This window comes from Lampetra fluviatilis, chromosome 76, assembly GCF_964198595.1.
Source record: "Lampetra fluviatilis chromosome 76, kcLamFluv1.1, whole genome shotgun sequence".
NCBI lineage: Eukaryota > Metazoa > Chordata > Hyperoartia > Petromyzontiformes > Petromyzontidae > Lampetra > Lampetra fluviatilis.
In genome coordinates this window covers 2378171-2623528 of record NC_136350.1, presented here as the reverse complement: position 1 = coordinate 2623528, position 245358 = coordinate 2378171, and the positions used below count along the sequence as shown (strand labels likewise).

Below are 245358 nucleotides of genomic sequence, written 5' to 3'. Positions count from 1 at the left end.
AGATGACTAGTCTCACATGGGTTGGACCAGATGACGCCAAAAGGCGCATCTGGTCCAACCCATGTGAGACTAGGCTCTAAGGAAAGCTGTCTCGGATGTGGACCAATCAACTTCAAGGACAGAGCACATTATCAAAATTATGTTTTTTGTTTGCATTATGACTGCAGGTATTGTGGTCTATGCAAACATGACTCCTTGTAAAAAGGTGTCAGTTTTGTTGCCAGGTAGAAGGGTAAAAAAACAATTATAGTATATAGTAGTTTATATGTATATACACTCATAGGCGAACCCCAACTTACACGAATTCGCGCTTACGTGGGGAGTATACGGAACCTAACCCCCTGCGGTGTACTCCGAGACGTTGCTGCTGTACGTGACATTATATGATTTTTTGCCATTTTTTTTCTCTTCACAATTTTTTTTCCTTTTCATTTCTGTCTTTCTTGCGACCTGTTGTGCAAGTTGTGTTTGCCAGGGAAACGGTGCTTTTGTTCATGAATCCCGATTCAAGAGCTGCTTGGCTCACAGAGTACTTCATGATAAACTGACAAAAAAGTAAACCCGTAAAAACAAAGTTTTTCGCTATAAATCCTTTATATGCGTGGCATCGGGGCGGCTAGAGTCCTCTCGTCCTCTGGCTTGAGATGGCTGCCACCTATGGGTCAGATGATTGTCTGGCAGCATTAAACAATTGGTAATTAAATATAAAAAAACATTTTCCCTAAACAGTGTAAAATTTTGGATTTTTTTTTTCTCACGAAAATGCATTGTCACGCACAATGAGTCTGTGTGCAAAATGTCAGCTCGATTGGATCACGGGAAGTGGGTTAAAAACGACCGAAAGATTTGCACGGTCCTAAGCAAGCAAGCGAACTTAATATAAAGGATTTAAAAATGGAAGTGCATCATGGACTCCAGGTGAATGGTTTCGTCGCTTGCAGTCGAGGTCAAATTTGATGTCATCATTGGCACATTTTATTGATGCATTTAAATCACCGTTACCTTTCCAATAGGCTTCTTTAAATAAACTGATCAACAAAAAGACATCCAAATCACACGTAAATAAATATCTTAAACACAACAACGAACGCAGCAATAGACATGCACACGCAGCTCAACCAAAACATGCACGCGTGACCGTGAATGTGAACAAGTGATTTTTTTTTACACAACACTCGTGACGCGACGTGCCAAACTGTGAGTAAAACAATAAATTAGTTTTGTTCTGTAGCATAATAAAAATTAGAAAACTTTGCACCAACGCGACGCCGAATATGCCCCTTGAGAGCAGTCACCAAACTCAATTTCACCCCACTCGCGCAACGGAGCAATCACACTTGGGCGACCGACATCGCCTTGGTTTTAAGTAGAGTCCCTGCAATCACTTGCACACCACCGCTGGCGAAAGAACCCCCACTAGAGGGGAGTTCTAAAGAACTGTGCTCTTGGGTTAGTCTCGGACTACTCTTCCATACTCACCTTGTGAGGCAAATGTAAACGCAAAACATCCACCGTATGTATTACCCAGGTGCCCCCTATTGTACAATGAAATTTTTTCTCGTGCAAGGTGAATTTCACGTTCACAATATTTTTATTTTAGCCATACAAGAGGTTTTTGGGTGATATCGCGGAAACATAAATGCGTTTTAAAATTGTAAATGCAGTGGGTTTACTCTCCAACACACCGGTGTGCTGAACTAGTAATACATTGGCACGTTTTGTGTACGTGACAAACCCTTACTAATTGGCTGTGTCGGGTGATGGAGGGGTTAACGAGACAGCATTTATATATCTTCTTGGTTCTTTCGGTAAAGTCACGTAGAATGGAAATAATAAAATAATAAAAATAAAACATAATAAAATAATTCTCACGACGTTTCGGCCACAACGCAAACAGCCGTCCTCAGGTGAAGACCAGGTCTGTCGGGGAGACAGCGTCTGAATGAGAATTATTTTATCATGTTTTATTTTTATTATTTTATTATTTCCATTCTACGTGACTTTACCGAAAGAACCAAGAAGATGAATCCCTGCAGTCACGAAAGCTTTCAATTAGCATTTATATATATGCGATCTAACCCAAAAACCTCCCGTGGATAAAATTGGTCGCGAAAACCTATGTGCTAAACTGATTTGTATTTTTGTCGACAGTGCATCATTTATTTCCATTGTCACTATCACCATCATCACCACCGCCACCGCCGCTGTCACCAAAGCGACCGTCATGTTGGTCGACCGACATCAGACGCAGTACTGCAGCGTGCAAAGTAGCGGCGGGGGGGCCCTGGATGACCGCGGAGAAGACCTCGCTGCAAGTTCGCGGTGGCGTTGTTCCCAGTCACACGCCAGCCAGACTGAGTCACTGCACAGGGAGGAGACGGCGCACTGCGAGACTCCTACACAAGAGGGGGCAGAGAGAAACAAAGCACCACAAATAAACACAAATACTACACACAAAGACAAAGCTCACTCGTATAGCCTGAACAGGCTGTTGGCGAGCACCTATGAAGGCCGGAATGGTACACGAGGGGGTGGGTGAGCCAGCACCACGCCCGACCGCCTTTTTCTCCCAAGTGGCGATGTTTACACACCACACCAGATGCTCATTTTAGGCTTAGTCGACCTAGTGGAGGCCCAGGACCGGCTAAAATAATCGTAACTAGTGTTGGCCGTGAGCAGAATCGAACTAAGGTCACCGGGTTCGTAGCTCAGCGCACTAACCGCGACACTACAAATCCTCGCACACCAATACTCGCCATTCGCCACAAAGTGGCGTTGACGTCACCACGGCGCTTGTGCCAGGCTATGTGCACGTTCAGGCCACATGAAGTGTCGAATGCCCACTGGAAGGAGGTCACGGGACAGACCCAGGTGCCATGGGTCGACTGACTGAGATGACTGACCGATGCACGACCTGTGCCCCCTACTGTGCCAACTTGCTGTGTTTTAGCCACCCGGCGTTCCTCTCGTTGTTGTGTCTCCAACTGCCCATTAGAGTCCTTCACAAGCCTCCTCCACAGAGGCCGATCTAGACACCGCTGGTACCAGATATCGGCAAGTCCACTCAGCTCCACATCCTCTTGTACCACATCATCTCTCCCCCTCTATCTGGCGGTGGCTGGGCATTCGGGCTACATGACCCAGCCAACATAGCCTTGCCTGCTGACGCACCACACAGAAGCACACCTCGAATACAGCCCGAGACTTTGCATAATTCAACTGCAAGTGGGCACATACATTAAACGTTATAGAGATTAGAAAATATACAGGATGTGACTCTACCATAAAATACAGACAATCTAAAGGGGGTGACAATCAAGATAATCTAGAGGTGTGGATGGAAAGAATCTATCAGAGTGTGAATGAGAACCTATATTGGTAAAATTATCAATTTCATCTCCAGTGATTTGAGTATCAATCGACTCTAATTGTGCTGTACCAAAAACCTGTAACTGTACATAATGAAGACAATCGATCATCACACGCATACAGTAGTTTCATCATGAGCATAACCAAATCGAAGGCTCTACAGGCAGGTGGGGGGGGGGGGTCTTTGTATGCAGTTGTGAGAAGGTATTGTGGGTTCAGAGGTGTGTGTGGGCATTGAGGAAGTGTGGGTTTAGATACATTGAACACATTCCTGCGGAGGGAGCTGGTAGGAACGTTGGGTTGCTCGGTCAATGGCCAGGGTCAAAGGCGGCGTAGTGTATTCCGCAAATATGGCCGACTGTTTGGCGGGCACAAGCCGGCGTGAGTAGGTTAAACGTTGAGTTTTATAAGGGCACCACGGGGTGACCAGCCCCTCCCCACCAAGCCCCACCCCTCCCACCCCCCCACCCAGCCCCACCCTCCCCTCCCAGCCCCTCCCTCCCCACCCTCCCCACCCAGCCCCACCCTCCCCACCCAGCCCCTCCCCACCCACCCCTCCCCACCCAGCCCCTCCCTCCCCACCCAGCCCCTCCCTGCACGACGGACACAATAATCCCCTGTGGGCTGGTGTAACCGGGAGGTTCCTACCAGTGTTATGCGTGTGTGTGTTTGAGGAGCAGTAGTGTGACGGTTATTGCACTGTGCTACAAACCCGGCGACCAGAGTTCGATTCCTGCTCATGGTCACCACCAGTGGCGATTATCTGAACTGGTCCTGGGCCTCCTCAAGGTTGACGGTGCCTCAAATGAGTACCTGGTGTGGTGTGTAAACATCGCCACTTGGGGAGACAAAGGCAGCCGGGTTTGGTGCTGGCCACTCACCCCCTCGTCTGCCACAGTGCTGGCCTTCATAGTTGCTACTCGCTAACAGCACTTGCCCCAACAGTCTGTTAAGGCTATATGGGGATATTTGTCTTTCATGTGTGTCCGTGCGCTGAACAATGATTGGTCTACAGACTGTATGCATGAGTCTGTTGATGATGGATGGGGTAGGACTAGTGGTAATAGTCACTAGGTGATTATGGATAGGATAAGACTAGTACTAATCACTAAGTGATTATAGATGGGGCATGGTGCTGGCCGGCCACCCATCTCCCCACGTGCTCCGTGTATCGACCTTCATAGGTGCTACTAGCTAACAGCGCTTGCCTCAACAGTTACAGGCTCGACCGGGGGATTTTTGTCTTCGGTGTGTAATGAGTGGAGGTGGTCTGTGTTTGTTGGGGTTGGCTGCACCTGCACTGGCCCCGCACTCCACGTCGTGACCTCCTCCCATGGAGCCGCTGTAAGCAGAACCTTGGGACGACCCCGCGGCAATGGGACCTCCCGGAGCCTCGGGCACCATTCCAAGATGGCTTTTCGACTTGTAGGTCCGTAAAATAGCCGGTCGGGGCTTGGGCACGAAGATAGAGATTAAAAGGGGGAGGGGGCGGTGGGTAGGGTAAGACAGATTGAATCAGTCATCAGAATCAGTCATCAGAATCAGAATATGTATATATACTGGAGGAATCCAATGATAATGCACGGGCAAAACATGGCTTTAAACCCCCCGCCAAACCTCCTACGCATTTCACAAGTAGTACTAGTCGCATATCTGCATTTCCCATAAATATGCAAAAAATCCTCTTGATATGTAAATTATTTTGTCAAGGCGCTCTTCCTCCTCCCTCCCAGCTGAAATAGACGCTCCAAGCCCAGGACGTGTCATTCAGACTCTGTCTTATCGACAGACCTGTTCTTCACCTGAGGACGGCTGCTTGCGTTGTGGCCGAAACGTCGTGAGAATTACTTTATTATGTTTTATTTTTATTATTTTATTATTTCCATTCCACGTGACTTTACCGAAAGAACCAAGAAGATGAATCCAATGATAGTAACCGGGCTAGAGACACTAAGCTCGCTGTCTAACTCATTATGATTGTGTGGCCTCACGGACGAAATTCTCCTCCCCATAGAGATTAGTCAGTTTAGCAAGTAGGCTTTTGCGATCAAAATGATCAATAATAGAAACGTCATACTCGAATTGTAAATATTGTGGGTTTACCAGAGGTCGCAAACGCGTTTTGATTCCCTACCCGTACCCGGCCGCACCAGGGTCGCAAACGGGTACCCGTACCCGTACCCGGCCGTACCCTTACCTTACCCGTACCCAGCCGGGTACGGGTAGGGTACGGGTATCGGGTACCCGATTGCAACCTCTGGGATGAAGCCACGTTGTAGGCGCGGGTGGGTTGATTCTAGGAACTTGAATTGTGAGAAGAGACAAGACGTTGGGAAATGAGTGACAAACAGTGACTCACCCAGTGACTCACGGCCTACCCGTACCCGGCCGCACCAGGGTCGCAAACGGGTACCCGTACCCGGCCGGGTACGGGTAGCCGGGTATCGGGTAGGATAAGGGTATCGGGTACCCGGTTGCGACCTCTGGGGTTTACTCTCCAACACACCGGTGTGCTGTACTGATAACGAATTGGCACGTTTTGTTTACGTGACAAACCTTGCTAATTGGCTGTGTCGTGTGGTGGCGGCTTTAACGACACATTTATATTTCGATTTAAAGCTTTTGTGACTGCAGGGATTCATCTTCTTGGTTCTTTCGGAAAAGTCACATAGAATGGAAATAATAAAATAATAAAAAAAATATAATAAAATATTATGTTTTATTTTTATTATTTTAATAATTAAAATAAAACATAATAAAATATTATGTTTTATTTTTATTATTTTATGCTTTCCATTCTACGTGACTTTAATAAAATATTATGTTTTATTTATTTTATTTTATTATTTCCAGTCTACGTGACTTTTCCGAAAGAACTAAGAAGACGAATCCCTGCAGTCACGAAAGCTTTAAATCGAGCTTCGTAATCATTGTTTCATAATATTTTATTATGTTTTATTTTAATTATTTTATTATTTCCATTCTACGTGACTTTACCGAAAGAACCAAGAAGACACATTTATATTTACACGATCTAATCCAAAAAACCTCTATTATTATTTTCCGCAGATTAAAAGCACATATTATTACACCACGGAGTGTTTTTATTTAATGTGAGCTTCGTAATCATTGCTTCATTTTTTAAGATTACTTAGGTATAGATATGCCTATTACCAAGGAAAGTTCTGTTAAGTGAGCACTTAAAATTGTCTGCACAGCACACGTTGGCCATGGCGTGACCGGCACCATGTTCGGGCAGCATTCGTGTGCCCCAGCGCAGATGTTTAAAAAATTGCAACAGGTGTTCACTTTTCGATTTAAAGCTTTCGTGACTGCAGGGATTCATCTTCTTGGTTCTTTCGGTAAAGTCACGTAGAAGGGAAGTAATAAAATAATAAAAATAAAACATAATAAAACAATTCTCACGACGTTTCGGCCACAACGCAAGCAGCCATCCTCAGGCGAAGAATGAAACACCCCAAGCTTGGAGCGTATATTTAAGCTGGGTTAGAGGGGGGGGAGGTGGGAAGAAGAGCGCCTAAACAAAATAATTTGCATATCAAGAGGAATTCAGCATATGGAAAATGCGTAGGAGGTGGGCGGGGGGGGTTCCAAATCAATACTATGCCCGTGCATTATGCAGGATTAGCAGCATCAAAGGGGGGGGGGGAAGGGGGGGGAGCATTAACAAAGGAAAGGAATGTTAATAGTATGTAGCTGTAGTTACTAAACAACCACGTAAAAAACTACAGTATAAACTGCATACTTTAGTTTGTCATGCAGTTTATACTGTAGTTTTTTACGTGGTTGTTTAGTAACTACAGCTACATACTATTAACATTCCTTTCCTTTGTTAATGCTCCCCCCCTTCCCCCCCCCCCCTTTGATGCTGCTAATCCTGCATAATGCACGGGCATAGTATTGATTTGGAACCCCCCCCGCCCACCTCCTACGCATTTTCCATATGCTGAATTCCTCTTGATATGCAAATTATTTTGTTTAGGCGCTCTTCTTCCCACCTCCCCCCCCTCTAACCCAGCTTAAATATACGCTCCAAGCTTGGGGTGTTTCATTCTTCGCCTGAGGATGGCTGCTTGCGTTGTGGCCGAAACGTCGTGAGAATTGTTTTATTATGTTTTATTTTTATTATTTTATTACTTCCCTTCTACGTGACTTTACCGAAAGAACCAAGAAGAGGTGTTCACTTTTTTCGTCCTATACTATATACCAGGTAAGGTCCACTGAGCTACTGTATGTAGTTATTTATCAGAAGCGACCTGGCCACAAATGATAGCTCAACGTGGAAATGTATCGCAGCCAAATACTGTGGACTCTTGATGATCTGCGTGTGGTTGATCCAATTTGGGGATTAACCACGCACCTGAGATTTGGACATGAATCAATAAGTTTAACGTGTAGGCTTTCGCGACCAATATTGTTCACAATCAAGGTTTTTTTTGGGTTAGATCGCGTTATTTATAAATGTGTCGTAACCCTCCACCACCCGACACGGCCAAACAGTAAAACATGTGTCACGTTTACAAAGGACAAATAGTTCACTACTTTAGCCCACCAGTATGTTAAAGAGTGAACCAACATCATTCATTGGGCAATTTGAAGCTGGATTTAATTACCAGCGAAACGTCGTACTCAAATTTTAAATGATGTTGATTCACTCTTCAACACGCTGGTGGGCTAAAGTAGTGAACTATTTGTCCTTTGTCAACGTGACACATGTTTTACTGATTGGCCGTGTCGGGTGGTGGAGGGTTACGACACATTTATAAATAACGCGATCTGAACCCAAAAAACCTTTATTGTGAATCAATAGCTCATGGAATTTCCTTTAAGCCCAAATTAATAATCTATAAACAGTTATACATTTTTATTCTTAGAAATTTTTACTACAAGTTACGTGCTTAAACCGAACAAATATGTTGCTCAGGTTAATCAGAAATCCACATGATCACCTCTACTGTACAGTAGAGTCGTTGCGTATCTTTACAACAGTGCCGGACTTTGAATGATGTTGATTGTCGTGGGCCGAGTCTTCTGCTGGGCGGGAGCAGGAAAGTGTTATCATCACTGAGCATGCGCATCATAGATCGATCGTCGATCGTGAGCATTCATTCTAAATCGAGAGAGTAACAATCAAAATCGTCAGTTGTGCTTCATTTTCAGTGATTTAACGGATAATTTAGTTTTTGAGCTTTAACTCATGAAACTGCATGGCGGGAGAGAAACGGAAGCGTCGTGTTGTTTTAACATTAAGTTAGTGTGTGTTTTCGTGTGGACTTTTGTTATTAAACAAGATCAATACATTCTCTATTGATCTGCTCCATCCTATCTCGCAAATCAGTGTGTACCAGCTTCAACAGACCCAAATTGACTCGGACTACGACCCGCGTGTTAAACTAGTGCGATACGGCCAACATAGTTTCGGGGTCTCCGGTCTAAAGACCTGGAACAAGCTACAAACTCATGATCGAGATCCATCCCCGAGTCTGAGCCAGTTCCGCAACAGACACAAAACAGTGTTGTTGTTGTTGTTTCACAGATCCTACTTCAACGTGTGATGAATGCACATTCATGATGGACTGGACTTATAAGAATGCGCAATATCAAATGTTCATACTTACTACAATTTTTTGTTCATTACCAAAACTCAATTTTCTTAACTTAAACATGATTTATACCTACATTAGTGGTCTTTGGCATAGAGAGAGCCACAGAAAATTGTCGTTTTTGGATTTTCCGCGATTTTGAATTATCCACAGCCGTCCTCCCCATCATTAGCGCGGATAATCGACAATTCTACTGTAATGTATGTTGAACTTCTTTTGCACCATACGTAGCCAACCATGCTAATCGGAGACAATGAACTAAAAGCTCCGTGGAACAAGCAGAGGTCTGTGATGTTTTTCCTGGTGGTGAACATGCCATGCTTAGGGTGTGACGCATAACGGTGATGAATCTGAACCGACGAATGGGATATTGTGCACCTGGTCAGTGTTTTTGATGTGTAATTCATGCTGTGCCAATACAGCAGTTTGTCGATTATCCACGCTAATGACAGCGAGGACGGTTGCGGATAATTCCAATTCGCGGACAATCCTAAACTACGCATTTTCCGCGGATGTTTTTGCAAAAAACGAACGATTTACCAATCGATGCACGTGCTCAGTGATGATGACACTTACTCTTAGGTTTTTTCGGTAAAGTCACGTCGGGGGAAAATAAATAAATAGCATGCATATTGAAAATAATATGAAAAATAATAGAAATAAAATTACAAATCACGACGTTTCGGAGGCAACACCAGTCTCCGTCATCAGGTGGGACCGTCACAGCTAGATTTACTGTATCATTATTATTTATATAATTTTTAATGTGCCTTTTTATTATTTATTTTTTACCTACGTGACTTTACCGAAACAACCTAAGAGTATGAATCCTTGCAGTCACGAAAGCTTCAAATATATAAATAATAACACTTTCCTGCTCCCACCCAGCTGAAGACTCAGCCCATGAAGTGGATAGCAGAGCTACGCAAATCAAAATCAATCAAACTCCGCCCCACTGCTGTAAAGATATGCAACTACTTCACCATAGGGGCGATCACATGGATCTCGTATTAACTGGAGCAACATATGTGTTCGGTTTAAGCACGTGACTTGTAATACAAATTGTATCACTGGTTCTTTCGGTAAAGTCACGTAGAATGGAAATAATAAAATAATAAAAATAAAACATAATAAAATAATTCTCACGACGTTTCGGCCACAACGCAAGCAGCCGTCCTCAGGTGGAGAACAGGTCTGTCGAGAAGACAGTTGTGTGTGCAATTGTGTGTCATTCAGAATCTGTCTACTCGACAGACCTGTTCTCCACCTGAGGACGGCTGCTTGCGTTGTGGCCGAAACGTCGTGAGAATTATATTATTATGTTTCATTTTTATTATTTTATTATTTCCATTCTACGTGACTTTACCGAAAGAACCAAGAAGATGAATCCCTGCAGTCACTAAAGCTTTAAGTCGAAATGTATCACTGTTTTTGGATTCTAAATTCGGGCTTAAGGGTTAATTACTTTCGTCACATTCTCAGGTGCGCAGTTAATCTGGAAATCAGATAAACCGCATGCCGATAATCGAGTGTCTACGGTACGTTGACGTTAAGGCCTTGAAGTGTTCCTGAGAGAGATAGATTGCATTTCACGTGCAATGTTAATTTGATGTCCAGTTTGTAGAAGCGCGTAGGCTTGGGGGGCGTTTTCTCCTGGGAAGGACCTCTCCTTTTAGTGCTTTCATTTATTATTCCGCTGGAATTGCTTACATAAGTTCACGTAAAAAAAAAGACCCGTCATAAGCAGAAACCCGTGTGAAATTTGACATCTCCCACCATGAAAATGGTGACGCACAACAGACACACAGCCCCCCACGCATGCATTCTTACCCCACTGAGCTCGCTGGCTGGAGAATTGGGGGGCACCGCATTAGCAGGAAGCCCGGAGCTGCTGCTTGTGGAGAGAAACCTGGAAAGGGGGGGGGGGCAAAGAGGAACATTGTCAAAGCCAGCATTCTTTATCTCTCTCTCCTAGAAGGCGGCAGGAGTAGTTGCGATCGTGAAGAACACCGTGTTGTGGAAAATTGCGTTATAATATTTTTTTTATAATCTAGGGTAAAGCACAGTCCGTGATGAGATGCGTGATGCAGGCCGAACAAAGACTGCGGTGCGTGTGGTGGGTAGTATCTAGAAGCATCCAGCAGCATCCCGCATTGGGCAATGCTACCCCGAGCCACCTGGAGAACCGCTTATTCCTACTTGCGTGACGTAGTTCCGTTCACTCAATTGCAGTCTATCCAAATTGCATCGGTGTTATAAAAAAAATGTGTTCCCTAATACATCCATGGCATTGCATCCAATAGCAGAGTTATAGAACAGATCGCACATTACATTTTACAACGTGATTATCGCGATATAAATTTGCCCATAACTGTGAAATTGTATTTTACATCTAATTGTATTTCCACACAACTGCAGTGTACTTAACACAAGCCTGCCATAAGTGTTCTAAACTTTACAATCTACAATTTCTTACAATGCCATATGCTCTCAGTTATTTCTATATTTGAAGCTTTCGTGACTGCAAGGATTCATACCCTTAGGTTTTTTCGGTAAAGTCACGTAGGTAAAAATAAATAATAATAATAATAATAATAAAATAATAGAAATAATAATATAAATAAAATCATAAATCACGACGTTTCGGAGGCAACACAAGTCTCCGTCATCAGGTGGGACCGTCACAGCCAGATTTACTGTATCAAGTACTCTCAGTTACGCAGGAAAACAATGAATGAAATGAGCTGCTTAAATGATTAAAAAGTGTCACGTTGACAAAAGACAAATAGTTCACTGCTTTAGCCCACCGGTGTGTTGAAGCGTGCACCGATGATGCTGGATGCAATTACCAGCGAAACGTCGTACTACTCAAATTGTAAATATTGTGGTTTCACGCTTCAACACACCGTTGGGCTAAAGCAGTTAACTATTTGTCTTTTGTCAACGTGACACTTTTTTACTGATTGGCCGTGTCGGGTGGTGGAGGGTTACGACACATTTATAAATAACGCGATCTAAACCCAAAAACGTTGATTATGAATAATATTGGTCGCGAAGGTCTACGTGTTAAACTGCTTAAATGATGTTACATAACCGCCACAGCATTAATTACCGTTGAGAAACTGATAAACGCCTTCTGATAGTGTAGTGTAATAGCGCCGCCTGTTGTCCAGCAACGGCAACTGCGGTAGACGAGCAGCACACACGCCGGTGGGCACTGACGCGGCTGTGTCAGCAGGGTGGAGGGACTAGGGCAAGGGTCACAGAGACACTTGCTGGAAGCCTCTGGAACCCTCTTCTTGGTTCTTTCGGTAACGTCACGTAGAAGGGAAATAATAAAATAATAAAAATAAAACATAATAAAATAATTATCACGACGTTTCGGCCACAACGCAAGCAGCCATCCTCAGGTGAAGAACAGGTCTGTCGGGGAGACAGCGTCTGAATGAAACACCACCAAGCTTGGAGCGTATATTTAAGCTGGGTTGGAGGTGGAAGAGCGCCTTGACAAGATAATTTGCATATCAAGAGGAATTTAGCATATTTATGGGAAATGCAGATATGTGATTAGTACTACTTGTGAAATGCGTAGGAGGTGGGCGGGGGGTTTCAAAGTCATATTATGCCCGTGCATTATGCAGGATTAGCAGCATCAAAGGGAGGGGATAAGGTTCGAGGAGGCAGGCGCGGCCAGGGCGGAGCCAGGTCGGGCCGAGTAGGATAAAAGCAGCGGAGAGCCGGAGCTCGTGGCTGTCGGTTCTGGGAAGTGCACTCGTCTCGTCGTCGCTGTCGTCTTCGTCGCTGCCGTCTTCACTAGATAAGTGCGCTGCCGGATAGTTGTTGGCTGTCTCGGTCGACGCCGTCAGTGTAACACAGTCAGGGTTGTGTCCAGGCTAGGCTATACAGCTTGGGAGAAGTGAGGGCGAAACTGTGAACCTGAAGGTGTCAAATAAAGAAGGTGCCTGCTCAAGAATCATGTCTCCTGCTCCGTTGACACTACAATAGTAAACTCAACATCTCCTCACTATGCCATGGGGTCAACATTGGGGGGGACCAAATCTTCCAGGGGGTCTGGGGGTCCCTCCCCCCAGAAAAAATATATCTAAATTTTAAATGAATTTCCTGCCATTTTCTGCCTAAAATATTAAAAAAGTTCACTAACACATAGGATGGCCTTTTTATATATTTTTACAATAATGTCTAATAGTGTATTGTATTACATTTCTCTGTTTTTTATTTGTTTACCTTTTCTTAGTAATAGGGTTTTACCCTTTCAACTGGTACAAAACTGACACCTTTATACAAGGTATCATGTTTGCAATAACCACAACACAAGAAGTCAAAATGCAAACAAAAAGAAACAACTCTGATGATGATAATGATATTCACTGTCCTTGAAGTTGATTGGTCCACACCCGAGACAGCTTTTCTTAGAGCCTTTCTTTTTGTTTGCATTTTGACTGCTTGTGTTGTGGTTATTGCAAACATGATGCCTTGTATAAAGGTGTCAGTTTTTGTACCAGTTGAAATGGTAAAACCCTATTACTATCAACATATCCTGTTACTAGCCGGGCAGACATGTGCAAAATCGTGGCTCATCACTTCAGAAGTGTGGACAATAGTCCATGTGACATGTCAGTACGTGGCCTTGTTTGATTTCTGCTAGGAACGTGAACCAAAAAAAAACTACAGAATGTCGTCTCATATTTACACTGAACTTTGTTCAGCCAATAATACCAAGCGCCTCACCTTAACTTAAACATATATTTCATTTTATAATTGAGTGCGGAACAAACATCCTTCGTGAACAAAATACATTAGCAAAATGTCTCATCACATCAAGCTATAAAATAATTTCTTCCACCACCCATCAGCCACACAAGTTGCTGGAAGTGCTTCATTTTAGCAGCAAAACTCTGGACTGCCAGATGTTACAAGAAAGGACTCTCCCTTTAAATAGACTGTAGTTTGGTGGTGTTTTGGGACATCAGGTGGTGGTGGGTAGGGGCAGTAGGTCGTGGTGGGTGGGGACAGGTGGTGGGTGTGGACAGCAGGTAGTGGTTAGTTGGGGATAGTAGGCATTGGTGGGTGGGGCTATTAATTAATGGTGGGCGGAGCCAGTTGGTAGGATAATAAGGTAGTCTCCGACTTACGAACAACCACACTTATGAACAAGCATACATGGGTTTGTTTTTAAATCATTTATATTAAGTTCGCTTGCTTGCTTACGACCGTGTAAATCTTTCGGTTGTTTTTTAACCCACTTCCCGTGATCCAATCGAGCTGACATTTTCCACACAGACTCGTTGTGCGTGACAATTAATGTTCGTGAATAAACATTTCCAAAATTTTACACTTTTTAGGACAAAAAATATTATATTTAATTACCAATTGCTTAATGGTGCAATGCAATCATCTGACCCATAGGTGGCAGCCATCTCAAGCCAGAGGACGAGAGGAATCTAGCCGCCACGCATATAAAGGACTTAGAGTGAAAAACTTTGTTTTTACGGGTTATACTTGTTTACATTGACTTCAAAACGCGAACTCGCACTTCCTTATTTAACCGCGGAACGATTTTGTTGAGCTGAACGATCCTCCTGCGAGATGTAATAAGTCAGCCTCGTGCTGGGAGTGTGTGTGTGCCAGAATAGATCTAGAGGCCGCATCATACACACAGCTACTTGTACACATGCATAGAAGCACATATAGAGAAGATGATACACACATCTGACTTAAAACAAAATATGTCATCGAATAAACTGCGTCTATTTCGTTTTTATCCTCCCTTAGTTATTCTTTAACAATGCAATTTGACTGTTCTACATGTTGTTGTCACCAAGATATTCCATGGTGACCCATTCCCTGCCATATTTAGTCAAGGATCTTTACGTTGAAGATTTGTATGTTTGTTTTAAACGGCTGCCCGCAAAGGGGGCAGCCAAAGAGCCACAAAGGGGGAAGCCAAAGAGCCACCACATTGCGGCTTCAGAGCTGCAAGTTGTCGAGCCCTCGTCTGGGCAGATATGCAGTGCATAACAGAGGTCGCAACCGGGTACCCGATACCCGTACCCTACCCGATACCCAGCTACCCGAGACCCTGGTGCGGCCGGGTACGGGTACGGGTACGCCGTGAGTCACTGGTGAGTAACTGTTTGTCACTCATTTCGGGTAGGGTACCCGTCATCGGCCGGGTACGGGTACCCATTTGCGAACCTGGTGCGGCCGGGTACGGGTACGGGTAAGGAATCAAAATCCGTTTGCGACCTCTGGTGCATAATCACCATGTCACGGAAACCCATCAATCCTACTCCAATCAAAGACAAAGATCCCCCGCATATCCTGAATAGACTTTTGGGAAAGTGCTCTTAGCGACGGCCGACACGGCACACGAGTGGGTGGGCCAGCACCATGCAATGTTTAGACACACATACTAATTTGAGGCTGAGCCGAACTAGGGGAGGCCCAGGAACAATTCAGATAATCGTCACTGGTGTTGGCCGTGAGCAGGACTCGAACTCACGTGGCCGGATTTGTAGCGCAGCGCGCTAACCACTCCACTACAGCTTCCCTACTCCCCTGCTCCCACCACCAACGCCAACCTCATCTCTGGAATCCCAGTCTGCCGAATCCACATTCTCCTCCTCTTCGACTCTCACCCATCGTAACGATCATTCAAAAGCGTTTGCTCTCAAACGTCTCCCAGGCACGAAACCCAGGGTGTCGTGAACAAGGGCCACGGACAGGGTTGCCTTCAGGGATGATCATAATAATCATAATAACGTCAACTTCTATAACATGTTCCCACCATTGCAGTGTTCTGCCTCACTCTCAAAGACAGAGGAGCCCATGCCAAACGTAGCTTTAGCTCTGCGGTCCTCTGTATTTATTTTCAAATGTCTTTTTTTATTTGACCAGGTAAGGCTCACCGAGCTATATGGATCTTTTTTCAGAAGCCACCTATCACAAACGATAGTTCAACGAAGTGGCATATCACGTGGGCGTTTGTCGCAAGCCAAATACTTTCACGGCATGTTTAAAAACGTGGAGGGAAAAATCGGAAGAGCCGGAGAAAAATCACGCGGCCACGAGGAGACCATGCAATCTCCAAATATACAGACTTCCTGCATACCAGGCGAGGTAGTCAACATCTCTCCACCCTGGAGCAAAGGTCGCAACCGGGTACCCGATACCCGTACCCTACCCGATACCCGGCTACCCGTACCCGGCCGGTCTACGGGTATGGGTACCCGTTTGCGACCCTGGTGCGGCCGGGTACGGGTAGGCCGTGAGTCACTGGGTGAGTCACCGTTTGTCACTCATTTCCCAACGTCTTGTCTCTTCTCACAATTCAAGTTCCTAGAATCAATCCACCCGCGCCTGCAACATGGCTTCATCCCAGAGGTCGCAATCAGGTACCCGATACCCGTACCATACCCGTATCCGGCCGGGTACGGGTAGGGTACGGGTACGGCCGGGTACGGGTACCCGTTTGCGACCCTGGTGCGGCCGGGTACGGGTAAGGAATCAAAACCCGTTTGCGACCTCTGCCCTGGGGGTGACGTGGGGAACTAGGGTACCCGGAGAATACCCACGCATGCCAGGGGCAACATCAGAGTTACGGCTCATCGAAGCCCATTAGGGAAGGTAGTTTCAAAACATTTGTGTGATGCACCAACCCTCTCGCTGCCTTCAAAGTGCTGGATTACAGCAGCCATGGTGTTGAATGTAGACCTCTGCACTATTCTCAGACCCATGGGGTGAGGACCATGACTTCTGCACTATTTCTCAGATCTGTGGGGTGGATAAAATGACTTCTGCACTATTTCTCAGATCCATGGGGTTGGACCATGATTTCTGCACTATTTCTCAGATCCATGGGATTGAGACCATGATTTCTGCACTATTTCTCAGATCCATGGGGTGGGGATCATGACTTCTGCACTATTTATCTGATTCATGGGGTGTGGGGACCATTATTTCTGCACTATTTCTCAGATCCATGAGATTGACACCATGACTTCTGCACTATTTCTCAGATCCATGGGGTGGGGATCATGACTTTTGCACTGTTTCTCAGATCCATGGGGTTGGACCATGATTTCTGCACTATTTATCTGATTCATGGGGTGTGGGGACCATGATTTCTGCACTATTTCTCAGATCCATGGGATTGAGACCATGACTTCTGCACTATTTCTCTGATCCATGGGGTGGGGATCATGACTTCTGCACTGTTTCTCAGATCCATAGGGTTGGACCATGATTTCTGCACTATTTATCTGATTCATGGGGTGTGGGGACCATGATTTCTGCACTATTTCTCAGATCCATAAGATTGAGACCATGACTTCTGCACTATTTCTCAGATCCATGGGGTGGGGATCATGACTTTTGCACTGTTTCTCAGATCCATGGGGTTGGACCATGATTTCTGCACTATTTATCTGATTCATGGGGTGTGGGGACCATGATTTCTGCACTATTTCTCAGATCCATAAGATTGAGACCATGACTTCTGCACTATTTCTCAGATCCATGGGGTGGGGATTATGACTTCTGCACTGTTTCTCAGATCCATGGGGTTGGACCATGATTTCTGCACTATTTATCTGATTCATGGGGTGTGGGGACCATGATTTCTGCACTATTTCTCAGATCCATAAGATTGAGACCATGACTTCTGCACTATTTCTCAGATCCATGGGGTGGGGATCATGACTTCTGCACTGTTTCTCAGATCCATGGGGTTGGACCATGATTTCTGCACTATTTATCTGATTCATGGGGTGTGGGGACCATGATTTCTGCACTATTTCTCAGATCCATGGGGTGGGGATCATGACTTCTGCACTGTTTCTCAGATCCATGGGGTTGGACCATGATTTCTGCACTATTTATCTGATCCATGGGGTGTGGGGACCACGACTTCTGCACGACGTTCTCAGATCCTTGGTGTTGACCGCTGGACAATTCTCAAGTAGTCTATGTTCTCGTCGACTACTCGATCTATCTCTCTCACCTCGGCCGCTGCCTCTCCTCTTGCCGTCTCCTCTCCTCCCATGGGCCCTGCACTCCATTCCCCCCAGGCCCGTTGACTCGATGGTGAAGATCGTGATGGAGTTGTTGATGATGATGATGCTGCTGCAGAGGCAGCAGATGGGGACGATGTCCGTGATGATTATGCTGTTGATAATGTTCGAGTTGTTGCTGTTGGAGCTGAGGGTCCCGTTGCTGTCGATGATCTTGGTGGTGGTGGTGGTGATGTTGTTTGTGGTGGAGCTCCTGTGGCTTATGACGTTGGTTAAGAGTCTGCTGCTGCTGTTGCAGCCGATCATCATGACGATGCTGCTGCTGGTGAAGATGCTTGCGACGCGGCTGTTGCTGATGATGATGATGGTGATCATCATGGCGTGCGTATAGATTTGTCTGAGGGATCGTCCGACGGCCGTGGTGAAGTTGTATCTCGTGTCTCTCTCCTTGTTGTTCCCGTTGCTGCTGCTGAGAGTGAATTTCTTGACGCTGCTGATTATGTTGATACTGTTGCTGCTGCTGCTGCTGATGTTCCTGTTGCTGCTGCTGTTCCTGTTGCTGCTGTTCGTGCTGCTGCTGCTGTTCCTGCTGCTGTCCCTGCTGCTGTTCCTGCTGCTGTTGATGCAGTTCCCCCTGCTGCTGTTCCTGCAACTCCTGTCCCTGCTGCTGCTGCCCCTGCTGCCGCTGCTGCCCCTGCCCCTGCCGCTGCCCCTGCTGCTGCTGCTGCTGCCCCTGCCGCTGCCCCTGCTGCTGCCTCTGGCTGCTCTGACGCCGCCTCGCCTCCGCAGTGCCGCGGTGGCACGCGAGGATCGCGCGCCCGGCCAGGGCGCAGGCGAGCAGCAGCAGGAGGCAGGCGCACGGCACCAGCAGGGAGACGGTGGCCAGCAGCAGCGAGGGCCACCAAGCCGCAGGCAACGGCGGCGTCTGGGGAGATGCAGGAGGCGGAGAAGTTGGGATGGTTGTTGTTGTTGTTGTGGTTGTTGTAGGCACACCTTGCGTCTCTACCAACTGGAAGAATGGCACGAGTGCTAGAAGCGGCACCACCAGCATTGTCGTCGTCGTCGAAACTTCTTCCCGACTCCCGGAGGGCGTGGGGTGTGGGGGGGTGGTGGTGGTGTGGATGGGAAGGGAACAAACAACGTGGGGGTGGTGTGTGGGGGTGGTGATGGGGTGTGCGGGGGTGGTGGGGTGTGGGGGGTGGTGGGGTGCGGGGGGGTGGTGGGGTGTGGGGGGGGGTGGAGTGTGGGGGTGGGGAGTGGGGGGGGAGGTGGGGTGTGGGGGGTGGAAAAGGAACAAACAACGTGGGGGTGGTGTGCGGGGGGTGGTGGGGTGTGGGGGGTGGTGGGGTGCGGGGGGGGGTGGGGTGTGGGGGGGGTGGTGGGGTGTGGGGGGGGTGGGGTGTGCGGGGGGTGGTGGTGGTGTGGGGGTGGAGGTGGGGATGGGAAGGGAACAAAATAACGCCAAGGTCCTGGGTTCGATCCCCATACTGGCCAGCTGCTGTTATCCTCCATTTAAATAATTCAATGAGAATTGAGCTCCATGATGCTTTCTCTCACAGCGTGTTGGGTTTTTTTCTTGGCAGGTTATCAGTTCTTTCTCATTTCACGGAACATCAATCAGCTTTTTTATCTCGGTCTGCAGCACCGTTTCTTTGGTTTTGCCTCTGATTCTTGGATTTTGTTTTCACTTTTTGGCACAGGATTTAGTTTCCTGGGAATGTGTCCCAATTTCTTGGGTGCATCAATCAGTTTGTTCGAATTTTCTTTCCTTTTATTTTCATGTCTTGGATTTTTAGAGTTCCATTGCAGTTTCTGTTTGTTGACACCACTTGCCTTGGAATTCCCACACACTTGTTTGACTTATCTTATTGTTACTTGGTGTTTCCTCTCAATGTTTGGGCTCTCTTCCCAGTTTCTGGTTTATCCTCTCAGTTTCTTCATTTTAAAACTATGAATAAAATACGTTTCTTAATCAGTTTTTTAGGTCTACCTTTCAGTTTCTTGAATTTTTCTAATTTTCATGGTTGTTAATTGGGCTTCTCTACCAGTTCTTTGGTTATCTTCTCAGTTTATCAGCTATTCATTGACATTTTCCAGAATTCTTTCTCCCAGTTTCTGAGCGAGTGTTGAAAAGCATTTGCACGTGCTCACATGAAGGATATCTTGCGTGTCCCTTGTGTAGGTGGCCGGTTAGCTCAGCTGGTTAGAGCGTGGTGCTAATAACGCCAAGGTCCTGGGTTCGATCCCCATACTGGCCAGCTGCTGTTTTCCTCCATTTAAAAAATCTATGAAAATTTTGCTCTTGATGCTTTCCCAGCTTTATTGGGTTTGCCTGGCAGGTTTTCATTTTTCTCATTTCACTTAATATTTCTCAGGTTTACTCGGTTTTCCGCACCATCCCTTAGATTTCTGCCTCTGTTTCTTGTAATTTCCTTTTACTTTTTGGAGCAGAATCTTAGTTTCCTGGGAATGTGTCCCAATTTCTTGGGTCCATCAAATCAGTTTATTCGAATTTTCTCTCCTTTTTTTTCTTTCCATCTCTTGGATTTTTAAAGTTCATTTGCAGTTTGGGTTTGTTTACACCACTGCCTTGGTCTTTGCACACACTTGCTTGACTTATTTTGTTGTTCCTTGGTGTTTCCTCTCAATGTTTGGGCTCTCTTCCCAGTTTCTCGTTCATCCTCTCAGTTTCTTCATTTTAAAACTATGAATAAAATACGTTTCTTTATCAGTTTTAGGTCTACCTATCCTTTTTTTTCTACTTTCTAATTTTCTTTGTTTTTAATTGGGTTTCTCTCTCAGTTCATTGGATGTCTTCTTAGTTTATCGTGTTTTCATTGACATTTTTCGGAATTCTTTCTCCCAGTTTCTGAGCGAGTGTTGAAAATCATTTGCACGTGCTTACATGAAGAATATCTCGCACCAGTCAAATAGAAGTGGCCGGTTAGCTCAGCTGGTTAGAGCGTGGTGCTAATAACGCCAAGGTCCTGGGTTAGATCCCCATACTGGCCAGCTGCTGTTTTCCTCCATTTAAAGAATTCAATTAGTTTTGAGCTCTGGATGATTTCTCTCTCAGCTTCTTGGGTTTTTTTCCTTGCAGGTTATCAGTTTTTCTCATTTCAAGGAACATCTCTCAAGTTTTCTCGGTTTGACGCACCATCCCTTAGATTTCTGCCTCTGTTTCTTGGAATTTTCTTTCACTTTTTGGTGCAGCATCTTAGTTTCATGGCAATCTGTCCCAACTTCTTTTGTTACATCAATCAGGTTGTTCGAATTTTCTCTCAGTTTTTTTTGTTTGTATCTGGATTTTAAGAGTTTCTTTGCAGTTTGTGTTTGTTTACACCACTGCTTTGGACTTCCCACACACTTGCTTGACCATGTTTGTTGCAACTTGGTGTTTCCTCTCAATGTTTGGGCTCTCTTCCGAGTTTTTTGTTTATCCTCTCAGTTTATTTATTTTAAAAGTATAAATAAAATGTGTTTCTTTATCAGTTTTTAGGTCTACCTATCATTTTCTTGCATCTTTCTAATAATATTCATTGATTTTAATTGGGGGTTTCTCTTAGTTTATTGGATTTCCTCTCAGTTTATCGGGTTTTCGTTGACATTTTTTTGGCATTCTTTCTCCAAATTTCTGAGCGAGACTCTTGAAAAGCTTTTGCACGTGCTCACGTGAAGGATATCTTGCACCAGCCAAGCGGAGGTGGCCGGTTAGCTCAGCTGGTTAGAGCGTGGTGCTAATAACGCCAAGGTCCTGGGTTCGATCCCCATACTGGCCAGCTGCTGTTTTCCTCCATTTAAAAAAATCAATGAAAATTTGGCTCTTGATGCTTTCTCAGCTTTATTGGGTTTGCCTGGCAGGTTTTTGTTTTTCTCATTTCACGGAATATCTCTCAAGTTTTCTCAGTTTGACGCACCATCACTTAGGATTCTGCCACTGATTCTTGGAATTTCCTTTCACTTTTTGGAGCAGAATCTTTGTTTCCTGGGAATGTGTCTCAATTTATTGGGTCCATCAATCAGTTTGTTCGAATTTTCTTTCCTTTTTTTCTTTCCATCTCTTGGATTTTTAGAGTTCCTGTGCAGTTTTCGTTTGTTTACACCACTGCCTTAGATATCCCACACTTTCTTGATTTACCATTTTGGTACTTGGTGTTTCCTGTCATTTTATGGACTCTTTTCCCAGTTTATCCTCTCAGTTTCTTAATTTTAAAACTATGAATAAAATATGTTTCTTTATCAGTTTTTTAGTTCTACCTTTCAGTTTCTTGCATTTTTCTAATTTTCATGGTTTTTAATTGGGGTTCTCCACCAGTTCATTGGTTGTCTTCTCAGTTTATCGGGTTTTCATTGACATTTTTCGGAATTCTTTCTCCCAGTTTCTGAGCGAGTGTTGAAAAGCATTTGCACGTGCTCACATGATGGATATCTTGTATTGCTCTGGTGTAAGTGGCCGGTTAGCTCAGCTGGTTAGAGCGTGGTGCTAATAACGCCAAGGTCCTGGGATCGATCAACATGCTAGCCAGCTGTTGTGTTCCTCCATTTAAAAAATCAATGAAAATTTCGCTCTTGATGCTTTCTCAGCTTTATTGGGTTTGCCTTGCAGGTTTTCATTTTTCTCATTTCACGGAATATCTCTCAAGTTTACTCAGTTTGCCGCGCCATCCCTTAAGATTCTGCCTCTGTTTCTTGTAATTTCCTTTCACTTGTTGGAGCAGAATCTTAGTTTCCTGGGAATGGGTCCCAATTTCTTGGGTGTGTAATAAAGGACTCTCTCTCAGATGTCGATCTCTGTTGTCCTTTTTTGGGTTCGTTGAATCTCGATACCACGGCATCTCGCTCGGGCCCGCGTCCCGCTCGACGACCTCTCCACAGCCCTCGGCTGCTCCCGTTATACAGTCTCCCTGCTGCTCCAATATGCAGTCTCCCTGCTGCCCCGTCAGGCAATCCTTGCAGCCACACCGCTGCCCCGCTATCTAGCATCACTGCTGCCCCTTTCACAGCTAGCCTCTCACTGCTCCCGTTAGCTTTCTTCGTCTGACACCGATGGCTGTCGGTGTCGACGTCTCCCACCACGTGGCGACCGCGCCACACTCTCCGTCTTGCCCAGCGTGGCCTCCTCGTATTTCACTCCGTCTCAACTCCCCCTTCCTCTTCCGGTTCTCTCCCTAAATCCTCTCCCCCACGTGACCCTAACTCCACCCACTCCTCACGTAACCCAGACTCCGCCCCCCCTCAATCCTTGCTCGCATTAGACGACCCCCCCCTAATGAAAACCCAGCCGTCCCCGGCTGCAACAAATACAAGAAAATAATGCGAGCAATATTGGAACCATCTGGCATCACTGACAACGGAGAATATAAAACGATAACAAGAACAAGAACAATAACAATCAACGACAGGAAAGGGATTTGGAACGAATGCGGGTCGCCGGCCCATCCCGAACGGGCGGCGGTACCCCCACGGACCGAGAACGCGACGGGGTCTTAAGATCGACGGGAGTAGAACCGCCCGCCGCTGTTGGAGGCCCGTCAACGCCAAGGTCCCTTCCACCAGGGAGACCCAAGTCCGGGGTCTCTGGCAACCGTGTCTGTGGTGGGGTTGGAATGGCAGCGGGGCCAAGTGGCCCCGTCGCCGTGGTAGGCCCACCCAGAGCAGGATTCGCCACATCCGCCTGCGTCACGGCTGGTTCGTCTGTAGAAGGCACGACAGGCGCGCTTGCAGAGTCAACAGGCAAGGGCAGAGGTGCGTCGGGCGCAACAGACACCGGCAAGGCAACATCAGGGGATGACGCATCCGTCCGCAGGGCCACGTAGGGCTTCAGCCTAGACGTATGAACGTACCAGCGCCGCGATCTGAACCGAACCCGTGCGGAATGCGGGTTAGGGACTTCAATAAGCTTAACCGGCCCCTGCCATGGTTTGTGAAGCTTAGGCGGAGGTCCCCGGCCGCACCTGCGGGCAGTGCAGCCATGCCATGTCTCCCACTCGCCAGGGGCATGTACCGGTCGAGCGCCGGGCGCAACGCTCGTTTCGCGCCTGAGTCTTGGCAGTAGCCAACCGGGCCCCCTCCCTTGCCTCGGCAACGCGTCGAACCGTGTCCTGAATGTATTCGGGGAGGGGTTTAACAGGACCCTTCACCCCCCTACTCAGCTGTACTTCCACCGGCGGCACATTCTCGCGGCCGTACATGAGACAAAATGGAGAATACCCAGTGGACGCATGAGGCGTCATCCGATACGCGGAGAGTACCCCAGGTATATGCAAGTCCCCATCAGCTTGTTTCTCGTCAACCGTGTGACATAGCATGGCCGACAGCATCCGATTAAGGCGTTCCACCATGCCATCCGTCTGCGGGTGGTAAGGCGACGTACGAACCTTCTTGATTCCCAGAGCAGCGCACACTTTCGCCAACAATTTGGAAGAAAAATTTCGCCCCTGATCCGTGAGTAGCCTCTCCGGCGCCCCTTTGTCCATCACATATCCAAATAGGAAGGCGTCCGTGATAGACGCCGCCGACTGGTCGGGTAAGGGCCAAGCCATCGGCCAGCGGGAAAGATATTCCACCCCGACCAGCAAATATTTATTACCCCTAGCGGATGGCGGGAAAGGTCCCAAAATATCCAGCGCCACCAACTCGTTGATTCGAGACACTTGTATAGACTGCACCGGCGGCACGTAAGGGTTTTTAGGCGGCTTCCACCGGGCACACTCGGGACACGCCCGAATGTGTCCGACGACATCCGTCGTCATGCCGTGCCAAAAGTAGTCTCGCTGTAATGTTAATAAAGTCTTCTGCACCCCGAGATGTAATAAAGTGTCGCTGTGCAGAGTCCGAATCAATTCGTACCATAGCGACGACGGTACCACCAGATGCCAGCGGTCATGCAATCCCTCTCTCCACATGAACAAACCATCCCGGAGAGCGGCCCCCGGCGTCCCACCGGACAGCAATCTCCCCGCCCCCTTCGCAGCCCGACTCCATAAAGCCCTCAACGAGTTGTCAAGCAATTGTTCGCGAATCCATACCGAGCGCGGCAGGTACAGAACCCCATCGGCCGGTCCTGGGCACACCGGAACCCCAGGTACCTCGACAGCTGACACGACAGGCCGAGGGGGTAGCTGAACCGGCGTACACCTATTCGTACCCGACGCGCAAGCGCAAGGGGACCCCTGTGGTAATCTGGAAAGTGCGTCCGCATTCGCGTGACGCGACCCCTTCTGATATTGTATGTCGAAGGAAAATTCCTGCAGGGTCTCCAACCATCGCGCCAGTTGGCCAGATGGTTGGTCAACCCTCAGGGCATATTGCAGAGCCGCATGGTCCGTGCGCACAGTAAATGACCGGCCGTAAAGATACGGCCAATATTGGCGGAGAAAATGGACAATAGCCAATAATTCGCGGCGAGTGACGCAGTAGCGGGTTTCTGCCGGGGACAGCACACGGCTACCGTAGGCTACCACGCGCTCCACGCCGCCTTTGGACTGTGACAGAACGGCCCCAATCCCAGTGTCACTAGCGTCCGTATCCAGAATAAACGGTCTATCAAAATCCGGATAGTCCAATGTTGGCGCCGTCGCCAACCAATCGCGTAGGCCCTGAAACGCCGCTTCCTCCGGCGGACCCCAACTGAACCTCCGACCCTTACCCGTAAGGAGGTGCAAGGGCCTAGCGATCATAGCAAAGTTCGGGACGAACCTGCGATAGTATGAGGCGAACCCCAAGAAGCGACGTACGTCCCCAACCGAGGCCGGGGTTGGCCAGTTACGGACGCACGCCGTCTTCTCCGGGTTCGTTGCCACCCCGTCCGCACTGATTATGTGTCCCAAATAACGCACGGATCGTTGCAGTAGGTGACACTTTTTCGGTTTGAATTTTAAATTTACGGAGCGCATCCTAGCAAAAACCGTCTCCAATCTCTGCAAATGTTCGTCAAATGTGCGGCTAAAGACAATGACATCGTCTAAATAAATCAAACATGTCTCCCACTGCAGACCCGTTAACACCAGCTCCATCAACCGCTGAAAAGTGGCGGGAGCCGCATTCAAGCCCATCGGAAGGCAATTAAACTGAAACAGTCCCTGTGGCGTGCGAAAAGCCGTCTTTTCCCTCGAGGACTCGTCAAGGGGAAGCTGCCAGAATCCCGAAGAGAGATCCAATGTTGAAAAAAACTTCGCCCCAGACAAGGCATCGAGGAAATCATCCATACGCGGAGTGGGTATGCGTCTGCGACGGACACCTTATTCAATTTCCGAAAATCGACGCAAAATCGCAGTTTATCATCCTTTTTTTTCACAAGGACTACCGGCGCGCCCCATGGACTGTTAGACGGGGATATAATATCAACGGCTAGCATGTCCTCCACTTCCCCGCGAACCTGATCCCGCTCCGTCGGGCTCAACCGATGCGAGTTCAACCGAATCGGAGCGGCGTCCCCCGTATCAATGTGGTGGGAATGCAGGGAGGTGCGTCCCAAGTCAAAATCATCCGACCTGAACACATCGGAATAACTTAGCAACAGCGCGCGAAGCGCGGACCGTTGCTCTCTGGTCAGGGATGAATTCTCCCTGCATAACTCGGCAACCCAATGGTCATCCTGCCCCGTTGGCCCCGAAACCCCCCCTACCATGTCCCGGCAGACCCGGTTGTCATGGGTCGTGAACGCGGTCGTGGCGTGAGCCACAACCGTTCCAGCCGGGACACTGACATTCTCTGCACTCCCATTTAGCACCTGTAAGAACGGGGGCTGGCCCGGCCGGACAATTGTTTTTGCCCCAACCAGCGCCGAGCCGCCCGTTATAGCCGTGGATGGCGATAACAGAACCCCCGCCGCTCCCTCAACGCCCGGTACTGGCTTCCGATATCTCAACGGGATAAGCATCTGCGAACCAGGTGGAATGTCAACAGATACCTCGGACAGCGCCTGCACCTGGCAAACAGGGGCAGACCGGCCCCATGGCGACGGTAGGAACGAAATTTTACGCCCCCCCCAGTAATTCAATGCAGTTTTGATCAATCCTTATTTGAATGGGCATTTTTGCCAGGAAATCAGTCCCCAACAAACAGGGTACCGCGAGAGACCTAGAGATCAACACGGTCCCTGAAGCCGACACCCCCCCAATGGATATCTTGGCGTCCACCTGGCCCACAATGCCCATACTTCCCCCATTCGCCGCTATGCATGAATCACAAACCGCTCGCACTCTCCCTGGTGGAATGCCCAAAATATGGAAAATGACATCCGACATAATGGTCGCGGATGCACCGGAGTCCACCAAAATACGCACCTCGACCCCCTGAATGGAACCCGGTACCGTGGATGACCCCGTAGCGGCCGCAACTACCCTGCATGCCAATCGGCGCCATTGCATCAGCGAGCGACACGGGTCAACCGGAGGCACCTTGTTGTTAGCGACACACGGACCGCGCGGCGATGGTGATGCATGAGGTGACAGGCCTTGCCGGGTGTCTGGTGCGCACCGACTTGCCTGTACTGGTGGGTCTTTTCGCGCGGCGTCCGTGGTCGAGGCCTCCTGCTGGGGCGGCCCCGGGATGCGAGCCCAACAGTCCCTGGCGAAGTGGCCCTTACGGCTGCAGCGGAAACACTCCACGTCGTTCTGACCGCCGGCACCCCCCCTGTCCCGACGCTCCCGCGCCGGCGGCGCGGACCTCGGCCCCGTCCCCCCCCGAGCAGGCCACTGGGCGGAGGCGGCCGTCAACTCCTGCAGACCCTTGTCGTCAGGAACGTAGATCGCCTTCGTAGGATCCCACCCCGTAGCACCGCCTTCAACGACGGGCCCCCCCGTCCAAGCCGACACCTGCTTCCAGCGTCGGAGATTAAATTGAGCGTCCAAGCACTAAGCCACAGCACGGGACGTCAATTTATTATGGCTGCACACCGGCATGGGGATCCCCAGGTCTCTAGATAATTCGAGCATTTTGCCCAACACGAGGGGCTCCAACAAATCGGGCTCCGTCTCGGGGTATGCCGCCATCGCCAGTTCCAGAACTGCGCCTCTGTAGGCCACCGGCGAGTCATCAGGCGCCCGTTGGCGCTGAACAAATCTCCGATGGGCGTCGTCCGGAGGCTCGTACGCATCCGCCATCTCCTCGAAGACACGCTGCAGCGTCTTCTTCTTGTCGGCCTTGATGGAGTGGAAGAACCGGACGGACTCGTCGTCGAGAAGTGTTGGTAAGACTTCCAGTGCCTCCGCGTCCGTCCACATGGCGGAGCGTACGGTCGCTTGAAAACGGCAGGAAAATGCGCTCCAATCGCCACCGATTGAGAATTCTTTGACCGTTGTTAAATGACGGCTGCGGGTTCTTGCTCTTCCGTCCTCCTCCGATGGTGACACGCGCGGCAGCGACAAGATGGCGTCGCTCCGCCATCTTGTCGCTGCCGGGTGTGTAATAAAGGACTCTCTCTCAGATGTCGATCTCTGTTGTCCTTTTTTGGGTTCGTTGAATCTCGATACCACGGCATCTCGCTCGGGCCCGCGTCCCGCTCGACGACCTCTCCACAGCCCTCGGCTGCTCCCGTTATACAGTCTCCCTACTGCTCCAATATGCAGTCTCCCTGCTGCCCCGTCAGGCAATCCTTGCAACCACACCGCTGCCCCGCTATCTAGCATTACTGCTGCCCCTTTCACAGCTAGCCTCTCACTGCTCCCGTTAGCTTTCTTCGTCTGACACCGATGGCTGTCGGTGTCGACGTCTCCCACCGCGTGGCGCCCGCGCCACACTCTCCGTCTTGCCCAGCGTGGCATCCTCGTATTTCACTCCGTCTCAACTCCCCCTTCCTCTGCCGGTTCTTTCCCTAAATCCTCTCCCCCACGTGACCCTAACTCCACCCACTCCCCACGTGACCCAGACTCCGCCCCCCCTCAATCCTTGCTCGCATTACAGGTGCATCAATCAGTTTGGTCGTTTATCCTCTCAGTTTCTTCATTTAAAAACTCAACATAAAATACGTTTCTTTATCAGTTTTTTAGGTCTACCTTGCAGTTTCTTGCATTTTTCTAATTTTAATGGTTTTTATTTGGGGTTCATTCCCAGTTCGTTGGTTGTCTTATCAGTTTATCGGGTTTTCGTTGACATTTTTTCGCCATTCTTTATCCAAATATCTGAGCGACACTGTTGAAAAGCATTTGCACGTGCTCACATGAAGGAGATCTCGTACCTGTCAAAGAGAGGTGGCCGGTTAGCTCAGCTGGTTAGAGCGTGGTGCTAATAACGCCAAGGTCCTGGGTTCGATCCCCATACTGGGCAGCTGCTGTTTTCCTCCATTTAAAAAAATCAATGAAAATGTCCCTATTGATTCTTTCTCAGCTTTATTGGGTTTGCCTGGCAGGTTCCCATTTTTCTCATTTCACAGAATATCTCTCAAGTTTACTCGGTTTGCCGCACCATCCCTTAGGATTCGGACTCTGATTCTTGTAATTTCCTTTCACTTTTTGGAGGATAACCTTAGTTTCCTGGGAATTTCATGGGTGCATCAATCAGTTTCTTCGAATTTTCTCTCCTTTTTTTCTTTCCATCTCTTGGATTTTTAGAGTTCCTTTGCAGTTTGTGTTGTTTACACCACTGTCTTGAACTTACCACACACTTGCTTGACTTATCTTGTTGTTACTTGGTGTTTCCTCTCAATGTTTGGGGCTCTCTCCCAGATTCTCGTTTATCCTCTAAGTTTCTTCATTTTAAAACTGTGAATAAAATACGTTTCTTTATCAGTTTTTTTTTAGGTCTACCTTTCAGTTTCTTGCATTTTTCTAGTTTACATGGTTTTTACTTGGGGTTCTCTTCCAGTTCATTGCTTGTCTTCTCAGTTTATCGGGTTTTCATTGACATTTTTCGGAATTCTTTCTCCCAGTTTCTGAGCGAGTGTTGAAAAGCATTTGCACGTGCTCACGTGAAGAATATCTTGCACCAGTCTAACGGAGGTGGCCGGTTAGCTCAGCTGGTTAGAGCGTGGTGCTAATAACGCCAAGGTCCTGGGTTCGATCCCCATACTGGCCAACTGCTGTTTTCCTCCATTTAAATAATTTAAAGAGATTTGAGCTCTTGATGATGTCTCTCTCAGCTTCTTGGATTTTTTTCCTGGCAGGTTATCAGTTTTTCTCATTTCAAGGAATATTTCTCAAGTTTACTCAGTTTGCCGCACCATCCCTTAGGATTCTGCCTCTGTTTCTTGGAATTTACTTTCACTTTTTGGAGCAGGATCTGAGTTTCATGGTAATGTGTCCAAATTTTTTGGCTACATCAATCAGTTTGTTCAAATTTTCTCTCCTTTTTTTCTTTCCATCTCTTAGATATTTTGAGTTATTTTGCAGTTTGTGTTGTTTACATCACTGCCTTGGATGTCCCATACACTCTGTTGACTTACCCTGTTGGTACTTGGTGTTTCCTCTCAAATTTTGGGCTCTAATTCTAGATTTGAAGTTTTCGTGACTGCAAGGATTCATATTCTCTGTTTTTTTGGTAAAGTAACGTAGGTAAAGAAGTTAAAATAAATTAAATCACGACGTTTCGGACGTTTTTTGGGCTCTCTTCCCAGTTTCTTGGCTATCCTCATTTTTTTCATTTTAAACCTATTAATAAAATGTGTTTCTTTTTTTTTATCAGTTTTTAGGTCTACCTATCCTTTGCTTGCATCTTTCTAATTTTCATTGTTTTTAATTGGGTTTCTCTCTAAGTTAATTGGTTTTCCTCTTAGTTTATCGGGTTTTCGTTGACATTTTTTCGGCATTCTCTCTCCAAATTTCTGAGCGACACTCTTGAAACGCTTTTGCACGTGCTCACATGAGGGATATCTTACACCAGCCAAATCGAGGTGGCCGGTTAGCTCAGCTGGTTAGAGCGTGGTGCTAATAACGCCAAGGTCCTGGGTTCGATCCCCATACTGGCCAGCTGCTGTTTTCCTTCATTTAAAAAAATCAATGAAAATGTAGCTCTTGATGCTTTCTCATCTTTATTGGGTTTGCCTGGCAGGTTTTTTGATTTTCTCATTTCACGGAATATCCCTCAAGTTTACTCGTTTTGCCGCACCATTCCTTAGGATTCTGCCTCTGTTTCTTGTAATTTCCTTTCACTTTTAGACGCAGAATCTTAGTTACCTGGGAATGTGTCCCAATTTCTTGCGTCCATCAATCAGTTTGTTCGAATTTTCTCTCCTTTTTTTCTTTCCATTTCTTGGATTTTTTAGAGTTCCTTTGCAGTTTGTGTTTGTTGACACCACTCCCTTGGACTTCCCACACACTTTCTTGACCATGTTTGTTTGTTGATGTCCGGAGTAAGACTGATTGCCTTAATCTAAGCTGTCTTGTGGTTGTTGTTGTTGTTTGACTTGCATCCCATTGGGATTTTTGCACACAGCGTTGGTGTACGGTGTTTTTTCTGCAATATTTAGCTGTCTTTTCTTGGATTTTCTGTTTGCACTTAGTCACATATTCACTTTAAGATGTTATCTGGTTCATGTTTTTTTTTGCGGTTGCATCCGATTCAAGAGCCGAATGGCTCACAGGGCTATACCTAATTAATGAACTTGAACTTGACTTATCTTGTTGTTACTTGGTGTTTCCTATCAATGTTTGGGCTCTCTTCCCAGTTTCTCGTTTATCCTCTCAGTTTCTTCATTTAAAAAATGTAAATAAAATACGTTTCTTTATCAGTTTTTTAGGTCTACCTTTCAGTTTCTTGAATTTTTCAAATTTTCATGGTTTTTAATTGGGCTTCTCTCCCAGTTCTTTGGTTATCTTCTCAGTTTATCAGCTATTCATTGACATTTTCCAGATTTCTTTCTCCCAGTTTTTGAGCGAGTGTTGAAAAGCATTTGCACGTGCTCACATGAAGGATATCTTGCGTTTCCCTTGTGTAGGTGGCCGGTTAGCTCAGCTGGTTAGAGCGTGGTGCTAATAACGCCAAGGTCCTGGGTTCGATCCCCATACTGGCCAGCTGCTGTTTTCCTTCATTTAAAAAAATTAATGAAAATTAGCTCTTAATGCTTTCTCAGCTTTATTGGGTTTGCCTGGCAGGTTTTCATTTTTCTCATTTCACGGAATATCTCTCAAGTTTACTCGGTTTGCCGCACCGTCACTTAAATTTCTGCCTCTGTTTCTTGTAATTTCCTTTCACTTTTTGGAGCAGAATCTTAGTTTCCTGGGAATGTCCCAATTTATTAGGTCCATCAATCAGTTTGTTCGAATTTTCTCTCCTTTTTTTTCTTCCATCTCTTGGATTTTTAGAGTTCCTTTGCAGTTTGTGTGTGTTTAAACCACTTGCCTTAGATGTCCCACACACTTGCTTGACTTACTCTGTTGGTACTTGGTGTTTCCTCTCAATGTTTGGGCTGTCTTCCTAGTTTTTTATTCATCCTCTCAGTTTCTTTATTTTAAAAGTATAAATAAAATTTGTTACTTTATCAGTTATTAGGTCTACCTATCCTTTTCTTGCATCTTTCTAATTTTCATTGTTTTTAATTGGGGTTCTCTCTTAGTTTATTGGATTTCCTCTCAGTTTATCGGGTTTTAGTTTACATTTTAAATCCTTTATATTAAGTTCATTTGCTTGCGTGCTTGCTTGCGCGTTTACGACAGTGCAAATCTTTCGATCGTTGTTTTTAACCCACTTCCCGTGATCCAATCGAGCTGACATTTTGCACACAGACTCGTTGTGCGTGACAATTAATTATCGTGAAATTTTTTTCCAAAATTTTACACTTTTTAGGAAAAAAAAATTATATGTAATTACCAATTGCTTAATGGTGGCAAGCAATCATCTGACCCATAGGTGGCAGCCATCTCAAGCCAGAGGACGAGAGGACTCTAGCCGCTACGCATAACAGGTCCCTGCGGGGTGGGCTGGTAGGAACGAATAACCAAAGAATATAAACATAATGTATTATTACACTTGTTTTTGTAGGGTCCTGCCAAGTGTTTGCAGTAAGGGGCGATGTTGCTACACCTCATCGGATGATACGAAGGGAGAGTTTGAGGCCTAGTTCTAGGCTTTAGGCCTAGCTGTAGGCTTTAGGCCGCTGTGAGTTACTTTTTAATTTAAATGTTTTAATTATTAATGTAAAAGCTTTAAATTTAATTTTTTCTATTTAAAAAGATGAGGGAATGTAACATTGTTAAACATTAACTCTGTTTGACACACGCGGGGGTACGATACGAAGGGAGAGTTTGAGGCCTAGTTCTAGGCTTTAGGCCTAGCTGTAGGCTTTAGGCCGCTGTGAGTTATTTTTTAATTGCAAAGTTTTAATTAAAAGCTATCTCAGGGAATTATAAGGGAATGTTACACTTGTTTAGCCAGGAAAGCCTCACTGAGTCTAAAGGTTGTTGTAGGTTCATGCCAAGTGTTTTCAGTAGGGGGCGATGTTGCTACACGTAATCTGACATCGGACGGACGGACGATATAATCTATTGTAGGCTGGTTCACTTCGTTCCTACCAGTATAAAGGATTTATAGTGAAAAACTTTGTTTTTACGGGTTAATTTTTTCGGCATTCTTTCTCTCAATTTTTGATTCACACTGTTAAAAAGCATTTGTAAGTGCTCACATGAGGGATATCTTGCACCAGTCAAATAGAGGTGGCCGGTTAGCTCAGCTGGTTAGAGCGTGGTGCTAATAACGCCAAGGTCCTGGGTTCGATCCCCATACTGGCCAGCTGCTGTTTCCCTTCATTTAAAAAAATCAATGAAAATGTATCTCTTGATGCTTTCCCAGCTTTATTTGTTTTGCCTGGCAAGTTTTCATTTTTCTCATTTCACGGAATATCTCTCAAGTTTACTCGGTTTGCCGCACCTTCCCTTAGGATTCTGCCTCTGTTTCTTGTTATTTCCTTTCACTTTTTGGCGCAGGATCTTAGTTTCCTGGGAATGTGTCTCAATTTCTTGGGTGCAACAATCAGTTTGTTCGAATTTTCTCTCCTTTTTTTCTTTCCATCTCTTGAATTTTAAGAGTTCCTTTGCAGTTTGTGTTTGTTGACACCACTGCCTTGGACTTTCGACAGTGTGGAAAACATTTGCACGTGCTCACATGAAGAATATCTCGCACCAGTTAAATAGAGGTGGCCGGTTAGCTCAGCTGGTTAGAGCGTGGTGCTAATAACGCCAAGGTCCTGGGTTCGATCCCCATACTGGCCAGCTGCTGTTTTCCTCCATTAAAAAAAAATTAGCTCTTGATGCTTTCTCATCTTTATTGGGTTTGCCTGGAAGGTTTTCATTTTTCTCATTTCACGGAATATCTTTCAAGTTTTCTCGGTTTGCAGCACCATCCCTTAGGATTCTGCCTCTGTTTCTTGTAATTTCCTTTTAGTTTTTGGAGAAGAATCTTAGTTTCCTGGGAATGTGTCCCAATTTTTTGGGTCCATCAATCAGTTTGTTCGAATTTTCTCTCCTTATTTTTCTTTCCATCTCTTGGATTTTTAGAGTTCCTTTGCAGTTTGTGTGTGTTTAAACCACTTGCCTTAGATGTCCCACACACTTGCTTGACTTACTCTGTTGGTACTTGGTGTTTCCTCTCAATGTTTGGGCTGTCTTCCCAGTTTCTTGTTTATCCTCAGTTTTTCATTTTAAACCTAAGAATAAAATGGTTTTCTTTACCAGTTTCTAGGTCTACCTATCCTTTTCTTGCATCTTTCTAATTTTCATTGTTTTTAATTGAGGTTCTCTCTTAGTTTATTGGATTTCCTCTCAGTTTATCAGGTTTTCGTTTACATTTTTAAATCCTTTATATTAAGGTAACTTGCTTGCTTGCTTGCGCGCTTACAACCGTGCAAATCTTTCGGTCGTTTGTTTACCCACTTCACGTGATCCAATCGAGCTGACATTTTGCACACAGACTCGTTGTGCGTGACAATAAATTTTCGTGAAAATTTTTTCCCAAAATGTTACACTTTTTAGGAAATTTTTTTTTATATGTAATTACCAATTGCTTAATGGTGGCAGGCAATCATCTGACCCATAGGTGGCAGCCATCTCAAGCCAGAGGACGAGAGGACTCTAGCCGCCATGCATATAAAGGATTTATAGTGAAAAACTTTGTTTTTACGGGTTAAATTTTTTAAATCCTTTATATTAAGTGCACTTGCTTGCTTGCTTGCGCGCTTACGACCGTGCAAATCTTTCGGTCGTTTTTTTACCAAATTCCCGTGATCCAATCGAGCTGACATTTTGCACACAGACTCGTTGTGCGTGACAATAAATTTTCGTGAATTTTTTTCCCAAAACTTTACACTTTTTAGGAATTTTTTTTTATATGTAATTACCAATTGCTTAATGGTGAAAAGCAATCATCTGAACCATAGGTGACAGCCTTCTCAAGCCAGAGTACGAGAGGACTCTAGCCGCCACACATATAAAGGATTTATAGTGAAAAACTTTGTTTTTACGGGTTAATTTTTTCGGCATTCTTTCTCTCAATTTCTGAGCAACACTGTTAAAAAGCATTTGCACGTGCTCACATGAGGGATATCTTGCACCAGCCAAATCGAGGTGGCCGGTTAGCTCGGCTGGTTAGAGCGTGGTGCTAATAACGCCAAGGTCCTGGGTTCGATCCCCATACTGGCCAGCTGCTGTTTTCCTTCATTTAAAAAAATTAATGAAAATTTAGCTCTTGATGCTTTCACATTTTTATTGGGTTTGCCTGGCACGTTTTCATGTTTCGCATTTCACGGAATATCTCTTTAGTTTACTCGGTTTGCCGCACCATCCCTTAGGATTCTGCCTCTGTTTCTTGTAATTTCCTTTTAGTTTTTGGAGAAGAATCTTAGTTTCCTGGGAATGTGTCCCAATTTTTTGGGTCCATCAATCAGTTTGTTCGAATTTTCTCTCCGTTTTTTTCTTTCCATCTCTTGGATTTTTAGAGTTCCTTTGCAGTTTGTGTTTGTTTAAACCACTGCCTTAGATGTCTCACACACTTGCTTGACTTATCTTGTTGCTACTTGGTGTTTCCTCTCAATGTTTGGGCTATCTTCCCAGTTTCTTGGTTATCATCAGTTTTTCATTTTAAACCTAAGAATAAAATGGTTTTCTTTACCAGTTTCTAGGTCTACCTATCCTTTTCTTGCATCTTTCAAATTTTCATTGTTTTTAATTGGGGTTCTCTCTTAGTTTATTGGATTTCCACTCAGTTTATCGGGTTTTCGTATACATTTTTAAATCCTTCATATTAAGTTCACTTGCTTGCTTGCTTGCGCGCTTACGACCGTGCAAATATTTCGGTCGTTTTTTTACTCACTTCCCGTGATTCAATCGAGCTGACATTTTGCAGACAGACTCGTTGTGCGTGACAATAAATTTTCGTGAAATTTTTTTCCCAAAATGTTACACTTTTTAGGAAAAAAAGAATTCTATGTAATTACCATTGCTTAATGGTGGCAAGCAATCATCTGACCCATAGGTGGCAGCCATCTCAAGCCAGAGGACGAGAGGACTCTAGCCGCCACGCATATAAAGGATTTATAGTGAAAAACTTTGTTTTTACGGGTTAAATTTTTTAAATCCTTTATATTAAGTTCACTTGCTTACATGCTTGTGCGCTTACGACCGTGCAAAACTTTCAGTCGTTTTTTACCCAATTCCCGTGATCCAATCGAGCTGACATTTTGCACACATACTCGTTGTGCGTGACAATTAATTTTCCTGAATTTTTTTTCAAAAATGTTACACTTTTTAGGAAAAAAAAATTATATGTAATTACCAATTGCTTAATGGTGGCAAGCAATCATCTGACCCATAGGTGGCAGCCATCTCAAGCCAGAGGACGAGAGGACTCTAGCCGCCACGCATAACAGGTCCCTGCGGGGTGGGCTAGTAGGAACGAATAACCAAAGAATATAAACATAATGTATTATTACACTTGTTTTTGTAGGGTCCTGCCAAGTGTTTGCAGTAGGGGGGGATGTTGCTACACCTAATCGGACGATACGAAGGGAGAGTTTGAGGCCTAGTTCTAGGCTTTAGGCCTAGCTGTAGGCTTTAGGCCGCTGTGAGTTAATTTTTAATTTAAATGTTTTAATTATTAATGTAAAAGCTTTAAATTTAAATGTTTCTATAAAAAACATCAGGGAATGTAACATTGTTAAACATTAACTCCCTTTCACACACGCGGGGGTACGATACGAAGGGAGAGTTTGAGGCCTACTTCTAGGCTTTAGGCCTAGCTGTAGACTTTAGGCCGCTGTGAGTTATTTTTTAATTGAAATGTTGTTATTAGTTATGTAAAAGCTTTAAATTTAAATGTTTCTATTTAAAAAGATGAGGGAATGTAACATTGTTAAACATTAACTCCGTTTGACACACGCGGGGGTACGATACGAAGGGAGAGTTTGAGGCCTAGTTCTAGGCTTTAGGCCTAGCTGTAGGCTTTAGGCCGCTGTGAGTTATTTTTTAATTTCAAAGTTTTAATTAAAAGCTATCTCAGGGAATTATAAGGGAATGTTACACTTGTTTAGCCAGGAAAGCCTCATTAATTTAAATGTTTTAATTAAAAGCTATCTGAGGGAATTATAAGGGAATGTTACACTTGTTTAGCCAGGAAAGCCTCACTGAGTCTAAAGGTTGTTGTAGGGTCATGCCAAGTGTTTTCAGTAGGGGGCGATGTTGCTACACGTAATCGGACATCCGACGGACGGACGATATAATCTATTGTAGGCTGGTTCACTTCGTTCCTACCAGTATAAAGGATTTATAGTGAAAAACTTTGTTTTTACGGGTTAATTATTTCGGCATTCTTCCTCCAAATTTCTGAGCGAAACTTTTGAAAAGCATTTGCACATGCTCACGTGAAGGATATCTTGCACCAATCTAACAGAGGTGGCCGGTTAGCTCAGCTGGTTAGAGTGTGGTGCTAATAACGCCAGCTGCTGTGTTCCTCCATTTAAAATTTTTTATGAAAATTTTGCTCTTGATGCTTTCTTAGCTTTATTGGGTTTGCCTGGCAGGTTTTCATTTTTCTCATTTCACGGAATATCTCTCAAGTTTACTCAGTTTGCCGCAACATTCCTTAGGATTCTGCCTCTCTTTCTTGTAATTTCCTTTCACTTTTTATAGCAGAATCTTATTCTCCTGGGAATGTGTCCCAATTTCTTGGTTGCATCAATCAGTTTGTTCAAATTTTCTCTAGTTTTTTTTCTTTCCATCTCTTGGATTTGTAATGCGGGCGTAAACGGCCTCGCGGATATGACGTCACGGGGGGGAGGAGTTAGGTCACGTGAGAGAGAGGGGTGAGGTCTTAAGGGGGAGAGATACCGGAAGAGACGGGAGAGTGTTGGGGATAGAGACAGAGTGAGGCCACGCAGGGCGGAGGTTGGAGAGTGGCGAGATCACCACACACACAGTAAGACTCGGCACCGTCGGCCAGCGGTGACCGAGCACGGGGGAACGGGGAGCAGCGGTGGAGCTGCAGTGAGAGCAGCCGGAGGACTGCACCAGGGACCTGCAGCAGAGCTGCAGGAGCGCGAAAGGCTACGGGAGCGAAGGCAGCTGTGGAGCTGCCAAGCGGGGAGGCTCTGAGCGAGGGCCGAGTGGGACAAGTGTAAAGAACCCAAATAAAGGACAACGGAGACAGACCCAGTGATCGAGTCCTTTATTACAGATTTTTAGAGTTCCTTTGCAGTTAGTGTTTGTTTAAACCACTGCCTTAGATGTCCCACACACTTGCTTGACTTACTCTGTTGGTACTTGGTGTTTCCTCTCAATTTTTGGGCACTAATTCTAGATTTGAAGTTTTCGTGACTGCAACGATTCATACTATCTGGTTTTTTCGGTAAAGTCCTGTAAGTTAAAAAGTTAAAATAAATTAAATCACGACGTTTCGGACGTTTTTTTGGGCTCTCTTCCAAGTTTCTTGGTTATCCTCAGTTTTATCATTTTAAACCTATTAATAATATCTGTTTCTTTTTTTATCAGCTTTTATGTCTACCTATCCTTTTCTTGCATATTTCTAATTTTAATTGTTTTTAATTGGGTTTCTCTCTAAGTTAATTGGTTTTCCTCTCAGTTTATCGGGTTTTAGTTGACATTTTATCGGCATTCTTTCTCCAAATTTCTGAGCGACACACTTGAAAAGCATTTGCACGTGCTCACATGAAGGATATCTTGCGTTTCTCTGGTGTAGGTGGCCGGTTAGCTCAGCTGGTTAGAGCGTGGTGCTAATAACGCCAAGGTCCTGGGTTCGATCCCCATACTGGCCAGCTGCTGTTTTCCTCCATTTAAAAAAATCAATGAAAATTTGGCTCTTGATGCTTTCTCAGCTTTATTGGGTTTGCCTGGCAGGTTTTTGTTTTTCTCATTTCACGGAATATCTCTCAAGTTTTCTCAGTTTGACGCACCATCACTTAGGATTCTGCCACTGATTCTTGGAATTTCCTTTCACTTTTTGGAGCAGAATCTTAGTTTCCTGGGAATGTGTCCCAATTTATTGGGTCCATCAATCAGTTTGTTCGAATTTTCTTTCCTTTTTTTCTTTCCATCTCTTGGATTTTTAGAGTTCCTGTGCAGTTTGCGTTTGTTTACACCACTGCCTTAGATATCCCACACTTTCTTGACGTACCATTTTGGTACTTGGTGTTTCCTGTCATTTTATGGACTCTTTTCCCAGTTTATTCTCTCAGTTTCTTAATTTTAAAACTATGAATAAAATATGTTTCTTTATCAGTTTTTTAGTTCTACCTTTCAGTTTCTTGCATTTTTCTAATTTTCATGGTTTTTAATTGGGGTTCTCTACCAGTTCATTGGTTGTCTTCTCAGTTTATCGGGTTTTCATTGACATTTTTCGGAATTCTTTCTCCCAGTTTCTGAGCGAGTGTTGAAAAGCATTTGCACGTGCTCACATGATGGATATCTTGTATTGCTCTGGTGTAAGTGGCCGGTTAGCTCAGCTGGTTAGAGCGTGGTGCTAATAACGCCAAGGTCCTGGGATCGATCAACATGCTAGCCAGCTGTTGTTTTCCTCCATTTAAAAAATCAATGAAAATTTCGCTCTTGATGCTTTCTCAGCTTTATTGGGTTTGCCTTGCAGGTTTTCATTTTTCTCATTTCACGGAATATCTCTCAAGTTTACTCAGTTTGCCGCGCCATCCCTTAAGATTCTGCCTCTGTTTCTTGTAATTTCCTTTCACTTGTTGGAGCAGAATCTTAGTTTCCTGGGAATGGGTCCCAATTTCTTGGGTGTGTAATAAAGGACTCTCTCTCAGATGTCGATCTCTGTTGTCCTTTTTTGGGTTCGTTGAATCTCGATACCACGGCATCTCGCTCGGGCCCGCGTCCCGCTCGACGACCTCTCCACAGCCCTCGGCTGCTCCCGTTATACAGTCTCCCTGCTGCTCCAATATGCAGTCTCCCTGCTGCCCCGTCAGGCAATCCTTGCAGCCACACCGCTGCCCCGCTATCTAGCATCACTGCTGCCCCTTTCACAGCTAGCCTCTCACTGCTCCCGTTAGCTTTCTTCGTCTGACACCGATGGCTGTCGGTGTCGACGTCTCCCACCGTAGCGACCGCGCCACACTCTCCGTCTTGCCCAGCGTGGCCTCCTCGTATTTCACTCCGTCTCAACTCCCCCTTCCTCTTCCGGTTCTCTCCCTAAATCCTCTCCCCCACGTGACCCTAACTCCACCCACTCCTCACGTAACCCAGACTCCGCCCCCCCTCAATCCTTGCTCGCATTAGACTACCCCCCCCTAATGAAAACCCAGCCGTCCCCGGCTGCAACAAATACAAGAAAATAATGCGAGCAATATTGGAACCATCTGGCATCACTGACAACGGAGAATATAAAACGATAACAAGAACAAGAACAATAACAATCAACGACAGGAAAGGGATTTGGAACGCGTGCGGGTCGCCGGCCCATCCCGAACGGGCGGCGGTACCCCCACGGACCGAGAACGCGACGGGGTCTTAAGATCGACGGGAGTAGAACCGCCCGCCGCTGTTGGAGGCCCGTCAACGCCAAGGTCCCTTCCACCAGGGAGACCCAAGTCCGGGGTCTCTGGCAACCGTGTCTGTGGTGGGGTTGGAATGGCAGCGGGGCCAAGTGGCCTCGTCGCCGTGGTAGGCCCACCCAGAGCAGGATTCGCCACATCCGCCTGCGTCACGGCTGGTTCGTCTGTAGAAGGCACGACAGGCGCGCTTGCAGAGTCAACAGGCAAGGGCAGAGGTGCGTCGGGCGCAACAGACACCGGCAAGGCAACATCAGGGGATGACGCATCCGTCCGCGGGGCCACGTAGGGCTTCAGCCTAGACGTATGAACGTACCAGCGCCGCGATCCGAACCGAACCCATGCGGAATGCGGGTTAGGGACTTCAATAAGCTTAACCGGCCCCTGCCATGGTTTGTGAAGCTTAGGCGGAGGTCCCCGGCCGCACCTGCGGGCAGTGCAGCCATGCCATGTCTCCCACTCGCCAGGGGCATGTACTGGTCGAGCGCCGGGCGCAACGCTCGTTTCGCGCCTGAGTCTTGGCAGTAGCCAACCGGGCCCCCTCCCTTGCCTCGGCAACGCGTCGAACCGTGTCCTGAATGTATTCGGGGAGGGGTTTAACAGGACCCTTCACCCCCCTACTCAGCTGTACTTCCACCGGCGGCACATTCTCGCGGCCGTACATGAGACAAAATGGAGAATACCCAGTGGACGCATGAGGCGTCATCCGATACGCGGAGAGTACCCCAGGTATATGCAAGTCCCCATCAGCTTGTTTCTCGTCAACCGTGTGACATAGCATGGCCGACAGCATCCGATTAAGGCGTTCCACCATGCCATCCGTCTGCGGGTGGTAAGGCGACGTACGAACCTTCTTGGTTCCCAGAGCAGCACACACTTTCGCCAACAATTTGGAAGAAAAATTTCGCCCCTGATCCGTGAGTAGCCTCTCCGGCGCCCCTTTGTCCATCACATATCCAAATAGGAAGGCGTCCGTGATAGACGCCGCCGACTGGTCGGGTAAGGGCCAAGCCATCGGCCAGCGGGAAAGATATTCCACCCCGACCAGCAAATATTTATTACCCCTAGCGGATGGCGGGAAAGGTCCCAAAATATCCAGCGCCACCAACTCGTTGATTCGAGACACTTGTATAGACTGCACCGGCGGCACGTAAGGGTTTTTAGGCGGCTTCCACCGGGCACACTCGGGACATGCCCGAATGTGTCCGACGACATCCGTCGTCATGCCGTGCCAAAAGTAGTCTCGCTGTAATGTTAATAAAGTCTTCTGCACCCCGAGATGTAATAAAGTGTCGCTGTGCAGAGTCCGAATCAATTCGTACCGTAGCGACGATGGTACCACCAGACGCCAGCGGTCATGCAATCCCTCTCTCCACATGAACAAACCATCCCGGAGAGCGGCCCCCGGCGTCCCACCGGACAGCAATCTCCCCGCCCCCTTCGCAGCCCGACTCCATAAAGCCCTCAACGAGTTGTCAAGCAATTGTTCGCGAATCCATACCGAGCGCGGCAGGTACAGAACCCCATCGGCCGGTCCTGGGCACACCGGAACCCCAGGTACCTCGACAGCTGACACGACAGGCCGAGGGGGTAGCTGAACCGGCGTACACCTATTCGTACCCGACGCGCAAGCGCAAGGGGACCCCTGTGGTAATCTGGAAAGTGCGTCCGCATTCGCGTGACGCGACCCCTTCTGATATTGTATGTCGAAGGAAAATTCCTGCAGGGTCTCCAACCATCGCGCCAGTTGGCCAGATGGTTGGTCAACCCTCAGGGCATATTGCAGAGCCGCATGGTCCGTGCGCACAGTAAATGACCGGCCGTAAAGATACGGCCAATATTGGCGGAGAAAATGGACAATAGCCAATAATTCGCGGCGAGTGACGCAGTAGCGGGTTTCTGCCGGGGACAGCACACGGCTACCGTAGGCTACCACGCGCTCCACGCCGCCTTTGGACTGTGACAGAACGGCCCCAATCCCAGTGTCACTAGCGTCCGTATCCAGAATAAACGGTCTATCAAAATCCGGATAGTCCAATGTCGGCGCCGTCGCCAACCAATCGCGTAGGCCCTGAAACGCCGCTTCCTCCGGCGGACCCCAACTGAACCTCCGACCCTTACCCGTAAGGAGGTGCAAGGGCCTAGCGATCATAGCAAAGTTCGGGACGAACCTGCGATAGTATGAGGCGAACCCCAAGAAGCGACGTACGTCCCCAACCGAGGCCGGGGTTGGCCAGTTACGGACGCACGCCGTCTTCTCCGGGTCCGTTGCCACCCCGTCCGCACTGATTATGTGTCCCAAATAACGCACGGATCGTTGCAGTAGGTGACACTTTTTCGGTTTGAATTTTAAATTTACGGAGCGCATCCTAGCAAAAACCGTCTCCAATCTCTGCAAATGTTCGTCAAATGTGCGGCTAAAGACAATGACATCGTCTAAATAAATCAAACATGTCTCCCACTGCAGACCCATTAACACCAGCTCCATCAACCGCTGAAAAGTGGCGGGAGCCGCATTCAAGCCCATCGGAAGGCAATTAAACTGAAACAGTCCCTGTGGCGTGCGAAAAGCCGTCTTTTCCCTCGAGGACTCGTCAAGGGGAAGCTGCCAGAATCCCGAAGAGAGATCCAATGTTGAAAAAAACTTCGCCCCAGACAAGGCATCGAGGGAATCATCCATACGCGGAGTGGGTATGCGTCTGCGACGGACACCTTATTCAATTTCCGAAAATCGACGCAAAATCGCAGTTTATCATCCTTTTTTTTCACAAGGACTACCGGCGCGCCCCATGGACTGTTAGACGGGGATATAATATCAGCGGCTAGCATGTCCTCCACTGCCCCGCGAACCTGATCCCGCTCCGTCGGGCTCAACCGATGCGAGTTCAACCGAATCGGAGCGGCGTCCCCCGTATCAATGTGGTGGGAATGCAGGGAGGTGCGTCCCAAGTCAAAATCATCCGACCTGAACACATCGGAATAACTTAGCAACAGCGCGCGAAGCGCGGACCGTTGCTCTCTGGTCAGGGATGAATTCTCCCTGCATAACTCGGCAACCCAATGGTCATCCTGCCCCGTTGGCCCCGAAACCCCCCCTACCATGTCCCGGCAGACCCGGTTGTCATGGGTCGTGAACGCGGTCGTGGCGTGAACCACAACCGTTCCAGCCGGGACACTGACATTCTCTGCACTCCCATTTAGCACCTGTAAGAACGGGGGCTGGCCCGGCCGGACAATTGTTTTTGCCCCAACCAGCGCCGAGCCGCCCGTTATAGCCGTGGATGGCGATAACAGAACCCCCGCCGCTCCCTCAACGCCCGGTACTGGCTTCCGATATCTCAACGGGATAAGCATCTGCGAACCAGGTGGAATATCAACAGATACCTCGGACAGCGCCTGCACCTGGCAAACAGGGGCAGACCGGCCCCATGGCGACGGTAGGAACGAAATTTTACGCCCCCCCCAGTAATTCAATGCAGTTTTGATCAATCCTTATTTGAATGGGCATTTTTGCCAGGAAATCAGTCCCCAACAAACAGGGTACCGCGAGAGACCTAGAGATCAACACGGTCCCTGAAGCCGACACCCCCCCGATGGATATCTTGGCGTCCACCTGGCCCACAATGCCCATACTTCCCCCATTCGCCGCTATGCATGAATCACAAACCGCTCGCACTCTCCCTGGTGGAATGCCCAAAAGATGGAAAATGACATCCGACATAATGGTCGCGGACGCACCGGAGTCCACCAAAATACGCACCTCGACCCCCTGAATGGAACCCGGTACCGTGGATGACCCCGTAGCGGCCGCAACTACCCTGCATGCCAATCGGCGCCATTGCATCAGCGAGCGACACGGGTCAACCGGAGGCACCTTGTTGTTAGCGACACACGGACCGCGCGGCGATGGTGATGCATGAGGTGACAGGCCTTGCCGGGTGTCTGGTGCGCACCGACTTGCCTGTACTGGTGGGTCTTTTCGCGCGGCGTCCGTGGTCGAGGCCTCCTGCTGGGGCGGCCCCGGGATGCGAGCCCAACAGTCCCTGGCGAAGTGGCCCTTACGGCTGCAGCGGAAACACTCCACGTCGTTCCGACGCGCGGCACCCCCCCTGTCCCGACGCTCCCGCGCCGGCGGCGCGGACCTCGGCCCCGTCCCCCCCCGAGCAGGCCACTGGGCGGAGGCGGCCGTCAACTCCTGCAGACCCTTGTCGTCAGGAACGTAGATCGCCTTCGTAGGATCCCACCCCGTAGCACTGCCTTCAACGACGGGCCCCCCCGTCCAAGCAGACACCTGCTTCCAGCGTCGGAGATTAAATTGAGCGTCCAAGCACTAAGCCACAGCACGGGACGTCAATTTATCATGGCTGCACACCGGCATGGGGATCCCCAGGTCTCTAGATAATTCGAGCATTTTGCCCAACACGAGGGGCTCCAACAAATCGGGCTCCGTCTCGGGGTATGCCGCCATCGCCAGTTCCAGAACTGCGCCTCTGTAGGCCACCGGCGAGTCATCAGGCGCCCGTTGGCGCTGAACAAATCTCCGATGGGCGTCGTCCGGAGGCTCGTACGCATCCGCCATCTCCTCGAAGATACGCTGCAGTGTCTTCTTCTTGTCGGCCTTGATGGAGTGGAAGAACCGGACGGACTCGTCGTCGAGAAGTGTTGGTAAGACTTCCAGTGCCTCCGCGTCCGTCCACATGGCGGAGCGTACGGTCGCTTGAAAACGGCAGGAAAATGCGCTCCAATCGCCGCCGATTGAGAATTCTTTGACCGTTGTTAAATGACGGCTGCGGGTTCTTGCTCTTCCGTCCTCCTCCGATGGTGACACGCGCGGCAGCGACAAGATGGCGTCGCTCCGCAACGTGTGCAAGCTGGCGGCTTCCCGCGGCGGAGGGCGCAAGATGGCGGCTTCCCGCCGTTCTTCTTCGGCCACGCCCAAGATGGCGTCTTCGTGCCGCGCGGTCGAGAGGGCTGATGGCGACGGCAAGGCCCCGGCCCGTTGTTCCTCGCCGGGCCTCCCCGAAGTCGTCGCCGGCATCACGAGAACGCACAATTGCGCCAACACCGTCTTCAGCGCCTCCAGTTGCGCCGCCACCTGTCGCCATCCATCGTCAGCGTCCAGTCGCGCAGATGGGCCCACCGAGGCGGCCACGTCCTGCACGGCTGGAACCCCGCTCGTCCCCGCTCCGCTTTCCTCCTCCATCGTGGGTAGCGCCACCGCTGGAGGGAGGTCGTCGTCGGAAGATTGCCGAAGATGGTGCAGGGACGGTCTTCTTCCTGAGCTGTTTTGACTTGCCGTTTCACTTCTGACACCAATGTAATAAAGGACTCTCTCTCAGATGTCGATCTCCGTTGTCCTTTATTGGGTTCGTTGAATCACGATACCACGGCGTCTCGCTCGGGCCCGCGTCCCGCTCGACGACCTCTCCACAGCCCTCGGCTGCTCCCGTTATACAGTCTCCCTGCTGCTCCAATATGCAGTCTCCCTGCTGCCCCGTCAGGCAATCCTTGCAGCCACACCGCTGCCCCGCTATCTAGCATCACTGCTGCCCCTTTCACAGCTAGCCTCTCACTGCTCCCGTTAGCTTTATTCGTTTGACACCGATGGCTGTCGGTGTCGACGTCTCCCACCGCGTGGCGCCCGCGCCACACTCTCCGTCTTGCCCAGCGTGGCATCCTCGTATTTCACTCCGTCTCAACTCCCCCTTCCTCTGCCGGTTCTTTCCCTAAATCCTCTCCCCCACGTGACCCTAACTCCACCCACTCCCCACGTGACCCAGACTCCGCCCCCCCTCAATCCTTGCTCGCATTACAGGTGCATCAATCAGTTTGGTCGTTTATCCTCTCAGTTTCTTCATTTAAAAACTCAACATAAAATACGTTTCTTTATCAGTTTTTTAGGTCTACCTTGCAGTTTCTTGCATTTTTCTAATTTTAATGGTTTTTATTTGGGGTTCATTCCCAGTTCGTTGGTTGTCTTATCAGTTTATCGGGTTTTCGTTGACATTTTTTCGCCATTCTTTATCCAAATATCTGAGCGACACTGTTGAAAAGCATTTGCACGTGCTGACATGAAGGATATCTCGTACCTGTCAAAGAGAGGTGGCCGGTTAGCTCAGCTGGTTAGAGCGTGGTGCTAATAACGCCAAGGTCCTGGGTTCGATCCCCATACTGGCCAGCTGCTGTTTTCCTCCATTTAAAAAAATCAATGAAAATTTCCCTATTGATTCTTTCTCAGCTTTATTGGGTTTGCCTGGCAGGTTCCCATTTTTCTCATTTCACAGAATATCTCTCAAGTTTACTCGGTTTGCCGCACCATCCCTTAGGATTCGGACTCTGTTTCTTGTAATTTCCTTTCACTTTTTGGAGGATAACCTTAGTTTCCTGGGAATTTCATGGGTGCATCAATCAGTTTCTTCGAATTTTCTCTCCTTTTTTTCTTTCCATCTCTTGGATTTTTAGAGTTCCTTTGCAGTTTGTGTTGTTTACACCACTGTCTTGAACTTACCACACACTTGCTTGACTTATCTTGTTGTTACTTGGTGTTTCCTCTCAATGTTTGGGGCTCTCTCCCAGATTTTCGTTTATCCTCTAAGTTTCTTCATTTTAAAACTGTGAATAAAATACGTTTCTTTATCAGTTTTTTTAGGTCTACCTTTCAGTTTCTTGCATTTTTCTAGTTTACATGGTTTTTACTTGGGGTTCTCTTCCAGTTCATTGCTTGTCTTCTCAGTTTATCGGGTTTTCATTGACATTTTTCGGAATTCTTTCTCCCAGTTTCTGAGCGAGTGTTGAAAAGCATGTGCATGTTCTCACATAAAGAATATCTCGCACCAGTCAAAGATAGGTGGCCGGTTAGCTCAGCTGGTTAGAGCGTGGTGCTAATAACGCCAAGGTCCTGGGTTCGATCCCCATACTGGCCAGCTGCTGTTTTCCTCCATTTAAAAAATCAATGAAAATTTAGCTCTTGATGCTTTCCCAGCTTTATTGGGTTTGCCTGGCAGGTTTTCATTTTTCTCATTTCACAGAATATCTCTCAAGTTTACTCGGTTTGCCGCACCATCCCTTAGGATTCGGACTCTGTTTCTTGTAATTTCCTTTCACATTTTGGAGGAAAACCTTAGTTTCCTGGGATTGTGTCTCAATTTCTTGTGTCCATCAATCAGTTGGTTCGAATTTTCTCTCAGTTTTTTTGTTTCCATCTCTTGGATTTTTAGAGTTCCTTTGCAGTTTGTGTTGTTTACACCTCTGCCTTGGACTTCCCACACACTTGCTTGACTTATCTTGTTGTTACTTGGTGTTTCCTCTCAATGTTTGGGCTCTCTTACCAGTTTCTAGGTTATCCTCTCAGTTTCTTCATTTTAAACCTATACATGAAATGTGTTTCTTCATCAGTTATTAGGTCTACCTATCCTTTTGTTGCATTTTTCAAATTTTCATTGTTTTTAAGTGGGTTTATCTCTCAGTTCATTGGTTTTCCTCTCAGTTTATCGGGTTTTCGTTGACATTTTTCGGCATTCTTTCTCAAAACATCTAAGCGACACTATTGAAAAGCATTAGCACGTGCTCACATGAAGGATATCTTGCACCAGCCAAATGGAGGTGGCCGGTTAGCTCAGCTGGTTAGAGCGTGGTGCTAATAACGCCAAGGTCCTGGGTTCGATCCCCATACTGGCCAGGTGTGCTTTTTTTTCCAATTTCAAAAATTTATGAAAATTCAGCTCTTGTTGCTTTCTCAGCTTATTGGGTTTGCCTGGCAGGTTTTCTCATTTCACTGAACATCCCTCAGTCTCTCTCGGTTTGCAGCACCGTCTCATCGTTTTCTGCCTCTGTTTCTTGGATTTTCGTTTCACTTTTTGGCGCAGATTTTTTGTTTCGTGAGATTGTCCCCCAATTTATTGGGTACATCAATCAATTTGTTCGAATTTTCTTTCAGTTGTTTTGTTTGCATCTGGATTTTTAGAGTTCCTTTAGCAGTTTGTGTTTGTTTACACAACTGCCTAGGACTTCCCACACACTTGCTTAACTTACCCTGTGGTACTTGGTGTTTCCTCTCAATATTTGGGCTCTCTTCCCAGTTTCTTGGTTATCCTCAGTTTTTTCATTGAAAAACTATAAATAAAATGTGTTTCTTGAACAGTATTTACGTCTACCTATCCTTTTCTTGGATTTAATATTTTGCATTGCTTTTAATTGGGTTTCTCTCTCAGTTAATTGGTTTTCCTCTCAGTTTATCGGGGTTTCCGACATTTTTTCGGCATTTTCTCTACATATTTCGGTTTCTTGTCATTTCCTTTGACTTTTTGGAGCAGGATCTTAGTTTCCTGGGAATGTGTCCCAATTTCTTGGGTCCATCAATCAGTTTGTTCGAATGTTCTTTCCTTTTTTTTCTTTCCATCTCTTGGATTTTTAGAGTTCCTTTGCAGTTTGTGTTTGTTGACACCACTGCCTTGGACTTCCCACACACTTGCTTGACTCATCCTGTTGTTACTGGGTATCTCCTCTCAATTTGTGGGCTCTCTTCCCAGTTTCTTGGTTATCCTCAGTTTCTGCATTTTAAAAATAAAAATAAAAAGCGTTCTTTATCATTTTTTTAGGTCCATCTATAATTTTCTTGCATTTTTCTCATTTTCATGGTTTTTACTTGGGTTCCTTTCCAGTTAATAGGTTTTCCCCTCAATTTATTGAGTTTCCATTGATATTTTTCACAATTCTCTCTCTCAATTTTTGAGCGACACGCTCGAAAAGCATTTGCACGTGCTTACATGAAGAATATCTCGCACCAGTTAAATAGAGGTGGCCGGTTAGCTCAGCTGGTTAGAGCGTGGTGCTAATAACGCCAAGGTCCTGGGTTCGATCCCCATACTGGCCAGCTGCTGTTTTCCTCCATTTAAAAAAATACAAATTTTTTTAGCTCTTGATGCTTTCTCATCTTTATTGGGTTTGCCTGGAAGGTTTTCATTTTTCTCATTTCACGGAATATCTCTCAAGTTTTCTCAGTTTGCCGCACCATCCATTAGGATTCTGCCTCTGATTCTTGTAATTTCCTTTCACTTTTTGGAGGATAACCTGAGTTTCCTGGGAATGTGTCCCAATTTCTTGGCTACATCAATCAGTTTGTTCGAATTTTCTCTCAATTATTTTGATTGCATCTTGATTTTTAGAGTTCCGTTGCAGTTTGTGTTTGTTGACACCACTCCCTTGGATGTCCCACACACTTGCTTGACTTATCTTGTGTTACTTGGTGTTTCCTCTCAATGTTTGGGCTCTCTTCCCAGTTTCTCGTTCATCCTCTCAGTTTCTTCATTTTAAAACTATAAATAAAATACGTTTCTTTATCAGTTTTTTAGGTCTACCTTTCAGTTTCTTGCAATTTTCTAATTTTCATGGTTTTTTTATTTGGATTCTCTCCCAGTTCATTGGTTGTCTTCTCAGTATATCGGGTTTTCATTGACATTTTTCAAAATTCTTTCTCCCAGTTTCTGAGAAACAGTGTCGAAAAGAATTTTCACATGCTCACATGAAGGATATCTTGAGTTTCGCTGGTGTAGGTGGCCGATTAGCGCAGCTGGTTAGAGCGTGGTGCTAATAACGCCAAGGTCCTGGATTCAATCCCCAAACTGGCCACATGTGTCTTTTTCTTCCAATGTCAAAAATCTATTAAAATTCAACTCTTTATGCTTTCTCAGCTTCATTGGGTTTGCCTGGCATGTTTTATTTTTTTCTCATTTCACGGAATATCTCTCAAGTTTTCTCAGTTTGACGCACCATCCCTTAGGATTCTGCCTCTGTTTCTTGTAACTTCCTTTCACTTTTTGGAGCAGAATCTTAGTTTTCTGGGATTGTGTCTCAATTTCTTGGGTGCATCAATCAGTTTGTTCAAATTTTCTCAACTTTGTTTTTTTTTCATCTCTTGGATTTTTAGAGTTCCTTTGCAGTTTGTGTTTGTTTACACCACTGCATTGGACTTCCCATACACTTGCTTGACTTATCTTGTTGTTACTTGGTGTTTCCTATCAATGTTTGGGCTCTCTTCCCAGTTGCTCGTTAATCCTCTCATTTTCTTCCTTTTAACACTATGAATAAAATACGTTTCTTTATCAGTTTTTTAGGCCTACACTTCAGTTTCTTGCATTTTTCTACTTCTCATGGTTTTTATTTGGGGTTCTCTCCCAGTTAATTGGTTGTCTTCTCAATTTATCGGGTTTTCATTGACATTTTTCGGAATTCTTTCTCCCAGTTTCTGAGCGACAGCGTCGAAAAGCATTTGCACGTGCTCACATGAAGAATATATCGCACCAATCAAGCAGAGGTGGCCGGTTAGCTCAGCTGGTTAGAGCGTGGTGCTAATAACGCCAATGTCCTGGGTTCGATCCCCATACTGGCCAGCTGCTGTTTTCCTCCATTTAAAAAATTCAATGAGAATTGAGCTCCATGATGCTCTCACTCTCAGCTTATTGGGTTTTTTTCTTGGCAGGTTATCAGTTTTTCTCATTTCACGGAACATCAATCAGTTTTTTTTCTCGGTCTGCAGCACCGTCTCTTTGGTTTGCCTCTGTTTCTTGGATTTTGTTTTCACTTTTTGGCACGGGATTTTAGTTTCCTGGGAATGTGTCCCAATTTATTGGGTGCATCAATCAGTTTGTTCGAATTTTCTTTCCTTTTCTTTTCATGTCTTGGATTTTTAGAGTTCCTTTGCAGTTTGTGTTTGTTTAAACCACTGCCTTAGATGTCTCACACACTTGCTTGACTTATCTTGTTGCTACTTGGTGTTTCCTCTCAATGTTTGGGCTATCTTCCCAGTTTCTTGGTTATCATCAGTTTTTCATTTTAAACCTAAGAATAAAATGGTTTTCTTTACCAGTTTCTAGGTCTACCTATCCTTTTCTTGCATCTTTCAAATTTTCATTGTTTTTAATTGGGGTTCTCTCTTAGTTTATTGGATTTCCACTCAGTTTATCGGGTTTTCGTATACATTTTTAAATCCTTCATATTAAGTTCACTTGCTTGCTTGCTTGCGCGCTTACGACCGTGCAAATATTTCGGTCGTTTTTTTACTCACTTCCCGTGATTCAATCGAGCTGACATTTTGCAGACAGACTCGTTGTGCGTGACAATAAATTTTCGTGAAATTTTTTTCCCAAAATGTTACACTTTTTAGGAAAAAAAGAATTCTATGTAATTACCATTGCTTAATGGTGGCAAGCAATCATCTGACCCATAGGTGGCAGCCATCTCAAGCCAGAGGACGAGAGGACTCTAGCCGCCACGCATATAAAGGATTTATAGTGAAAAACTTTGTTTTTACGGGTTAAATTTTTTAAATCCTTTATATTAAGTTCACTTGCTTGCATGCTTGTGCGCTTACGACCGTGCAAATCTTTCAGTCGTTTTTTACCCAATTCCCGTGATCCAATCGAGCTGACATTTTGCACACATACTCGTTGTGCGTGACAATTAATTTTCCTGAATTTTTTTTCAAAAATGTTACACTTTTTAGGAAAAAAAAATTATATGTAATTACCAATTGCTTAATGGTGGCAAGCAATCATCTGACCCATAGGTGGCAGCCATCTCAAGCCAGAGGACGAGAGGACTCTAGCCGCCACGCATAACAGGTCCCTGCGGGGTGGGCTAGTAGGAACGAATAACCAAAGAATATAAACATAATGTATTATTACACTTGTTTTTGTAGGGTCCTGCCAAGTGTTTGCAGTAGGGGGGGATGTTGCTACACCTAATCGGACGATACGAAGGGAGAGTTTGAGGCCTAGTTCTAGGCTTTAGGCCTAGCTGTAGGCTTTAGGCCGCTGTGAGTTAATTTTTAATTTAAATGTTTTAATTATTAATGTAAAAGCTTTAAATTTAAATGTTTCTATAAAAAACATCAGGGAATGTAACATTGTTAAACATTAACTCCCTTTCACACACGCGGGGGTACGATACGAAGGGAGAGTTTGAGGCCTACTTCTAGGCTTTAGGCCTAGCTGTAGACTTTTGGCCGCTGTGAGTTATTTTTTAATTGAAATGTTGTTATTAGTTATGTAAAAGCTTTAAATGTAAATGTTTCTATTTAAAAAGATGAGGGAATGTAACATTGTTAAACATTAACTCCGTTTGACACACGCGGGGGTACGATACGAAGGGAGAGTTTGAGGCCTAGTTCTAGGCTTTAGGCCTAGCTGTAGGCTTTAGGCCGCTGTGAGTTATTTTTTAATTTCAAAGTTTTAATTAAAAGCTATCTCAGGGAATTATAAGGGAATGTTACACTTGTTTAGCCAGGAAAGCCTCATTAATTTAAATGTTTTAATTAAAAGCTATCTGAGGGAATTATAAGGGAATGTTACACTTGTTTAGCCAGGAAAGCCTCACTGAGTCTAAAGGTTGTTGTAGGGTCATGCCAAGTGTTTTCAGTAGGGGGCGATGTTGCTACACGTAATCGGACATCGGACGGACGGACGGACGATATAATCTATTGTAGGCTGGTTCACTTCGTTCCTACCAGTATAAAGGATTTATAGTGAAAAACTTTGTTTTTACGGGTTAATTATTTCGGCATTCTTTCTCCAAATTTCTGAGCGAAACTTTTGAAAAGCATTTGCACATGCTCACGTGAAGGATATCTTGCACCAATCTAACAGAGGTGGCCGGTTAGCTCAGCTGGTTAGAGCGTGGGGCTAATAACGCCAAGGTCCTGTGTTCGATCCCCATACTGGCCAGCTGCTGTTTTCCTCCATTTAAAAAAATCAAAAAAATGTAGGTCTTCATTCTTTCTCATCCTTATTGGGTTTGCCTGGCAGGTTTTCATTTTTCTCATTTCACAGAATATCTCTCAAGTTTACTCGGTTTGCTGCACCATCCCTTAGGATTCTGCCTCTGTTTCTTGTAATTTCCTTTTAGTTTTTGGAGAAGAATCTTAGTTTCCTGGGATTGTGTTCCAATTTCATGGGTCCATCAATCAGTTTGTTCGAATTTTCTCTCATGTTTTTTTTTCCATCTCTTGGATTTTTAGAGTTCCTTTGCAGTTTGTGTTTGTTTACACCACTGCCTTGGACTTCCCACACACTTGCTTGACGTATCTTGTTGTTACTTGGTGTTTCCTCTCAATGTTTGGGCTCTCTTCCTAGTTTTTTGTTTATCCTCTCAGTTTCTTTATTTTAAAAGTATAAATAAAATGTATTTCTTTATCAGTTTTTAGGTCTACCTATCCTTTTCTTGCATCTTTCTAATTTTCATTGTTTTTAATTGGGGTTCTCTCTTAGTTTATTGGATTTCCTCTCAGTTTATCGGGTTTTCATTGACATTTTTCGGAATTCTTTCTCCAAATTTCTGAGCGACACGTTTGAAAAGCATTTGAACGTGCTCACATGAAGAACATCTCGCACCAGTCAAAAAGAGGTGGTCGGTTAGCTCAGCTGGTTAGAGTGTGGTGCTAATAACGCCAGCTGCTGTGTTCCTCCATTTAAATTTTTTTATGAAAATTTTGCTCTTGATGCTTTCTCAGCTTTATTGGGTTTGCCTGGCAGGTTTTCATTTTTCTCATTTCACGGAATATCTCTCAAGTTTACTCAGTTTGCCGCAACATTCCTTAGGATTCTGCCTCTCTTTCTTGTAATTTCCTTTCACTTTTTATAGCAGAATCTTATTCTCCTGGGAATGTGTCCCAATTTCTTGGTTGCATCAATCAGTTTGTTCAAATTTTTTCCAGTTTTTTTTCTTTCCATCTCTTGGATTTGTAATGCGGGCGTAAACGGCCTCGCGGATATGACGTCACGGGGGGGAGGAGTTAGGTCACGTGAGAGAGAGGGGTGAGGTCTTAAGGGGGAGAGATACCGGAAGAGACGGGAGAGTGTTGGGGATAGAGACAGAGTGAGGCCACGCAGGGCGGAGGTTGGAGAGTGGCGAGATCACCACACACACAGTAAGACTCGGCACCGTCGGCCAGCGGTGACCGAGCACGGGGGAACGGGGAGCAGCGGTGGAGCTGCAGTGAGAGCAGCCGGAGGACTGCACCAGGGACCTGCAGCAGAGCTGCAGGAGCGCGAAAGGCTACGGGAGCGAAGGCAGCTGTGGAGCTGCCAAGCGGGGAGGCTCTGAGCGAGGGCCGAGTGGGACAAGTGTAAAGAACCCAAATAAAGGACAACGGAGACAGACCCAGTGATCGAATCCTTTATTACAGATTTTTAGAGTTCCTTTGCAGTTAGTGTTTGTTTAAACCACTGCCTTAGATGTCCCACACACTTGCTTGACTTACTCTGTTGGTACTTGGTGTTTCCTCTCAATTTTTGGGCACTAATTCTAGATTTGAAGTTTTCGTGACTGCAACGATTCATACTATCTGGTTTTTTCGGTAAAGTCCCGTAAGTTAAAAAGTTAAAATAAATTGAATCACGACGTTTCGGACGTTTTTTTGGGCTCTCTTCCAAGTTTCTTGGTTATCCTCAGTTTTTTCATTTTAAACCTATTAATAAAATCTGTTTCTTTTTTTATCAGCTTTTATGTCTACCTATCCTTTTCTTGCATCTTTCTAATTTTAATTGTTTTTAATTGGGTTTCTCTCTAAGTTAATTGGTTTTCCTCTCAGTTTATCGGGTTTTAGTTGACATTTTATCGGCATTTTTTCTCCAAATTTCTGAGCGACACACTTGAAAAGCATTTGCACGTGCTCACATGAAGGATATCTTGCGTTTCTCTGGTGTAGGTGGCCGGTTAGCTCAGCTGGTTAGAGCGTGGTGCTAATAACGCCAAGGTCCTGGGTTCGATCCCCATACTGGCCAGCTGCTGTTTTCCTCCATTTAAAAAAATCAATGAAAATTTGGCTCTTGATGCTTTCTCAGCTTTATTGGGTTTGCCTGGCAGGTTTTTGTTTTTCTCATTTCACGGAATATCTCTCAAGTTTTCTCAGTTTGACGCACCATCACTTAGGATTCTGCCACTGATTCTTGGAATTTCCTTTCACTTTTTGGAGCAGAATCTTAGTTTCCTGGGAATGTGTCCCAATTTATTGGGTCCATCAATCAGTTTGTTCGAATTTTCTTTCCTTTTTTTCTTTCCATCTCTTGGATTTTTAGAGTTCCTGTGCAGTTTGCGTTTGTTTACACCACTGCCTTAGATATCCCACACTTTCTTGACGTACCATTTTGGTACTTGGTGTTTCCTGTCATTTTATGGACTCTTTTCCCAGTTTATTCTCTCAGTTTCTTTATTTTAAAACTATGAATAAAATATGTTTCTTTATCAGTTTTTTAGTTCTACCTTTCAGTTTCTTGCATTTTTCTAATTTTCATGGTTTTTAATTGGGGTTCTCTACCAGTTCATTGGTTGTCTTCTCAGTTTATCGGGTTTTCATTGACATTTTTCGGAATTCTTTCTCCCAGTTTCTGAGCGAGTGTTGAAAAGCATTTGCACGTGCTCACATGATGGATATCTTGTATTGCTCTGGTGTAAGTGGCCGGTTAGCTCAGCTGGTTAGAGCGTGGTGCTAATAACGCCAAGGTCCTGGGATCGATCAACATGCTAGCCAGCTGTTGTTTTCCTCCATTTAAAAAATCAATGAAAATTTCGCTCTTGATGCTTTCTCAGCTTTATTGGGTTTGCCTTGCAGGTTTTCATTTTTCTCATTTCACGGAATATCTCTCAAGTTTACTCAGTTTGCCGCGCCATCCCTTAAGATTCTGCCTCTGTTTCTTGTAATTTCCTTTCACTTGTTGGAGCAGAATCTTAGTTTCCTGGGAATGGGTCCCAATTTCTTGGGTGTGTAATAAAGGACTCTCTCTCAGATGTCGATCTCTGTTGTCCTTTTTTGGGTTCGTTGAATCTCGATACCACGGCATCTCGCTCGGGCCCGCGTCCCGCTCGACGACCTCTTCACAGCCCTCGGCTGCTCCCGTTATACAGTCTCCCTGCTGCTCCAATATGCAGTCTCCCTGCTGCCCCGTCAGGCAATCCTTGCAGCCACACCGCTGCCCCGCTATCTAGCATCACTGCTGCCCCTTTCACAGCTAGCCTCTCACTGCTCCCGTTAGCTTTCTTCGTCTGACACCGATGGCTGTCGGTGTCGACGTCTCCCACCGTAGCGACCGCGCCACACTCTCCGTCTTGCCCAGCGTGGCCTCCTCGTATTTCACTCCGTCTCAACTCCCCCTTCCTCTTCCGGTTCTCTCCCTAAATCCTCTCCCCCACGTGACCCTAACTCCACCCACTCCTCACGTAACCCAGACTCCGCACCCCCTCAATCCTTGCTCGCATTAGACTACCCCCCCCTAATGAAAACCCAGCCGTCCCCGGCTGCAACAAATACAAGAAAATAATGCGAGCAATATTGGAACCATCTGGCATCACTGACAACGGAGAATATAAAACGATAACAAGAACAAGAACAATAACAATCAACGACAGGAAAGGGATTTGGAACGCGTGCGGGTCGCCGGCCCATCCCGAACGGGCGGCGGTACCCCCACGGACCGAGAACGCGACGGGGTCTTAAGATCGACGGGAGTAGAACCGCCCGCCGCTGTTGGAGGCCCGTCAACGCCAAGGTCCCTTCCACCAGGGAGACCCAAGTCCGGGGTCTCTGGCAACCGTGTCTGTGGTGGGGTTGGAATGGCAGCGGGGCCAAGTGGCCTCGTCGCCGTGGTAGGCCCACCCAGAGCAGGATTCGCCACATCCGCCTGCGTCACGGCTGGTTCGTCTGTAGAAGGCACGACAGGCGCGCTTGCAGAGTCAACAGGCAAGGGCAGAGGTGCGTCGGGCGCAACAGACACCGGCAAGGCAACATCAGGGGATGACGCATCCGTCCGCGGGGCCACGTAGGGCTTCAGCCTAGACGTATGAACGTACCAGCGCCGCGATCCGAACCGAACCCATGCGGAATGCGGGTTAGGGACTTCAATAAGCTTAACCGGCCCCTGCCATGGTTTGTGAAGCTTAGGCGGAGGTCCCCGGCCGCACCTGCGGGCAGTGCAGCCATGCCATGTCTCCCACTCGCCAGGGGCATGTACTGGTCGAGCGCCGGGCGCAACGCTCGTTTCGCGCCTGAGTCTTGGCAGTAGCCAACCGGGCCCCCTCCCTTGCCTCGGCAACGCGTCGAACCGTGTCCTGAATGTATTCGGGGAGGGGTTTAACAGAACCCTTCACCCCCCTACTCAGCTGTACTTCCACCGGCGGCACATTCTCGAGGCCATACATGAGACAAAATGGAGAATACCCAGTGGACGCATGAGGCGTCATCCGATACGCGGAGAGTACCCCAGGTATATGCAAGTCCCCATCAGCTTGTTTCTCGTCAACCGTGTGACATAGCATGGCCGACAGCATCCGATTAAGGCGTTCCACCATGCCATCCGTCTGCGGGTGGTAAGGCGACGTACGAACCTTCTTGGTTCCCAGAGCAGCACACACTTTCGCCAACAATTTGGAAGAAAAATTTCGCCCCTGATCCGTGAGTAGCCTCTCCGGCGCCCCTTTGTCCATCACATATCCAAATAGGAAGGCGTCCGTGATAGACGCCGCCGACTGGTCGGGTAAGGGCCAAGCCATCGGCCAGCAGGAAAGATATTCCACCCCGACCAGCAAATATTTATTACCCCTAGCGGATGGCGGGAAAGGTCCCAAAATATCCAGCGCCACCAACTCGTTGATTCGAGACACTTGTATAGACTGCACCGGCGGCACGTAAGGGTTTTTAGGCGGCTTCCACCGAGCACACTCGGGACATGCCCGAATGTGTCCGACGACATCCGTCGTCATGCCGTGCCAAAAGTAGTCTCGCTGTAATGTTAATAAAGTCTTCTGCACCCCGAGATGTAATAAAGTGTCGCTGTGCAGAGTCCGAATCAATTCGTACCGTAGCGACGATGGTACCACCAGACGCCAGCGGTCATGCAATCCCTCTCTCCACATGAACAAACCATCCCGGAGAGCGGCCCCCGGCGTCCCACCGGACAGCAATCTCCCCGCCCCCTTCGCAGCCCGACTCCATAAAGCCCTCAACGAGTTGTCAAGCAATTGTTCGCGAATCCATACCGAGCGCGGCAGGTACAGAACCCCATCGGCCGGTCCTGGGCACACCGGAACCCCAGGTACCTCGACAGCTGACACGACAGGCCGAGGGGGTAGCTGAACCGGCGTACACCTATTCGTACCCGACGCGCAAGCGCAAGGGGACCCCTGTGGTAATCTGGAAAGTGCGTCCGCATTCGCGTGACGCGACCCCTTCTGATATTGTATGTCGAAGGAAAATTCCTGCAGGGTCTCCAACCATCGCGCCAGTTGGCCAGATGGTTGGTCAACCCTCAGGGCATATTGCAGAGCCGCATGGTCCGTGCGCACAGTAAATGACCGGCCGTAAAGATACGGCCAATATTGGCGGAGAAAATGGACAATAGCCAATAATTCGCGGCGAGTGACGCAGTAGCGGGTTTCTGCCGGGGACAGCACACGGCTACCGTAGGCTACCACGCGCTCCACGCCGCCTTTGGACTGTGACAGAACGGCCCCAATCCCAGTGTCACTAGCGTCCGTATCCAGAATAAACGGTCTATCAAAATCCGGATAGTCCAATGTCGGCGCCGTCGCCAACCAATCGCGTAGGCCCTGAAACGCCGCTTCCTCCGGCGGACCCAAACTGAACCTCCGACCCTTACCCGTAAGGAGGTGCAAGGGCCTAGCGATCATAGCAAAGTTCGGGACGAACCTGCGATAGTATGAGGCGAACCCCAAGAAGCGACGTACGTCCCCAACCGAGGCCGGGGTTGGCCAGTTACGGACGCACGCCGTCTTCTCCGGGTCCGTTGCCACCCCGTCCGCACTGATTATGTGTCCCAAATAACGCACGGATCGTTGCAGTAGGTGACACTTTTTCGGTTTGAATTTTAAATTTACGGAGCGCATCCTAGCAAAAACCGTCTCCAATCTCTGCAAATGTTCGTCAAATGTGCGGCTAAAGACAATGACATCGTCTAAATAAATCAAACATGTCTCCCACTGCAGACCCGTTAACACCAGCTCCATCAACCGCTGAAAAGTGGCGGGAGCCGCATTCAAGCCCATCGGAAGGCAATTAAACTGAAACAGTCCCTGTGGCGTGCGAAAAGCCGTCTTTTCCCTCGAGGACTCGTCAAGGGGAAGCTGCCAGAATCCCGAAGAGAGATCCAATGTTGAAAAAAACTTCGCCCCAGACAAGGCATCGAGGGAATCATCCATACGCGGAGTGGGTATGCGTCTGCGACGGACACCTTATTCAATTTCCGAAAATCGACGCAAAATCGCAGTTTATCATCCTTTTTTTTCACAAGGACTACCGGCGCGCCCCATGGACTGTTAGACGAGGATATAATATCAGCGGCTAGCATGTCCTCCACTGCCCCGCGAACCTGATCCCGCTCCGTCGGGCTCAACCGATGCGAGTTCAACCGAATCGGAGGGGCGTCCCCCGTATCAATGTGGTGGGAATGCAGGGAGGTGCGTCCCAAGTCAAAATCATCCGACCTGAACACATCGGAATAACTTAGCAACAGCGCGCGAAGCGCGGACCGTTGCTCTCTGGTCAGGGATGAATTCTCCCTGCATAACTCGGCAACCCAATGGTCATCCTGCCCCGTTGGCCCCGAAACCCCCCCTACCATGTCCCGGCAGACCCGGTTGTCATGGGTCGTGAACGCGGTCGTGGCGTGAACCACAACCGTTCCAGCCGGGACACTGACATTCTCTGCACTCCCATTTAGCACCTGTAAGAACGGGGGCTGGCCCGGCCGGACAATTGTTTTTGCCCCAACCAGCGCCGAGCCGCCCGTTATAGCCGTGGACGGCGATAACAGAACCCCCGCCGCTCCCTCAACGCCCTGTACTGGCTTCCGATATCTCAACGGGATAAGCATCTGCGAACCAGGTGGAATGTCAACAGATACCTCGGACAGCGCCTGCACCTGGCAAACAGGGGCAGACCGGCCCCATGGCGACGGTAGGAACGAAATTTTACGCCCCCCCCAGTAATTCAATGCAGTTTTGATCAATCCTTATTTGAATGGGCATTTTTGCCAGGAAATCAGTCCCCAACAAACAGGGTACCGCGAGAGACCTAGAGATCAACACGGTCCCTGAAGCCGACACCCCCCCGATGGATATCTTGGCGTCCACCTGGCCCACAATGCCCATACTTCCCCCATTCGCCGCTATGCATGAATCACAAACCGCTCGCACTCTCCCTGGTGGAATGCCCAAAAGATGGAAAATGACATCCGACATAATGGTCGCGGACGCACCGGAGTCCACCAAAATACACACCTCGACCCCCTGAATGGAACCCGGTACCGTGGATGACCCCGTAGCGGCCGCAACTACCCTGCATGCCAATCGGCGCCATTGCATCAGCGAGCGACACGGGTCAACCGGAGGCACCTTGTTGTTAGCGACACACGGACCGCGCGGCGATGGTGATGCATGAGGTGACAGGCCTTGCCGGGTGTCTGGTGCGCACCGACTTGCCTGTACTGGTGGGTCTTTTCGCGCGGCGTCCGTGGTCGAGGCCTCCTGCTGGGGCGGCCCCGGGATGCGAGCCCAACAGTCCCTGGCGAAGTGGCCCTTACGGCTGCAGCGGAAACACTCCACGTCGTTCCGACGCGCGGCACCCCCCCTGTCCCGACGCTCCCGCGCCGGCGGCGCGGACCTCGGCCCCGTCCCCCCCCGAGCAGGCCACTGGGCGGAGGCGGCCGTCAACTCCTGCAGACCCTTGTCGTCAGGAACGTAGATCGCCTTCGTAGGATCCCACCCCGTAGCACTGCCTTCAACGACGGGCCCCCCCGTCCAAGCCGACACCTGCTTCCAGCGTCGGAGATTAAATTGAGCGTCCAAGCACTAAGCCACAGCACGGGACGTCAATTTATCATGGCTGCACACCGGCATGGGGATCCCCAGGTCTCTAGATAATTCGAGCATTTTGCCCAACACGAGGGGCTCCAACAAATCGGGCTCCGTCTCGGGGTATGCCGCCATCGCCAGTTCCAGAACTGCGCCTCTGTAGGCCACCGGCGAGTCATCAGGCGCCCGTTGGCGCTGAACAAATCTCCGATGGGCGTCGTCCGGAGGCTCGTACGCATCCGCCATCTCCTCGAAGACACGCTGCAGCGTCTTCTTCTTGTCGGCCTTGATGGAGTGGAAGAACCGGACGGACTCGTCGTCGAGAAGTGTTGGTAAGACTTCCAGTGCCTCCGCGTCCGTCCACATGGCGGAGCGTACGGTCGCTTGAAAACGGCAGGAAAATGCGCTCCAATCGCCGCCGATTGAGAATTCTTTGACCGTTGTTAAATGACGGCTGCGGGTTCTTGCTCTTCCGTCCTCCTCCGATGGTGACACGCGCGGCAGCGACAAGATGGCGTCGCTCCGCAATGTGTGCAAGCTGGCGGCTTCCCGCGGCGGAGGGCGCAAGATGGCGGCTTCCCGCCGTTCTTCTTCGGCCACGCCCAAGATGGCGTTTTCGTGCCGCGCGGTCGAGAGGGCTGATGGCGACGGCAAGGCCCCGGCCCGTTGTTCCTCGCCGGGCCTCCCCGAAGTCGTCGCCGGCATCACGAGAACGCACAATTGCGCCAACACCGTCTTCAGCGCCTCCAGTTGCGCCGCCACCTGTCGCCATCCATCGTCAGCGTCCAGTCGCGCAGATGGGCCCACCGAGGCGGCCACGTCCTGCACGGCTGGAACCCCGCTCGTCCCCGCTCCGCTTTCCTCCTCCATCGTGGGTAGCGCCACCGCTGGAGGGAGGTCGTCGTCGGAAGATTGCCGAAGATGGTGCAGGGACGGTCTTCTTCCTGAGCTGTTTTGACATGCCGTTTCACTTCTGACACCAATGTAATAAAGGACTCTCTCTCAGATGTCGATCTCCGTTGTCCTTTATTGGGTTCGTTGAATCACGATACCACGGCGTCTCGCTCGGGCCCGCGTCCCGCTCGACGACCTCTCCACAGCCCTCGGCTGCTCCCGTTATACAGTCTCCCTGCTGCTCCAATATGCAGTCTCCCTGCTGCCCCGTCAGGCAATCCTTGCAGCCACACCGCTGCCCCGCTATCTAGCATCACTGCTGCCCCTTTCACAGCTAGCCTCTCACTGCTCCCGTTAGCTTTCTTCGTTTGACACCGATGGCTGTCGGTGTCGACGTCTCCCACCGCGTGGCGCCCGCGCCACACTCTCCGTCTTGCCCAGCGTGGCATCCTCGTATTTCACTCCGTCTCAACTCCCCCTTCCTCTGCCGGTTCTTTCCCTAAATCCTCTCCCCCACGTGACCCTAACTCCACCCACTCCCCACGTGACCCAGACTCCGCCCCCCCTCAATCCTTGCTCGCATTACAGGTGCATCAATCAGTTTGGTCGTTTATCCTCTCAGTTTCTTCATTTAAAAACTCAACATAAAATACGTTTCTTTATCAGTTTTTTAGGTCTACCTTGCAGTTTCTTGCATTTTTCTAATTTTAATGGTTTTTATTTGGGGTTCATTCCCAGTTCGTTGGTTGTCTTATCAGTTTATCGGGTTTTCGTTGACATTTTTTCGCCATTCTTTATCCAAATATCTGAGCGACACTGTTGAAAAGCATTTGCACGTGCTGACATGAAGGATATCTCGTACCTGTCAAAGAGAGGTGGCCGGTTAGCTCAGCTGGTTAGAGCGTGGTGCTAATAACGCCAAGGTCCTGGGTTCGATCCCCATACTGGCCAGCTGCTGTTTTCCTCCATTTAAAAAAATCAATGAAAATTTCCCTATTGATTCTTTCTCAGCTTTATTGGGTTTGCCTGGCAGGTTCCCATTTTTCTCATTTCACAGAATATCTCTCAAGTTTACTCGGTTTGCCGCACCATCCCTTCACTTTATGGAGAATAAACTTAGTTTCCTGGGAATTTCATGGGTGCATCAATCAGTTTCTTCGAATTTTCTCTCCTTTTTTTCTTTCCATCTCTTGGATTTTTAGAGTTCCTTTGCAGTTTGTGTTGTTTACACCACTGTCTTGAACTTACCACACACTTGCTTGACTTATCTTGTTGTTACTTGGTGTTTCCTCTCAATGTTTGGGGCTCTCTCCCAGATTTTCGTTTATCCTCTAAGTTTCTTCATTTTAAAACTGTGAATAAAATACGTTTCTTTATCAGTTTTTTTTAGGTCTACCTTTCAGTTTCTTGCATTTTTCTAGTTTACATGGTTTTTACTTGGGGTTCTCTTCCAGTTCATTGCTTGTCTTCTCAGTTTATCGGGTTTTCATTGACATTTTTCGGAATTCTTTCTCCCAGTTTCTGAGCGAGTGTTGAAAAGCATTTGCATGTTCTCACATAAAGAATATCTCGCACCAGTCAAAGATAGGTGGCCGGTTAGCTCAGCTGGTTAGAGCGTGGTGCTAATAACGCCAAGGTCCTGGGTTCGATCCCCATACTGGCCAGCTGCTGTTTTCCTCCATTTAAAAAAATCAATGAAAATTTAGCTCTTGATGCTTTCCCAGCTTTATTGGGTTTGCCTGGCAGGTTTTCATTTTTCTCATTTCACAGAATATCTCTCAAGTTTACTCGGTTTGCCGCACCATCCCTTAGGATTCGGACTCTGTTTCTTGTAATTTCCTTTCACATTTTGGAGGAAAACCTTAGTTTCCTGGGATTGTGTCTCAATTTCTTGTGTCCATCAATCAGTTGGTTCGAATTTTCTCTCAGTTTTTTTGTTTCCATCTCTTGGATTTTTAGAGTTCCTTTGCAGTTTGTGTTGTTTACACCTCTGCCTTGGACTTCCCACACACTTGCTTGACTTATCTTGTTGTTACTTGGTGTTTCCTCTCAATGTTTGGGCTCTCTTACCAGTTTCTAGGTTATCCTCTCAGTTTCTTCATTTTAAACCTATACATGAAATGTGTTTCTTCATCAGTTATTAGGTCTACCTATCCTTTTGTTGCATTTTTCAAATTTTCATTGTTTTTAAGTGGGTTTATCTCTCAGTTCATTGGTTTTCCTCTCAGTTTATCGGGTTTTCGTTGACATTTTTCGGCATTCTTTCTCAAAACATCTAAGCGACACTATTGAAAAGCATTAGCACGTGCTCACATGAAGGATATCTTGCACCAGCCAAATGGAGGTGGCCGGTTAGCTCAGCTGGATAGAGCGTGGTGCTAATAACGCCAAGGTCCTGGGTTCGATCCCCATACTGGCCAGGTGTGTTTTTTCTTCCAATTTCAAAAATTTATGAAAATTCAGCTCTTGTTGCTTTCTCAGCTTATTGGGTTTGCCTGGCAGGTTTTCTCATTTCACTGAACATCCCTCAGTCTCTCTCGGTTTGCAGCACCGTCTCATCGTTTTCTGCCTCTGTTTCTTGGATTTTCGTTTCACTTTTTGACGCAGATTTTTTTGTTTCGTGAGATTGTCCCCCAATTTATTGGGTACATCAATCAATTTGTTCGAATTTTCTTTCAGTTTTTTTGTTTGCATCTGGATTTTTAGAGTTCCTTTAGCAGTTTGTGTTTGTTTACACAACTGCCTAGGACTTCCCACACACTTGCTTAACTTACCCTGTGGTACTTGGTGTTTCCTCTCAATATTTGGGCTCTCTTCCCAGTTTCTTGGTTATCCTCAGTTTTTTCATTGAAAAACTATAAATAAAATGTGTTTCTTGAACAGTATTTACGTCTACCTATCCTTTTCTTGGATTTAATATTTTGCATTGCTTTTAATTGGGTTTCTCTCTCAGTTAATTGGTTTTCCTCTCAGTTTATCGGGGTTTCCGACATTTTTTCGGCATTTTCTCTACATATTTCGGTTTCTTGTCATTTCCTTTGACTTTTTGGAGCAGGATCTTAGTTTCCTGGGAATGTGTCCCAATTTCTTGGGTCCATCAATCAGTTTGTTCGAATGTTCTTTCCTTTTTTTTCTTTACATCTCTTGGATTTTTAGAGTTCCTTTGCAGTTTGTGTTTGTTGACACCACTGCCTTGGACTTCCCACACACTTGCTTGACTCATCCTGTTGTTACTGGGTATCTCCTCTCAATTTGTGGGCTCTCTTCCCAGTTTCTTGGTTATCCTCAGTTTCTGCATTTTAAAAATAAAAATAAAAAGCGTTCTTTATCATTTTTTTAGGTCCATCTATAATTTTCTTGCATTTTTCTCATTTTCATGGTTTTTACTTGGGGTTCCTTTCCAGTTAATAGGTTTTCCCCTCAATTTATTGAGTTTCCATTGATATTTTTCACAATTCTCTCTCTCAATTTTTGAGCGACACGCTCGAAAAGCATTTGCACGTGCTTACATGAAGAATATCTCGCACCAGTTAAATAGAGGTGGCCGGTTAGCTCAGCTGGTTAGAGCGTGGTGCTAATAACGCCAAGGTCCTGGGTTCGATCCCCATACTGGCCAGCTGCTGTTTTCCTCCATTTAAAAAAATACAAAATTTTTTAGCTCTTGATGCTTTCTCATCTTCATTGGGTTTGCCTGGAAGGTTTTCATTTTTCTCATTTCACGGAATATCTCTCAAGTTTTCTCAGTTTGCCGCACCATCCATTAGGATTCTGCCTCTGATTCTTGTAATTTCCTTTCACTTTTTGGAGGATAACCTGAGTTTCCTGGGAATGTGTCCCAATTTCTTGGCTACATCAATCAGTTTGTTCGAATTTTCTCTCAATTATTTTGATTGCATCTTGATTTTTAAAGTTCCGTTGCAGTTTGTGTTTGTTGACACCACTCCCTTGGATGTCCCACACACTTGCTTGACTTACCATGTTGGTACTTGGTGTTTCCTCTCAATGTTTGTGCTCTCTTCCAATTTTCTCGTTTTTCCTCTCAGTTTCTGCTTTTTAAAACTATGAAGAAATTACGTTTCTTTATCCGTTTTTTGGGTCTACCTTTCAGTTTCTTGCAATTATCTTAATTTCATGCTTGTATATGGGGTTCTCTACCAATTCATTGGTTGTCTTCTCAGTTTTTCGGGTTTTCATTGTCATTTTTTTGAATTCTTTCTCCCAGTTTCTGAGCGAGTGTTGAAAAGCATTTGCACGTGCTCACGTGAAGAATATCTCGCACGATCAAATAGAGGTGGCCGGTTAGCTCAGCTGGTTAGAGCGTGGTGCTAATAACGCCAAGGTCCTGGTTTCGATCCCCATACTGGCCAGCTGCTGTTCTCCTCCATTCAAAAAAATCTATGAAATTTTAGCTCTTGATGCATTCCCAGCTTTATTGGGTTTGCCTGGCAGGTTTAAATTCTTCTCATTTCAAGGATTTTATCTCTCAAGTTTACTCGGTTTGCTGCACCATCCCTTAGGATTCTGCCTCTGTTCTTTGTAATTTCCTTTCACTTTTTGGCGCAGATTCTTAGTTTCCTGGGAATGTGTCCCAATTTTTTGGGTGCAACAATCAGTTTGTTCGAATTTTCTCTCTTTTTTTTCTTTCCATCTCTTGGATTTTTAGAGTTCCTTTGCAGTTTGTGTTTGTTTAAACCACTGCCTTGGATGTCTCACACACTTGCTTGACTTATCTTGTTGCTACTTGGTGTTTCCTCTCAATGTTTGGGCTATCTTCCCAGTTTCTTGGCTATCATCAGTTTTTCATTTTAAACCTAAGAATAAAATGGTTTTCTTTACCAGTTTCTAGGTTTACCTATCCTTTTCTTGCATCTTTCAAATTTGCATTGTTTTTAATTGGGGTTCTCTCTTAGTTTATTGGATTTCCACTCAGTTTATCGGGTTTTCGTATACATTTTTAAATCCTTCATATTAAGTTCACTTGCTTGCTTGCTTGCGCGCTTACGACCGTGCAAATATTTCGGTCGTTTTTTTACTCACTTCCCGTGATTCAATCGAGCTGACATTTTGCAGACAGACTCGTTGTGCGTGACAATAAATTTTCGTGAAATTTTTTTCCCAAAATGTTACACTTTTTAGGAAAAAAAGAATTCTATGTAATTACCATTGCTTAATGGTGGCAAGCAATCATCTGACCCATAGGTGGCAGCCATCTCAAGCCAGAGGACGAGAGGACTCTAGCCGCCACGCATATAAAGGATTTATAGTGAAAAACTTTGTTTTTACGGGTTAAATTTTTTAAATCCTTTATATTAAGTTCACTTGCTTGCATGCTTGTGCGCTTACGACTGTGCAAATCTTTCAGTCGTTTTTTACCCAATTCCCGTGATCCAATCGAGCTGACATTTTGCACACATACTCGTTGTGCGTGACAATTAATTTTCCTGAATTTTTTTTCAAAAATTTTACACTTTTTAGGAAAAAAAAAATATATGTAATTACCAATTGCTTAATGGTGGCAAGCAATCATCTGACCCATAGGTGGCAGCCATCTCAAGCCAGAGGACGAGAGGACTCTAGCCGCCACGCATAACAGGTCCCTGCGGGGTGGGCTAGTAGGAACGAATAACCAAAGAATATAAACATAATGTATTATTACACTTGTTTTTGTAGGGTCCTGCCAAGTGTTTGCAGTAGGGGGGGATGTTGCTACACCTAATCGGACGATACGAAGGGAGAGTTTGAGGCCTAGTTCTAGGCTTTAGGCCTAGCTGTAGGCTTTAGGCCGCTGTGAGTTAATTTTTAATTTAAATGTTTTAATTATTAATGTAAAAGCTTTAAATTTAAATGTTTCTATAAAAAACATCAGGGAATGTAACATTGTTAAACATTAACTCCCTTTCACACACGCGGGGGTATGATACGAAGGGAGAGTTTGAGGCCTACTTCTAGGCTTTAGGCCTAGCTGTAGACTTTAGGCCGCTGTGAGTTATTTTTTAATTGAAATGTTGTTATTAGTTATGTAAAAGCTTTAAATTTAAATGTTTCTATTTAAAAAGATGAGGGAATGTAACATTGTTAAACATTAACTCCGTTTGACACACGCGGGGGTACGATACGAAGGGAGAGTTTGAGGCCTAGTTCTAGGCTTTAGGCCTAGCTGTAGGCTTTAGGCCGCTGTGAGTTATTTTTTAATTTCAAAGTTTTAATTAAAAGCTATCTCAGGGAATTATAAGGGAATGTTACACTTGTTTAGCCAGGAAAGCCTCATTAATTTAAATGTTTTAATTAAAAGCTATCTGAGGGAATTATAAGGGAATGTTACACTTGTTTAGCCAGGAAAGCCTCACTGAGTCTAAAGGTTGTTGTAGGGTCATGCCAAGTGTTTTCAGTAGGGGGCGATGTTGCTACACGTAATCGGACATCGGACGGACGGACGGACGATATAATCTATTGTAGGCTGGTTCACTTCGTTCCTACCAGTATAAAGGATTTATAGTGAAAAACTTTGTTTTTACGGGTTAATTATTTCGGCATTCTTTCTCCAAATTTCTGAGCGAAACTTTTGAAAAGCATTTGCACATGCTCACGTGAAGGATATCTTGCACCAATCTAACAGAGGTGGCCGGTTAGCTCAGCTGGTTAGAGCGTGGGGCTAATAACGCCAAGGTCCTGTGTTCGATCCCCATACTGGCCAGCTGCTGTTTTCCTCCATTTAAAATAATCAAAAAAATGTAGGTCTTCATTCTTTCTCATCCTTATTGGGTTTGCCTGGCAGGTTTTCATTTTTCTCATTTCACAGAATATCTCTCAAGTTTACTCGGTTTGCTGCACCATCCCTTAGGATTCTGCCTCTGTTTCTTGTAATTTCCTTTTAGTTTTTGGAGAAGAATCTTAGTTTCCTGGGATTGTGTTCCAATTTCATGGGTCCATCAATCAGTTTGTTCGAATTTTCTCTCATGTTTTTTTTTCCATCTCTTGGATTTTTAGAGTTCCTTTGCAGTTTGTGTTTGTTTACACCACTGCCTTGGACTTCCCACACACTTGCTTGACGTATCTTGTTGTTACTTGGTGTTTCCTCTCAATGTTTGGGCTCTCTTCCTAGTTTTTTGTTTATCCTCTCAGTTTCTTTATTTTAAAAGTATAAATAAAATGTATTTCTTTATCAGTTTTTATGTCTACCTATCCTTTTCTTGCATCTTTCTAATTTTCATTGTTTTTAATTGGGGTTCTCTCTTAGTTTATTGGATTTCCTCTCAGTTTATCGGGTTTTCATTGACATTTTTCGGAATTCTTTCTCCAAATTTCTGAGCGACACGTTTGAAAAGCATTTGAACGTGCTCACATGAAGAACATCTCGCACCAGTCAAAAAGAGGTGGTCGGTTAGCTCAGCTGGTTAGAGTGTGGTGCTAATAACGCCAGCTGCTGTGTTCCTCCATTTAAATTTTTTTATGAAAATTTTGCTCTTGATGCTTTCTCAGCTTTATTGGGTTTGCCTGGCAGGTTTTCATTTTTCTCATTTCACGGAATATCTCTCAAGTTTACTCAGTTTGCCGCAACATTCCTTAGGATTCTGCCTCTCTTTCTTGTAATTTCCTTTCACTTTTTATAGCAGAATCTTATTCTCCCGGGAATGTGTCCCAATTTCTTGGTTGCATCAATCAGTTTGTTCAAATTTTCTCTAGTTTTTTTTCTTTCCATCTCTTGGATTTGTAATGCGGGCGTGAACGGCCTCGCGGATATGACGTCACGGGGGGGAGGAGTTAGGTCACGTGAGAGAGAGGGGTGAGGTCTTAAGGGGGAGAGATACCGGAAGAGACGGGAGAGTGTTGGGGATAGAGACAGAGTGAGGCCACGCAGGGCGGAGGTTGGAGAGTGGCGAGATCACCACACACACAGTAAGACTCGGCACCGTCGGCCAGCGGTGACCGAGCACGGGGGAACGGGGAGCAGCGGTGGAGCTGCAGTGAGAGCAGCCGGAGGACTGCACCAGGGACCTGCAGCAGAGCTGCAGGAGCGCGAAAGGCTACGGGAGCGAAGGCAGCTGTGGAGCTGCCAAGCGGGGAGGCTCTGAGCGAGGGCCGAGTGGGACAAGTGTAAAGAACCCAAATAAAGGACAACGGAGACAGACCCAGTGATCGAGTCCTTTATTACAGATTTTTAGAGTTCCTTTGCAGTTAGTGTTTGTTTAAACCACTGCCTTAGATGTCCCACACACTTGCTTGACTTACTCTGTTGGTACTTGGTGTTTCCTCTCAATTTTTGGGCACTAATTCTAGATTTGAAGTTTTCGTGACTGCAACGATTCATACTATCTGGTTTTTTCGGTAAAGTCCCGTAAGTTAAAAAGTTAAAATAAATTAAATCACGACGTTTCGGACGTTTTTTTGGGCTCTCTTCCAAGTTTCTTGGTTATCCTCAGTTTTTTCATTTTAAACCTATTAATAAAATCTGTTTCTTTTTTTATCAGCTTTTATGTCTACCTATCCTTTTCTTGCATCTTTCTAATTTTAATTGTTTTTAATTGGGTTTCTCTCTAAGTTAATTGGTTTTCCTCTCAGTTTATCGGGTTTTAGTTGACATTTAATCGGCATTCTTTCTCCAAATTTCTGAGCGACACACTTGAAAAGCATTTGCATATGCTCACATGAAGGATATCTTGCGTTTCTCTGTTGAAGGTGGCCGGTTAGCTCAGCTGGTTAGAGCGTGGTGCTAATAACGCCAAGGTCCTGGGTTCGATCCCCATACTGGCCACATGTATCTTTTTCTTCCATTTAAAGAATTCAATGAAATTTGAGCTCTTGATGATATGTCTCTCAGCTCATTGGGTTTTTTCCTGGCAGGTTATCCGTTTTTCTCATTTCAAGGAACATCCTCTCAAATTTTCTCAGTTTGCCACACCATCCCTTAGATTTCTGCCTCTGTTTCTTGGAATTTCCATTCACTTTTTGGCGCAGCATCTTAGTTTCATGGCAATCTGTCCCAACTTTTTTGCTACATAAATCAGTTTGTTCGAATTTCCTCTCCTTTTTTTTCTTTCCATTTCTTGGATTTTTAGAGTTCCTTTGCAGTTTGTGTTGTTTACACCACTGCCTTGGACTTACCACACACTTGCTTGACTTATCTTGTGGTTACTTTATGTTTCCTCTCAATGTTTGGGCTCTCTTCCCAGTTTCTCGTTTATCTTCTCAGTTTCTTCATTTTAAAACTATGAATTAAATATGTTTCTTTATCAGTGTTTTATGTCTACTTTTCAGTTTCTTGCTTCTAATTTTCATGGCTTTTATTTGGAATTCTCTCCCAGTTCATTGGTTGTTTTCTCAGTTTATCGGGTTTTCATTGAAATTTTTCGGAAATCTTTCTCCCAGTTTGTGAGCGAGTGTCGAAAAGCATTTGCACGTGCTCACATGAAGAATATCTCGCACCAGTCAAATAGAGGTGGCCGGTTAGCTCAGCTGCTTAGAGCGTGGTGCTAATAACGCCAAGGTTCTGGGTTCGATCCCCATACTGGCCAGCTGCTGTTTTCCTCCATTTAAATAATTTAAAGAGATTTGAGCTCTTGATGATTTCTCTCTCAGCTTCTTGGGTTTTTTTCCTGGCAGGTTATCAGTTTTTCTCATTTCAAGGAATATTTCTCAAGTTTTCTCGGTTTGCCGCACCATCCCTTAGATTTCTGCCTCTGTTTCTTGGAATTTACTTTCACTTTTTGGAGCAGAATCTTAGTATCCTGGGAATGTGTCCCAATTTTTGGGTGCATCAATCAGTTTGTTGTAATTTTCTCTCCTTTTTTTCTTTCAATCTCTTAGATTTTTAGAGTTCCTTTGCAGTTTGTGTTTGTTTACACCACTGCCTTGGAATTCCCACACACTTGCTTGACTTATCTTGTGTTACTTGGTGTTTCCTCTCAATGTTTGGGCTCTCTTCCCAGTTTTTTGTTCATCCCCTCAGTTTCTTCATTTTAAAACTATGAATATAATACGTGTCTTTATCGGTTTTATAGGTCTACCTTCCAGTTCCTTGCAATTTTCAAATTTTCATTGTTTTTACTTGGGGATCTCTCCCATTTCATTGGTTGTCTTCTCAGTTTATTGGGTTTTCATTGACATTTTTCGGAATTCTTTCTACCAGTTTCTGAGTGACAGCGTCGAAAAGAAATTGCACGTGCTCACATGAAGGATATCTCGTTCTAGTTAAGCAGAGGTGGCCGGTTAGCTCAGCTGGTTAGAGCGTGGTGCTAATAACGCCAAGGTCCTGGGTTCGATCCCCATACTGGCCAGCTGCTGTTTTCCTCCATTTAAAAAAATCATAAAAATTTAGCTTTTGATGCTTTCTCATCTTTATTGGGTTTGCCTGGAAGGTTTTCATTTTTCTCATTTCACGGAATATCTCTCAAGTTTTCTCAGTTTGACGCACCATCCCTTAGGATTCTGCCACTGATTCTTGGAATTTACTTTCACTTTTTGGAGCAGAATCTTTGTTTCCTGGGAATGTCCCAATTTCTTGGGTGCAACGATCAGTTTGTTCGAATTTTCTCTCCTTTTTTTTCTTTCCATCTCTTGGATTTTTAGAGTTCCTTTGCAGTTTGTGTTGTTTACATCACTGCCTTGGACTTCCCACACACTTGCTTGAATTATCTTGTTGTTACTTGGTGTTTCCTCTCAATGTTTGGGCTATCTTCCCAGTTCCTTGGTTATCTTCTCAGTTTCTTCATTTTAAACCTATACATGAAATGTGTTTCTTCATCAGTTATTAGGTCTACCTATCCTTTTGTTGCATTTTTTTAAATTTTCATTGTTTTTAAGTGAGTTTATCTCTCAGTTCATTTGTTTTCCTCTCAGTTTATCGGGTTTGCTTTGACATTTTTTCAACATTCTTTCTCCAAATTTCTGAGCGAAACTGTTGAAAAGCATTAGCACGTGCTCACATGAAGAATATCTCGCACTGGTCAAATAGAGGAGGCCGGTTAGCTCAGCTGGTTAGAGCGTGGTGCTAATGACGCATTGATCCTGGGTTCGATCCCCATACTGGCCAGCTACTGTTTTCCTCCATTTAAAAAAAATCAATGAAAATTTTGCTCTTGATGCTTTCTCAGCGTTATTGGGTTTGCCTGGCAGGTTTTCATTTTTCTCATTTCACGGAATATCTCTGAAGTTTACTCGGTTTGCCGCACCATCCCTTGGAATTCTGCCTCTGTTTCTTGGAATTTACTTTCACTTTTTGGAGCAGGATCTGAGTTTCATGGTAATCTGTCCCAATTTCTTGGGTGCAACAATCAGTTTGTTCGAATTTTCTCCCCTTTTTTTTCTTTACATCTCTTTGATTTTTTTAGTTCTTTTGCAGTTTGTGTTGTTTACATCACTGCTTTGGATGTCCCACACACTTTCTTGACTTACCCTGTTGGTAATTGGTGTTTCCTCTCAAATTTTGGGCTCTAATTCTAGATTTGAAGTTTTCGTGACTGCAAGGATTCATATTCTTTGTTTTTTTGGTAAAGTCACGTAAGTAAAAAAGTTAAAATAAATTAAATCACGACGTTTCGGACGTTTTTTTTGGGCTCTCTTCCCAGTTTCTTGGTTATACTCAGTTTTTTCATTTTAAACCTATTAATAAATGTGGTTTTTTCAGTTTTTTGGTCTACCTATCCTTTTCTTGCATCTTTCTAATTTTCAATGTTTTTAATTGGGTTTCTCTCTCAGTTAATTGGTTTTCCTCTCAGTTGATCGAGTTTTCGTTGACATTTTCTTGGCATTCTTTCTCCAAATTTCTGTGCGACACTTTTGAAAAGCATTTGGACGTACGCACGTGAAGGATATCTCGCACCGGTCAAACAGAGGTGGCCGGTTAGCTCAGCTGGTTAGAGCGTGGTGCTAATAACGCCAAGGTCCTGGGTTCGATCCCCATACTGGCCAGCTGCTGTTTTCCTCCATTTAAAAATTTTTTATGAACATTTTGCTCTTGATGCTTTCTCATCTTTATTGGGTTTGCTTGGAAGGTTTTCATTTTTCTCATTTCACGGAATATCCCTCAAGTTTTCTCGGTTTGCCGCACCATCCCTTAGGATTCTGACTCTGTTTCTTGTAATTTCCTTTCACTTTTTGGAGCAGAATCTTAGTTTCCTGGGAATGTGTCCCAATTTATTGGGTGCATCAATCAGTTTGCTCGAATTTTCTCTACTTTTTTTCTTTCTATCTCTTGAATTTTTAGAGTTCCTTTGCAGTTTGTGTTTGTTTAAACCACTGCCTTAGATGTCTCACACACTTGCTTGACTTATCTTGTTGTTACTTGGTGTTTCCTCTCAATGTTTGGGCTATCTTCCCAGTTTCTTGGTTATCCTCAGTTTTTCATTTAAAACCTAAGAATAAAATAGTTTTTTTTACCAGTTTCTAGCTCAACCTCTCCTTTTCTTGCATCTTTCTAATTTTCATTGTTTTTAATTGAGGTTCTCTCTTAGTTTATTGGATTTCCTCTCAGTTTATCGGGTTTTCGTTTACATTTTTCGGCATTCTTTCTCCAAATTTTTGAGCAAAATTCTTGAAAAGCATTTGCACGTGCTCACGTGAAGGATATCTTGCACCAGTCTAACAGAAGTGGCTGGTTAGCTCAGCTGGTTAGAGCGTGGTGCTAATAACGCCAAGGTCATGGGTTCGATCCCCATACTGGCCAGCTGCTGGTTTTCCTCCATTAAAACATTTTTTTTTAGCTCTTAATGCTTTCTCATCTTTATTGGGTTTGCCTGGAAGGTTTTCATTTTTCTCATTTCACGGAATATCTCTCAAGTTTTCTCAGTTTGCAGCACCATCTCTTAGGATTCTGCCTCTGTTTCTTAGAATTTACTTTCACGTTTTGGCGCAGGATCTTAGTTTCCTGGGAATGTCCCAATTTCTGGGGTCCATCAATCAGTTGGTTCGAAAAAAGAAATCTCCTTTTTTTCTTTTAATCTCTTGGATTTTTAGAGTTCTGTTGCAGTTTGCGTTTGTTGACACCACTCCATTGCTTGACTTACCCTGTTGGTATTTGGTGTTTCCTCTCAATTTTTGGGCTTTCTTCCCAGTTTCTTGGTTATCCTCAGTTTTTTCATTTAAAACCTATGAATAAAATGAGTTTCTTTATCAGTTTTGAGGTCTTCCTACACTTTTCTTGCATCTTTCAAATGTTCATTGTTTTTAATTTGGTTTCTTTTTGAGTTCATTGGATTTCTTTTCAGTTTATTGGGTTTTCGTTGACATTTTTTCAACATTCTATCTCCAAATTTCTGAGCGAAACTGATGAAACGCATTTGCACGTGCTCACATGAAGAATATCTCGCGCCTGTCAAATGGAGGCTGCCATTTAGCTCAGCTGGTGAGAGCGTGGTGCTAATAACGCCAAGGTCCTGGGTGCGATCCCCATACTGGCCAGCTGCTGTTTTCCTCCATTTAAATAATTCAATGAAATTTGAGCTCTTGATGATATCTCTCTCAGCTCATTGGGTTTTTTCCTGGCAGGTTATCCGTTTTTCTCATTTCAAGGAACATCCTCTCAAATTTTCTCAGTTTGACACACCATCCCTTAGATTTCTGCCTCTGTTTCTTGGAATTCCCATTCACTTCTTGGCGCAGCATCTTAGTTTCATGGCAATCTGTCCCAACTTTTTTTGCTACATAAATCAGTTTGTTCGAATTTCCTCTCCTTTTATTTTTTTCCATTTCTTGGATTTTTAAAGTTCCTTTGCAGTTTGTGTTGTTTACACCACTGCCTTGGACTTACCACACACTTGCTTGACTTATCTTGTGGATACTTTATGTTTCCTCTCAATGTTTGGGCTCTCTTCCCAGTTTCTCGTTTATCCTCTCAGTTTCTTCATTTTAAAACTATGAATAAAATATGTTTCTTTATCAGTGTTTTATGTCTACTTTTCAGTTTCTTGCTTCAAATTTTCATGGTTTTTATTTGGAATTCTCTCCCAGTTCATTGGTTGTCTTCTCAGTTTTTCGGGTTTTCATTGACATTTTTCGGAATTCTTTCTCCCAGTTTCTGAGCGAGTGTTGAAAAGCATTTGCACGTGCTCACATGAAGAATATCTCGCACCGGTCAAAGAGAGGTGGCCGGTTAGCTCAGCTGGTTAGAGTGTGGTGCTAATAACGCCAAGGATCTGGGTTCGATCCCCATACTGGCCAGCTGCTGTTTTCCTCCATTTAAAAAAAATTAATGAAAATTTAGCTCTTGATGCTTTCTCTCTCAGCTTCTTGGGTTTTTTTCCTGGCAGGTTATCAGTTTTTCTCATTTCAAGGAATATTTCTCAAGTTTTCTCGGTTTGCCGCACCATCCCTTAGGATTCTGCCTCTGTTTCTTGGAATTTCCTTTCACTTTTTGGAGCAGAATCTTAGTATCCTGGGAATGTGTCCCAATTTATTGGGTGCATCAATCATTTTGTTCGAATTTTCTCTCCTTTTTTTTCTTTCCATCTCTTGGATTTTTAGAGTTCCTTTGCAGTTTGTGTTTGTTTAAACCACTGCCTTAGACTTCCCACACACTTGCTTGACTTATTTTGTTGTTACTTGGTGTTTCCTCTCAATGTTTGGGCTATCTTCCCAGTTTCTTGGTCATCCTCAGTTTTTCATTTAAAACCTAAGAATAAAATGGTTTTCTTCATCAGTTTCTAGGTCTACCTCTCTTTTTCTTGCATCTTTATAATTTTCATTGATTTTAATTGAGTTTCTCTCTCAGTTCATTGGATTTCCTCTCAGTTGATCGGGTTTTCGTTGATATTTTTTCGGCATTCTTTCTCTCAATTTCTGAGCGACACTGTTAAAAAGCATTTGCACGTGCTCACATGAGGGATATCTTGCACCAGCCAACTCGAGGTGGCCGGTTAGCTCAGCTGGTTAGAGCGTGGTGCTAATAACGCCAAGGTCCTGGGTTCGATCCCCATACTGGCCAGCTGCTGTTTTCCTCCATTTAAAAAAATCAATACAAATTTTGCTCTTTATGCTTTTTCAGCAGTATTGGGTTTGCCTGGCAGGTTTTCATTTTTCTCATTTCACGGAATATATCTCAAGTTTTCTCAGTTTGCAGCACCATCTCTTAAGATTCTGCCTCTGTTTCTTAGAATTTACTTTCACGTTTTGGCGCAGGATCTTAGTTTCCTGGGAATGTCCCAATTTCTGGGGTCCATCAATCAGTTGGTTCGAAAAAAAAATATAATTTTTTTCTTTTAATCTCTTGGAATTTTATAGATCTGTTGCAGTTTGCGTTTGTTGACACCACTCCATTGGCTGTTCCACACACTTGCTTGACTTACCCTGTTGGTATTTCGTGTTTCCTCTCAATTTTTGGGCTTTCTTCCCAGTTTCTTGGTTATCCTCAGTTTTTTCATTTAAAACCTATGAATAAAATGAGTTTCTTTATCAGTTTTGAGGTCTACCTACACTTTTCTTGCATCTTTCAAATGTTCATTGTTTTTAATTTGGTTTCTCTTTGAGTTCATTGGATTTCTTTTCAGTTTATTGGGTTTTCGTTGACATTTTTTCAACATTCTATCTCCAAATTTCTGAGCGAAACTGATGAAACGCATTTGCACGTGCTCACATGAAGAATATCTCGCGCCTGTCAAATGGAGGCTGCCATTTAGCTCAGCTGGTGAGAGCGTGGTGCTAATAACGCCAAGGTCCTGGGTTCGATCCCCATACTGGCCACATGTATCTTTTTCTTCCATTTAAAGAATTCAATGAGATTTGAGCTCTTGATGATATCTCTCTCAGCTCATTGGGTTTTTTCCTGGCAGGTTATCAGTTTTTCTCATTTCAAGGAACATCCTCTCAAATTTTCTCAGTTTGACACACCATCCCTTAGATTTCTGCCTCTGTTTCTTGGAATTTCCATTCACTTTTTGGCGCAGCATCTTAGTTTCATGGCAATCTGTCCCAACTTTTTTTGCTACATAAATCAGTTTGTTCGAATTTCCTCTCCTTTTTTTTCTTTCCATTTCTTGGATTTTTAGAGTTCCTTTGCAGTTTGTGTTGTTTACACCACTGCCTTGGACTTACCACACACTTGCTTGACTTATCTTGTGGTTACTTTATGTTTCCTCTCAATGTTTGGGCTCTCTTCCCAGTTTCTCGTTTATCTTCTCAGTTTCTTCATTTTAAAACTATGAATTAAATATGTTTCTTTATCAGTGTTTTATGTCTACTTTTCAGTTTCTTGCTTCAAATTTTCATGGTTTTTATTTGGAATTCTCTCCCAGTTCATTGGTTGTCTTCTCAGTTTTTGGGTTTCCTTTGACATTTTTCGGAATTCTTTCTCCCAGTTTCTGAGCGAGTGTTGAAAAGCATTTGCACGTGCTTACGTGAAGAATATCTCGCACCAGTCAAATAGAGGTGGCCGGTTAGCTCAGCTGGTTAGAGCGTGGTGCTAATAACGCCAAGGTCCTGGGTTCGATCCCCATACTGGCCAGCTGCTGTTTTCCTCCATTTAAAAAAATCAATGAAAATTTAGCTCTTGATGCTTTCTGAGCTTTATTGGGTTTGCCTGGCAGGTTTTCATTTTTATCATTTCACGGAATATCTCTCAAGTTTACTCGGTTTGCCGCACCATCCCTTAGGATTCTGCCTCTGTTTCTTGGAATTTACTTTCACTTTTTGGAGCAGGATCTGAGTTTCATGGTAATGTGTCCCAATTTTTTGGCTACATCAATCAGTTTGTTCAAATTTTCTCTCCTTTTTTTCTTTCCATCTCTTAGATATTTTGAGTTATTTTGCAGTTTGTGTTGTTTACATCACTGCCTTGGATGTCCCATACACTCTGTTGACTTACCCTGTTGGTACTTGGTGTTTCCTCTCAAATTTTGGGCTCTAATTCTAGATTTGAAGTTTTCGTGACTGCAAGGATTCATATTCTCTGTTTTTTTTGTAAAGTCACGTAAGTAAAAAAGTTAAAATAAATTAAATCACGACGTTTTGGACGTTTTTTGGGCTCTCTTCCCAGTTTCTTGGTTATCCTCAGTTTTATTATTTTGAACCTAGTAATAAAATGTGTTTCTTTTTTTAATCAGTTTTTAGGTCTACCTATCCTTTTCTTGCATCTTTCTAACTTTCATTGTTTTTAATTGGGTTTCTCTCTAAGTTAATTGGTTTTCCTCTTAGTTTATCGGGTTTTAATTGACATTTTTTTCGGCATTCTCTCTACATATTTCTGAGCGACACTCTTGAAAAGCATTTGCACGTGCTCACATGAAGAATATCTTGCACCAGCCAAAGCGAGGTGGCCGGTTAGCTCAGCTGGTTAGAGCGTGGTGCTAATAACGCCAAGGTCCTGGGTTCGATCCCCATACTGGCCAGCTGCTGTTTTGCTCCATTTAAAAAAATCAATGAAAATTTAGTTTTTGATGCTTTCTCATCTTTACTGGGTTTGCCTGGCAGGTTTTCATTTTTCTCATTTCACGGAATATCTCTCAAGTTTTCTCGGTTTGCCGCACCATCCCTTAGGATTCTGCCACTGATTCTTGGAATTTCCTTTCACTTTTTGGAGCAGAATCTTAGTTTCCTGGGAATGTGTCCCAATTTCCTGTGTCCATCAATCAGTTGGTTCGAATTATCTCTCAATTTTTTTGTTTGCATCTCCTGGATTTTTAGATTTCCTGTGCAGTTTGCGTTTGTTTACACCACTGCCTTAGATGTTCCACACTTTCTTGACTTACCATTTTGGTACTTGGTGTTTCCTGTCAATTTTTGGGCTCTCTTCCCAGTTTCTCGGTTGTCCTCAGTTTCTTCATTTCAAACCTAAATATAAATGTGTTCCTTTATCAGTTTTTAGGTCTACCTATCCTTTTCTTGCATCTTTCAAATTTTCATTGTTTTATATTGGGTTTCTCTCTCAGTGCATTGGTTTTCTTCTCAGTTTATCGGGTTTTCGTTGACATTTTTTCGGCATTCTTTCTCAAAATATATAAGCGACACTGTTGAAAAGCATTTGCACGTGCTCACATGAAGGATATCTTGCACCAGCCAAACGGAGATGGCCGGTTAGCTCAGCTGGTTAGAGCGTGGTGCTAATAACGCCAAGGTCCTGGGTTTGATCCCCATACTGGCCAGCTGCTGTTTTTTTTCATTTAGAAAAATCTATAAAAATTTAGCTTTTGATGCTTTCTCAGCGTTATTGGGTTTGCCGGGCAGGTTTTCATTTTTCTCATTTCACGGAATATCTCTCACGTTTACTCAGTTTACCGCACCATCCCTTAGGTTTCTGCCTCTGTTTCTTGTCATTTCCTTTCACTTTTTGGCGCAGGATCTTAGTTTCCTGGGAATGTGTCCCAATTTCTTGTTTCCATCAATCAGTTTGTTCGAATTTTCTCTCCTTTTTTTCTTTCCATCTCTTTGATTTTTAGAGTTCCTTTGCAGTTTGTGTTTGTTTACACCTCTGCCTTGGACTTCCCACACACTTGCTTGACCATGTTTGTTTGTTGTAGTCCGGAGTAAGACTGATGGCCTTGATCGAAGTTGTCTTGTGGTTGTTGTTGTTGTTGTTTGACTTGCATCCCACTGGGATTTTTGCACACAGCGTTGGTGTACGGTGTTTTTTCTGCAATATTTTGCTGTCTTTTCTTGGATTTTCTGTTTGCACTTAGTCACATATTCACTTTAAGATGTTTTCTTGTTCATGTTTTTGTTTTCTGTTTGTTGCGGTTGCACCCGATTGAAGATCCGAATGGCTCACAGGGCTATACCTAATACATGAACTTGAACTTGACTTATCTTGTTGTTACTTGGTGTTTCCTCTCAATGTTTGGGCTCTCTTCCCAGTTTCTCGTTTATCCTCTCAGTTTCTTCATTTATAAACTGTAAATAAGATACGTTTCTTAATCAGTTTTTTAGGTCTACCTTTCAGTTTCTTGCATGTTTTTAATTTTAATGGTTTTTAATTGGTGTTCTCTCCCAGTTCATTGGTTATCTTCTCAGTTTATCAGCTATTCATTGACATTTTTCGGAATTCTTTCTCCCAGTTTCTGAGCGAGTGTTGAAAAGCATTTACACGTGCTCACAAAAACGATTACTGCACAGCTCTGCACTCTCTTCCCGGATGCTTCCGCACTCTCTCTTTCCGCCGTAATGCACGCGCTCCCTTGTCCTCCATTGTGGCGTGTGTCTCTCTCTCTCGGCGGCGCACGGGGAGTAGAGAGGGCTTCGCCGGTGGAGGTCGTCACGTGGCCGGTGGCGAGACGAAGTAAGCGATGATGCAGTCCGAGAAAATGAGACAAAGTTTAGAGAACAATTATAAGCCAATAAACACATTCACCGCGCATTACAGTAAGTGAACGTGGGTAGAGAGCAGAGGTCGCAAACGGGTTTTGATTCCTTATACGTACCCGTACCCGGCCGCACCAGGGTCGCAAACGGGTACCCGTACCCGGCCGGGTACGGGTAGCCGGGTATTGGGTAGGGTACGGGTATCGGGTACCCGGTTGCGACCTCTGCTCTCCTTATATTGCTCTCGGCGGAGTTAGGCTCCGCCTCTAGCCACGCCCCTCGAAGAAGCTTCTCGACGCTTCCCGGACGTACCCACGAGCTCCGCCCATTACCTTTGGCCCAGATGGAACCCTTCCCTCTGATTGGATATGAGTATAATTCTAGATTTGAAGCTTTCCTGACTGCAAGGATTCATATTCTTAGGTTTTTTCGGTAAAGTCACGTAGGTAAATAATTAAAATTAATAAAAGTAAAATAAAAATAAAATAAAAATCACGACGTTTCGGAGGCAGCACAAGCTTCCGTCTTCAGGTGGAACCGTCACAGCACGACTGCTGTATCAAGTGAGAGAAATTTACTTGATACAGCTGTCGTGGCTGTGACGGTTCCACCTGAAGACGGAAGCTTGTGTTGCCTCCGAAACGTCGTGATTTTTATTTTATTATTTTATTTTTATTTTACTTTTATTAATTTTTTTTACCTACGTGACTTTACCGAAAAAACCTAAGAATATGGATATGAGTAACCCAGCAGTGACTACGCAGCCCTTCGTCGTCCCGTAGGTGGCGCTCTCTCATTACATTAACATGACTAACAAGTGAATGCGGAAAGAAGACAAATAAAATAAACGGATGCTCCACAGGATATTATTTATGTCTGTTGTAGGCCAATCGCTTTCAAAGACAATGCATATATCATCAGAGCATGTTTTGTTTGCATATTTTCCCACAAGTATGTGTGGTTAATGGGACTTGATGCCTTGTAAAAGGTATCTATTTGGTGTTCGAACATCTTATCACCTCCTGTTTTGTTGGCAGGAAGGGTAACACTTAATTATTCTTATTTTTCATAATTTTGGACACTGGAAAAACGGTCCCGTGGACAGTTATCCATTGTTCTTCTTGGTTCTTTCGGTAAAGTCACGTAGAAGGGAAATATTAAAATAATAAAAATAAAACATAATAAAATGATTCTCACGACGTTTCGACCACAACGCAAGCAGCCGTCCTCAGGTGAAGAACAGGTCTGTCAGAAAGACGCTGTCTGTCGGAAAGACGCTGTCTTTCCAACAGACCTGTTCTTCACCTGAGGACGGCTGCTTGCGTTGTGGCCGAAACGTCGTGAGAATTATTTTATTATGTTTTATTTTTATTATTTCCCTTCTACGTGACTTTACCGAAAGAACCAAGAAGATGAATCCCTGCAGTCACGAAAGCTTTAAATCGAAAAGTTCCCCATTGGTCAAACATGTTACGTAACTGCAGAAGATATGGTCATTGCTGTTCACACTGTGAAGGCGTTGACGACTTTGCTGATGGACCTGGAGTATGCACCTAAGAGATGGAGCCTTTCTTTCAGCTCTACAAAAAATTAATCCGTAAAAACAAAGTTTTTCACTATAAATCATTTATATGGGTGGCATCGGTTTTATTTTATTATTCATTTCTGTTTTTCTTGAGTAAGAGTTTCATTTTTATCACATTGGTATTTTAAATGAAATATGAAAAAAATGTTTTCTAAAAAGTGGAAAATTTTGGAAAGAAATTTTCACGAAAATAAATTGTCACGCACAACGAGTCTGTGTGCAAAATGTCAGCTCGATTGGATCACGGGAAGTGGGTTAAAAAACGACCGAAAAATTTGCACGGTCATAAGCGCGCAAAGCAAGTGAACTTAATATAAAGGATTTTTAAAAAAAACTCCTATCCGGGTATTTTCTGTCATCAAATACTACACCCGCATCAACTCCCCATGAGTGTTGGGGGCAGTTGTGTAGCAAGTGAAGATGTTTCTATACCTAGTCAGTGTGCTTATAACTGGCTCCGATTTGGCAGCAGAGGTATAACTCTGAGTCAGTCGAGCAGCATTATCTTTTAATCAGCTTCTATTATGCTGTGTGGAAGCTGCCTGGCCTATTGCTCCATTCGAAGCCCCATCCCGGGTTTAACCGGACTGGATTGTGTGAGGAACAAACAAATGTTTGAATTAAAAATCTGTATTTATCTTGGACAGTCCTATTCGTGAGCTGGGTTGGCTGGGTCATGTAGCCTGCATGCCCAGTCAACGCATACCCAGGCAACTCAGGTTTGGCCGGATAGAGGGGGCTAAACGGGCACAGAACGAGCTAGAGAGGAGATGGACTGATCCAGTACATCAGGATTTGGAGCTGATTTAACATTCTGTTAACTGGTACCAATGGTGTCAATATCAGTCTGTGGAGGAGGCTCGTGAAGGACGCTACTGGGCAGATGGCGGCAGTCACACTCCAGCAACAATAGAGGGCAGAGGAGCGACGCTCGCGACAACAAGCGGAGTGCCGGACAGCTAAAAACGCAGCCAGTTGACACAGTGGTGGGTACAGGTGGTGCGGATACCACACCAGAGGTGGAATGTGCTCCAATCCAGGGGTTGTCATTCAGACCCTGTTCTTCACCTGAGGACGGCTGCTTGCGTTGTGGCCGAAACGTCGTGAGAATTATTTTAGTATGTTTAATTATTATTTTATTATTTCCATTCTACGTGACTTTACCGAAAGAACCAAGAAGATTCATATCTCATGGAATCTTTTCTGAGGTTCCCCTCAACCACGATCTGGAACTCAACCCCAAAGCTCAAATTAAGCCCCGACTACTGCACAAATATTTTTTTTAGCAACAAACGCATCATGATGGTGGCTGCTACTTGCTGTAATGAAACATTGGCAATGTATTTGCTTACACGTTATGGGCGTCAGGACATTTCAGGGCCTGTAACGATTCTCTCCCATTGCGACTCAATCAATTGTCCCAATTTGGGGCCTTCATTACATTAAATTATGTTTTTTGTTATGACATCACGGTTTATTTCAGCACCCCCATGGCTGCAGGTGTTCAATAACCTTATTACTAATTACACATTTAAAGACTAGATTTATAATTGTTTTACCAGGTAAGGCCCACTGCGCTGTGTAGCTCTTTTTCAAAAGCGACCTGGTTCTAGATTTGAAGCTTTCGTGACTGCAAGGATTCATATTCTTAGGTTTTTTCGGTAAAGTCACGTAGAATAGCGACCTGGTTATCACAAATTACACTGGTCAACAAATTTTTTTTTCTGGCCTGGATTTTTGCAGCTGTTTTAGACTAATTTCAGAGTGCTGATTCCAAATCTGATCTCAGATTTGCTCTATCACATATCATTTTATGCTATCGGCAGTGACTGCTTTAGTGTTAAAATATGGTGCTGTATTTTTAGGATAGTGTGTTTATAATATCATTTTATGTAGATATCCACATTTATTTAAATTTTTTCTTCCGCAGTTTGTATTGGAAATGATGTGATAGACAAAAACTGATGCCAGATTTGGAATCAGCACCCCAAAATTACCTTAAAACCGTTGGAATACCTTATGCCAGAAAAAGTGTGTTGACCAGTGTTATAGCTCAACGAGGTGGCTTGTCATCATGTGGAAATGTATTGCAGCTAAAATACTCTAAAACGCGTATTTCTAAATGTGGAAGTAAAAAACCGGGAGGACCCAGAGAAAAATCCACGCAACCACGGATAGAGAGAGACACGCAAACTCCAAATATACAGCAGGTGTCAGGGTCCGGATTGAACAACGACCTCCTATATACCAGGCAAGCTAATTAACATCTCCTAGCCACTGTGTGTGTACCCTGGTTTGACAGCAAGGTCTCACTCCGAATCAGTCGCGCGGCATTAGCCTTTCATCAGCTGCATAATGCCGTGTGGAAGCTACCTTGTCTGTCGCTCCGCACGAAGCTTTGGGTCTTCTCGGCCACGGTCATGCCCTCCCTTCTCTATGCTTGTGAAACCTGGACCTACCCGAATGGAACATCTTCGCCGGTGGGAAACATTCAGGCTGGCATAACTACGATCCATCCTGGCTTTAACCAGGCTGGATTGTGTGAGGAGTTCATAAATCTTTGAAAGATCTGGGACACAGTCCGATCGGTGAGCTCCTCCAGCAGCCAAGGCTGCGTTGGCTGGGTCACCGCATACCTAAACAGCTTTGTTCTGCCGAATAGAGGGGGCTAAACGGGCGCGGGACGAGCTAGATAGGAGATGGAGTGATGTGGTACAAAAGGATGTGGAGCTGAGTGGATTTGCCGATGACTGGTGCCAGCCTTGTCAAGATCGGCCTCTGTGGAGGAGGCTCGTGAAGGACGCTGCTACTGGCAAGTTGAAGGCAGTCACCCTCCCAACAACAACGAGCGATGCTCAAAACAACGAGCGGAGAGCTGGTCGGCTAAAAACACCGCCAATTGCAAAGTGGTGAGCACACGTAGTGCATGGGCCCGTCATTTCTGTCAGTAAGTTCATAACGCCGGGTATAGCTACCATAACCTCTCGCCAGCGAGTTTATCTCACTTCAACTTGGTCCTAAGGTGCACTCAGCTTGACACGAGTGGCAGTTGATGGTTGGTGTTGTTAAATTTAGGTGGGTCTGTGTCAAGGCCGTAATTATAATATATATTTGGGGGGGACATCCCCCCCAATATTCAAATATGCTCAAAATGTCCCCCCCCCCCCAATATATTGCTATGAAAAATTGCTATGCTATGTAAATAAAAACAACAGTTTGCTAAACCTTGGCCACAATATCTGGACTTGTCTTCATATAACAATGCATAGATTTCTGTTTATATGATTGTGGTTATGGTTGTACTTTATTAATCCCTAATCTCTGCCATTACATACAATGAAACAAGAAATGGTAAAAAATAAAATAAAGTAAAAACAGAGAAATGTAATGCAATACACTATTAGACATTATTGTAAAAAACAAATAAAAAGTCTATCCACGTTTTAGTGAATTTTTTAATATTTTAGGCAGGAAATGAGTTTTCAAATTTAGATTTTTTTTTCTGGGTTGGGACCCCCTGGACGATTTGGTCCCAGCCCATAGTTGACTCCATGGCTACGGGGCCTTTGTCTGGTCGGGGCTTATCGAACAATCGTCGTGTGCATGAGAATGAGGAAACTGCAGAAAAGTGGAATTTCTAGCCAGACAACCTGTTCCTACCCCCCCCCCATCTCTCTCTATCACCTGAAGAGTCACCTTACACTCAAACACAGCGCAGACTCTCACCCTACAGCTGAGTGACTCAAAGCACAGACTCTCACAACCATTGGTGAGTAACCCACAACACAGACACTCACCACCCTGGTGAGTGACACACAGACACTCACCACCCTGGTGAGTGACACACAGACACTCACCACCCTGGTGAGTGACTCACAAACACTCACCACCCTGGTGAGTGACTCACAGACACTCACCACCCTGGTGAGTGACTCACAGACACTCAACACCCTGGTGAGTGACACACAGACACTCACCACCCTGGTGAGTGACACACGGACACTCACCACCCTGGTGAGTGACTCACAGACACTCACCACCTTGGTGAGTGACACACAGACACTCACCACCCTGGTGAGTGACTCACAAACACTCACCACCCTGGTGAGTGACACACCACACAGTCACTCACCAGGGTGGCGAGTGACTCACAAACACTCACCACCCTGGTGCGTGACTCACAGACACTCACCACCCTGGTGAGTGACTCACAGACACTCACCACCATTGGTGAGTGACTCACAGACACTCACCACCCTGGTGAGTGACTCACATACACTCACCACCATTGGTGAGTGACTCACAGACACTCACCACCTTGGTGAGTGACTCACAGACACTCACCACCCTGGTGAGTGACTCACAGACACTCAACACCCTGGTGAGTGACACACAGACACTCACCACCCTGGTGAGTGACACACGGACACTCACCACCCTGGTCAGTGACACACAGACACTCACCACCCTGGTGAGTGACTCACAGACACTCACCACCCTGGTGAGTGACTCACAGACACTCACCACCATTGGTGAGTGACACACAGACACTCACCACCATTGGTGAGTGACACACAGACACTCACCACCCGTGGTAAGTGACTCACAGACACTCACCACCGCTGGTGAGTGACTCACAGACACTCACCACCGCTGGTGAGTGTCTAAGCACGAGGAATGGCTTGAAAAGTTGTATAATCTCCGTAGATGTAGATGCCACTGGTTGTTGATGTTCTCAAATGTAGATGCCACTGGTTTTTCGTGATCGGCAGATGCAGCTGCCACTTGTTTTCATGTTCTGCAGATGTAGATACCACTGGCCATTCATGTTCTACACCTTTAAATGCCACTGGTTCTTCACTTTCTGTAGATGTAGTTGCCACTGGTTCTTCACGTTCTGCAGATGTAGATGCCACTGGTTCTTCATGTTCTGTAGATGTAGATGCCATTGGTTCTTCACGTTCTCAAATGTAGATGCCACTGGTTATTCACGTTCTGCAGTTGTAGATGCCACTGGTTCTTCACGTTCTGCAGATACAGATGCCACTGGTTCTTCATGTTTTGCAGATGTAGATGCCGCTGGTTCTTCATGTTCCGTAGATGCAGATGCCACTGGTTCTTCATGTTTGCAGATACAGATGCCACTGGTTCTTCATGTTTTGCAGATGTAGATGCCACTGGTTCTTCATGTTCCGCAGATGCAGATGCCACTGGTTCTTCATGTTTGCAGATACAGATGCCACTGGTTCTTAATGTTCTCCAGATGTAGATGCCACTGGTTTTTCACGTTCAGCAGATGCAGATGCCACTGGTTCTACACGTCCTGCAGATGTACAGTAGATGCCACTGGTTCTTAATGTCCTGCAGATGTAGATGCCACTGGTTCTTCGTGATCGGCAGATGTAGATGCCACTGGTTATTAATGTTCTGCAGATGTAGATGCCACTGGTTCTTCACATTCTGTAGATGCAAATGCCACTGGATGTTCACGTTCTGCAGATGTAGATGCCACTGGTTCTTCGTGTTCTGCAGATGTAGATGCCACTGGTTATTCATGCTCTGCAGATGTAGATGCCACTGGTTTTTCATGTTCTGCAAATGTAGATGCTACCACCACCACCGTTTATTGCGCGGCGCTTGAATTTAGGACTCTCAGTCTGAACAGGCAACTGGACATATTGACAGGTTTTTTTCGTATCTATTAAAATTCGTAAGTCGAATGTTCGTAAGTAGAGGAGTCCCTGTAGTAGCAGCAGTTAGCGCTACTTTACTGTGCTTTGAAACCACGCGAAACTCGACCGAGTTCGATCCTCCGCTCACGGCGAATATTTGAACCAGTTCTGGACAAAGACAGCCGGGGCATGGTTTTGGCCTACCCACCTGCCTAGTTTGTGCCATGATGGCCTTAGCAGGTGCTGCTCGCTACTAACAGCACTTGCCCCTTCAGCCTGTTAAAAGGCTACACTGGGGGTGGGGGACCTTTGTCTTTTGTGACAGAATCCACCCGAAATGCGTTCGATCGCCTTAGACCTGGGACGCTAAGCGGGGAGATTGAGCCTGGACAGCAGAGGTCGCAAACGGGTTTTGAGTCCTCACCCGTACCCGGCCGCACCAGGGTCGCAAACGGGTACCCGTACCCGGCCGTACCCGTACCCTACCCGTACCCGGCCGGGTACGGGTAGGGTACGGGTATCGGGGACCTGATTGCGACCTCTGGGATGAAGCCATGTTGCAGGCGTGGGTGGGTTGATTCTAGGAACGTGATTGTGAGAAGAGACAAGACGTTGGGAAATGAGTGACAAACGGTGACTCACCCAGTGACTCACGGCTTACCCGTACCCGGCCGCACCAGGGTCGCAAACGGGTACCCGTACCCGGCCGGGTACGGGTACCCGGTTGCGACCTCTGCTGGACAGTGCTGAGTAAAGTGTTGTACAGTACTTCTTCATTACGACTCTCACGGTCACCGAACTTTGCTGACTCCCGTGCCCATCTACTGGATATCTATGTAAAAAATCGTCATAGCTCATCGGATTCCTCCACCTGCAGTCCAAATACAAATTCTGATCACCAAGCAGCACTGACCATTGGGGTGAAGTATGGATAATTAACAGTCAACAGTGAATCAACAATAGCCATACGCGATCAGCCCAGACGCACGCACGCACGCACACACAACGCACGCCAAGTCTGCAAAAGTTGCAGCTTGTTCGAGTTGAATTCTCGCCGTGCGTTGAGTCCAGCTGTGGGATAGTGGACTCGCTCGTTCTCTCCCAGAGCCGGCCCAGCCACTAAGCGACCCTTGCAATTGCAAAGGGCCCCGTGGCCAGCAGAGGGCCCCCTAGAGTCACTGCTAGCTAGTGGGTGAAAAAAATCATACATCAAAGGGGCCTCCAACCAAATTTTGCTTAGGGCCCCCAAAGGTCTAGGGCCGGTTCTGTTCTCTCCACACAAACAGCAACACCACGCCACAAGTTGGTTCCCGCGAATGGTGACTGGTGACCGCGTTCCCAAATAATTTTCAGTTTCATTCATTTGGTATAGACCTGTGAGCCATTCGAATCGGGTGCAACCGCAACAAACACAAACATGAACAGGAATCGCGACCGCGTGCGCGATGAACGGTGACCGCGTGCACGCGTGTCGGGTCGAGTCGTGATTTCTCCCGTATTTCGCTTCTCCCCCACCTCTGGCAGGATCGAGGACGATGGGGACAGGACTTTGGCGCTGCTGGGGACTGTGGGGGCTGTTGGTGGTGATGGTGGTGGCGCAGAGCCACGCGTTGCAGATTGGTAACTAATTTATTGTAATAGTAGTAGGTTTTTACCCTTTCAACTGGTACAAAAACTGACACCTTTATACAAGGCATCATGTTTGCAATAACCACAACACAAGCAGTCAAATTGCAAACAAAAAGAAACAACTCTGATGATGATAATGATATGCACTGTCCTTGAAGTTTTTGTACCAGTTGAAAGGGTAAAAACCTATTACTATATTTTGCCACTGGTAAAGGAGATGTCTCATAAACTCAATTATTGTTTTGTTTTACCAGTGGGTAAGGTCCAAAGTTACAAATAAGGGATACGTCACCTCGATGCGACGTTGGGACTGCTATTGCAGTAGAGTCTCCATAACACTGGTCAACAAAAAAAAAGCATTTTTTTCTGGCCTGGACTTTAGCAGCTGTTTTAGACTAATTTCAGGGTGCCGATTCCAAATCTGATCTCAGATTTGCTCTATCACATATTTTTTATGCTATCGGCATACCCCATTTTCATTGATTTTACCCGAAATTAACTCTGTCACTTATGATTGCAAGTTGTTGCGAGTCAGTGACTGATTTAGTGTTAAAATATGGTGCTGTATTTTTAGAATAGTGTGTTTATAATATACTTTTATGTAGATATCCACATTTATTTAATATTTTTCTTCCGCAGTTCTTATCGAAAATGCAATATTTGATATCTCAAAAACCTGATGTGATAGACAAAACTGATGCCAGATTTGGAATCAGCACCCCCCAAAATTACCTTAAAACCGTTGGAATACCTTATGCCAGAAAAAGTGTGTTGACCAGTGTTATCTACGCGCGGTTTATTTGATTTTGCGGATTAACCGCGCACCTGAAATTTTGAGATACGTGAACAACTCGTGAATTTTTCCCTTAAACCCAAATTAATCATCTATAAACACTTATACATTATTAAATTTCGATTTAAAGCTTTCGTGACTGCAGGGATTCATCTTCTTGGTTCTTTCGGTAAAGTCACGTAGAAGGGAAATAATAAAATAATAAAAATAAAACATAATAAAATTATTCTCACGACGTTTTGGCCACAACGCAAGCAGCCGTCCTCAGGTGAAAACCAGGTCTGTCGAGGCGACAGCGTCTGAATGAAACAGCACACGTGCTTGGAGCATATATATAAGCTGGGTTGGAAGGGGGGGAAAGGGCGCCTTGACAAAAGAATATGCATATCAAGAGGAATTTAGCATATTTATGGGAAATGCAGGTATGTGATTAGTACTACTTATGCCCGTGCATTATGCAGGATTAGCAGCATCAAATTGAGGGAAAATGGGAAACGCAGGTATGTGAATAGTACTAATTATTCTTGGAAGTGTGTATTACAGGTCATGTGCTTAAACCGAGCAAATATGTACTCTGATTAATCCAAAATCCACGTGATCGCCTCTACAGTACAGTAGTGGCATATCTTTACCACAGTGGGCGGAGTTTGATTGAAGTTGATTGGCGTGGTTCTGCTGTCCACAAAGAGTGGGCTGAGCCTAGTCTCTGGTGTGGACCAATCAGTTTCACAGACAATGCCACATATACTATCAGAGTGTGTTTTTTGTTTGCATTCTGACCACAAGTCAACAACTCAAAGAGGCGCGGAGCCAAACTCGTAAAGCCCTGACCCAACACAGAGCTAGAGACAGAGATGCCTTCAGACGTTTCCGAAAAGTCAGAGGTTCGTTTGATGTTGCAGACGTGCAAATGGGTCGGAGAGTGCCACACCGATTCGCTCCACCCTCGTAGAGACAGAGCGGACGCCCGAGGTGCGGTTAGAAGGAACTAAAGACGAGGTGGGGAAGGCGGCTTAAAGGGCAGCGCTACCAACTAATCCCCCCCCCCCTCCACCAAGTTATGCCGTCATCTATGTACTGTATGAAGGAATTTTTCGATGTAAAGCTTTCGTGACTGCAGGGATCCATCTTCTTGGTTCTTTCGGTAAAGTCACGTAGAAGGGAAATAATAAAATAATAAAAATAAAACATCATAAAATAATTCTCACGACGTTTCGGCCACAACGCAAGCAGCCGTCCTCAGGTGAAGAACAGGTCTGTCGGAAAGACAGCGTCTGAATGAACATTGATGCTGCTTATCCTGCATAATGCACGGGCATAATATGACTTTGAAACCCCCCACCCACCTCCTACGAATTCCACAAGTAGTGACTAATCCCATATCTGCATTTTCCATAAATATGCTAAATTCCTCTTGATATGCAAATTCCTTTGTCAAGGCGCTCTTCCCCCTCTAGCCCAGCTTAAATATACGCTGCCAAGCCTGGTGGTGCTCATTCAGACGCTGTCTTTCCGACAGACCTGTTCCTCACCTGAGGACGGCTGCTTGCGTTGTGGCCGAAACGTCGTGAGAATTATTAAATTATGTTGTATTGTTATTATTTTCCTTCTACGTGACTTTACCGAAAGAACCAAGAAGATATATGAAGGAAGTTATCGGCCAATAACACGTTTGCCTTCATACACGTGAGCGGAAACTGGACCATCCGCAGAAAGCCCCCCCCCCCCCCCAGGCGCGTTTGCGAGGGGGAAACACTCTATCCCGTAGAGACGAGAACAGGTGGAGGAGTCGATATCGTTGTTCGTATCTCATCCTCTTGCTCTATTTAAGGCAGGAAACAGGTAGATCTCTTCACAATTCTGGCAAAAAATCTTCTATCTTAAAATTATTTAGATAGCACCTCATCTAAGGCGCTTTACACAGAATTAACGATGGTAAATATGAATGTAATGGTGGAGATGAGGTGAACGAAATTGACGAGAGCAAGCAATGGGGGGGGCAAATCTGTGACGCGTGAATTTGGGGAATGCGTGATAGCCGTGTAATGAGAATATGAAGTGTGAACAGTAACAGTGGTCGCGGTTATGAGGGGGAGGTTAAGCGGTCGTGGGGTGAGCTAGGGGTAACAATAAGCGAGTTTTGAGTGCGGAGCGGAAACGAGTGAGCGAAGGTAACTGCTCAATGTGGAGGAGTAAGTTTGTTCCAGTGAATGGGGTGGGCGAGAAGGCAATGAAGAGTGAAATCGTGGATTGAGCACAAGGAGGAACAGACAGAGAGACAGAGAGAGAGCAAAGATTGAGAACGTCGAGGGCGAGAAGGCGTCACATAGACAGATACAAGAGTGGCAAGATGCGGTGGGACAAGACCATGAAGTGATTTGGAGAACAGCGAGGAATTTGAACGGGCAGCGTTAGTAGACAGAGAGCCAATGCAGTTGTGCGAGGAGGGTTGTGAGTTACGAGAATTGTAGGGAAGGTTGAAATATGATCCAATGAGGTTGGATGTAATCACCATCGAAACGTCATGGTGCTCATATTGTAAATCTTGTAGTGGATTTCCTCTCCAACACACAACCGGTGGGCTGAAATAGTAACTAATTAGCACGTTTTGTTTACATGACAAACCTTACTAATTGGCCGTGTCGGGTGGTGGCGGATTTAACGACGCATTTATACTTGCGCGATCTAACCCCAAAAAAACACTTTATTACGAATCTTATTACATATTTATAGAGCGACTTTATGCGCTTTACGTGGAAAAGGCAGAAACAAAAACGGAGTGAATTAGATGGCAGGGAGCGGTGCAAGGGCCCAGGAATGAGTGACCGTAACCGAGGGCACGTGGGGTCACGGAAGGGCTTGAGAGGATGGAAGGAGACAGATTGGAGGGGCGAGGGGGAGCAATGGAGAAGAGGTGAGGCTTTAAGAAAGGAACGGAAGGAGGTTAAGGAGATGGACAGCTTAATGTACAGGGGCAGTCTTGAGTCTGTGTGCAGTGTTGAGTCTATGGTGCAGTGTTGAGTCTATGGTGCAGTGTTGAGTCTATGGTGCAGTGTTGAGTCTGTAGTGCAGTGTTGAGTCTATGGGCAGTGTTGAGTCTATGGTGCAGTGTTGAGTCTATGTTGCAGTGTTGAGTCTATGGTGCAGTGTTGAGTCTATGGTGCAGTGTTGAGTCTACAGTGCAGTGTTGAGTCTATGGTGCAGTGTTGAGTCTATGGGCAGTGTTGAGTCTATGGTGCAGTGTTGAGTCTATGGTGCAGTGTTGAGTCTATGGTGCAGTGTTGAGTCTATGGGCAGTGTTGAGTCTACGGTGCAGTGTTGAGTCTATGGTGTAGTGTTGAGTCTATGGGCAGTGTTGAGTCTACGGTGCAGTGTTGAGTCTATGGGCAGTGTTGAGTCTATGGTGTAGTGTTGAGTCTATGGGCAGTGTTGAGTCTACGGTGCAGTGTTGAGTCTATGGGCAGTGTTGAGTCTATGGTGCAGTGTTGAGTCTATGGTGGTGTTGAGTCTATGGGTAGTGTTGAGTCTATGGGTAGTGTTGAGTCTATGGTGCAGTGTTGAGTCTATGGTGCAGTGTTGAGTCTATGGTGCAGTGTTGAGTCTATGGTGCAGTGTTGAGTCTATGGTGCAGTGTTGAGTCTATGGTGCAGTGTTGAGTCTATGGTGCAGTGTTGAGTCTATGGTGGTGTTGAGTCTATGGGTAGTGTTGAGTCTATGGTGTAGTGTTGAGTCTATGGGCAGTGTTGAGTCTACGGTGCAGTGTTGAGTCTATGGGCAGTGTTGAGTCTATGGTGTAGTGTTGAGTCTATGGGCAGTGTTGAGTCTACGGTGCAGTGTTGAGTCTATGGGCAGTGTTGAGTCTATGGTGCAGTGTTGAGTCTATGGTGGTGTTGAGTCTATGGGTAGTGTTGAGTCTATGGGTAGTGTTGAGTCTATGGTGCAGTGTTGAGTCTATGGTGCAGTGTTGAGTCTATGGTGCAGTGTTGAGTCTATGGTGCAGTGTTGAGTCTATGGTGCAGTGTTGAGTCTATGGTGCAGTGTTGAGTCTATGGTGGTGTTGAGTCTATGGGTAGTGTTGAGTCTATAGTGCAGTGTTGAGTCTACGGGGAGTGTTGAGACACAGAAACAAAGACAGAGACATGCACAGAGATACGGAGACACGCACAGAGAACCGCACGGAGACACGCACAGAGACACTCACGGAGACACGCACAGAGACACACACTTGCCCCAACAGTCTGTTAGGCTATATGGGGGATCTTTGTCTTTGGTGAAGGCCAGAGAGCATATAACCAGAGAGTAGCCACATAAACCCTGTTGATATCGACTAACACAGAGACCCAGAGACTCACACAGAGACCCAGATACTCACACAGAGACCCAAAGACTCACAGAGTGCCCAAATAGACACACACAGAGACCCAGAGACTCACACAGAGACCCAAAGACTCACAGAGTGCCCAAATAGACACACACAGAGACCCATAGACTCACAGAGTGCCCAAATAGACACACACAGAGACCCATAGACTCACAGAGTGCCCAAATAGACACACACAGAGACCCATAGACTCACAGAGTGCCCAAATAGACACACACAGAGACCCATAGACTCACACAGAGACTTATAGACTCACACAGAGACCCATAGACTCACACAGAGACCCAGATACTCACACAGAGACTAAAGACTCACAGAGTGCCCAAATAGACTCACACAGAGACCCATAGACTCACACAGAGACTTATAGACTCACACAGAGACCCATAGACTCACAATGTGCCCGAATAGACGCACACAGAGACCCATAGACTCATACAGAGACTCATAGTTTATTGTCCTTCTCCCTGCACCTTCGATTAGCACGTTTGGCTAGGTACGGTGCAAAATAAGTTCTACACACGTCCATACATATGTAGTGACATAAATGATGTCACTACTGTGTTGAGACAGTACCAGTTGATGACGGGTACTGTAGGTGGGGGTGCCTATCTATGGCACCAGCGTGAGCATGGCACAGCATGACTCACTAGAGGGCAGGGCCGAGTGTCACTGAGGTCGCGTCAGGCCGTGACACCGTGTGAACCCAATAGGGCACGTGACCGGACGAAGGGGGGCCAGGGGACCCCCAGATGGGAGTGCGAGGGTCACGTGGTGAGAGACCCGGGCCTTCCCAAAGGATCTATAAGGGGGCGTGGCCGAGGGCGGAGGAGTTATAAGCCTCGTCCCGAGAGAGAGCGGGGCTGTTCAACTCCGGGAATGAAGATGCCATCTATGGACCTCGGTCTCCGATCTCCGCTCGTGGGCCAGGCAGCCTGTTAAGCTGTCCTGGTCCCATTATGAAGTCATCCCCTCAAGTGCTAATTAAGTTAAGAACGGTGGTCACCACCCTATATCGTTATTCCGTTAACATCTGAGTTATCTGTTACGTTAGTTAATAAACAGTGTTGCCTCAAAGTTTTAAGTGTGCGCCTCAATTGAACCCATGACGCATACACCCCGCACCCCTCTGCTGATCCCGCTGCTGCTGCTGCTGCTCTTGTCCGACAGCTACCGCTGCGTTCAACGCCACGAGCGGCTCCATCTCGTCCGCCGACTTCGTCTCCAACACCTCAGCCGTGAGCTTCACGTTCGCCATCAGCACGAGGGCGCCGTACGTGCTCAAGGTCACGTTCGAGAGCATCAAGTAAGCGAGCGAGCATACGCCTCGCACTCTCGTCACAATGAGCAACTCGGCAACAACAACATCAGCAACACTGTGGACTACCCTAATACATTGATTTTTAACCTTTATTGTAGCCTTGGACCCTGACCCCTGGTTTATATTTGGAGTTTGCGTGTTCTCAGCATGGTCACGTAGATTTTTCTCTGGGTCCTCCGGTTTTTATTTCCCTTCACATTTAGAATCAAAGTCATGCGTTTAGAGTATTTGCCTTGCGAGACATGGCCATACAATGATACGCCACTTTCGTTGCTTTGAGCTATCAGTTTTGATAGCCAGGTCGCTTCGGTGGGCCTTACCTGGTAAATAAAGAGATTAGTTTGAGTTTGTGTGTCTATACGAATCTGTATAAATATGCGTTTAGAGCAGTAGTTCTTCACTTTTACTGCACTCTTGCACCCCTTTGGTTCTCAATCGTTAAAACAATGTATACTGTTAATAAATGCATATGGTTTGATAAAACGAAGTAGTTGTACATACGTGCCTGTAGCTTAATTTGTGTGTTCGATTATTTACCTTCTAACAAAAATCGGGCCAAGTCTCACACCACCAGGAAGTGCATGCACCCCAGGTTAAGAACCACTGCCCTAACGCGTAGTAGTAGTAGTGCTTTCGCAACCAAAATTATCCATGAGATTTTTTTTTGGGTTAGATCTGGTGAATATAAATGTGTCGTTAAACTCGCCACCACCCCGACACACAGCCAATCAGTAAGGGTTTGTGTCATGTAAACAAAACGTCCCAATTAGTTACTTAGTTCAGCGCTAACGGGTTATGTGTTGGAGAGCAAACCCACTCCAACATTTACAATTTAACGAAACATTTATATTTACGGGATCAAACCAAAAAAATCCCTCGATTATGGATAAACAATCTTGACTTAAAGCTTTCGTGACTGCAGGAATTCATATTCTTTGGGTCTTTCGGTAAAGTCACGTAGATAGGTTCAAAGAAAATAACAAAAAATCTACGACGTTTCGATCGCAACACAAGCGGTCGTCATCAGGAAAAGCGGGTTAGCCTCTAAAGGCAAATGTTTATAAAGGTTTAAAATGATCGTAGCCCAATTGTAATGTAAGTGATGGTCCATGGTGGCGCTCGTGGTGGATTCCCACCAATCAAAGGGCTGCCAGGTAAAAAATGTGCATGTAAGTGTAAGGTCGGAGGGTGACCTCGACGGCGAGGATGCTGAAGTGGCTATGTTAATGAACAGTAAAGGAATAGGCCTGGAGGACTTTCAACCAGCGTGAAAGTTGGCCAGACGGCTGTTCACTACACAGTGCGTACTGTAGCGCTGCATGGTCAAAGCGTCTACCATACAAATAGGGGCGATACTGTTGCACAAAAAACACAATAGCCAACAGTTCACGGCGTGTGACACAGTACCATTGTTCGGCCGGAGACAGCTCTCTGCTTCCATATTCAACAACACTCTCGACACCATTGACAACTTGAGACAGAACAGCTCCAATTCCGGTGTTACTAGCGTCTGTATCAAGGACGAACGGCAAGGGAAAGTCTGGGTAGCGGATGAGAGGGGGGGTTTCACCAGTCCATCCCGGAGCGCAACAAATGCGGCCTTCTGCTCCTCCCCCCAATGGAATTTCTGACCTTTTGCCATCAAGGTGTGGAGACGTTTGGCGATAGTCGCGAACCCGGCGACAAAACAGTGGTAATAGGATGCAAATCCTATTAAAATCCGCACCTCCCCCACTGACGCGGGGGTCGGCCAAATACAAACACACGCTGTTTTGTCCGGGGCCGTCGCAATACCTGATTTACTCACTATGTGGCCAAGATACCGAACAAATTTTTGGAGAAGGTGACACTTCTGTGGTTAAAATTTTAGGTTGGCTGCACGAATTTTAAGAAAAACAGCATGTAACCGTTCGAGGTGTTCTTTAAACATACGGCTGAAACTATAACCTCGTCGAGATATATTAGGCACAAGCCCCACTGGAGACCAGCTAGAACCAGTTCCATCAATCGCTGGAACGTAGCCAGCGTGGAATGAAGACCCATCGGAAGCCGATAAAATTTGAATAAACCTTGTGGTGTACAAAAGGCTGTTTTGGGCTTAGAGGCTTTATCTAGTGGCAACTGCCAAAATCCGGATAGGAGGTCAAAAGTGGAAAAGAACCGTGCTCCTGCTAGAGCATCCAGGGAATCGTCCATCTGAGGTAGAGGGTACGCTGCAGCAACAGATATCTTGTTAAGCTTACGGAAGTCAACACAGAATGGAAAACTACCATCCTGCTTTTTAACAAGAACAATTGGGGCTCCCCACGGGCTGGTGGATGGTGAAATAATATATGCGGCTAACATTTCACAAACCGCTAGCCATACATGTTCTTTTTCAGTAGGGCTCAGCAGGTAGGGATTCTGCCGGAAGGGAGCGGCGTCGCCCATATCGATGTGGTGACTCAAAAGCGTAGTGCGGCCGATGTCGAATTATCCTTTGCTAAATACATCTGAGAATTCACGCAAGAGCGCCCTCAACTCTCCCCTCTGGGCCTCGGACAACTCCGCATTTTCCGAACAAAGCGCATCTATCGACCTCTCATCAGAACCCTTTTGTGGCCGCGTATTTGACGTGGCCCCCACACTGCCAACGATGCTTCCTTCACAAAGCACTGGCGATGCATGAGCTAGCACGGTGCCCTCTTGAATGACCGATGTGTCTAACCCTGCGTTAAAGACCTGAATTAAGGGTTTATGATCATTGGATACCAACGTCTGGCCCCCTACTAACATCAACCCACGAATGGCTGTATTAGAGGGTCCCAAGAGGATTTCTCCCGTAGTCGCCTCCTGGTCTAGCGGCTTCCACAATCGTAAAGGAACCAACAACATTTGCACGCCAGGGGGAATCTTTACTGTCTTACGCGCAAAAGCTTGCACGGTAGCGTTGGCTGTGCCCAATCGAATGGGAGATGGCAAAAATGCCATTCGACGCCCGGATGGTAATTCAAGGCACCATTGATCAATCAAAATTTTCAGGGGCATCTTCCCCAAAAAGTCAGTCCTGAGCAAGCAAGGAATAGCAAGGGACGTCAATACAAGAACCGGTCCCGTCAATTTGACATCCGCAATACACACCTCCGCTGTTATTTTCGCCATTTTTGGCAAAGCACAGAGCGTCAACGGGCATAGGGTACGACATTTAGGAGGCAAAGATATTATAGATCAACTCGGAAATGATGGTCGCCGACACACCAGTGTCGACGAGCATCCTGATTTCAACCCCCTCTATCAATCCAATAACAGTGGATGAACCTGCGGTCGCTGCAATCACTTTGTGGGCCAGCTCCGACCACTGACCGAGTCGGAGCGGCCAGTCGGCCCAATCAAAGTCCGAACCCTCCCGCACCGATGCACGGGAACGAAAACCGACCGAGCGAGATGAGTGAGGTGGATTCAGGGGCCGAGTGTGTGATGTGTCGCGACTCGCATTCCCGCGCGGCTCCATTGCTCTCTCCTCTGCCGCTCGCTCCTCGCGGTGGAGCTCCGCGATGATGGATGCTGTGGCTTGGAGGAGCTCTGTGAGGCAGGAGTGTTATGTATGGCGCTCCCTCCCCGACGGCGGTGAGCTGTGATGTGCCCCGTCGGCACGCTGCTCCACCGAAGGCATCTTGCCTCCCTTCTCTGGGGTCGTCATCCCCGGGGCTGTTTGAGGGATGAGTTTGTCGTCTTCATTTTCCGACGTCCTGGTACATAGTCTGCTTCTCGTAAACATAATCCACCACGGCTAGCTTACTAAAGAACGTTTGGCCACTTCTGACACCAGTTGTAGTGAGTTCAACTGAGTCGCAGACATACTCTTTGGAGGCAACACATTTATTTACACCAACATTCGGGTTAACAGAATAACAACCTGTGGTGGTGACCACCAGGCTAACTACGCTAATTACAACGTAACTAGCTAAAATAGACCGGACCACAGCTTAGGTCCAGGTCCACGAGTTGGAGACTCTGTAGGACGTAGAACGTAGATGAAGGTTTCTTCAGGATGAACAACAGCAGCCGGTTCCTCCTGCCTTCATAGGTGCTATTCGCAAACAGCACTTGCCCCCAAAGTCTGTTACAGGCTATACGGGGGGGGGGGGGAGGGGTGGGAGGATCTTTGTCCTTTGTTGTGCCCGTGGCTCGTGTGAGCGCAGCCTCAACGATGAATCCCCGTGCTACAACGAGAGCCTCGAGGTGTTGGACGGAGAGCCCAGAAGCAGCGGCAGTGGCGGCGGCGAGACCCTGGCCGTGCTGTGTGGAACGGGGCGTGGCTCCGTGCCGCCCTACAGCCTCAAATCGACGGGACAGAGCCTCACCCTGGTGCTCAACTCCACGGGGCCTCTGGAAGGTAACGAATTCCCGAGGAGAGCATTTTACGATTGAGAACCAAATGGATGCAAGGCTGCAGTTAAAGTTAAGAACCACTGCTCTTAACTCATATAGAGTCACAGAGACCCATACTGAAACTGAAGATGTATTTTTATTTTACAAGGTAATGCTCACCGAGCTATATAGCTCTTTTTCAGGAGCGACCTGGCTATCGCCAAAGATAGCTCAACGAAAGTGACTTATCATCATCATCACGTGGAAATGTATAGCAGCGGCCAAATACTCTTAAGCACGTGATGTTGATTCTAAATGTGAAGTAAAAAAACTGGAGGTACCGGAGGAAAATCCACGCGACCAAGGGGAGAACACGCAAACCCCAAATAAACCGGTGTCAGGGTCGGAATCGAACCCACGATCTTTTGTACACCAGGAGCGGTAATTAATATCTCGCCACCATGGTGCATCCTGGGCGGTAGAGCCGAGGCAATTTGCAAGCTCGCTGTTCGATTAATAAAACAAATTCAGGTTTCAAATTCAAGTCAAGAGTTGATTACGTGAAAATAAATATTGTTGTGGTTACATTTGAAGTGCCGAAAATTGGCTGCATGGATCGCGCATTCTCTGCTCATGTTGCCTCAACAATCCTGCTGGTGTCTCCTCGTGTCTCCCCCCGTGTCTCCTCCTTGTGTCTCATTATAGCATCTCCTCCTCGTGTCTCCTCCTTGTGTCTCCTCCTGGTGTCTCCTCCTAGCATATCCCCCTCGTGTTTGCTCCTTGTGTCTCCTCCTGGTGTCTCCTCCTGGTGTCTCCCCCTCGTGTCTCCCCCTCCCGTCTCCTCCTCGTGTCTCCTCATCGCCCGGGAAGCTTACACCAGCCTGTCTCCCTCCTGCAGGCCGAGGCTTCAAGCTGAAGTACTTCTATGATGCTGCGACGCGGTCTACAAAATGTGAGTGTCAGGGGAGCTTACTCTTTGGTTCTTTCAGTAAAGTCACGTAGGTATAAAATGAAATACAATAAATTAAATCACGACGTTTCGATTGCAACACAAGCAATCATCATCGGGTGGGAAAACCACAGCAAGAACATTTTTTGCTGAAGTGGGAGAGAGAGTTGCCGTGGTAAGAAGTTATATAGGTAAGAAAGGGGGAGGAGCAATAGGGGAGAGGGAGGGGTGAGGGTGTGGGATAGGGGGGGGGAAGCGCTGCGTGGTGTAGTAGTACCCGGTAGATATAATAGACGACAACCAATATAAAGCAGTTAGGTTTTACCTGGTTAATAACATCCTTCCAATGATTGCTCAATTTGTATCCATCTTCTCGGTTGCAGTTATGGTTATGTTTATATATCTGGATGGCTTCATGAACAAACCTTTGATAGTAGCCGAAAGTTTACAGAGCACCTTGGTCACCTTGTCAGGGGAGTGCGCGCGTGTCAGTGCGTATACATGTGTGTCAGTGTGGGTCGCGGTGTCACAGTGGTTAGCGCAGCTGAGCTATGAACCCGGCGACCCGAGTTAAATTCCCGCTCACGGCCACGAACGCCAGTGATAGCGATTATCTGAAAAGGTCTTGGGCCACCCCTTGATCAACTTGGCCTCAAAAGAGTCCCCTAGGGTGTAAACATCACCACTGGGGAGACAAAGGTGGCCGGGCGTGGTGCTGGCCACCCGTGTGTTGTGCCGGCCTTCATAGGTGCTCGCTAACAGCACTTGCCCCAACAGTCTGTTAAGGCCATAATACAGGTTGTTTTGGTTTAGATTGCGTAAATATATAAATGTGGAGTTAAACCCGCCATTACCTAACACAGCCAACTAGTAAGGCTTGTCACGTAAACAGAACATGCCAATTCCTTACGAGTGCAGTGCTGTTATTTCACGCGGACAACGTATTTTTCTCCTGCGTCACTTTATTCAACACCCCGTAACTCCGTCGCAACTCTTCCGCTCGCTCTGCTCACCTGCCATGCTTGAGCACCTGCTCCCTTTCACTCTCCTAGCCTCTCTACTGATAGCCTGTTTTCTCTCTCTCACTCACTATCCTAGCCTCTCCACTGCTAGCCTGTTCTCTCTCTCACTCTCCTAGCCTCTCCACTGCTAGCCTGTTCTCACTCTCTCTCTCTCCTAGCCTCTCCACTGCTAGCCTGTTCTCTCTCTCACTCTCCTAGCCTCTCTACTGCTAGCCTGTTCTCTCTCTCACTCTCCTAGCCTCTCCACTGCTAGCCTGTTCTCTCTCTCACTCTCCTAGCCTCTCCACTGCTAGCCTGTTCTCTCTATCACTATCCTAGCCTCTCCACTGCTAGCCTGTTCTCTCTCTCACTCTCCTAGCCTCTCCACTGTTAGCCTGTTCTCTCTCTCACTCTCCTAGCCTCTCCACTGCCAGCATGTTCTCTCTCTCACTCTCCTAGCCTCTCCACTGCTAGCCTGTTCTCTCTCTCACTCTCCTGGCCTCTCCACTGCTAGCCTGTCCTCTCTCTCACTCTCCTAGCCTCTCCACTGCTAGCCTGTTCTCTCTCTCACTCTCCTGGCCTCTCCACTGCTAGCCTGTCCTCTCTCTCACTCTCTCCTAGCCTCTCCACTGCTAGCCTGTTCTCTCTCACTCTCCTAGCCTCTCCACTGCTAGCCTGTCCTCTCACTCTCCTAGCCTCTCCACTGCTAGCCTGTTCTATCTCTCACTCTCCTAGCCTCTCCACTGCTAGCCTGTTCTCTCTCTCACTCTCCTAGCCTCTCCACTGCTAGCCTGTCCTCTCTCTCACTCTCCTAGCCTCTCCACTGCTAGCCTGTTCTCTCTCTCACTCTCCTAGCCTCTCCACTGCTAGCCTGTCCTCTCTCTCACGCTCCTAGCCTCTCCACTGCTAGCCTGCTCTCTCTCTCACTCTCCTAGCCTCTCCACTGCTAGCCTGCTCTCTCACTCACTCTCCTAGCCTCTCCACTGCTAGCCTGCTCTCTCTCTCACTCTCCTAGCCTCTCCACTGCTAGCCTGTTCTCTCTCTCACTCTCCTAGCCTCTCCACTGCTAGCCTGCTCTCTCACTCACTCTCCTAGCCTCTCCACTGCTAGCCTGTTCTATCTCTCACTCTCCTAGCCTCTCCACTGCTAGCCTGTTCTCTCACTCACTCTCCTAGCCTCTCCACTGCTAGCCTGTTCTCTCTCTCACTCTCCTAGCCTCTCCACTGCTAGCCTGTTCTCTCTCTCACTCTCCTAGCCTCTCCACTGCTAGCCTGTTCTCTCACTCACTCTCCTAGCCTCTCCACTGCTAGCCTGTTCTCTCACTCACTCTCCTAGCCTCTCCACTGCTAGCCTGTTCTCTCTCTCACTCTCCTAGCCTCTCCACTGCTAGCCTGTTCTCTCTCTCACTCTCCTAGCCTCTCCACTACTAGCCTGTTCTCTCTCTCACTCTCCTAGCCTCTCCACTGCTAGCCTGTTCTCTCACTCACTCTCCTAGCCTCTCCACTGCTAGCCTGTTCTCTCTCTCACTCTCCTAGCCTCTCCACTGCTAGCCTGTTCTCTCTCTCACTCTCCTAGCCTCTCCACTGCTAGCCTGTTCTCTCTCTCACTCCCCTAGCCTCTCCACTGCTAGCCTGTTCTCTCTCTCACTCTCCTAGCCTCTCCACTGCTAGCCTGTTCTCTCACTCTCCTAGCCTCTCCACTGCTAGCCTGCCCTCTCTCTCACTCTCCTAACCTCTCCACTGCTAGCCTGTTCTCTCTCACTCTCCTAGCCTCTCCACTGCTTGCCTGTTCTCTCTCTCACTCTCCTAGCCTCTCCACTGCTAGCCTGCTCTCTCTCTCACTCTCCTAGCCTCTCCACTGCTAGCCTGTTCTATCTCTCACTCTCCTAGCCTCTCCACTGCTAGCCTGTTCTCTCTCACTCTCCTAGCCTCTCCACTGCTAGCCTGTTTTATCTCTCACTCTCCTAGCCTCTCCACTGCTAGCCTGTTCTTTCTCTCACTCTCCTAGCCTCTCCACTGCTAGCCTGTTCTATCTCTCACTCTCCTAGCCTCTCCACTGCTAGCCTGTTCTCTCACTCACTCTCCTAGCCTCTCCACTGCTTCAGCAGTTCTCCTGCTGTGCTTGTCTCACCTGATGACGGTTCTTCTTAGGTTTTTTCGGTAAAGTCACGTAGAAAGTAAAATAAAATAAAAACAAAAATCACGACGTTTCGGAGGCAACACAAGTCTCCGTCATCAGGTGGGACCGTCACAGCCAGATTAGCTGTATCAAGATGACGGAGACTTGTGTTGCCTCCGAAACGTCGTGATTTTTGTTTTTATTTTATTTTACTTTCTACGTGACTTTACCGAAAAAAACCTAAGAAGATGATTCCTTGCAGTCACGAAAGCTTCAAATCTAGAACTGATGACGGTTCTCGTGACTGCAGGGATTCATCAAGAAGATGAATCCCTGCTGTCACGAAAGCTTTAAATCGAAACTGATGACAATTGCTTGTGTTGCGATCGAAACGTCGTGGTCTGTTGATTTTCTATCAACGTGACTTTACCGAAAGAAGCAAAGAGTATGGATTCCTGCAGTCACGAAAGCTTCAAATCAAGATTCCTCCTGTTTCGTTCCTTAAATACTGTAGAGGGGTAGATGTTGTGACATTACTTGTGTGCTCTTCTTGCGTGAAGTGGGGGGGGGGATTAATGAATTTATATAAATGAGCATCGGTATCCATTGCCGTTTTGGTTATTTGTATGGGAACCGAACTTACATTATGCATGCGCACTATGCAAGCCAATTTTGCTTGTACCTGCTGTCGATTGTGTACTAAAATAGTCATACCGACGGTAATCCCTCGAGACGCTGTACTGTGAAAGCGCCACCACGTGAGATACGAGACAATGGTGAATCAGTTCACATTGTTACAGGGGGGAGGGTGGGGGTGTTCACATTACTTGCGTTGCTTCACGTTTCTCCTAAGCCCGTACCAGGTACATAAAATATGCTTTTGTTAAAAAAAAAAAACACAAAAGCAAGGAAAACTGGTTTTTTTTCGTTGTTTCCACTCATTATTATTGTCAAAGTTCGGCATGGCAAATAAAGCACCCAAACGGGTTCGTCGCATGCGTGGCTCCGTCAGCTCATGCTTGGCCTCGAACGACACGATGGCTAGGAGATGTTGACTACCTCACCTGGTATACAGGAGGTCGTGGGTTCGATCCCGATCCCTTGACGCGTGTTGTAATTTTAAATTTGCGTTTCTCTTTCTCTCATCATCACAGTGGCTAGGAGATGTTAACTACCTCGCCTGGTAAACATGAGGTTGTGGGTTCGATCCAGACCCCTTGACGCGTGTTGTATATTTGGAGTTTGCGTTTCTCTCTCTCATCATCATTACAGTGGCTAGGAGATGTTACCTACCTCGCCTGGTATGGAGGAGGTCGTGGGTTCGATCCAGACCTCTGACGATGCCTGCTGCTGTATATTTGGAGTCTGTGTCTCTCTCTCTCATCATCATCACAGTGGCTAGGAGATGTTAACTACCTCGCCTTTTAAACATGAGGTCGTGGGTTCGATCCCGACCCCTTGACGCGTGTTGTATATTTGGAGTTTGCGTTTCTCTCTCTCTCATCATCATCACGGTGGCTAGGAAATGTTAACTACCTCACCTGATATACAGGAGGTCATGGGTTCGATCCCGATATTGACGCACGTTGTATATTTGGAGTTTAACAAGTAGGCTTTCGTGACCAATATGATCCATAACAGAAGGATTTTCCACAATTCTGCCTGTGGCCTGATGAAGCTAGTTATTGTAATCATCAGCGAAACGTCGCGGTACTCAAATTGTCAATGTGGTGGGTTGACTCTCCAACACATCGGTGTGCTGAACGAGTAACGAATTGGCTTTTGTTGACGTGACAAACCTTACTAGTTGGCTGTGTCGGGGGGTGGCGGCTTTAATGACACATTCATATTCTTAGGTTTTTTCGGTAAAGTCACGTAGGTAAAACATTAAAATTAATAAAAGTAAAATAAAATAAAAATCACGACGTTTCGGAGGCAACACAAGCTTCCGTCTTCAGGTGGAACCGTCACAGCCACGACTTGATACAGCTGTCGTGGCTGTGACGGTTACTTTTATTAATTTTAATGTTTTACCTACGTGACTTTACCGAAAAAACCTAAGAATATGAATCCTTGCAGTCACGAAAGCTTCAAATCTAGAATTGACACATTCATATTCATGCATATTATCCCCGTGGTCGCGTGAATTTATCCCCCGCTTTTTAAAATCTACATCGCGCGTGTAGAGTATTTGGCTACATAGCTCAGTGAGTTCTAGATTTGAAGCTTTCGTGACTGCAAGGATTCATACTCTTGGATTTTTTCGGTAAAGTCACGTAGGTCAAAAATAAAATTTTAATTAATAAAATAAAATAATAAATAAACTTGATACAGCAAACGTGCTGTGACTGTTCCACCTGAAGACAGAAGCTTGTGTTGCCTCCGAAACGTCGTGATTTATGATTTTATTTTATTATTATTTTTATTAATTTTAATTTCATTTTTTACCTACGTGACTTTACCGAGAAAACCCTAAGAGTATAGCTCAGTGAGGCCTAGTAAAATGAAAAAAATGGTTTAGTTTAAATAGTTTTAGATGAAATTCATCTTGATTCGATGCTTTTGTGACTGCAGGAATCCATACTCTTTGGTTCTTTCGGTAAAGTCACGTACCTACACAATACATGGTGCTACCTACGTGACTTTACCGAAAGAAGCAAAGGGTATGGCATTCATCGTTGCATTCAACGCGCAACACTAACACTCATAAGCAGGGGCGCAGCTACCTATTTCAACAGAGGGGCTATGCAAGATACGACTTTGCCCCCTCCCCTCCTTTCTTCCGACTCACTTATGTTGAAATATCTACGGATGTTTTTAACAATGTTAGACTATACACTATATTTTTCGATTTAAAGCTTTCGTGACTGCAGGAATTCATCTTCTTGGTTTTTTCGGTAAAGTCACGTAGAAGGGAAGTAATAAAATAATAAAAAATAAAACATAAAACAATTCTCACGACGTTTCGGCCACAACGCAAGCAGCGTTGTCGTGAGAATTGTTTTATGTTTTATTTTTATTATTTTATTACTTCCCTTCTACGTGACTTTACCGAAAAAACCAAGAAGATGATATACACTATATATTATCTTTTTTTTTATTTTGGTTGCACCATGTATTGGGTTTAGAAGAAGACAGTCTAACATTGACAGTTATTAATAAAGCCTATATGTAAATGTTACAATACTCACAATAAAGTTACCGTGCATCTTGCTTTCATGCGCATGTCAGTTTGCATATTAAAGGCTTGGTGTTCAGTAAAAAAAAAACACTAACAGCAGTGCCATATTTGACACTGTATTTTTTTTATTTTTAACAGTTTTTAGGCATTAATGGTTAATTGTTGGAATTTTTTAAAATATTTTTCTTATCCATTTTTTTTATACTTGTTTAAATCTGTCGATTCTTGACAACCCTTGTGGCCGCCTGTGGCCCTCCTACGCGTCGCATAACCCTAACACACACACACAACCCAATTATAGTTGCGCTTTATCATCATAGAATGAATCCGTGACAGAATGAATAACATCATGGTAGTAGGTTTTTACCCTTTGAACTGGTACAAAAACTGACACCTTTATACAAGGCATCATGTTTGCAATAACCACAACACAAGCAGTCAAAATGCAAACAAAAAGAAACAACTCTTCTTCTTGGTTCTTTCGGTAAAGTCACGTAGAAGGGAAGTAATAAAATAATAAAAATAAAACATAATAAAATAATTCTCACGACGTTTCGGCTACAACGCAAGCAGCCGTCTTCAGGTGAAGAATCAAACACTGCCAAGCTTGGAGCGTATATATAAGCTGGGTTGGAGGTGGAAGAAGAGCGCCTTGACAAAAGAATTTGCATATCAAGAGGAATGTAGCATATTTATGGGAAATGCGTAGGAGGTGGGCGAGGGGGTTTCAAAGTTATATTATGCCCATGCATTATGCAGGATTAGCAGCATCAAAGGGAGGGGGTAGGGGGTAGCAGTAACAAAGGGAGGGAATGTTAATAGTATGTAAAAACAACGAAACATGTCAATGGGAGAGCGGTGGTAGGAGACCCGCAGCGGAGCAAAGAATCCATTCCCTGTGGAGAACACAAGATACACAGTCAATGCCAGTGAGTGGACTGCGGTCTGAAAGTCACCGTAAACGTAAACAACAATCAGTTAAGATCCGAAATGGTTTATTACGTCCTTCCAATGATTGCTGAGCCAGAATCCATCTTCTCGGTTGAGATTGTCTCTGTGTTTGTATATGTGGATCGCCTCACGAATCTCTCATGGTAGCCAGATGGCTTGCAGAGAACCTCTGTCTTGGAGAAGTCAATGTCATGTGAGCCCACTGAATTGTAACAGTGATCTGCCACGGCTGAGGTGTTTGTCCTACCGTGTTTCAGGTCTGCTTTATGTTCACGGATGCGGTCCGAGACATGTCGTTTGGTTTCTCCAATGTAACTGCTACCACAGAGGCAACTTAGTTTGTAGACGCCAGGGTACTGTATGTCTGGAACCACGTCTTTTACAGACGGGACCAGATCACAACTCTGATAATGATAATGATATACACTGTCCTTGAAGTTGATTGGTCCACACCCGAGACAGCTTTTCTTAGAGCCTAGTCTCCATTGGTGTTGGACCAGATGACGCCACAAGGCGTACAACTCAAAAACAGCGCACTATCAGAGTATTGACAGCTCGGGGTAAGAATTTACACTATGAGACCTTCTTTACCAGTGGCAAAATATGGTAGTAGGTTTTTACCCTTTCAACTGGCACAACTTCAAGGACAGTGCATATCATTATCATCATCAGAGTTGTTTCTTTTTGTTTGCAATTTGACTGCTTGTGTTGTGGTTATTGCAAACATGATGCCTTGTATAAAGGTGTCAGTTTGTTGTACCAGTTGAAAGGGTAAAAACCTATTACTATGGAATCTACCCTAGAGAAGTCTTCACGTCCATCGATTGTGTGCATGTCAACCCTGCTCGTATGGTATGGCAGGGAAGGGAGGGTAGGGCAGTGGGAGTCTTACCAGGACCCCAGACACCGTTGGTTGATTTCAGACTTTTTCCCCTGGACTCCTGGAGCTGTCGTCCAACAACCTCCTTTATCAACCCTCTCCCCTCTCATAATAATTCATATTAAAAGGTTTTTGGGGTTAGATGGCGCTATTTATAAATGTGTCGTAACCCTCCACCACCCGACACGGCGAATCAGCAAAAAAAAAGTGTCACGTTGACAAAAGACAAATAGTTCACTGCTTTAGCCCACCGGTGTGTTGAAGAGTGAATCCACAACATTTACAATTTTTGAGTACGACGTTTCGCTGGTAATTACATCCAGCATCATCGGGCAATTCGCTCTTCAACACACCGGTGGGCTAAAGCAGTGAACTATTTGTCTTTTGTCAACGTGACACTTTTTTGCTGATTGGCCGTGTCGGGTGGTGGAGGGTTACGACACATTTATAAATAACGCGATCTAAACCCAAACACGTTTATTATGAATAATATTGGTCGCGAAAGCCTACGTGTTAAACCTCTCCCCTCTATCACTCTTTTCCACCAAATCTGTACATTTTGGAGGATTTTGCCCCAATCTCCTATCCCCTTTTTCCGAGCATTTATTTTTAATGTATTCATTCCAGTTGTCGCCCTGCGTATAAATCCCTACATCTATAACCTTAACGTGACCCCCCTCCCCACACACGACCTCACGTAATGTTAACACGGCAGCACGGCCACCACAGCTTTTGAGGGCGCATCAACCTTGCGAACCAAATCGCTCCTTTCGAAATCGCTCAACTCTGACACAGCGGTGTCGCCTCGTAACACCACCGCCGCGACCTCACAGAGGTCACTCGCTCTCGAATAGAGAGGCAGAGACGACAGAGGAGGAAGAATCAACGATGAATAGAAAGGCCACAGTGGTGGATATCAACCTCGCCTGGTATAACAGGAGATCGCTGGTTCGAACCCGACCCTGACGCCTGATGTATATTTGGAATTTGCTTGTCTATCTCTCTAGCCGTGGTCACATGGAATTTTTTTTCGGGGTCTTCCGGTTTTTAATTTCCACATTTAGAATGGATGTCAAGCATTTAAGAGTATTGAGAAACGTGACGTCACATCAAAATGCGCGACGTTAAATAAATATGGACAACACGTTCTACTTAATTAAATATACTTTTTAATAAATGTTTTCTCCTACAACATCAGAGTGCAGCGCCACGTTCAATACGCACTACAATGACAATAGTTTAAAGCGATTTGAAGCATTTTTTATATTTTTTGGGGGGTGGGGGCAGAGCTTTGTGACGTCATATTTGAAGGGGGGGGGGTCTGACTTTTTGTGACGCCGTGTGACGAAGGGAGGGAGGGGGGGTTCAAAATTCGTCCAAAATCGCGTGACGTCATTTATGGACGGCCCCATAAGGCAGCAATGTGGCTCAGCAGCTCAATACCAACGTCGAGGTCTGCCAGCACCACGAGAGTGATTTTAGGAGAGAGTTCACGTTGTTTTGCTACTCCACTGCTGAAGCACAAGACAATGGTAGTCTTCTTCTATCGTATGGAGTAATAACAGCAGATTAAAGATGCAATATTAGATTTGTTATCCACTCAATTGTCATGTAAGTGTAATATCTCAATTACGGCGGGAGACGAGTTGACGGGGCAGCACTTATTTATTAACACTCACGTAACAGTAACAGATACAGCCGAGATACAGCCTACGCTACGCGTGCCTAACTCGGCCACGCTCTCAGGCCCTCTGGCTACACTCACCCCACAGGGAGCTATCGGACCTGCCTTGCCAGGCACGGACCCCGACCTCTGGGTTACACAACCCGGCCCTTACAAGGACATCGGGCTGTGAATCCCAAGGTCTCGCCTCTGAGCCGCACAGAGCCCCGGCCCTTACAAGGGCAGCGGGACTAGGGGTCTCAGGGCCCTATCTCTTCCTCCGTCTTCTGTCTTCACTGGTAGACTTCTCCCCGAGTGCTGCTGCGCATCGCCTTACATAGCCCTCCGCTCCAGGGGGCGGGGCCTATGCGGACCGCGATGTGGACACCCGCCTGCGGACCGCGATGTAGCCACCCACCACGCGCTGTCACACGATCCCCCCCTGCCAGCACGCACCACCTCTACGTAAGCAAGAGTGAATCTCGTCCATTCCTCCTTCAAAGGAGTGAAGATAGCTTTGAAGCTTCCGTGACTGCAAGGATTCATACTCTTAGGTTTTTTCGGTATGACATTTTGAATACCTTTCTGTGTTTCAGTCAGGGGCGGTTTCTTCATTAGGGCGATTGGGCGACGCACCACCAATGTCATTCAACCACAGATTCACGCTAGCCGTCACTGGGCCTCTGGATATAGTCCAATCAGCGTCATGCTACGTTCTGTGGAGTACCGCCTCTTTTTGGGCGATTTCCCTCCAGCTGGGAATCGCCCCGAGTGGTCCCATAGACTTACATTCAAAGATGTTTTTTTTCGAACGGGGGCGCTGCAATGCATTCTCTATGGCTTCCGGGAGGGCACGCCCTAACGTGCTTACGTCATCATACGTGCTTACGTCATCATACGTGCTTACGTCATCATACGTAAGCACGTTTCATCCAACAATATAATTTGTTGCCACCTAGTGGAATCTTTAATAAAATAAACTTGAGTGGTTTGTTTTAATAGTGAGTATAGAAACAAACAAGATGTATTGTAAGAGTCACTTTATTTTTCATTAATATTAAAGAAGTGAAGTTGCCTTTACATGCTTAAGCTGTTAATTTATCCATTGCATGGGTGGACCTTATCCGTATCAATCATCCAGACATTTGCCCCCCCTGAGAGATTTTGCAGGAGCCGCCACTGGTTTCAGTTTCAGTTATTTTGGTATGTGTGATCGAACAGTGATCGGGCTATGACGTTTTGAATGTGTGTTTCATGTGCTCGAGCAGTGATTGAGTTATGACGTTTTAAATACGCGCCTATATTCAGTTTCAGTTTTCAGTTTCATTCATTAGGTATCGCCCTGTGAGCCATTTGGCTCTTGACTCGGGTGCAACCGCAACAAACAAAAACATGAACAAGGAACATCTTAAAGTGACTATGTGCAACAGAAAAATCCAGGAAAAAACAGCAAAAGTCTTCCAGAAAAAACACCGTATTTCAACGCTGTGTGCAAAAAATCCCAGTGGGATGCAAGTCAAACAATAACAACCACAAGACAATTTAGATTAAAGTTATCAGTCTAACTCTGTACTACAACAAACAAATATGGCTAAACCAAAACGTTTTCGAAATCACCAAAATAAAGCTATAAAAACAATGTAGCAGTGATCCTAAGAACTGTGATTCAAATTTAACAATAAACAATATGCATACCATGTACGACCAAACTTTGCAGCCGTAGCTGGCAGCATGAGTCACTCCATAACAGCAGGAGTATCAGTAGGAGTATCAACATTTTTCAATGCAGTGGTCGAACTATGACACTTTGAATGCTTGTGTCTGTGATCGAGAATTGATTGAGCATTGACCGAGCTTTGGATCTTTCCTCTTCTGTTCGGCTGATGTAGATTCAGAGCAACAACTAATATTCGGGTGGTCAAGCCAGATCACAGCGTCAGGAGGCAGGTGGAGTTGTATCACTGCGATGTTTAATTACTTTTTAATAATTCATTGTGTTCGAGAGATGCTCACATCTTCTTGGTTCTTTCGGTAAAGTCACGTAGAAGAGAAATAATTAAATAATCAAAATAAAACATAATAAAATAATTCTCACGACGTTATGGCCACAACGCAAGCAGCCGTCCTCAGGTGAAGAACAGGTCTGTCGGAAAGACAGCGTCTGAATGGGCACCACCAAGCTTGGCAGCGTATATTTAAGCTGCTGGGTTGGAGGCGGGGAAGGGGCGCCTTGACAAAGGAATTTGCATATCAAGAGGAATTTAGCATATTTATGGGAAATGCAGATATGGGATTAGTCACTACTTGTGGAATGCGTAGGAGGTGGGGGGGGGGGGGGTTTCAAAGTCATATTATGTATTTTATTGTTTTATTTGTATTATTTTATTATTTCCCTTCTACGTGACTTTACCGAAAGAACCAAGAAAACCAAGAAGATGCTTTGATGCTGTTTGCCGGTCGAATCGCCTTTTAAAAAAATAGCTTTTTCGCTCTACGGGCTTCACTCAGTGGGAAATTCACTTCTGATTATTCTGATTTTGAAGCGACCTCTGTGAAGTTTGTTGGGCTCAGCCATTTTTAAATCCTTTATATTAAGTTCCATGCTTGCTTGCTTGCTTACGACCGTGCAAATCTTTCGGTCGTTTTTTAACCCACTTCCCGTGATCCAATCGAGCTGACATTTTCCACACAGACTCGATGTGCGTGACAATTAATGTTCGTGAATTTTTTTTCCCAAATGTTACACTTTTTAGGACAAAAATATTATATTTAATTACCAATTGCTTAATGGTGGCATGCAATAATCTGACCCATAGGTGGCAGCCATCTCAAGCCAGAGGACGAGAGGACTCTAGCCGCCACGCATATAAAGGATTTATAGTGAAAAACTTTGTTTTTACGGGTTATACTTGTTCTTTTAATCCCGCCAAACGAGATTTTTTTACTTTACCGCTCGACTCTGGCAGTCTTGGTGACACCAACGCCACCTGGCTGCGGTTCTGTCCATCTCTGGCAGAAGTCGCAAACGGGTTTTGATTCCTTACCCGTACCCGGCCGCACCAGGGTCGCAAACGGGTACTCGTACCCTACCCGATACCCGGCTACCCGTACCCGGCCGGGTATCGGGTAGGGTACGGGTACCCGATTGCGATCTCTGGGATGAAGCCATGTTGCAGGCGCGGGTGGGTTGATTCTATGAACTTGAATTGTGAGAAGAGACAAGACGTTGGGAAATGAGTGACAAACGGTTACTCACCAGTGACTCACGGCCTACCCGTACCCGTACCCGGCCGCACCAGGGTCGCAAACGGGTACCTGTACCCATACCCGGCCGGGTACGGGTAGCCGGGTATCGGGTAGGGTACGGGTATCGGGTACCCGGTTGCGACCTCTGATCTCTGGCTGTCACCACGTCAGAGGTGATCGATTGGCACGAGAAAGAGAGGCATTTTAGGATCCGAGCTACGATCCGGTCTGTGTGGTCGTGACATCGACTTCGGGGAGTGTGGGCAACTATTGTCTCAAGAATGAACGCCGTTCCCGTTTGTGATCCCGTGTGACGCCGCACGCAGCCTGTGGGAAGGCGATGTCCGGCTTCCCCAACCCGTGGCTCGTGAACCTCACCTACAACGAGGCGACCACGTGCAGTGCCACGGTGATCAGCAGCCAGTGGCTCCTCACCTGCGCACACTGCATCAGCAACGCGTACGTATGTACACGAGAAGACTGACAAACATACACGCGTTTGTATTCATGTGTGTGTGTGTGCGTGTGTATGTGTATGTGTGTGAGCTCCTTTGTGGTGCTCGCTAACAGCACTTGCCCCTACAGTCTGTTAAGGCTATACGGGGGATCTTTGCTCCTTTGTGTAGCGGTAGTGTAGCGGTTATCATGCTGCACTACGTACCCAGCAACCCGAGTTCGACTTCTGCTCGCGGTCACCATCGGTGACGATTATATATCTGAACTGGTCTCCCCGAGGTCAACTCAGCCTAAAATGTCGTGTGTAAACATCGCTACTAGGGAGACAAAGGCGGTCGGGCGTTGTGTTGGCCATCCACCCTCTCGTGTGCTGTACCGGTCTTCATAGGTGCTCGGTAACAACACTTGCTCCAAAAGTCTGTTAGAGTGTGCCTTTTGGCGTCATCTGGTCCAACCCAAGTGAGACTAGGCTCTAAGGAAAGCTGTCTTGGGTGTGGACCAATCAACTTCAAGGACAGTGCACATTGTCAGAGTTATGTCTTTTGTTTGTATTATGACTGCAGGTATTGCGGTCTATGCAAACATGACTCCTTGTAAAAAGGTGTCAGTTTTGTTGCCAGATAGAAGGGTAAAAAACCAATTAGCATATTTTTACTGGCAAATGAGGTTCCCATAGTGAAGTCTGTTAAAGCTATTAAGCGGAATTTTTCTCTTGTCTTTGTACTTTACCGCTCACGGCCAACACTAGTAACGATTATCTTAACCGGTCCTTCCCCTTAGCCTCAAATCTAAGTACCTTTCGATTTAAAGCTTTCGTGACTGCAGGGATTCATCTTCTTGGTTCTTTCGGTAAAGTCACGTAGAATGGAAATAATAAAATAATAAAAATAAAACATAATAAAATAATTAAATTTCGATTTAAAGCTTTCGTGACTGCAGGGATTCATGTTCTTGGTTCTTTCGGTAAAGTCACGTAGAAGGGAAATAATAAAATAATACAAATAAAACATAATAAAATAATTAAATTTCGATTTAAAGCTTTCGTGACTGCAGGGATTCATGTTCTTGGTTCTTTCGGTAAAGTCACGTAGAAGGGAAATAATAAAATAATACAAATAAAACATAATAAAATAATTAAATTTCGATTTAAAGCTTTCGTGACTGCAGGGATTCATGTTCTTGGTTCTTTCGGTAAAGTCACGTAGAAGGGAAATAATAAAATAATAAAAATAAACATAATAAAATAATTAAATTTCGATTTAAAGCTTTCGTGACTGCAGGGATTCATGTTCTTGGTTCTTTCGGTAAAGTCACGTAGAAGGGAAATAATAAAATAATACAAATAAAACATAATAAAATAATTAAATTTCGATTTAAAGCTTTCGTGACTGCAGGGATTCATGTTCTTGGTTCTTTCGGTAAAGTCACGTAGAAGGGAAATAATATAATAATAATAATAAAACATAAAATAATTCTCACGACGTTTCGGCCACAACAGAACAGGTCGACCTGTTCTTCACCTGAGGACGGCTGCTTGCGTTGTGGCCGAAACGTCGTGAGAATTATTTTATTATGTTTTATTTTTATTATTTTATTATTTCCCTTCTACGTGACTTTACCGAAAGAACCAAGAAGATCTAAGTACCTGTTGCGGTGTGAAAACATCGCCACTGGGGATACAAAGGCAACCGGCCGTTGTGCTTTCACCAAAGGCAGCGTCAAACAGCCCTAACGTGCGCATTGTAAAACGTGCCTTTGTGTTCGGATTTGTAAATGGCGTGGCGTCTCCATGTCTATTTGTCTTGTAGCCAATTCTCTGTTCGACCCACGTGAATTCCGATCATCCTCGCAGCAGTAGCAGCGGCTTTTGGCTGGTCCATCAAACAGATGGTCACCGCATCACGTGCTTTCGGATCTGCTTCTGCGGCCATCTGGAACGCGCTCTTCCTTCTGATATTAGGAAGTCACTGCCAGCTATGCACTTTTAAATAATCTAGATTGACAACTCGTTTCTTTAAAACTGCTTTTTGTGTTTAGTTTGTTGTCCTTCACCCAGTTTTTCCTCCACATTCAGAATAAACATACGTTTAGAGTATTTAGCTATGATAAATGTCCACATTGTAAGCCACTTCGTTAGGCTATCATTTGTGATAGCCAGGTCACATTTGAAGAAGAGCTACATAGCTCAGTGAGGCCTTAACTGGTAAAATAAATAATAGTTTAAAATAAAAAAATAAACATTTTATTTCTAGATTTGAAGCTTTCGTGACTGCAATGATTCATATTCTTAGGTTTTTTCGGTAAAGTCACGTAGGTAAAAAATTAAAATTAAAATTAATAAAGTAAAATAAAATTAAAATAAAATAAAAATCACGACGTTTTGGAGGCAACACAAGCTTCCGTCTTCAGGTGGAACCATCACAGCACGATAGCTGTATCAAGTGAATTTCTCTCACTTGATACAGCTATCGTGCTCACTTGATATAGCAAGCGTGCTGTGACCGTTCCACCTGAAGACGAAGCTTGTGTTGCCTCCGAAACGTCGTGATTTTTATTTATTTTTATTTTACTTTTATTAATTTTAATTTTTTTACCTACGTGACTTTACCGAAAAAAAACCTAAGAATATAAACATTTTATATTACGCAGTGAGATTCCAAGACAAAAAACTGAGCGTATATGTTACTGTTGTATTCCACGTTACTGTATCACTGTCCCGCTCAGCCATGCAACTCAAGTAGTTCGTCATCAACCACTCAAAAACAGTGCGGTGCACATTCCGTGTTATAATGGTGTGAGTTCCGTGTCAAAACAACGTGCGCATTCCACGTCAAAATGTCATGGTATTCCGCATTAAAGCAATGCACGCATTCCCAGTTATGACAGCGGGCACATTCTCCGTTATAACGGTGCACGTTCTGCGTTATAACGGTGCGCATTATAACAGTATGCATTCCGTGTTATAACAATGCACGCATTCCACGTTATAAGTGCGTGTTCTACCTTATAACGGTGGACGTTCAAGTTGTCCTAAAAGTGTTTTACTAACGGAAGAGCCGCCTTACGGTGAAAAACACGTCGTAGTGCGAACACCGACAGCGCGTTAAAGCGAGGAGTATTCGCAATCCGTTTGCCCCCCGGGATCGTGTTTGTATTTCGAGCCGGTTCCTACGCGATTCTCCTGATTCCAAGAACACAGGATGAGATGTTACTATCCTTTGTGCAAGCACTTCCAAGAGTTCATGAACAGTGAGCCTGGTGAAATTTGGGGAGCGCATCGTCAGTAGTGAACCTTTGGTTCCTAGGGTGTTTCGGCCTTTCATACTATACACCCTCCCCAAAGGCGGCCAGCGACAGGGTGATCAATCCTACGCTTGCGTCCCATTCCCAATTAGTCATAGGAGTTGCCTTGTTGTTGATAGCCAACATCCCACCAAATTTCGATTTAAAGCTTTCGTGACTGCAGGGAGTCATCTTCTTGGTTCTTTCGGTAAAGTCACCACGTAGAAGGGAAGTAATAAAATAATAAAAACATTATGCTTTATTTTTATTATTTTATTATTTCCCTTCTACGTGATTTTACCGAAAGAACCAAGAAGATGAATTATTATGTTTTATTTTATTTATTTTATTATTTCCCTTCTACGTGACTTTACCGAAAGAACCAAGAAGATGAATCTCCTGACCAAAGTTTGCTTCTGTGAGCAACGATGGGCCCACAGACGCACGCACACCCGCCCACACGTGCACGCATGCACGCCATGCAGTTTTACAGGTAGGAACATCATGTTCCACACTGCCCACCAGGGATTATTTGTCTGTCTGTCGTGCATTCTAATGCCCCGCCCCACCAGAGTCCTCCCATTGGCGGGGGGGCGCCGAATACAATTATTTAATTAATCGAGCTCGCGGGGTTTCGCCGACCAATGGGAGCAGTGGGTGGGGTTAGTGGTGGGGGGGGGGCACCGCTGCGACTGGGGCCAATGAGGAGACGGGCAATGTTTCATTCACAAAATGGAACTGGGGGAGGGTGGTTCCATTCATAAAATGGAAGCCTCAGAAAGAAAAAAGCAGATCTTTTTGCCTCGAGTTTCTTTCAACATTCCCAGCCTTAAGGTGATTCAGTTTGTCCAAAAAAGCAAATGTGTTCCTTGTAAAAGATAAAACAAATTCATGCATTTGTAGGTCAACATGAAGCATATAAATTAACCCCCAACCCCCAATTAAAAATAATAAATTACGGAGTATTATATGACAATGCATATTACAGGTAGGAACAACAGGTTCCACACTGCTCACCAGGGATTATTTCTCTGTCTGTCGTGCATATGGGGAGGGGAGGTGTGGGGCTGGGTGGAGAGGGGAGGGTGGGGAGGGACTGGGTGGGGAGGGAGGGGCTGGGTGGGGAGGGTGGGGCTGGGTGGGGAGGGGAGAGTGGGGGGTGGGTGGGGTGGAGATGGGAGGGTGGGGAGGGGCTGGGTGGGGAGGGAGGGGCTGGGTGGGGAGGGAGGGGCTGGGTGGGGATGGGAGGGTGGGGAGGGGCCGGGTGGGGAGGGGTGGGGCTGGGTGGGGAGGGGTGGGGCTGGGTGGGGAGGGAGGGGCTGGGTGGGGAGGGAGGGGCTGGGTGGGGAGGGGTGGGGCTGGGTGGGGAGGGGTGGGGCTGGGTGGGGAGGGGTGGGGCTGGGTGGGGAGGGAGGGGCTGGGTGGGGAGGGAGGGGCTGGGTGGGGAGGGGTGGGGCTGGGTGGGGAGGGGTGGGGCTGGGTGGGGAGGGGTGGGGCTGGGTGGGGAGGGGTGGGGCTGGGTGGGGAGGGGTGGGGCTGGGTGGAGAGGAGCTGGTCACCCCGTGGTGCCCTTATGAAACTCAACCTTTCACCTACACACTATACACGACACACTACACTTATACAGGTAGCAACAACAGGTTCCACACTGCCCACCAGGGAGTATTTGTCTCTCTGTCGTGCACGAATGCGCTGTGCCAACCAAGTTCCTACCTGCCCACCCCGAAGGAACGTGTTTCTGCCAATGCCCTCTGGCGCAGGCCGAACGTGAGCCTGTGGCAAGCGCGGCTGAGAGACGGCAGCACGGTCTCCGTGAGCCGCTTAGTGGCGCACGGACGCTTCAACGGCTCCTCGCTGGACTACGATGCGGCTCTGGTGCAGCTGAGCGCCACCCTCAACTTCTCTGGCGGCACCGTGCAGCCCGCCTGCCTGCCCGAGCAGCTCCACTCTAACATCGCCCCGGGGAAGGCGTGCAGCCTTCTCTACAACGCAACCGGTAGAACGATGACAGCAAACGACGGCGACAACGGCCGCGAATCTCCACGGTGTTCTTGTTGTCAGAGGGCGCCACGGTGGCTAGGAGATGTTAACTATCTCGCCTGGTATACAGGAGGTCGTGGGTTCGACCCTGACACCTGCCTGTATATTTGGCGTGTGTATGTCTCCCTGTGGTCTCGTGAATTTTTCTCCGGGTCCTCCGTTTTTAAATCCTTTATATTAAGTTCGCTTGCTTGCTTGCTTAGGACCGTGCAAATCTTTCGGTCGTTTTTTAACCCACTTCCCGTGATCCAATCGAGCTGACGTTTTGCCACACAGACTCATTGTGCGTGACAATTAATGTTCGTGAAAAATTTTTTCCAAAATTTTACACTTTTTAGGACAAAAATATTATATTTAATTACCAATTGCTTAATGGTGCAATGCAATCATCTGACTCATAGGTGGCAGCCATCTCAAGCCAGAGGACGAGAGGACTCTAGCCGCCACGCATATAAAGGATTTATAGTGAAAAACTTTGTTTTTACGGGTTATACTTGTTTTCCCCTCCACATTTAGAATCAACATGCATTGAGAGTCATTGGTTTCTGCTATTCATTTCCACGAGATGAAAAGCCTCTTTGTTTGGGCTTCAACATTTTTGATAGCCAGGTCATTTCTCAAAAAAAGAACTACATATTGCTCAGTGGATCCTTACACCTAGTAAAATAAAATAAAAATGTCAAATCGTTAAATAGGGTGCACCTTGCCTCCAATTGAAGTGTAAAGGCTCCCTTGCAGGATGGTCACGGGGACAGACCCACGATGTCATGGGCTGAGACGAGTAGGGCATTAGTACCACCAGCTGTGCCCCCCCTCTCCCCCACTGTGCCACATCACTGCGTTTTAGCTGCCTGGCTCTCCGCTCATTACTCAAGGGTGACCGCCTCCAACTTCCTTTGTCAAGGCGCCCTTCCTCCCCTAACCCAGCTTAAATATACGCTGCCAAGCTTGGTGGCGTTCATTCAGACGCTGTCTTTCCGACAGACCTGTTCTTCACCTGAGGACGGCTGCTTGCGTTGTGACCGAAACGTCGTGAGAATTGTATTTTATTGTTTTATTTTTATTATTTTCCTTCTACGTGACTTTACCGAAAGAACCAAGAAGACGCCTCCAACTGTCAAGTAGTGCCAAGGTGCACCTAGCCTGGCACTGCCCAGTAGCGTTTTTCATCAAGCCGCATTCATAGAGGTCGATCTTGACGCCGGTGGTACTGGTCATTGGGCTCCACATCCTCCTCCTGCCCCTCACTGACGAGCACAAATGTACAAGCATATAACAAGAGTTAACACAGGCATGGGTTAGATCAGATTCGGATATTCTAAGTAGAAATCTATTAATAATCAATGAAAATAAATCAATTAAATCACGGCGTTTCAAGTGATACAGTAAATCTGGCTGTGACGGTCCCACCTGAAGACGGAGACTTGTGTTGCCTCCGAAACGTCGTGAATTAGTTGATGTATTTGCATTTATTATTATTTTATTTTATTCTTTTTTATTTACGTGACTTTACCGAAAAAACCTAAGAGTATGAATCCTTGCAGTCACGAAAGCTTCAAATCTAGAAAAAAAAATTCTAGTTTGTATATTCTTAGCGAGTATCTATTTTATCTTCTTGGTTATTTCGGTAAAGTCACGTAGAAGGGAAATAATAAAATAATAAAAATAAAACATAATAAAATACAATTCTCACGACGTTTCGGCCACAACGCAAGCAGCCGTCCTCAGGATCTAAATTTATCTATTTAATTTTACTGCATCACTGCACAATAATAACTCATGGCAGACTTATAATACGAATCATGAGAGAAAGCAGGGTTAGATTTCCTGTACATGCAGTGAGAAAGCAAGAAACGTAATGTAATGTTTTGAATACTGGGAACGTCACAGGGGTAACAAGAAGCCGGGAAAGACAACGAGTTAAGTTTAGCGCAGCAATTTGAACGACAGGATGCAAGGGGGGGGGGGGGGGGAGCATCTCGTGCAGAGTTGTTGAGTAAATCTTATGGACCGAACTAACGTCTTTGAGAAAGGACACTGCTCACATAAAGGGATAGACGAACATTGTCCATCGACTATCATAGTGTAGGGATGTCCGGGGAAGGATTCCCACCAATAGGAGGGGGAGTGGGACGGTTACAGGAGAAGGGGGAGGAGCAGGTGAGGAGATACAGTGAGGGAAAAAAGTATTTGATCCCCTGCTGATTTTGTACGTTTGCCCACTGACAAAGAAATGATCAGTCTATAATTTTAATGGTAGGTTTATTTGAACAGTGAGAGCCAGAATAACAACAACAACAAAAAATCCAGAAAAACGCATGTCAAAAATGTTATAAATTGATTTACATTTTAATGAGGGAAATAAGTATTTGACCCCCTCTCAATCAGAAAGATGTCTGGCTCCCAGGTGTCTTTTATACAGGTAACGAGCTGAGGGAGTGCTCCTAATCTCAGCTTGTTACCTGTTTAAAAGACACCTGTGTATAAAAGATACCTGTTCACAAATACTTATTTCCCTCATTAAAATGCAAATCAATTTATAACATTTTTGTCATGCGTTTTTCTGGATTTTTGTTGTTGTTATTCTGTCTCTCACTGTTCAAATAAACCTACCATTAAAATTATAGACTGATCATTTCTTTGTCAGTGGGCAAACGTACAAAATCAGCAGGGGATCAAATACTATTTTCCCCCACTGTATAAGGGAGAGAACGGGCGAGAAGAGGGGTTGGTTGGTGGGAACGACATTGAGACGGCTGGGGACAAGTGTGGAGAAGAGGAAAGGAAAACATTAACCCGTAAAAACAAAGTTTTTCACTATAAATCCTTTATATGCGTGGCGGCTAGAGTCCTCTCGTCCTCTGGCTTGAGATGGCTACCACCTATGGGTCAGATGATTTCCTGCCACCATTAAGCAATTGGTAATTAAATATTATTTATTTTTTCCTAAAACGTGTAAAATTTTGGAAAAAATTTTTTCACGAAAATACATTGTCACGCACAACGAGTCTGTGTACAAAATGTCAGCTCGATTGGATCACGGGAAGTGGGTTAAAAAACGACCGAAAGATTTGCACGGTCGTAAGCGCGCAAGCAAGCAAGCAAGTGAACTTAATATAAAGGGTTTAATAAAAGACGAACCCCCTGCAACCTCGTGTCGCCTCTCCTCTACAATGGCACATAGACTGGCTTTGTCCGTAGCCTTACATTGTCCAAATAATAACATTACCCAACGACTTACATTCTCCATAGACTTACATTGTCCACACAATAACATTGCCCATAGCCTTACATTGTGCAAAGGCCTACATTGTCCATAGACAAACATTGCACTACAATGACACTGCACATACACTAAAAGTACCCATAGACTAACATTGTCCATCGACTAACATTGTCCATAAGTCTAAGTTTGCTTCTCTTGAAATAATGCAGTGGAGGTTAGGCACTCCCAGAATGCAGCGCCGCTGATGGGTTGTTTAAGAAATACTTTCATAATAAACGTTTTTGGGTTAGATCGCGTTATTTATAAATGTGTCGTAACCCTCCACCACCCGACACGGCCAATCAGCAAAAAAGTGTCTCGTTGACAAAAGACAAATAGTTCACTGCTTTAGCCCACACCCGGTGTGTTGAAGCGTGAAACCACAACATTTACAATATTTGTCTTTTGTCAACGAGACACTTTTTTTTGCTGATTGGCCGTGTCGGGTGGTGGAGGGTTACGACACATTTATAAATAACGCGATCTGACCCAAAAACGTTGATTATGAATAATATTGGTCGCGAAAGCCTGCTGCGTGTTAAACTAAGACATACTTATTCTTAGGTTTTTTCGGTAAAGTGACGTAGGTAAAAAATTAAAATTAATAAAAGTAAAATAAAAATCAAATAAAAATCACGACGTTTCGGAGGCAACACAAGCTTCCGTCTTCAGGTGGAACCGTCATACCACGTCACAGCACGATAGCTGTGACGGTTCCACCTGAAGACGGAAGCTTGTGTTGCCTCCGAAACGTCGTGATTTTTATTTGATTTAACTTTTATTAATTTTAATTTTTTACCTACGTGACTTCACCGAAAAAACCTAAGAATATGAGTCCTTGCAGTCACGAAAGCTTCAAATCTAGAATTAAGAAATACTTGATGTTTACATGATGCCACGTGGCGCTGGATGTCCTCTGCTTATGTCCACAGGGGTTCAGCTCGCATATAACTTGGAGCAGAAGGTTTGCAACTCCAGCTCCGTCTATGGTCTAGCGATGACGACCAGGATGATCTGCACCCGGGAGGACGTGTGTGCCGTGAGTGATGACAAATTAACACGCTTTGTGTGGAAGTGCCCCAGCCTATGTGATTGTATCATCAGCAGCAGAACCTCCGATTAGCTCGGTTGTCTACGTACGGTGTGAAAGACGCGCAACGTATAGCAGCAGCAACAGTGAGCTATCCACTACTGAATGAAGATCTCTTGAAGTCATCCTTCACGGTCTTGTGACACAACGACCCATCTACCTACGCACACACTATTAGTTCTCCCATCCCTACTCTTGACATTCTCTCGGGTGTGTTTTGTCCATTGGGTAACCAATCCGTTGTCACTTTGGCCCACAACCATCATCTCTCCTCTGCCAGAGATGCCTCTCTACCAGAGGTCGCAACCGAGTACCCGATACCCGTACCCTACCCGATACCCGGCTACCCGTAACCGGCCGGGTACGGGTACGGGTAGCCGTTTGCGACTCTGGTGCGGCCGGGTACGGGTACGGGTAGGCCGTGAGTCACTGGTGAGTAACCGTTTGTCACTCATTTCGGGTAGGGTACGGGTAGGGGACGGGTACCCGTACCCGGCCGGGTACGGGTACCCATTTGCGACCCTGGTGCGGCCGGGTACGGGTACGGGTAAGGAATCAAAACCCGTTTGCGACCTCTGCTCTCTACCCACGTTCACTTACTGTAATGCGCGGTGAATGTGTTTATTGGCTTATAATTGTTCTCTAAACTTTGTCTAATTTTCTATCAGTGTAAATCTGAGCTTGCACCTTTCTCAATGATTGTTTTACCAACACTTTCCAACTGTGTTGGATACTCTCTGCCAACGTTCATTGCATGCGGATTCATATTTCACAGCGGCCAGTGTGGCCTAGACAAGAATGGCTTTCTCTGGACACGTTGGGATGTTTCCTTCATCACCCGATTTAAAGCTTTCGTGACTGCAGGGATTCATCTTCTTGGTTCTTTCGGTAAAGTCATCACGTAGAAGGGAAGTAATAAAATAATAAAAATAAAACATAATAAAATAATTCTCACGACGTTTCGGCCACCTGAGGACGGCTGCTTGCGTTGTGGCCGAAACGTCGTGAGAATTATTTTATTACGTTTTATTTTTATTATTTTATTACTTCCCTTCTACGTGACTTTACCGAAAGAACCAAGAAGATGAACACCCGTGGTGTTGGCCAACCACCCCCTCGTGTGACGCCGCGTGGGCCTTCATCATCACCACCACGATCCATGGGGCAGATAGCCCGTAGTAGATGTTCACTGCACATTTCGTCATTAGTTTCAACTTTCTTTTGCCAATATTCTCAAGCATTACGTATTTCTGGTACCAATTTCTTATGCCCGGTTCCTTTCACTTTTCTGAACAACACACTTTTAATTTCCCCGTTATCGTCCATCCTACATCCTACATATATATAAATAGTGCCAGTTTAATTGTCATCACTGCTTGCATCATCAGGTCTTCTGCTATGTGCAACCTTTTTTCTTACTTCTCCGTTGGTCAATCTTTGTGTCAAGCTTAGATGCAGTATCCTTCATAGCTGCTCGCGAACAGCACTTCCCCCAACAATCTGTTAAAGGCTATAAGGGAGAACGTTGTTATTTGGGGAGTGTCTTGGAGGGTCGGAGTAATGAGTGGTGTTCATGTAGCACTTCTGAACTATATTTTAAGCTTTCGTGACTGCAAGGATTCATATTCTTGGGTTTTATCGGTAAAGTCACGTAGGTAAAAAAATAAAAATTAATAAAAGTAAAATGAAAATAAAATAAAATAAAAATCACGACGTTTCGGAGGCAACACAAGCCTCCGTCTTCAGGTGGAACCGTCACAGCACGCTCGCTGTATCAAGTAAATGAGTATTTTATTTTATTTTACTTTTATTTTTTTACCTACGTGACTTTACCGAAAAAACACAAGAATACACTTCTGAACTGTAGAGCATGTATGTCCAGTTCGGCGAATGCACATTAATTATTTTAGAATGAGTTTTTAATTGAACTCCGGGGGTGGGGGGGGGGTGACGCGAACGCAAACGATGGACATGAAGACTTCTCCAGAGGAGATTCCTTTTTGTTCTCCAACTCCAAACCGAAATCTGTACAATAAGGGGATGCCACGCTCAGTTCTCAGCCCACGTCCCACAGCACGTGCACGGCAGCCAATGATCCCTCCCTCCCTAAAACTGAGTATGTAGCGGGAGTGGTGGGATATATTAACACACTAGGCTACTGCACTCTGCCTGGCACAGACACCTGTGGTGACATCACCACCACTTAGTGTGCTTTTTCTCCGGGTCTTCCGGTTTTCCCCTCCACATTTAGGAACATGCATTTAGAGTATGTGGCTGCTATACATTTGCACATGATAAGCCACTGCGTTGAGCTATCATTTGTGGATAGGTCACTTCTGAAAAAGAGCTATATAGCTCAGTGGGCCTTAACCTGGTAAAACAAAAAAAATAGTGGCCAATGGCGATTGTAGGTGTAATAAAGCTCGTTAAGACGACTTCTGGAATCCGTCTTTTATTCAACTTATGTTACAGTTACTTCACGCTGCTGATAGGCAGCGTGAGAGAGACAGATAGACAGAGAGAGACGCACTGCCACGTGGCAACTCGGAGCCCCGCTCCCGCGTAGCCCCCTTCCTCTCTTCGTTCCCGTTCTGACCACGTGTCGTTCATCTCCACCCCTATTTAATACCCGGGTCACGTGGTACGTTTCCGCCAATCCTCGTTAGCCTGCATCGAAACTTCCAGGCTCCCTCGTCAACTCCCGGGACCACGCCCCTGACTCATCTCCCCATTGGCTGAGGCCAAAGCCAACAGAACCAATCTCCATAGCTGTCACCTTTCCACCACGTCAGGGCCACGCCCTCAGGCTTCCCCCCATTGGCTGTAACACAGAACCGGCAGAGCCAATCACCATGACAAGTTGTGATACGTCAGTGAGCTGGATATATCCTCATATTACATAGGTATGTATGTTTAACTTCTTTCGCAAATTATGTAGCCAACCATCCTAATTGGAGGTGTAGGGGTAAAGGACAGCAAACTAAATACAAATGCGTATATGCATCTTTTTTTCATGATCGATGCAGGGTCACGATGGCACCCCCTTGATGTGCAAGGACGTGGACGGGCTCTGGTACCTGACGGGCCTCTCCAGCTGGGGCTCCTGTCCCACCCGCCCCGACGTCTTCACTCGCGTCTGGAAGTTGCGTCGCTTCATCAGCGAGACCGCAATCTAGTCTCTCGCGAGAGCCCCTTGTGACCAAATCACCGCAGAAACAAAGAACACCTAAATTTCGATTTAAAGCTGCTTTCGTGACTGCAGGGATTCATCGTCTCGGTTCTTTCGGTAAAGTCACGTAGAATGGAAATAATAAAATAATAAAATAATAAAATAAAACATTATATTATTATAAAACATTATATTATTATTTCCATTCTACGTGACTTTACCGAAAGAACCAAGAAAAAGAACACCTTGGCCAGACTCACCAAGTGAGCATTCTCTCACCAAGACCTAATCTGATAAATGTAGCACCACCATCCTAGACACAACAATAAGCCGGTCATCAATTTGAACAAACCGGATGCAACTGGGAAGAGCATCTCATGCAGAGTTGTTGAGTAAATCTCATGGGCAGAGCTGACATCTTTGAGAAAGCACACGGTTCGCATAGAGACTCAACACTGCCCATAGACCCGATACCGCCCATAGACTCGACAGTGTCCATAGACTGACATTGCCCAGACTTACATTGTCCATAGACTAAAAAGAGCCAGTTTCTCAACGGGCTTTGCTCAGGAAATAAACTTCTGATCGTGATGAAAATTCACATCTCCCATGCTGACGATAAGTCTCAAGTCGGGATCACCCAACCGGGATCTTTAATTCACAAACCTTCCGATTGTGCGATTTGGTGTTCTTACTCAGAGATGCTTCACTAGCCACAATGAGGGTGGGAATGTCGGGGAGTGACTATCGCTAGCAAATGAAGCGTCACCAGACAGGATCTGGTCATACACTACTGTACTCCATTCTTATTGTGTAATCGATTCACGCTTCGCAAATATACTCGTTGTGTATCATGATTGTTCATTTTTCGATTTAAAGCTTTCGTGACTGCAGGGATTCATCTTCTTGGTTACAAAGAAGATGATTGTTCATAATATGTTTTTTTGGGTTAGATCGTGTAACTAAATAGATGTCGTTAAACCCGCTACCACTTAGCCAATTAGTAAGGTTTGTCACGCAAGAACAACATGCCAATTCATTACTAGTACAGCACAATGTTGGAGAGCCAAGCCACAACATTTACAATCTGAGTACAACGTTTTTCCAGTAATTACAACCAGCTTCATCAGGCGACAGCCAGATTTGTGGAGTTCACCTGTTTCGTTCCTTAAATAGAGACGTGGTTTGGACGACAACACTTGTGCGCTCTTCATGCGCAACGTGGGGAGGGGTTAATGAATCAACGTACATTATGCATGCGCATTATGCAAGCACATTGATCTTGTACTTCCTGTCGATTGTGTGTTCTAAATAGCCTACCAACGGTAATCCCTATTGAACTAGGGTGGCCTGTATAGGCATGCATTTAAACAATGTATTATTTGATGATTCGCTTCCAAGCAGCACTAAGTCTGTAATGGTGTTGTGTAACTTTGGGGGTTAATTCGAGTGTTGTATCTTCACTTTCTTGCGTTAACGTGGTGTTACTTAACGATAATAAAAGCTTCCATCGCTCCTTCCTCCTGAGTCTTGAGTAAATCCTTCTCCTTTCCCCGTTTTTATTATTATATAGTGGGCACGGATGACATGTGTGGTAACCCTCCTCCAAACTGGGGGAAGCGGCAACAGCAGCCAGTGACTTATCGCTATCGCATGTGTACCGAGTTCAACTGAGTCGCAGACGTACTCTCTGGAGGAAACACATTTATCGATACCAACACGAAGGGGTGACTGCCCCTTCACCATCAGATAACAACCAATGGTGGTGAACCACCAGGCTAACTACACTAATCACACTGGGAGTAGCTACAACAGACAGGACCCCAGCTTGGGTCCAGGTCCACGTGTTGGTGACTATTCTCGGACGTAGAACGTAGATTCTTCAGGATAACCACAGCAACTGGTCCCTCTGTGGCGTGGCTGGCTCCGCCCTTAGCCACGACCACCTTCGAGATCTCGGCCCTGACACGTGACCACCCCTAGCCCCCACCTGGGGGCCCCTGTGTCGACTTTACCGGTCACGTGTCCTACGGGGTCAACCAGAGTGCCATGGCCCTTAGTAACCCCCTCTTTTAGCCCCGCCCCCCCCCCCCTCCCGATACGTTCCATTCATTGGCTACCACATTCTGATAAGCTCCTCCCCCCCTCTCCTCCCCCCTTAGCTTGTATTTAAGAGCTTGCATCTTGAATCCCTCCCTCACTTGATGCAGCAAATCTGGCTGTGACGGTCCCACCTGATGACGGAGACTTGTGTTGCCTCCGAAACGTCGTGATTTTATTGTTTTATTTTTATTAATTTTAATTTCATTTTTTTTACCTACATGGTGACTTTACCGAAAGAACTAAGAGTATGAATCCTTGCAGTCACGAAAGCTTCAAATCTAGAACTAACCCCATTCCCATGGCCGGCACTCTCGCACCCTATCCTGTAGGGGTCGGCACTGCACGCAGAGCGTGGTGCCATCCAGCACTGCCAGTCAGCGCTCACCGAGCCCCTCTAGGGCCTGTACTGCACCCACATAGACGTGGTGCCCGCGATGTCAATACATCGCACGCCGTGCCTCTAGGGCCGGCATTACACAGTGACATCCGCGATGTCACTACACATGCAGCTGGCGACGTTGTGTGAATCTCCATGTATGACGTCTGTGGCTGGAAGCCTGGACCACAGATCGGACTTGATTCACACGGAAGTGTGACTGATGTGATTTGTCATGGGGACGGTTCAGCTGATAGTTATGGTGTGTGTGTATACCTATGTAGTAGGTAAAGATGGAAACCAAGTCTTCTCTGGAGACACGTTTATTTATAACAGTAACACAAGGTCCCTGACGCAAAGGGGTCTCGGCTCCTTCCACCCGATGCCCTGGGGAAGTAGAGCCTCCAGGCTAGCGTGTCCCAATCACTGGGACCACTCTCCATATATGAGCCCTCCGGCTAGCGGGACCTAGGGGAGGATAGCCTGACCCGACCCAGCCAAGGTTCTTGGGTCCCGACCACAGGCCCACTCGGTCCAGGCCCTGATAAGGACTTCAGGTTCGGGGGTTCCCAGGGTCCTATTCAATGATAAGCACCCCTATGGCTGCAGGGTTTTGGTGGTACATGTTGTTTATGTCGTTTATTGTGAAAATTATGTCACAGTTCCTATCACCACTGTTTCATTGCTTTTATGGCTTGATTTTGGTGATTTTCTAAAAGTTGTTTGGTTTGGCCATGTTTGTTTGTTGTAGTACAGAATTAGACTGATGGCCTTAATCTAAGTTGTCTTGTGGTTGTTGTTGTTTGACTTGCATCCCACTGGGATTTTTGCACACAGTGTTGGTGTACGGTGCTTTTTCTGCAATATTTTGCTGTCTTTTCTTGGATTTTCTGTTTGCACATAGTCACAGCAACTTTAAGATGCTTTCTTGTTCATGTTTTTGTTTGTTGCGGTTGCACCCGATTCAAGAGCCGAATGGCTCACAGGGCTATACCTAATACATGAAACTTGAAACTGGCAGGTCTTCGGGTCTTCTGCTTGACGACGACTGCCGGTCCCGTTCAGGGGACCGGCTTTTATACCGTTTTTGGCTCACTCCACCCCTAGCCACTCCTCCCTTCTGGAACTGTCTGGAAGGGCCTGGGGAGTGACGTTATCCCCCAGCCCCTTTCCAGGGGGTCTGGGGATTTGTACCTGTAGCAGAGGTCGCAAACGGGTGATTTCTTACCCGTACCCGGCCGCACCAGGGTCGCAAACGGGTACCCGTACCCGGCCGTACCCGTACCCGGCCGGGTGTGGGTACCTGATTGCGACCTCTGGGATGAAGCCATGTTGCAGGCGCGGGTGGGTTGATTCTAGGAACTTGAATTGTGAGAAGAGACAAGACGATGGGAAATGAGTGACAGTTACTCACCAGTGACTCACGGTCTACCCGTACCCGGCCGCACCAGGGTCGCAAACGGGTACCCGTCCCCGTACCCGGCTGGGTACGGGTAGCCGGGTATCGGGTAGGGTACGGGTATCGGGTACCCGGTTGCGACCTCTGACCTGTGGTCCCGAGCTGCCTTAGGGTTACCGCAGCCCAACGGCCTGACTACTCACCATCATATTCTTAGGTTTTTTCGGTAAAGTCACGTAGGTAAAAGTGAGAGAAATTCACTTGATACAGCTATCGTGCTGTGACGGTTCCACCTGAAGACGGAAGCTTGTGTTGCCTCCGAAACGTCGTGATTTTTATTTTACTTTTATTAATTTTTTACCTACGTGACTTTACCGAAAAAACCTAAGAATATGAATCCTTGCAGTCACGAAAGCTTCAAATCTAGAATCCTCACCATCAGACTCCCCTCTGCCCCCTGTTGACTCAATGCCGTTATTACAGGCTACAAGCAGTGCAAATCGCGTACAGCGCTCAACGTTGCCGCTACACCTCTATGAGTGGCAGTGTGGCGAGCGGTAGTGTAGCGGTTAGCGCCACTGCGCCATGAATCCGGCGACATGAGTTTGATTCTCACTCGTAGTCAACTTAGCCTCAAATTGGTACCCGGTGCACTGTGTAAACAATCGTTTTTGGGAAACAAAGGAGGCCAGTTGTGGTGCTGGTCACCCACCGCCTATTGCACTGTGCCAGCCGTCATAGGTACTCGCTAACAGCACTTTCCCCAACATGTTATGAATGCTGATGATCTGGTAATTCCTGTTCGATCAGAACTTGGAGCGTGCTACTAAGAGAGGGGGCCTTACCATCAGCCGCACAAAAACTAAACTGCTGCATTGGTATTTTGTGTCATTAAATACTCTACTGCCTCAACTCCCCATTGGTGATGGGGCATTTATGGAGAGAGTAGATAGGTTTCCATACCTGGGCAGTGTGCTTATGACCAGCTCCGATTTGACAGCACAGGTCTCACTGCGAAAAAGTTAAGCGACATTTTATCATCGGCTGCGTAACGCTGTGTGGAAGCTACCTGGTCTATTGGCCACAATCATGCACTGTCTTCCAGAGGTGGGACAAAGTCATTGTTATGCAAGTCCAAGTCGAGTCGCAAGTCATCAAATTCATGACTCGAGTCTGACTCGAGTCCAAGTCACATGACTCGAGTCCACATCTCATAGGTGGGACAAAGTCATTGTTATGCAAGTCCAAGTCGAGTCGCAAGTCATCAAATTCATGACTCGAATCTGACTCGAGTCCAAGTCACATGACTCGAGTCCACACCTCTGCTGTCTTCTCTACGCTTGTGAAACGTGGACCCCCCATAATGGAACATCTGTGCTAGTTAAACATATTCAGGTCGGCCTGTCTATGATCCATCCTGGGTTTAACCAGCAGGCTGGATTGTGTGAGGACCTTACAAATCTTTGAAAGATCTAGACCAGGGGTCCTCAAACTTTTTAAACAGGGGGCCAGTTCACTGTCCCTCAGACCGTTGGAGGGCCGGACTATAGTTAAAAAAAAACTATGAACAAATTCCTATGCACACTGCATATATCTTATTTTGAAGTGAAGAAACAAAACGGGAACAAATACAATATTTAAAATGAACAAGTAAAGTTAAATCAACAAACTTGCCAGTATTTCAATGGGAACTATGGACCTGCTTTTGGCTAATGAGATGGTCAATGTCCGGTTCCATATTTGTCACTGCTAGTCGTAACAAGTGATGCAAGTGTGCATCCGTTAGTCTAGATCTGGTTGGAGATTTCAAATGTTTCATTCTGGAAAAAGTTTGTTCACAGACATAAGCGCTGCCAAAGATGGTTGCCATTTTGAGTGCATGGTTCCTGAGATGAGGATATGTCTTAGAGGAGAGAAATGCATAGAAATTATGAGGCTGCTTGACTTGAATGCGTCTTTCAGATAGTCACAATTCTGCAGTTCAGCCAGTTCCATTTGGTAAATTGTATCCACATTTTCAATGTCAATAGAAAATGGGTTACGGAAAAGCTGTATGTCCTGTTCATGGAGATGAAGCTCTTTAAATCTAAATTGGAACTCCTTTTGCAATTTTTCCAGTGAATCCACACATGTTTTGTTTGGGAATGCAACCAATGGTTTTTCTGCTAACAGATTTTGAGTTGTGGGGAGATGGCAGAAGTTTTCCTCCTTCACTTGTTTGATGAGGAGGCCTAATTTTACTTCAAATGCTTTGACATGTGATTGCATATCACAGATGAGCTTCCCCTTTCCTTGAAGTTGCACATTGAAACTGTTGAGTAGCTCTGTTACATTTGTCAGAAAGGCAAGGTGCCATTTCCATTCTGCATCATTGAGCTCTGGTACTTCTTTGTTTTTTGAAAACAGAAAAGCTGTAATCTGTGGAAGTAAGTCATAGAAACGTTTCAAAACTCTCCCTCGACTCAGCCAACGGACTTCTGTGTGGTACAGAACATCTCCATAGTCAACATTTAGGTCAGACAGAAATTCCTGAAATTGTCTGTGGTTTAGTGCATGAGCTCTAATGAAGTTAACAGAGTCCCACTTCAGTGATTTACTACACAGCGCTTGTTGGTGGATGAGGCAGTGTATGGCTATTGGATGAGAATGGTTATGTTTGTCCATCTCTTGGTTAATGCGAGCAATTACTCCTTTCTTAGACCCCACCATGCTAGGAGCACCATCAGTTGTCACACTGGCTAGTTTAGCCCAGTTCAGCTCCAAACCATTCACAGTTTGGCAAACCTTTTCATAGATATCCTCTCCTGTAGTTGTTCCTTTGATGCTTTGCAGTGCAGCAAGCTCTTCTGTGACTTTGAAATAGTCATTCGTCCCACGAATAAAAATTAGAAGTTGTGCAGAATCATGAACATCATTGCTTTCGTCGAGTGCCAAGGAAAAATAGGAAAGTTTTTTTGTGGAGTTTTGCAAATGCTGATGGAAATTGTCTCCCATTTCTTCAATCCTCCGTGTAATTGTAGGTCCTGAAAGACTCACTGTACTAAATAAATCGGCCTTCTCTGGACACATCTCTTTGGCAACAGAAAGAAGGCATTCTTTAACAAATTCTCCCTCAACGAATGGTCTGCCAGTGCACACTATTAGCTTGGCAACTTGAAAACTTGCTCGCAGTGATGAATTATTTAGCTGCTTCTGCTTCACAAAAGTATTTTGCTGAGTTGTTAATGTATTTTTCAGTTTTTATATTTTATCTTTTCTCACTTCTCCGACCAAACAATCATATTTATCTTTGTTGAGTTTCATAGTGTCGACGCAAATTGTATTATTTGAACAGACACTATATTCTGGCATATCAGACACACAGCTCTTTCCTTGTACTGCATGAAAAAATAATCATAAGTCCACTGTTTTTTGAATATCCTACACTCCGAGTAAATTTTTCTCTTTCTTGACATCATTGTTTCCTAGGGAGTCAAAATTGATATTAGTAAAATACCAATATATATACAGCGCTACAAAAACAATATACCAGCAATAACTTTGCCCACACAGAGACATACAGACTGCACTGCCCATCAATGCAGTCTGATTGGGGGAACTCCGCTTTTACCCCAGGCTCACACTGGTGCGGGTGCCATTAAAAAGTTAATTACACCTGCAGTTTTGTTCACAGATCGCAGCTCAATGAGTGCTCACCAGCGCAGCCCAATTAGTGCTCACCAGCGCAGCCCAATTAGTGCTCACAAGCGCAGCCCAATTAGTGACCATGGGCCGGATAAATGCCCTCGGTGGGCCGCATGTGGCCCGCGGGCCGTAGTTTGAGGACCCCTGATCTAGACAGTCCCATCGGTGAGCTACTCCGGCAGGCAAGGCTGCATTGGCTCGAGCATGTAGCCCGCATGCCCAGACACCGCATGCCCAAACAGCTTTTGGTCAGCCAGATAGAGGGGGCTAAATGGGCACGACACAGGCTGGAGAAGAGATGTACTCTTGCGGTACAAGAGGATATGGAGTTGAGTGGACTTGCCGTTGACTGGTACCAACGGTGTATCGGCCTCTGTGGAGGAGGCTCGTGAAGGACGCTACTGGGCAGTTGGAGACAGTCGCCCTCACAACTGCGAAGGGCAGAGGAGCGATGCTCACAGAAAGTTGTCACAGTAGGGGGCACAGGTGGTGCATTTGCCAGTCATCTCAGTCAGTCAACCCACGGCACTTGGGTCTGTCCTGTGACCTGCCAGCAAGCCATCGACACTTCAAGTGGCCTTACAGTGCACATAGCCTTGGCACAAGCGCCATGGTTTCATCACTGCCACTCAGTGGTAAATGGCGGTTGTTGTGTGCATCTCTATGAGTCCGTGTGTGTTTGTACGAAAGATTTGGGCAACATCCGATCGGTGAGCTCCTCCGGCGGGCAAGGCTGCGTTCGCTGGGTCATGTAGCCCGCATGCCCAGCCACCGCATGCCTAAAGAGTTTTTGTTCGGCCGGATAGACGGGGCTAAATAGGCGTGGTACAGGCTAGAGAAGAGATGGAGTGATGCGGTACAGGAGGACGTGGAGCTGAGTGAACTTGCCCATGACTGGTACCAGCGGTGTCAAGATCGGCCTCTGTGGAGGAGGCTCGTGAAGGACACTACTGGGTAGTTGGAGGCAGTCGCCCTCCAACAACAACAGAGGGCAGAGGAGCGACGCTCACAACAACGAGCGGAGCGCCGGGTGGCTAAAGCACAGCAAGTTGGCACAGTAGGGGGCACAGGTGGTGCATCAGCCAGTCATTTGTCATCTCAGTCAGTCGACCTGTGGCACCTGGGTCTGCCCCGTGACCTCCTGCTAGCGGGCGTTCGACACTTCACATGGCCTCAAGGTGCACATGGCCTGGCACAAGCGTCGTGGTGACGTCACCACCACTTAGTGGCGAATGGCGGTTGTTGTTGTTGTGTGTCTCTATGACGTCGAGCGTTCAATCCTCAGCACAGAGAGGATTTCTGTTCCGGCTCTCTGGGAGTTGACCGAGGATGAGGAGAAGCCACGATCACGAAACCACGCCATCACCTCTCCTGCAATCACACAGACACGTGGGCACATGAACACACAGTCACACAGCCACATGGAAACATGAACACACAGCCACACAGACGTACAGCCACACAGTCACACAGCCACATGGAAACATGAACACACAGCCACACAGTCACACAGCCACACAGACACACAGTCACATGGAAACATGAACACACAGCCACACAGACATACAGCCACACAGTCACACAGCCACATGGAAACATGAACACACAGCCACACATGATAATTGGTTTTTTACCCTTTTATCTGGCAACAAAACTGACACCTGTCACACAGCCACTGACACACAGTCACACAGCCACATGGAAACATGAACACACAGCCACACAGTCACACAGCCACATGGAAACATGAACACACAGCCACACAGTCACACAGCCACACAGTCACACAGCCACATGGAAACATGAACACACAGCCACACAGTCACACAGCCACACGGAAACATGAACACACAGCCACACAGTCACACAGCCACACGGAAACATGAACACACAGCCACACAGTCACACAGCCACATGGAAACATGAACACACAGCCACACAGTCACACAGCCACACAGTCACACAGCCACACGGAAACATGAACACACAGCCACACAGTCACACAGCCACATGGAAACATGAACACACAGCCACACAGTCACACAGCCACACAGACACACAGCCACATGGAAACATGAACACACAGCCACACAGTCACACAGCCACACAGACATGGTGTGAGTGGTGAGTGAGTGAGCGGTGTGAGTGTGTGTGTAGTGTGAGTGGTGAGTGTGTGTAGTGTGAGTGAGTGAGTGAGTGGTGAGCGGTGTGCCCCGCTCACCGGGCGCGTTGTGCTGCTCGCACACGAGGTAGAACGCCCCCGGTGAGTGGTGAGTGTGTGTGTGTGAGTGAGTGGTGAGTGAGTGGTGAGTGAGTGGTGAGTGAGTGGTGAGTGAGTGGTGAGTGTGTGTGTGAGTGAGTGGTGAGTGAGTGGTGAGTGAGTGGTGAGTGAGTGGTGTGTGTGTGTAGTGTGAGTGGTGAGTGGTGTGTGTGTGTAGTGTGAGTGGTGAGTGAGTGGTGAGTGAGTGGTGAGTGAGTGGTGAGTGAGCGGTGTGTGTGTGTAGTGTGAGTGGTGAGTGAGTGAGTGGTGAGCGTGTGAGTGAGTGGTGAGTGAGTGGTGAGTGAGTGGTGAGTGTGTGTGTGTGAGTGAGTGGTGAGTGTGTGTGTGTAGAGTGAGTGGTGAGTGAGTGGTGAGTGAGTGAGTGAGTGGTGAGTGAGTGAGTGGTGAGTGAGTGAGTGGTGAGTGAGTGAGTGGTGAGTGAGTGGTGTGAGTGTGTGAATGAGTGGTGAGTGAGTGAGTGGTGAGTGAGTGGTGTGTGTGTGTGTGTAGTGTGAGTGAGTGGTGTGAGTGGTGTGTGTGTGTGTGTGTAGTGTGAGTGGTGAGTGAGTGAGTGGTGAGTGAGTGGTGAGTGAGTGAGTGAGTGGTGTGTGTGTGTGTGTAGTGTGAGTGGTGAGTGTGTGTAGTGTGAGTGGTGAGTGTGTGTGTGTGAGTGAGTGAGTGGTGAGTGGTGTGTGTGTGTGTAGTGTGAGTGGTGAGTGAGTGAGTGAGTGGTGAGTGAGTGGTGAGTGAGTGGTGAGTGTGTGTGTGTGAGTGAGTGGTGAGTGTGTGTGTGTAGAGTGAGTGGTGTGTGTGTGTGTAGTGTGAGTGAGTGGTGTGTGTGTGTAGTGTGAGTGGTGAGCGGTGTGCCCCGCTCACCGGGCGCGTTGTGTTGCTCGCACACGAGGTAGAACGCCCCCGAGGGCGACAGCAGCGACGTCACGAGCGGGAGGAGTCGGTCCACGACCTCGCGACCCCTCGCGCCGCCCGCCCATGAGCTCGACACGTCCCCCAGCCCCACCTGCAAAGAGTACACGCAGAGTACACACAGAGTATACACACAGAGTACACACACAGAGTACACGCAGAGTACACACACAGAGTACACACAGAGTACACACACAGAGTATACACACAGAGTATACACACAGAGTACACACACAGAGTACACACACAGAGTACACACACAGAGTACACACACAGAGTACACACACAGAGTACACACACAGAGTACACGCAGAGTACACACGCAGAGTACACGCAGAGTACACGCAGAGTACACACACAGAGTACACACACAGAGTACACACACAGAGTACACGCAGAGTACACACACAGAGTACACGCAGAGTACACACACAGAGTACACACAGAGTACACGCAGAGTACACGCAGAGTACACACACAGAGTACACACACAGAGTACACACAGAGTACACGCAGAGTACACACAGAGTACACACACAGAGTACACGCAGAGTACACACACAGAGTACACACACAGAGTACACGCAGAGTACACACACAGAGTACACGCAGAGTACACACACAGAGTACACGCAGAGTACACGCAGAGTACATGCAGAGTACACACACAGAGTACACGCAGAGTACACACACAGAGTACACGCAGAGTACACACAGAGTACACACACAGAGTACACACAGAGTACACACACAGAGTACACGCAGAGTACACACACAGAGTACACACACAGAGTACACGCAGAGTACACACACAGAGTACACGCAGAGTACACACAGAGTACACACGCAGAGTACACACGCAGAGTACACACGCAGAGTACACACACAGAGTACACGCAGAGTACACACACAGAGTACACACAGAGTACGCACACAGAGTACGCACACAGAGTACGCACACAGAGTACACACAGAGTACACACACAGAGTACACACACAGAGTACTTGCTGATGACCGGTGCAGACCTGCTCTCCACCTGAGGACGGCTGCTTGCGTTGTGGCCGAAACGTCGTGAGAATTATTTTATTATGTTTTATTTTTATTATTTTATTATTTCCCTTCTACGTGACTTTACCGAAAGAACCAAGAAGATGAATCCCTGCAGTCACGAAAGCTTTAAATCTAAAGTTTATAGCTCATCAGATTCCTCCAGTATAAACAAATAACCTGATTCTGATCTTCCCCACTGCTGGTACCGATCATCGGCAAGCCCAATCGGTGCCGTACTTGGCCCTTCCCCCCTCTCCAACCATTATATATACGGAGTGGTAGCTCCTGCAATCTCTCATTTACTTGATACAGCTGTCGTGGCTGTGACGGTTCCACCTGAAGACGGAAGCTTGTGTTGCCTCCGAAACGTCGTGATTTTTGTTTTATTTTACTTTTATTAATTTTAATGTTTTACCTACGTGACTTTACCGAAAAAACCTAAGAATAAGAAGATGAATCCCTGCAGTCACGAAAGCTTTAAATCGAAAGTTCACAGCTCATCAGATTCCTCCAGTATAAACAAATAACCTGATTCTGATCTTCCTCACCGCTTGCACCGGTCATCAGAGCAAGCCCAATCGGCTCCGGTATAGTTGCGGTAATTATTAGCGAGGCATGACAGGCTGATTCGGGGGGAGCACCTCGCTGGATTCCGTGACGACGTAGGGAGGATTGAAGAGCAGGAGGTCGACGGAGCCGGAGAGACGTGGCAGGAGCGCGTGAACCTGCGGTGCGGTCACCACGACAAACACTGCGACCAACACAACATCACGTGGTCCCTGCAACCCCTAAGGCCTGGCCTATCTAGCCCCGCGTCGTCATCTTACTTGCAGCAGCAGCAGCATCACGTTGCAGTCCACTCATTGACATGCTAATTTTTTCTCTGCCCCCTCCCTCTCTCCGCCCCCGCACCCCCTCTCTATGTTTAAGGCACCGTCACAGAAACGACCTCTCTCTTTGTGCCGATATGTGTTCTCTCTCTGTGTGTGTGTCCTTGTGATGTCTGTCTGCTTGTATGTCTGTCTATAGTCTAGCTTGTGCCGCGCCCGTTTAGCCTCCTCTGTTCTTTGGTTCTTTCGGTTAAGTCACGTCTAAAGATAAAATAATAAATTAAATAATAGCATATTACGACGTTTCGATTGCAACACAAGCAATCATCAGCAGGCATAAAAGAAATAGCAACAAAAATCTAACTAGAAAACTACAGACAGACATACAAGCAGACAGACATCACAAGGACACACAGAGAGAGAACACGTATCGGCACAAAGAGAGAGGTCGTTTCTGTGACGGGGCCTTAAATATAGAAACGACCTCTCTCTTTGTGCCGATACGTGTTCTCTCTCTCTCTCTGTGTGTGTCCTTGTGATGTCTGTCTGCTTGTATGTCTGTCTATAGTTTTCTAGTTAGATTTTTGTTGCTATTTCTTTTACGCCCGATGATGATTGCTTGTGTTGCAATCGAAACGTCGTAATATGCTATTATTTCATTTATTATTTTATCTTTAGACGTGACTTAACCGAAAGAACCAAAGAATAATATCTAGCCTCTTTGTTCTGGTCTCTCTGACCCCTAAGGAGGAGCGGCCACTGCACGCCACACTCAGAGGATGAGTGTAAGAATCACACAGTACATTCCCTCTTCTTCTTGGTTCTTTCGATAAAGTAACGTAGAAGGGAAATAATAAATATATAAAACATAAAATACAATTCTCACGACGTTTCGGCCACAACGCAAGCAGCCGTCCTCAGGTGAAGAACAGGTCTGTTGGAAAGACAGCGTCTGAATGAACACCACCAGGCTTGGCAGCGTATTTTTAATGGATTCTGGCTCAGCAATCATTGGAAGAAATAAATTTAATTTCAATTTAAAGCTTTCGTGACTGCAGGGATTCATCTTCTTGGTTCTTTCGGTAAAGTCACGTAGAAGGGAAATAATAAAATAATAAAAATAAAACACAATAAAATAATTCTCACGACGTTTCGGCCACAACGCAAGCAGCCGTCCATCCTCAGGTGAAGAACAGGTCTGTCGGAAAGACAGCGTCATTCAGACGCTGTCTTTCCGACAGACGTGAATTGTATTTTATTATGTTTTATTTTTACAATTTGATTATTTCCCTTCTACGTGACTTTACCGAAAGAACCAAGAAGATGAATCCCTGCAGTCACGAAAGCTTTAAATCGAAAAAAAAAGATGATGTTGATGATGTTGATGATGTTAATGATGATGATGTTGATGATGATGATGTTGATGATGATGATGATGTTAATGATGATGATGTTGATGATGTTGATGTTGATGATGATGTTAATGATGATGATGTTAAATGATGATAATGTTGATGAGGATGTTGATGATGATGTGAATGACGCTGTCTTCCAGACAGACCTGTTCTTCACCTGAGGACGGCTGCTTGCGTTGTAGCCGAAACGTCGTGAGAATTATTTTATTATGTTTAATTTTATTATTTTATTATTTCTCTTCTACGTGACTTTACCGAAAGAACCAAGAAGATGAATCCCTGCAGTCACGAAAGCTTTAAATCGAAATTTAATTATTTTATTACGTTGTATTTTTATTATTTTATTATTTCCCTTCTACGTGATGAATTTACCGAAAGAACCAAGAAGATGAATCCCTGCAGTCACGAAAGCTTTACATCGAAATTTATACTTCCATCTTGGCGGTTTGCATTTGAAGGGACAGATATCAGAAGGGGCCTTTGAGTCTGCTCACTCATTCTGAGGCTCACCAGGTCTGTGATGATCGGCTGAAGCATCACTTGGTTGAGCGAGGCCGTGACGCTCGTGCAGTGAGCAGCATCGTGATTGATGTCCGTGGTCCTGGAGGAGAAACCACGCAGCCACAGTGGGGCACACAGCCACAGTGATACACACAGCCACAGTGATACACACAGCCACAGTGAAACACACAACCACAGTGACGCACACAGCCACAGTGATACACACAACCACAGTGATACACACAACCACAGTGAAATACACAGCCACAGTGATACACACAGCCACAGTGATACACACAGCCACAGTGAAACACACAACCACAATGACGCACACAGCCACAGTGACACACACAACCACAATGATACACACAACCACAGTGAAACACACAGCCACAGTGATACACACAGCCACAGTGATACACACAACCACAGTGATACACACAGCCACAGTGATACACACAACCACAGTGATACACACAGCCACAGTGATACACACAGCCACAGTGATACACACAGCCACAGTGATACACACAGCCACAGTGACACACACAGCCACAGTGACGCACACAGTCACAGTGATACACACAGCCACAGTGATACACACAGCCACAGTGATACACACAACCACAGTGATACACACAGCCACAGTGATACACACAGCCACAGTGATACACACAACCACAGTGATACACACAGCCACAGTGATACACACAACCAGTGATACACACAGCCACAGTGATACACACAACCACAGTGATACACACAGCCACAGTGATACACACAGCCACAGTGATACACACAGCCACAGTGATACACACAGCCACAGTGATACACACAGCCACAGTGATACACACAGCCACAGTGATACACACAACCACAGTGATACACACAGCCACAGTGATACACACAACCAGTGATACACACAGCCACAGTGATACACACAGCCACCGTGATACACACAACCACAGTGATACACACAGCCACAGTGATACACACAACCACAGTGATACACACAGCCACAGTGATACACACAGCCACCGTGATACACACAGCCACAGTGATACACACAGCCACAGTGAAACACACAACCACCAGTGACGCACACAGCCACAGTGATACACACAACCACAGTGATGCACACAACCACAGTGACGCACACAGCCATAGTGAAACACACAGCCACAGTGATACACACAGCCACAGTGAAACACACAGCCACAGTGATACACACAGCCACAGTGATACACACAACCACAGTGATACACACAACCAGTGATACACACAGCCACAGTGAAACACACAGCCACAGTGATACACACAGCCACAGTGATACACACAGCCACAGTGATACACACAACCACAGTGATACACACAGCCACAGTGATACACACAGCCACAGTGATACACACAGCCACAGTGAATCACACAGCCACATTGAAACACACAGCCACAGTGATGCACACAACCACAGTGACGCACACAGCCACAGTGAAACACACAACCACAGTGATACACACAGCCACAGTGAAACACACAACCACAGTGATACACACAGCCACAGTGATACACACAGCCACAGTGAAACACACAACCACAGTGATACACACAGCCACAGTGAAACACACAACCACAGTGATACACACAACCACAGTGATACACACAGCCACAGTGACGCACACAGCCACAGTGATACACACAGCCACAGTGAAACACACAGCCACAGTGAAACACACAGCCACAGTGCAACACACAGCCACAGTGATACACACAGCCACAGTGAAACACACAACCACAGTGATACACACAGCCAAAGTGATACACACAGCCACAGTGAAACACACAACCACCAGTGACGCACACAGCCACAGTGATACACACAACCACAGTGATGCACACAACCACAGTGACGCACACAGCCACAGTGAAACACACAGCCACAGTGATACACACAGCCACAGTGTAACACACAGCCACAGTGATACACACAACCACAGTGAATCACACAAACACAGTGAATCACACAGCCACAGTGAAACACACAGCCACAGTGATACACACAGCCACAGTGATACACACAACCACAGTGAATCACACAACCACAGTGAATCACACAGCCACAGTGAAACACACAGCCACAGTGAAACACACAGCCACAGTGAAACACACAACCACAGTGATACACACAGCCACAGTGAAACACACAACCACAGTGATACACACAGCCACAGTGACGCACACAGCCACAGTGAAACACACAGCCACAGTGAAACACACAACCACAGTGACGCACACAGCCACAGTGAAACACACAGCCACAGTGAAACACACAGCCACAGTGAAACACACAGCCACAGTGAAACACACAGCCACAGTGAAACACACAGCCACAGTGAAACACACAGCCACAGTGAAACACACAGCCACAGTGAAACACACAGCCACAGTGATACACACAACCACAGTGACGCACACAGCCACAGTGAAACACACAACCACAGTGATACACACAGCCACAGTGATACACACAGCCACAGTGATACACACAACCACAGTGATGCACACAACCACAGTGACGCACACAGCCACAGTGATACACACAGCCACAGTGAAACACACAGCCACAGTGACACACACAACCACAGTGATACACACAGCCACAGTGATACACACAGCCACAGTGATACACACAGCCACAGTGATACACACAGCCACAGTGATACACACAGCCACAGTGATACACACAGCCACAGTGATACACACAACCACAGTGACGCACACAGCCACAGTGATACACACAGCCACAGTGATACACACAGCCACAGTGATACACACAGCCACAGTGACGCACACAGCCACAGTGATACACACAGCCACAGTGATACACACAGCCACAGTGACGCACACAGCCACAGTGATACACACAGCCACAGTGATACACACAGCCACAGTGATACACACAGCCACAGTGATACACACAGCCACAGTGACACACACAACCACAGTGATACACACAACCACAGTGATACGCACAGTCACATTAGAGAATGCAGCTACAGTGTAGCACACAACCACATTGAAGCACCATTGGAACCTCCTTTGCCAGTAACAAAATATGATAATTGTTTTTTTACCCTTTTATCTGGCAACAAAACTGACACCTTTTTTTACAAGGAGCCAGATAAAAGGGTAAAACACCAATTATCATATTGAAGCACACAGCCACCACAGTGAAGCACACAGCCACAGTGATACACACAGCCACCACAGTGAATCACACAGCCACACAGCCACAGTGAACCACACAGCCATAGCAAAGCACACAGTTTCACTGTGACTGCTGCCTTCCCACTCATCCGTGGTTCCTCCGTCTCCTCCTCACACCTCCGAGTGTGGATCTCTTTCTCTTCTCTCTCTCTCTCTACGAGCACGACGACTGTCCCAAGATCTGCAGTCCTCTAAGTCTGAAGATGTTTTCTCAGCCAAATTAATGCCCCGAGAAAACCCACGTGCATGTACGCTGCTGCTGCGCTACACGGTGAGATTATCATCATCATCATCACTATTACAGTAGTGCCCCGGTTAATGATATTCATTTATTCCACGAAAACCATCATTGATTGAATTTATCGTTAATCGAACATAGAAAATGCACGTTAAAGGGCTTAATTTGTCCCAAGGCGATCGGGAAGTTGCCCCTTTTAACCCTAAACACATATCTTGTAATATTAAACACGCAATTTAAATGAGAGCATATTAAAGCATTGCTATTAATGGAAACAAGGATATATAATATCTTGAACAAATGGTGCGTAAAAAGGTGCATCAATTTAGCACAACAACACATTCCTGCGGAGGGAGCTGGTAGGAACGTTGGGTTGCTCGGTCAATGGCCTGCAGGGTCAACGGCGGCGTGGTGGATTCCGCAAATATGGCCGACTGTGAGGGCGGGCACAAGCCGGCGTGAGTAGGTGAAACGTTACGTTTTATAAGGGCACCACGGGGTGACCAGCCCCTCCCCACCCAGCCCCACCCTCCCCACCCCTCCCCACCCAGCCCCACCCTCCCCACCCAGCCCCTCCCCACCCAGCCCCTCCCCACCCTCATCTCCCCACCCAGCCCCTACCCACCCTCCCACCCAGCCCCTCCCAACCCTCCCTACCCAGCCCCTCCCCACCCAGCCCCTCCCCACCCTCATCTCCCCACCCAGCCCACCCAGCCCCTCCCCACCCTCCCACCCAGCCCCTCCCTCCCCACCCAGCCCCTCCCTCCCCACCCAGCCCCTCCCTCCCCTCCCCACCCAGCCCCTCCCTGCACGACGGACGGACGGACACAATAATCCCCTGTGGGCTGGTGTAACCAGGAGGTTCCTACCAGTATAAAACGATCCAAAAGCTCGCAGCCAGTGACTCTCAAAAGGCTTATAAAAAAGGGCGTCGCTGATTGGCTGATGTCGGGTGCCAAGTCCACTTAGCAGCGCTCTGATTGGCCGAAATTCGCGGGTCTGCGTGATATCGTGAAACGTATATCGTGAAATCCAAAACGTATCGTTAATAACAACAATGGGACCCTATGGGGAGGCAACGCATTCATTATCGAAACATCTTTCGATTTAAAGCTTTCGTGACTGCAGGAATTCATCTTCTTGGTTCTTTCGGTAAAGTCATCACGTAGAAGGGAAATAAAAAAAAAAATTAAAACATCATAAAATAATTCTCACGACGTTTCGGCCACAACGCAAGTAGCCGTCTTCAGGTGAAGAACAGGTCTGTCAAATAGACAGAATCTGAATGGAACGCCCCAGGCTTGAAGCGACTATTTATGTTGGGATGGAGGGGCAAAGAGCGTCTCCTTGACAGACCTGTTCTTCACCTGAAGACGGCTACTTGCATTGTGGCCGAAACGTCGTGAGAATTATTTGATTATGTTTTATTTTTGCTATTTTATTACTTCCCTTCTACGTGACTTTACCGAAAGAACCAAGAAGATGAATCCCTGCAGTCACGAAAGCGTTAGATGGTGTTGATGTTGGTGATGTTGGTGATGGTGTTGATGTTGGTGATGGTGTTGATGTTGGTGATGGTGTTGATGTTGGTGGTGATGTTGGTGATGGTGTTGATGTTGGTGATGGTGTTGATGTTGGTGATGGTGTCGATGTTGGTGATGGTGTTGATGTTAGTGATGTTGGTGATGGTGTTGATGTTGGTGATGGTGTGGATATTGGTGGTGGTGATGTTAGTGATGTTGGTGGTGGTGTTGATGTTGGTGGTGTTGATGTTAGTGATGTTGGTGGTGTTGATGGTGTCGATGTTGGTGATGGAGTTGATGGTGGTGATGGTGTTGATGTTGGTGGTGATGTTGGTGATGGTGGTGTTGATGTTAGTGATGTTAGTGATGGTGTTGATGGTGTCGATGTTGGCGATGGTGGTGTTGATGTTAGTGATGTTAGTGATGGTGTTGATGGTGTCGATGTTGGTGATGATGGTGTTGATGTTAGTGATGTTAGTGATGGTGTTGATGGTATCGATGTTGGTGATAATGGTGTTGATGTTAGTGATGTTAGTGATGGTGTTGATGCTGTCGATGTTATTGATGTTGGTGGTGATGCAGGAGTCTTCTCACAGGTAGCTCGTTGCGGAGCCCAGGATGGAAGCGACGAAGCAGGAGACAACTCCGGACCCAGAGCCTACCTCCAGGCAAATCAGAGGCCTGACCCACAGAGACAAACGGGAAAGAGCTGCTAGCAGGATGACCGATTGGGTGGGTGATGATGTTTACACACCACAGCACCAGGTACTCATTTGAGGCTGAGTCTACCTAGAGGAGGAGGCCCAGGGCCGGTTCAGATGATCGTCACCGGTATTAGTGGTCATGAGCGGGTATAAAAATCGGGTCACCAGGTTCGCAACACAGCGTGCCACTGCTCCCACACACACACAGTACACAGTATAATACACACACACAGTACATACACAGCACACAGACAATACACACACACAGTACACAGACAATACACACACACAGTACACACACAGTACACAGACAATACACACACACAGTACAAACACAGTATAATACACACACACACAGTACACAGACACAGTACACAGTTTAATACACAGACAACACACATACACAGTACAACACAGTATAATACACAGACAATACACACACACAGTACACACACAGCACACAGACAATATACACACACAGAACAAACACAGTTTAATACACAGACAATACACACACACAGTACACAGACATTACACAGACAATACACACACAGTACACAGACAATACACACACAGTACACAGACATTACACAGACAATACACACACACAGTACACAGACATTACACAGACAATACACACACACAGTACACAGACAATACACAGACAATACACACACACAGTACACACACATAGTACACACAGTACACAGACACACAGTACACACACAGTACACACAGTACACACACACAGAACACACACACAGTAAACACACACAGAACACACACAGTACACACACACAGTACACACAGTACACACATACACAGTACACACAGTACACACACAGTACACACAGTACACACACAGTACACACATACACAGTACACATACACACAGTACACACACAGTACACACACAGTACACACAGTGGAGGGGTACCGGCTGCTGCGGAGTCTCTCTGCGTCGCCCTCCAGCGCCGCCATGAGCAGGAAGGTGTCTTCACTCGGCTCGTAGACGCGGCCCTCCCCACCCTGCCACCTCGGCGTGGGCAGCATCGCGACGGTAGCAGTGGAGAGAGACTGACCCTGCAGAGACACAGCAGCAGTGGAGAGAGACTGACCCTGCAGAGACACAGCAGCAGTGGAGAGAGACTGACCCTGCAGAGACACAGCAGCAGTGGAGAGAGACTGACCCTGCAGAGACACAGCAGCAGTGGAGAGAGACTGACCCTGCAGAGACACAGCAGCAGTGGAGAGAGACTGACCCTGCAGAGACACAGCAGCAGTGGAGAGAGACTGACCCTGCAGAGACACAGCAGCAGTGGAGAGAGACTGACCCTGCAGAGACACAGCAGCAGTGGAGAGAGACTGACCCTGCAGAGACACAGCAGCAGTGGAGAGAGACTGACCCTGCAGAGACACAGCAGCAGTGGAGAGAGACTGACCCTGCAGAGACACAGCAGCAGTGGAGAGAGACTGACCCTGCAGAGACACAGCAGCAGTGGAGAGAGACTGACTCTGTAGAGACACAGCAGCAGTGGAGAGAGACTGACCCTGCAGAGACACAGCAGCAGTGGAGAGAGACTGACCCTGCAGAGACACAGCAGCAGTGGAGAGAGACTGACCCTACAGAGACACAGCAGCAGTGGAGAGAGACTGACCCTGCAGAGACACAGCAGCAGTGGAGAGAGACTGACCCTGCAGAGACACAGCAGCAGTGGAGAGAGACTGACCCTACAAAGACACAGCAGCAGTGGAGAGAGACTGACCCTACAGAGACACAGCAGCAGTGGAGAGAGACTGACCCTGCAGAGACACAGCAGCAGTGGAGAGAGACTGACCCTGCAGAGACACAGCAGCAGTGGAGAGAGACTGACCCTGCAGAGACACAGCAGCAGTGGAGAGACTGACCCTGCAGAGACACAGCAGCAGTGGAGAGAGACTGACCCTGCAGAGACACAGCAGCAGTGGAGAGAGACTGACCCTGCAGAGACACAGCAGCAGTGGAGAGACTGACCCTGCAGAGACACAGCAGCAGTGGAGAGACACTGACCCTGCAGAGACACAGCAGCAGTGGAGAGACACTGACCCTGCAGAGACACAGCAGCAGTGGAGAGAGACTGACCCTGCAGAGACACAGCAGCAGTGGAGAGAGACTGACCCTGCAGAGACACAGCAGCAGTGGAGAGAGACTGACCCTACAGAGACACAGCAGCAGTGGAGAGAGACTGACCCTGCAGAGACACAGCAGCAGTGGAGAGAGACTGACCCTGCAGAGACACAGCAGCAGTGGAGAGAGACTGACCCTACAAAGACACAGCAGCAGTGGAGAGAGACTGACCCTGCAGAGACACAGCAGCAGTGGAGAGAGACTGACCCTGCAGAGACACAGCAGCAGTGGAGAGAGACTGACCCTACAGAGACACAGCAGCAGTGGAGAGAGACTGACCCTGCAGAGACACAGCAGCAGTGGAGAGAGACTGACCCTGCAGAGACACAGCAGCAGTGGAGAGAGACTGACCCTGCAGAGACACAGCAGCAGTGGAGAGAGACTGACCCTGCAGAGACACAGCAGCAGTGGAGAGAGACTGACCCTGCAGAGACACAGCAACAGTGGAGAGAGACTGACCCTGCAGAGACACAGCAGCAGTGGAGAGAGACTGACCCTGCAGAGACACAGCAGCAGTGGAGAGAGACTGACCCTACAGAGACACAGCAGCAGTGGAGAGAGACTGACCCTGCAGAGACACAGCAGCAGTGGAGAGAGACTGACCCTGCAGAGACACAGCAGCAGTGGAGAGAGACTGACCCTGCAGAGACACAGCAGCAGTGGAGAGAGACTGACCCTGCAGAGACACAGCAGCAGTGGAGAGAGACTGACCCTGCAGAGACACAGCAGCAGTGGAGAGAGACTGACCCTGCAGAGACACAGCAGCAGTGGAGAGAGACTGACCCTACAGAGACACAGCAGCAGTGGAGAGAGACTGACCCTGCAGAGACACAGCAGCAGTGGAGAGAGACTGACCCTACAGAGACACAGCAGCAGTGGAGAGAGACTGACCCTGCAGAGACACAGCAACAGTGGAGAGAGACTGACCCTGCAGAGACACAGCAGCAGTGGAGAGAGACTGACCCTGCAGAGACACAGCAACAGTGGAGAGAGACTGACCCTGCAGAGACACAGCAGCAGTGGAGAGAGACTGACCCTACAGAGAGACAGCAGCAGTGGAGAGAGACTGACCCTGCAGAGACACAGCAACAGTGGAGAGAGACTGACCCTGCAGAGACACAGCAACAGTGGAGAGAGACTGACCCTGCAGAGACACAGCAGCAGTGGAGAGAGACTGACCCTGCAGAGACACAGCAGCAGTGGAGAGAGACTGACCCTACAGAGAGACAGCAGCAGTGGAGAGAGACTGACCCTACAGAGACACAGCAGCAGTGGAGAGAGACTGACCCTGCAGAGACACAGCAGCAGTGGAGAGAGACTGACCCTACAGAGAGACAGCAGCAGTGGAGAGAGACTGACCCTGCAGAGACACAGCAGCAGTGGAGAGAGACTGACCCTGCAGAGACACAGCAGCAGTGGAGAGAGACTGACCCTGCAGAGACACAGCAGCAGTGGAGAGAGACTGACCCTGCAGAGACACAGCAGCAGTGGAGAGAGACTGACCCTACAGAGAGACAGCAGCAGTGGAGAGAGACTGACCCTGCAGAGACACAGCAGCAGTGGAGAGAGACTGACCCTGCAGAGACACAGCAGCAGTGGAGAGAGACTGACCCTGCAGAGACACAGCAGCAGTGGAGAGAGACTGACCCTGCAGAGACACAGCAGCAGTGGAGAGAGACTGACCCTGCAGAGACACAGCAGCAGTGGAGAGAGACTGACCCTGCAGAGACACAGCAACAGTGGAGAGAGACTGACTCTGCAGACACAGCAGCAGTGGAGAGAGCGTGACTCACACTATAGCCGATACAATTGAAGCCGGCATGGCACACGAGGGAGTGGGTGGCCAGCACCACACTGCATCAGGTACCCGTCAATGGCTGAGTCGACCTAGGGGAGGCCCAACACCGGATCAGATACAGTATTCTTCCGATGTTGGCTGAGTGGGAATTTAACTCGGGTCGCTAGGTTCATAGCGCAGCATGCTAACCACTGCACCACTGCTCCCCTGATGCAAGGGTGACACGGTGGTTAGTATATGTTAAATTCCTTCGCCTGGTATACAGGAGGTCGTAGGTTCAGTCTCGACCACGACGACTGCTGTATATTTGGAGTTTGCATGTTTCTGCTAAGGGGACAGGACAACTTCACCACATCAAAGGGACGATGGACGGGGCCATGTACCGTCAAATCTTGGGTGAGAACCTCCTCCTTCCCTCAGCCAGGGCATTGAAAATGGGTCGTGGATGGGTATTCCAGCAAGACAATGACCCAAAACACACGGCCAAGGCAACAAAGGAGTGGCTCAAGAAGAAGCACATTAAGGTCCTTAATAGGAAAGGGAGGGCATGACCGTGGCCGAGATGACCCAAAGCTTTGTGTGGAGTGACAGACCAGGTAGCTTCCACACAGCAGCGTAATGCAGAGGTCGCAAACGGGTTTTGATTCCTTACCCGTACCCGTACCCGGCCGCACCAGGGTTGCAAACGGGTACCCGTACCCGGCCGGGTACGGGTACCCGTTCCCTACCCGTTCCCTACCCGAAATGAGTGACAAACGGTGACTCACCAGTGACTCACGGCCTACCCGTACCCGGCCGCACCAGGGTCGCAAACTGGTACCCGTACCTGGCCGGGTACGGGTACGGGTAGCCGGGTATCGAGTAGGGTATCGGGTACCTGGTTGCGACCTCTGGTGTAATGCAGCCAATGAAAAGATGCCTCTCGACCGATTTGGAGTGAGACATCCGCTGCCAAAACACCATTGGTCAAAAGCACACTGCCCCAGGGTACTGACACGTATCCATGTTCTATCACCTGCCCCCATGAATTAGTGAGGCATTTGAGGGGGTGGAGCGTTTGATGACACAACATACCCAGGCAGGTGCTTAGTTTTGATGGTCCCCATCTCTTAGTGGGCATGCTCCAGGTTCAAAGGGTGGGCAGCAATCAACAGACCATCGGCGTACAACGTGGTCGACCGCACCAAGGGCATCGATCAGCCCACTCATCGTATCTGCTGTGCCAGATGTAAATTCCACTGGTACAGCCACGGAAGTGGACAAAGAAGATGATATTTACACCATTGGAACCTCATTTGGCAGTAAAAAATATAATTGGTTTTTTACCCTTCTATCTGGCAACAAAACCGACACTTTTTTTTACAAGGAGTCATGTTTGCATAGACCACAATACCTGCAGTCATAATGCAAACCCCCCCCTAGGTGCGTGACGTCATTTATGGACGGCCCCCAATCCAACGCGCGTCCACATTGATCAGTTCGTTCAGCGCGCGTCCACATTGGTTAGTTCATTTAGAGCACGTCCATGTTGATTAGTTCATTCAGCGCGCATCCACGTTGGTGAGTTCATTCAGCACACGCCCATGTTGATTAGTTCATTCAGCACACGTCCATGTTGATTAGTTCATTCAGCGCACGTCCATGTTGATTAGTTCATTCAGCACACGTCCACGTTGGTGAGTTCACCCACGTGACACCCCCCGCGGACAGAGGGAAGAGGGGTTAGCCCACGTGACACCCCCCCTCCCCAGGACACAGCCCCCACCTCCCCGCGCGAGGCGGGGGACCCCACGTGACCCCCTCCGACGCCAGAGAAAACGCGGGAAAAGCGAACCGGGCGGGGTCGCGACGACGTCACTTCCGCTGTACGCGAAGCAAACACTGAGGGGATGACGCGCTGCTACTGCTGCTGCTTCCACCTTCATCGCGCCTCGCAGTAACGGAGGGGGGAGTCCGCGCACATCCCTCACCCCCCCGCCCCCCTCACCTCGTACGCTCCTACCCCCCCCACCACCTCCCTCGTTTCGCGCCGTAGAGTGGGGCTCTCGCTTCCCAACCCCCTCGCGGCTGTCCCTCTCCCCCATCGCGCTGCCTCCTCTCCCCAATCGCGCTCGCCCCTCTTCTCACCTCGCGCGCGCCTCGTGAAGCGGAGGAGGAGGAGGGGGGTTGGGTCTCCCTCAACACCACCAACAACCCAAGTCTCGCGAGAGGCGGGGCCTGGGTGCCCGCCCCTCCCCTCACCGCAGCCTCCTCCCCCTTCCCGTCTCGAGCATGCCGCCAGTGAAGCTGCGTCACGTGGTGTCGTGCAGCAGTGAGGATCCGGTGAGTGCGGGTCACGTGGTACAGCCTCGCACACATCCCTCCCACCCCACTCACCAGGTTTCGTGTGCGCGGGCCGCCATCTTACCTGGGGAAGATTTCGCGTGCGCCCGTGTGGGACGGCCATCTTGCTTAGGGAAGATTTACCGTGCGCCCGTGTATGGGCGGCCATCTTGCCTAGGGAAGATTTCGCGTGCACTCGTGTGGGCGGCCATCTTACCTGGGGAAGATTTTGCGTGCGCCCGTGTGTGGGCGGCCATTTTGCCTAGGGAAGATTTCGCGTGTGCCCGTGTGCGGGACGGCCATCTTGCCTGGGGAGATTCCGCGTGTGCCCGTGTGTGTGGGCGGCCATCTTACCTGGGGAAGATTTCGCGTGTGCCCGTGTGCGGGACGGCCATCTTGCCTAGGGAAGATTTCGCGTGTGCCCGTGTGTGTGGGCGGCCATCTTACCTGGGGCAGATTTCGCGTGCGCCCGTGTGCGGGACGGCCATCTTGCCTGGGGGAGATTTCGCGTGCGCCCGTGTGTGTGGGACGGCCATCTTACCTGGGGAGGCGTCGCGTGAGCGGGGCGGCCATCTTACCTGGGGAGGCGTCGCGTGAGCGGGGCGGCCATCTTACCTGGGGAGGCGTCGCGTGAGCGGGGCGGCCATCTTACCTGGGGAGACACTGTTTCGATATCGACCTCGATCTGCTGGAGCTCATCAGCAGTTTCCCCGTGGAACATCTCTCGTGCTGCTGCTGCTGCGAGATTCCCCTATTGACGCGAGGGATTTGGCAGCTGTGCACAATTACAACCCCTGAATCAGAATAATGATACTCCAGGATGAATCCGATGAGCTATAAAGCTCTTTTCTACAGATGGTTTAGTAGGGACGGGTAAGAACGTAGTTCAGGTTCATTTATTAGGTATAGCCCTGTGAGCCATTCGGCTCTTGAATCGGGTGCAACCGCAACAAACAAAAAACAAAAACATGAACAAAAAACATCTTAAAGTGAATATGTGACTAAGTGCAAACAGAAAATCCAAGAAAAGACAGCAAAACATTGCAGAAAAAACACCATACACCAACAAGCAAAACAAACACGACAGTAGCGCAAAGTACAAGGCAAACAAGTCACCTAAACCATACAACTAGAATCTTCTTGGTTCTTTCGGTAAAGTCACGTACAAGGGAAGTAATAAAATAATAAAAAATAAAACATAATTATTATGTTTAAAACATAATTATTATGTTTTATTTCTATTATTTTATTACTAAATAATAAAAATAAAACATAATTATTATGTTTTATTTCTATTATTTTATTACTTCCCTTCTACGTGACTTTACCGAGAGAACCAAGAAGATGAATCCATGCAGTCACGAAAGCTTTCAATCGAAACATACAACTAGAACAAAACCATCCCCATTCTATCAGGCGGCGAAACCCACTGAGCTAATAACTTGTTTTTAAGAAGCAACCTGGCGCATGATGAGAGCTCAACAAAGCGGCTCATCATTTGGACATTTATGGCAGCAACATCCTATTTTGCAATTGTATTTTCTCTCCCCCTCTCTTACCTATATAGCGTCTTGTTACAGCAGCCCTTTTGCCCACTTCAGCAATTGTTTCTTGCTGTGGTTGTCCCACCTGATGACGGGCGCTTGTGTTGCGCCCGAAACGTCGAGATTTAATTTAGTTATTTCTATTTTAATTTTGTAATTTTATTTTACCGAAAGAACCAAAGAGTATGGATCCCTGCAGTCACGAAAGCTTCAAATCTAGGAAGATAATATTAGTGATAGGTTTTTACCCTTTCAACTGGTACAAAAACTGACGGTTTCTTTTTTTTGCATTTTGACTGCTTGTGTTGTGGTTATTGCAAACTTGATGCCTTGTATAAAGGTGTCAGTTTTTGTACCAGTTGAAAGGGTAAAACCTATCACCAGAGGTGTGGACTCGAGTCATGTGACTTGGACTCGAGTCAGACTCGAGTCATGAATTTGATGACTTGCGACTCGACTTGGACTTGCATAACAATGACTTTGTCCCACCTCTGCCTATCACTATATTTTGCATCTGGTAAAAGAGGTCTCGTAGTGTAAATGCTTCACCCCGAGCTCTCAATACTCTGAGAGTGCGCTGTCTTTGAGTTGTACGCCTTTTGGCGTCATCTGGTCCAACACCAATGGAGACTAGGCTCTAAGAAAAGCTGTCTCGGGTGTGGACCAATCAACTTCAAGAACAGTGCATATCATTATCATCATCAGAGTTGTTTCTTTTTGTTTGCATTTTGACTGCTTGTGTGGCTCTTGCAAACATGATGCCTTGTATAAAGGTGTCCGTTTTTGTACCAGTTGAAAGGGTGAAAACCTATCACTATATTTTGCTACTGGTAAAGGAGGTCTCATAAGATAATATTACTTTACTGCCATAAATGTTTCTAAATGTGGAGGGGAAAAACCGGAGGACCCGGAGAAAACATCCACACGATCACGGGGAGAGAGAGAGACACGCAAACTCTAAATATACAGCAAGCGTCTGGTCGTGGCATCCTTTAATAAATAAACTATATAACTTCTAATTGGATAATACATCCCAAAGTTTCGGAAAGGCAATAAAACAGCACAAAAAAACTGGTGCAGACAACACCAAGACGAACATACAAGCCCCTCAATCAAATTGTACACACTATGGCCTTAATTAATTTGCCATCTATATTACACTGGTCAACACACTTTTTCTGGCATAAGGTTTAAGGTAATTTTGGGGTGCTGATTCCAAATCTGGCATCAGTTTTTGTCTATCACATCAGGTTTTTGAGATATCAAATATTGCATTTTCAATAAAAACTGCAGAAGAAAAATATTAAATAAATGTGGATATCTACATAAAATAATATTATAAACACACTATCCTAAAAATACAGCACCATATTGTAACACTAAAGCAGTCACTGACTCGCAACAACTTGCAATCATAAGTGACAGAGTTAATTTCGGGTAAAATCAATGAAAATGGGGTATGCCGATAGCATAAAAATGAGATGTGATAGAGAAAATCTGAGATCAGATTTGGAATCAGCACCTTGAAATTAGTCTAAAACAGCTGCAAAAGTCCAGGCCAGAAAAACATGTTTTTGTTGACCAGTGTTCGCGAACTGGAATATACATTCGCCAATACACAAAACGCGAAACTGGTGACTGAAAAACATGATGTGATTCCCATCACCACCTTGGTGTGTTAACATTCCTTCTCTTTGGTTCTTTCGGTAAAGTCACGTATGTATCAAATAAAATAAAATACGACGTTTCGGGCGCAACACAAGCGTCCATCATCAGGTTGGTAGCAAGTGTCAATATCTAATTGCTTATGCCTCAAAAGTACAGAAAGTGGCTATTGTTCCCCACAAACTTTGCTTTTGTGACCAGGACACAAAAGCAAGTACAGTAGTTGCAATATCTTCTTAGTTCTTTCGGTAAAGTCGCATAGAAGGGAAATAATAAAATAATAAAAATAAAACATAATACAGTATATAATTGTATTATGTTTTCTTTTTATTATTTTATTATTTCCCTTCTACGTGACTTTACCGAAAGAACCAAGAAGATGAATCCCTGCAGTCACAAAAGCTTTAAAGCGAAATTTAGTTGCAATATATTTACAACGGTGTGCAGAGTTTGATTGATTTTGATTTGCGTGGCTCTGCTATCCACTATAGTGGGCCAAGTCTTCTGTACGGGAGCAGGAAAATGTTATTATCACAGCGCACACGCATCGAGCGTTAGTCTTCGTTCTAAATCGAAATAGTAACAATCGAAATCGTCAGTTGTGCTTCACTTCAAAGTGTTTATCTTTGGTTATAGTTGTGGTGATTGTCATGGTGGTAGTGGTGGTGGTGATAGTGGCTGTAGTGGTGGTGGTTATAGTAGTGGTTATAGTGGTAGTTCTATTGGTAGTGGTTGTAGTGTTGGTTAAAGTGGTTATAGTTGTGGTGATTGTCATGGTGGTAGTGGTGGTGACAGTGGCTGTAGTGGTGGTGGTTATAGTAGTGGTTATCGTGGTAGTTCTATTGGTAGTGGTTGTAGTGTTGGTTGAAGTGGTTATAGTTGTGGTGATTGTCATGGTGGTAGTGGTGGTGGTGGTGATAGTGGCTGTAGTGGTGGTGGTTATAGTAGTTGTTATCGTGGTGGTTCTATTGGTAGTGGTTGTAGTGTTGGTTAAAGTGGTTATAGTTGTGGTGCTTATAGTGGTGGTGGTTACGGTGGTGGTTCTATTTGTGGTGCTTGTGGTGATGGGTGTTGTGGTGATAGTGGCTGTAGTGGTGGTTATGGTGGTTGTTGTGATGATGGTGGTGGTTCTATTGGTCGTGGTTGTAGTGATGGTGGTGGTGAAAGTGGTTATAGTTGTGGTGATTGTAGTGGTGCTGATGGTGGTTGTTGTGGTGATTCTATTTATGGTGGTGGTTTTGGTGATGGTGGTTCAATTTGTGGTGGTTGTTGTGATTGTGGATGTTGTGGTGGTGGGGGTTGTGATGATGGTAGGTGTTGTGATGGTGGTGGTGGGTGTTGTGATGGTGGTGGTGAGTGTTGTGATGGTTGTTATGGTGTTGGTGGTTCTATTTGTGGTGGTTGTAACGGTGGTGGATGTGGCCGTGGTGGTTATGGTGGGTGTTGTGATGGTGGTGGTGAGTGTTGTGATGGTTGTTATGGTGTTGGTGGTTCTATTTGTGGTGGTTGTAGTGGTGGTGGATGTGGTCGTGGTGGTTATGGTGGGTGTTGTGGTTACCCCCCCAGTTGCACCGTGTGGACAATCTTCTCAGCGGCGATGCTCACCGCAAGTGGCGCTGCCTCCCCGGGGAGAAGGAGGCTTCCTTTATCCTACAGGTGACACCCACAGCAACATCACCACCATCACTACCATCACCACCATCGCAGCCATCACCATCACAGCCATCACTACCATCACAGCCATCACCATCACAGCCATCACCATCACAGCCATCACTACCATCACAGCCACCACCATCACAGCCATCACCATCACAGCCATCACCATCACAGCCATCACCATCACAGCCATCACCATCACAGCCATCACCATCACAGCCATCACCATCACAGCCATCACCATCACAGCCATCACAGCCATCACCATCACAGCCATCACCATCACAGCCATCACAGCCATCACCATCACAGCCATCACAGCCATCACCATCACTACCATCACAGCCATCACCACCATCACAACCATCACCATCACTACCATCACAGCCATCACCATCACAGCCATCGCCATCACTACCATCACAGCCATCACCATCACTACCATCACTACCATCACCATCACCACCATCACCGCCATCACCGCCATCACCATCATCACCACCATCACCATCACAGCCATCACCATCACCACCATCACAGCCATCACCATCACTACCATCACAGCCATCACCATCACTACCATCACAGCCATCACCATCACCACCATCACTACCATCACCATCACAGCCATTACCATCACTACCATCACCATCACTACCATCACCATCACTACCATCTCAGCCATCACCATCACAACCATCACCATCACCACTACCATCACCATCACAGCCATCACCATCACTACCATCACAGCCATCGCAGTTATCACCACCGCCGCTGCCATCACTACCGTCACCACCACCGTCACCACCACCGCCACCACCACCGCTGCAATCAGCATCACCACCATCACCACCATCACCACCATCACCACCATCACAACTATCACCCCCATGGCACACAAGGGAGGGGGTGGGTGGTCAGCACCACGCCCGGCCGCCTTTGTCCCGCGAGTGATGTTTATTACACACCGCACCAGGTACTCATTCGAGGCTGAGTCGACCTAGAGGAGAGGAGGGCCAGAACCGGTTAAGATAATCGTCAGTGGTGTTGGTTTGAGCGGGAATCGAACTCGGGTCGTCGGGTTCGTAGCGCAGCGCGTTAATCGCTACACTACCGCTCCCCACCATCACCACCATCACTGCCGCCATCACCGCCATCACCACCATCACTGCCGCCATCACCGCCATCACCACCACCATTGCCAACATCACCAACCATCACCATCACTACCACCGTCATCATCCTAATCACCACCATCACCACCATCACTACCGCCATCACCGCCATCACCGCCATCACCACCATTGCCAACATCACCAACCATCACCAACCATCACCATCACTACCACCGTCATCATCCTAATCACCACCATCATCACCATCATCACCATCATCACCATCACTACCATCACTGCCGCCATCACCGCCATCACCGCCATCACCATTGCCAACATCACCAACCATCACCATCACTACCACCATCATCACCGCCATCACCGCCATCACCGCCATCACCGCCATCACCGCCATCACCGCCATCACCAACCATCACCATCACTACCACCGTCATCATCCTAATCATCACCATCATCACCACCTGCGCCGCCCGATAGGGAGAGTCTGTGTCCCCGTTGGGGGAATGTGGAATTTCCTCATCTGGCTCATCGCGGAGTTAGGGAAGCAGAGATGAGCGGAGCCCGGCTCTCATCCCGGCCTGGAATTGCTGAATTTACCATTAATTACGACTTTTTAAATCCTTTATATTAAGTTCACTTGCTTGCTTAGGACCGTGCAAATCTTTCGGTCGTTTTTTAACCCACTTCCCGTGATCCAATCGAGCTGACATTTTCCACACAGACTCAATTGCTTAATGGTGCAATGCAATCATCTGACCCATAGGTGGCAGCCATCTCAAGCCAGAGGACGAGAGGACTCTAGCCGCCACGCATATAAAGGATTTATAGTGAAAAACTTTGTTTTTACGGGTTAATTTGTTTTTATTTTTACCAGTGTATAAGGTCCCACTGAGTTATGTAGGTCTTTTTCAGAAGCAAACCAGATATCACAAATGATAGATCAACGAAGTGGCTGATATCATCATCGTCATTAACTGGATATTTATAGTAGCGGACAAATAGCATAAACGTGTGACGTTGATTCTAAATATGGAGGGAAAAACTGGAGGACCCGTAGAAAAATCCACACGACAACGGGGAGAGAGAGCGAGAGAGAAACAAACTCCAAATATACAGCAGCAGGCATCAGGGTTGGGATTGAACCCACGACCTCCTGTATACCAGACGAGGTAGTTAACATCTCCTAGCCACCGTGATGAGAGACACGCAAGCTCCAAATATACAGCAGCAGGCATCAGGGTTGGGATTGAACCCACGACCTCCTGTACACCAGACGAGGTAGTTAACATCTCCTAGCCACCGTGGTGCCACTGTGGATTCTATTGGCAAACCTCGTGTCTCTGTGTGCGTCCTCGTGTGTTTCTGTCTACATATGACCCCTTGTATCTCCCATGTCTGCCCTCCTGTGTGTCTCCCTGTGTCTCCCCGTGTCCAGTTTGAGAAGGCTGAGAAAATTCTCAGCGTCGATGTTGGGAACGAGGGATCGGCCTTTGTGGAAATCCTCGTGGGCAACTCCTCCTCAAATGATTCGGACTTTCAGGTGAGTGAAAGTGAGTGAGTGTGAGTGAGTGTGAGTGAGTATGAGTGAAAGTGAGTGAAAGTGAGTGAGTGTGAGTGAAAGTGAGTGAAAGTGAGTGAGTGTGAGTGAGTGTGAGGTGGGTAAGTGTGTGAGTTAGTCATTAAGTGGGGAGCGGTAGTGTAGCAGCTCGCGCACTGCTCCGAATCCGGCATGCCAACTTTGATTCCCGCTCACTGTGATGGTGATGGCTGTGATGGTAGTGATGGTGATGGCTGTGATGGCTGTGATGGCTGTGATGGTAGTGATGGTGATGGTAGTGATGGTGATGGCTGTGATGGTGATGGCTGTGATGGTCATCACCAGTGACGATTATCTGAACCGGTCCTGGGCCTCCCCTAGGTCGCCTCGGCCACAAATGAGTACCTGGTGTGGTGTGTAAACATCGCCTCTGACTGTGTGTGTATGTGTGTGTCTCTGACTGTGTGTGTGTGTGTGTGTCTCTGACTGTGTGTGTGTGTCTCTGACTGTGTGTGTATGTGTGTGTCTCTGACTGTGTGTGTGTGTGTGTCTCTGACTGTGTGTGTGTGTGTGTGTCTCTGACTGTGTGTGTGTGTCTCTGACTGTGTGTGTGTGTGTGTGTCTCTGACTGTGTGTGTATGTGTGTGTCTCTGACTGTGTGTGTGTGTCTCTGACTGTGTGTGTGTGTGTGTGTGTCTCTGACTGTCTGTGTGTGTGTCTCTGACTGTCTGTGTGTGTGTGTGTCTCTGACTGTGTGTGTGTGTCTCTGACTGTGTGTGTGTGTGTGTGTCTCTGACTGTGTGTGTGTGTGTGTGTCTCTGACTGTGTGTGTGTGTGTGTGTGTCTCTGACTGTGTGTGTGTGTGTCTCTGACTGTCTGTGTGTGTGTGTGTCTCTGACTGTGTGTGTGTGTCTCTGACTGTGTGTGTGTGTCTCTGACTGTGTGTGTGTGTGTGTGTCTCTGACTGTCTGTGTGTGTGTGTCTCTGACTGTCTGTGTGTGTGTGTGTCTCTGACTGTGTGTGTGTGTCTCTGACTGTGTGTGTGTGTCTCTGACTGTGTGTGTGTGTGTGTCTCTGACTGTGTGTGTGTGTGTCTCTGACTGTATGTGTGTGTCTCTGACTGTGTGTGTGTGTGTCTCTGACTGTGTGTGTGTGTGTCTCTGACTGTCTGTGTGTGTGTGTCTCTGACTGTGTGTGTGTGTGTGTGTGTGTCTCTGACTGTGTGTGTGTGTGTCTCTGACTGTCTGTGTGTGTGTCTGACTGTGTGTGTATGTGTGTGTCTCTGACTGTGTGTGTCTCGTCTCTGACTGTGTGTGTGTGTGTCTCTGACTGTGTGTGTGTGTGTGCGTCTCTGACTGTGTGTGTGTGTCTCTGACTGTGTGTGTGTGTCTCTGACTGTGTGTGTGTGTCTCTGACTGTGTGTGTGTGTGCGTCTCTGACTGTGTGTGTGTGTGCGTCTCTGACTGTGTGTGTGTCTCTGACTGTGTGTGTGTGTGTCCTGCCTCTGACTGTGTGTGTCTCGTCTCTGACTGTGTGTGTGTCTCGTCTCTGACTGTGTGTGTGTGTGTGTCTCTGACTGTGTGTGTGTGTCTCTGACTGTGTGTGTGTGTGTGTGTCTCTGACTGTCTGTGTGTGTGTCTCTGACTGTGTGTGTGCGCCTCTGACTGTGTGTGTCTCGTCTCTGACTGTGTGTGTGTGTCTCTGACTGTGTGTGTGTGTCTCTGACTGTGTGTGTGTGTGCGTCTCTGACTGTGTGTGTGTCTCTGACTGTGTGTGTGTGTCTCGCCTCTTACTGTGTGTGTCTCGTCTCTGACTGTGTGTGTGTGTCTCGCCTCTGACTGTGTGTGTGTGTCTCGTCTCTGACTGTGTGTGTGTGTGTCTCGTCTCTGACTGTGTGTGTGTGTCTCGTCTCTGACTGTGTGTGTGTGTGTGTCTCGTCTCTGACTGTGTGTGTGTGTCTCGTCTCTGACTGTGTGTGTGTGTGCGTCTCTGACTGTGTGTGTGTGCGTCTCTGACTGTGTGTGTGTGCGTCTCTGACTGTGTGTGTGTGTGTGCGTCTCTGACTGTGTGTGTGTGTGTGTGTGTGTCTGTCTCTGACTGTGTGTGTGTGTGTGTGTCTCATCTCTGACTGTGTGTGTGTGTGTGTGTCTCATCTCTGACTGTGTGTGTGTGTCTCTGACTGTGTGTGTGTGTGTCTCTGACTGTGTGTGTGTGTGCGTCTCTGACTGTGTGTGTGTCTGCGTCTCTGACTGTGTGTGTGTCTCGTCTTTGACTGTGTGTGTGTGCGTCTCTGACTGTGTGTGTGTGTGCGTCTCTGACTGTGTGTGTGCGTCTCTGACTGTGTGTGTGTGTGCGTCTCTGACTGTGTGTGTGTCTCTGACTGTGTGTGTGTGTGCGTCTCTGACTGTGTCTGTCTCGTTTCTGACTGTGTGTGTGTGTGTCTCTGACTGTGTGTGTGCGTCTCTGACTGTGTGTGTGCGTCTCTGACTGTGTGTGTGTGTGTGTGCGTGTCTGACTGTGTGTGTGTGTGTGTGTGTCTCTGTGTGTGTGTCTCTGACTGTGTGTGTGTGTGCGTCTCTGACTGTGTGTGCGTCATCTCTGACTGTGTGTGTGTGTGTCGTCACTGACTGACTGTGTGTGTGTGTGTCTCGTCTCTGACTGTGTGTGTGTGTGTGCGTCATCTCTGACTGTGTGTGTGTGTGCGTCATCTCTGACTGTGTGTGTGTGTGTGCGTCTCTGACTGTGTGTGTGTGTGTGCGTCATCTCTGACTGTGTGTGTGCGTCATCTCTGACTGTGTGTGTGCGTCATCTCTGACTGTGTGTGTGTGTGTGCGTCTCTGACTGTGTGTGTGTGTCTCTCATCTCTGACTGTGTGTGTGTGTGTCTCTGACTGTGTGTGTGTGTCTCTGATTGTGTGTGTGTGTCTCTGACTGTGTGTGTGTGTGTCTGACTGTGTGTGTGTGTGTCTCTGACTGTGTGTGTGTGTCTCTGACTGTGTGTGTGCGTCTCTGACTGTGTGTGTGTGTGTCTCTGACTGTGTGTGTGTGTGTCTCTGACTGTGTGTGTGTCTCTGACTGTGTGTGTGTCTCTGACTGTGTGTGTGTCTCTGACTGTGTGTGTGTGTGTCTCTGACTGTGTGTGTGTGTGTCTCTGACTGTGTGTGTGTGTCTCTGACTGTGTGGGTGTGTCTCGTCTCTGACTGTGTGTGTGCGTCTCTGACTGTGTGTGTGTGTCTCTGACTGTGTGTGTGTGTGTCTCTGACTGTGTGTGTGTGTGTCTCTGACTGTGTGTGTGTCTCGTCTCTGACTGTGCGTGTGTGTGTGTCTCTGACTGTGTGTGTGTGTGTCTCTGACTGTGTGTGTGTGTGTGTCTCTGACTGTGTGTGTGTGTGTGTGTCTCTGACTGTGTGTGTGTGTGTCTCTGACTGTGTGTGTGCGTGTGTGTGTGTCTCTGACTGTGTGTGTGCGTCTGTGTGTGTCTCTGACTGTGTGTGTGTGTGTGTGTCTCTGACTGTGTGTGTGCGTGTGTGTGTGTGTCTCTGACTGTGTGTGTGTGTGCCTCTCTGACTGACTGTGTGTGTGTGTCGTCTCTGACTGACTGTGTGTGTGTGTGTCTCTGACTGTGTGTGTGTCTCGTCTCTGACTGTGTGTGTGTGTGTGTGTCTCTGACTGTGTGTGTCTCTGACTGTGTGTGTCTCGTCTCTGACTGACTGTGTGTGTGTGTGCGTCTCTGACTGTGTGTGTGTGTGTGTCTCTGACTGTGTGTGTGTCTCGTCTCTGACTGTGTGTGTGTGTGTGTGTCTCTGACTGTGTGTGTGTGTCTCGTCTCTGACTGTGTGTGTGTGTGCGTCTCTGACTGTGTGTGTGCGTCTCTCATCTCTGACTGTGTGTGTGTGTGTGTCTCTGACTGTGTGTGTCTCATCTCTGACTGTGTGTGTGTGTGTCTCTGACTGACTGTGTGTGTCGTCTCTGACTGTGTGTGTGTGTGTGTGTCGTCTCTGACTGACTGTGTGTGTGTGTCTCTGACTGTGTGTGTGTCTCGTCTCTGACTGTGTGTGTGTGTGTGTGTCTCTGACTGTGTGTGTGTGTCTCGTCTCTGACTGTGTGTGTGTGTGCGTCTCTGACTGTGTGTGTGCGTCTCTCATCTCTGACTGTGTGTGTGTGTGTGTCTCTGACTGTGTGTGTCTCATCTCTGACTGTGTGTGTGTGTGTCTCTGACTGACTGTGTGTGTCGTCTCTGACTGTGTGTGTGTGTGTGTGTCGTCTCTGACTGACTGTGTGTGTGTGTCTCTGACTGACTGTGTGTCTCGTCTCTGACTGTGTGTGTGTATGTGTCTCTGACTGACTGTGTGTGTGTGCGTCATCTCCGCTGCATAGGCGCTGCTCTCCGCCTCGTGCTTCATGTCCCCCGCTGAGAGCCGCTCTTCGCAGCAGAGGAGCCGCGTCCGAATGTTCGGCCCCGAGTTGCTGTGCCGCTCGGCTCGCGAGCAGCGCTGGGACCGGGCGCGCGTCGTCTGCCGGCAGCCCTACAACTCGGTGAGCCCCGGGGGGGGGGGGGGGGACAAAGACAAATATCCCCTATATAGCCTTAACAGACTGTAGGGGCAAGTGCTGTTAGCGAACACCTATGAAGGCCGGAACGGCACACGAGGGGGTGGGTGGCCAGCACCACGCCCGACCGCCTTTGTCTCCTCAGTGGCGATGTTTCCACACCGCAGCAGGTACTCATTTGAGGCTGAGTCGACCTAGGGGAGTCCCGGGACCGGTTCAGATAATTGTCACTGATGTTGGCCGTGAGCGGGGATCGAACCCGTGTCGCCGGGTTCATAGCGCAGCGCGCTAACCGCTACACTACCGCTCCCCACACACGGGTGTCTACATCCACGTCCGCATCGGTTAACCCTGGGGGGCCATGGGGGGCGCTGTGATCCCTCATAACTCCACCCCTCGGAGAGGATTCCTATAAAAGGCGGGGAGCCAGAGAGCTCGGGGCCAGTGTGTGAGAAGCTTACTAGTGAAGACTGAAGACCGGCAGAATAGGCCCTGGAACTCCCCTGGCTCGCTGTCCTTGTCAGGGCCGAGCAGGGCAAGCCAGTGGCGCGGCCCCAAGAGCTCCAGGACCGGTGCTCTTGTAAGAGCCGGCCTGGTTAGCTGGGTGCCGGGATCCGTGCTTGACCAGGGCCGAATCAGACAGCCTCTCCTAGCACTCATAGCGGAGGACTGGGAGTAGATCAGTCAGGGAATAGTGCTAGGGGTGTTTCCCATTGAGTACAGGTGAAGGGGCCGTTACCCCTTCAAGTGTTGTTACCGCCTTTTGGTTAAATAAAAGAGTGTGCCTCAAATTTCGATTTAAAGCTTTCGTGACTGCAGGGATTCATCTTCTTGGTTCTTTCGGTAAAGTCACGTAGAAGGGAAGTAATAAAACAATAAAAATAAAACATAATAAAATAATTCTCACGACGTTTCGGCTACAACGCAAGCAGCCGTCCTCAGGTGAAGAATGAAACACCACCAAGCTTGGAGCGTATATTTAAGCTGGGTTGGAGGGGGGGAGGTGGGAAGAAGAGCGCCTTGACAAAATAATTTGCATATCAAGAGGAATTTAGCATATGGAAAATGCGTAGGAGGTGGGCGGGGGGGTTTCAAATTAATATTATGCCCGTGCATTATGCAGGATTAGCAGCATCAAAAGTGTGCCTCAACTACGTTGTCTGTCTCCCTGAGAACTCACTATACATGTGAAGTATGGGAAATGACGGCAGGAAACTTCTTGACGGGTAACACACTCTTTATTAAATCTTGACTTGTCACGATACAACGTGTGGTCTCTATTCTTCTGACTACGCACTTCTCTTAACTCGTGTAGACTCTATGCCTCTCGCTACACACACACTTCGCTTCGCTCGTGTAGACACTATGCCTCTGGCTACACACACTTCACTTAGCTCGTGTAGACCCTATGCCCCTGGCTACACACTCTTCACTTAGCTCGTGTAGACCCTATGTCCCTGGCTACACACTCTTCACTTAGCTCGTGTAGACCCTATGTCCCTGGCTACACACTCTGCATGCTCACACCGCATGCTCACACTGCCTGCTCACACTGCATGCTCACACTGCCTGCTCACACTGCACTACGTCTCGGGCTACACAGAGTCCCTGTCCCTATAGGACAGCGGGACTAGGTACCGCAGGCCCTATCTCTTCCTCTCCGTCTTCAGTCTTCGCTGGTTACATCTCTCCCCGTTCGCCTGTGTGCATCCCCTTATATAGTCCCGGCTCCCGGGAGACGGAGCGGATGCGGACTTCGACGTGAGCATCGCTCCTTAACTAACCAATCACGACGCGCTGTTCCTACGATCCCTTTTCCCCCAGCGCGTGTTTCCACCCACCAACCAATCACGCCGCGCTGCCACACGATCACTCCCTCTCCAGCGCGTCACCGGCACACAGCCAATCACTACGCGCTGGCACACGATCCCTATCCCAGCGCGTATCACCACTACATCACCCCCTCCCACATAGCTCGCAGCCGGCCCGGCTGCTAAACAACAACACACCACAACGTTAACACAGCAAAACCCCCCCCCCCAGTGTGCCCCGTAACGCAACAATAACACAACAACAACAACCTATGTACAATCGATAACCAACACAATAAAACTCAACAACAACACACACCACCTACATAAGAAGCTATGTACAGCCCGACGAACAACACAATAAAAGCGAATTCCAGAAAACGAACGCGCCAAGTGTCTCTGTGACTAAACGCAGTGACGAGGCGCTCCGGCTGCCTCGACTCCTCACGTGGTAGGTCACAAAAAGTAGCGCGACCTAGCGCGAGTCCGTCTGGCCGGTCCGTCGTATGGGACGGGACGCTGACGACCGTCCGGCGGCTCCGACTGCTCTAGACGGCGCGGATCGGGCCTGGAAGGACCGGCCCCGCCGCGAAGATCCGGCCGCCGGTGGTCGGCAGCTGTCAGTTCCGTGACACCTGGGAGCGGATCTGGCGGAGACATGTGAGGATCAGGCAGAGACATTTCCCCCTCCGGGTCGTCGGACACGTCACATGCTCGGCCCTCATAACACAAGGGGAGGCCATATGGAGGCGAGAACGGTTTCAGTCGGGAGGGGTGGACGTACCAACGGCGCTTTCCCCACTTTATCTGAAGGCACTGGGGGCGTGCAACCCGCACGACCTCCATGGGTCCCCGCCATGGCTTCAACAATTTAGGCGACGTAGCCAAAGGTGCCTGAGGGCAATGCAGCCAGGCCCTGTCACCTGGTTTCCAGTTGTGCACGGACACCTTTCGTGCACGCAACCGCTCGTTTGCAATTTGGCGAGCCCGCGAATTAAGACGTGCGGCTTCCCTTGCCTCCGTCAGCTTACAAATGTTAAATTTAATATGCTCTGCCAATTTCGAATTAGTTCGTGGTGCGGACAGGCCCAGCTGCGTTTCCATGGGCGGGTCAGCTTCCCGACCGTACATCAGATAGAATGGGGAAAACCCCGTTGCTGCATGGGGGGCCATTCTATACGCGGCGAGGACTCCCGGGACCTGCAGGTCCCAATCAACATGTGCCTCACACACCTGCTGGCACAGCATAGAAGTCAAAGTTCTGTGGAGTCTCTCCACCATCCCGTCCGTCTGCGGGTGGTACGGGGAGGTACGCACCTTCTTAGTGCCCAACAGGTCGCATACCTCTTGCAGCAATTTACTAGAAAAAATGTTTCCCTGGTCGGTCAGCAGGCGTTCGGGAGCCCCCTTGTCCAGGACGTAGCCCTGGACAAAGGCGTCCGTCACAGCCGCCGCCGACTGGTTGGCGAGTGGCCACGCCATAGGCCACCGGGTAAAATATTCGACCCCCACCAACAGGTACTTGTTACCCCTAGGCGTGACTGGAAAAGGCCCCAGAATATCGAGCGCAACGAGCTCGTTAGTGCGCGAGACTTGAATAGATTGCAGCGGTGGATTAGCTGCCAAGGCCGGTGGTTTTCGTCTGGCGCACTCAACACATCTCTTCAGAATATTCACCACGTCACTCCCCATCCCCGGCCAATAATAGTCACGCTGAAGCAGGGCAAGCGTTTTGTTGACTCCCAAATGCAAGAGGCGTTCGTGTGTGGCCAAGACAACTTTCCCCCTCACAGCGGAAGGCACCACAAGTGCGTGCCGCCGGGACAAACTGTCCCATCTCATCAACAGGCCTTGCTTAAGTACATAGGAGCCAGTCCGCTCCTGGGCCTCTTCGGAACCCCCCACCCTGCGACGCAATGCTAGCAGGGAGCTGTCCGCATTTGGAGACGGCCCCACTCAATCAGCGACAGCGAGAGCAGCGCGTCCTCACCCCCTGGGGTAGCGGGAACATCCCCAATCGGCGCCCCCGCGCTCGCGACCAATGCCCCCATACCATCCGCACCCGGCGGTTTACAGCGAGCCGCTCCCGACAAGCATGCACATTTGTGACAAGGCAACAATCGCGACAGTGCATCGGCATTAGTGTGTCGCAACCCCTTACGATATGTAGTCGTGAACTGATAGTCCTGAAGGACTTCCAACCACCGTGACAATTGACCCGAGGGTTGGGCGACCCTCAATGAATACTGGAGCGCCGCGTGATCCGTCCGGACCGTAAAGTGACGACCATAGAGATAGGGTCTGAATTGTTGTACAAAAAAAACAATGGCAAGCAGCTCCCGACGGGTGACGCAGTAGCGCTGCTCTGCCGGCGACAACACCCTGCTACCGTAGGCGACCACCCTTTCGACTCCCCCAACAACCTGGGATAGCACCCCCCCAATGCCCGTGTTGCTAGCATCCGTATCCAGCAAAAAGGGACTCGCAAAATCAGGATAGCGCAAGGGTGGGGCACCCACCAAGGCGTCCCGGAGGGAGCAGAACGCGGCCTCCTCCTCCGGTCCCCATCGGAACTTCACTCCTTTTGCCGTTAGAGCGTGCAAGGGTTTTGCAATGGTAGCAAAATGCTCAACGAATCGGCGATAATACGAAGCAAACCCGATGAAACTGCGCACGTCCGAAACTGACGTGGGCGTCGGCCATGAACTGACACAGTCCGTTTTTGCGGGATCGGTAGAAATTCCCGAAGAGTCGACAATGTGGCCCAAGTATCTAACGGACTTACGAAGAAGGTGGCATTTGGCCGGTTTAAACTTTAATTTAGCCGATCGCATGCGCAAGAACACCCCTCTCAATCGCTGGAGGTGTTCCTCAAACGTTCTACTGAACACAATGACATCGTCCAGGTAAATTAAGCACGTATCCCATTGCAAGCCCGATAAAACTAACTCCATAAGGCGCTGAAACGTCGCGGGAGAGGAGTGAAGTCCCATGGGTAACCGGTTAAACTGAAACAGGCCCCCTGGAGTCCGAAATACTGTCTTAGGTTTAGACTCTTCGTCGAGTGGCAACTGCCAGAATCCCGATAATAAATCAAGAGTCGAAAAATATCGCGCCCCCGACAAAGCATCGAGGGACTCGTCCATCCTGGGGAGCGGATACGCGTCAGCCACAGAGATCTTGTTCAGGCGACGGAAATTAACGCAAAATCGCAGGGACCCGTCCTGCTTTTTAACCAGCACAATAGGTGCTCCCCAAGGACTGGAAGAAGGCGAAATAATGTCAGCTTCTAGCATATCGTTGACGGCCGACTGAACATGTTCCTTCTCAGCAGGACTCAGTCGGGAAGGGGTTTTGCCTGACCGGTGCCGCATCGCCCGTTTCAATGTGGTGGCGCAACAGGTCCGTGCATCCAATGTCATACTTATGTTTACTGAATACATCGGAAAATTCTATCAGCAACTCGCGCAGCGCACCCAACTGCACCCCTGACAAATCGTCCGATTCGGCGCACAGCGAATCGACCCATTCAAGGTCCTCCTTTGGTTTGATGTTCCGCGTGGGGCTCGGATCAACCTGCGCAACCAGCCGCTCTTCCGCAGGGACCCGTGCCGCGTGAGCTAGCACGGTGCCCTGCTGAATGACGGCCGGCCACGACCCCGCGTTTAAAACCATCACAAACGGATCCTTGTCAGCCCTAACCAAAGTGTGCGCCACCGACAAATCGAGACCTCCGACAGCCCTATTAGAAGGACCCAACAGCATGCCTTGTTCCGAGGTCTCCCCTTCCCACGGTTTCCGCAACCGGAGGGGAATTAACATCTGTGAACCCGGGGGTACGTGCACGGTGTGCGTCGCCAACGCTTGTATCGTAGCGCACGCCGTCCGAATTTCAGTAGGGTTCGTCAAAAATGAAATGCGGCGACCCGATGGTAGTTCAATGCAACGCTGGTCAATGAGAATTTTAATGGGCATTTTTGCCAAAAAATCAGTGCCCAATAGACAAGGAACCGCCAAAGAGGACGAAACGAAAACGGGTCCCGACAATTTGATGTCTCCAATGCAAATGGACGCCCTAATCTGACCGATAATGCCCAACGATCCCCCATTAGCGGCGTAAAATGGCACATCCACAGGAAGCAGCGGACGACATTGGACTGGTAGGATGTTGTAAATTAGGTCCGATATAATAGTCGCCGACGCCCCCGTGTCCACTAACACCCTGACCTCGACCCCATCAATAGATCCCGTAACAACGGATGAACCCGCTGAGGCAGCCACTATTCTGTGCCCCAACTCCGACCACTCAATGTCTCCCCGGTCCCGGTCGAACCCCCCTCGCCGAACTGAATCCCCGAACCCTACTCGGCTCTCCTCCGCCGTAACGCGACGGCCCCTGTGTGTCGAGCATGCGAGCCGAGCGTGTGAGGTGCCGCGACTCGCCGGGGTAAGTAGGGATGACTTGGGGCCGTGGTCGTCGTCCAGCCGAGGTCCCATGGCGCGTTGACATGGGGCGCGGCAACCGGACGCCACGTGGCCCCGGAGGCCGCAGTTATAACACGTGATGAGGGTCGTCGGAGATCTCGGTTGCTCCAGCTTGCGGGCCGATCGCAGAGGCGAACGACCCCCCGACCTCCAGTCCCCTGGTCGTCCCGCGGTGAACGCCTCCTCTCGTGGGCTGACGACTTTGGGTTCGGCGACTACCGGGCCCGGAGCTGGGGCCACGGCAGCGTTGCAGACGACCCCCTGTTTACGTTGAAGAACCTCGTGCGCTTGTATACTTGTAGCGACCCGCAGGGAAGAAATATCGATCTCGTCGGCCGTGTTGATAGGGACCCCCAGGTCCTGCGCCAACTTGAGCAGTTGCTCCAAAACCATCGCATCTTGGCCCTCCTCGTCCATACGAGGGAACGCGGCGTCGGCGAGAGCCAGCAACGCCGTGCGATAGGCGAGCGCGGTCTCCGTGTCCGCCTTCCGCCTTGCATAAAAATGATGGCGACACGCCGAGGGAGGTCCGTAGACCTTGGCCATGAGACCCAGCGCATCCTTAAGCGTGGAGCGGTCCGACTTCCGTGCGGACATGAAGGCCGCGAGCGCGTTGTCGTCCAACATGGCAGGCAGTGCCCGCAGCGCTGTAGCGTCGGACCAGGCGGACATCTCCTGATGCGCCAAAAACCTGCGCTGAAATTGGCCCCAATCCCCGCCTTCCGCCTTGAAGGTTGACAATGTAGGCAGGCGCTGTTGAAAGATGAAGTCGTCTTCTGCCTCGTGGTTCCTTCCCGCCGCCCCGTCGGTGTGTAAAATGGCGGCCCCAGTGGCGGGTGTCTGATGGCGGTCCGCAGCGCGCGTTGATGACGTAAGCGGGCGCGCTTGGAGAACCGCCGCCACGTGGTGGTCTCCGTTCCCGCCAAAAGTCGGCGCAGATGAAATGGCGGGAATCGCCAAGTCATTTTGGCGGGAATCTGCGGGGCGACCCTGTAGAATGTCCGCCGCCGTCCCCGCTCCTCCCGATGAGCTGATTTCCGCCAGGATGGACGCGGCGGCGAGCAGCAGCTCCGCCAGATGGGAGTGTGCCTCACGGAGCACGGCATCGGTCCCCAGTCGCTCGCCCAGCGCCGTCGGCGGATCTTGCAGCGTAGGCAATTCTTCGTCGTCACCCCCCGATGCCAGCTGGCCCGAGTCGTCAAGGTTATCCCCGCGGTCAATCCCGTGGGTCCGATGAGTCCTCCTTGTATCCATGCTTGGAAGACTGTTTCACTTCTGACGCCAGTTGAAGTATGGGAAATGACGGCAGGAAACTTCTTGACGGGTAACACACTCTTTATTAAATCTTGACTTGTCACGATACAACGTGTGGTCTCTCTTCTTCCGACTACGGTCTCGACACAACGTGTGGTCTCTATTCTTCTGACTACGCACTTCTCTTAACTCGTGTAGACTCTATGCCTCTCGCTACACACACACTTCGCTTCGCTCGTGTAGACACTATGCCTCTGGCTACACACACTTCACTTAGCTCGTGTAGACCCTATGCCCCTGGCTACACACTCTTCACTTAGCTCGTGTAGACCCTATGTCCCTGGCTACACACTCTTCACTTAGCTCGTGTAGACCCTATGTCCCTGGCTACACACTCTTCACTTAGCTCGTGTAGACCCTATGTCCCTGGCTACACACTCTTCACTTAGCTCGTGTAGACCCTATGTCCCTGGCTACACACTCTGCATGCTCACACCGCATGCTCACACTGCCTGCTCACACTGCACTACGTCTCGGGCTACACAGAGTCCCTGTCCCTATAGGACAGCGGGACTAGGTACCGCAGGCCCTATCTCTTCCTCTCCGTCTTCAGTCTTCGCTGGTTACATCTCTCCCCGTTCGCCTGTGTGCATCCCCTTATATAGTCCCGGCTCCCGGGAGACGGAGCGGATGCGGACTTCGACGTGAGCATCGCTCCTTAACTAACCAATCACGACGCGCTGTTCCTACGATCCCTTTTCCCCCAGCGCGTGTTTCCACCCACCAACCAATCACGCCGCGCTGCCACACGATCACTCCCTCTCCAGCGCGTCACCGGCACACAGCCAATCACTACGCGCTGGCACACGATCCCTATCCCAGCGCGTATCACCACTACACATGTAAGTGTAATGAGAGCTCACGTGGTGATTGGCTCTGCCGGTTCTGATTTACAGCCAATGGGGGGGAGAGCCTGGGAGCATGGCCCTGGCGTGATCGAGGGATGTCAGCTAGGGTGATTGGTTCTGCTGGTCTTGGCCTCAGCCAATGGGAAGACAAGTCAGGGGCGTGGTCCCGGGAGTTGATGGAGGAATCTGGAACATTCAGCGCAGGTTGTTGAGGATTGGCTGGAGCGTACCACGTGACCCAGGCGTTAAATAAGGGAAGAGCCGAGGGACACGTGGTCAGACAAGGAACGAAGAGAGAGAGGGGCCACGCGCGAGCGGGGCTCCGAGTGCCACGTGGCGGTGGGTCTCTTGCGATCTGTCTGCCCACTTCCCGTTGCCTGCCAGCAACGGGGGGAGTGCTTGTGAACTGGAATAAGTAAATAAAAGGACCGATTCCACAAGCCGTCTCCAAGTGTATTATTACACAAGAAAACGCGCAAAAGACGTCCGCAATACCCAGTAGACTAATTCTAGATTTGAAGCTTTCGTGACTGCAAGGATTCATACTCTTAGGTTTTTTCGGTAAAGTCACGTAGGTAAAAAATTAAATTTAAATTAATAATAATAATAAAATAAAATAATAAATAAACTTGATACAGCAATCGTGCTGTGACTGGTTCCACCTGAAGACGGAGACTTGTGTTGCCTCCGAAACGTCGTGATTTATTATTTTATTTTATTATTATTTTTATTAATTTTATTTTTTACCTACGTGACTTTACTGAAAAAAACCTAAGAGTATAGCTCAGTGAGGCCTAGTAATATGGAAAAAAATGGTTTAGTTTAAATAGTTTTAGATGAAATTCATCTTGATTTGAAGCTTTCGTGACTGCAAGGATTCATACTCTTTGGTTTTTTCGGTAAAGTCACGTAGGTAAAAAAATTAAATTAATAAAAGTAAAATGAAACAAATAAAAAAAATTCACGACGTTTCGGAGGCAACACAAGCTTCCGTCTTCAGGTGGAACCGTCACAGCCACGACAGCTGTATCAAGTGTGACGGTTCCCAGTAGACTCTCGATTATCCGTGCCGACGACCTTCACTGCGGTTGTGTGTGCAATTGTGTGTCATCGGCACGCTGATGGGAACTTGATGGTGGTCGTGCGATGAGATGGTATACCTCTAGATTTGAAGCTTTCGTGACTGCAAGGATTCATATTCTTAGGTTTTTTCGGTAAAGTCACTTGATACAGCTATCGTGCTGCGACGGTTCCACCTGAAGACGGAAGCTTGTGTTGCCTCCGAAACGTCGTGATTTTTATTTTACTTTTATTTATTTTAATTTTTTACCTACGTGACTTTACCGGAAAAAACCCTAAGAATAAGATGGTATGCCTGTCAACCCGTACGATTTACCCATATTCTTGTACAGGGAAATTGAGTTTTGAGGTCCAATAGGGCTATTGGTGGAGCCAGTGGGGGGGTTGGGGTGTCACGTGCCCCCCCAATGATCCGATCGAAATCTCTCATCTCGATCGGATCATTGCGGTTTATTAGTAATAAATCGGCATTTTGCGACCCCCACTGCCACTGTGTAGCATATTATTACGTGCCAGGGACTCTACGAGATGATAGGACAATAGTCTGAGTCCATAATTGGCAATAAGTAACGGCAAAGAAGTTAAGTGACTCACAGAATTGTGCGCAGTTGCCCATGAGAACCACCACCTATACTCATCTTCTTGGTTCTTTCGGTAAAGTCACGTAGAAGGGAAATAATAAAATAATAAAAATAAAACATAAAATAATTCTCACGACGTTTCGGCCACAACGCAAGCAGCCGTCCTCAGGTGGAGAACAGGTCTGTCGGAAAGACAGCGTCTGAATGAAACACCACCAGGCTTGGCAGCGTACATTTAAGCTGGGTTAGAGGGGGAAGGGCGCCTTGACAAAGAAATGTGCATATCAAGAGGAATTTAGCATATTTATGGGAAATGCAGATATGGGGTAGCTAATGTTAATGTAAGGGGAGTTGTTGCTAGAGGTGATGGTAGTTTCGATATAAAGCTTTCGTGACTGCAGGGATTCATCTTCTTGGTTCTTTCGGTAAAGTCACGTAGAAGGGAAATAATAAAATAATACAAATAAAACATAACAAAGTAATTCTCACGACGTTTCGGCCACAACGCAAGCAGCCGTCCTCAGGTGGAGAACAGGTCTGTCGAGAAGACAGTTGTGTGTGCGATTGTGTGTCATTCAGACTCTGTCTTCTCGACAGACCTGTTCTTCACCTGAGGACGGCTGCTTGCGTTGTGGCCGAAACGTCGTGAGAATTGTATTTTATTATGTTTAATTGTATTATTTTATTATTTTCCTTCTACGTAACTTTACCGAAAGAACCAAGAAGATGAATCCTTGCAGTCACGAAATCCTTAAATGGAAACACCACCTATACTCTTAGGTTTTTCGGTAAAGTCACGTGGGTAGAAAATAAAATAAAAATTAATCAAATAATAGAAATAAAATAATTGTATTTTATTTTAATTATTTTATTTCTGATAATTGTTTTTTTACCCTTCTATCTGGCAACAAAACTGACACCTTTTTTTACAAGGAGTCATGTTTGCATTGACCACAATACCTGCAGCCATAATGCAAAAAAAAACATAACTCTAATAATGTATGCACTGTCCTTGAAGTTGATTGGTCCACACCCGAGACAGCTTTCTTTAGAGCCTAGTCTCACATGGGTTGGACCAGATGACGCCAAAAGGCACACAATTCAAAGACAATGCACCATCAGAGTATGAGAGCTCGGGGTAAGCATTTACACCATTGGAACCTCATTTGGCAGTAAATAATGATAAAAAAAAATGTACGCTTCTATCTGGCAACAAAACTGGCACCTTTGTTTTTTTTACAAGGAGTATTATTACTTTTAAATTAAAATTAATATTAAAATTAATAAAAGAAATAATAGAAATAAAATTATTTTATTTTAATTATTTTATTTCTATTATTACTTTTATAAATTTTAATTTTATTTTTTACCTACGTGACTTTACCAAAAAACCTAAGAGTATGAATCCTTGCAGTCACGAAAGCTTCAAATCTAGAACCACCACCTAGCTGCGAAAATTGTGTTCTGCCCTTGGCGAGGGAGATGTCTGCTCCCACCCTGGCTGCGCACGGTTTACACTGCTGGTGAATGACCCCGTGTCTGTGTCTCCGTGTCCCCGTGTCTGTGTCTCCATTTCCTTGTGTCTGAATATCTGCATGTCTGTGTCTCCGTGTCCCCGTGTCTGTGTCTACATGTCCCCGTGTCCTTGTGTCTGAATATCTGCATGTCTCTGTCTCCGTATCCCCGTGTCTGTGTCTCCATGTCCCTGTGTCCTTGTTTCTGAATATCTGCATGTCCTTGTCTCCGTGTGTCTGTGTCTTCGTGTCTGTGTCTCCATGTCTCCGTGTCCTTGTGTCTGAATATCTGCATGTCTGTGTCTCCGTGTCCCCGTGTCTGTGTCTCCATGTCCCCGTGTCCTTGTTTCTGAATATCTGCATGTCCTTGTCTCCGTGTGTCTGTGTCTTCGTGTCTGTGTCTCCATGTCTCCGTGTCCTTGTGTCTGAATATCTGCATGTCTGTGTCTCCGTGTCCCCGTGTCTGTGTCTCCGTGTCTGTGTCTCCGTGTCCTTGTGTCTGAATATCTGCATGTCTGTGTCTCCGTGTCCCCGTGTCTGTGTCTCCGTGTCCCCGTGTCTGTGTCTCCGTGTCCCCGTGTCTGTGTCTCCGTGTCCCCGTGTCCTTGTGTCTGAATATCTGCATGTCTCTGTCTCCGTATCCCCGTGTCTGTGTCTCCATGTCTCCGTGTCCTTGTGTCTGAATATCTGCATGTCTGTGTCTCCGTGTCCCCGTGTCTGTGTCTCCGTGTCCCCGTGTCCTTGTGTCTGAATATCTGCATGTTTGTGTCTCCGTGTCCCCGTGTCTGTGTCTCCGTGTCCTTGTGTCTGAATATCTGCATGTCTGTGTCTCCGTGTCCCCGTGTCTGTGTCTCCGTGTCCTTGTGTCTGAATATCTGCATGTCTGTGTCTCCGTGTCACCGTGTCTGTGTCTCTGTGTCCCCGTGTCCTTGTGTCTGAATATCTGCATGTCTGTGTCCCCGTGTCTGTGTCTCCATGTCCCCGTGTCCTTGTGTCTGAATATCTGCATGTCTGTGTCTCCGTGTCTCCGTCTCCGTGTCCCCCCCGCCCCCATCTCCACGTCAGTCCCTGGCGTATGGCCTCGCGTTCATCCGCTTCAACTCGGTCCCTGAGGATTCCTCCACAGACGACGCTCCGCAAGCCAAGCAGGTGCAGCCCGGCGCCTCTCCCGTGAACACCCATCTCCCCTCGGTGACCCCCATCCCTTCGGTGACACCCATCCCCTCACCTGGTATACAGGAGGTCGTGGGTTTGACCCTGACCCTGACTACCCGGTGACCAGGAGATGTTAACTACCTCACCTGGTACACAGGAGGTCGTGGGTTTGATTCCGAACCTGATGCCACGGTGGCTATGAGATGTTAACTACCTCACCTGGTACACAGGAGGTTGTGGGTTTGACCCCGACCCTGACTACCCGGTGACTAGGAGATGTTAACTACCTTGCTTGGTTTACAGGAGTGTGTGGGTTCGATCCCAGACCCTGACACCTGCTGCTGTATATAGTTTGCATCTTGCTTGCTCTCTTTCTTGCCCCGTGATGGCCGGGTGCTTTTTTTTCTCTGGGTCCTCCGTTTTTTTAAATCCTTTATTTTAAGTTCACTTGCTTGCTTGCTTGCGCGCTTACGACCGTGCAAATCTTTCGGTCGTTTTTTAACCCACTTCCCGTGATCCAATCGAGCTGCCATTTTGCACACAGACTCGTTGTGCGTGACAATTAATTTTCGTGAAATTTTTTTTCCAAAGTTTTACACTTTTTAGGAAAAAAAATAAATTAGATTTAATTACCAATTGCTTAATGGTGGCAGGCAATCATCTGACCCATAGGTGGCAGCCATCTCAAGCCAGAGGACGAGAGGACTCTAGCCGCCACGCATATAAAGGATTTATAGTGAAAATCTTTGTTTTTACGGGTTCATTTTTTTCCCCTCCACATTTAGAATCAACGTGCATTGAAATTTTTAAAGATTCATATTCTTAGGTTTTTTCGGTAAAGTCACGTAGGTAAAACATCAAAATTAATGAAAATAAAATAAAATAAAACAAAAATCACGACGTTTCGGAGGCAACACAAGTCTCCGTCATCAGGTGGGACCGTCACAGCCGGATTAGCTGCATCAAGTGAGGCAATGATTCAAGATGTAATCCCTTATAAGCAAGTTGAAGGGGGGAGGAGGGGGGGCTCATCAGAATGTGGTAGCCAATGAATGGAACGTATCGGGAGGGAGGGGGGGGGGCGGGGCTCAAAGACAGCACGGAGTGCTAAGTACAACGTATTGGGAGGGGGAGGGGGGGGGGGCCAAAAAAAATGTGGACGACGGCTTGGAAGCGGTTGCTGCTGCACACGCCAACACATTGGAACGAGAGGGGGAGGGGAGGCCTGATACACATGATAGACAAAAGAACGAAAATGCCCATGTTTATACCAATGCTGGCTGAACAATGAAGAGAGTACTGTTAAAAAATAACTGGGGATATTAACACTCGGTAAAGTAAAGTAAAATAGTGCCTGTCAGATAAGATGGTCCAAAAAAGTGTAATTAAGTCTTTTTTGCGTGGTTGATAACATCTTTCCAATGATTACTAAGTTTGTACCCATCATCACGGTTGAAATTATGTCTGTGTTTGTATATTTGTATGGCTTCGTGTACAAACCTTTGATGGTAGCCGGGAGGTTTGCAGAGAACCTTGGTCTCGGAAAAGACAATTTCATGAGCGCCCACCGAGTTGTAGCAATGATCGGCAACGGCCGAAGAATCAGTTCTGCCGTGTTTCAGATCTGACTTGTGCTCGCGGACACGATCAGAAACATGACGTTTCGTTTCTCCAATGTAGCAATCACCACAAATGCAACTCAATTTGTAGACTCCAGGATACTGTAAGTCAGGAACGACATCCTTCACAGATGGAATCAGATCACGGAGTTTATGCACTGTACTGAATCGGACTTGGATCTTATGTTTGTTTAGAATTTTGGAGATCTTTTTGGTCACGCCTGCTATGTATGGTACACATGGCCTCGCAGCATTGAACCACTTCTTGGACCACATCAATTCCAGACACCCATCCATCAGATTCACCATGGAAGTGGAGAAAGACGGTAAACTACCATTCTTGGATATTCTGTTTGAGAGGAGGCCTGACGGATCCTTGGGACATTCTGTCTACAGGAAAGCCACCCACACAGATTCCTACTTGAAACCGGATTCCCACCACCACCCATCTCAAAAGAATTCTCTCGTCAAAACGCTATACCACAGAGCCCATGGCATTTCTGACAAACACCACCTGACCGGTGAATTAAGACATGTACATCGGGCCCTCAGGATGAACGGATACTCTGACCGTACTATCCGCCAAGCTGTCTCTCCCACCACACAGAAACAGCCACATGAAACTCCGACCAAAACCATCACGTTACCATACATAGCAGGCGTGACCAAAAAGATCTCCAAAATTCTAAACAAACATAAGTTCCAAGTCCGATTCAGTACAGTGCATAAAATCTGTGATCTGATTCCATCTGTGAAGGATGTCGTTCCTAACTTACAGTATCCTGGAGTCTACAAATTGAGTTGCATTTGTGGTGATTGCTACATTGGAGAAACGAAACGTCATGTTTCTGATCGTGTCCGCGAGCACAAGTCAGATCTGAAACACGGCAGAACTGATTCTTCGGCCGTTGCCGATCATTGCTACAACTCGGTGGGCTCTCATGAAATTGTCTTTTCCGAGACCAAGGTTCTCTGCAAACCTCCCGGCTACCATCAAAGGTTTGTACACGAAGCCATACAAATATACAAACACAGACATAATTTAAACCGTGATGATGGGTACAAACTTAGTAATCATTGGAAAGATGTTATCAACCACGCAAAAAAGACTTAATTACACTTTTTTGGACCATCTTATCTGACAGCCACTATTTTACTTTACTTTACCGAGTGTTAACATCCCCAGTTATTTTTTAACAGTACTCTCTTCATTGTTCAGCCAGCATTGGTATAAACATGGGCATTTTCGTTCTTTTGTCTATCATGTGTATCAGGCCTCCCCTCCCCCTCTCGTTCCAATGTGTTGGCATGTGCAGCAGCAACCGCTTCCAAGCCGTCGTCCACATTTTTTTTGGCCCCGCCCCCCCCCCTCCCCCTCCCGATACGTTGTACTTAGCACTCCGTGCTGTCCTTGAGCCCCGCCCCCCTCCCTCCCGATACGTTCCATTCATTGGCTACCACATTCTGATGAGCCCCCCCTCCTCCCCCCTTCAACTTGCTTATAAGGGATTACATCTTGAATCATTGCCTCACTTTATGCAGCTAATCCGGCTGTGACGGTCCCACCTGATGACGGAGACTTGTGTTGCCTCCGAAACGTCGTGATTTTTGTTTTATTTTATTTTATTTTCATTAATTTTGATGTTTTACCTACGTGACTTTACCGAAAAAACCTAAGAATATGAATCCTTGCAGTCACGAAAGCTTCAAATCTAGAATTTTTAAAGATTATTTTTGCTGCCGTAATTTTTCCCAAATGATGAGGCCCACTTCGGTTGACCTATCATTTGTGGTAGCCAGGTCGCATCTGAAAAAACAGGTCCCTGCGGGGTGGTAGGAACGAATAACCAAAGAATATAAACATAATGTAAGGTTACACTTGTTTAGCCAGGAAAGCGTCACTGAGTCTAAAGGTTTTTGTAGAGTCCTGCCAAGTGTTTGCAGTAGGGGGCGATGTTGCTACACGGACGGACGGACGGACGATGTAATCTATTGTAGGCTGGTTCACTTCGTTCCTACCAGTATAAGTTGATGGCTCCAGTGGGCTTTGCCTGGTAGGATGGTGGATGGTTTCGTTTGTATTTGTATGTGCGTTGGGTGATTTTAAAGACCTTTTTTGCACATTGCACTATTTCATTTCGCCTCCTTTGCCAGTACCAAAATATAAGAATAGGGTTTTTCCCACTCGTACTCTTAGGTTTTTTTCCGGTAAAGTCACGTAGGTAAAATAATAATATTAAAATAAAATAATAATATTACATGAAAATAACTAAATAAAATCACGACGTTTCGGAGGCAACACAAGTCTTCGTCTTCAGGTGGGACCGTCACAGACAAATTTACTGTGTCAAGTGGGGGGTGGGGGGGGTGGGGTGGGGTGGCACGTGCCCCCCCCAATGATCCGATCTAAATCCTTCATTTCGATCGGATCGTTGGGGTTTATCAGTAATAAATCGGCATTTTGCGACCCCCACTGCCACCGTGTAGCATATTACTACGTGCCAGGGACTCTATGAGATGATAGGACAATAGTTTGCGTTCACGATTGGCAATAAGTAACGGCAAAGCAGTTATAAGTGACTCACAGAATTGTGCGCAGTTGCGTATACAGTACACGACTTCCCTGAAGGCATCATACTTTCAGCGAGCGCGATGCCGATCACACACGGTTCGAATTCGACCCTCGATCGATGACTGCACCATCAGAGACACGGATCTGAGCGTGGTGCTGTATCAAGTGGTACAGTAAATTTGGCTGTGACGGTCCCACCTGAAGACGTCGAAATTTAATTTAGTTATTTTCATGTATTATTATTTTTTATTTAAATCCTTTATATTAAGTTCGCTTGCTTGCTTAGGACCGTGCAAATCTTTCGGTCGTTTTTTAACCCACTTCCCGTGATCCAATCGAGCTGACATTTTGCACACAGACTCGTTGTGCGTGACAATGCATTTTCGTGAAATTTTTACAAAATGTTACACTGTTTAGGGGAATTTTTTAAAATATTTAATTACCAATTGTTTTATGCTGCCAGACAATCATCTGACCCATAGGTGGCAGCCATCTCAAGCCAGAGGACGAGAGGACTCTAGCTGCCCCGATGCCACGCATATAAAGGATTTATAGTGAAAAACTTTGTTTTTACGGGTTTACTTGTACCTACGTGACTTTATTGGAAAAATCTTAAGAGTATGAATCCTTGCAGTCACGAAAGCTTCAAATCTAGGGGTTTTCCCCTTTTTTCTGGCAACAAAACTGAAACATTTTTGCGAGGAATCACGTCTGCATTAACCACAATACTTGCGGTCACAATGCAAACAAAAACACACTCTGATAATATATCGCCATTGTTCTAGAAACTGATTGGTCCACACCAGACAGCTTTCTTTTGAGCCTCGTCTCAATTGGTGCTAGACCAGATGACGCCAAAAGGCGTGTACAGCTCAAAGACAATGCACTATCAAAGTAATGAGGGCTCGGGGTGAGCATCTACATCATTAGACCTCCTTTGCCAGTACCAAAATATAATAATAGGGTTTTTTCCCTTTTTTCTGGCAACAAAATTGAAACCTTTTTACAAGGATTCATGTTACTACATTAACCACAATACTTGCTGTCAAAATGCAAAGAAAGCTGTCTCTTGGTGTGGACCAATCAGTTTCAAGGACAATGCATATATTATCAGAGTGTGTTTTTTGTTTGCATTTTGACCACAAGTATTGTGGTTAATGCAGTAACATGATTCCTTGTAAAAAGGTTTCAGTTTTGTTGCCAGAAAAAAAGGGGAAAAAACATTTTATTATACTTTTCACTATTGTCGTGTTTGTGCGTATTGTATTGGACCATCCGTAAAAAAGAGCTTCATAGCTTATCGGATTCCTCCAGCAGTAGATATATTAATGCTATGATGCTGCGTCTCGCACTCCTCGCACATCGCACGGTCTTGACGACAAAGACGGCAATCCCTCTCAGGATTGCCACGTCAGCTCATGCTCGATGCACTTGTCGGGAAAAATTGCCCCTCACGGATTGCTCACCTCACCCCCCCGCCTCCTCCTCCCCCCCCCCCCTCCTCCGTGCGTCTGCGTCCCTGCCCCCCCCACCTGGGTGTGGGCAGTAGCAGGAGCAGCGGCTGGGCGGATTCCGTCTCCGTGACGACCTCCCGGGCAGCAGCAGCGGGGGCTGCCTCGCCCCGGGTGGACTCTTCTCTTCCCGCCAGCGTCACCCTCTCCTGCTCACCCCCCCCACACCCCCCGCCCCTCACGGTCAGAGTCGGCGCCACCCCCCCCCCCCTCTTCTCCCCTTCACCCGCCGCACCACCGGGCGTACAATGGCCGAGTCGGGCTCGTGGTGTCGAGATGTTAACTCCCTCGCCTGGTACGCAGGGAGAGTCGTCGTTTCGATCCCGACATCCCCCCCCCCCCCCCAATGTCTGTTACGTGGAAACGCCCCGAAACTTTCGCTGTGGCGTATGCATACGGTATAGTCTATTGCACTGGTCAACACACTTTTTGTGGCATGAGGTATTCCAAAGGTTTTAAGGTAATTTTGGGGGGGTGTTGATTCCAAATCTGGCATCAGCTGTCTCGTGTGTGGACCAATCGACTTCAAGGACAGTGCATACTTTATCAGAGTTGCGTTTTTTGTTTGCATTATGACTGCAGGTATTGTGGTCTATGCAAACATGACTCCTTGTAAAAAAAAGGTGTCAGTTTTGTTGCCAGATAAAAGGGTCAAAACCAATTATCGTATTTTTTCCTCTGGCAAATGAGGTTCCAATGAGGTAGGGAGGGGTTCTATTGTACCGTGAAGTTTAGCCGGTAATTCTAACAACAATCAGCCTCATCAGGCAACAGCCAACACTGCACTTTACCACTGCTTTACCACAGTATCTTGAGTCGATCATCGATTACACTGGTCAACACACTTTTTGTGGCATAAGGTATCCCAACGGTTTTAAGGTAATTTTGGGGGTGTGCTGATTCCAAATCTGGCATCAGTTTTTGTCTATCACATGAGGTTTTTGAGATATCAAATGTTGCATTTTCAATAAAAACTGCAGAAGAAAAATATTAAATAAATGTGGATATCTACATTAAATGATATTATAAACACACTTTCCTAAAAATACAGCACCATGTTTTAACACTAAAGCAGTCACCGACTCGCAACAACTTGCAATCATAAGTGACAGAGTTAATTTCGGGTAAAATCAATGAAAATGGGGTATGCCGAAAGCATAAAAATGAGATGTGATAGAGCAAATCTGAGATCAGATTCGGAATCAGCACCCTGAAATTAGTCTAAAACGGCTGCAAAAGTCCAGGCCAGAAAAAAACGTTTTTTTTTTTATCAGTGTTATTATTAGCGAGAGAATACGGATTCGGACATGTTCTTGGAAGAGCACATTTTGCGGTTAGTGATGTGTTTTTTAATTAATTTCTTCAATGAAGGATGTAAATAAGCTATCAAATACATAAAAGTTATCACAATAACATTGCTTCATCTCTCATCGCTTTATTTCTCATTACTTTATCTCTCGTCATCGACTCATCTTTCCATCGCCACTTTATCATAATCAGAATCAAAAAGGGTTTTATTCGTCATGAAAGTTCGCACAGACAAGGAATTTACAATGGCAGGAAGGTGCATACATTGAACATGTAGGAATCTTAAAACTTAAATAAGTGGTATACAGTCTAACTATACTAAGTTACAAAGTCTAATACTAAGGGGCTAAAGTATGTAAAATTTTGAATAAGTATACAATATAAAATGTAAATTAGCCGTAATATACAATCTTAAAATACAAAAATACAAATCGGGTAACATGTTGTAAATATGACAAGGTGCAATTTTGTAGATAAAATGTTAAAGTAAGTGTTAAAGTCATTTTACGCCCTTGGCCTTGCTCAAGAGGCCAACAGCGGATGGGAAGAAACTGTTTTTAAATCCTTTATATTAAGTTCACTTGCGTGCTTGCTTACGACCGTGCAAATCTTTCGGTCGTTTTTTAACCCACTTCCCGTGATCCAATCGAGCTGACATTTTGCACACAGACTCGTTGTGCGTGACAATAACTTTTCGTGAAAAATTTTTTCCAAAATTTTACACTGTTTAGGGAAAAATAAAGAAATATTTATGTACCAATTGCTTAATGCTGGCAGACAATCATCTGACCCATAGGTGGCAGCCATCTCAAGCCAGAGGATGAGAGGACTCTAGCCGCCACGCATATAAAGGATTTATGGTGAAAAACTTTGTTTTTACGGGTTAATTTTTTATCTATTCCATCGGCTGTGCGACGCTACTGCGTCTGGAAGCTGGCACCGTTTAGAAGCATTCAGGCTGGCTCTGCCTACGGGATCCATCCTGGGTTTAACGACGACTGGTTTACAGTGTGAGGAGCTCGCAGATCTTTGAGAGATCTGGACACATTCCCCATCATCAGTGGGCTCCTCTGGCAGCGCGAGGGCTGCATTGGTTGGGTCACGAAGCCCACATGCCCAGCCACCGCATGCATGCCCGAGCATCTTCTGTTTGGCCGAATAGAGGAGGCTAAACGGGCGCGGCACAAGCTAGACAAGAGATTGACTGATGTGCGGCACAGGAGGATGTCAAGCTGATTTGTCTTGCCGATGACCGGCCTCTGTGGTGAAGGCGTGCTGAGGATGCTGTTTGGCAGTGCCAGCCTAGGTGCACCTTGAGGCTAATAATGGTCAGTTGGAGGTAGTTGCCCTAACAGCAACAATGGAGGTCGAAGGTGCATCTGTCAGCCATCTCGGTCTGTCAACGAAATAACGCCTGGGTCTGGCCCATGACCTCCTTTTTAGCATGCGACCATTCCACGCTTTACATGGCCTCAAAGTTCACCGAGCCTGGTACAGGTGCCGTGGTGACATCACTGTCACTTAGTGACGAATGGCGAGTATTGGTGTGTGGGGAGCGGTAGTGTAGCGGTTAGCGTGCCGCGCTACGAACCCGGCGACCCAAGTTTTGATTCGCACTCGCGGCCAACACCAGTGACGATTAGCTGAACCTGTCATGGGCCTCCCCTAGGTCGACTCAGCCTCTGATGGAACATCTGCGCCGGTTAGAAACATTCAGACTGGCCTGCCTACGATCCATCCTGGATTTAACCAGGCTGAATTGCGTGAAGAGCTCACAGATCCTTGAATGATCTGCACATATTTACGTCAGCTCCTCCAGCATGCAAGGCTGCATTGGCTAGGTCATGTAGCCCGCATGCCCAGCCACCGAATGCCCAAGCAGCTTTTGTTAGGCCACATAGAGGGGGCTAAACGGGCACGACATTGGCTGGAGAAGAGATGGACTGATGGATGTGGAGCTGAGTGGTCTTGCCGAATACTGGTACCAGCGGTATGATCAGCCTCTATGCTCGTGAAGGACGCTACTGGGCATTTGGAGGTGGTTGTCCATCAACAACAACTGTGGGCAGAGAAGCGACGCTCACAACAACGAGCGGAGCGCCGGGCGGCTAAAGTGCAGCAAGTTGGCACAGTAGGGGGTACAGCTGGTACATCTACCAGTCATCTCAGTCAGCCAGCCCATGGCACCTGGGTCTGTCTCGAGACCTCCTGTTAGCGAGCCGTCAACACTTCACGTGCAACTGGCCTGGCACAGGCGCCGTGGTGACGTCACTGTTACTTAGTGGCGAATGGCGGGTATTGGTATTGATTCATCTTCTTGGTTCTTTCGGTAAAGTCACGTAGAAGGGAAATAATAAAATAATAAAAAATAAAACATAATAAAATAATTATCACGACGTTTCGGCCACAATGCAAGCAGGTGAAGAACAGGTCTGTCGGAAAGACAGCGTCTGTCGGAAAGACAGGTCTGTCGCAAAGACAGCGTTCATTCAGACGCTGTCGTTCATTCAGACACTGTCTTTCCGACAGACCTGTTCTTCACCTGAGGACGGCTGCTTGCGTTGTGGCCGAAACGTCGTGAGAATTATTTTATTATGTTTTATGTTTATTATTTTATTATTTCCCTTCTACGTTACTTTACCGAAAGAACCAAGAAGATGAATCCCTGCAGTCACGAAAGCTTTAAATAGAAATTTGGTATTGATTGTTGACTGTTTCTGTGTTCATAGCTCTGAGCTATGCCAGGGCGGCACTGGGCGATCTACCTGGGTCACCCTCCTCACCCAGCTCCACCATCAAGCCCCAGGTCTCCTCACTTCCCGTATCTCTCTTTCTCAGTGTCCCATGTCTCTCTGTCTCGGACTCTCTTTGTCTCAATGTCTCTGTGTCTCAGTGTCTCTCATTCTCAGTGTCCTGTGTTTGTCTCAGTGTCTCTCTGTCTCAGTGTGCCGTGTCTCAGTGTCTCTACCTCAGTGTCTCTGTGTCTCAGTGTCTATTGTCTCAGTGTCTATTGTCTCAGTGTCTATTGTCTCAGTGTCTCTATGTTCTCAGTGTCTCTCTGTCTCAGTGCCCCGTGTCTCTCTGTCTCAGTGTGCTGTGTCTTTGTCCTGTGTCTCTCTGCTCTCAGTGTCTCTGTGTCTCAGTGTCCAGTGTCTCTTTGTCTCAGTGTCTTTCATTCGCAGTGTCCTGTGTCTCTCTGCTCTGTCTCTGTGTCTCTGTGTCTCAGTGTCTCTGCCTCAGTGTCTCTGTGTCTCAGTGTCTCAGTGTCTCTCATTCTCAGTGTCCTGTGTTTGTCTCCGTGTCTCTCTGTCTCAGTGTGCCGTGTCTCTGTCCTGTGTCTCTCTGCTCTCAGGCCGCGTGCCTCAAGAGGAAGTTTGACTTGCCCGTGACCTCCCAACCACGGAAGAGGCGGCCGCAGGGCGAGTGGGGAGGAGGTGGAGGAGCGGGGGGAGGGGGAGGAGGAGGGGGACAAGGTGGAGGAGGAGGAGGGGGGAGCCTCCTGATGGACCCTTCACGAGGTTTGTGTCTCCGCGTCCCGCTGCTCAGAGATGGGGATGTTAACTACCTCGCCTGGTATACAGTATTGTGGGTTCGATCCCGACCCTGGCTACCCGGTGGCGAGGAGATGTTAACTTCCTCGCCTGGTATACAGACGCTGTCTTTCCGACAGACCTGTTCTTCACCTGAGGGACGGCTGCTTGCGTTGTGGCCGAAACGTCGTGAGAATTGTATTTTATGATGTTTTATTTTTCTTATTTTATTATTTCCCTTCTACGTGATGACTTTACCGAAAGAACCAAGAAGACGAATCCCTGCAGTCACGAAAGCTTTAAATCTAAATTTGGTATACAGAAGGTCGTGGGTTCGACTCCGGATCCTGAGACTGCCTGCTGTTGTATCTTTGGAGTGAGCAGTCTCTCTCTCTCGCTGTCTCTCCCCTTGGTGGTCGCGTTGATTTTTCTCCAGGTCTTCCACTTTTTAAATCCTTTATATTAAGTTCACTTGCTTGCTTGCTTGCGCGCTTACGACCGTGCAAATATTTCGGTCGTTTTTTAACCCACTTCCCGTGATCCAATCGAGCTGACATTTTGCACACAGACTCGCTGTGCGTGACAATTTCTTTTCGTGATAAAAAAAATTCCAAAATTTTCCACTTTTTAGGAAATTTTTTTTTTCATATTTAATTTAAAATACCAATGTGATAAAAATGAAACTCTTACTCAAGAAAAACAGAAATGAATAATAAAATAAATCCGATGCCACGCATATAAAGGATTTATAGTGAAAAACTTAGTTTTTACGGGTTACTTTTTATCCCCTCCACATTTACAATCAACGTTACCGTGCATTTTCGAGTGATTTGGCTCTTGCTATGAATTTGCACGCGATGGTGATAATCCACTACTTTGTTGGGCTATCATTGCTGATAACCAGGTTGCTGCTTCTGAAAAAAAAGTTACATAGCTCAGTGGGGCCTTACCCACTGCTAGAATAAAACAAATAGTAGACTCAATTATTCGCATGCGGTTTTTAACAAGAATGAATAAAGTGATAGGTTATTACCCTTTCAACTGGTACAAAAACTGACACCTTTATACAAGGCATCATGTTTGCAATAACCACAACACAAGCAGTAAAATTGCAAACAAAAAGAAAACAACTCTAATGATGATAATGATATGCACTGTCCTTGAAGTTGATTGGTCCACACCCGAGACAGCTTTCCTTAGAGCCTAGTCTCCATTGGTGTTGGACCAGATGACATTGATTGGTCCACACCCGAGACAATCAACTTCAAGGACAGTTCATATATTATCAGAGTTATGTTTTTTGTTTGCATTATGGCTGCAGGTATTGTGGTCTATGCAAACATGACTCCTTGTAAAAAAAGGTGTCAGTTTTGTTGCCAGATAGAAGGGTAAAAAAACCAATTATCAAATATTTTTTCGTACTTAACATAATTTTTATCTACATTAGTGGCGTTTGGCATAGAGATCCGCGGAAAATGGATATTTTAGATTACCCGCGATGTGGAATTCTCCACTGCCGTCCTTCCCGTCATAAGCATGGATTACACTGGTCAACAAAAAAAACATTTTTTGTGGCCTGGACTTTTGCAGCTGTTTTAGACTAATTTCAGGGTGCGGATTCCAAATCTGAGCTCAGATTTGCTCTATCACATCTCATTTTTATGCTATCGGCATACCCCATTTTCATTGATTTTACCCGAAATTAACTCTGTCACTTATGATTGCAAGTTGTTGCGAGTCAGTGACTGCTTTAGTGTTAAAATATGGTGCTGTATTTTTAGGATAGTGTGTTTACAATATCATTTTATGTAGAAATCCACATTTATTTAATATTTTTCTTCTGCAGTTTTTATTGAAAATGCAATATTTGATATCTCAAAAACCTGATGTGATAGACAAAAACTGATGCCAGATTTGGAATCAGCACCCCAAAATTACATTAAAACCGTTGGAATACCTTATGCCAGAAAAAGTGTGTTGACCAGTGTTATCGACAGCGTTGAATTTTTTGTTTCGTATTCTGAGTCACAGCGCACCTCTGATCTCCGATGCCATGTAAAACTTGTCAACCCCTTATCAGTGCCTTCTTTATTACAGACAAATTTAGACCTTATTGGTCACCCCGTACCTTTATAAATCTCAACGTTCGTCCTACAAAGTCTCGCATCACAGGAGGAGAAACACAAACACACGCATTTTTTTGCCCGTATTGAAACAGCTGTACGCTGTATGGACCTGGGGGTCGCAAAATGCCGATATATTACTAATAAACCCCATTGATCCGATCGAAATGAGGGATTTCGATCGGATCATTGGGGGGGGCACGTGCCACCCCACCCCCCCCTCAAAACTCAATTTCCCCGTACAAGAATACAGGTAAACCGTACGGGTTGACAGGTACACCGTCTCTTCGCATGACCACCATCAAGTTCCCATCATTGTGCCGATGACGCGCGATTGCGCACACGGTCGCGGTGAAGGTCGTCAAAGTTAGATGGCGGAGAGCCTCGGTAACCTCGAAGACTGCACGTGGAGCGAGCGGTGCGCGCGCACACACACACACGCACACACACACGCACACACACGCACACACACGCACGCACACACACGCACGCACACGCACGCACACGCACGCACACGCACACGCACGCACACACACACACGCACGCACACGTACACACACGCATGCACACGCACGTATGTGTGTATCCCAAGCTGCATAGAGGGGAGCGGTAGTGTTGCGGTTAGTACGCTGTACCATGAACCCGGCAACCCGAGTTTGATTCCCGCTCATGGCCAACACCAGTGACGATTGTCTTAACCAGTCATGGGCCTCCCCTAGGTCGACTCGGCCTCAATTATGTACCTGGTGCGGTGTGTAAACATAGCCACATGTGGCTGGCCTCCCACCCCCTCGTATACCATGCCGGCCTTCATAGGTGCTCGCTAACAGCGCTTGCCCCAACAGTCTGTTAAGGTTATATGGGGGATGTTGGTCTTTTTTGCGTGCGGTTTGAACAAAATTAAATCGCCTCTCAATCCAGGAAAATTGGAGGTTCCGCTGCTTGGCGGTTGTGACACTGAGAGTGTGTAGTGTGCTTGTGTGGTGCGAGTGTATATAGTGTGGTGTGAGTTTGTGTGATAATTGTAAGTGTGAGAGTGTGGTGTGTGTGTTGAGTGTGTGTGATGGAGCTCTCTCTCTGTCCTTCTCGGAGGTGGTGGAGGCCGGAGAGAAGGAGCAGCTGCATCACCTGCACAGAGCTCGCTCATGCGGAGCAGCAGCAACAACAACAACAACAACAACCATAGCAACAACAACAACCACGGGGCGAGCAAAGCCGGTGGGTGGGAGCAGTGAGATTATGAGCGTGAATGAGTGAGCGTGAGAGATGGTGAATGTGAAAGAGAGTGCGGGGGGAGTTAGTGTGTGCCTGCCCACCATCATAATGATTGTGAACAGTGGGACCCCAAACGCACAGAATAAAACAAATACCTGGCCTATTGATTTTATCATAGGCCTTACCAGGTTAATATAGTAGCTATGTAGGTCCGCTTTAAAATCCCTACACCTCTGCTATAGCAGATGGACAGAGAATATGGCGTCTTTGTAGGACTCAAACCACATTGGGGCTCCGCAAACCTCTACCCAGCCACACGCTCCACTACCCAACCACACACTCCACTACCCAGCCATACACTCCACAACCCAGCCACATGCTGCACTACCCAGCCATACACTCCACAACCCAGCCACACGCTGCACTACACAGCCACACACTCCACTACCCAGCCACACACTCCACTACCCAACCACACACTCCACTACCCAGCCATACACTCCACAACCCAGCCACACGCTGCACTACACAGCCACACACTCCACTACCCAGCCACACACTCCACTACCCAACCACACACTCCACTACCCAGCCATACACTCCACAACCCAGCCACACGCTGCACTACATAGCCACACGCTCCACTACCCAGCCACACACTCCACTACCCAACCACACACTCCACTACCCAGCCATACACTCCACAACCCAGCCACACGCTGCACTACACAGCCACACGCTCCACTACCCAGCCACACGCTGCACTACACAGCCACACACTCCACTACCCAACCACACACTCCACTACCCAGCCACAAGCTCCACTACCCAGCCACACGCTCCACTACCCAGCCACACACTCCACTACCCAGCCACACACTCCACTACCCAGCCACACACTCCACAACCCAGCTACACACTCCACTACCCAGCCACACGCTCCACTACCCAGCCACTCACTCCACTACCCAGCCACACACTCCACTACCCAGCCACTCACTCCACAACCCAGCTACACACTCCACTACCCAGCCACACGCTCCACTACCCAGCCACTCACTCCACTACCCAGCCACACACTCCACTACCCAGCCACACACTCCACTACCCAGCCACTCACTCCACAACCCAGCTACACACTCCACTACCCAGCCACTCACTCCACTACCCAGCCACTCACTCCACTACCCAGCCACTCACTCCATTACCCAGCCACACACTCCACTATCCAGCCACAAGCTCCACTACCCAGTCACACACTCCACTACCCAGCCACACACTCCACTACCCAACCACACACTCCACTACCCAGCCACAAGCTCCACTACCCAGCCACACACTCCACTACCCAACCACACACTCCACTATCCAGCCACAAGCTACACTACCCAGTCAGACACTCCACTACCCAGCCACACACTCCACTACCCAGCCACACACACCACTACCCAGCCACACACTCCACTACCCAGCCACACACTCCACTACCCAGCCACATACTCCACTACCCAGCCACACGCTCCACTACCCAGCCACACAATCCACTACCCAGCCACACACTCCACTACCCAGCCACACACTCCACTACCCAGCCACTCACTCCACTACCCAGCCATACACTCCACTACCCAGCCACACAATCCACTACTCAGTCACACACTCCACTACTCAGCCACACACTCCACTACCCAGCCACACAATCCACTACTCAGCCACACACTCCACTACCCAGCCACACGCTCCACTACCCAGCCACACGCTCCACTACCCAGCCACACGCTCCACTACCCAGCCACAAGCTCCACTACCCAACCACATACTCCACTACCCACCCACACGCTCCACTACCCAGCCACTCACTCCATTACCCAGCCACTCACTCCATTACCCAGCCACACACTCCATTACCCAGCCACTCACTCCATTACCCAGCCACACACTCCATTACCCAGCCACACACTCCACTACCCAGCCACACACTCCACTACCCACACACTCCACTACCCACACACTCCACTACCCAGCCACACGCTCCACTACCCACACACTCCACTACCCAGCCACACGCTCCACTACCCACACGCTCCACTACCCAGCCACACGCTGCACTACCCAGCCACACTCCACTACCCACACGCTCCACTACCCAGCCACACACTCCACTACCCAGCCACACACTCCACTACCCAGCCACACGCTCCACTACCTAGCCACACACTCCACTACCCAGCCACTCGCTCCACTACCCAGCCACTCACTCCACTACCCAGCCACACACTCCACTACCCAGCCACTCACTCCACAACCCAGCTACACACTCCACTACCCAGCCACACGCTCCACTACCCAGCCACTCACTCCACTACCCAGCCACACACTCCACTACCCAGCCACACACTCCACTACCCAGCCACTCACTCCACAACCCAGCTACACACTCCACTACCCAGCCACTCACTCCACTACCCAGCCACTCACTCCACTACCCAGCCACTCACTCCATTACCCAGCCACACACTCCACTATCCAGCCACAAGCTCCACTACCCAGTCACACACTCCACTACCCAGCCACACACTCCACTACCCAACCACACACTCCACTACCCAGCCACAAGCTCCACTACCCAGCCACACACTCCACTACCCAACCACACACTCCACTATCCAGCCACAAGCTACACTACCCAGTCAGACACTCCACTACCCAGCCACACACTCCACTACCCAGCCACACACACCACTACCCAGCCACACACTCCACTACCCAGCCACACACTCCACTACCCAGCCACATACTCCACTACCCAGCCACACGCTCCACTACCCAGCCACACAATCCACTACCCAGCCACACACTCCACTACCCAGCCACACACTCCACTACCCAGCCACTCACTCCACTACCCAGCCATACACTCCACTACCCAGCCACACAATCCACTACTCAGTCACACACTCCACTACTCAGCCACACACTCCACTACCCAGCCACACAATCCACTACTCAGCCACACACTCCACTACCCAGCCACACGCTCCACTACCCAGCCACACGCTCCACTACCCAGCCACACGCTCCACTACCCAGCCACAAGCTCCACTACCCAACCACATACTCCACTACCCACCCACACGCTCCACTACCCAGCCACTCACTCCATTACCCAGCCACTCACTCCATTACCCAGCCACACACTCCATTACCCAGCCACTCACTCCATTACCCAGCCACACACTCCATTACCCAGCCACACACTCCACTACCCAGCCACACACTCCACTACCCACTCCACTACCCACACACTCCACTACCCAGCCACACGCTCCACTACCCACACACTCCACTACCCAGCCACACGCTCCACTACCCACACGCTCCACTACCCAGCCACACGCTGCACTACCCAGCCACACTCCACTACCCACACGCTCCACTACCCAGCCACACACTCCACTACCCAGCCACACGCTCCACTACCTAGCCACACACTCCACTACCCAGCCACTCGCTCCACTACCCAGCCACATGCTCCACTACCCAGCCTCATGCCCCACTATCCAGGCATACACCTGCCTGGGTATTTTGTCATCAAACACTCCATCCCCTCCGCTGTCCATGTGGAGAGCGTGGATGTTTTCACATACCCAGGCCAGATTCGAAGCAAGTGGCATTTATCTTGTATCTTCTGTTTAACGCTGCTGTGTGGAAAATACCTGGTCTATTGCTCCATACGATGCTGCAGGCCTTCTCGGCCCTCCCTTGTCTATGCTTGTGAAACGTGGACCCCTCTAATGGAACATCTTCGGCAGTTAGAACCATTCAGGCTGGCCTGCCTATGATCTATCCTGCGTTTAACCAGGCTGGATTGTGTGAGAAGCTCACAATCCTTGAAAGATCTGGACACATTCCCATCAGTGAGCTCCTCCGGCAGGCAAGGTTGCGTTGGCTGGGTCACGTAGCCTGCATGCCAAGCCAGCGCATGCCCAAGCACCTTTTATTTGGCCAGATAGAGGGGGTTTAAACGTGCAACGGTATGGGCTCGAGAAGAGATGGACTGGTGCGGTACAGCTGGAGGTTCGTGAAGGACGCAGCAATAGCGGAGGGCAAAGGAGGGACGCTCACAACAATAGGCAGAGCACGGGGCAGTGACAACGCGGTAATTTGGCACAGCAAGGGGCACAGGTAGTGCATCTGCCAGTAATTTCCGTAAGTCAACCCACGGCACCAGGGTCTGTCCCGTTACTTCCTACCAGCGAGGCCTGATGGTGCACCTAGCCTGGCACAAGTGCCGTGGTGACGTCACCGCCACTTAGTGGTGAACGGTGGCTATTGTTGGTGGTTATGGCGTTTTGATGGTGGTGATGGTGGTAACGGTGTTGACGATGCTGGTGATGGTGGTGGTCGTAATGGTGGTGATGGTGGTGATCGTGGTCATGGTGGTCGTGATGATGACAGTGGTGGTGGTGGTGGTGATGATGATGATGATGATCATCATAATGATGGTGGTGATTACAGTGGTGATGGTTGTGGTTGTGACGATAATTATTGTGGTGGTGGTGGTGATTGTGGTTATGGTGGTGACGATATTGGTGACGACGATGGTGGAGATGATGATGATGGTGATGACGGTGATGCTGACAGTGGGGTGAAGAGGGTGGTGACGGTGGTGGTGATGATGATGATGATAGCGGTGGTGATTATTGTAGCGGTGGTGATGATGGTAGTGGTGGTGACGATGGTAGTGGTGGTGACGATGGTAGTGGTGGTGACGATGGTAGTGGTGGTGACGATGGTAGTGGTGGTGATGATGGTAGTGGTGGTGATGATGGTATTGGTGGTGATGATGGTAGTGGTGGTGATGATGGTAGTGGTGATGATGATGGTAGTGGTTATGATGATGGTAGTGGTGATGATGATGGTAGTGGTGGTGATGATGGTAGTGGTGGTGATGATGGTAGTGGTGGTGATGATGGTAGTGGTGGTGACGATGGTAGTGGTGGTGACGATGGTAGTGGTGGTGACGATGGTAGTGGTGGTGACGATGGTAGTGGTGGTGACGATGGTAGTGGTGGTGACGATGGTAGTGGTGGTGACGATGGTAGTGGTGGTGACGATGGTAGTGGTGGTGACGATGGTAGTGGTGGTGACGATGGTAGTGGTGGTGATGATGGTAGTGGTGGTGATGATGGTAGTGGTGGTGACGATGGTAGTGGTGGTGACGATGGTAGTGGTGGTGACGATGGTAGTGGTGGTGACGATGGTAGTGGTGGTGACGATGGTAGTGTTGGTGACGATGGTAGTGGTGGTGATGATGGTAGTGGTGGTGATGATGGTAGTGGTGGTGATTATTGTAGCGGTGGTGATGATGGTAGCGGTGGTGATGATGATAGAGGTGGTGATGATGGTGGCGACGATGATGATAATAATGACGATGGTGATGGTGACTCCGAGGCTGCCCGTTGCGCTAACCGCCCCTCCACCACCCACCGCATGACCCCCCCCCCCCCCCACCTGATCTGCCCCCCACCCCCCCCACCTGATCTGCCCCCCACCCCAACAGGCAGCGCTCGTGGGGTCAGGGCCCCTCCCCCCGCAGCTTCTCCCCCCCCCGCGTCTCCTGGCCAGCCTGCGCTGTGCGGGGTGGTGGTCTCGCTCAGCGGCTTCACCAACCCTCTGCGCTCCACGCTGCGTGACTTGGCCCTGGGGCTGGGCGCTCGCTACCGGCCCGACTGGGGACCGGGCTGCACCCACCTCGTGTGAGATACGGGGGGGGGGGGGGTGAGAAGGGGGCACTGGGGGAGGGGGGGGGCGAGAAGGGGGCACTGGGGGAGGGGGGGGGCAAGAAGGGGGCACTGGGGGGGGGGGGGCGAGAAGGGGGCACGGGGGGGGGGGCGAGAAGGGGGCACTGGGGGGGGGGGGGCGAGAAGGGGGCACTGGGGGGGGGGCGGGGGGGGGGCGAGAAGGGGGCACTGGGGGGGGGGGGTGAGAAGGGGGCACTGGGGGGTGGGCGGGGGGGGCGAGAAGGGGGCACTGGGGGGGGGCACAGGGGGGGCACTGGGGGGGTGAGAGTAGCACAGGGGGGGAGGGGTCATGGGGAACCCAACCCTGGAGGGGGTACAGGGTGGGGTGGTATGAGAACTCGGGGTCCACTGAAGGCATGGGGGGGTGGGGGCGATGGGGTTAGGGGCCATTGGGGAACCACACTCATCCCCCGACATTCCTCCCCCTCGATCAGTTTTTCCCTCATCTCCACGTCTGTGTCTCCCCTGTGTTTCCGTGTCTCACCCCTCTGCGTGTCTCACCCCCGCATCTCTTCCCGTGTCTCCATGTGACCCCGTGTCTCTCCCCGTGTCTTGCACCTTGCCTCACCTTCTCGCCCAGCGTCTTCCCGTGTCTCCCCTTGTCTCAACTTGTCTCCCTGTGTCTCCTCGCGTATCCCCGTGTCTCCCCACGTCTCAACTCGTCACCCCGTCTCTCCCCGCGTCTCTCCCCGCGTCTCTCCCCGCGTCTCTCCCCGCGTCTCTCCCCGCGTCTCTCCCCGCGTCTCTCCCCGCGTCTCTCCCCGTGTCTCTCCCCGCGTCTCTCCCCGCGTCTCTCCCCGCGTCTCTCCCCGCGTCTCTCCCCGCGTCTCTCCCCGCGTCTCTCCCCGCGTCTCTCCCCGCGTCTCTCCCCGCGTCTCTCCCCGCGTCTCTCCCCGCGTCTCTCCCCGCGTCTCTCCCCGCGTCTCTCCCCGCGTCTCTCCCCGCGTCTCTCCCCGCGTCTCTCCCCTCGTCTCTCCCCTCGTCTCTCCCCGCGTCTCTCCCCGCGTCTCTCCCCGCGTCTCTCCCCGCGTCTCTCCCCGCGTCTCTCCCCGCGTCTCTCCCCGCGTCTCTCCCCGCGTCTCTCCCCGCGTCTCTCCCCGCGTCTCTCCCCGCGTCTCTCCCCGCGTCTCTCCCCGCGTCTCTCCCCGCGTCTCTCCCCGCGTCTCTCCCCGCGTCTCTCCCCGCGTCTCTCCCCGCGTCTCTCCCCGCGTCTCTCCCCGCGTCTCTCCCCGCGTCTCTCCCCGCGTCTCTCCCCGCGTCTCTCCCCGCGTCTCTCCCCGCGTTTCCCCGCATCTCAACTTGTTTCCCCATGTCTCCCTGCGTTTCCCCCGCGTTTCCCCGCATCTCAACTTGTCTACCCGTGTCACCCCGTGTCTCCCCGTGTCCCCCCACGTCTCAGCTGTGCGTTTGCCCGCACACCCAAGAGCCGTCAGGCGCAGGCTGCCGGGGCTCTCGTGGTGCGGAGAGAGTGGCTGGAGGACAGCGCCGCTCAGGGGCGGAGACTCGCAGAGCGCCGGTGAGACACGGGGAGACACGGGGAGACACGGGGAGACACGGGGAGACACGGGGAGACACGGGCAGACACGGGGAGACACGGGCAGACACGGGCAGACACGGGGAGACACGGGGAGACACGGGGAGACACGGGGAGACAAAAGGAGACACGGGGAGACACGGGGACACACGGGGACACACGGGGAGATACGGGGAGATGCACGTAGAGACACGCAGAGTCGTCCGACCCTGACGCCTGCTGTATCTTTGGAGTTTGCGGTGTCTATCCTTGATCGTGTGATTTTTTTTTCTTTCTTGATCTTTGTGGTTTTTCCCTCCACATTTGTAGAATCAACGTGAGTTGAGAGTTTTTGGCTCCTATACATTTCCACGCCGTGATAGGTCCACTTTGTTGAGCTATCATTTTTGACAGCCGGGTCGCTTCTGAAAAAGAACTACGTACAGCAGCTCAGTGGAGCCTTACCCACTTATAAGAGGACTTGCCTGCACGAATGGAGAGGCGGTCAGACACACACATGCATGAGCATAATGTGGCGGTGCGTTCGCCATAGCGGTTGTACCAGGCTAGGTGCGCTTTGAGGCTATTGTGTGAAAGTGTGGAAGGTGCTTGCCACTGGCAAGTCACGGGGGCAGACCTATGGAGCCACAGTCTTGAACCCTCACCGATTTCGTTTAGACAGCCGGAGGATGGTGGGGAGGTGATGATGTCAACCTCCAGCTGCTAGCGATGATGAATGAAGGCAAGGACGGGGCATGGTGGAGTGTCAAGGCTCACGACAGTGAGGACACCATCGGAGATGGACCACGCAGAAAATAATCAGCAGCAGATTCTAGATTTGAAGCTTTCGTGACTGCAAGAATTCATACTCTTTGGTTTTTTCAGTAAAGTCACGTGGGTGAAACAATAAATAAAATAAATGAAAACAACTAACTAAAATCACGACGTTTCGGAGGCAACACAAGCTTCCTTCGTCAGGTGTAAAAAAAAGCACAGCAAAATAACTGTAGCGACAGTTATTTGTGATGAGACATTGTTACATAGGCTAAGAGGAGGGGGAAGAACCGAGGACGATGGGGGTGGGGGTTGGGGTGTGGGGCAGAGGTCGCAAACGGGTTTTGATTCCTTACCCGTACCCATTCCCTACCCCTACCCGTACCCTACCCGAAATGAGTGACAAACGGTTACTCACCAGTGACTCACGGCCTACCCGTACCCTACCCGTACCCTACCCGTACCTGGCCGGGTACGGGTAGGGTACGGGTATCGGGTACCTGATTGCGACCTCTGGGATGAAGCCATGTTGCAGGCGCGGGTGGGTTGATTCTAGGAACTTGAATTGTGACAAGAGACAAGACGTTGGGAAATGAGTGACAAACGGTTACTCACCAGTGACTCACGGCCTACCCGTACCCGGCCGCACCAGGGTCGCAAACGGCTACCCGTACCCGGCCGGGTACGGGTAGCCGGGTATCGGGTAGGGTACGGGTATTGGGTACCCGGTTGCGACCTCTGGTGTGGGGTGGAGCCAGGAAGGTGAAGGAGATACTGCACGACGGAGCCAAAAAGTATGGCTCCCAATTGGCTGAAGGAGCGCACCCAAGAAGAAGCTCACTCGCCGTTGGTGGAGGGAGACGATTGACGTCTCACGTACCTCCTGATGCAGATGGTGAGACGTCGGAAGGTGCACGGAGCAAATGGGAGATCCATCTTCTTGGTTCTTTCGGTAAAGTCACGTAGAAGGGAAATAATAAAATAATAAAAATAAAACATAATAAAATCATTCTCACGACGGCTGCTTGCGTTGTGGCCGAAACGTCGTGAAATTTTTTTTATGATGTTTTATTTTTATTATTTTATTATTTCCCTTCTACGTGACTTTACCGAAAGAACCAAGAAGATGTATCCCTGCAGTCACGAAAGCTTTAAATTTAAACCTTCCACACTTTCGCACAATAGCCTCAAAGCACACCTAGCCTGGTACAACCGCTATGGCAAACGCACCGCCACTTTGTTGCACGTGGTTGAGTTCTCTCACGGCCAACACCGGCCATAGCGATCATCTGAACTGGTCCTGGGCCTCGCCTAGGTCGACTCAGCCTCAAATGAGTACTTACTGTGGTGTGCAAATATCGACACTGGGGAGACAAAGGTGGCCGGGCGGGGTGCTGACCACCCACTCCCCCGTGTGCCACAGTGCAGGCCTTCAATAGGGCGCTGCTGCTCGCTACTAGCAGCATTTGCTCTGTTTAACACGTGTGAGGCTTTCGCGACCGATATTATTCATAATCAACGTTTTTGGGTTTAGATCGCGTTATTTATAAATGTGTCGTAACCCTCCACCACCCGACACGGCCAATGAGTAAAAATTAACCCGTAAAAACAAAGTTTTTCACTATATTATTCATTTCTGTTTTTCTTGAGTAAGAGTTTCATTTTTATCACATTGGTATTTTAAATGAAATATGAAAAAAAAATTTTCCTAAAAAGTGGAAAATTTTTGAATTTTTTTTTCACGAAAAGAAATTGTCACGCACAACGAGTCTGTGTGCAAAATGTCAGCTCGATTGGATCACGGGAAGTGGGTTAAAAAACGACCGAAAGATTTGTACGGTCGTAAGCGCGCAAGCAAGCAAGTGAACTTAATATCAAGGATTTTAAAAAGTGTCACGTTGACAAAAGACAAATAGTTCACTACTTTAGCCCACCGGTGTGTTGAAGCGTGAAACCACAACATTAAAAAAAAATTGAGTACGACGTTTTGCTGGTAATTGCATCCAGCATCATCAACTGTTAGAGCATTTGTTCTAACAGTTTTCTCAGAATCGGGGGGGGATCTTTGTGTTTGTATGCGTCAGGTACCTGATGTACGGTGATGGATCGAGCAGCGAGGATGAGGAGGCACGTCCCTCACGCCGCCCGAACAGAACCCCGTCAACTGTGAGTGCCGGGGGATATGGCTGTGTGTGTGGTTGGGTGTGTGTGGGTGGGTGTGTGACTGTTGGCACAGTAGGGGGCACAGGTGGTGCATCAGCCAGTCATTTCGGTCATCTCAGTCAGTCGACCCGTGGCACCTGGGTCTGCCCCGTGACCTCCTGCCAGCGGGCGTTCGACACTTCACGTGGCCTCAAGGTGCACATGGCCTTTGGCACAAGCGTCGTGGTGACGTCACCGCCACTTAGTGGCGAATGGTGACGGCTGTTGTGACTGTGTGTGGGTTTGTAATTGTGTGTGGGAGCTGTCGCATCGCCGCTCCGTGTGAGGTGGATTGTGAGGTGGATAGTTGAGCAAGTGCAAAGAGTTGGAGACCCGGTAGAACAACGGGCAGAGGTGAGCTCCCAAGCGAACTGCTCAGGGGAGGATGGTCACTGGTTTTCAGGCTTCACTGTGTTCAAGTTTCATGTATTAGGTATAGCCCTGTGAGCCATGCGGCTCTTGAGTCGGGTGCAACCGCAACAAACAAAATATGAACATCTTCTTGGTTCTTTCGGTAAAGTCACGTAGAATGGAAATAATAAAATAATAAAAATAAAACATAATAAAATAATTCTCACGACAGAGTCTGACTCTGTCTACTCGACAGACCTGTTCTCCAACTGAGGACGGCTGCTTGCGTTGTGGCCGAAACGTCGTGAGAATTTTTATTGTTTTATATTATTATTATTTTATTACTTCCCTTCTACGTGATGACTTTACCGAAAGAACCAAGAATATGAATCCCTGCAGTCACGAAAGCTTTAAATCGAAGAATATGAACAGAGAACATCTTAAAGCGACGACGCGCAACAGAATCATCCTGGATAAACCAGCAGTGTTTTATAGCGTGATGTTTCATTACAACTGCCTCGACTGCTACTGCCTTGTGTGTGTGATTGTATATATCTGTGTGTCTATGGCGCAGGGAGATCTCTGCTGCTCAGCCTCAAATGGTCGACTCAACCTCAAATGAGTACCTGGTGTGGTGTGTTAACATCACCACTGGGGAAACAAAGGCGGCCGGGCGTGGTGTTGGCCACCCACCCCCTCGTGTGTCGTGCAGGCCTTTATACGTGCTCGCTAGCAGCACTTGCCCCAACAGTCTGTTCAGGCTACACGGTGGATCTTTGTCTCTTGCTGTGTGTGATGAGCGGTAGTGTCGCGGTTAGCGCGCCGTGCCACAAACCCGGCGACCCGAGTTTGATTCCTGCTCACGGCCAACACCAGTGACGATTATCTGAATCGTTCCTGGGCCTCCCCTAGGTCGACTCAGCCTCAAATTAGTACCTGGTGCAGTGTGTAGTAAACATCGCCACTGGGGGAGACAAAGGCGGTCGGACGTGGTGCTGGCCACCCACCCACCTCCTCGTGTGCCGTTCCAGCCTTCTTAGGTGCTCGCTATAACGGCACTTGCCCCAACAGTCTGTTAAGGCAACACGGGGGGACCTTTGGGTGTGATTGTGAGTGGGTGAACGTGTGTCTGTTTGGGCTGGAGAAAGCAAACCCCCCTGCACATCCTCGGCGGTTGCCACCGGCAACGGGCCGTGGTGGCTTAGCAAATCGGCTTTTCCCTTCATGGTAGCCGCAGGGGATTCTGGGATGGGTTCGAGGGAGCTGGTGATGACCGCCCCCTACTCAGCCTTCAACTCAATTCCCATTAAAAAAAAACAGGAAGATAAATTGAAGATTGTGCCGGAGGTCCCAGGGGGGGAGGGTGGAACAGGCCCTCTGTGGCATCTTCTGACCCAAACCCCCATTCTAGAGGAGCCAGGCGACCTGAAACCTTGGTGTTCACTCCTCAAATAACAATGGAAAACCTGCTGTGGGAGGACATGTTACAAGTGTTTGAACGCTCACTGCAGAGGAGGAGAGGCTGCCACTTCCCTCTGTCGGGAGCTGGACAGTTACTGCCCTGGACCTCTGGAATACAGGATGGGGTCCACATCATTAGACCTCCTTTGCCAGTACCAAAGTATAATAATAGGGGTTTTCCCCTTTTTTCTGGCAACAAAACTTAAACCTTTTTTACAAGGAATCATGTGTGCATTAACCACAATACTTCTGGTCAAAATGCGAACAGAAAACACACTGATAATATATGCATTGTCCTCGAAACTGATTGGTCCACACCAAGAGACAGCTTTCTTTGCATTTTGACTGCAAGTATTGTGGTTAATGCAGACATGAATCCTTGTAAAAAGGTTTCAGTTTTGTTGCCAGAAAAAAGGGGAAAAACCCTATTATTATATTTTGGTACTGGCAAAGGAGGTCTAATGATGTAGATGCTCACCCCGAGCCCTCATTACTCTGATAGTGCATTGTCTTTGAGCTGTACGCCTTTTGGCGTCCTCTGGTGCAGCACCAATTGAGACGAGGCTCAAAAGAAAGCCGTCTCTGGTGTGGACCAATCAGTTCCAAGGACAATGCCGATATATTATCAGAGTGTGTTTTTTTTTGCATTTTGACCACAAGCATTGTGGTTAATGCAGTAACATGATTCCTTGTAAAAAGGTTTCAGTTTTGTTGCCAAAAAAAGGGGGAAAACCCCTATTATTATAGGATGGGGACCGGTTTCTGTTCACTATGAGGGGTGGACCATCTTCAACTCGGGGCAGAAAATTGCCAATCAAAAAAAAGTGGCTCTTCAGAACAGAATAGTGATATGAGTGTGGGACCAGAGGAAGGGGTTTAAGGAGTTCATATACATTACAATTGTCTCTGTGTCTGTCTGCAGCAGGGGTTGTGTCACTGCTCCTGCCGTGTTTGATTTGTCTCGTGTGTCTGTGCACCAGAGGACATCTCTGCCTGCCGCTGGAGTCTCAACTCCATCTCCGCATCGCACCGCAGGTAGCTGCATCTCACAACCGCCCCGAGTGTGTCCGGTCTTGTTTGACGGCTGCCCTCGTGTGATGGCGCTCACGAGGATCTGAGAGATGACTAACCAGCAGTTCCAGAACTACTACTCCCCCCCCCATCAACTCTCTCTTTTCACTTCTCTACCCCAGTCCACTCACTCCCCCCCGCCCCCCTTACCTCTCCCTTCTCGCAAGACATCATGGTGCAAGGTGGGGGGGGGGGGGTTGATCCTGCCTGGGGCTGCGGTTAATCACACACCCACACACACCCCTCCCCATGTGGAGTGGCCAGTTGAAGTCACATCTTGCAGACTGGATTGTATGAAGAGCTCAGATCCTTCAGAGGTCTGGACACATTCCCATCAGTAGGCTCCTCTGGCAGGGCGAGTCTGCGTTGGCTGCGTCGTGTAGCCCACATGCCCAGCCACCGCATGCCCCACACAGCTTCTGTTTGGCCGCGTAGAGGGGGCACAGTACGGGCTGGAGAAGGGATGGAGTGATGCAGTACAGGAGGATGTGAAGCTGAGTGGACTTGCCGATGACCGGTACCAGCAGTGTCAAGATCGTCCTCTGGAGGAGGTTCGTGAAGGACGCTATTGGGCAGTTCCAGGCTAAGTGTACGTTGTGGCTACTGGGCAGTTGGAGGCAGTCGCCCTCCAGCAACAACGGAGGGCAGAGGAGCGATGCTCACAGCAACGAGCAGAGTGCCGTGTGGCTAAAACACAGCAAGTTGGCACACTAGCAGGCACAGGTGGTGCATCTGCCAATCATCTCATTTGGTCAACCCATGATACCCGTCTGTCCTCTGACCCCCCTGCAAGCAGCGAACTTTACACAATTATAATCGTGACCCCAGAGTGCACCTAGCCTGGCACAAGCGCCATCACCGTCACTGAATGGCGAACGGCGATTGTTGATGGTGATGATGGTGGTGATGATTGTGTAGTGGCTTCAACTGAGTTGCAGATGTAGACTTGGAGGCAACACATTTATTCAGTTCCAACACACGGGGTAACTTCCCCTTAACAGAATAACAACCTAAGGCGGTGACCACCAGTCTAACTACACAAGTTACAATGTAACTGCTACTACGGACCGGGACCAACAATTTAATAGAAAGTTTTTTTCAGGAAACAATCCTCTCTGCTATAAAAACTTTTAACATGCATTGAACGTATCGTATTGTGGTAACCCTAAAATTAAATTGCTAAAGCTACGTATCGTAGTGTAGTGTGTAGTGTAGTGTAATAGTGTACTGTGTAGTGTAGTGTATATTGTAGTGTAATAGTGTACTGTATAGTGTAGTGTAATAGTGTACTGTGTAGTGTAATAGTGTACTGTGTAGTGTAATGTAGTGCATAGTGTAGTGTAACAATGTAGTGTAATAGTGTAGTGTATACATGCATTGAACGTATCGTATCGTGGTAACCCTAAAATGAAATCGCTAAAGCTACGTATCATAGTGTAGTGTATAGTGTAGTGTAATAGTGTAGTGTATAGTGTAGTGTAATAGTGTAGTGTATAGTGTAGTGTAATAGTGTACTGTATAGTGTAGTGTAATAGTGTACTGTATAGTGTAGTGTAATAGTGTACTGTATAGTGTAGTGTAATAGTGTACTGTATAGTGTAGTGTATATTATAGTGTAATAGTGTACTGTGTAGTGTAATGTAGTCTATAGTGTAGTGTAATAATGTAGTGTAATAGTGTAGTGTATATATGCATTGAACGTATCGTATCGTGGTAACCCTAAAATTAAATCGCTAAAGCTACATATCGTAGTGTAGTGTGTAGTGTAGTGTAATAGTGTACTGTATAGTGTAGTGTAATAGTGTACCGTATAGTGTAGTGTGTAGTGTAATAATGTAGTGTAATAATGTGTATAGTGTAGTGTAATAATGTAGTGTAATAGTGTAGTGTATAGTGTAGTGTATACATGCATTGAACGTATCGTAACGTATCATTGTACTGTACTCACCAAGATTCTGTCCGGCGTCTGCATACTTTAACGATGTTAGGTTGTTGATGGCTACATTTAAAATATTTTACAATTTTGTCGCATCGCCATCGAAAGATCGAAATATCGTAAGTCGGACCATCGTAACTCGGGGACTATCTGTATACACATTTTTTTAAAGGAAGATTTACGATGTATAAAGGTTGTTTCCAAAACGTTGGGTGGTGCTGCAAAGGCTTTTGTCACCCTTCTTCCAATTCTTGTTCTGGGGATTATTTAAATGGAAATTAGATGAACGCCTTAGGTTTCACGAGTTTGACAGTCAGGATATTGAATTACAGCTGATTGGGAGGGGGGGGAACGCCGGATTTTCAAAAACGCCGGATAATCGCTACATCATCATTATTAAAACATCTTTTATTTACACATTTTTGTATGACGTGTTGCTATGTTTTTGTGTTTTCAAATATTATTTATTTGTTCAAATTGTCACCAACAAACATAGAAATAGACAAAAATAAATTTGATTAAAAAAATGTACCCTTTTATCTGCCAACAAAACTGACACCTTTTTTACAAGGAGTCATGTTTGCATTGACCACAATACCTGCAGTCGGAATGCAAACAAAAAACACAACTCTGATAATGTATTCACTGTCCTTGAAATTGATTGGTCCACACCCTAGACAGCTGTTGGACCAGATGACGCCAAAAGGTGTACAACTCAAAGACAATGCACCATCAGAGTATGAGAGCTCGGAGTAAGCATTTACACCATTGGAACCTCCTTTGCCAGTAGCAAATATGATAATTGTTTTTTTACCCTTTTATCTGGCAACAAAACTGACACCTTTTTTACAAGGAGTCATGTTTGCATAGACCACAATAGCTGCAGTCGGAATGCAAACAAAAAACACAACTCTGATAATGTATGCACTGTCCTTGAAATTGATTGGTCCACACCCGAGACAGCTTTCCTTAGAGCCTAGTCTCACATGGTGTTTGACGATTGCCAGACTGATGCAGCCTTTAGACCCGGTGATCCGGCGAATGCCAAATTACACACTCACTTTTCGCCGGAACGCACTGTATTGCTTCTGTTTTTATGACCATAGTTATTAGTCCTGAAAAATGTGTATAAGTGCAGTATTTTCATTGTTTAAGTTGTTGAATGTAGTGTATAATGTACTCTATATAATATTTAACACCGAAATCAACAGCATTTAAAATTTGAGTACAACGTTTCGCTGGTAATTACAATCAGCTTCATCGGGCAAGAATGGTGAGGCCCTCCTGTTGCTCCCGGTCTTAAATAGAGCAGCAGCAGGGTGACGTCATCATTTAAATCAATCTGGTACAGTGATTCGAGGCAAAGAGGGGGAGGGTATTGTAATTATATAGATTGGTAATCATTAAATTGTTATTCATTAAAGAAGTTAATTATTTTGTCCTTTGAAAAACGTGACACATTTTTTACTGATTGGCCGTGTCGGGTGGTGGAGGGTTACGACACATTTATAAATAACGCGATCTGACCCAAAAACCTTTAATAATGGTAGGTTTTTACCCTTTTAACTGGTACAAAACTGACACCTTTATTCAAGGCATCATGTTTGCAATGACCACAACACAAGTAGTCAATAAAGCAAACAAAAAGAAGCAACTCTGATAAGAATAATAATATGCACTGTCCTTGAAGTTGATTGGCCCACACCCGAGACGGCTTTCTTTAGAGCCTAGTCCCCATTGGTGTAGGGCCAGATGACACCAGAAGGCGTACAACTCAAAAACAGTGCAATATCAGAGTATTGAGAGTTCGGGGTAAACATTTACACTATGAGATCTCTTTTACCAGTGGCAAAATATAATGGTAGGTTTTTACCCTTTTAACTGGTACAAAACTGACACCTTTATTCAAGGCATCATGTTTGCAATGACCACAACACAAGTAGTCAATAAAGCAAACAAAAAGAAGCAACTCTGATAAGAATAATAATATGCACTGTCCTTATTATTCTTATCAGAGTTGCTTCTTTTTGTTTGCTTTATTGACTACTTGTGTTGTGGTCATTGCAAACATGATGCCTTGAATAAAGGTGTCAGTTTTGTACCAGTTAAAAGGGTAAAAACCTACCATTATATTTTGCCACTGGTAAAAGAGATCTCATAGTGTAAATGTTTACCCCGAACTCTCAATACTCTGATATTGCACTGTTTTTGAGTTGTACGCCTTCTGGTGTCATCTGGCCCTACACCAATGGGGACTAGGCTCTAAAGAAAGCCGTCTCGGGTGTGGGCCAATCAACTTCAAGGACAGTGCATATTATTATTCTTATCAGAGTTGCTTCTTTTTGTTTGCTTTATTGACTACTTGTGTTGTGGTCATTGCAAACATGATGCCTTGAATAAAGGTGTCAGTTTTGTACCAGTTAAAAGGGTAAAAACCTACCATTATATTTTGCCACTGGTAAAAGAGATCTCATAGTGTAAATGTTTACCCCGAACTCTCAATACTCTGATATTGCACTGTTTTTGAGTTGTACGCCTTCTGGTGTCATCTGGCCCTACACCAATGGGGACTAGGCTCTAAAGAAAGCCGTCTCGGGTGTGGGCCAATCAACTTCAAGGACAGTGCATATTATTATTCTTATCAGAGTTGCTTCTTTTTGTTTGCTTTATTGACTACTTGTGTTGTGGTCATTGCAAACATGATGCCTTGAATAAAGGTGTCAGTTTTGTACCAGTTAAAAGGGTAAAAACCTACCATTATATTTTGCCACTGGTAAAAGAGATCTCATAGTGTAAATGTTTACCCCGAACTCTCAATACTCTGATATTGCACTGTTTTTGAGTTGTACGCCTTCTGGTGTCATCTGGCCCTACACCAATGGGGACTAGGCTCTAAAGAAAGCCGTCTCGGGTGTGGGCCAATCAACTTCAAGGACAGTGCATATTATTATTCTTATCAGAGTTGCTTCTTTTTGTTTGCTTTATTGACTACTTGTGTTGTGGTCATTGCAAACATGATGCCTTGAATAAAGGTGTCAGTTTTGTACCAGTTAAAAGGGTAAAAACCTACCATTATATTTTGCCACTGGTAAAAGAGATCTCATAAAGCCAAAAACCTTTATTATGAATAATATTGGTCGCGAAAGCCTACGTGTTAAACCGAAATCAAGCATAGCTATACTCTTTGGTTCTTTCGGTAAAGTCACGTAGGTATAAAATAAAATAAATTAAATCACGACGTTTCGATTGCAACACAAGCAATCATCATCGGGTGGGTAAACCACAGCAAGAACATTTTTTGCTGAAGTGGGAGAGAGAGTTGCCATGGTAAGAGGTTAGGGTTTTACCTGGTTAATAACATCCTTCAAATGATCGCTCAATTTGTATCCATCAAACATTTTCTTGCTGTGGTTTTCCCACCTGATGATGATTGCTTGTGTTGCAATCGAAACATCGTGATTTAATTTATTTTCTACCCACGTGACTTTACCGAAAGAACCAAAGAGTATGGGTCCCTGCAGTCACGAAAACTTCAAATCGAGATTCAAGCATAGCTACTTTTATTTTGTCACATACAAGGTGCCGATCGCCGGACTGGTTAGAGCCTTTGGATCGGTTTTGCTGGTTTAGACGGATCGGCCCAGGACCGCCGGATAATTTTGGAAACCAGATAATCAAATGTCAAATGTAGTTAAGTATAGTGCAGGTTTGCCAACAAGGGTTTTATAGATGAACAGGACCCTATGTAGATTTTTTTCTTGCGTGTGATGATGATGATGGTGATGGTATTGATTCTGCTGGTTTCAGTGACGTCTTATCGGCAGGACTGGATTGTAGCATTGCGAGTGCAGTTTCATCCTCTTTGTTCAGTGAATGAGGTGGAGGAGGAGGTGGAGGAGGAGGAGGACGTGAAGGAGGATGTGAAGGAGGTGAAGGGGAATGTGAAAGAGAAAGTGAAGGAGGAGGTAGAGGAAGGTACGGAGGAGGAGGAGGAGGTAACGGAGGAGGAGGAGGTGGAGGAGGAGACGGAAGAGGAGGCAATGAGCATCGGGGATCGCGACTCTGAGTGGTGAGAATCTTAGCACCAAACCTCCACGACCCCGAACACTGCCCTTACCACTACCCCTGACTTAACACCATTTACTACTCGGACCATTTCCTCTTCTACTACCCGTAACACTACCACTACACCTGCCAGTACTAATGTAATAAAGGTCGTGGAAGCGACTTCTGGAATCTGGTCTTTATTTGTCTTTCTTTACAACACTCCTTCACGCTGCTGACAGACAGCGTGAGAGGGATAGAAAGAGAGAGACACGCGCGGCCACGTGGCAGCCTGGACCCCCGCTCTCGCGTGGCCTCTTCCTCCGTTCCAGTTCTGACCACGTGTTGTTCGTCTTCACTCCTATTTAATACCCGGGTCACGTGGTACCTTTCCACCAATCCTGGTTAGCCTCTATGGAATCTTCCAGACTCCATCGTAGGCTCCCGGGACCACGCCCCTGACTCGTCTCCCCATTGGCTGTGGCTAAAGCCAGCAGAACCAATCCTTACAGCTGTCACCTTCCCATTGCATCAGGGCCACGCCTCTAGGCTTCCCCCCATTGGCTATGGACCAGGGCCAACAGAGCCAATCATCGTGACGAGTTGTGATCCGTCAGCGACCCGGATATATCCTCACATTACACTAACATTACCCCTACCATTACCACTAACGCAATCCTTACCGCTAACTAAACCCCTAATACTGCCCTTACCACTACCCCTGACTTAACACCATTTATTACTCCGACCATTTCCTCTTCTACTACCCGTAACACTACCACTACACCTGCCAGTACTAACATTACCCCTACCATTACCACTAACACCCCTACTATTTTCTTGGTTCTTTCGGTAAAGTCACGTAGAATGGAAATAATAAAATAATAAAATAAAACATAAAATAATTCTCACGACGTTTCGGCCACAACGCAAGCAGCCGTCCTCAGGTGGAGAACAGGTCTGTCGAGAAGACAGAGTCTGAATGACACACCCCAGGCTTGGAGCGTCTATTTAAGCTTGGATGGAGGGGGGGAGAGCGCCTTGACAAAATAATTTGCATATCAAGAGGAATTTTGCATATTTATGGGAAATGCAGATATGCGATTAGTACTACTTGTGAAATGCGTAGGAGGTTTGGCGAGGGGTTTAAAGTCATTACCACTAACGCTATCCTTACCGCCAACTAAACCCCTAATACTGCCTTTACCACTACCCCTGACTAATGCTACTTAACTACTCTGGCCACTAACCCCTACCACTAGGCTAACACTACTCCTGCCAGTACTCTGAACACTACCCATACCACTACTCCGTCGCCCTATCACTATCATTACCACCTCCCCTAACACTACCCATACCTCTGCCCCTAGCACTATCATTACCACCTCCCCTAACACTACCCATACCTCTACCCCTAGCCCTATCACTATCCTTACCACCTCCCCTAACACTACCCATACCACTATCACTATCATTACCACCTCCTCTAACACTATACCACTACCCCTTGCCCTATCACTATCATTACCACCTCCCATACCACTACCCCTAGCCCTATCACTATCATTACCACCTCCCCTAACACTACCCATACCACTACCCCTATCACTATCATTACCACCTCCCCTAACACTACCCATACCCCTAGCCCTATCACTATCATTACCATCTCCCATACCTCTACCCCTAGCCCTATCACTATCATTACCACCTCCCTTAACACTACCCATACCATTACCCCTATCACTATCATTACCACCTCCCCTAACACTACCTATACCTCTAACCCTATCACTATCATTACCATCTCCCATACCTCTACCCCTAGCCCTATCACTATCATTACCACCTCCCTTAACACTACCCATACCATTACCCCTATCACTATCATTACCACCTCCCCTAACACTACCCATACCACCACCGCAAGCACTACCCCTACCACTGTGCCTGTTACTGCAGCGCGCCCAGCCCGCCTGGTGAATTGGGAGACCCCTACGATGGGACCACAGAGGAAGAGGAGGCAGTGGAGGAAACGCAGGTGGGGGGCAGGGCAGGAGGAGGGGGGGAGGAGAAGGAGGCAGCCCCTGACCCCCCTGAGCTGCCCGGTGAGTGTCAGCACTGACCACTCACACAGACCACACACTGACCACTCACACAGACCACTCACTGACCACACACTGACCACGCACTGACCACACACTGACCACACACTGACCACACACTGACCACTCACACAGACCACTCACTGACCACACACTGACCACTCACACAGACCATTCACTGACCACACACTGACCACGCACTGACCACACACTGACCACTTACTCACACAGACAACTCACTTACACAGACCACTCACTGACCACTCACACTGACAACTCACACAGACAACTCACTCACACAGACAACTCACTGACCACTTACTCACACAGACCACTCACAGACCACACACTGACCACGCACTGACCACTCACTGACCACTTACTCACACAGACAACTCACTTACACAGACCACTCACACTGACAACTCACTCACACAACTCACTCACACAGACCACTCAATGACCACTTACTCACACAGACCACTCACTGACCACACACTGACCACACACTGACCACACACAGACTACTCATTCACACTCGCTGACCAATCGTTCACAGACCGCAACTCACACATACCACTTGCTCACATACCAATACTCAGACTGACCGCTCACTCACACTGACCATTCATACTCGCTTACCACTCACTCACGAACACTCACACAGACTACTCACTGACCACTTACTCACACTGACCACTCACACTCACTGACCATCACACGGAACACTCACACTCTCACACAGACCACTCGTTCACACTCGCTGACCAATCGTTCACAGACCACTACTCACACTGACCACTCAATCACACTGACCATTCATACTCACTGACCATTCACTCACTCACACTGACCACTCACTCATGAACACTCACACAGATCACTCGCACAGACACACTGCGATCACTCACTCAAGCACAATAGTGATCACTCGCCTACACAGACACAGTCATCACTCGCACACCGCGATCACTCGCTCATCATATTCACCGTTGCTCTAGATCTGCTGTCAGGGAAGAGGATTCTGCTGCACGCGTCGCTCTCCGCTCACGAGCGCCGCTCCCTGCAGCGACTCACCGTGGCCTGGAACGGGTACCGGGGGTCATGGGGTGACGTGAAGGGGGTGACGTGGAGGGGGTGACGTGGAGGGGGGTGACGTGAAGGGGGTGACGTGAAGGGGGTGACGTGGAGGGGGTGACGTGAAAGGGGTGACGTGGAGGGGGTGACGTGGAGGGGGGTGACGTGAAGGGGGTGACGTGGAGGGGGTGACGTGGAGGGGGTGACGTGAAGGGGGTGACATGGAGGGGGTGACGTGATGGGGGTGACGGCACGGGGTGACGTGAAGGGGTGACGTGACGTGACGTGGTGGGGTGACGTGAAGGGGGTGATGTGACGGGGGTGACGACACGGGGTGACCACACGGGGTGACCACACGGGGTGACCACACGGGATGACGACACGGGGTGACCACACGGGGTGACGAGAAGGGGTGACGTGATGGGATGTGACGGGCCGACTTGATGGGGTGACGTGAAGGGGTGACGAGAAGGGGTGACGAGAAGGGGTGACCACACGGGGTGACCGCACGGGGTGACGACACGGGGTGACCGCACGGGGTGACGAGAAGGGGTGACGTAATGGGATGTGACGGGCCGACTTTATGGGGTGACGTGACGGGCTGCGGTGTGCGCCGTGTGTCAGGAGCGTCGTTGCTGACGATGCAAGTGAAGAAGTCGACTTCGTCATCGCCAATCACGGCTGGGATGAGAGCTTCGACGAGGTGAGGGTGTGAAAGGGTGTGACGAGGTGAGTGTGTAAGAGGGTGAGGGTCTGACGTTGTGATGGGGTGAACTTGTGAGAGGCTGAGAGGGTGAGGGTGTGACGGGGTGAGGGTGTGACGGGGTGAAGGTGTGAGAGGGTGTGAGGGTGTTAAGTATGTGGTGAGTTTGACATGAGTGGTGAGTGTGATGTGAGCTATGAGTGGTTACTAGTGAGTGTAACGTGAGTGTGAGGTGGGCGTGACGTGAGTGGTGAGTGTTGTTACGAGGTGGTAGTAATTGGTGTGACGTAGTGGTGGTGAGTTGTGATGACGTGGTGGTGAGTTGTGATGACGTGGTGGTGAGTGTTGTGACGAGGTGGTCGGGAGTGGTGGTGCGTGGTGTAACGAGTTGCGTGTGGTGGTGGTGAATGGCGTGACATGGTGATGTGACGTGGTGGTGGTGAGCGGTGTGACGTAGTGGTGGTGAGTGTTGTGACGAGGTGGTGAGTGTGACGAAGTGGTGATCGTGACAAGGTGGTGAGTTTTGTTACGAGGTGGTGAGTGTTGTGACGTGGTGGTGGTGAGTTGTGATGACGTGGTGGTGAGTGTTGTGACGAGGTGGTGAGTGTTGTGACGTGGTGGTGGTGAGTGTTGTGACGAGGTGGTGAGTGTTGTGACGAGGTGGTGAGTGTTGTGACGTGGTGGTGGTGAGTGTTGTGACGTGGTGGTGGTGAGTGTTGTGACGAGGTGGTGAGTGTTGTGACGAGGTGGTGAGTGTTGTGACGTAGTGGTGGTGAGCGTTGTGACGTGGTGGTGGTGAGCATTGTGACGTGGTGAGCATTGTGACGTGGTGGTGAGCGGTGTGACGAGGTGGTGAGTGGTGTGACGTGGTGGTGGTGAGCATTGTGACGTGGTGGTGAGTGGTGTGACGAGGTGGTGAGTGGTGTGACGTGGTGGTGGTGAGTGTTGTGACGTGGTGGTGGTGAGTGTTGTGACGAGGTGGTGAGCGGTGTGACGAGGTGGTGAGTGTTGTGACGTGGTGGTGGTGAGCGTTGTGACGTGGTGGTGGTGAGCGTTGTGACGTGGTGGTGGTGAGACGTGGTGGTGGTGACTGTTGTGACGTGGTGGTGGTGAGTGTTGTGACGAGGTGGTGAGTGTTGTGACGAGGTGGTGAGTGTTGTGACGAGGTGGTGAGTGTTGTGACGAGGTGGTGAGTGTTGTGACGTGGTGGTGGTGGTGGTGAGTGTTGTGACGAGGTGGTGAGTGTTGTGAAAAGGTGGTGGTGAGTGTTGTGACGAGGTGGTGAGTGTTGTGACGAGGTGGTGAGTGTTGTGACGTGGTGGTGGTGAGTGTTGTGACGTGGTGGTGGTGAGTGTTGTGACGAGGTGGTGAGTGTTGTGACGTGGTGGTGAGTGGTGTGACGAGGTGGTGAGTGTTGTGACGTGGTGGTGGTGGTGAGTGTTGTGACGAGGTGGTGAGTGTTGTGACGTGGTGGTGAGTGTTGTGACGTGGTGGTGGTGAGTGTTGTGACGAGGTGGTGAGTGTTGTGACGTGGTGGTGGTGAGTGTTGTGACGTGGTGGTGGTGAGTGTTGTGACGAGGTGGTGAGTGTTGTGACGTGGTGGTGGTGAGTGTTGTGACGAGGTGGTGAGTGTTGTGACGTGGTGGTGGTGAGTGTTGTGACGAGGTGGTGGTGAGTGTTGTGACGAGGTGGTGAGTGTTGTGACGTGGTGGTGGTGAGTGGTGTGACGAGGTGGTGGTGAGTGGTGTGACAAGGTGGTGAGTGGTGTGACGTGGTGGTGGTGAGTGTTGTGACGAGGTGGTGAGTGTTGTGACGTGGTGGTGGTGAGTGTTGTGACGTGGTGGTGGTGAGTGTTGTGACGTGGTGGTGGTGAGTGTTGTGACGAGGTGGTGGTGAGTGTTGTGACGTGGTGGTGGTGAGTGGTGTGACGTGGAGGTGGTGAGTGTTGTGACGAGGTGGTGAGTGTTGTGACGTGGTGGTGGTGAGTGGTGTGACGAGGTGGTGAGTGGTGTGACGAGGTGGTGAGTGGTGTGACGAGGTGGTGAGTGGTGTGACGTGGTGGTGGTGAGTGGTGTGACGAGGTGGTGAGTGGTGTGACGTGGTGGTGGTGAGTGTTGTGACGTGGTGGTGGTGAGTGTTGTGACGAGGTGGTGAGCGGTGTGACGAGGTGGTGAGCGGTGTGACGAGGTGGTGAGTGTTGTGACGTGGTGGTGGTGAGCGTTGTGACGTGGTGGTGGTGAGCGTTGTGACGTGGTGGTGGTGAGCGGTGTGACGTGGTGGTGGTGAGTGTTGTGACGTGGTGGTGGTGAGTGTTGTGACGAGGTGGTGAGTGTTGTGACGAGGTGGTGAGTGTTGTGACGAGGTGGTGAGTGTTGTGACGAGGTGGTGGTGGTGGTGAGTGTTGTGACGAGGTGGTGATTGTTGTGACGAGGTGGTGATTGTTGTGACAAGGTGGTGGTGAGTGTTGTGACGAGGTGGTGAGTGTTGTGACGAGGTGGTGAGTGTTGTGACGTGGTGGTGGTGAGTGTTGTGACGAGGTGGTGGTGAGTGTTGTGACGAGGTGGTGAGTGTTGTGACGAGGTGGTGAGTGTTGTGACGTGGTGGTGGTGAGTGTTGTGACGAGGTGGTGAGTGGTGTGACGAGGTGGTGAGTGTTGTGACGTGGTGGTGGTGAGTGTTGTGACGAGGTGGTGAGTGTTGTGACGAGGTGGTGAGTGTTGTGACGTGGTGGTGGTGAGTGTTGTGACGTGGTGGTGGTGAGTGTTGTGACGAGGTGGTGAGTGTTGTGACGAGGTGGTGAGTGTTGTGACGTGGTGGTGGTGAGTGTTGTGACGAGGTGGTGAGTGTTGTGACGTGGCGGTGGTGAGTGTTGTGACGTGGAGGTGGTGAGTGTTGTGACGTGGTGGTGGTGAGTGGTGTGACGAGGTGGTGAGTGGTGTGACGAGGTGGTGAGTGGTGTGACGAGGTGGTGCGTGTTGTGACGAGGTGGTGAGTGTTGTGACGTGGTGGTGGTGAGTGGTGTGACGAGGTGGTGGTGAGTGGTGTGACGAGGTGGTGAGTGGTGTGACGAGGTGGTGAGTGGTGTGACGTGGTGGTGGTGAGTGGTGTGACGTGGAGGTGGTGAGTGTTGTGACGAGGTGGTGAGTGTTGTGATGTGGTGGTGGTGAGTGGTGTGACAAGGTGGTGAGTGGTGTGACGAGGTGGTGAGTGGTGTGACGAGGTGGTGAGTGGTGTGACGAGGTGGTGAGTGTTGTGACGAGGTGGTGAGTGTTGTGACGTGGTGGTGGTGAGTGTTGTGACGAGGTGGTGAGCGTTGTGACGAGGTGGTGAGTGTTGTGACGTGGTGGTGGTGAGTGGTGTGACGTGGTGGTGGTGAGTGTTGTGACGTGGTGGTGGTGAGCGTTGTGACGAGGTGGTGAGCGTTGTGACGTGGTGGTGGTGAGTGTTGTGACGTGGTGGTGGTGAGTGTTGTGACGAGGTGGTGAGTGGTGTGACGAGGTGGTGAGCGTTGTGACGAGGTGGTGAGCGTGGTGGTGATGAGTGGTGTGACGTGGTGGTGGTGAGTGGTGTGACGTGGTGGTGGTGAGTGGTGTGACGTGGTGGTGGTGAGTGGTGTGACGTGGTGGTGGTGAGTGGTGTGACGTGGTGGTGGTGAGTGTTGTGACGAGGTGGTGGTGAGTGTTGTAACATGGTGGTGGTGAGTGTTGTGACGTGGTGGTGGTGAGCGTTGTGACGAGGTGGTGAGCGGTGTGACGAGGTGGTGAGCGTTGTGACGAGGTGGTGAGTGGTGTGACGTGGTGGTGGTGAGTGTTGTGACGTGGTGGTGGTGAGTGGTGTGACGTGGTGGTGGTGAGTGGTGTGACGTGGTGGTGGTGAGTGTTGTGACGTGGTGGTGGTGAGTCGTGTGACGTGGTGGTGGTGAGTGGTGTGACGTGGTGGTGGTGAGTGTTGTGACGTGGTGGTGGTGAGTGTTGTGAAGTGGTGGTGGTGAGTGTTGTGACGTGGTGGTGGTGAGTGTTGTGACGTGGTGGTGGTGAGTGGTGTGACGTGGTGGTGGTGAGTGTTGTGACGTGGTGGTGGTGAGTGGTGTGACGTGGTGGTGGTGAGTGTTGTGACGTGGTGGTGGTGAGTGTTGTGACGTGGTGGTGGTGAGTGTTGTGACGTGGTGGTGGTGAGTGTTGTGACGTGGTGGTGGTGAGTGTTGTGACGAGGTGGTGAGTGGTGTGACGTGGTGGTGGTGAGTGTTGTGACGTGGTGGTGGTGAGTGGTGTGACGTGGTGGTGGTGAGTGTTGTGACGTGGTGGTGGTGAGTGTTGTGACGAGGTGGTGAGTGTTGTGACGTGGTGGTGGTGAATGGCGTGACATGGTGGTGGCGAGCGGTGTGACGTGGTGGTGAGCGGTGTGACGTGGTGGTGGTGGTGAGTGTTGTGACGAGGTGGTGAGTGTTGTGACGAGGTGGTGAGTGGTGTGACGAGGTGGTGAGTGTTGTGACGAGGTGGTGAGTGGTGTGACGTGGTGGTGGTGAGTGGTGTGACGTGGTGGTGGTGAGTGGTGTGACGTGGTGGTGGTGAGTGTTGTGACGTGGTGGTGGTGAGTGTTGTGACGTGGTGGTGGTGAGCGTTGTGACGAGGTGGTGAGTGGTGTGACGTGGTGGTGGTGAGTGGTGTGACGTGGTGGTGGTGAGTGGTGTGACGTGGTGGTGGTGAGTGGTGTGACGTGGTGGTGGTGAGTGTTGTGACGTGGTGGTGGTGAGTGGTGTGACGTGGTGGTGGTGAGTGTTGTGACGAGGTGGTGAGTGTTGTGACGTGGTGGTGGTGAATGGCGTGACATGGTGGTGGCGAGCGGTGTGACGTGGTGGTGAGCGGTGTGACGTGGTGGTGGTGGTGAGTGTTGTGACGAGGTGGTGAGTGGTGTGACGTGGTGGTGAGCGTTGTGACGTGGTGGTGGTGAGCGTTGTGACGTGGTGGTGGTGAGACGTGGTGGTGGTGACTGTTGTGACGTGGTGGTGGTGAGTGTTGTGACGAGGTGGTGAGTGGTGTGACGAGGTGGTGAGCGTTGTGACGAGGTGGTGAGCGTGGTGGTGATGAGTGGTGTGACGTGGTGGTGGTGAGTGGTGTGACGTGGTGGTGGTGAGTGGTGTGACGTGGTGGTGGTGAGTGGTGTGACGTGGTGGTGGTGAGTGGTGTGACGTGGTGGTGGTGAGTGTTGTGACGAGGTGGTGGTGAGTGTTGTAACATGGTGGTGGTGAGTGTTGTGACGTGGTGGTGGTGAGCGTTGTGACGAGGTGGTGAGCGGTGTGACGAGGTGGTGAGCGTTGTGACGAGGTGGTGAGTGGTGTGACGTGGTGGTGGTGAGTGTTGTGACGTGGTGGTGGTGAGTGGTGTGACGTGGTGGTGGTGAGTGGTGTGACGTGGTGGTGGTGAGTGTTGTGACGTGGTGGTGGTGAGTGGTGTGACGTGGTGGTGGTGAGTGGTGTGACGTGGTGGTGGTGAGTGTTGTGACGTGGTGGTGGTGAGTGTTGTGACGTGGTGGTGGTGAGTGTTGTGACGTGGTGGTGGTGAGTGTTGTGACGTGGTGGTGGTGAGTGGTGTGACGTGGTGGTGGTGAGTGTTGTGACGTGGTGGTGGTGAGTGGTGTGACGTGGTGGTGGTGAGTGTTGTGACGTGGTGGTGGTGAGTGTTGTGACGTGGTGGTGGTGAGTGTTGTGACGTGGTGGTGGTGAGTGTTGTGACGTGGTGGTGGTGAGTGTTGTGACGAGGTGGTGAGTGGTGTGACGTGGTGGTGGTGAGTGTTGTGACGTGGTGGTGGTGAGTGGTGTGACGTGGTGGTGGTGAGTGTTGTGACGTGGTGGTGGTGAGTGTTGTGACGAGGTGGTGAGTGTTGTGACGTGGTGGTGGTGAATGGCGTGACATGGTGGTGGCGAGCGGTGTGACGTGGTGGTGAGCGGTGTGACGTGGTGGTGGTGGTGAGTGTTGTGACGAGGTGGTGAGTGTTGTGACGAGGTGGTGAGTGGTGTGACGAGGTGGTGAGTGTTGTGACGAGGTGGTGAGTGGTGTGACGTGGTGGTGGTGAGTGGTGTGACGTGGTGGTGGTGAGTGGTGTGACGTGGTGGTGGTGAGTGTTGTGACGTGGTGGTGGTGAGTGTTGTGACGTGGTGGTGGTGAGCGTTGTGACGAGGTGGTGAGTGGTGTGACGTGGTGGTGGTGAGTGGTGTGACGTGGTGGTGGTGAGTGGTGTGACGTGGTGGTGGTGAGTGGTGTGACGTGGTGGTGGTGAGTGTTGTGACGTGGTGGTGGTGAGTGGTGTGACGTGGTGGTGGTGAGTGTTGTGACGAGGTGGTGAGTGTTGTGACGTGGTGGTGGTGAATGGCGTGACATGGTGGTGGCGAGCGGTGTGACGTGGTGGTGAGCGGTGTGACGTGGTGGTGGTGGTGAGTGTTGTGACGAGGTGGTGAGTGGTGTGACGTGGTGGTGGTGAGTGGTGTGACGTGGTGGTGGTGAGTGTTGTGACGTGGTGGTGGTGAGTGTTGTGACGTAGTGGTGGTGAGCGTTGTGACGAGGTGGTGGTGAGCGTTGTGACGAGGTGGTGAGTGGTGTGACGTGGTGGTGGTGACTGTTGTGACGAGGTGGTGGTGAGTGTTGTAACATGGTGGTGGTGAGTGTTGTGACGTGGTGGTGGTGAGCGTTGTGACGAGGTGGTGAGCGGTGTGACGAGGTGGTGAGCGTTGTGACGAGGTGGTGAGTGGTGTGACGTGGTGGTGGTGAGTGTTGTGACGTGGTGGTGGTGAGTGGTGTGACGTGGTGGTGGTGAGTGTTGTGACGTGGTGGTGGTGAGTGTTGTGACGTGGTGGTGGTGAGTGTTGTGACGTGGTGGTGGTGAGTGTTGTGACGTGGTGGTGGTGAGTGGTGTGACGTGGTGGTGGTGAGTGTTGTGACGTGGTGGTGGTGAGTGGTGTGACGTGGTGGTGGTGAGTGTTGTGACGTGGTGGTGGTGAGTGTTGTTACGTGGTGGTGGTGAGTGTTGTGACGTGGTGGTGGTGAGTGTTGTGACGTGGTGGTGGTGAGTGTTGTGACGAGGTGGTGAGTGGTGTGACGTGGTGGTGGTGAGTGGTGTGACGTGGTGGTGGTGAGTGTTGTGACGTGGTGGTGGTGAGTGGTGTGACGTGGTGGTGGTGAGTGTTGTGACGTGGTGGTGGTGAGTGGTGTGACGTGGTGGTGGTGAGTGTTGTGACGTGGTGGTGGTGAGTGTTGTGACGAGGTGGTGAGTGTTGTGACGTGGTGGTGGTGAATGGCGTGACATGGTGGTGGCGAGCGGTGTGACGTGGTGGTGAGCGGTGTGACGTGGTGGTGGTGGTGAGTGTTGTGACGAGGTGGTGAGTGTTGTGACGAGGTGGTGAGTGGTGTGACGAGGTGGTGAGTGTTGTGACGAGGTGGTGAGTGGTGTGACGTGGTGGTGGTGAGTGGTGTGACGTGGTGGTGGTGAGTGGTGTGACGTGGTGGTGGTGAGTGTTGTGACGTGGTGGTGGTGAGTGTTGTGACGTGGTGGTGGTGAGCGTTGTGACGAGGTGGTGAGTGGTGTGACGTGGTGGTGGTGAGTGGTGTGACGTGGTGGTGGTGAGTGGTGTGACGTGGTGGTGGTGAGTGGTGTGACGTGGTGGTGGTGAGTGTTGTGACGTGGTGGTGGTGAGTGGTGTGACGTGGTGGTGGTGAGTGTTGTGACGAGGTGGTGAGTGTTGTGACGTGGTGGTGGTGAATGGCGTGACATGGTGGTGGCGAGCGGTGTGACGTGGTGGTGAGCGGTGTGACGTGGTGGTGGTGGTGAGTGTTGTGACGAGGTGGTGAGTGGTGTGACGTGGTGGTGGTGAGTGGTGTGACGTGGTGGTGGTGAGTGGTGTGACGTGGTGGTGGTGAGTGTTGTGACGTGGTGGTGGTGAGTGTTGTGACGTAGTGGTGGTGAGCGTTGTGACGAGGTGGTGGTGAGCGTTGTGACGAGGTGGTGAGTGGTGTGACGTGGTGGTGGTGAGTGTTGTGACGAGGTGGTGGTGAGTGTTGTAACATGGTGGTGGTGAGTGTTGTGACGTGGTGGTGGTGAGCGTTGTGACGAGGTGGTGAGCGGTGTGACGAGGTGGTGAGCGTTGTGACGAGGTGGTGAGTGGTGTGACGTGGTGGTGGTGAGTGTTGTGACGTGGTGGTGGTGAGTGGTGTGACGTGGTGGTGGTGAGTGGTGTGACGTGGTGGTGGTGAGTGTTGTGACGTGGTGGTGGTGAGTGGTGTGACGTGGTGGTGGTGAGTGTTGTGACGTGGTGGTGGTGAGTGTTGTGACGTGGTGGTGGTGAGTGTTGTGACGTGGTGGTGGTGAGTGTTGTGACGTGGTGGTGGTGAGTGGTGTGACGTGGTGGTGGTGAGTGTTGTGACGTGGTGGTGGTGAGTGGTGTGACGTGGTGGTGGTGAGTGTTGTGACGTGGTGGTGGTGAGTGTTGTTACGTGGTGGTGGTGAGTGTTGTGACGTGGTGGTGGTGAGTGTTGTGACGTGGTGGTGGTGAGTGTTGTGACGAGGTGGTGAGTGGTGTGACGTGGTGGTGGTGAGTGGTGTGACGTGGTGGTGGTGAGTGTTGTGACGTGGTGGTGGTGAGTGGTGTGACGTGGTGGTGGTGAGTGTTGTGACGTGGTGGTGGTGAGTGTTGTGACGAGGTGGTGAGTGTTGTGACGTGGTGGTGGTGAATGGCGTGACATGGTGGTGGCGAGCGGTGTGACGTGGTGGTGAGCGGTGTGACGTGGTGGTGGTGGTGAGTGTTGTGACGAGGTGGTGAGTGTTGTGACGAGGTGGTGAGTGGTGTGACGAGGTGGTGAGTGTTGTGACGAGGTGGTGAGTGGTGTGACGTGGTGGTGGTGAGTGGTGTGACGTGGTGGTGGTGAGTGGTGTGACGTGGTGGTGGTGAGTGTTGTGACGTGGTGGTGGTGAGTGTTGTGACGTGGTGGTGGTGAGCGTTGTGACGAGGTGGTGAGTGGTGTGACGTGGTGGTGGTGAGTGGTGTGACGTGGTGGTGGTGAGTGGTGTGACGTGGTGGTGGTGAGTGGTGTGACGTGGTGGTGGTGAGTGTTGTGACGTGGTGGTGGTGAGTGGTGTGACGTGGTGGTGGGGAGTGTTGTGACGAGGTGGTGAGTGTTGTGACGTGGTGGTGGTGAATGGCGTGACATGGTGGTGGCGAGCGGTGTGACGTGGTGGTGAGCGGTGTGACGTGGTGGTGGTGGTGAGTGTTGTGACGAGGTGGTGAGTGGTGTGACGTGGTGGTGGTGAGTGGTGTGACGTGGTGGTGGTGAGTGGTGTGACGTGGTGGTGGTGAGTGTTGTGACGTGGTGGTGGTGAGTGTTGTGACGTAGTGGTGGTGAGCGTTGTGACGAGGTGGTGGTGAGCGTTGTGACGAGGTGGTGAGTGGTGTGACGTGGTGGTGGTGAGTGTTGTGACGTGGTGGTGGTGAGCGTTGTGACGAGGTGGTGAGCGTTGTGACGTGGTGGTGGTGAATGGCGTGACATGGTGGTGGCGAGCGGTGTGACGTGGTGGTGGTGAGCGGTGTGACGAGGTGGTTGGTGAGTTGTGACGAGGTGGTGGTGAGTGTTGTGACGTGGTGGTGGTGAGCGGTGTGACATGGTGGTGGCAAGCGGTGTGACATGGTGGTCGTGAGCGTTGTGATGTGGTGAAGAGCGTGACAAGGCGGTGTCCCCTGCCCGCCCCCCAGGTGCTGGTGGGGAGCCCCGCGGTGCTGTTTGTTCGCCCGCGGTGGCTGCTCGAGAGCCTCCGGCGGGGGGCGCTGGCCCCGCCGCAGCCGTTCGCCATCGCGCCCTAGCGGGGCGGCGGGGGGGGCCTGAACCCCAGACAGAAATATCAACAGAGACACAGACTCTAACGGTGACACCCACATCCCCGTGGACCCCGAGTGGACGATGTGTTCCTCGTGGCACCACGAGTCCCCTGTAGACCCCGAGGCCCTCCGTGGACCCCGAGTGGACAACGTGTTCCCCGTGGCACCACGAGTCCCCTGTAGACCCCGTCTCTGGACGCAACCTTCTAGGACCGTGCTCACCTCCCCTCGCCTTCCTTCCTCAAGCTTTCACCAAACCGGCATTCGCCGCCTTCACCAAGCTGTGCCGACCGGCACGGTGAAGTATGGTTCGATAACACCCCCCTTTCACCACCACCACAGTCCAAATTGTGTTGTTGGGGTGGGTGTGGGCCCTCATCCAGCAGTGGAGTGACATTGGGGGGGAGGGGGGTTTGTGTGCGTTTATTCTCAGGTTTTTTCGGTAAAGTCACGTAGGTAAAACATTAAAAGTAATGAAAGTGTTGTTACATTGGAGCCTCTTTGCACCGCCCAGGTAATAGCAGCAGCCGCCACCACTGTAGGTGCCCACAACCGAGATTTTGTTTTGCTGGTTCAGTCGCATAAGTATAAATGTGTCGTGTCGTTAAACCCACCGCCACCACCACCCCGACGCCACAGCCCAATCTGTCACATAAACACAAAGTGCCAATTATTTACTTAGTTCAGCACTAACCAGTTTCATCTTCTTGGTTATTTCGGTAAAGTCACGTAGAATGGAAATAATAAAATAATACAAATAAAACATAATAAAATCATTCTCACGACGTTTCGGCCACAACGCAATTTATTTTATTTTATACCTACGTGACTTTACCGAAAGAACCAAGAAGATGAATCTCTGCAGTCACGAAAGCTTTAAATCGAAAAATAACCAGTTTGTGTGTGTTGGAGAGTAAACCCACTACAACATTTACAATCAGTAAGGGGTCTGTCACGTAAACGCAAAATGCCAATTATTTACTTAGTTCAGCACTAACCAGTTTGTGTGTGTTGGAGAGTAAACCCACTACAACATTTACAATCAGTAAGGGGTTTGTCACGTAAAAACAAAGTGCCAATTATTTACCTAGTTAATCACTAACCGGCTGTGTGTTGGAGAGTAAACCCACTGCAACATTTACAATTCGAGTTAACGAGACGTTTTGCCGGTAATTACAACTGACCTCATCAGGTGACGGCCAGAATTGTTGAGAAATCCTCCTCCTGTTATGGTCTTAAATAGAGGCGGGATAAATGTGATGTCAGTCTGGCTGTCGCCTGATGAGGCTGGTTGTAATGACATCACGGTACACGAATTGCAAACGCTGTGGGTTTACTCTCCAACACACAACCAGTTAACAATAGAGGTTGTTTGGGTTAGATCGCGTAAATATATAAATGTATCGTTAAAACCCGCCACCACCCGACACAGCCAACTAGTAAGGGTTGTCACGTAAACAGAACGTGCCAATTCGTCACCAGTACAGCACTCACCGGTGTGTTGGAGAGCCAAGCCACAACATTTACAATCGGAGTACGACGTTTCGCCAGTAATTGCAACCAGCTTCATCAGGTAATCGTCACTGGTGTTAGACACATCTACGCCTCTATATAAGGAACGAAACAGACTTCTCCACACTTTTATATATTTACGCGATCTAACCCAAATAAAACCTTATGGATGATATTGGTCGTGAAAGCCTACGTCTTAAACACAACCAGTTAGTGCTGAACTGGTCATGAATTGGCCCCGTTTTGTTTATGTGACAAGCCCATTACTAATTAGGCTGTGTGTCCGGCGTTGGTGGCGGGTTGAACGACGCGTTTATATTCTATGCGCTCTAACCCAAACAATACCTGTGGATAATATTGTTCACGAAAGCCCTGCTACTACTACTACTACTCGTTAAACTATAGGTTCCAGTCACCCTCACAGCGAGCCACCTCAACTGGCACGTGGCTGATCAAGTTGACGTGGAGCAGCAGCAGCTGTAAATGTCACATTGAGGGTGGTCGAGAAGCCAGATGCATGGCCTGTCCCCCGATTCTCCGCGTACCTTTTAGGAACCGCTCAGCGCCAGAGGAATTGCATAGGGAGTTGAGCGGGGAGCTGGTACATCATCATCATCATTGCCGCTGCTTTGATGATGATGATGCCTCCTTTTGCGTTTGTGAAATCGGGGCCTTCCAAGTTGACGTCACACCACTCACCACACGGTTCTGTTTCCCGGGGTGGTGACTCGTCATCGCCACACCCAGAGAGTGTTTACATTTTTCCCTGTGTCTGTGTGTAGTTGTGTAGTGGTTAGCGCACTGCACTACCCGCTCATGCCCAACACCAGTAACGATTATCTGAACCGGTCCTGGGCCTCCCCTAGGTCGACTCAAATGAGTACCTGGTGTGGTGTGTAAACATCGCCACTGGGGAGACGGAGGCGGTCGGGCGTGGTGCTGGCCACCTACCCCCTCGTGTCCGTTCCGGCCTTCATAGGTGCTCGCTAACAGCACTTGCCCCAACAGCCTGTTTAGGCTATACGGGGGGATGTTTTCCTTGGTTTTGTGTGTCCATCCCAAACATTCGGCGTACGCTTCTCTCCCGTCAAGTTCTTTTTCGACGGACGCGGTTTGAGAGGAGTTTGAGGCCCAACGAGATCGGAGGCAGGGGTCTCGCACTTGCGTCACGTCGCGTGTTCATGGGGCCACTCAAGGCACTGGTATTTTGCCAGTGTAGCTTATTGCTCACCCCAGATGGACCACTTGCCTCACGAAGGGGTTATAATGCAGGAGGTCGCTGGGTTCGATCCCGAACCCTGACGCCTGTATACAGTAGACTCGATTACACTGGTCAACACACTTTTTCTGGCATAAGGTATTCAAACGGTTTTAAGGTAATTTTGGGGTGCTGATTCCAAATCTGGCATCAGGTTTTTGAGATATCAAATATTGCATTTTCAATAAAAACTGCAAAAGATGTTTTTTTTTTTATAAATGTGGATATCTACATTAAATTATATTATAAACACTATGCTAAAAATACAGCACCATATTTTAACACTAAAGCAGTCACTGACTCGCAACAACTTGCAATCATAAGTGACAGAGTTAATTTCGGGTAAAATCAATGAAAATGGGGTATGCCGATAGCATAAAAAATTAACCCGTAAAAACAAAGTTTTTCACTATAAATCCTTTATATGCGTGCCAGCCCACATTGGTCTTTGAAACGGGTGGCTAGAGTCCTCTCGTCCTCTGGCTTGAGATGGCTGCCACCTATGGGTCAGATGATTGCCTGCCACCATTAAGCAATTGGTAATTAAATATTTAAAAAAATCCTAAAATGTTGAAAATTTTGGAAAAAAAATTTCACGAAAATAAATTGTCACGCACAACGAGTCTGTGTGCAAAATGTCAGCTCGATTTGGATCACGGGAAGTGGGTTAAAAAACGACCGAAAGATTTGCACGGTCGTAAGCGCGCAAGCAAGCAAGTGAACTTAATATAAAGGATTTAAAAAATGAGATGTGATGGAGCAAATCTGAGATCAGATTTGGAATCAGCACCCTGAAATTAGTCTAAAACAGCTGCAAAAGTCCAGGCCAGAAAAAAATGTTTTTGTTTGTTGACCAGTGTTATCCGTGTGCGGTTTTTAGCCAATTTGTGGATTAACCACGCGCCTGAGATTTTGACACAAGTTAATAACTCGTGGATTGTTTTTCCTTAAGCCCAATGTAATAATATAAAAACAAACTGTTGTACATTGTGAATCTTGGAAATGTTTATTGCAAGTGATGTGCTGAAACCGAACAAATATGTTATTGCCTCTACAGTATAACACAGTAATTGCATATCTTTACAACAGTGGGGTGGAGGTTGATTGATTTTGATGGGTGTGGCTCTTCTGTCCACTATAGCGGGCCGAGTCTTCTGCGCGTGAGCAGGAAAGTGTTACTACTTGGCACGCGCATTGATCGGTCGATTGTTAGCAATCGTTCTAAATCCAAAGAGTAACAATAGAAATCTTCAGTTGTGCTTCATTTCAAATAAGATATTTTTCAAATAATCCGCGGCAGTCCATCATTACCGCAGATAATCGACAGTCCACTGCAGTTGGGAGGTTGCGTGTCTCGATCCCCGTGATCGCGTGGATTTTTGACTGTTTTGGCTGTTGCTATACATTTCCACACGATGATAAGCCACCACTTCGTCGAGCTATCATCAGTGATGGCCAGGTTGCTTCTGAACACATTCCTGCGGAGGGAGCTGGTAGGAACGTTGGGTTGCTCGGTCAATGGCCAGGGTCAACGGCGGCGTGGTGTATTCCGCAAAAATGGCCGACTGTGAGGGCGGGCACAAGCCGGCGTGAGTAGGTTAAACGTTGAGTTTTATAAGGGCACCACGGGGTGACCAGCCCCTCCCCACCCAGCCCCACCCCTCCCAGCCCCTCCCTCTCCACCCAGCCCCTCCCTGCACGACGGACGGACACAATAATCCCCTGTGGGCTGGTGTAACCAGTGGGTTCCTACCAGTAGAATAGCTATACAGCAGCTCAGTGGGGCTTTACCTGGTAAAATAAAATACAAGTACAGGCAGTCATCGACTTATGAACACCTGTACATACGGACCAGCTTCCACGAAAAAAATAGCAAAAACACATTGATTTAAAACGCGAACTTGAAAACTGAACCACTGATCTATTTTGTTCAGAGGAGCGATCCTTGGCGGGATGTTAATGAGTTTAACGATGCTTCCCTTTTTGTTGATCCATAACACGTTTCATAACACTGGCCATGTGGGCATTCAAATGCAGTGCGTTGTTTTGTTCCGACTTACGAACCGTTCGACTTACGAACGGGTCTCAGGAACGAATTAGGTTTGTAAGCCAAGGACTGCCCCGTACTGCATTGTATTGAGTGAGTGACTATACGACCATTCCTAGACCTGCCTGATCCCTATTTTTCTCGTGACTAGAACTAGTACTATCCAATCCATAATCACCTCGTGACTATTACTAGTACTATCCAATCCATAATCACCTCGTGACTATTACTAGTACTATCCAATCCATAGTCCCCTAGTGACTATAACTATACCTACCCCATCCATATTTAACTAGTGACTAGTCCTAGTCCTACCCCATCCATATTTGACTAGTGATTAGTACTGTGTCGGGGCACTGCTGAGCCCCCAGAATGCCTTGGCCCTGGGCTCAAATTGGGAGTGCTGCTGAGACCGGATTTTCTTGGTCTCCTCATCTCGGTCACCGTTGAATGTATACACACGGATCGTATTAAAATGCGTTGTGGCTCTGCGACTCTGCGTGTTTGGGTTGTGCTGCTGCCGCGTGGTGTTTCCGCGGCGATGTGTCCGATGTTCGCTGCGCCTGCTGTCGAAGCTTTGTCGGGTCTCTGGGCTGCTGCTGCTGTTGTTGTGAGCTGTGCGGACACGGACAGAGCAGACAAGAGTAGACATACAGAGACACGGAGTGTCGCATGCAGACAGACGGATAGCAGACACGGTCATAGACACGAACAGAGATGCGGATGCGGGCACTGACACGGATAGAGTAGACACACGGACATAGACACAAACAGAGAAAGACAATGACCAGGACAGAGCAAACGGAGAGACAGAGAGACGCGTCCCCGTTGATGTGCCTAGCACCGCTAAGTGAAGGAGAGATTTCTGTGATCCACCCTATCGACCATGAACTCTACCTGTGTGTTGCTTGAGTAGCGGATATGAGTGGCGAATTCTGACATTTAGCCCCGGGAAGTTTTCTCAACATCTCTACCCACGGAAAGAAAGGGGCGGTGGTAGGCTGTGGGATTGGAACACCGGGCAGGGAAAATGAATGCATCGACTCGTGTAGGCTGATGCGTGCATCACTACCCAACATCTTACACTCCACCTACATGGAGTTGATGAGCAGAGGGACATCACTACGCTGTTGTGGTCCTGTGTACAGCCAGTGCCGCTTGCTTCGTCTTTGTGTACAGAATAAAACTCCGGCTTATCAGCCTCATTTAGCCAGACGGGGATGGCCGTTTTAAAAAGAGTCGATTACGGCATTTTTAAATGGCAAAAAAATTAACCCGTAAAAACAAAGTTTTTCACTATAAATCCTTTATATGCGTGGCGGCTAGAGTCCTCTCGTCCTCTGGCTTGAGATGGCTGCCACCTATGGGTCAGATGATTGCCTGCCACCATTAAGCAATTGGTAATTAAATATAATTTATTTTTTCCTAAAAAGTGTAAAATTTTGGGAAAATTTTTTTCACGAAAATAAATTGTCACGCACAACGAGTCTGTGTGCAAAATGCCAGCTCGATTGGATCACGGGAAGTGGGTTAAAAAACGACCGAAAGATGTGCACGGTCGTAAGCGCGCAAGCAAGTGAACTTAATATAAAGGATTTAAAAAAGGATAAATGTCGGGAGTAATTTACTTAAACTAAAAACTTTATTTTTTATTTTACCAGGTAAGGCCCACTGAGCTACGTAGCTCTTTCAGAAGCGACCTGACCACAAACGATGGCTCAACGAAGTTTCTTATTGCATGGAAAGTTGTTAGCAGTAGCAGCAGCCAAATACTCTAAACGCCCACTGATTCTAAATGTGGAGGGAATAAGTAATATTAAAAAAAAAATTTAAACACGCTTTAATGAAATGTACCCGACTCGTAAGGGCAGAACTCCACGTCTCCAGGAAGTGGCCGCAAAGCTTGCCATAACGTAAGTGACCGTGGTGGTTTACAGCCAACGTCAGTTAGACCCAAGCCGAAACATAACATAAAAATGAATGTTAACATTTTTTTTATATAACACAGTATTGTCATCAGTATGACATAAGTATACCAAGTTTGCAGTCGATACCACATTGGGAAGTGGGTTAAAATGTTGTTACAAGATTTGACGATACGACAATAACAACAGTGAGTTCATAGAAAGCGTGTAAAAAGATAGTTTTAAAATTTCATTTTTTTAATGATAAAATATTGTATTGTCATCAGTAAGACATAAGTATACGAAGTTTGCAGTCGATACCACGTTGGGAAGTGGGTTAAAATAGAGTTACAAGATTTGAGGATGCAACAACAACAACAGACAGTAAGTTCAATAAAAGCGTGTAATAATAAAAACGGAGGACCCGGAGAAAAAAAATCCACACGACCACGAGGAGAGAGACACGCAAACTCCAAATACACAGCAGGTGTCAGAGTCGGACTCGAACCCACGACCTCCTGTATACCAATCCAAATTTGAAGGTTTCGTGTCTGCAGGGATCCATACTCTTTGGTTCTTTCGGTAAAGTCACGTTGGTATAAAATAAATTAAATCACGACGTTTCGATTGCAACACAAGCAATCATCATCTGGTGGAAAAACCACAGCAAGAACATTTTTCCTGTATACCAGGCGAGGTAGTTAACAACTCAACACCGCGACATTTTTAACACATGGTGTATGATAATTTATGTAACGGAACAATTACAATAATTGGGTTTTTACCCTTCTATCTGGCAACAAAACTGACACCTTTTTTTTACAAGGAGTCATGTTTGCATAGACCACAATACCTGCAGTTATAATGCAAACAAAAAGCATAACTCTGATAATGTGCACTGTCCTTGAAGTAAAAAGGTGTCAGTTTTGTTGCCAGATAGAAGGGTAAAAAACCAATTATTATATTTTTACTGGCAAATGAGGTACCCATGGAACAATTACATTCACTAAAACGTGCATTTGTCGTGCACGTCTAGAATGTTGACAATATTTAGTGTCTAAAGTGCATCACCTCGGAGGTTAGGGCGAGGGAGCAGTGGTGAGAGGGAGGGATGGATGGATGGAGGGAACGGTAAGGAGATGGAGGGGCGACTCTCGCACCACATGGACACCATCTGCTGCACCGGAGGTCCCAGCACGGAAACAGCGAGGACTGCCTCCGTCCGTTGGCTTACAGAGTTCAAGTTCATGTATTAGGTATAGCCATGTGAGCCATTCGGCTCTTGAATCGGGTACAACCGCCGGGTACGGGTATCGGGTAGGATACGGGTATCGGGTACTCGGTTGCGACCTCTGTGGCCCGCGCCCTCGGAGTAGTGAGTTTTCCCACTCCACAGATTTCCCTTGTCACACAAATGGCGAGTTATTTTTGAAGCAGTGTCGAGGCCGTCCAAAGTTTGGTCATCAACCGGTACTGAGTCGCACTATCAATAGCTCGTGAGAGTTTGGCATTCCTCCAACGGTGCGGTCGGGCAAAAGAGCAAGCCCCCCCCCCGCAAATTACCAGTTGTGTCAGCATGAGTTGGCAAGCGCTGTGAGCTTGCGCAACTCGTGTACCAACGTTTTTGTCATTGTGTGCAATTGTGAACAGTAGCCATATAAGACATGCGTACATCTAATCGGCATTAATATTGGTTCACTGCAGCTCAAAGACTCATTCCCTACAAGGTGTGTGGTGAAGTTAGGAAGATGTTCATGCGTGCTCGATATTTGAAGGCTTGAAGACCAGATTCGGTGATTTCGCCGACAGGGAGGTAGTTCCATATCCGGACAGCAGTGTGAAGAAATTAGCTTCTGCCCAGGGAGCATGTTCTGGCAACTGGCGGCTTGGGGGGGGGGACACAGAGAGGTGTTCATACCTACTCTTTGGTTAATTGTTTTTTTACCCTTTTATCTGGGAACAAAACTGACATCTTTTTTACTAGGAGTCATGTTTGCATTGACCACAATACCTGCAGTCGGAATGCAAACAAACAAAGGTGTCAGTTTTGTTGCCAGATAAAAGGGTAAAAAAACAATTATCATATTTTGCTACTGGCAAATGAGGTTCCAATGGTGTACTCTTTGGTTCTTTCGGTAAAGTCACGTAGGTATAAAATAATTTAAATCACTATACCTACGTTACTTTACTGAAAGAACCAAAGAGTATGGATCCCTGCAGTCACGAAAACTTCAAATCTAGAGTATTCATACCTGTCAACCCCTTATTAGTACCTACCTTATTACAGACCAATTCCGACATTATTCTTGCGTCGTTCGGTAAAGTCACTAAAACTTTAAGTCAATTCCGACCTTATTGATCACCCCGTACCAGAGGTGGGACAAAGTCATTGTTATGCAAGTCCAAGTCGAGTCGCAAGTCATCAAATTCATGACTCGAGTCTGACTCGAGTCCAAGTCACATGACTCGAGTCCACATCTCATAGGTGGGACAAAGTCATTGTTATGCAAGTCCAAGTCGAGTCGCAAGTCATCAAATTCATGACTCGAGTCTGACTCGAGTCCAAGTCACATGACTCGAGTCCACATCTCATAGGTGGGACAAAGTCATTGTTATGCAAGTCCAAGTCGAGTCGCAAGTCATCAAATTCATGACTCGAGTCTGACTCGAGTCCAAGTCACATGACTCGAGTCCACATCTCATAGGTGGGACAAAGTCATTGTTATGCAAGTCCAAGTCGAGTCGCAAGTCATCAAATTCATGACTCGAGTCTGACTCGAGTCCAAGTCACATGACTCGAGTCCACATCTCATAGGTGGGACAAAGTCATTGTTATGCAAGTCCAAGTCGAGTCGCAAGTCATCAAATTCATGACTCGAGTCTGACTCGAGTCCAAGTCACATGACTCGAGTCCACATCTCATAGGTGGGACAAAGTCATTGTTATGCAAGTCCAAGTCGAGTCGCAAGTCATCAAATTCATGACTCGAGTCTGACTCGAGTCCAAGTCACATGACTCGAGTCCACATCTCACAGGTGGGACAAAGTCATTGTTATGCAAGTCCAAGTCGAGTCGCAAGTCATCAAATTCATAACTCGAGTCTGACTCGAGTCCAAGTCACATGACTCGAGTCCACACCTCATAGGTGGGACAAAGTCATTGTTATGCAAGTCCAAGTCGAGTCGCAAGTCATCAAATTCATGACTCGAGTCTGACTCGAGTCCAAGTCACATGACTCGAGTCCACATCTCATAGGTGGGACAAAGTCATTGTTATGCAAGTCCAAGTCGAGTCGCAAGTCATCAAATTCATGACTCGAGTCTGACTCGAGTCCAAGTCACATGACTCGAGTCCACATCTCATAGGTGGGACAAAGTCATTGTTATGCAAGTCCAAGTCGAGTCGCAAGTCATCAAATTCATGACTCGAGTCTGACTCGAGTCCAAGTCACATGACTCGAGTCCACATCTCATAGGTGGGACAAAGTCATTGTTATGCAAGTCCAAGTCGAGTCGCAAGTCATCAAATTCATGACTCGAGTCTGACTCGAGTCCAAGTCACATGACTCGAGTCCACACCTCATAGGTGGGACAAAGTCATTGTTATGCAAGTCCAAGTCGAGTCGCAAGTCATCAAATTCATGACTCGAGTCTGACTCGAGTCCAAGTCACATGACTCGAGTCCACATCTCATAGGTGGGACAAAGTCATTGTTATGCAAGTCCAAGTCGAGTCGCAAGTCATCAAATTCATGACTCGAGTCTGACTCGAGTCCAAGTCACATGACTCGAGTCCACATCTCATAGGTGGGACAAAGTCATTGTTATGCAAGTCCAAGTCGAGTCGCAAGTCATCAAATTCATGACTCGAGTCTGACTCGAGTCCAAGTCACATGACTCGAGTCCACATCTCATAGGTGGGACAAAGTCATTGTTATGCAAGTCCAAGTCGAGTCGCAAGTCATCAAATTCATGACTCGAGTCTGACTCGAGTCCAAGTCACATGACTCGAGTCCACATCTCATAGGTGGGACAAAGTCATTGTTATGCAAGTCCAAGTCGAGTCGCAAGTCATCAAATTCATGACTCGAGTCTGACTCGAGTCCAAGTCACATGACTCGAGTCCACATCTCATAGGTGGGACAAAGTCATTGTTATGCAAGTCCAAGTCGAGTCGCAAGTCATCAAATTCATGACTCGAGTCTGACTCGAGTCCAAGTCACATGACTCGAGTCCACATCTCATAGGTGGGACAAAGTCATTGTTATGCAAGTCCAAGTCGAGTCGCAAGTCATCAAATTCATGACTCGAGTCTGACTCGAGTCCAAGTCACATGACTCGAGTCCACATCTCATAGGTGGGACAAAGTCATTGTTATGCAAGTCCAAGTCGAGTCGCAAGTCATCAAATTCATGACTCGAGTCTGACTCGAGTCCAAGTCACATGACTCGAGTCCACATCTCATAGGTGGGACAAAGTCATTGTTATGCAAGTCCAAGTCGAGTCGCAAGTCATCAAATTCATGACTCGAGTCTGACTCGAGTCCAAGTCACATGACTCGAGTCCACACCTCATAGGTGGGACAAAGTCATTGTTATGCAAGTCCAAGTCGAGTCGCAAGTCATCAAATTCATGACTCGAGTCTGACTCGAGTCCAAGTCACATGACTCGAGTCCACATCTCATAGGTGGGACAAAGTCATTGTTATGCAAGTCCAAGTCGAGTCGCAAGTCATCAAATTCATGACTCGAGTCTGACTCGAGTCCAAGTCACATGACTCGAGTCCACATCTCATAGGTGGGACAAAGTCATTGTTATGCAAGTCCAAGTCGAGTCGCAAGTCATCAAATTCATGACTCGAGTCTGACTCGAGTCCAAGTCACATGACTCGAGTCCACATCTCATAGGTGGGACAAAGTCATTGTTATGCAAGTCCAAGTCGAGTCGCAAGTCATCAAATTCATGACTCGAGTCTGACTCGAGTCCAAGTCACATGACTCGAGTCCACATCTCATAGGTGGGACAAAGTCATTGTTATGCAAGTCCAAGTCGAGTCGCAAGTCATCAAATTCATGACTCGAGTCTGACTCGAGTCCAAGTCACATGACTCGAGTCCACATCTCATAGGTGGGACAAAGTCATTGTTATGCAAGTCCAAGTCGAGTCGCAAGTCATCAAATTCATGACTCGAGTCTGACTCGAGTCCAAGTCACATGACTCGAGTCCACATCTCATAGGTGGGACAAAGTCATTGTTATGCAAGTCCAAGTCGAGTCGCAAGTCATCAAATTCATGACTCGAGTCTGACTCGAGTCCAAGTCACATGACTCGAGTCCACATCTCATAGGTGGGACAAAGTCATTGTTATGCAAGTCCAAGTCGAGTCGCAAGTCATCAAATTCATAACTCGAGTCTGACTCGAGTCCAAGTCACATGACTCGAGTCCACATCTCATAGGTGGGACAAAGTCATTGTTATGCAAGTCCAAGTCGAGTCGCAAGTCATCAAATTCATGACTCGAGTCTGACTCGAGTCCAAGTCACATGACTCGAGTCCACATCTCATAGGTGGGACAAAGTCATTGTTATGCAAGTCCAAGTCGAGTCGCAAGTCATCAAATTCATGACTCGAGTCTGACTCGAGTCCAAGTCACATGACTCGAGTCCACATCTCATAGGTGGGACAAAGTCATTGTTATGCAAGTCCAAGTCGAGTCGCAAGTCATCAAATTCATGACTCGAGTCTGACTCGAGTCCAAGTCACATGACTCGAGTCCACATCTCATAGGTGGGACAAAGTCATTGTTATGCAAGTCCAAGTCGAGTCGCAAGTCATCAAATTCATGACTCGAGTCTGACTCGAGTCCAAGTCACATGACTCGAGTCCACATCTCATAGGTGGGACAAAGTCATTGTTATGCAAGTCCAAGTCGAGTCGCAAGTCATCAAATTCATGACTCGAGTCTGACTCGAGTCCAAGTCACATGACTCGAGTCCACACCTCTGCCCCGTACCCTTATAAATCTCAACGTTCATCCTGCAAAGTCCCATCAACAAGGGGCACATACACAAGAAATGGAGAGGGACTCAAAATACTTTGGTACAATAACAAGGGCGATAATCTTATAGATTTAGTTAAACAAAGAGTAGAGGGGGTGATCAATACGGACGAAAAAACGCTACCCTATTTTACTAGTAAGGTCTATTATTTGTCGAACACAGTTTTTGTCCAACGTAGCATTTTCCAGGAATAACAAGTATAACCCGTAAAAACAAAGTTTCTCACTATAAATCCTTTATATACGTGGCGGCTAGAGTCCTCTCGTCGTCTGGCTTGAGTTGGCTGCCACCTATGGGTCAGATGATTGCATGGCACCATTAAGCAATTGGTAATTAAATATAATATGTTTGTCCTAAAAAGTGTAAAATTTTGGAAAAAATGTTTCACGAACATTAATTGTCACGCATAACGAGTCTGTGTGGAAAATGTCAGATCGATTGGATCACGGGAAGTGGGTTAAAAAACGACCGAAAGATTTGCACGGTCGTAAGCAAGCAAGCAAGCGCGCAAGTGAACTTAATATAAAGGATTTAATAAGTATAACCCGTAAAAACAAAGTTTTTCACTATAAATCCTTTATATGCGTGGCAGCGAACTTAATATAAAGGATTTAAAAATATATTCGCCTGTGGAGGATGCGGGGGATGCGGGGGATCGATCCCGCGACCTTTGGCATGGGAAGCGAGGGTGCTACCAACTGCGCTACTCTGCCACGGCCTGTGGAGGGGTTACGCTCTGGGCTCTTATACTGTGACGTTCAGCCTAAGGCAGGAATGAGTTCTATTTGAATATATGTAAAATAAAAAAAAATTGCCTAAAAAGTGTAAAATTTTGAGAATTTTTTTTCACGAACATTAATTGTCTAGCACAACGAGTCTGTGTGGAAAATGTCAGCTCAATTGGATCACGGGAAGTGGGTTAAAAAACGACCGAAAGATTTGCACGGTCGTAAGCAAGCAAGCAAGCACGCAAGCAAGCAAGCACGCAAGCAAGCGAACTTAATATAAAGGATTTAAAAACTCTCGCAGTCCGGCGAGATCTGCCTGTACAAATACAAATATCCCCCATATAGCCTTAAGACTGTTGGGACAGGTGTTGTTAGCGAGCACCTATGAAGGCCGGCATGGCACATGAAGGGGTGGGTTGCAAGCACCATGCTCTGCTGTCTTTATCTCCCCAGTTGCGATGTTTACACACCGCATCAGGTACTAATTTGAGGCTGAGTCGACCTAGGGAAGGCCCAGGACCAGTTCAGATTATCATCACTAGTGTTGGCCGTGAGCGGGAATCAAACTTGGGTTCGTAGCGCAGCGCGCTAACCACTACACTACCTCTGCCTGTACACGACGCACACACACACAAGAAATGGAACGCTCCACGAATTTGCGTGTCATCCTTGCGCAGGGGCCATGGAGATTGACTATGCATCCTTCGTTAGAGGAAGTTGCAGAATTGTTGTGAAAGCGAGCGTGACCAGATACTTCCATCCCGGTTTCACAAGTTTAGGAAGTGGTCACTGTTCCCCTTGGTTAAGCCTCGTAATGACTTTGGCCAAAGATCTGCGGCGAACGAGTTGGTGTGGAGAGGACGGGGCTATTGCCAGAGTGGGTGGGGCAATCGGTTAGAGCGACGCATGGCTCTGAGCCAGAGCCAACCGAGATCCCCCCCCCCCCCGCGATTCGATTATCAAGTTTTGTGGTCGCAATTACATTTTGAAACAAAGCGTATATATTCCTTCTATATTTGAAACTTTCGTGACTGCAAGGATTCATATTCTTGGGTGTTTTCAGTAAAGTCACGTAGGTAAAAAAATAAAATTAATAAAAGTAAAAGAAAAAGAAAAGAAAATAATATAATAATAAAAATGTTTTTACTTTTATTAATTTAAATGTATTTTTTTTTACCTACGTGACTTTACCGAAAAAAACCCAAGAATATAAAACGTATATAGGTGTACAAGGAAGTAATCGACTTACGAACACCCAACCTGGACTTACGAACGAGCTTCCATGAAATAAAAAACAAACAATCACATAAAACGCGAAACTATCTTGTTCAGAAGAGCGATCCTTCGCGAGATGTCATCAGTCGGCATCGCGCTGGGAGTGAGGGTTTATGTGTGTGAGCGCGTGCCTGGGTATTTCGTGCTATAAAACACTCCACCCCCACAATTCCCAATTGATGATGGGGCAGTTGTGCAGAGAGTGGAAAGTTTTACATACCTGAGCGGTGTGCTCATGACTGTCTGCGGTTTGACAGCATCGATCTCACTCCAAATTAGTCGAGCGGCATTGGTTGCGTAACGCTGTGGAAGTTACCTGGTCTGTCGCTTGACACAAAGCTTCGGGTCTTCTCGGCCACGGCCATGCACTCTCTTCTCTATGCTTGCAAAACATGGACCCTCCCCTAAAGGAACATCTTGGCTGTTTAGAAACATTCAGGTCTGGGCCTGCCTACGATGCATTCTCTGGGATTAACAAGGCTGGATTGTGTTAGGAGCTCACAAATCCTTAAAATAGCTGAACAAAGTCACATCGGTGAGCTCCTCCGGCAGGCAAGGCTGCATTGGCTGGATGAGGAGGGGGGGGGGGGGTAGAGGCGAGGAATGGGGGGGGTAGAAGCGAGGAATGGGGGGGGTCAAAAAGTACTCAACGGTGGAGGAAGGAGGATGGGTATTCTTAGGTTTTTTCGGTAAAGTCACGTAGGTAAAAAATTAAAATTAATAAAAAGAAAAATTAAATAAAAATCACGACGTTTCGGAGGCAACACAAGCTTCCGTCTTCAGGTGGAACCGTCACAGCACGATAGCTGTATCAAGTTTTTATTTTATTTTATTTTTTATTTACTTTTATTTATTTTAATTTTTTACCTACGTGACTTTACCGAAAAAACCTAAGAATATGAATCCTTGCAGTCACGAAAGCTTCAAATCTAGAAGGAAGGAGGATGGGGTCCACTCACTATCTCTAGACTCTGCTCCAGGATAAACCAACAGGCGTCGACGGCGCTGGATTTGTTTTATTGGTAGGAACGAAGTGAACCAGCCTACAAAAGATTATATCGTCCGTCCGTCCGTGTAGCAACATCGCCCCCTACTGCAAACACTTAGCAGGACCCTACAAAAACCTTTACACTCAGTGAGGCTTTCCTGGCTAAACAAGTGTAATATTCTTAGTCTCAAGCCTCACCTTACCATATTAATAATAAGTATGTGGCCCTTGCCCCACCACCTTCTCCAACCATTATATAAACGCAGTGGTAACTCCTGCAATCTCTCATTTACTTGATACAGCTGTCGTGGCTGTAACGGTACCACCTGAAGACGGAAGCTTGTGTTGCCTCCGAAACGTCGTGATTTTTATTTTTATTTTATTTTACTTTTTAATGTTTTTACCTACGTGACTTTACCGAAAAAACCTAAGAATATGAATCATTGCAGTCACGAAAGCTTCAAATCTAGAAATAATACATTATGTTTATATTCTTTGGTTATTCGTTCCTACCAGCCCATCCCGCAGGGACCTGTTAATAATCTCCCAGTTTCGTTCCGTCAGTCAGCCAGCCCCGCCCGCTCCGCCTGCTGGTCCGTGGCCAAATCAATCCGTGGTGGGGCACTGCTCGCAGCTTCATCTAAAATCGAGCGTCAAAAGCTCACAATCCTCTTCATCCTCCTCTTCTCATTTTCCTTCTTCCGTACGGCGGCTGACGATGTAGACGCAGAGACGACACGACTACGAGTGTCACGCATTCATTCGTTGAGGGGGTCTCAGCGCAGAAGCAACCGCATCAGGCGCATGCGGAGTTTGTATATTCGCCGCGGGTGTTCTGCTGCTGCGGGTTTTGTATTTGTGGATCCCTTGAGCATCATTGCGTCGTGATAGACATACAGTAGGTTGTGCTCTCTCTCTCTCTTCTGGATGAGCGCAGTCAGTACACTGCTGCTGATGCTGCTGAGTTTAATAAGATTCCACTTGTGCTTTGGGTATGCGAATAATGAGTTAAGCTCCAGCAATGATTTAAGACAAAAACAACAACTGCAGCTATCACAACTACAACTACTACAACAGCAGCAGCAGCGCGGATGAATGGTGAGCCACGCCACGAGAACTCCGGTAAGAGTCACGCATCACTCCGGGAGTGGACACTGCGCCGGATTTGGTGGTGGTCGATTTGGACAGAGTTTTAAAAAAGATCTAAACTTTTTTTCTTGGTTCTTTCGATAAAGTCAAGGAGATAGAAAACTAAAAATAGATAATGAAATTAAAATTAAACATAATGAAAAAATTATGAATTGAAAATAATACAAGCAAAAATCCACGATAAAAAAAATAGTAAAATAAAATGTTAAATAAATTGAAAATAATAAAAGCAAAAAAACCCCACGATGTTTCGATCGCAACACAAGCGGTCTTCAGGATTTTATTATTTTACATTTTTTATTTTACTATTTTTATCGTGTTTTTCTGCTTTTATTATTTTCAATGTATTCTTTTTATTTGTAAATGATAATGAAAAATTGTAATTTCATTATTTATATATATATTTTTATTTTCTATCTACGTGACTTTACCGAAAGAACCAAGAATATGAATTCCTGCAGTCACGAACGTTTTAAGTCAAATTTTAAAATCTAAACCAGTCGTAAGGGCCCGCTTCATCTGTATAGCTCTTTTGTTCAGCAACGACCTGGCTATCAGAAATGAAAGCTCAAATTGAAGTGGCTTAACCGGCATCATGCGGACATGTCTAGCAACAGTACTATCCTGGTAAACGCGTGACGTTGGTTCTAAATGTGGAGGGGAAAAAACCCGCAGGGCCCCCAGAGAAAACTCCACGTGACCACGGGGAGCGAGAGAGAGAGAGACACCGCTAACTCCAACCCATACAGTCGGCGTCAGGGTTTCGGATAGAACCCACGACCTCCTGTATAGCAGGCGAGGTAGTTAACATCTCCTAGCGGAGCCGCAGCAGGTCATGTTATAAGGGGCCGTCCATAAATGACGTCACGCACCTAGGGGGGGGGGGGGGTCAGACATTTGTGACGATGTGTGACGAGGGGGGGGGGGTTGAGAAATGTGACATCACATCAAAATGCGCAACTTTAAATGAATATAGACAACACTTTCTACTTAATTAAAATAGACTTTTTAAATAAATGTTTATCCTACAACATCAGAGTGCAGCGGCACATTAAATACGCACTACAAGCGATTTGAAGCATGTTTTATATATTTGGGGGGGGGGGGGGCAGAGCTTTGTGACGTCATGTTTGAGGGGGGGCTGACTTTTTGTGACGCCGTGTGACGATGGGGGGGGGGGGTAAGAAATGGTCCAAAATCACGTGACGTAATTTATGGACGGCCCCTTAGAGCTTAACACAGCCTGGGCAAACCACAGTTTATAT

The 245358-nt window shown here is 47.7% G+C and overlaps 3 protein-coding genes, 1 long non-coding RNA gene and 36 other non-coding genes across 41 annotated transcripts; 38 read left to right on the top strand and 2 right to left on the bottom strand.

Annotated features, from left to right (window-relative positions):
* Window positions 1-4724: 4724 nt before the first annotated feature.
* On the bottom strand, window positions 4725-18087 carry LOC144953392 (uncharacterized). Its single transcript, XR_013640805.1, has 3 exons — window positions 18016-18087; window positions 10824-10902; window positions 4725-4821 (listed from the first exon to the last, which is right to left on the bottom strand). It is a non-coding gene; the product is annotated as an uncharacterized LOC144953392 (long non-coding RNA).
* A 2122-nt stretch (window positions 18088-20209) lies between these two features.
* Window positions 20210-20283, top strand: TRNAI-AAU (transfer RNA isoleucine (anticodon AAU)). The gene has a single exon. It is a non-coding gene; the product is annotated as a tRNA-Ile (tRNA).
* Window positions 20284-20963: 680 nt separating this feature from the next.
* TRNAI-AAU (transfer RNA isoleucine (anticodon AAU)) lies at window positions 20964-21037 on the top strand. Its single transcript has one exon. It is a non-coding gene; the product is annotated as a tRNA-Ile (tRNA).
* Window positions 21038-21730: 693 nt separating this feature from the next.
* Window positions 21731-21804, top strand: TRNAI-AAU (transfer RNA isoleucine (anticodon AAU)). Its single transcript has one exon. It is a non-coding gene; the product is annotated as a tRNA-Ile (tRNA).
* Window positions 21805-29219: 7415 nt separating this feature from the next.
* TRNAI-AAU (transfer RNA isoleucine (anticodon AAU)) lies at window positions 29220-29293 on the top strand. Its single transcript has one exon. It is a non-coding gene; the product is annotated as a tRNA-Ile (tRNA).
* Window positions 29294-29966: 673 nt separating this feature from the next.
* TRNAI-AAU (transfer RNA isoleucine (anticodon AAU)) lies at window positions 29967-30040 on the top strand. Its single transcript has one exon. It is a non-coding gene; the product is annotated as a tRNA-Ile (tRNA).
* Window positions 30041-30856: 816 nt separating this feature from the next.
* Window positions 30857-30930, top strand: TRNAI-AAU (transfer RNA isoleucine (anticodon AAU)). The gene has a single exon. It is a non-coding gene; the product is annotated as a tRNA-Ile (tRNA).
* A 970-nt stretch (window positions 30931-31900) lies between these two features.
* TRNAI-AAU (transfer RNA isoleucine (anticodon AAU)) lies at window positions 31901-31974 on the top strand. The gene has a single exon. It is a non-coding gene; the product is annotated as a tRNA-Ile (tRNA).
* Window positions 31975-33614: 1640 nt separating this feature from the next.
* On the top strand, window positions 33615-33688 carry TRNAI-AAU (transfer RNA isoleucine (anticodon AAU)). Its single transcript has one exon. It is a non-coding gene; the product is annotated as a tRNA-Ile (tRNA).
* A 405-nt stretch (window positions 33689-34093) lies between these two features.
* TRNAI-AAU (transfer RNA isoleucine (anticodon AAU)) lies at window positions 34094-34167 on the top strand. Its single transcript has one exon. It is a non-coding gene; the product is annotated as a tRNA-Ile (tRNA).
* Window positions 34168-35519: 1352 nt separating this feature from the next.
* TRNAI-AAU (transfer RNA isoleucine (anticodon AAU)) lies at window positions 35520-35593 on the top strand. Its single transcript has one exon. It is a non-coding gene; the product is annotated as a tRNA-Ile (tRNA).
* Window positions 35594-39144: 3551 nt separating this feature from the next.
* TRNAI-AAU (transfer RNA isoleucine (anticodon AAU)) lies at window positions 39145-39218 on the top strand. Its single transcript has one exon. It is a non-coding gene; the product is annotated as a tRNA-Ile (tRNA).
* A 7850-nt stretch (window positions 39219-47068) lies between these two features.
* Window positions 47069-47142, top strand: TRNAI-AAU (transfer RNA isoleucine (anticodon AAU)). Its single transcript has one exon. It is a non-coding gene; the product is annotated as a tRNA-Ile (tRNA).
* Window positions 47143-47813: 671 nt separating this feature from the next.
* Window positions 47814-47887, top strand: TRNAI-AAU (transfer RNA isoleucine (anticodon AAU)). The gene has a single exon. It is a non-coding gene; the product is annotated as a tRNA-Ile (tRNA).
* Window positions 47888-48568: 681 nt separating this feature from the next.
* On the top strand, window positions 48569-48642 carry TRNAI-AAU (transfer RNA isoleucine (anticodon AAU)). The gene has a single exon. It is a non-coding gene; the product is annotated as a tRNA-Ile (tRNA).
* Window positions 48643-49762: 1120 nt separating this feature from the next.
* Window positions 49763-49836, top strand: TRNAI-AAU (transfer RNA isoleucine (anticodon AAU)). The gene has a single exon. It is a non-coding gene; the product is annotated as a tRNA-Ile (tRNA).
* A 1442-nt stretch (window positions 49837-51278) lies between these two features.
* Window positions 51279-51352, top strand: TRNAI-AAU (transfer RNA isoleucine (anticodon AAU)). The gene has a single exon. It is a non-coding gene; the product is annotated as a tRNA-Ile (tRNA).
* Window positions 51353-53609: 2257 nt separating this feature from the next.
* TRNAI-AAU (transfer RNA isoleucine (anticodon AAU)) lies at window positions 53610-53683 on the top strand. Its single transcript has one exon. It is a non-coding gene; the product is annotated as a tRNA-Ile (tRNA).
* Window positions 53684-55667: 1984 nt separating this feature from the next.
* TRNAI-AAU (transfer RNA isoleucine (anticodon AAU)) lies at window positions 55668-55741 on the top strand. Its single transcript has one exon. It is a non-coding gene; the product is annotated as a tRNA-Ile (tRNA).
* Window positions 55742-63591: 7850 nt separating this feature from the next.
* On the top strand, window positions 63592-63665 carry TRNAI-AAU (transfer RNA isoleucine (anticodon AAU)). Its single transcript has one exon. It is a non-coding gene; the product is annotated as a tRNA-Ile (tRNA).
* A 639-nt stretch (window positions 63666-64304) lies between these two features.
* Window positions 64305-64378, top strand: TRNAI-AAU (transfer RNA isoleucine (anticodon AAU)). The gene has a single exon. It is a non-coding gene; the product is annotated as a tRNA-Ile (tRNA).
* A 682-nt stretch (window positions 64379-65060) lies between these two features.
* On the top strand, window positions 65061-65134 carry TRNAI-AAU (transfer RNA isoleucine (anticodon AAU)). Its single transcript has one exon. It is a non-coding gene; the product is annotated as a tRNA-Ile (tRNA).
* A 1122-nt stretch (window positions 65135-66256) lies between these two features.
* Window positions 66257-66330, top strand: TRNAI-AAU (transfer RNA isoleucine (anticodon AAU)). The gene has a single exon. It is a non-coding gene; the product is annotated as a tRNA-Ile (tRNA).
* A 677-nt stretch (window positions 66331-67007) lies between these two features.
* Window positions 67008-67081, top strand: TRNAI-AAU (transfer RNA isoleucine (anticodon AAU)). The gene has a single exon. It is a non-coding gene; the product is annotated as a tRNA-Ile (tRNA).
* A 2253-nt stretch (window positions 67082-69334) lies between these two features.
* Window positions 69335-69408, top strand: TRNAI-AAU (transfer RNA isoleucine (anticodon AAU)). The gene has a single exon. It is a non-coding gene; the product is annotated as a tRNA-Ile (tRNA).
* A 1984-nt stretch (window positions 69409-71392) lies between these two features.
* On the top strand, window positions 71393-71466 carry TRNAI-AAU (transfer RNA isoleucine (anticodon AAU)). Its single transcript has one exon. It is a non-coding gene; the product is annotated as a tRNA-Ile (tRNA).
* Window positions 71467-72152: 686 nt separating this feature from the next.
* On the top strand, window positions 72153-72226 carry TRNAI-AAU (transfer RNA isoleucine (anticodon AAU)). The gene has a single exon. It is a non-coding gene; the product is annotated as a tRNA-Ile (tRNA).
* A 688-nt stretch (window positions 72227-72914) lies between these two features.
* Window positions 72915-72988, top strand: TRNAI-AAU (transfer RNA isoleucine (anticodon AAU)). Its single transcript has one exon. It is a non-coding gene; the product is annotated as a tRNA-Ile (tRNA).
* A 681-nt stretch (window positions 72989-73669) lies between these two features.
* Window positions 73670-73743, top strand: TRNAI-AAU (transfer RNA isoleucine (anticodon AAU)). The gene has a single exon. It is a non-coding gene; the product is annotated as a tRNA-Ile (tRNA).
* An 804-nt stretch (window positions 73744-74547) lies between these two features.
* Window positions 74548-74621, top strand: TRNAI-AAU (transfer RNA isoleucine (anticodon AAU)). Its single transcript has one exon. It is a non-coding gene; the product is annotated as a tRNA-Ile (tRNA).
* A 680-nt stretch (window positions 74622-75301) lies between these two features.
* On the top strand, window positions 75302-75375 carry TRNAI-AAU (transfer RNA isoleucine (anticodon AAU)). The gene has a single exon. It is a non-coding gene; the product is annotated as a tRNA-Ile (tRNA).
* A 1419-nt stretch (window positions 75376-76794) lies between these two features.
* TRNAI-AAU (transfer RNA isoleucine (anticodon AAU)) lies at window positions 76795-76868 on the top strand. Its single transcript has one exon. It is a non-coding gene; the product is annotated as a tRNA-Ile (tRNA).
* A 689-nt stretch (window positions 76869-77557) lies between these two features.
* Window positions 77558-77631, top strand: TRNAI-AAU (transfer RNA isoleucine (anticodon AAU)). The gene has a single exon. It is a non-coding gene; the product is annotated as a tRNA-Ile (tRNA).
* Window positions 77632-78309: 678 nt separating this feature from the next.
* TRNAI-AAU (transfer RNA isoleucine (anticodon AAU)) lies at window positions 78310-78386 on the top strand. The gene has a single exon. It is a non-coding gene; the product is annotated as a tRNA-Ile (tRNA).
* Window positions 78387-79072: 686 nt separating this feature from the next.
* On the top strand, window positions 79073-79146 carry TRNAI-AAU (transfer RNA isoleucine (anticodon AAU)). The gene has a single exon. It is a non-coding gene; the product is annotated as a tRNA-Ile (tRNA).
* An 809-nt stretch (window positions 79147-79955) lies between these two features.
* On the top strand, window positions 79956-80029 carry TRNAI-AAU (transfer RNA isoleucine (anticodon AAU)). Its single transcript has one exon. It is a non-coding gene; the product is annotated as a tRNA-Ile (tRNA).
* A 679-nt stretch (window positions 80030-80708) lies between these two features.
* On the top strand, window positions 80709-80782 carry TRNAI-AAU (transfer RNA isoleucine (anticodon AAU)). The gene has a single exon. It is a non-coding gene; the product is annotated as a tRNA-Ile (tRNA).
* Window positions 80783-100709: 19927 nt separating this feature from the next.
* LOC144953419 (transmembrane protease serine 11E-like) lies at window positions 100710-128964 on the top strand. Its single transcript, XM_078883995.1, has 7 exons — window positions 100710-100765; window positions 101498-101691; window positions 102565-102618; window positions 115982-116114; window positions 121154-121389; window positions 125631-125737; window positions 128815-128964. The coding sequence occupies exons 1-7, from the start codon at window positions 100710-100712 to the stop codon at window positions 128962-128964; spliced, it is 930 nt and encodes a 309-aa protein (XP_078740121.1).
* Window positions 128965-131751: 2787 nt separating this feature from the next.
* On the bottom strand, window positions 131752-155392 carry HEMK2 (HemK methyltransferase 2, ETF1 glutamine and histone H4 lysine). 2 transcript variants are annotated; one of them, XM_078883985.1, is made up of 7 exons: window positions 155322-155392; window positions 150167-150312; window positions 149120-149206; window positions 143510-143600; window positions 141396-141479; window positions 139656-139797; window positions 131752-137890 (listed from the first exon to the last, which is right to left on the bottom strand). In XM_078883985.1, the coding sequence occupies exons 2-7, from the start codon at window positions 150280-150282 to the stop codon at window positions 137778-137780; spliced, it is 633 nt and encodes a 210-aa protein (XP_078740111.1). In that variant the 5' UTR covers window positions 150283-150312; window positions 155322-155392; the 3' UTR covers window positions 131752-137777. The 2 variants fall into 2 exon arrangements, with proteins under 2 accessions (XP_078740111.1, XP_078740110.1); XM_078883984.1 differs by lacking the exon at window positions 149120-149206.
* A 35493-nt stretch (window positions 155393-190885) lies between these two features.
* LOC144953406 (DNA repair protein XRCC1-like) lies at window positions 190886-232479 on the top strand. The gene is made up of 11 exons (XM_078883983.1): window positions 190886-190926; window positions 194154-194279; window positions 199840-200035; window positions 201480-201596; window positions 204452-204533; window positions 207362-207416; window positions 213259-213457; window positions 215395-215540; window positions 216539-216629; window positions 217239-217317; window positions 227053-232479. The coding sequence occupies exons 1-11, from the start codon at window positions 190911-190913 to the stop codon at window positions 227158-227160; spliced, it is 1215 nt and encodes a 404-aa protein (XP_078740109.1). The 5' UTR covers window positions 190886-190910; the 3' UTR covers window positions 227161-232479.
* The last annotated feature ends 12879 nt before the right edge of the window (window positions 232480-245358 follow it).

Excerpts from the sequence above, each read along its gene's own strand:
- HEMK2 (XM_078883985.1), bottom strand. The coding sequence starts at position 150,282 with ATGCTGCCCACGCCGAGGTGGCAGGGTGGGGAGGGCCGCGTCTACGAG. Across the intron at positions 143,601-149,119 it reads GGCTCCGCAACGAGCTACCT|GACCACGGACATCAATCACG; the intron begins GTGAGAAGACTC and ends TTTCTCCTCCAG. Across the intron at positions 139,798-141,395 it reads TCGTCACGGAATCCAGCGAG|GTGGGGCTGGGGGACGTGTC; the intron begins GTGCTCCCCCCG and ends TACTCTTTGCAG.
- LOC144953406 (XM_078883983.1), top strand. Across the intron at positions 204,534-207,361 it reads CGAACAGAACCCCGTCAACT|AGGACATCTCTGCCTGCCGC; the intron begins GTGAGTGCCGGG and ends TCTGTGCACCAG. Across the intron at positions 213,458-215,394 it reads GGGGATCGCGACTCTGAGTG|CGCGCCCAGCCCGCCTGGTG; the intron begins GTGAGAATCTTA and ends CTGTTACTGCAG.
- LOC144953419 (XM_078883995.1), top strand. The coding sequence starts at position 100,710 with ATGCACGGGAACGAAAACCGACCGAGCGAGATGAGTGAGGTGGATTCA. Across the intron at positions 100,766-101,497 it reads GAGGTGGATTCAGGGGCCGA|CCTCAACGATGAATCCCCGT; the intron begins GTGTGTGATGTG and ends GTGTGAGCGCAG. Across the intron at positions 101,692-102,564 it reads CTCCACGGGGCCTCTGGAAG|GCCGAGGCTTCAAGCTGAAG; the intron begins GTAACGAATTCC and ends TCCCTCCTGCAG.